General features: G+C 48.6%; 5 protein-coding genes across 19 annotated transcripts in view; 2 read left to right on the top strand and 3 right to left on the bottom strand.

Annotated features, from left to right (window-relative positions):
• RAP1GAP (RAP1 GTPase activating protein) overlaps positions 1–24,341 on the top strand; it is a 112,800-nt gene extending 88,459 nt beyond the window's left edge. Inside the window, exons 9-25 of the mRNA XM_066606267.1 lie at positions 535–613; positions 743–796; positions 4,886–4,969; positions 6,008–6,108; positions 6,188–6,317; positions 6,707–6,862; positions 7,339–7,410; positions 7,521–7,607; positions 8,833–8,967; positions 9,437–9,568; positions 13,595–13,704; positions 13,796–13,909; positions 13,979–14,099; positions 15,736–15,847; positions 21,981–22,093; positions 22,178–22,228; positions 23,172–24,341. Coding sequence (XP_066462364.1) covers positions 535–613; positions 743–796; positions 4,886–4,969; positions 6,008–6,108; positions 6,188–6,317; positions 6,707–6,862; positions 7,339–7,410; positions 7,521–7,607; positions 8,833–8,967; positions 9,437–9,568; positions 13,595–13,704; positions 13,796–13,909; positions 13,979–14,099; positions 15,736–15,847; positions 21,981–22,093; positions 22,178–22,186 — 1,609 coding nt within the window. The 3' untranslated portion in view covers positions 22,187–22,228; positions 23,172–24,341. The remainder of the gene's footprint in view (positions 1–534; positions 614–742; positions 797–4,885; positions 4,970–6,007; positions 6,109–6,187; positions 6,318–6,706; positions 6,863–7,338; positions 7,411–7,520; positions 7,608–8,832; positions 8,968–9,436; positions 9,569–13,594; positions 13,705–13,795; positions 13,910–13,978; positions 14,100–15,735; positions 15,848–21,980; positions 22,094–22,177; positions 22,229–23,171) is intronic.
• A 3,368-nt stretch (positions 24,342–27,709) lies between these two features.
• On the bottom strand, positions 27,710–36,401 carry LOC136571984 (chymotrypsin-like elastase family member 3B). The gene is made up of 8 exons (XM_066572607.1): positions 36,325–36,401; positions 35,578–35,663; positions 35,411–35,508; positions 34,947–35,081; positions 31,326–31,462; positions 31,107–31,249; positions 30,410–30,562; positions 27,710–27,849 (listed from the first exon to the last, which is right to left on the bottom strand). The coding sequence occupies exons 1-8, from the start codon at positions 36,359–36,361 to the stop codon at positions 27,832–27,834; spliced, it is 807 nt and encodes a 268-aa protein (XP_066428704.1). The 5' UTR covers positions 36,362–36,401; the 3' UTR covers positions 27,710–27,831.
• Positions 36,402–45,461: 9,060 nt separating this feature from the next.
• On the bottom strand, positions 45,462–73,474 carry USP48 (ubiquitin specific peptidase 48). 3 transcript variants are annotated; one of them, XM_066606266.1, is made up of 27 exons: positions 73,285–73,474; positions 71,352–71,472; positions 70,256–70,412; positions 68,432–68,559; positions 66,422–66,546; positions 65,542–65,650; positions 65,325–65,458; positions 65,158–65,240; positions 63,659–63,838; positions 63,095–63,223; positions 61,714–61,867; positions 60,884–60,978; positions 59,703–59,817; positions 59,220–59,353; positions 59,063–59,134; positions 57,429–57,553; positions 57,215–57,337; positions 57,047–57,108; positions 56,761–56,871; positions 55,732–55,862; positions 54,626–54,732; positions 54,446–54,550; positions 52,334–52,489; positions 52,136–52,261; positions 52,006–52,054; positions 50,028–50,054; positions 45,462–48,800 (listed from the first exon to the last, which is right to left on the bottom strand). In XM_066606266.1, exons 1-27 carry the CDS (start codon positions 73,416–73,418, stop codon positions 48,778–48,780), a joined length of 3,015 nt encoding a protein of 1,004 aa, XP_066462363.1. In that variant the 5' UTR covers positions 73,419–73,474; the 3' UTR covers positions 45,462–48,777. The 3 variants fall into 3 exon arrangements, with proteins under 3 accessions (XP_066462363.1, XP_066462361.1, XP_066462362.1); XM_066606264.1 differs by having other exon boundaries at positions 60,884–61,084; positions 61,718–61,867; XM_066606265.1 differs by having other exon boundaries at positions 60,884–61,084; positions 61,718–61,867; positions 63,095–63,220.
• An 11,110-nt stretch (positions 73,475–84,584) lies between these two features.
• Positions 84,585–123,042, top strand: LDLRAD2 (low density lipoprotein receptor class A domain containing 2). 2 transcript variants are annotated; one of them, XM_066606262.1, is made up of 8 exons: positions 84,585–84,689; positions 104,601–104,868; positions 109,743–109,852; positions 111,664–111,784; positions 116,993–117,472; positions 118,474–118,656; positions 121,439–121,594; positions 122,526–123,042. In XM_066606262.1, exons 2-8 carry the CDS (start codon positions 104,793–104,795, stop codon positions 122,774–122,776), a joined length of 1,377 nt encoding a protein of 458 aa, XP_066462359.1. In that variant the 5' UTR covers positions 84,585–84,689; positions 104,601–104,792; the 3' UTR covers positions 122,777–123,042. The 2 variants fall into 2 exon arrangements, with proteins under 2 accessions (XP_066462359.1, XP_066462360.1); XM_066606263.1 differs by lacking the exons at positions 109,743–109,852; positions 111,664–111,784 and having other exon boundaries at positions 84,592–84,689.
• A 32-nt stretch (positions 123,043–123,074) lies between these two features.
• On the bottom strand, positions 123,075–285,216 carry HSPG2 (heparan sulfate proteoglycan 2). 12 transcript variants are annotated; one of them, XM_066606250.1, is made up of 99 exons: positions 284,914–285,183; positions 229,794–229,929; positions 224,317–224,403; positions 223,106–223,180; positions 212,450–212,559; positions 211,812–211,870; positions 206,930–207,090; positions 206,270–206,308; positions 204,777–204,902; positions 202,464–202,736; positions 199,786–199,905; positions 199,472–199,603; positions 198,945–199,089; positions 198,707–198,858; positions 197,824–197,970; positions 197,498–197,655; positions 197,244–197,423; positions 194,913–195,109; positions 192,256–192,403; positions 191,916–192,043; positions 190,762–190,848; positions 190,313–190,374; positions 189,652–189,719; positions 187,807–187,947; positions 187,542–187,724; positions 187,181–187,360; positions 184,758–184,876; positions 184,566–184,677; positions 184,374–184,487; positions 184,170–184,291; positions 183,999–184,085; positions 183,862–183,911; positions 182,131–182,237; positions 181,910–182,050; positions 181,605–181,796; positions 181,090–181,128; positions 178,828–178,932; positions 177,675–177,926; positions 177,501–177,572; positions 177,243–177,326; positions 176,976–177,068; positions 176,684–176,764; positions 176,307–176,537; positions 176,079–176,192; positions 175,525–175,652; positions 175,163–175,249; positions 174,203–174,261; positions 172,413–172,580; positions 171,885–171,995; positions 169,835–169,935; positions 169,507–169,687; positions 167,210–167,269; positions 165,188–165,310; positions 164,952–165,104; positions 163,335–163,477; positions 163,056–163,133; positions 161,659–161,794; positions 161,298–161,449; positions 158,118–158,247; positions 157,260–157,411; positions 157,016–157,148; positions 155,835–155,986; positions 155,474–155,612; positions 155,249–155,397; positions 154,188–154,317; positions 153,951–154,105; positions 153,681–153,810; positions 152,150–152,304; positions 150,960–151,098; positions 150,737–150,880; positions 150,519–150,653; positions 150,227–150,408; positions 149,896–150,091; positions 149,634–149,813; positions 146,489–146,749; positions 145,730–145,892; positions 144,779–144,876; positions 143,915–144,181; positions 143,723–143,835; positions 143,397–143,544; positions 143,191–143,307; positions 141,183–141,200; positions 140,144–140,228; positions 139,727–139,871; positions 139,472–139,571; positions 139,285–139,394; positions 139,019–139,127; positions 138,828–138,926; positions 138,492–138,713; positions 137,265–137,509; positions 136,909–137,080; positions 136,308–136,430; positions 129,848–129,901; positions 129,282–129,357; positions 129,091–129,169; positions 128,566–128,639; positions 128,387–128,470; positions 127,922–128,025; positions 123,075–124,914 (listed from the first exon to the last, which is right to left on the bottom strand). In XM_066606250.1, the coding sequence occupies exons 1-99, from the start codon at positions 284,974–284,976 to the stop codon at positions 124,742–124,744; spliced, it is 12,792 nt and encodes a 4,263-aa protein (XP_066462347.1). In that variant the 5' UTR covers positions 284,977–285,183; the 3' UTR covers positions 123,075–124,741. The 12 variants fall into 12 exon arrangements, with proteins under 12 accessions (XP_066462347.1, XP_066462348.1, XP_066462352.1 ...); XM_066606251.1 differs by lacking the exon at positions 141,183–141,200; XM_066606255.1 differs by lacking the exon at positions 163,056–163,133.
• Positions 285,217–288,358: the final 3,142 nt, after the last annotated feature.

Genomic DNA, 288,358 nt, shown 5'->3' with positions numbered 1-288,358 from the left:
CTCCTACACAGCTGTTTCTGTTTCAGTTAATGACTGTGTTTCATCCTACGTATCACAATGATCATTATCAGCTGTTTGGTATAATTGGTTAATCATACAGCCGACTAGAATCCTCCAAACTCCCTGCCTGTACAAGGTGCACCGAGAGGGACTGATGGGATTTACATTTCTCTTTTTTTCAGTCACTTTCCATTAATTGAGAAAAATAAACTATTAAACTTCTATATCTGACAGCGTTCTCACTTTATGGCACTTTTCCCCCACCTGCCTAAGACTTCTGCACAGCCCGGTATCCCCGCTCGTTCTCTCCTGCTCTGCCTGTGTGTCAGTCTTCACCGTCATTCTGAAATGTTATTTATGCACCAGAATGAACACCGATGTAGATCCCTGTTAGATAGGAAAGTGCTGCTGTGTCTAACCGCATGGGAGGACGCAGCGACCGCAGGTGGTGTGATGGGCTCTCTGTCATCGGATATTCTGATTAGTCGCCGTTTGCCGCTCACCGTTTATCACGTTTTTTTGTTTTTTTTGCAGGACCAAGAACCAAACGTACCACGATGTGATCCCCATCTCCTGCCTCACCGAATTCCCAAACGTCGTGCAAATGGCCAAGGTATCTCATGTCTGGGTACAGTCCTTGATTCCAAACACCACTGTGCCAGCTTTCTGCGCAGTTTTTTTTTTATGGTCGTCAACCTGCCCCCAACACCAGTGATTTTGCTCATGTGTCCTTGTTTTCCAGCTCGTTTGTGAAGATGTGAATGTGGATCGATTTCACCCCGTCCTCTACCCAAAGGTGAGCGGTGGTAACCGGAGCCTCAGGTGTGTGCAGTAATGTCACATGCGATCCGCTGGGCGACACCAGACACCGGTCTCGCTGCGCAGCGCGGCTGTATTCATTACCGGACGGGTTCTGCTTCATCCGGCGCAAGATATGTGATCATTTTGTGAACCAACACAATATAGCTATATAATAGCGATGTCCTTGTATATAACGGAGACGGCCTCTTATAGCGGTAATGGCCTCGTATAGATCAGTGATGACCTTCTATAACGGAGACGGCCTCTTATAAGGCTAATGACCTTGTATATAACAGGGTAGCAGTGCTGTGTGTGTATGTGATGTATATGTGGCAGCGCTGTGTGTGTATGTGATGTATATGTAGCAGAGCGCTGTGTGTGTGTGTGATGTACATGTAGCAGAGCTGTGTGTGTATGTGATGTACATGTAGCAGAGCTGTGTGTGTATGTGATGTACATGGAGCAGTGCTGTGTTTGTTATGTGATGTACATGTAGCAGTGCTGTGTGTGTGTGTGTGATGTACATGTAGCAGTGCTGTGTGTGTATGTGTTTGTGATGTGCATGTAGCAGTGCTGTGTGTATGTGATGTGCATGTAGCAGTGCTGTGTATGTGATGTGCATGTAGCAGTGCTGTGTGTATGTGATGTGCATGTAGCAGTGCTGTGTGTGTATGTGATGTGCATGTAGCAGTGCTGTGTGTGTGTGTGATGTACATGTAGCAGTGCTGTGTGTGTGTGTGATGTACATGTAGCAGTGCTGTGTGTGTGTGTGATGTACATGTAGCAGTGCTGTGTGTGTGTGATGTACATGTAGCAGTGCTGTGTGTGTGATGTACATGTAGCAGTGCTGTGTGTATGTGTGATGTACATGAAGCAGAGCTGTGTGTGTATGTGATGTACATGTAGCACAGCTGTGTGTGTATGTGATGTACATGTAGCACAGCTGTGTCTGTATGTGATGTACATGTAGCAGTGCTGTGTGTGTATGTGATGTGCATGTAGCAGTGCTGTGTGTATGTGATGTACATGTAGCACAGCTGTGTCTGTATGTGATGTGCATGTAGCAGTGCTCTGTGTGTATGTGATGTGCATGTAGCAGTGCTGTGTATGTGATGTACATGTAGCAGTGCTGTGTGTATGTGTGATGTACATGTAGCAGTGCTGTGTGTGTATGATGTACATGTAGCAGTGCTGTGTGTGTATGATGTACATGTAGCAGTGCTGTGTGTGTGATGTACATGTAGCAGTGCTGTGTGTATGTGTGATGTACATGAAGCAGAGCTGTTTGTGTATGTGATGTACATGTAGCAGTGCTGTGTGTGTATGTGATGTGCATGTAGCAGTGCTGTGTGTGTATGTGATGTGCATGTAGCAGTGCTGTGTCTGTATGTGATGTACATGTAGCACAGCTGTGTCTGTATGTGATGTGCATGTAGCAGTGCTGTGTATGTGATGTACATGTAGCAGTGCTATGTGTATGTGTGATGTACATGTAGCAGTGCTGTGTGTGTATGATGTACATGTAGCAGAGCTGTTTGTGTATGTGATGTTCATGTAGCAGTGCTGTGTGTATGTGATGTACATGTAGCAGTGCTGTGTGTGTATGTGATTTACATGTAGCAGTGCTCTGTGTTTGTGATGTACATGTAGCAGTGCTGTGTGTGTATGTGATGTACACGTAGCAGTGCTGTGTGTGTGTGTGATGTACACGTAGCAGTGCTGTGTGTGTGTGTGATGTACATGTAGCAGTGCTGTGTGTGTGTGTGTGATGTACATGTAGCAGTGCTGTGTGTGTGTGTGTGATGTACATGTAGCAGTGCTGTGTGTGTGTGTGTGATGTACATGTAGCAGTGCTGTGTGTGTGATGTACATGTAGCAGTGCTGTGTGTGTGTGTGTGTGATGTACATGTAGCAGTGCTGTGTGTATGTGTGATGTACATGAAGCAGAGCTGTGTGTGTATGTGATGTACATGTAGCACAGCTGTGTGTGTATGTGATGTACATGTAGCACAGCTGTGTCTGTATGTGATGTACATGTAGCAGAGCTGTGTGTGTATGTGATGTGCATGTAGCAGTGCTGTGTGTGTATGTGGTGTACATGTAGCACAGCTGTGTCTGTATGTGATGTGCATGTAGCAGTGCTCTGTGTGTATGTGATGTGCATGTAGCAGTGCTGTGTATGTGATGTACATGTAGCAGTGCTGTGTGTATGTGTGATGTACATGTAGCAGTGCTGTGTGTGTATGATGTACATGTAGCAGAGCTGTTTGTGTATGTGATGTACATGTAGCAGTGCTGTGTGTGTATGTGATGTGCATGTAGCAGTGCTGTGTGTGTATGTGATGTGCATGTAGCAGTGCTGTGTGTGTATGTGATGTGCATGTAGCAGTGCTGTGTCTGTATGTGATGTACATGTAGCACAGCTGTGTCTGTATGTGATGTGCATGTAGCAGTGCTCTGTCTGTATGTGATGTGCATGTAGCAGTGCTGTGTATGTGATGTACATGTAACAGTGCTATGTGTATGTGTGATGTACATGTAGCAGTGCTGTGTGTGTATGATGTACATGTAGCAGAGCTGTTTGTGTATGTGATGTTCATGTAGCAGTGCTGTGTGTATGTGATGTACATGTAGCAGTGCTGTGTGTGTATGTGATTTACATGTAGCAGTGCTCTGTGTTTGTGATGTACATGTAGCAGTGCTGTGTGTGTGTGTGATGTACATGTAGCAGTGCTGTGTGTGTGTGTGATGTACATGTAGCAGTGCTGTGTGTGTGTGTGATGTACATGTAGCAGTGCTGTGTGTGTGTGTGATGTACATGTAGCAGAGCTGTGTGTGTATGTGATGTGCATGTAGCAGAGCTGTGTGTGTATGTGATGTACATGTAGCACAGCTGTGTCTGTATGTGATGTGCATGTAGCAGTGCTCTGTGTGTGTGATGTGCATGTAGCAGTGCTGTGTGTGTATGTGATGTGCATGTAGCAGTGCTGTGTGTGTATGTGATGTGCATGTAGCAGTGCTGTGTGTGTATGTGATGTACATGTAGCACAGCTGTGTCTGTATGTGATGTGCATGTAGCAGTGCTCTGTGTGTATGTGATGTGCATGTAGCAGTGCTGTGTATGTGATGTACATGTAGCAGTGCTGTGTGTATGTGTGATGTACATGTAGCAGTGCTGTGTGTGTATGATGTACATGTAGCAGAGCTGTTTGTGTATGTGATGTACATGTAGCAGTGCTGTGTGTATGTGATGTGCATGTAGCAGTGCTGTGTCTGTATGTGATGTACATGTAGCACAGCTGTGTCTGTATGTGATGTGCATGTAGCAGTGCTCTGTGTGTATGTGATGTGCATGTAGCAGTGTTGTGTATGTGATGTACATGTAGCAGTGCTATGTGTATGTGTGATGTACATGTAGCAGTGCTATGTGTATGTGTGATGTACATGTAGCAGTGCTGTGTGTGTATGATGTACATGTAGCAGAGCTGTTTGTGTATGTGATGTACATGTAGCAGTGCTGTGTGTGTATGTGATGTTCATGTAGCAGTGCTGCGTGTATGTGATGTACATGTAGCAGTGCTGTGTGTGTATGTGATTTACATGTAGCAGTGCTCTGTGTTTGTGATGTACATGTAGCAGTGCTGTGTGTGTGTGTGATGTACACGTAGCAGTGCTGTGTGTGTGTGTGTGATGTACACGTAGCAGTGCTGTGTGTGTGTGTGATGTACATGTAGCAGTGCTGTGTGTGTGTGTGTGTGATGTACATGTAGCAGTGCTGTGTGTGTGTGTGTGATGTACATGTAGCAGTGCTGTATGTGTGTGTGTGATGTACATGTAGCAGTGCTGTGTGTGTGTGTGATGTACATGTAGCAGTGCTGTGTGTGTGTGATGTACATGTAGCAGAGCTGTGTGTGTATGTGATGTGCATGTAGCAGAGCTGTGCGGCGCATTTCGCCACCAGAAACACTGGTACTGTATAATTTCCTAATGATTAGTTTGCAGTGATGACGGGGTATAATGGTGACACTTCATATATAACGGTGACGACCTCTGCTATAACTTTGACGACCTTCCATCTTTCCAGGCTTCTCGTCTCATCGTCACCTTTGATGAACACGTCATCAGCAATAACTTCAAATTTGGGGTCATCTACCAGAGAACTGGGCAGGTCAGTAAGCTGCTATTATAGTTAATAGACATGGCACCAACATCTGCTGTAGTGCGGTACATGGCAGAATATTGGGGTGACACGTTGTCAACAAGATGCATACGGTGGGTGCCCTGATCATGAGAATCTGTAAATCACCCCCAGAACGTGCATTAGAGGGAGAAGATGGAACTTGTCCCGTGGTTCTGGTGTTTGGGTCTCTGTCCCCGTGGTGCTGGGGTCCCTGGTATGAGAAGTTGGGATCTGTATCTCAGGGCTGATGGGGTCTCTGTCTCTAGGTGTTGAGGTCTCCGGTGCAGGGGTTGGGATATTGGGGTCTCTGTTTTTAGGTGTTGGGGTCTCAGGGTGCAGGGGTTGGGATATTGGGGTCTCTGTTTTTAGGTGTTGGGGTCTCAGGGTGCAGGGGTTGGGATGTTGGGGTCTCTGTTTTTAGGTGTTGGGGTCTCAGGGTGCAGGGGTTGGGATGTTGGGGTCTCTGTTTTTAGGTGTTGGGGTCTCAGGGTGCAGGGGTTGGGATGTTGGGGTCTCTGTTTTTAGGTGTTGGGGTCTCAGGGTGCAGGGGTTGGGATGTTGGGGTCTCTGTTTTTAGGTGTTGGGGTCTCAGGGTGCAGGGGTTGGGGTCTCTGTCTCTAGGTGTTGAGGTCTCAGGGTGCAGGGGTTGGGATGTTGGGGTCTCTGTTTTTAGGTTTTGGGGTCTCAGGGTGCAGGGGTTGGGGTGTTGGGGTCTGTGTATCAGTAGTATTGCGGTGTTTGCAGTGTTAATGTTGGGGTGTTAACGTTGGGGTCTCTGTCTCAGGTGTGAGGGTCTTAGTGTTGGGTCTCTGTCTCGATAGTATTGGGGTCAGGGTCTCAGAGGTTATGTGGTCTTGGGGATGTTGTGGTCTCAGGTGCTAGTGTTGGGCTCCCTCTCCCGGGGGGGTTTATGTCTCAGAGGTGTTGGGGTCTCTGTCACTGGGGTGAAGTAATCTCACCTGATCGTGTTGGGGTCTTTATCAGGGGGTTGGTGTCTCTATTAATGGTCCGTTCCCTCATTCTCAGACCACAGAAGAAGAGCTGTTCAGCACCATACAGGAGAGCGCCGCCTTCATGGAGTTCTTGGAACTGCTGGGTGAGCGGGTTTTCCTGCAGGATTTTAAGGGGTGAGTCTAGTGATCTGGGGGGATATTGGTCTCTTGTTCCATGGAGCAACACTATTAACCATCGCATCTGATGCTACAGATTTCGGGGAGGCTTGGACGTTACGCATGGACAGACGGGGACAGAGTCCGTTTACTGCAACTTTCGAGGCAAAGAAATCATGTTCCACATCTCCACCAAGCTGCCGTACACGGAGGGCGACGCACAGCAGGTAGTGACCCCGCGCCCACCAGTTTAGTTACTGACCCCCAGAAGGGCGATGGTGACATCAGGATGGAGATCTGCGGCCTCCATTATGCATCTCGCAGCAGTCGCTGTAGAACGCGTTTGCAGTACTGCCAGTGTCTGATGTAAGACGTCTTGTAGGAGCTGTTATGACCGTCAGGTTTCCTGGGAACAGATAAAGACGTTAGTTCTACAGCCCTTTCCGGGGTTTGTGATTTTTGGGGTCTCCAAGCTTTTATGGTGTTTCTTGTTATTTTTTTAATGCTCCACCTAATACCCAGTATAGAGACCCCTACCTAATATGACCAGCTGCCCCTGGCAGAGTCTGTGCCGCCTCTCATCCTGATCTCTCATCCTCTTCTTTACTTTCTTCAGTTGCAGCGTAAACGCCATATTGGTAATGACATCGTAGCCATAGTGTTCCAGGACGAGAACACGCCGTTCGTCCCTGACATGATCGCCTCCAACTTTCTGCACGCATACATTGTGGTTCAAGTGGAGAACGCCTGCACCGACAACACTGTATACAAGGTACGCAATGTAAATGGTCTTCGTATACAAGGTGATCAGCCTGGAGCAAAACAGATCCCCTTGAGGTGCAAGGGAGCGGCCGATCCCCGGGTGCTTGGGGAGCGGCCGATCCCCGGGTGCTTGGGGAGCGGCCGATCCCCGGGTGCGTGGTAGAGGATGATCCCCAGATGCAAGGGAGTGGCGGATCCCCTAGTGCGAGGTAGCGGCTGATCTCTGGCTATCACTCCCTCGTCTTCGGTGCGCCTTGTGTTTCAGGATTAGCTCCTCGCAGCAAGTCTGGTGTTGACAGTGATCAGCGGTGACAGGAGACGGTCTCTGGTCCTCACCCATGTCAGACCTGATTAACGCTGATGGACGATGAGTCTTCCCAATAGCTGCAGCGTCTACATCTCCTTGTCTCCTGCTGCCGCTTGTTATATCAGGTCATGTGACTGCGGCTGTAATAACCGTATAGCGTGTGCACCTTCTTCCCTCAGGTCTCGGTCACTGCCCGGGACGACGTGCCTTTCTTCGGTCCACCACTTCCGGACCCTGCAGTTTTCCGTAAGGTAGGAGGATAGACATGTTCTCTAGAGATCTGCATTCTCTGTTGTTCTCTATGGTCGGACTACAAGTCCCAGCAGTCCCAGAGATGATTCTGCTATCTATCTTTTCTCAGGGGTCTGAGTTTCAGGAATTCCTTCTGACTAAACTGATCAACGCTGAATACGCCTGTTATAAAGCTGAAAAATTCGCCAAACTGGAGGTGAGTGTTTTTTCCGCACCCCATGAAGTGTCGCAGGTCTTGATTTCCCTGCCGTGTTTTAATGGGGTTTTCCTCGACTCCAATATTAATGGCTAGGTCATTCATATCTGGTTTTTTGGAATCACCGTGATCGGTTGATTGGAGACCCCCCCGCCACTTGACCTCCTATGAGGCGCAGCACCGTACGTTTCATAGCAGCAGATATATTAGCTCAGCCCTATTAATTTCAATGGAACGGACCTGCTCGTAGGTCATGTGACAAATGAAAGTGACAGCACTAGTGGGAGAAGAAGTCACGGCGCTCACTCAAACGCCATAGTCTCTTTAACCAGCCGATCGTCAGGGGTCCCGAGTGCCGGACCACCACTAATCTGATATTGACTAAGGCCAGTCTCACACGACCCAGTTTAAATTACGGATGATCTGCGGGATTCCGCACGCGTTCAGACAACAGAACATTCGCTGGCCGAAATAAAATCACAGCAGGTTCTATTTTAGTGCGGATTCCGCACGGACGGCTCCCATTGAAGTTGGTGGAAGCCGTCCGACCCGTGGACCATCTGATCGGATCGGCATTGCAGATATGTAACGGACACCCGTATTGTCACCTAGCGACGGCGCGGGAAAAAGAAACATTAAAAAAAAAAAAAACTGTACCGCACATGTCCTCCGGCGGCTCGCTGCGGACGTCCGCAATGCAGGACCTACCAGGTACGTGTGGTCGCTGGCTGGGGACAGGGCTTGATTCTGCTGCGGGCTCCCGCATGCGGAATCAACCCGTCCGTGTGGGACCGGCCTAAAGGATCTTTTACTCGGACCGTAGTCGTTCGGATTCCCGCGACCCAGTGAGTATCTAAACGATTATCATTCATTATTAATGCACGCCGCGACTGAACAACAAACGCAAATTTGTTTGCTTTTTCATTTGACAGATCGGCCGTGTGAATAGGTTATTTAGAAACGACGGCCCACTTACTGCGAACGACGGCCCACTTACTGCAAACGACGGCCCACTTACTGCGAACGACGGCCCACTTACTGCGAACGACGGCCCACTTACTCCGAACGACGGCCCACTTACTGCGAACGACGGCCCACTTACTGCGAACGACGGCCCACTTACGTATCAGAACGATCCCCGCCCCACTCCACCTCCATTCACCTGTGATGCTCTTAGGACAGGTCATCAATATTAGAGTCCCCTTATTAACTCTTACCCCCCTAGGAGCGGACACGCGCTGCGTTACTGGAGACGCTGTACGAGGAACTTCACATCAACAGCCAGTCCATGATGGGCCTCGGCGGGGAGGATGACAAGATTGAGAATGGCGGTGGCGGCGGGTTCTTCGAGTCTTTTAAGGTGAGAGATACATAACATAAGAGAGCGACTGTTCTATCAGCGCAGTAATCGTGTCTGATCTCATGTAGCGTGCGCGGTCAGGTGGACCGTGGACAATCAGTAAGGGTCCTGGGTCTCTCGCTCTTGTAGTAAGAGAATCTGTAGTTTCCGTAGCTCATGTATGCAGCATCCTCTAGAGCAGCCGAGGACCGGCCCTGCGCCGCTACTTACTACCGTTCCAACTTTTAGCATTTTACTAATTTTGCAACCCAGTATCTATTATTTCCCATGACAGCAGTGCCCCCTGGTGGCCCTATAGCAGTACAACATCTGTTCTCACCACAGAGGCATTCTGCAAGATTGTTACTGATTTTATATATCCGTGTGGGACATCTGGGGGACTCCAGTACAGCTGCCATGACACCAGACCGGTCGCCCCTGAACAGGCCAGGGATGAAGCAATGTAATGTTTTTGGTTCTCTTCTTGCAGAGAGTAATCAGGAGTCGCAGTCAGTCCATGGACGCCATGGGCCTCAGCAATAAGAAGCAGCATACGGTGTCCACTAGCCACAGCGGCAGCTTTGGGCACAACAACCAGGATATGCCAAAGCCACCAGGAATAGTAAGTACCCCCCCCCCCCCAATCTATATATATATATAATATAGAGGGATTAGAAAATAGCAAATGAAGAAGAGATCACATGATATCTGGTAGTGGGCAGTGCATGGAGCTCGGTGCGGCTCCTCCTGGCATCGGGGACGGAGGCTGACCCCTCTAGCATAGATCACAGGCGGGTCTTTGTCACGGACTGCAGAGCCTGGAAGAAGTCAGTTGGCCACTCTTGAGAAATGGGGCGATGTTGTTTAAGATTCACTTTGCAGCTCTATGAGTTTGGGGTGTAATTTTATCCAGAGATGGTGCTAGATGGACGGGTCAGTCCTGTGAGGACCGGCATACATTGGGGGGCTTTAGATGTAACTGTGGCCCTCCCTGTAATCTTGCATGTTTAGATCAGCCCGGTACATGCTTATGTCAGTAGGGAACCAAACTGCTGCCAGACTGCCCCGTGCACCCCTTCAAACTGCCCTGTGCACCCCTTTCCCCTCCAGACTGCCCCATGCACCCCTTGCCCTCCAGAATGCCCCATGCACCCCTTGCCCTCCAGAATGCCCCGTGCACCCCTTGCCCTCCAGAATGCCCCGTGCACCCCTTCCCTTCCAGAATGCCCCGTGCACCCCTTCCCCTTCAGACTGCCTCGTGCACCCCTTTACCTTCAGACTGCCTCGTGCACCCCTTTACCTTCAGACTGCCTCGTGCACCCCTTCCCCTCCAGACTGCCCCGTGCACCCCTTCCCCTCCAGACTGCCCCGTGTACCCCGTCCCCCTCCAGACTGCCCCGTGTACCCCGTCCCCCTCCAGACTGCCCCGTGCACCCCTTCCCCCTCCAGACTGCCCCGTGCACCCCTTCCCCCTCAAAGACTGCCCCGTGCACCCCTTCCCCCTCCAGACTGCCCCGTGCACCCCTTCCCCCTCCAGACTGCCCCGTGCACCCCTTCCCCCTCCAGACTGCCCCGTGCACCCCTTCCCCCTCCAGACTGCCCCGTGCACCCCTTCCCCCTCCAGACTGCCCCGTGCACCCTTTTCCCCTCCAGACTGCCCCGTGCACCCTTTTCCCCTCCAGACTGCCCCGTGCACCCTTTTCCCCTCCAGACTGCCCCGTGCACCCTTTTCCCCTCCAGACTGCCCCGTGCACCCTTTTCCCCTCCAGACTGCCCCGTGCACCCTTTTCCCCTCCAGACTGCCCCGTGCACCCTTTTCCCCTCCAGACTGCCCCGTGCACCCTTTTCCCCTCCAGACTGCCCCGTGCACCCTTTTCCCCTCCAGACTGCCCCGTGCACCCTTTTCCCCTCCAGACTGCCCCGTGCACCCCTTTCCCCTCCAGACTGCCCCGTGCACCCCTTTCCCCTCCAGACTGCCCAGTGTACCCCCTTCCCCTCCAGACTGCCCAGTGTACCCCCTTCCCCTCCAGACTCCCCTGTGCACCCCCTTCCCCTCCAGACTGCCCAGTGTACCCCCTTCCCCTCCAGACTGCCCAGTGTACCCCCTTCCCCTCCAGACTGCCCAGTGTACCCCCTTCCCCTCCAGACTGCCCAGTGTACCCCCTTCCCCTCCAGACTGCCCAGTGTACCCCCTTCCCCTCCAGACTGCCCAGTGTACCCCCTTCCCCTCCAGACTGCCCAGTGTACCCCCTTCCCCTCCAGACTGCCCAGTGTACCCCCTTCCCCTCCAGACTCCCCCGTGCACCCCTTCCCCTGCAGACTGCCCAGTGTACCCCATTCCCCTCCAGACTCCCCTGTGCACCCCTTCCCCTCCAGACTGCCCAGTGTACCCCTTTCCCCTCCAGACTCCCCCATTTACCTCCTTCCCCTCCAGACTCCCCCGTTTACCTCCTTCCCCTCCAGACTCCCCCGTTTACCTCCTTCCCCTCCAGACTCCCCCGTTTACCTCCTTCCCCTCCAGACTCCCCCGTTTACCTCCTTCCCCTCCAGACTCCCCCGTTTACCTCCTTCCCCTCCAGACTCCCCCGTTTACCTCCTTCCCCTCCAGACTCCCCCGTTTACCTCCTTCCCCTCCAGACTCCCCCGTTTACCTCCTTCCCCTCCAGACTCCCCCGTTTACCTCCTTCCCCTCCAGACTCCCCAGTTTACCTCCTTCCCCTCCAGACTCCCCCGTTTACCTCCTTCCCCTCCAGACTCCCCCGTTTACCTCCTTCCCCTCCAGACTCCCCCGTTTACCTCCTTCCCCTCCAGACTCCCCCGTTTACCTCCTTCCCCTCCAGACTGCCCAGTGTACCCCCTTTTCCTCCAGACTGCCCAGTGTACCCCCTTTTCCTCCAGACTGCCCAGTGTACCCCCTTTTCCTCCAGACTGCCCAGTGTACCCCATTCCCCTCCAGACTGCCCAGTGTACCCCTTTCCCCTCCAGACTCCCCCGTTTACCCCCTTCCCCTCCAGACTCCCCCGTTTACCTCCTTCCCCTCCAGACTGCCCAGTGTACGCCTGTCCCCTCCAGACTGCCCCGCGCAGCCCTTACTCTCCAGACTGCCCCGTGCAGCCCTTCTTCTTTAGACTCCCCCATGCAGCCCTTACTCTCCAGACTGCCTTGTGCACGTCTTCTTCCGACTGCCCCATGCACACACCCATCTCTAGACTTCTGTGCGCTCCCCACTAGACCCTTTTTTGCACTCTCTCCAGCCTTCTTTGCCTCCACCCTCTCCAAACTCCTCTGTCTTCCTACCTCCCGACTCTTCTGCATCCCTCCACTCCTCCAGATTCCTCTGTCCCCTCCTCCTCTGCTGCCCGTCCTGACATCTCTGCTCCTGCACTCCAGATTTTTCTCCCCCCCCCCCAACCTGTAACTACTACTCCCACATTTCTCTGACCCTCTTTTCAGACTCCTCTGCTGCCTCCTCCAGATTTCTATGGGGGGATCACTGTCTTTTGACCCCTGACGGCTACTAACGTCCCCAAAGTTGTCGGTTTGGCAGTGGCAGTGCTGGGCATCAGTTATAGGCCTGCGAGTGGCAGCATTGCATTGCACTCATGGTCAGGAGTCCAGCGGGGAGTCCGGGTTCTGTAGAGTCCCCCGGCGGAAGCTGATAGGCTGATGGTCGGCTGAGGCCGGCGGGTGGAGGTGCTGTGTGATTAACCATTTCTGATACAAGCTGTCCATTCTCTGCATGACTTGTTCTTTTTTCTCTCTTTTTCTCTTCGTCTCGTTACTTCTTCTTCCCTCTTGTCTTCCTGACTCGCCACCATTAACCAACCATTCCGTGTCACATCTCTCACGCCTTCTCTTCTTCTTCGCTCCTTTGTTCTTTTTCCGCCCCCGATGTGACGTCTCTTCCTAACCGTTTCCATGTTTTTTGTGCGCGCTCCCTCCCGCTTGCTAGTCACTGCTTGTGCCAGGTAGAGCGCCCGGTCGGCATGGACGCCGCGGAAGTGCCATAGGCATAGGAACCATAGAAGAGGTGCATCATTTCTCCTACTATGGGGTCAGATTTGCACTAACATAATTACCTCCCATTCCTGGATCCGTATTCACGGAGTACGGGGGTCACGTGAAGTGCCAACACGGTGTGTGGTGTGGATGATGTTGGCCATGTGTGACCAGTGCGGGTAAGCTGACCGCAGACCGTGGGCACTGACAAATGTCACCGACTTGTGACCACGGAGAAGCAAGGTCTGTTCCTTGGTTGGATAAACGACACATGAGGCCAACTTGTATAACGACTTTGTTTCAATTCCTCCTCATCTGCTTGCTGTCAGTGAATAGAAACCTTACATTAGGGGCTGAAAACCCCGTCCTGTCCTTGTCCTGCCCACAGCTCAGGGTTAGTGTCAATGTATCAGCGCAGGTATGAGCTCTGGAGTCCAGGACAAAAGAGAGAGATTGGTGCTGCTGTGTTCAGCTTGCAGATGATTAACTGCACTGATACATTGTAACAAACCCTCCTCTGTGTGAGGAATAAATCATGGCTGCAACAAATTGGAAAAGTGTGTTGTGATGTTTTGGAGGATCTCACCGTGTAGTTATGGAGGGAGATGCTGGAGAAACCATCTACTAACGACCAGCAAATCTTTTGCAGTCCCTGATTGTCCCAGGAAAGAGTCCAACCAGGAAGAAATCCGGTCCGTTCAGCTCCCGCAGGAGTAGCGCCATCGGCATCGAGAACATCCAGGAGGTGCAAGAGAAGAGGTGTGACGTCCGGGTGGGCTGCCGTGGGAGGCACGTTGTTGTTGGAGGGGCATTTACTTTAGGTCGTCATTCTCTATTCTGTCTGTTACAGAGAAAGTCCAACCGGCCCCCTGAAGACCCCGGACAGCGGCACCTCCTCTCAGGAGCCCAAATCTGAGAACTCATCCAACCACAGCTCCCCAGAAATGCCCACTACAAAGAACAGGTAACTGTCCTGCGGCGAAGACGAGACCCTCATAGAGCGAGCGCCTCAATACTCGTCTGTGCTTTACAGGATGGATTCAGGTTCCAAACCAGAAACCCAAAGAGACTTCTCTCGGTCATCGTCTAGCGCCAGCAGCTTCGCCAGTGTGGTGGAGGAGAACGAACTGTTAGATGAGGAGGACACCGGAATGGTAATGGCTACTTAGACCCAGAGTATTCTGTGTAATAGCCCTACACCTGAGCTCCGCCCCCAACATAGACCTGAGCTCCACCCCCAACATAGACCTGAGCTCCGCCCCCAACATATACCTGCACACTCACTACAGTCACATACGATGATGTTACGGAGGAGGATCTTCATAAACAGCGCCATTGTGGGGTTGGTGTGTGGATAAGATCACTGACACTATCACGCAGGCGAGGGGAGGCTTAGATTGTGTAGTGATTGGTACCCAACTTTCCGGAATCCTGCACGTCAACCAGACAAGCGACCATCACCTCCGGCCACACTTCTACAGCAATCCGCCTAACCCTGTGCTCAATATCGCTGCCACCACCAATATTCACGGGAGTTGGACCCAAATGCTAATTACCCACATTTATATCTTTAGAGATATGGTTTCATGTTAACACAGACGAGGTTCACTAATTAATGAAAGCTTAATTCTAAAAAGGTAGCAGTGCTGATTAACAGGAAAATACAAAAATTGATATTACAAGATAATAGGCGAGAGGCGTACAGAAGATATTCGCAAAGGATTCAAGTAGAGTGTTATCACGGAATTACAGGGCAGTCCGCACGCATCGTGCACGCCAATGGGCCGACCCTGAATACGAGTCCATGTGCGAATTTTAAACCCTCGTCGAGGTAACTCCAATTCAGCTCCTTCCAGCCCCCATGGGGGTTTGGCTTACACTGGAGCGCATGGGCACTGAAATCCATATTTCCTTCATACCTTGGTGTGGGTGGGACCCACAATGAAAATATGACGGCTGAGTTAACTCTCATGATTTGACATACGGTTTGAGCCCACACACGAATGTGTTTGGATACGTATTTTCATAGATATACGATTCTGGGCTCTCTGAGCGTCTCACAATGATGGGAGTACCTGTATCTGGTTGCAGTGATGTGACAGTTTGTAAAATATCCTTGTTGATGGGCTGCGACGTACAGATCAGTCATGATTTCCAAATTACATTTTCCTCTTTGTTTGAGAGAAGTTCCTTTATTAAAATTGGCTCCAAAATGATAGCAGGTCTGGCGGTGGCCAGCTCCAAAGTGGGGAGGAGAAGTCCCTGGGGGGGGAGGCTGTTCTTGTCCTTATCTCGTATTGTAAATATTTCCTGCTCTGGCTGTGGTACATTACAGGCCCCCTGTGGGGTTGTGATTTTTTTTTTTGAAGTCTGCTTCCAAGCCCCTTCAGCACTCAGCTTTCCTAGATGCTGAAAAGCATTTAACCCTTCCACTTAGACTAAGGTAGCCACGCCATACCTCACAGACACGGTATCACCAACCTCTCGGCGCTGTCTCTGGGCGCTTTTAGACGGAACGATTATTGTTCAAAAAGAGGGAGCGAACGGTCTAAATGCGAGCCGACGACGAGCGATAATCGGTTACTCTTTGTTTGGGGTTCATTTCATACCGGCATAAAACCCGTCGTCGGCTCGTTCGCTTATCGTTCGGGTTAATCAGCGCTCTTTCAGCTCCTCTCAGTCACTACAGCGAATGTGAAAGACGGAACGATTCCCGTTTGAACGAGCCAACGATGTATCTGCCTGTCTAAACGGGCTCAGAATGATTACTTTTTTTTTCTGCTTCTTCAGGAAAGTGCCTCCTCCTCAGGAACGCCTCACAAGCGAGACTCCTTTATATACAGCACGTGGCTGGAGGACAGCGCCAGCAGCGTCAGCACCGCCAGCGGAGGAAGTGCATCAGGTGCAGTGATTCATGGGATAGCCCTTATATATGTGTACAACGGATAATACAGAAGCAGATCATCAAGTCTGTCAGCCTGGAGAAGCCGTGTAATAATGCAGAGCATAATGCAAGTCTGTGCAGCATGAAGAGACAGTCTCCTGTACAGTAGATAGTCGGACATCATCTGTTGGACATTTAATTGCTTCTACATGCTGCACCATTCTGTTATCTGCTGTAACGGAGACTGCCTTTCTATACTGCACAGATTTGTATTTCCTTCTGTACAGTAGGCTGCCTCAGCATGCTGCACAGCTTGTATTCTCTGCAGAGATGGCACCGGCCTCCTGCTTTGTATATTGTCCCGTTTCCTGCTGCCATATGCTGATTATGCAAATCAGGAGGCGGAGACACAGATTTCAATGTCTGGTTTGGAGGAGTTAAAATCGCATTCTTCCTAGTCCTGTGGCAGCACCTCGGGGGACTCATCCGGCCACTTGCTACACCCAGTAGAAGCCCACCGAGCCTCAGAGCCAAATAATCCTTTACTTGTGACCAATAGTATCTCCCATTCCCACAAGTGTTGTTATTGGCCATTACGGGGGGCTTTCCTGTCCCTGACATTGGGGTCGCACGTCCAGGAGGGTCTCTGGCCTATGAATCTGACATCCAGGTGGGTCTCCCCTGCATCTACCCTTGTAGTCTAGAGGGGTATCCTTGGTTTCTGTATTGTGGATTGGTTGTTGCCCCCGTCCTGACATCCTCAGTGAGGGGCAAGAAGACCCTTTCTTACTGCTGCGCCATTTTGATTCTGCGTCACTGATCCCAATACCAGGCAATGACGGTCAGGAACGCTGCTGGTAATGCGTCTGACAACCTTTCTATGGATATACGCCCAGTGGTAAGGGGTCTTGTGAGCGGTGGTCCGGGGGATCGTTGGGGTCTACCAGCCAGAACAGCAGCTCACGAAGGTATGGTGGCGTCCATCTAAGTAAATTTGCCCCGCTGACTTTGGCGCCCGAGACATGTATGTGGCGGATTCAGAAAATTAGGAGTCAACAGTCAATCCATCATCCGGTGGCCGAATGCTCCGATAAGTCCTTTGTCGCAGGTGAAGACTGTTCTAGAGATGCTGGGGACCGCGGGGCAGATTCTCTGCTCACAACAGACCTACGTAAACTCGGCAGTCCTGTGCAAGGCGTCTATGGGGGCAGTTGCAGTCAGTAAAGCACTACATGTCTGGCTTGGTCAGTTAGGCAGCGATATGCAGAATGGGGCTCTTGGAGAAGACCTTCTTGATCAGGTGGCTCCTTTATATAAACTGCCACTTTCTGCTCAACTGACAAGAAGCTCCAAGACGTCTTCCATCGGCAAGCGAGAGAAGATTCGTAGACAGAGTCTTGGCTTCGCGCTCCACGGAGCGGCCTGTTAGACGACTTCTGACGCCGCGCTGCTTCTTCCGGTTGTGGCAAAGTCAAAGATGGATTTTACAACCGCAGACAAACGCTTCTGGAAGTTGTAAATGCAGTTTGTTCCCTGGAGGGCCGTCAGCCTCCTCCGAGGAAATTGCCAGCAAACGATAAGTTTAACCAACACGCCTTGTAGGAGAAATCTTCAACTAAGGAGCATCAGAGGAAGGACAAGACCATGGCAGCTGTCCGTTCATCTTTCCAGTCCCTAACGAGGCCGGGTTATCGGTGCCAGACTAGCCGGGTCAGGATTTCAGTGCCAACTACGGGGGGTGGGGGCTAAGGGGGTTCTTGAATCAATCTGGAGAGTATATCAAAAACGTCGGGATCGAGGAAAAACACCAAGCAGAAGGGGATCCTGCGGACCTAAACCTCTTATCACTGAAAGTTGTCACCGTAGCAATGAAATCCTTTTTCAACTTTAATGAAACTTGTCACCGAAAGGACCAAAAATAATAAAACTTAGCTTTTATTGATTTTTAAATAATAAAAAGGCGTCCTTATATTTTCTCATATGTGCTAGAAGTCACACAATAATTAAAAACAGTAGGGCTTAGATATATAGATGAACACTGCTCTGTCCCAACAATCTAGGTGCATTAGCCGGGAATCGAACCCGGGCCTCCCGCGTGGCAGGCAAGAATTCTACCACTTCTACCACTTTTGTATTCCCTGATGTCTTTTTCTATCCAGGGTTACTCAGATTTCTATTTGTCAATGACTTGCACCACCAGATGTTTATTAAAGTGTGGTGAAGCACTCACTGTCAATGACCTTGAACACTTTTAGTTCTCTGTCACAGGGTAGGCCTGATGTCCTCTGATTAGTCACGGTACAGTGATGTCTGTTAATTTACAGTCAGTAATATTGTACCTGACACACATTTACTAGTACTGTCGTCCCATTTATAACAGTTGCTCATTAATATTGCTTGGGTCGTATTTGTTCTTATTATTTCTAGAACAATATCGCGGTGATTGATTTATATAGAAATCACCCCGATATGTCACCATTAGGTGTTAAGTCCGGAGTATGTTTTTGTATAATGCAGACCCAAGCTTATATTGGCTTGATACTCTATGGTATTCCCTTATGCCTATGACTGATCGCATGAGCCATTCATTTCTTATGGCTCATGTGATTATATACCAAGGTTAATTGCAACCAGACGACAGCTTCAGTGATTATCAAGGATAGAGATAAGTTGTTCCAAATAATAATGTGTTTTCAATATGTTCTCTCTCCTACTTATACATAGGCTCTATTCCGGAGAGATGATGCTCCCACTTGTATAAGTGATTATTACAGGTAGAACGTATATAAGATGAATAAAGACAGTGGCTGCATTAAATGGAACAGCTGCAGTATTCATCTATGAGCTACTCATCCTTCAGGATTTAAATAGCTGCAATAAAATGCACATAGATAGTTTGGTGGTAGCCCAGAATGAATTCTAGGCTATCACCTATATCCAATGCCCTTTTGGATAAATCTCTGTCTCTGTATATGCAGTCTGTTGTGATGCACCAACAGCTGCTGACTAGAGTAATAATGATAGACTCTGTCTGTTATAGTTGTAGTTGTATATGTCTACGTGGGTTGCATTATGATGAACATACAACCCCCACATAGATTAGTTCTTATGGAGAGAATCGGCCCATGGAACCTATCCCTCCCTCTCCATCTACGCGTTTCCACAACCTTGGAGATGGTTGCTTCCTCAGGATGGAGCTAACCTAACATGACCAGCCTCTCAAGCTGTCAGGATGTAAAATGAGCAGAGATGGTAAGTGTTGCTATCCCAAGGGTTCTTATACCCAAGGCTCCGCCTACTTCAGGGCGGGGCTTGTATTGTAGGAGTGAATCAGGCTGCAGTCCAATATGTCTCACATTTCCCTTGCGCTCATTTATATGCGCTTATTCGAGTATTACACTTGGCTCCTCCTCGCAACGTAATCACGTAATCCAGGAACATGTCATGGACCGCAGCGTAGGCTGCTCTGTTTGACTGTCCGATCACGTGATGTCATGACGTGCGGGGGGCGTGTTAGACCGGAGGTCCGATCATATACATTTTCCTTATACTCATCTGTAAGTGCTTCTTCGGGTGTTGCCTCCCCGCAGCGTGATCAGCGATCAAAGGACATGTCATAGAACGCAGCATGAGCTGCTCCGTTCTGACTGTCCGATCGCATGATGCCATAGCGTGCGGGGGGCGTGTCAGACCGAAGGCACGATCATGTGATGCCGTGACGTGCGGGGGGTGTGTCCGCTGGCCTGGCACTCCGATCACGTGACATCATGACGTTCGGAATGTCTATTGGCCTGATCATCCGGTCCCCTGCTCCTGTAAGTTACAGATGGGCGTGTCAGACCGAAGGCACGATCATGTGATGCCGTGACGCGCGGGGGGTGTGTTCCGCTGGCCTAGCACTCCGATCACGTGACATAATGATGCTCGGAGCGTTTATTGGCCTGATCATCCAGTCCCCTGCTCCTGTAAGTTACAGATGGTATTAAATATTCAACCAGCTGTCTCACAGGAGACTCTTAGGGATCGCAGCGAACATTTTAATCGTTCATTCGCCTAAACCTGTGACACATAGTTGGACATATTCCTCAGACTGGTAGTCACCCAGTCATACAATGCGCGGAAGATTGGTATCTTTACCGCACCTAGCGATTATCTCACCGAAATTGTGTGTCACTTCGGTTGTACACCTCAAGTGATATATCCGTTATAAGTAATTAGCATATTTTAGACTGCAGCATAATTATTCATGAACACTACAAAACGTTAGTAATCCACCGCCTGATTATATATGTGGCAAAAACATTTTCTCTGTTTTTGATATTATGAATCTCGCATTCTGTGACCAGACAGCTGATTCTCTCTCAAGATCAGAGTGTTTGCTTCATCCATAGGGGGTAATAATGGGAATCAATGTCTCATATATGCAAGGACGCATGCTTTATAGACGATGAGGTTTATTCTATTGTCAATATCATCAGTTTTTACGTGAGACCATCAGATCAACTTCATATCGATTCTTTTGGGGACATTAATCTCCTTTGACCTCATAGACGAGTCAAAAACAAATGTTACTCATCATTTAGGGATTACGGAGGAATTCCACTATATTGTCTCGCCAATCTTCAAACATCCCCTCTTCACTGTGGCCTAGTTTTAGTTCTGTATTATACTATTTTCAGACGAATGATGCAAAGGAGAGACATTCATTTAAACCCTTAGGATGGATGGTTTCAAGTCTATATATCCATCCGCACTCTTTTTGTAAAAGCTTCCGGTCCAGATTTCCTCTCCGTCCATTTGGCTTAATCATTTCAATTCCTCGGAAGGTAAGTACATCCGGATTGTTTCCGTGCTTGTCCCTAATATGGTTTGCCACACTAGTTTGTTCCCCCCGATTTATGTTCCCTATATGCGCTAATACCCTCCTGCGCAGTTGTTGAGTTGTTTTCCCTACATAATCGAGGGGGCAGGGACACGATGCTACGTAGACCACACCACTGGTTTTACAGTTGATGTAATCACGTATTTGATATACTTTTCTGGTCGCAGAGCTTACAAAAGATGATCCCCTTTGCATATATTTGCATGCCTTATAAACTGCCACTTTCTGCTCAACTGACAAGAAGCTCCAAGACGTCTTCCATCGGCAAGCGAGAGAAGATTCGTAGACAGAGTCTTGGCTTCGCGCTCCACGGAGCGGCCTGTTAGACGACTTCTGACGCCGCGCTGCTTCTTCCGGTTGTGGCAAAGTCAAAGATGGATTTTACAACCGCAGACAAACGCTTCTGGAAGTTGTAAATGCAGTTTGTTCCCTGGAGGGCCGTCAGCCTCCTCCGAGGAAATTGCCAGCAAACGATAAGTTTAACCAACACGCCTTGTAGGAGAAATCTTCAACTAAGGAGCATCAGAGGAAGGACAAGACCATGGCAGCTGTCCGTTCATCTTTCCAGTCCCTAACGAGGCCGGGTTATCGGTGCCAGACTAGCCGGGTCAGGATTTCAGTGCCAACTACGGGGGGTGGGGGCTAAGGGGGTTCTTGAATCAATCTGGAGAGTATATCAAAAACGTCGGGATCGAGGAAAAACACCAAGCAGAAGGGGATCCTGCGGACCTAAACCTCTTATCACTGAAAGGGGTCGGAGGAGGATGTCAGGAATCGTTCTGACCAACAGGTGCTGCACAGTCAACGGAATACAACGCTGGAGCTCCAACTAACCTGTCCGAACAACTCGCCGTTCCTTACTGCGGATGGGATATAACAGCGGACGACCAGTTCCAGCGCCATTGTGTCTAAGAGAAACGGAAAGGTGAGTCAGGCGGGCAAAAGAGCCCAAAAATTCTATCACCGAGCAGCAAAAAAAACATCACTTGGACGCACGAATCTCAGCGGTGTGAAAAGGGCATAATAGAAAAAGTCCGACACTAGATGGAGGTCTAAGAAAGCGGCCATCATTGTCCTCCATTCTATCTCAGCGGGTTGCGGTAGCAGTGACACTTTTCCGTTGAGCTAGGTGGCTCCCCCTAGTGGCAGTGGCTGATCCGCGATCTCCGTACCCCGAGGTGCTGCTTACAGACTGAAGGAAAGGATACGACAGGTAAGTACAGATTTTAGTTCCTTTGCCCCCGTCTCTCATGTAATTGTGACCCTCAGTTCCAGGTTTCCCGCGCTCCCCACACCCAGACGTTCGGAAATCGAGCGGAGACCCCGCCTACCCGGAGATTAAAATCCAGCTGGAAGAAACCGACCCAAATGCAAGCAATCAGGTGAGAGCTAATTGGACATGGCGCCGGCGCGGCTGATGACGGTCCCCGCACCCTGACCGCATCTTCTCCTTCTTGTCTCTTCAGCGCTGCTAGCCCCCACCGGAGTCGTCGGAGGATCTGTCTCAGTCTTGGAAGGTGAGCGCCCACCGCCATGGATCCCGCAGCTTCTCCCAGTCTACACTGGCACCAGGCGCTGGGTGACAACCCCAATGGCTGCCTCTACTTCGGGGTTGTCGCTCCACGTTCCAAAGACCCCGTAAGGATAAAGAACGCAATGAATTGGAGATCTCATAGAGCCATATTTTATCCACAGTAGAACATATCAGAGGGGGAGGGGAGACATTGGTCCATGTCATAAAAAATAAATTGATGGCGGCAATTGGAGGGGCGGGATGGTGGGTGGAGCTAAGTTTCACCCTGTCCCGCCCCCTTCCTTTGCAAACAGTGGAGAGGGGGCGGGCGCTCAGTGCACTGCTCGTATCCCGTCCAGTCTTCTCCCCTTGCAGAGAGGGGCAGCGTATATCGGCCGGGCGTGAAAATCCAACCTATATACGCCCGTCTGAATAAGCCCGTACGGTGAGGAACTTTTTTCTGAAATTGTTCCAAAGTTTTTAGATAGTTTTAGATAGACTTAGTAGTAAATTGACCCTCCAGCTGTTTTTCATTAGTACCACTTACTTTTCCACCCTTTTTTTTACCCCCACCCCAACTTTTGTGAGATGCGTTGCTGCCATCATTAGGTAGTTTTTTTCTATCCCCCCTCCCCCCCCTCTGATACGTTCTCTGTTCTACCGTGAACAAAATATGGTTATATCTCCAAATCGCTGCATTCTTGTTTCTTTACACTTCCTTACATTTTACAGCGTCCCAACTTTTTTGAAATTGGGGTTGTATTTCGCTGTGCATGCGGTCGTGTCAGTGTTCACTGTTCTGGTATTCTATTCACAAGCCAGGAAGATAACTGTTGGGCAAGGTGTGGAGTGCTGCAGAGCATGGTATTATGGGAGGATGCAGATTATTGTTGGTATAGACCTTAAACGAGATAATTAACTATTTGCTCTCCTGTCCCCTCCTCCAGTCAGGGCCGAGAAAGCAGAAACTGAGCAATCTGCGCCAAACTCCAGTCTTTGATTCAGTCAAGTGCAACCGTTTCACCCGGGGACTCAGGATCTGACCAGTCGCTTCTGAGATGAGCGACGCAGTCATCCGAGCTCCCGAGGACGTCTCCTTCCAATGGACTCGCTTCCTTTAAGAACTGCGACAGCGGATCCTGCGGCCGCTCCCTCCACCTCCAGCACTTAATAATAAGGGAGGCTGCGACCGCCAGAATGGTATGTGCACCCACCAGGAGACAGACGACATGCGGTGGTCCACGGACGGACAACCGCTACCTACAAGGCGCTTGCGGCCTGGACATGGCGAACGCTGCGCAGTCTCCATCATGTAAATATTCTGCAAATGGCGTAACGTTCAATTCAAACTCAGGATGTCAATCAATGCACAAGTTCTCGGACTGGACATTTTCCCTGGAACTGAAAGGGTTACTGTACCGCGAGCCCCGCCCCCCTCTATGCATTGTCTACGGCATGTTGCGTGTGGTCCTGCGTGTTTTCCCGCGTGTCCTCAGTAACTTCACTTGTGGTCATCTTAGAACATGTCTATCGCTTAAGTCTGCACAGGGCGATATCATCACCCCTCCCCCGCTTGTATGAAGTCGTAGTGAACATCCCGCCCCACCGCGTACGTGATGTTTATGAGTTGGCGGGAAGTGATACGGTACAACACATCGCCATACGGTACCCACAACATCCCACCAACGTAACGGCGGGCACCCAGCCCGGATCATCGGTAATTACATCATCCTGTATTATTGTGCGGTGTCATGGCGGCACCGCGATCTGTGTATCGGCATGGAGCGAGCAGGGCCGGGGGAACGGGCGCCCGCTCTGCGGTCAGCATGCTTGGTGTCTGTTCTTTGGACTTGTAGGTGAAGCTTCTGGCTCCCACTTGTGGCTTCTTGTTGTAATGACGTCACCGCCGTTCTCTGTTCCTCGTCTTTCGCATTTCCTCTCCTTCGGGGCGGAAAGCTGACAAACACTATTTTTCCATTCGGAGTAAATAACGTCTCGCTGTGTAACTGTTTATGTGTAAAATAGAGAAATGATTATTTATCTGCTGTCACTTTATTTGTAAGAAAAACTTTACGGGATGAAATAAAGCGAGAACAAAACCCGAGCGGAAAACAATCGCCGCGTGTCGCTGTGTGATTACCGGCCGTCCATCCAGGGCCACAATGGGCCGATCAGCAATCCAGAGGTCACAAAACTCCAAACTGGTACCAATGAAAACTACAACTCTTCCCCCAAAAAACGAGCGCCGCTGCCAAAATAACAATGTTTTTGGAATGCGGCGATGCAAATTCAGTTGTTTAGCGCTAAAAAAATGTGTTTTTAAGGAAAAATGAGTGAAAAAAAAATATATAAACCGTCTCTATAAACTTGGGATCGCAGATAGGAAATCATCCTGCAGTTTGGACTGAATGGTAAATGTTGTTACAAAAAAAACAATGGTGAAATATCTGGTGGTTTTTCTATCTCTTCCCTCAAAAAATGTAATCTGCACCCCGGAGTGCGGCCTTTAACCCTTTCCAATCCACTGTCTGACGTCTGAAGACATTATGATTTAAGGCTGTACAGCTCCGATGTTGGAAGACGTCCGTCGGGGTCCTCTTACTATATATTGCCAGCCTCTCTGCTGTTGGAGACTATCCAATTGGTCACCTCATGCAGTACTGGCTTTAGCCAGCAGGTGGCACCAATGTAAAATGGCAAAAAATAAGAGTAAGCTCCCTAGGAAAACAAGGATATAAATTGGATTGGAGAGGGTTAAATGATATAACTCGTCCTACGAAGAGCCAACCCTCATACGGCTCTCAACGGCTCTTGCAGTGCGACAATACTTGGTCCTTAAGGCCGCCTGCAGACGGGCGGAATTAACAAACGCAATCCTATGCAGACGGCGAAATATCGCGCGGCAAACAAACCGCAGCATGCTCTATTTCTGTGCGGGGCCCAAAATAGGCCGGTCACTGAGGAGTTGATAACTTTCTGCAACAATGTATCTTAAGCCGCTGAAGGGCCACAGAAGGTTCCCTCTACACATTAACCCCCCCCATGATTTTTCATGCAAACGAGCGAATGTTATCTGCAGTGTGGGAATCACGAACTTCATGTCCGCTCGTGCCTAAAGGGGAGGTGAGATGAATCAATTCTTGTCCATCTGTCGGGAGTTTATCAGAATGGGGCTGAGCTGCACTACCAGCCATGGACAGGAGGGGCGCTGTATGTAAAGCCCCTGGGGCCGCTGTCAGCTGGTTGTTGGGTAATTCGGCGGAACCTGACGCTGCAAGAAAAACCTCATTTCTGAGAACGAATCACTGGAGGTAAAGATTAGCGTAATACGTACTGCGCCACGTCCTCACAGATCAGAGCTACATCATGTTATACTCCAGTCACAGCCAAAGCTGCACTCACAGTTCTGTTACATCCAGCGTTATACGCACTGTCTTCACTGTTAGAGCTACATTGGGCCATACTCCAGAGCAGCGCTCACACTTCTACTGTTATATCCTGCATTACATATACTGGTGCCAAATCATTACTTATTCAGCGCTACATCATGTCATCCTCCAATCACAGCCAGAGCAGCACTCACGCCTTTACTGTTCATCTAGCATTATACACACTGGTACCAAGTCATTTTCATCATGTCATACTCCAGTCACTTCCAGAGCTGCACTTACAGCTCTGGAAGTGCAGCTGCTCTGGAAGTGACTGGGCTATGTTACATTCTTCTGTTACATCCAGTGTTCTACTACTGTGTTAAAGGGGTTGTCCCGCGGCAGCAAGTGGGGGTTATACACTTCTGTATGGCCATATTAATGCACTTTGTAATGTACATCGTGCATTAAATATTGGCCATACAGAAGTTATACACTTACCCCTCCGGTGCTGGCGTCCCCATCTCCATGGCGCTGACTAAAGCTGCCTTCTCCTTCCATTAGACGCGCTTGCGCTGTCTGGTCTTCTGTTCTGTTGAATGGGGCCGCTCCGGCGTGCTCGCGCCGCACATGTCTTCTGCGCATGCGCAGACCAGCTCTCCGGCGCGAGCACGCCGGAGCGGCCCCATTCAACAGAGCAGAAGACCGGACAGCACAAGCGCGTCTAATGAAAGGAGAAGGCAGCTTCAGTCGGCGCCATGGAGACGGGGACGCCAGCACCGGAGGGGTAAGTGTATAACTTCTGTCTGGCCAATATTTAATGCACGATGTATATTACAAAGTGCATTAATATGGCCATACAGAAGTGTATACCCCACTTGCTGCCGCGGGACAACCCCTTTAAGTCATTACTTATCAGTGCTAAATTGTGTCATACTGCAGTTGTATTGTATCGGCCCAAAGTCTATATATCTGGTCCCTCCATAATTGTCATACATGTCTTGTCTGCTGTTTTGTGTATTGCACTGCTGCAGCATGTGAGAGGTTAATGTCTGACAGTGGCTGGGATATGTCTGGAAATGTATCAATATCTGCCTCGTCAAATGATGTCTGTACCCTATAAATATGAGTGAGTGAGACTTAGGTGTGGTCTTCAGCTGAATCCATCTGCTTCAACAATTGTGAGAGAGAGGAGTGAGTGCCGGCCACATGGGGGTACCTTCAACCCTCATGTGGTGACGGGATGGAAGCAGAAGAGAGCTTCCCTGAGGTCCCCAGTCCCAGGAAGCGCTTGTGAGAGGTGAGAGGAAAAAGAAAGGAGTCCGCCGTGAGTGTTCACGCTACAGAGTGCAAGTGAGTATCAGTGGAGTGTTCCCTTCCCTCGTCCTCTTCTGGAGTGTTCCCTTTCCAGGAGTGGAGCGCTGCAGATAACTTAGCCTGAAGGTCCGCTATCCTCCTACGTTCTCCTCGCTGACCTGTCATCTCTGCACTGGTGGGTGAAGTTTTGTGTTACAAGAAGTAAAGTTCCAGTCTCTGCCCGCTCTGAGGTATTCAAGCATAACAGCGTGTGGACTCTATTATTTCTACCGCTGGAGAATCAATGGTGTGAAGGAACGCTGGCGTCACGAGTGACAACTTCTACGGTCCAGTACACATCCCTATACCGGTAACCGCTGTCCCAACGTTGCCTGGAAGAGGCCTAGCAGTGTCGTGGCTGAGGTTCTATGCGTCCCTCCGGGGAGGAGTCTGGTAGAGCCAGCGTGACAAGTGCCAACTGTACCCCACCAGCTGCTCAACGTGGGCCTCGTGTCTCGGTTGCTGCGGGACGTTACACAGTCACATCCAGAGCTGCATTCATAGTTCTGTTACATCCAGCATTATATGTACTGGCCACAAGGCATAATTAATTACTCCAGTCACTTCCAGAGCTGCGCTCGCACTTCTTCTGTTACATCCAATGTTATATGTACTGATGACAAGTACATACAGGCCGCGCACACACAACTGTATGTCTAACCCTGTGTGAGTCACGCAGGGTGCGACCGCGTATGGCAGCGATATTGTACTGCGCATGACACAAATATCCAAGAAATAGATCGCTGAGAGACGGAGACAAATTCTTGTTCATCACAACGTTTATTAGAAGACTTAGAAGGGATCATGAAAGGAAATGGTTAAATCTACAGACTGTGCGGGAAGTGATGCTGATCTCAGTCCTCGCGGCGCCACCTTGTGGTCATCAGTTGTTACTGATAATCTGCAATGAGAATGAATCAGCCGTGAATGTAGATTGGTGCGGTAAATCCTGGCAGGACATGCTGGGAGTTGTAGTGTCACAGGGCGACACCCGGGTGGCGCGGGGAGCAGCGCTGCATACGGCGATATACATCTACACTGTATACGGAACGCCGTCATACTCTAGCACTTTTATAGAATTTGTTGTGTTGTGGCCTTGTGACAAAGTGACAACAGAAAGGGAGACGTTTTTGCACGTTGGTTTTTTTTTTTAATTGTTTTTTTTTATGAAAAACTACCATTTTGCATTGACCTAAGTATTCACACCCTCTGGTAGGACACTTGATCTTTCGCTCTGCGGGCCTCCGTTTCTCTTGATCATCTCCGAGATGTTTCTAGACCTTGATTGGGGTCATTTGTGGTAAATTCACTTGATTGGACATAAAAGACCCTCCTGTCTATATAATATCTCACCGCTCACAATGCATATCAGAGCCAAAACCACACCAAGAGGAGAAAAGAACTGCCTGTAGAACTCAGACAGGATTGTGTGGAGGCGCAGATCTGGGGAAGCTGCAAAAACATTTCTGCTGCCCTGAAAGTTCCCAAGAGCCCAGCGGCCTCCATGATTCTTAGGCCGACTTCACACGACTCGATTTTTACTGCGGAATCCGCGCTCGGCGCCCGCACAGAGGGTCCGCAGCACATCACACGCTTAGAAAGATATGTAAAATCACTTTTTCCTTCATACTTGCAAAAACGAATTGCATATTCTGCCAGCGGAGGAAAAATCACAGCTCTATTTTGCTGCAGACGACTTCCATTAAGGTCAATGGAAGCCGTCCGTCCTGCAGCCCATCCGCAATTGGCATTGCAGATAGGATGCGGATATCGTGTCGCTGCCTAGCAATGGCGCGGGAGTAACAAATATATATTTTTTAAATCTGTACTGAGCATGACTGATAGGAAAGGTCCGGAGTCATCCATAGCAGAGAAAAAGCAGGTACGCGGGGTCGCCTGCCGGGGGCACAGCCGGATTCAGCTGCGGGAACCCAAATGCGGAATCCAGCTCTGCCGTGTGCAGCGGGCCTTACATGGGAGAGCAACCAGGACTGTTCCTAGAGGCCCCGACCCCCAAACTAAAGTCATTAGCGGAGAAGGGTCTTGGTAACAGAGGAGCCCAAGAACACAAGGGTCGCTCTGGCTGAGCTCCAAAGATCCTGTGCAGATGGGAGAACCTTCCAGAAGGCCGGCCATCATTGCAGCCTCCACCAATCTGGGCTTTATGGTGGAGCGGCCAGAAAGAAGCCTCCTCAGTAAGAGACATGGAAGCCGCCAGGAGTTCCCAAAAAGCATCTAAAGGACCTCAGACTGCGAGAAACAAGATTATCTGGTCTTAACACACCAAGATGGAACTTTCTGGCCTCAATTCTAAGTGTTCTGTGTGGAGGAAACCAGGCGCCACTCATCACCTGCCCAATCCCTACAGTGAAGCCTGGTGATAGAGTATTAGGGTGGGGCAGAGGAGACCAGTCAGGGTGGATGGAAACCAGGCGCCGCTCATCACCTGCTCAATCCCTACAGTGAAGCCTGGTGGTGGAGCATCATGCTGGGGAGGCGAGAACGGTCAGGGTGGATGGAAACCAGGCGCCACTCATCACCTGCCCAATCCTTACAGTGAAGCCTGGTGGTGAAGCATCATGCTGAGGGAGGGGAGACCGGTCAGGTTGGATGGAAACCAGGCGCTGCTCATCACCCGCCCAATCCCTACAGTAAACCTGGTGGTGGAGCATCAGGCTGAGGGAGGTGAGACAGGTCAGGGTGGATCGAAACCAGGCGGTGCTCATCACCTGCCTAATCCCTACAGTGAAGCCTGGTGCTGGAGCATCATGCTGAGGGAGGGGAGACCGGTCAAGTTGGATGGAAACCAGGCGCCGCTCATCACCGGCTCAATCCCTACAGTTAACCTGGTGGTGGAGCATCAGGCTGAGGGAGGTGAGACAGGTCAGGGTGGATGGAAAGCTGAGCGGAGCAAAGGACGGAGATAATGAAAACCTGATCCAGAGTGCAAGGACCTCAGAGTGGGCAGAAGGGTCACCTTCCAACAAAACAATGACCCTAAGACCCCAGCCAAGACAACACAGGAGGGGCTTAGGGACAATTCTGTGAATGTCCTTGAGTGACCAGCCACAGCCATGAACTCAATGGGACATCTCTGGAGAGACCTGACAATGGCTGTCCACAGCCGGCCCCCATCCAACCTGACAGAGGGCAGAAAACACCCAAATCCAGGGGTGCAAACCTTGTTGCATCACAGCCAAGAAGACTGGAGTCTGGAATCACTGCCAGAGGGGCTTCAACTAAGTGCCGAGTACGGGGTGTGAATACCTATATCACTGCGGAATGGGGGTTTTTATTTTTTTTTTTAATTACAAAGCTTTCACCCGTTCTGTTGCCATTTTGTCATTATGGGGTCCTGAGTGCAGAATGATGGGGGGAACAACATAACAACAGGTAGAAACAGTGCGGGGGTCTGAGGACTTTCGGGACGCAGTGTATTTGCTACTATGTCTCATACTTACTTTGTCAATCCAGTCATTGAACGCAGAAACGCGGGTGAAGACGGTCGGTTTCTTCAGCGCGTTGCATCCAAGGGAAGACACAAAGCTGGCGATGCCGTGGACCTCCCACCGGCCATCGGCAGCCTGGCAATTCAAGGGTCCCCCAGAGTCACCCTGAAATACAATCGTGAGGGCGGTCAGGAGACGCACAAACAGATCTGTAATTGTAACATTACGCCAAAAACGAGATATTCTACATCAGTCACATCCAGAGCTGCGTGCAGAGTCCTGCTGACGTACTGTCACCTCTCAGACCTCCAGCGTTATATCAAACACTACATCTCCCAGAATGCAATGCAGATGACAAGTCATGGGAATTCCATCAGTATTCTGACAGCCAGCCAGGAGATCTGTGTGTGCAGCTCTAGATGTAATTGAAGTAGACGACACATTGGACATATTTATAAAGTCTTGTCCGCAAGATTTCTGGGGTACAAATGTTGGAAATGATCATGCACTCCATCAATTGTGACTTTCGGCCTTTTACAACTTCTTCTAAAAGTGGGCAGAGTTAGGGGGACGGGGGCGTGGCCTCGCAGACCATCTAATTTACTATAATCCAAGTAAATATGCCCCATTATCTTCATGTTCTAGTGTAGTAGGTTAAGATCATGTGACCTGTCCTCGCCAGCGTATGGACGGCGAGCTCTGTACTCACGTTGCAGCCGGCCTTGATGTCGCCACCAGCACACACCATGGTGGTCTTCACTGTGCTGCCCCACCAGTCGCGCTTGGTGCACGTCTCATGATCCACCACTGGGAGGAGCGCCTGCTGGAGGACGTTCGGGAGGGCCCCACCGGCTGCGGACACATCATCGTCATCAGTCGGTGCCCCCCATATGTTCAGCTATCACCCCCCTGTTCCCCCAACACCTACTGTTCAGACGGCCCCAACCACTGATGTAACACGGGTAGTTGTTGGGCAGAACATCTCCAGAGGCTGGCAAACACCCCAACTGGACCGCGTCGTTCAAGAAGGCGATTTGTGATAACTTGATGAGAGCGATGTCATTCCTGGAGAGAGACGAGAGGAACCGTCACATCAAGTATCTAAGCCCATCAAGTATCTAAGCCCATCATGTGTGATACCGCCTGCGGAGCTGCTGTGTCCTGAGTGTCACCTGAGCGAAGCGTGAGTGGGGGGGCTGTGGAGTGGGGGGCTGTGAAGCGGGAGGGGCTGTGGAGTGGGGGGCTGTGGAGCAGGAGGGGCTGTGGAGTGGGGGGCTGTGGAGCCGGAGGCTGTGAAGCAGGAGGGGCTGTGGAGTGGGGGGCTGTGGAGCCGGAGGCTGTGAAGCAGGGCAGCGCGGATCTCTGGAAGGCCCCCTGTCCACGGGCGTTGCGGTATCCTGTGGCGGATATCCGCCGCAGGAGCTGCCGCCCGGGAGCAGGAGCCGCAGACGAATCTCCGCCGGTCAGCCTATCTGCCAGAGAATCGCGGCAATTCGCAGCATGCTGTGAATTGCCGGCTGCGAGCGGAGAATCGCAGTGATTCTCTGCTCATGGACACGCTGCCAGCGCTTTCTATAGGAACACTATGGAAAGCTTCAGAGGGCGTGATTCGCCGGCGGTAAAGCACGTCCGTGGACAGGGGCCGAAGGGTTTTTACTTTCCCTGGATCAGACAAAAGCTTTTGATAAAGTAAATCATGAGTATCTTTGGTCGGTCCTTTTGAGATACGGTCTGCTGATGGGTTCTGTAAGTTGGTAAAAACTTTGTATTCGGGGGCTGAACTTTTCCAACTTGCGAACGTTTGGGTTGATCGTCCTTTTGGGGTTGGGCCTGGTATCCACCAGGGATACCCTCTGAGCCTCTTCCTTTATGTATTCGCTGTTGATCCCTTCCCATAAGGGTAGACGGGGGACCCTTGGCAGGGGTGAGGATGGACTTTGGGGGTGCCTGGCTCGGCCTTGAAGACAGTGACATATGCTGATGATGTTACTACGAGAGGAGGCGAGGTGGTTGATGTTGGACATTGACCGCTACTTGGAGGTCTCTGGGCCAAAGATCAATTGGGAAAAGTGCGTGGGTCTCTGGCTGGGAGAGGGAGTTCCTGATTTTCATCTACTGGACACTCTCCCAGAACCCCAGGATGTTGCTAAGATTTTTGGCATTGATTTTGATAAAGGGAATTATCCTGAGAAAAACTGGGAAGACAGATTGAGCAATGCTGCTCAAGGGGTGGATCAATGGAAAGGGGGGTCTTTGACCCGGAGAAAAAGGGCTTGCTTGATGGACACCTACCTGCTCCCCTGTTATACCTGGAAGTGCATTTTCTTTTTAGGTGGAAATTTGAGTAAAAGGCTTCGAGGACCCGACGGGGGCCGGAGGGCCGGAGGGATTGTCTATATGATTTTGCTCTATATATGTAGTCTGTGGTATTCTGGAGGTCATGTATGATGTCTTATTGTGTACTGTGGGCATTATGTGCTTCTGTGGGTGATTGGAGTTGGTTGGTGCGCTCCGAGGAATTTATTTTATTCCTTGTATGTTTTACAAATATGTTTGGTCAGTGAACCAAGGTATGGGGATGGGGTATATATGTATAGGGTACAGGGTGTGGGGTATAGAGTGAGGGGTATATGTGTATAGGGTACAGGGTGTGGGGTATAGGGTGAGGGGTATATGTGTATATAATGTGGGTATAAGGTACCTAGTATGGGGTATAGGGTGAGGGGTATATGTGTATATGGTGTGGGTATAAGGTACAGGATGTGGGTATAAGGCATGGGTACAGGGTGAGGGGTATATGTGTATATGGTGTGGGTATAAGGCATGGGGTACAGGGTGAGGGGTATGCATATATGTATGAACATGTCATGTTACTAATGTGTATTTGGTTTCTCTCCGGGTTGGCAGGATTATTGGAGACCATTTTCTTTATATTTTCCATTTGATATGTGTTTGGTATATATGGGACCCGTACGGGCGGTCTGCGGCCGGCCGTATCTTCTCTTGGTTCTGTAATATCTACATTTTTTTGCTTGTGGTTTTTTATTTTGATAATTTGTGTTGGTATTTTATGTTCTTTGTTCCCTTGTTATGCATTTTAATTTTATAATAAAAGATCTGCTGTATCCAATCCCATCATACTGCCTGCTGTGCCATGTATCTAAGGCTCCAGTGTGTGATACTGCCTGCTGAGCCATGTATCTAAGGCTCCAGTGTGTGATACTGCCTGCTGTGCCATGTATCTAAGGCTCCAGTGTGTGATACTGCCTGCTGAGCCATGTATCTAAGGCTCCAGTGTGTGATACTGCCTGCTGAGCCATGTATCTAAGGCTCCAGTGTGTGATACTGCCTGCTGAGCCATGTATCTAAGGCTCCAGTGTGTGATACTGCCTGCTGAGCCATGTATCTAAGGCTTCAGTGTGTGATACTGCCTGCTGAGCCATGTAGCTAAGGCTCCAGTGTGTGATACTGCCTGCTGTGCCATGTATCTAAGGCTCCAGTGTGTAATACTGCCTGCTGAGCCATGTAGCTAAGGCTCCAGTGTGTGATACTGCCTGCTGTGCCATGTATCTAAGGCTCCAGTGTGTAATACTGCCTGCTGAGCCATGTAGCTAAGGCTCCAGTATGTGATACTGTCTGCTGTGCCGTGTATCTAAGGCTCCAGTGTGTGATACTGCCTGCTGTGCCGTGTATCTAAGGCTCCATTGTGTGATACTGTCTGCTGTGCCGTGTATCTAAGGCTCCAGTGTGTGATACTGCCTGCTGAGCCATGTATCTAAGGCTTCAGTGTGTGATACTGCCTGCTGAGCCATGTATCTAAGGCTCCAGTGTGTGATACTGTCTGCTGTGCCGTGTATCTAAGGCTCCATTGTGTGATACTGTCTGCTGTGCCGTGTATCTAAGGCTCCAGTGTGTGATACTGTCTGCTGTGCCACGTATCTAAGGCTCCAGTGTGTGATACTGTCTGCTGTGCCACGTATCTAAGGCTCCAGTGTGTGATAATGTCTGCTGTGCCACGTATCTAAGGCTCCAGTGTGTGATACTGTCTGCTGTGCCGTGTATCTAAGGCTCCAGTGTGTGATACTGTCTGCTGTGCCGTGTATCTAAGGCTCCAGTGTGTGATACTGTCTGCTGTGCCGTGTATCTAAGGCTCCAGTGTGTGATACTGCCTGCTGAGCCATGTATCTAAGGCTCCAGTGTGTGATACTGCCTGCTGAGCCATGTATCTAAGGCTCCAGTGTGTGATACTGTCTGCTGAGCCATGTATCTAAGGCTCCAGTGTGTGATACTGTCTGCTGTGCCATGTATCTAAGGCTCCAGTGTGTGATACTGCCTGCTGAGCCGTGTATCTAAGGCTCCAGTGTGTGATACTGCCTGCTGAGCTACTTTATCTAAGCCTATTATTTCCTACAACAGTTCAGCATTCAGTATCTAAGCCCATCATGTGGGATGCTGTCAGCAGAGCAGCTGTATCTAATCCTCTTCTGTGGGATACTACCTGTTGCTGATCCATGTATCTAAGCCTACCCTGTGTGATACCATCACTCACCCATTAGATACAGAGCTACTTTTCCAGCCTTCATGGACAAATATGTCTGCCGAGTTGATGGCGATGACCTGCTCGTCCCCCTCCAGCACGCCGCGGTCGTGTTCTCCCACCACCACCTGGTACGTGCGACCGGATCTGGAAATTGAAGAATGAACACCTCTCTTTTAGGGAAACTGCGCCGATACATTGTAACAAATGAGAGATCTGTGCTGCTGATGTGCGCCGCTCCCAGAGGATTGTCTAGACTGGATGCATTGTAACAAGTGATCAGCACAGAGGTGAGATCTATGGTGCAGCTCACAGAGGACGGCAGTACTGATACACTGAAACAAACCCTCTGCTGTGAGCAGGACTGACTCAGAATGGGGTTTCAGCTTCTGAATGCTCCCATTCAATGACAGCAAGTAGAACATATCTTTCAGAGGGTCTGGGGCAGTAGGGCAGGCGCTGCGGCGGGTACTTACGAGATACAATGCGCCGCAGTCATGACCCAGTTGGGGGCGATGAGGCTTCCACCGCATGTGTGATAGAAAGAACTCCCGCTCTTGTACTGCAGGGAGATCTGGGGATACGGAACAATGTGTTAGTAAAGGGGAGACCAGGGGGGTCCTGAGGAGAAGGGGGCACTTACCTGCCAGGGCCAGCTGTGGGGTATGGCATCTTCTCCATTCACCACGCGGCTGTTGGGTGCGTAGGTGGGCACCCCGCAGCCATAGGCTGGAGAGGGGGAGACACAGTGTTAATGCACAGAAGGAGCAGATTCGGGCCGTCATATACACAGAATTAGCGCGCTGAAACAAATGCGATCGATAAAACACGCCAACCGGCGCACTGATGGTCGGCTTTACCGTGACGACCCGTATCGTCCACATGGAGCTGTGATTGGTCGGCGGCACATGTTCCTGTTCACACGGGAAGGGATAGAGGAGCGGATCAGCCAACCACTGTGCGTTCGCTTCGTCGCCTGATCTTTTGCGCATTAGGGAGGTTCACATCGTAGGTTTGACGCGGCGGGAATATTCAGCATCAATAAATAAATTTCCCAAATCTTCGGTTTTTAGACGCGGTTTCTACATTTGACGCATATTTTGACACGTGTTTTAAAGCCCTGTTAATTTCCATGGTAAAAACCGATGCGGAAAACGGAAATAGAAGTAAAATGTCCCGTTTTGGGTATTTTAAATATACGTCGTTCAGGACGCGGTTTCCCAACGCAAATCAATTGGACGCATTTTGTAAGGATGATTTGGTGCAGAATACGCCGTGTGAGCGTAACCTTATGTAGGCTGTCGGGGGAGCAAAAGTAAGGGCAAAGTTCATTCCCGATAATTGGCAGAGTAAGGGCACCTTATGAGCGCACAGTGCGGCACGGACCTACCTGCGGCTGCCAGCAGTAAAGTGATCAGCAATTTCATGGTAATGTCAGGAAGATCGCTGCGCCGGACGCCTCTTATACCGCACATTATCAGGAGATGCTGGGAACTACAGACAACAGGGAACAGGTGCTGTCAGGTCTGGTGCCCAAGGCTGCGGGTGCAGTGCCAACAGGAGATGCCATTAGGCCTCATTCACACGACCGTAACTGTTTATAAGTCATCGCAGTTTCCTCGAATCCCTCCTGTACAGGCGGCCGTGACATTTAGGGCGCTCGGAAAGTTGGGTGATGGATACAAAGACAGTTGTGGCGCTTATTATCTTGCACCCAGTGATCTCCCGCTTGTGGTCAGGGCTCCGGGAAAGCTGGGTGATGGCAGAAAGGTTGGATGTCACCCAGCGCAGTTGTGACCCTCACATCCGTGATTGGGGTCCTCATATCCACAGATGCCTCTTGTGAGACATTCAATGTGCAGTGACTGCTGGGAACCCCTGATACCTGCAACAGGTGAAGGCAGCCAAGGTCATGTGACTACAAGCTGCTTCTCTTTCCGGCGCCAAGTGCCTGAGAAATATTTCATGTGTGAATTCTGCAAAAAAAAACAAACCGGAGAGCATCAGAGTGAACACAAGAGCTGACAATCCAGAGGGGAGACGCAGGAGTGTGACTGGTGGGGGGATACAATTACCAGCAGACCGACAAAGACCCGAAATCCTCCAGTCGCACCCAGAGCTGCTGTTTCCTCTGGGTCTGAAAAATTGCTGTATGTCTTATTTTGGTGTGATTCTATGCAAAGAAACACACATTATTTCCTACTCGCAGGTCATGTGATCTGCATGCCAGTGCGATGTGATTTTTACAAGTTCAATTATTGGAAGCACTTGCGTTTTTTTTTTCACGTGCATGAAAAACACGCGTGACAATCGCAGGTACATAGGTGTGATGCAACGTGTTTATTTACACAAAACCGCATCTCATCTGATCGATCGGTTTTCGGTATAGGGATGTCTGTATTGAGTTGTTTAAAAGTTTTATGTTTATGTCCAAAAAGGTTGATTTCTGTATACGAGTAGCTTAATATCAGGTTTAGGCCGCCTGCAGACGAGCGGAAATCCCGCCGCGGGATTTCCGCCGCTGAAAGTCTGCATAGGAGTGCATTACAATACGCACTCCTATGCAGACGGCCGCGGTTTGGCCGCGCGAAATCTCGCGCGGCAAACAAACCGCGGCATGTTCTAATTTTCTGCGGGGCACGCACTCACCTGGCCGCCGGCTCCGGTCTGCGCATGCGCCGGCTGCGCGGCAGCCGGCACATCAAAGAGCCGGGGCCGCCAGGCGCGGGTGAGTACGCGCTCGTCCCTGCAGGCTCTGGGGTCGGATCGCGCGGCGAGATTTCTCGCTGCCGGATCCGACCCGCTCGTCTGCAGGCGGCCTTATGGTGGGGTGGAATGCACTGAATCTCTCATGGAATTGTAATAGTTCTTGTTCAGAGTTGGTCCAGATGATTATGATGTCATCAATGTAGCGGAAGTAGGCCAATGGTTTGTTAAGGCTGGAGGCCAGAAAGTCACTCTCCAGTTTTGCCATGAAAAGGTTGGCATATTGCGGTGCCACTTTACTGCCCATGGTGGTTCCAGTGAGTTGCAGGAATATCTCTTTGCCAAAGGAGAAATAATTGTGTGCGAGGATGAATCTTGTGAGTTGTAACACCGATTCAAAGGCGACCCCATTGGCCTCAAGTCAGTCCATCTTTGTGTGGGATGTTGCAGTATAAGGACTCCAAATCCATGGTGACCAGGATTGCACCATCTGGGAGGAGACCTATGGTTGACAGTTTGTTCAGTAGGTCCGTGGTGTCTTGCAAGTAGCTGGTTGTATTCCTCACCAGTGGTTTGAGGACCCATCCTGAGATTTCTTCAGTGAGGGTCCCACACCTGAGATAATTGGTCTCCCTGGGTTGCCAGCTTTGTGTAGTTTTGAAAGCATATAGAATACTCCAACTCTGGGGTTCTCCAGTTTTAAGTCCAGAAGTTTTGTGAGTCCACAGACAGACTTTTGATGACCCTTCTCAATTCCCTCATCTATTTTTGACCAGGAACACTCTGCCAGGCTCGGGGGGTCGGGTTCCTGGTCAGTGTTTGGGTACGGCCCTGTACAGCCCTGCTCTTGACTCGGGGGTCCTGGACAGTGTTTGGATACAGCCCTGCTCTAGACTCGGGGGGTCCTAGACAGTGTTTGGGTACAGCCCTGTTCTAGACTCGGGGGTCCTGGACAGTGTTTGGGCACAGCCCTGCTCTAAACTTGGGGGGTCCTGGACAGTGTTTGGGAACAGCCCTGCTCTAGACTTGGGGGGTCCTGGACAGTGTTTGGGAACAGCCCTGCTCTAGACTCGGGGGGGGGGGTCCTAGACAGTGTTTGGGTACAGCCCTGCTCTAGACTCGGGGGGGTCCTGGACAGTGTTTGGGTACAGCCCTGCTCTAGACTCGGGGGGGTCCTGGCCAGTGTTTGGGTACAGCCCTGCTCTAGACTCAGGGGGTCCTGGACAGTGTTTGGGTACAGCCCTGCTCTAGATTCGGGGGTCCTGGACAGTGTTTGGGTACAGCCCTGCCTTGAGTCTAAATCTTTATTAGGAAGCACTGCAGTGTTGTATTTTCTGTTTCAAGTTCCCTGTGCGTTCCTTAAAGCTTGTATCTCCATATGGGCCCTTTTTATTGGTGCTGCAGAAGATATGGATAAGGTGGTTCCGCGGTCTCTCAGAAGTCCTGTGGCATAGGCGTTGTGCATTAACAGTATTATAGGTGTGCAGAATGGGATTCATGAAGTGCTTTGGGGATTAAATGTTCCTTCTTGCATCTGGTCAAAAACAAACATATCACTGTCCAGTCGTGCAAATTTCTTCAGATGTTTTAGTCCCACTTGTGTGCGTTACATTCTGGTATCCTCTGTTAGGTAAAAAGAAAGAGGTTCGGTCCGGTGTCGCCAGTAAAATGTGATTGTTCTCAGTCAGAGAAACCAAGTAATCTTGTAGATATGAGACCTTTTAATGGCCAACAAAAATATATGATGTTAATGCGAGCTTTCCAACCTCTCAGGGCTCTTTCTCAGGCATAATAGGATAGATTCGAAGAAGCACACACACACACACATATATATGACAAGGCACAGACATGGTGTGATTAATTTTCACTTGAAGCATTACCAGAACAGGATGAGCAGAGGAGTAAATACTTAATTAGTCCACTGATAAGGAATGTGAGAGTTTTATGGTCTCTAAATTGGTGTTAGGGGGTCACCAGGCCCATGTATTATCTCTGCTATAGATTTCTTATATGGTCCACTCTGCCATAAAACCTTTTAAAATGTTTAGGCCTGTGTTGAGAATGTCAAAGATGGTTATAAACTTGTTCTCCCAAATTCTTCTATGACCTTGAGATTTGAAGTTGCCCCTTAATACAGTAACCTTTATATGGAAATACAAATTTATAACTGTCTTTCACATGTATGTATATATAATGCTTCTTCAGATCTATCCTATTATGCCTGATGAAGGACCCTGAGAGGCCTGAACGCGCTACAAGATTACTTGGTTTCTCTTGCTGAGAACAATCACATATTGCTTCACTGGCTAATACAGTAACAAACTTTTTTCTTTTTATCTACCGTTAAGCACAAGAATGATCAGCAGTCACACTGCCCACTGGTGTTTTAGGGTCATGTACAGGAATGATCAGCAGTCATACTGCCCCCTGGTGTGTTTCAGGGTCGTGTACAGGAATGATCAGCAGTCACACTGCCCACTGGTGTTTTAGGGTCATGTACAGGAATGATCAGCAGTCATACTGCCCCCTGGTGTGTTTTAGGGTCGTGTACAGGAATGATCAGCAGTCACACTGCCCCCTGGTGTTTTAGGGTCATGTACAGGAATGATCAGCAGTCATACTGCCCCCTGGTGTGTTTTAGGGTCGTGTACAGGAATGATCAGCAGTCACACTGCCCACTGGTGTTTTAGGGTCATGTACAGAAATGATCAGCAGTCACACTGCCCCCTGGTGTGTTTTAGTGTCGTGTACAGGAATGATCAGCAGTCACACTGCCCTCTGGTGTGTTTTAGGGTCGTGTACAGGAATGATCAGCAGTCACACTGCCCCCTGGTGTGTTTTAGGGTTGTGTACAGGAATAATCAGCAGTCATACTGCCCCCTGGTGTGTTTTAGGGTTGTGTACAAGAATGACCAGCAGTCACACTGCCCCCTGGTGTTTTAGGATCATGTACAGGAATAATCAGCAGTCATACTGCCCCCTGGTGTGTTTTAGGGTCCTGTACAGGAATGATCAGCAGTCACACTGCCCACTGGTGTTTTAGGGTCATGTACAGGAATGATCAGCAGTCATACTGCCCCCTGGTGTGTTTTAGGGTCGTGTACAGGAATGATCAGCAGTCACACTGCCCTCTGGTGTGTTTTAGGGTCGTGTACAGGAATGATCAGCAGTCACACTGCCCCCTGGTGTGTTTTAGGGTTGTGTACAGGAATGATCAGCAGTCACACTGCCCCCTGGTGTGTTTCAGGGTCGTGTACAGGAATGATCAGCAGTCACACTGCCCCCTGGTGTGTTTTAGGGTTGTGTACAGGAATGATCAGCAGTCACACTGCCCCCTGGTGTGTTTTAGGGTCGTGTACAGGAATGATCAGCAGTCACACTGCCCCCTGGTGTGTTTTAGGGTCGTGTACAGGAATGATCAGCAGTCACACTGCCCCCTGGTGTGTTTTAGGGTCCTGTACAGGAATGATCAGCTGTCAGACTGCCCCCTGGTGTTTTAGGGTCGTGTACAGGAATAATCAGCAGTCATACTGCCCCCTGGTGTGTTTTAGGGTCGTGTACAAGAATGATCAGCAGTTACACTGCCCCCTGGTGTGTTTTAGGGTCGTGTACAGGAATGATCAGCAGTCACACTGCCCCCTGGTGTGTTTTAGGGTCGTGTACAGGAATGATCAGCAGTCACACTGCCCCCTGGTGTGTTTTAGGGTCCTGTACAGGAATGATCAGCAGTCATACTGCCCCCTGGTGTGTTTTAGGGTCGTGTACAGGAATGATCAGCAGTCACACTGCCCCTGGTGTGTTTTAGGGTCGTGTACTGGAATGATCAGCAGTCATACTGCCCCCTGGTGTGTTTTAGGGTCATGTACAGGAATGATCAGCATTCACACTGCCCCCTGGTGTGTTTTAGGGTCGTGTACAGGAATGATCAGCAGTCAGACTGCCCTCTTTTGTATTATAGGAAGAGGTGATGTAATTATTGTCGGTGCTTCACACATTGCCACTATAGGATATCCTGAAAACATGACCTGGAATGATCAGCAGTCGTACTGTCCCCTGGAATATTGTAGGTCATGTTCAGGAATGATCAGCAGTAATAGTGCCCCCTGGTGACTTAGAGGGTCAGGTACAGGAATGATCAGCAATCATACGTCCTTTGTTGTATTATAGGATTATGTGCAGGAATGACCAGCAGTCATACTGCCCCCTGGTGGGTTATAGATCATGTACAAAGTGTGATTGTTCTCCTTACCTTACAGGGATATGTAATAATAATAATAAACTTTATTTGTATAGCGCCAACATATTCCGCAGCGCTTACATAGACAGGGGGGATACAGAAAGACAAAATACAAACATTACAGAACCACGGTTACATAGTAATCAGTTGATGGAAACAATAGGGGTGCGGGTCCTGCTCCAACGAGCTTACATACTACAAGTAATGGGGGGATAAAGAAGGTAAAGGGGCTGGAGATGTGCACGGTATGGCGAGGTGGAGATGTGCACGGTATGGCGGGGTGGAGAGTGAGGGGTGATACACATAGACAATGGTCAGACATCTAGCCGTGTGACGGCAGAATCGGTATGACTGCAGGAGCGGTTTATGATGGCTAGCAGGGATTGCAGTCAGTAGGTCAGGGAGCATGTTATCAGGCGGAGTACAGAGGGGTTTGTTTAGGGAATTCGGTATGCCTCCCTGAAGAGGTACGTTTAGAGCACGCCTGAAGTTCTGCGAGTCCTGGATTGCCCGGGTATCCTTTTGGTAGTGCGTTCCAGAGGACTGGTGCTGCTCTGGAGGAGTCTTGGAGGCGGGAATGTGAAGTTCGAATTAAAGGGGCGCTCAGTCTGTGTTCCTTTTTGTGTGTCAGAGGGCAATGCACTCCTGATTATACAGTTTCTCAAATTAGGAGGTTGCCTGTAACACAGAGGGGGGCGGTCCGGGAATATGGTATTCAGACGGTCATCCTTGTGTAGGTATGATGGAGTTTCCTTGCAGTCTTCCTTAGTACCTCTAGCTGTGAATTGTAGGTCACTACTAGAGGCACATGTTCGTTTCCTTCCCTCTGTGTATCAGAGTAGTTGATTTCTGGGTATCCTGGTGGCTCTGGTGATTTTGTCATCAAATGAGGTGGGATGGTAGCCCTGATTTATAAATGTCCTCTTAAGATGGTACAAATGTCCCTCTCTGCCTGTTGGGTTGGAGCAGATCCGCTTGTATCTGATGGCCTGGCTGTACACTATGGACTTTTTGATGTGCCTAGGATGGAAACTGTCCCATCTGAGGTATGTGGGCCGATCAATCGTTTTTCAGTATAGGGATGTCTGTATTGAGTTGTTTGAAAATTTTAGGTTGGTGTCCAAAAGGTTGATTTCTGTATACGAGTAGCTTAATATCAGGTTTATGGTGGGGTGGAATGCACTGAATCTCTCATGGAATTGTAATAGTTCTTGTCCGGTGTTGGTCCAGATGATTATGATGTCATCAATGTAGCTGAAGTAGGCCAATAGTTTGTTGGGGCAGGAGGCCAGAAAGTCACTCTCCACTTTTGCCATGAAAAGGCTGCCATATTGCGGTGCTATTTTACTGCCCATGGCAGTCCCGGTAAGTTGCATAAGTAGAAAATATGAAAGGTGTGAAGGAGGTCGAGGCATGTCCTCTTAGAATCATAAAAAATGTTTTGTTTTTTTCTTTACTTTATTTAAAACTTCATAAAAATTCTGAACTTGACTTGTAATAATGTTGCCATCCACTAGGTGGTGCTGCATCTCCTTCCATGTGCAGGTTGAAGGAGAGAGAAAACATAAAACTGTCCTGAGCTCAGTGGACTGATTTACGATTTATGTCTCGGCTCAGTTTGCCTGTTGTTTTAGGTTTTGAGTGCAAAACAGTCTCAAATTTCTGTGTGTGAACATTTATTTAGCTCAAGGGGAGTGTGTCCTCCTCCCCTCTTCATCTGTATGTTATAATTACGTGCCATCCAAACTAGTTTCATTCGTTAGCCTGACGAAGGGGGTGAGATATCTCCGAAAGCTTGCATTGACATCATGTATTTTTGGTAGCCATTAAAAGGTATCATATCTACAAGATTACTTGGTTTCTCTCACTGAGAACAATCCCACTTTACTGGCGACACGGACCAAAGCTTTTTTTCATTCTAGATTATGTACAGGAATGATCAGCAATCATACTGCCTTCTGGTGTAATATTGGGTCGATTACTAGTTGTACGCACTTCTGGTGTGCTATAGGGTTATATACTGAAGGTCTGCAAAGCAGACACGATCGCCATAAGGCAGGCACAATCGCCGTAGGGCAGGCGCAATGGCCTTAAGCCCTGAAGATATGCAGTCAGCCAGACAATAATGTGGAGGAGCAGCTTGTTCCTGGCAGGCTAATATGCAGTCACCCACTCAACCCAGCCCAGACTGGGGAGGAGTGACTGCATATACTAATAGCCTGCACATGTGAACGATACCAAAGATGTCAGCCATAGATGGGTGGTGACCCACCATACAGGATATCAACCCTGGCTGATATGACAGCGGGTTGCCCTGTATCTCTAAAGTGGGCCACACTGGCTGACATCTTGGGAAAATGTAATAAATGTAATAAAAATCAATCAAAAAGTGGTCCAAAATGGTACCAACAGAAATCACAGGTCATCCCTAAAAAACAAGCCCTTTCACAACTTTATTGATGGAAAAAAAAAAAAAAGAAACAAACACAATAGTGCGGCGGGCCGGAGACGGCGGCAGAAAATCCATTGTCTTAAGATTTTATTTTTTTTAAACAATAAAGCAAAAAAAAACAAAACAAAAGAGAAACAAACCCATATAAATGTGCAGACTCGTCATCGGACGGACTCACAGAATACACTTATGTCATGTTTGAGGCAGTTTGTACGCCATAAAGTCCAGAATTCTACGATGGTCATAATCACACATAAAGAGCGTGGAGGGGGCCGTGTTTTCATTTGCGGAACATCTGTGGAATTCAATCCTTGTATGTAAAAGGGCTGAATCCCCCCCGCAGCCCAGACAGACAAGATGCAGAACCCAAATGTTGTGGAATTGCCGCCATGATTCTAATAGCAGAATTCCTGCAGCGGATACGACCCCCATGAAGGCAGCCTTAGGGCTTATTCCCACGAGCATATATCAGACGGCGTTTTCACAGCCGGCCGATATACGCTTCCATCTACGTAATCCCCCCCTTACCTGCCACTCACCGGTTCTCTGCCTCTCTCCTCCACTCCTGCATTTGTAATGGGAGGGGGCGGAGCTAAGCTCTGCTGTCCCGCCCACTCCCATTGCTGGCTATGGACATGGGGAGGGGGGGAGAGAAGCAGAGAGACGGTGAGTGGGAGGAACAGAGTATATCGGCCAGGCGTGAAAACCCAGCCGATATATACGCACGTCTGAATAAGCCTTTATAGTCCAACACGGGAGTTACCAGAAATATTCAGGGTGCGGTCATTTTCTCTAAAGGAATGGTGCTATAAAAAAAATGTGAAACCCAAGTCCTTGAGTAGAATCTACCAAATGAATATTTAACTATTTCCTCCAAGCGCATTACACCCTCACAAGCCAGTGAGACCTCAGCTTCAGATCTGGCAGTAACCAGGCTTTGTGTACCCTTATTTACAGGAGTTGTGCCAAGTTCCCATCTCACTGTTCAATTCCTCAAATTACCAAAGACCGCTCATACAGACTTAAACTGGCTTTATACAGCCGAGAAAATCATGCAAGAGGTGTGCTGCGTGACGCACGAATATGAACCCCATTCTTTTGAATGGGGTCATAGACAAAAGCGATTCCCCCCCCCCCCCCCACTGCAATGTGGGAAACAAACCGCAGCATGTCCTATCTTTGTGCGTACTTTCGCTTAGTTCTATTGTTTTCAATGGGGCCGCTGGTAGCATCACAGAACGTGCTAGGTGCACACCATGCAATGCGAGGTCTCCTCATTGAAAGCAATGGGAGGAGCTCCGTCATCCTAGGCTGCGGAGGATCGCTACTTGTGATGCAAGGCATTTATAGGAGAAAACCGCCTCGCATCTGCAGGGAAAATGCATGTTGGCAAGCGTGCTTGCCCATGTGAAGTTAGCCTAAGGATACTTTTACACGGGCCAATAGTCACCCATGTAGCCACTCAAAAGAGCAATTATGGGCGGCTGTCATTACGTGTAAACATAGGAGCCGACGGGGCAAGTGAGCGAGAAAAGCTCATCTAAAACCCCAGAGACTGTCCACCCGTTTAAACATGTAGTCGTTCATCGATGAACGACTGCCTGATTGCTGTGACTGGAGGTGGGGGTCCGGAAGAGACCTCCAGCCGCTCCGCCTCCGTTCAGAGAGAAGTCATTGTTCCTATGTGAAAGCATAGAAGCGATCATCGCTGGGACGGCCGGCTGAGCACCTCGCAGTCATCCCATGTACCTTCATACTCAGCAAAATCGCAGTGGGCATCCTACAACCGCATACACCCAGCAATAATCTATAGTGGCAGATCTGCACGCGAAGAGAGCGGATTGGGCCACATTGAAGTTGCAGATCAGCAATTAACTTGTATTAGAAGGTCTGAAAGCTGCAGCATAAACAGACTTACTGCAGATCTAGAATCAATGCTGCGGATTCATTGTGGAAGATTTCTGCATCTCGTGAAGATGATTTCTGGAAAAATTTGCACAAGAACTCTACTGTAAAGTTGTAGAATTTCCCCAGGAATTTGGTGGAATCTCCAGCCTGCGTGAAGGCGGCCTAGAAGTACCCCAAGTGTGCAGCCAGCAAGCTCCTCACCTCCCCCATCCAGACTTGGCACCAGGATTACTGTTGGTTAAAGGGTGGCATTATCTCACAGTCCGCACCGCACGCCATGGTAATCCCGCACAGCGCCTACAGGTTATGTAATGCCGCATCAAAATCCACAATGTGAGTTATGGGTTTTGTTGCAGAATTTGCAGCGGTGGATTAAGGTGTGTTTAGCCGTTCTCGACCCTCAGCCACCCTAAAGGCTCCCTCCCTCCTTGTTTTTCGGTTTTGCTTCTTTCAGTTGTGTGATATCCATGCCAGTATCAGCTTTGATCGTATCAGCCATCGTGTCCATCAGCGCCGGGTCTTATTTTGCCACGGATCTCTCCAAGCATTACAGATTTTTCTAGCGACTGCCAGCATTACATGGCCAAAATCTGTGAGCCCGAGTCCGGTCATCTTGTTCTCTAGTGATATATCAGGTCTTATACGATTCAGGGCTTCTGTTTGTTCTTCACCGTCCAGGGCATACCCAGCAGCTCAAACGCATCAATCCTCTTATTAGCGTCCCTTGCAGTCCGGCTCTCGCATCCATACATGGTTATGGGGATACCGCTGGTTTGCACTATCCTGCGTTTATTTGCTATACCAATATAAGGCGTGTGATGTGAGCTAATTGCAGCTGACATGAGAACACCCTAAGGGGATTGTGGAGACGGTTCTACAGCAGGGACCATGGGACAAGGGCAGATGTAGTGATAACTGCATTTCTCATGAGCAATGTGTGCTCCGCACTTCCTCCATGCCTCATCTGTACAATAGCAATGTCGAAGTAATTGCAGAAAGGACCATCTAAATGGCAGCTGCAGATCCTGCGCTGTGAGAATGGCACATGTGCCGTTACTGCAGCGACAGGCGAGGTGAGACACCATGATGAGCGAGGACCATCACTGCACGCTTGACTGCTTATTGAGAAGGGCAGGACGTAGCCGCTGCCAACAGTAAGAGCACAATTACAGAGGATGGCTTTTTTTTTTTTTTTTGAGGAGGAGGAGGTCCTTCACTTTTGATAATACATCGTATTTGCAAATTGCGGTGCTTTGGCAGGTTTGAGATAATGAATGCAAACTTAGCACAACCCCAGAGACCCCGCACTCCCAATCTCTTCCTTTATTTACTCCCTTTTGCCAATTAGCTCTAGAAGTCATTAAAGCAGAGGTTCACTTACTTTTTCTCCCTGCACTCTGAAGATTACTCAACATGCTCAAAAAGAGACAACGAACAGCATGAGTCTTGTTATTCGTTACATTGTGTTTGTCTGTAATTGTGACTTTGATACAATTAGATCACATTAGTAATCGATGCAGAAATTCATGGAATTCCAAAGTGTTCACTTACTTTTTCTTACAGCTGCATAACATATGAGCCGTGCACAATTGTATACCAGAAAATGCTTAGCTTATACCGGTTGCACCGCGCTGACCTGCATGCAGGTAGTACCATCCTAGCAGTGAAGATCTAGCTACCATGGGCTCATCTTCCTGACACGGCCACATTTCTCCCTAGGCAGAATCTTAATACACTGAGGTCTTCCTGACATAAAGGGTCCTCAGGAGGAAATATTCTGTTTTTTACGCCTCTACTGTCCATAAACTAGATGATAAAAGATTGCAGTTTTTAAACCAACCACTAGATGTCAGCACAGTGGAATACATTCCAGACCGGGATAGAAACCACTTAACAGCGTGCTGCAAAATTAGTTATCAGCACATAGTAAATCAGCAGGCAGTGCTTACTGAAGGGATGACGGCTCTGATGTAGTACTGCAGCTGATCTCACATCAGTGAAAGAAATGTAAAGAGACAGACACGCCGGAAGCGGACAACATACTCCACAGTGAAGTGGCGTACTACATCTTGCTGGGACCCTGCTCCTTCCACCATATAGCTTATGACTTCCAATAGAGATCAGCACATTCCCCGCTTACATTCTGTGTGCTCCTGCGGATGGTCAGTCTCTTCCCATATTATGACACAGAAGCTGCTACCGTTACCAGAACAGTCGGCTTTTTTTTAATGTGTGACAAGCAGGCCAGAAAGGAAACCCACGATCATAGATGATTCCACAAGACAGAAGCCGCTGCAGGGAGACGTCGCGTGGAGTGGAGGACTCCCAGTGTAAACAAGTTATATTATAATATAGATATACGGCCTCATCTGTATTTACATATCAAAAGTAGTTTGTCCTTTTATCGCTGCAGTCCTTCAGTGCAATCTGCTATGTTCATGTAAGGCAATGCTCGGAGGTGGAGGCGCCAGACGCCTCCTGGAAGAGTCATAATCCGCTTCTACTGCGCACGTAAGACGCCTTTCGGAGGAGGATGAATGCTAATGTCCCAGCAATCCGGTTCCTGTGAAGAAAGGAGAAAACTCAGTGACCTGCGACCTTTGGTAAGAGATGGACAATCAGATCAACACTGAACTCCCTAATGCAAACTTAAGAAAAATTTCTAAAGTTTTTCAGCACTTCATATGACATTCAGGGCTCATGTCCGCAGGTGGGGGGTGGTGGGGGAGATCGGATTCCGCATGCAGGAGCCCACAGACCACGTGTACTTGTCCAGGTCTTCTTTTTTGCTTTACTGTGGATGTGTTTGGAAGCGCCAGCCGGCGCACATGCTTTCCCGCGGAATCCGCAGCCCGTCTGCGTATCGGACGGCTTCCATTGACTTAAATGGAAGCCGTCCGTGCAGGAACCGCTCTGAAATGGAGCATGCTACGATTTGATTTCCGCATCCAAAGATCTGCAAATCAAATGCGCATGCTTCAAGTCAGGTGCAGATGCCCATGATTCCCTATGGGCAGCTTGAACTGCGGGCACGCGCTCGGATTTCACAATTTAAATCCACCCGTGGACATTGGGCCCTAATCGTATTATTGAAGAATACAACACATCCCGCAAAAAACATGCCCCTACATTGACGGAAAAATAAAAAAAAGGTATGATTTTTTTTAAATTGAGGAGAAAAGGAAAAAAAAAAAAGAAATAAAATGGCCATGTCCTCAAGGGGTTAACTATTACCATTAAAGAGATTTTCCAAGTTAGGGAATAAATATTTGATAATTGGGGTTCCGACAGCTGGAACCCCCAGTGATCTTGAGAATGGAGTACCTGAATGTCTCATGTGGATGGAGCGCCAGCATGCAGTCCAAAAAACCACAACCTTGAGAGACAGCGATTCTTATGCTGGGTTCACACGGCACGGCAGTTCCGCCCGCGGCTCCTAATCCCGGGATTAGCCAGCAAAGTGGACAAGATTTTGCTAAAATCTCGTCCACATGGCCATGCAGCACGAACACCGGCATGCGGCGCAGTATTCAATTCCGCAGCTTGTCAATTCTTCTCTCTTTTCTGCAGCGGCCTCTCTCCTCTCTATGGGGAGAGAAAGCCGCAGCAGAATGCCGACAGTGAAACCGCTCCAAACCTCGCAGAGGAATTCTCGTGGTTTTTCGGTGCGGCCATTCAGTCCCGTGAGAACCCAGCCTTACGCTCTCTCTTATTAAAATTGAGTCTCTGAACACGTAACGGAGTCTTGAACCCCGATATCATGATTGGTTTCTGTCGCCATCACTCTTACCTTTAAATCCTTCCTCTGGCATACAAACTGTAAGAGAGATGAGCAGAAGTTACTATACATGAGATGACAAGACACCAGGACTACAAGAATGGCGCAGACTGAGCCCGCCCCTAAGTACAGTCACATGACATCATTTGTCTCCTCCATTTCCTTAAAACCCACCTTACAATCTGCCCTACTCAAAGAAAAACTAAAAAAACCTTGAGAACCGTTAATCATGGCAGTATAATCTGGAGATGCCGAGGCGCCCGCATCATCATCCAGCAGGTGGCAGAGGTCAGAGGTATATGACTGGGGAGGCATATACATGGAGGGTCACACAAACCTCCATGGTAGCCAACCATACCGACTGCTTTTCGGTACGGGGATGAAATCCTCAGATCCATTGTGAGACGTTACTCTGGTGTAGTCGGCCCCGGGTCTCCTGAAGGACAGTACCCAGCCTCCTATGTTCCTGGAGGAGGAGGACATTGATGCCATCGACCGGCCCTCACGTTCCCCAAACCAAAATCCAATTAAGACTACTAATGCACTATACCTGCTCTACAATTGGCCGGAGCTGCTCATTTGATCGGCCAATCAGAAAGTACTACACAGTGCAGTTAGAAAGTGGCTGTAGACGTTTTGAACAGACGAAAAAGGGTCTCAGTAACTGCAGATCGTAGGGGCGACAAAAGACAACTGCTGGTAACATAACCGCTCGTCCTCCAGTTCCAGGACAGAATCTTGGCCAGAAATGGGAGGGGCGCGGTAAAATTAAAAAAAAAAAAAAGTTTCCAGAACTTAAAATTATAGTTAAAAAAGGCTTCAATTTATAAAGCAGCTCATACCGGCCTATCCGGCCACACGGAACCTGTAAGCAGCATCAGGAGGTTAAGTGCCACACATTGTGCATGTGTCCACAACGAACATGTGGCAACTGCCTGCCGTGTCTTCCAGGTTCTGCGCAGCGGGGCAGCAGTCAGGATTAGCGGAGTATTCAGTTTTATTCTCTTTACCACTTTTACCTTAAGATTTATGTCCCAGAAAACCCCTGTAAGTGTCCCAGGACAAAGTCCGCTATACTCTCCCCCTTCCGTACCTCTGAGGGTTAGTTACACACTGTGCAGATCCCACAACTACAGCTCTTTACTGAGATTATGTTTTTAAACCCCTTAAAAGGACCAGACGCTTTTAATACGTTTATCAGGTATAAAAAAGGTTAAAAATAAATAAAATTTATATTTCTTTTTAAATTGTACGTTTACGCTAAAATAAAGTATGGCGGCGGGTTCCTCATTTAGTTTGACATTTTGATATATAATTTGAATAGCTTTGGATTACACGGCGCATACGGCGACTGCTTTGGGTCATTTTCTTTATGTATATACTTTATTCAGTAATTTAATTTTTTTTTAACATTTATGACCCCATGACGTCATCCAAGACCTCTGGAGAACAGTCACTTTTTTTTTTTTAAATTTAACAATTTTCCACTGTAGCTGGGGCATTCATAGGAGCCCCAGTTACAGGGAAGCATCCCCCTGTAGTGACAATAGTCACTAACAGAGCTAATCAGGGTCTGCTAGGACCCTGCAGCTCTACTGTAACATGGGGGGGACCTGGCGATCACATGATCGCCGGATCACGTAGTGGAAGAAGCACCTTAACTGAAGTACATAGCAGCGGCTAAAACCCACTTCTCTCTTCTCCTCCGGGTTCTCAGCTGTGACTAACAGCCAAGGACTGACTTGCTCCTGCTTGATTGTAGGAGCAGAGGCTTTAATCCTGCTATCGGCTGGGATTAAAGCCCAGGACAAAGGGCAGTAAATTTACCGTGCTTGGTCCTTAAGGGGTTAAACACGGGAGGGAAGATTCCTGCGATCACTAGAATACAGACAGAGAACCTATCCTCCCCGAGAGCCTGAGAACTATCCATCTGCACCGCAGTCACTACAACACGTCATGTACCCACTGGTTGTCACTTGCAGCTACTCACCTTGCATCACATCATCCATGGCTGCATAATCTGCGATGGGCTCATCCGCCTGTGGTGGAAAACAGACCTGGTGTTACATCTTGCCCCACATGGCCCCCGTGACTATGGCAGGCAGGCAGGGCCTAATTACCTTTAGTAAAATGACAGAATCCGGAACGATTCCCAGAGATCCCAATGTGGCGCAGTCGTCATTCAACACCTTCCCATCAAGAGACAAGTTCTGATCGAATGGAGCAACAGAGAAGGCGTGCATGATCTGGAAGCAGAGACGAGTGTCAGCGACTACAGCAGATGCCGGGCACGGCGCCCTGTGGGCAACACTCCTCACCTGGATCTTCAGGTCCTTTAATGTCTGGTTGGCAGAGACCAGTAAGGCCTTCTCCCCCCGCACTTTCCTGTGCCGAGTACTTCTCCGGATACCTTGCTTCTGATAGGACACCTGCCCTTGGATGGAAACCTTCTGCCTCTTTGCGGCTCCATTAGCCTAGATGTAGAAAAGATAAAAGAACCTATAAAGCACAAGTCGCCCCCTTCATGGTCCTCTCTGGGTCCATGTTGGACATCACAGACCCTGGATTACATCAACAGAACCTGTATCGCACTTGGCGGCTGTTCATAGGAGAGGTCCCTCTCCAGTTACTTTTACTCCTTAACATTGAGATTGCAAACCACGGAAAAGTGGTAGAATTATGGAAATCAAAGGATCGATAGATGATAATGATATGCAAATGGCGACAAAGTGGAAACAAAATATTTAAAACATCTTGATTTATTCAGTATGCAGTATGAGCGCCAAGTGCAGAAGTACCCGCACACCTTGGCTGCCATCAGTGAGGGTATTAATGGTTGTCTGAGGAACGTTCTGCCACATTGAATTAACCTGGGAACGCAAACCATCAAGATGCGCTGCTGGCGGATGCCTGTGCAATTGCCGACCAACAACGTCCCAAATGTACTCGATGGGAGACAAGTCCGGAGCCGCTGCAGGCCGCGGTAGTATGTTTAGGCCATGCAGGCTGGCATTGTCATGTTGGAAAATGGCTCCTGGGACACTTCAGAGAAATGCCGCTACAGCTGGTTCCTCTGTGCCATTTTGGTTTATTATTATTGGGTGCCATTTAATTAATTAGTGATCTTCATATCCTGTTGGCGTTTGCACTTCAGCTTCTGGATAGTTATAATTGGGGGAAGTATTGTTCAGATTCATTCATTTATGGCACATGATGGTTTGGACATATTTTTGGAGGGCTCGTTACCAAACATTAGCATTGATTGCACAGGTCTCTATCTGCGCCATATTGTTTGGGCAGTTTTGGTTCTTGGTTTTTAACGTCTGCTTTATCGTGCGTTTTCTTATTTTGGATGCGCTTTTTGCATATTGTGTTGCTGTTTTTCTTAAGTCTTTTATGACACAGTGGCAGCAGCCCACTTGGTGTAGGGGGCGCCCATTCTGTTTTGTTCCCTCGTGAAGGTCTCTTTATGGCGTTGCCCATGTGGCTTTAGACCAATCTTAAACTATCATTGCGTCTGAGACAAAGGTGGGACTCATCGCTGAAGAGGAAAGACCTCCACTCCGTCTTGCTCTGTACCATAATAGCCTGTGAGAGCGGTGGCGTGAAGTCACTGGAGCGCCTGTCAATGCAGGTCTGTCTCGTAGCCCAATATTATGCGCCTTCTGATGGTTTGTGTAGACCATGTTCAGCGGCCGAGGCTTGGGATGTGACGTCCATATTTACTTGCAGTAAGGAATAGATCACTACGTGCGACATTCTTCTAACCAGAAGATCCGTCCGTGCACCACAATCACTTGGACATGCCGCATTGAGCAGTGATTAGCGATCTGCCGGAGTGATAAACCAAGGTCTCCGAGTTCAAGGATTCTGTCCCTCTCAATTCGCAACAAGTGGCAATAAACGACACGTCGACAAAAAGGAGAAATCGCATAATCATTCCGCAAGACTTCATCGATTTTTGACATTTCATGTGGCTGAAGAAAAAAAACAAAAACAAAACTTTCCTTTGCTCCGGCTTTCATACTGTTGAAGCCCCTCCCACATGCCACAGATTGGCGCTAGGTGTTTGAAAATGTGATCATTTGCATTTCTTAGCGACACCTTTAACTTCCTTGATTTGCATAACCTTACGACTTTTCCTTCTTTGTGTTGCAATTTCAACATTGGAGTGTATAATAGTAAATGGCGCAGAAGTCTAAACTACCAATCACAGGTCAGAACGCTGCCGTATGAACCCAACCGCATGGCTGCGGCCGCCCCATTGTGTATTGACATCTGTGAGGAAGCTCACAGATCACAACTTCCCCAGACTGCTATCCTGTACCCCGCCAGTAGCTGCAGCCAAGTCGGCTCCCGGATACCACTATATGACGGGGCAATTTTATTTCTCCCGAACCACAGAAGAGACATATGAGGGGCCATGTTACCTGACTGAAGTCTGGATCGTTCTCTCCTTCGGGCAGAGGCTCATCCTTCTCATCTTCTGGGTCTGAGCTGCTGACGTTTAGCTCGGGCGCAGCTTCCTTCATGACCTGTAAATGGCGCGTATTGTCAGGTACTGCTCCGCACATTACTCACAATAGTCACTTGCCATGTCAAGAGCTTACCTTCTTATTGTCAACCACTTTGTGGACATAGATGGTGGCCTGTGCATATTCTCTCAAGTCCCTCTCTTGCTGACATAACAAGCCCTCCCGACACTCCGGACACAGCTCTGGGACAGAACAAAGAGGATCAGGGGATATGAAGGCGACGGGTGGACGATGCATGCGAACTACAGAAATTACACCGTCACTCTAAATACCACGCTGGACACTCCTGGTCCAAGACTAAATTAAAGGGGTTGTCCCACGAAAGCAAGTGGGTCTATACACTTCTGTATGGCCATATTAATGCACTTTGTAATATACATCGTGCATTAAATATGAGCCATACAGAAGTTATACACTTCCCCCCTCCGGTGTTGGCAGAAGCCCTGTCCGGCGCGAGCACGTCGGAGCGGCCCCATTCAACAGAACAGAAGAGGGCAGACTGCGCAAGCGCGTCTAATCGAGGGGGAAGAAGGCTTCGGTCTGCGCCATGGTGACGGGGACGCCAACACCGGAGGGGGTAAGTGAATAACTTCTATATGGCCAATATTTAATGCACGATGTATATTACAAAGTGCATTAATATGGCCATACAGAAGTGCTTAACACCGCTTGCTTTCGTGGGACAACCCCTTTAACTATAGTGTGGATGAACTATATCCTCAGGAAAGGTTAATAGTTGACAAATGGGGGTCCGCTGATGGAAGTGACAGTGGATGCTTCAGTCCGTACCAGGCACAGCGCCATACATTGCATAGGAACGATGACTGGTATAACAACTTAATCCTATGCACCGGAATGGGACCGAGCTGCTCTCGAGCTGTTTAGTCCTGGAATACCCCTTTCTTAGTGGTCATAGGTATGGAGACTTCCCAGCCTTCAATCAGGTGAACATTCCGATATACAATCACCAACATACACCATCCATGTAAAAGGGGTTTACTCTACTGGAAGCCCCCCGGAGAAGGGGAGCAGCAGGTTACTCCTTGCTGCAGACATATCAATTACATTCACCCAGCAATCTCCTCACCGGCCTCTGACTGACGCAACCGCTGGCCCCTGTAAGACAATTATCAGCCTCTAACCTGCGATACAAACCCCTATAAAAAGCATGGAGAACATACCGGGTTCAGATACGTAGAGCGTGGCTACACCGCTATCGGCCGTCACCGTCGTCCTCGTGATTTTGATGGTGCGATCGACAATGAAGTGTTTCTCAATGACGTCCCACTCAGACGCCCAAAGCAGAGCTATACTGTGCACAGAAATGTCATAACCTTAATCCCAGCTGATCTAGAACAACCCATGTCCCCCTCGGACCCCATTATACAAAGACACTGTGTACATACACCGCTTACTGTATTATACTCCAGAGCTGCACTCACTATTCTGCTGGTGGAGTCACTGTGTACATACATTACTTATCCTGTACTGATCCTGAGTTACATCCTGTATTATACTCCAGAGCTGTACTCACTATTCTGCTGGTGGAGTCACCGTGTACATACATTACTTATCCTGTACTGATCCTGAGTTACATCCTGTATTATACTCCAGAGCTGCACTCACTATACTGCTGGTGGAGTCACTGTGTACATACATTACTTATCATGTACTGATCCTGAGTTACATCATGTATTATACTCCAGAGCTGCACTCACTATTCTGCTGGTGGAGTCACTGTGTATATACATTACTTATCCTGTACTGCTCCTAAGTTACATCCTGTATTATACTCCAGAGCTGCACTCACTATTCTGCTGGTGGAGTCACTGTGTATATACATTACTTATCCTGTACTGATCCCGAGTTACATCCTGTATTATCTGTATTCCTTATTCTGCAGCTTCAAAGCTGAAATCTCCCAGCATCCTCTGCTGTTTGGTGTCTGCAGCTCTTGCACTGATGATTTGCATACTATATAGTGCTGTCTGTACATTAGACTCTATATAGTCATTTGATGCAAGACCCCCCTCCCCCCATAGCATTATAGTAAAGTGTGAAGGGGGCGTCTGGCCACAAGTTTGCTGGCTGTCTCTAATAACAAAAGCAGAATGGTAACGAGTTCTGGATTATATAACAATTAAAACCTGGCACGGAAACCCGAAGCACAGAAGGTAGACCTCCCCTCCCACTATGTAAGGAATACTCACAGCTTAGAGTCTTCCTTGGTCATTGTGGAGAAGGAAAACATGAGGCCCCCATGTGGGCAGAGCAGAAGGCTGTTCCCCAGTGACTGGACTGGGCCGCACTTGGTAGGCCGCCTGTAAGAAAGAAGGATTTTCACAGTAAGGCCGGTTTCAGACGAGGGCATCATAAGCCATTTGTGCACCCATAATACGGACTGGTGCGCTGGCCCAACAACGGGTCTAGTGACCCAACAGGGATCACCTGCGCCGTCACCTATTCCGCTAGAGACAAGGACAACAGTAATGTTACCTTATAAACTTTCTCCATTCCTCCACAAAGAATTGCGACACGATATACAACTCCGACGTCTCCTGCCAACCACACAATGGAAACAGACATGAGATGGCGGGAAGACAAGAGGCAGCGGAAATTACAAGCCCAGTCCATGCAGCAGGGCGGTGACAGCACAGCAAGTACCTGCGGCCAGCTGCCCCCGGACGGCCGGTTCTTGTCCTGGAAGAGGTTGGAAAGAGCAAGCTTCTGATCGTTGGCCATTTTCTTATGCAGAGCGTCATTTCTTTCTCCTTCTCTTTCCAGTATCTAGAGAACACGTTTAATGCTGAATGAACAGATCACAGCAGGAGCCACAATAACTGGGTACGTGATGGGCAGTGGGCATGCGTCCTGGTACCTGGCACTGACAGCATGGCTCCTGGTTGTGTCTGAACTCCGGCGTCGTAGGGAAATACTCCTTCAGCTTGAACCACGCGACGTCAGATATCAGTCTCCTCTCGCTCTCAGATGTGCACAGGCAGCCTGATGGGAAATGGGGGTTACTGGGGACGGAGCGATAACTGCACCTCCAGATACCAAGTCATCAGGGCTCAGAATCAGGCTGCAGTCACAAGGGGAGAGGTTTGACCTCCACAGGTCTTTATTAGAGATGAGCGAGCACCCAAATGCTCGGGTCCGCGTTATTCGAGTCGAGCTTTTCGTAAAATTTGAGAGCTCTACTCGAGTAACGAACCCTATTGACTACAATGGGAGACTCAAGCATTTTTGTATGTGGGATGCCGGGTGCCGTTTTTTTTTTCTTTCTCCTAAGTTCTCTCTCTCTAGCCAGCCAGCCAAAAAATTTGCCAATGACGCGCGCTGCATTGCGGCGGGGAGGAGCCAAAAACAGGGGCGGGGTCGAACATGGTGTTATGCTCGTTCGAGTAACGAGCACCATCGAGTATGCTAATACTCGAACGAGCATCAAGCTCGGCAGAGTATGTTCGCTCAACTCCAGTCTTTAACCTTGCAGATATCCATACGCACTCTGATTAATTAGTTGTAATTCAGTGTAATACACTTATCTCCTCCCCTTAAGGCACCCTACCTACATATAAGTAACGGTATGGTTAAAGCTAAACCCATGCTCCCACTGTAGAAGCCTAGAGATGATTGACAGCTGGGCTCCTGCCGTAATGGACAGAATCCAAGGTCCCATCTGGGACTTTTATGGTGTATAAATAGGATATGCCATAAAGGTCCCTCAGGTTCAGGCCACCTCCACCATGGTCATATGTGGTTGTCTGGACAACGGAAAAAGTCGAACAGGGTTTGCTACGCTGTTTCTGTAACTTCCATAGAAGTCGTGCGAGTTACAGAAACGTTCATAAATCAGGAATTAGGTAAACTGCAGAGCTCGCTGTGCTACACTGTTTGCGCAAGTCCCATTGACTTCCAATAGTGCTGCTGAGCCATGCTCGCCTGTCTGTCTTCTCAACCACCTCATTACTAGCAGCGTTCCCATTCCTCCCAAGATGGAAACATCCCTTCAAATGGGTATTCCGGGGAGTAAATGTTTTACTTCAAGTTTTGAGCCATACATTGGATAGCCCAACCACTGGGATTATGACTGACCCTGAAAATAGTGGACCCTATAGGGCTGCTTCTCCATATAGCTGTAACATCGGAGTGCATGCAGCTCCATTCATTTCAATGGGGCTGACGGAAATCACTGAGCGCGTTGTACTAGGTTGTCAGCCCCAATTGAAATGAATGGAGCTGTGGCCATGCATGTGCAGCCAGTTCACTACAACATTACAGCAATACAAAGGAGAAACCCTACACTGAGAAATGGGAGGACATAGGTACCCCATTCTCAGTATCATGGGAGTCCCAGCAGCTGGACCGCCACCGATCTAACAGTTAACACCCACCCAGCGAAAACTTGAAAAAAAAACACAAACTTTTATTCTCCGTAATATCTCTTTAAGGCAGATCCTTAAGGGGTTAAGAAGAGCTGTCCTTCATCCTGAAGTATCAGGGGGTTCTCACCATGCTGGCAAACAATATCTTCATTAAACCCGGTGTCTGCGTCGTCTTCTCTCTTTGTCTCCAGCAATTCTTCTGTAGGAAGGAGAGAGATACTGGGAGATCCTCATGTGTCGGCGTACACTAATCAATTCAAATGGATGCAGAGATTTGTTCTTACCTTTCTTTTCTACGCTGCCGTTGATCTTTAGGTCACCCTGATCAAACTCATCCTCTTGATGCTGACCGAGCTGCTCTGTAGCCAACTGTCGCCATCGTCGCAAGGAGGCCTTCCCGATCCAGAAGCCCTCACCACTGGGGAATGAAGCAGTGAGAACAGGGTCACGTAGTAAGGCTCCCTATACACCAACAACGGTCGGATGAGCGATTGTCTGTTGGACAGCCATCACCCATACAGAGCGCCGAGTCGGATGAATGTTTGTGTGTTTAGGGAGTTAAACTGCAGCCAGACAACCCTGGTGGCGGCTTATCTCCTGGGGAACGAAGGATCGGGTACTGAAATTCAACGCCTCCTTCCTCCCATCCCCCAACTTCTTTCAGGGAAATTTCTACCACCCCATAACACAAATATTTGCCCGGCCGCAGGTTGAAAAGAGGTGTATGGGGGTCTTCAGCCAGTCTCCTGAGCATAACCCACACTCACCTGTTTACTGTAACTTTCACCAGGTTTGCTATAGTCTTGTAGTCTTCATTTAGCTGGTTCTTAAGTCGTAAGACACGGCAGCGCTCTACCACACAGTCCTTGCACAGAGACTCAGCTGTGAGGAAAGAAGAATCTAGCATGACCTCGGGATTCTTGTTTCTCTTTGTACCCCTATGATGACTGCTATAGCAGTCAACTAGATCTTTTTTCACTTTGCTGTGAAGCTCAGTGGCCCGATAACACCGAGTGGTCACAGAGAGCTAGGCTTACCATGGGGGATACAGGCAAGGAAGCCCTTCTTACATTTCTAAGCCATGCTGTATGGGGTTTTGTTATGAGGCCTAATACCACTTTTCGGACAGCTCTGCCCTATAGATTTTTTGGGATGGCAGCTGCAGCAGAGGCGCTACTTGTCATATGTGTATAATCCCACACGTAGGTGTTCACTGATCCTATGGGGAGAGCTCTGGCCTCTCAACAAAAAGCACTACAAAGAAAGCATATTAAAAGGGATGTCTCAAGACAGCAGAAACCTGGAATGAAGCCCCAGAGCGTCCTTAAGTGTGCGGTAGTGGAGGACGTGCATGCGAATCAGCGATCTCTGCCAGTCCCACTGAAGTTAAATGGAGCAGAGGTGCACATACCCATTCTCCACCGTCATACACTTCAGGACACTCAGCCTGCACATTCCAAGTATTGACTGTCGTGAGACAACCCCTTTAACAAGTGACCTGTTGAAAAACCTGGAGACACATAATCAGAGTAACCATGTGCCTAGCTGTTAAAGGGGTTTTCCAGCTCCACAGGATAGGTCAACAGATGTTTGGCAGGAAGTTCATCGTCTGGGACCCCGCCGATCAGCTGCTTGCCTGACCTGACTGCTGTCATGATGTACACAGCAGAAAGCTACACAGGTCCTGCAGTGGTACTGAAGGTATAGCTTACTGAAGTGAATGGGAGTTATGCCTACATTACCATGCAGGGCCATTGCACAATGTATGGAGCCATCTGCTTCCTGTTCCGTACACAACAATGGCCTGGAAGGGGTCACCAGTAGACCACCAATTAATTTTTTGAGCTGGAAACTCCCTTTAATCCCATACCCCTTTACAGATACAGCGTCTTGCAGTTTCGCACAAGCAAAGCGACCAACATATCTATAACCATCTACAACTGCTCACCTTTTAGACGCGGCCCGCCGTCATATCTCTGGAAGAAGACCCCAGCCGAGTACTCGGAGATTCTTTTCATGAGACAGATTTTGTCAGGATGTAACCTGCCATGAGTACACAGGTATTTAGAATTGTCGATGGGTTTGGCTGGGGTGGATTCATCCAGCCATTTCTGGAGCCATTCAAGAGGAATAAACTCGTACGCATCATCTACCGAGAAGCAGAACACAAGAGTGTAAAATGTAACAATGCCGCCAACAATAGAAACCGTCATCAAGACATTGTCAACAAAAATGTACAGAAACAGTCATCAAGCAAGTTTGCAAATGTATAGAAACCACCATTAAGTCTACAAGTGTATGGAATCAGTCATCTACAAGATGTGCGGGCTAACGAAAGAACACGACTGCGCTAAAAAGATCACATGGTATACAAAATGATCGACCCTGAGGTAAGCACAAAACGGGAAAAGAACCAACATACCAATAGGACAACATGTACGAATTTGCCCTGGCCAGAGGGTAAAGGTCGCCCATGTGATGTCACATTACCGCAGTGTTCGTGGGTTCTTGCACTCTACGCAGCAAGAATTCATGGCCAATGTGACAACATGAACGCCCCTTACTGTGGCCGCATTAAGCCTATATAGTGCGGTCTGGGGGCAAAACTTGTACCCTCCTATCCGTAGGGATGGGAAGTGAAAAGTAATTATGTTCTCACAGACTCCTTTACCCATCAGTAATAAAGGAGCCTCCCGCACATTATCTACATCACAGCCTGACATCATATATAATAACAGCTTATATCACGCTATGTATGGAAGTAATAAAATATCTTACAGACCAGCTCCTGCAGGTAACCTCTGGTACAGCTCCTTCACCTCTTCATGCTTGGCTTTCCCTTTATCCACACTCTCCTTTCGCATCTCCGCCATTTCCACGCACCACTCCTCAAATTTGCAGTTATCCAGCTCCACCAATTTCTGGAGGAAAACTACAGTAAGGGAAAGAGCCGATGAGCAGAGCGGAGAACAAGGGTGATAGTGAGGAGCTGCGGCGCTCCACCCGACATCAGCGAGGGTCGGACTAACACTAAGGGCCTTCTTGCCCGTTTTAAACAAGTGTCATTGGACAGTAACATGCTGATCGCTGTGGGGTCTGGCCGTTCACATGCAGCAGAGGATGGGGAGACGAACAAGCGATCCTAGGATCATCTGCTATATTCATATTACATTCACACCTTCCTGCTTACACGAGAATCAATGCCGTCCACAAGTGAGCGTTTCTATGCATGCACAAAATATAACAATCAGCTGACAAATGAGGGTTTGTTCGTTCATCGACTGATTGTGGGTATTTTTATGCAGCCGGATAATAATGGGTCAAAAAGGATTTTCTGGCAAATGTTCGTATGCCCAAAGAGTCCTTTAACACTGACCGAGTGACTGCCTTAAACGAGCCCTAATAGACAGTTCTGCAAGTCGGTCGGGCCCGGGTCAGCTGCATTTACATGTAGCGATTAGGACTACTATACGTGCCTGAATGATGGAGTGTACAATCATTTGGAGATATGCTGGCATCACATCGTTGTTTACACAGGGACGTGCTGGCCACAAGATGATTTTTGGTTCTGCATAAAGAACGCAATCACCCAACTAGTGTGTATTTGTTGGGTGATCGCCGACATCTTCATACGAGCAGCCAATCAGGTGAAAGAACATTCGTTCACAATCCTCTGTCTGCATAAAAGGCTCTTAAAAGGTGCCTTTTCACAAGGTGTAACTTTACACCACAATTTGTATGCAGATTTGCTGTGGATTATAGCGTTACGAAACCCCAAATCTTAATTTTTTTTGTTTATGGCTAGATTTAAGGCCCTTTCACGCAGGCCAAGGATCAGGCACGGATATTGGGCCATCTGTAGTATCTCTAATGCCAGCATAAAAGTGATCTCGTTAGCATCATATCTCCCCATATATAAGCAGGGAGCTGTGCTGCTAACTATGGGGACAAATGCTTATAGTAATGACCGTTCGTCTAGACCAGCAGCAATCCTCTGCCGGTACGAACAGCAGTAATGAACTCCAATCGACATGCTATTTGTTGACTGGTGCTCATTATAAAGGGCCGTGTCTCACTTTGTGTTAAAGGGCCCTTACATTGATCCACTACTATCACAGGGACTGAGGCGACAGGTCAGGTTAGATCCAACAGAACTCACCTGGAATCTCACTGTCCACATTCTCCATCTTTTCTATCTTCAACCTATACACCAACATGTAGGCATTTCGAGAGCAGTGGATGCCCTTCGCACACTTGGGTTTACGTGCTGCGGCTTTAGATGGCTCTGCTAACAAAGGGAACAGATAAAAATGACAGACCTCAATTATTACACGCATGTAATGATACATAATGCAATAAGCAGAGAAGAAACACGTCTATATCCCTGCCTGGGGAGAGTCGGGGACCGCTTAATGCCCATCACTTGTATTCCAGGTAGGAGACAGCAAAACCAATATACTGTACATAGCCAAATGAGAATACAGCTGATCAAGTATTTTAGCAGAAGAATGTGATGACCTCGTGGAAGGCCAGAAGTGGAATTAGTTCCCAGCAGCACAGAACATTTCAGAACTTCTTGTAACGAACACGATGGTATAGCAACACGTAGAAACACCTCTATGACAATCTGCTCCCGGACACAGCCGTACACAAAGCAATGCAAGAAACTCATCCAGTCTGCCAGAGGTGGTGGTAAAAGTCACTCACAACGCAAAGGCTTTACCTAGTTCTTCCTCGATTCCTAGCTGCAGCTTCTTTCCTTCCATTTTCTCTATCTCTTCATCATTAAATTTGTACCACTCGGAGGTCTGCGGGTCCTTCACGTGGGCGATGTAATGGCCAGAGTAAGCGCTCACCCCTCTGTGGATGAGGACAGCACTCAGCTCATACGCATATTTAATGTCTGGAGAAAAAGGACAATAAAATCAGGACCAATCAGTGCAGTCCTGTAACTACCTGGATAGACCAAGGGACCACAACATAGAATTATATAGTTACATCCGCTATTGGGTTTCAGTTTAAACAGTGTTGATAGTGCACTTTATTCTGATGGTTAGTGCAGTTAAGGAAATACCCAAATTCTTAATAGTTTTAGTACTTTATAACATTTTTTTTTAAATATTGCTTTCATGTCGTAATATTCTGAGACCCATAATGTTTTACGTTTTTCACCAATTAGGCTCATTTTGTGTTGTATGAGCTGTAGTCTTAGTACCATTTGGAGTACATATAACTCAATAACTTTTTTTTTTTTATTATTTAGCCTTTTGGGGATGTAACAAAAAAAAAAAAAAAGAAAAAAGAAAAAACAAACACAGAATGCGATACTTGCTGTTTAACAGTGTTCACTGTAAGGGATAAATGGCGTGATAGGTTTACAGCTCAGACTTCTATGAACACAGTAATATGTTTTTCGCATTGTTTATATTATTTTTAATTGAATAAAGGGGTAAAGGAGTTTTTTTGAACTTTTTTTTTTTTTAAACTTTTTTTGTTCTTTTACATTTCTATTTAGAACGTGTAACCATTTGTACTATATATTGTAATACTTTGGTATTGCTGTATATGATACGTTTTCTGTTGCCTATTAAATTCTCCCATAAGCCAGGCTTACTAGGCAATCATGTAAGGCTGCCATGCTAAAGCATCAGCAGCTCATGTTCGCATCGCGTTTGACCACAGGATCTAAATAATGGCTGCATTTGGGGCTAAATCTGATCACAGCTGCTGCCAGCTGTTGAAAACCCAGTTACTGAGCCCGCTCCATACACTCTTCACAACCACAACGCCCATTTATGTTATACAGTCGAAAACAGGTTCAAAACGTGACACTTTACTACTATAATATTCTGCTAGATATCAGGAATCCGAAAGGCATCTAATGACCAACAAGGGTTAAGGTTATTTTTAGTGATGAGTGGGCATAATCGCTAAGGGCAATTGCTCGATCGAGCATTGCCCTTAGCGAGTATCTGCCTGCTCGAGAGAAAAGGTTTGGCTGCCGGCGGCGGGCAGGGAGCGGCGGGGAGATCTCGCTCTCCCTCTCCCCCCTGCTCACTGCCATAAATCACCTGTCACCCGCGCCAGCAGCCGAACCTTTTCTCTCGAGCGGCAGGTACTCGCTAAGGGCAATGCTCGATCAAGCAATTGCCCTTAGCGAGTATGCTCGCTCATCACTAGTTATTTTCCTTCCTCCGGCTCCATAACACGACATTAACAAACCTGTTTGCTCCAGAAATGGATCCATTTCCAGGGTTTCACCAAAGCCGATGTATGTGTTCAGCTTCTTCTTGTGCCCAGTTTGCCTGCAGAAAGTAAAGCGATCGTCACCAGAACTGAACAAAGCACGAGACACATACAGAATGGCGCTGCCGCAACCGTCACAGCACCTGTCGAAGACGAAACGCATGAGCTGCAGGTTGAGCGTGGGTGGCAGCTTTAACAGGCGGATCTTCCGTGTGGCGTTCTGCTTACTCTGACACGTCTCGCAGAAGTATCGATTGTCTCCTTCCAACTTCTCCTCCTGTCAGAAGAGTAACATGGCGATGAAGAAAGGGAGAGCGGAGCAAACGCGCATAGAAGTAACTGCACAAGAGGTAGTACTACCTTTAAGAACTCTGTGACGCAGTCCGTCAGCTGCTTGTGGCCTTGGATATTCAGCTCCAGCTCATAAAACTTAGAGACCAACTTAGACTCCCGGCCGCAGCGGCTGCAACTACAACACAAGGAAGAGAGAAGACATAAGAGGTGGTGTATCGGAGAGGAGGGACCAACAGCCACCAGGAACACATGGCATGTACTATAGGCAATGCCCAATATGGAAACACAGATGTGATATTTCTCTTTGTCGGGTTAAGGCACCTTTACATGGAATGACTATCCCAGCGACTATTTACACAAGAGCAATAGTCGTTCTGTGAATGGTGGAGGAGCGGGCCAGAGATTGTTCTGTCCGCCTCCAATCAATGCAAACAGACATTCTCTAAGAAAGACTGAGTGACTCCTGTTTATACGGGCCGACAGCCGCTTAGTTTTTAGTTATGCTAAAAAGAAAGCAACTTTAACATGTGAGGTACTTGTCGCTTGGTGCCCTGTCAGTGATCGCTTGCACACAGGACAATCATCGCACGAATTGGCCGTTTCCAGCAATAATTGCCCCCTGTGAAGGTATCTTAAGACAACCTCAGCTGCTGTCTCCAAGATCAGATGTAATAGAATACATGAGCAGATAACCAGTATCCCAAGTGGGGGGCTCATTTACACAACCAGCTTCAAACTCCTCACTACAGCACTGAGATGGGGTCAATGAGCTGGAAGTTGTGAGGCCACCACTTATAGAAATACTTGCTGCTCCCTCGGAAGAGATCCTGTAAATATGGATAAAACATCCAATACAATCTGCGACTCTCAGGTTTCTTGCAGCGGCAGCTTTATGTCAGTCTACCCCCACAATGTTATGGTCACAGCTGGAAGCGGTGGTACTCACATGGTGACGTAGGCGTACTGGCCACAGAACTGGTTCTGGATGATGTCTCGCACGTAAGGCTCCTTCTGTCTGGATAGCTTATCTTCCAATAGAGTCATAAAAAGCTTGGAGAATTCCTGGGCGTCCTACAAATGGAGAGATAAGACGTCTTATGGACAGAAGCCACATCCAAGATGCTACACTAAAGGCTGCTGACTCAAACAGGTGGATTTTAGGGTCCGGGTCCAGAATAAAGATGGCCGATTGCCTGTTGGCTCACCGCACGCTCATCTTAATACACATATACTTTTTATACTAGGAACAGAGTTGTGTATTTAGGTCATAGTTCATGTGCTGGACTGCGGTCATGTGACAAGTGTTAAAGGGTTTTTGGGGACTTCTTTTGAAGACTTAGTTTCACGACAGCTCATCATCAATAGTGTTCTAACTCCTATTATCCCTACCAAACGGCTGTTTTAATGAACTATGGTGCATCATTGTATCCAGGAACAGTGCCATACATTGTATAATGGCGGTGCTGATATTGCAGATCAGTGCCCTTCACTTCAATAGTACTGAGCTGCAGAAAGGCCTTGTGACTAGAGATGAGCGAGCGTACTCGGAAAAGCACTACTCGCTCGAGTAATTTGCTTTATCCGAGTATCGCTGTGCTCGTCCCTGAAGATTCGGGTGCCGGCACGGAGCGGGGAGCTGCAGGGGAGAGCGGGGAGGAACGGAGGGGAGATCTTTCTCTCCCTCTCTCCCCTGCTCCCCGCTGCGACTCACCTGTCAGCCGCAGCGGCACCCGAATCTTCAGGGACGAGCACAGCGATACTCGGATAAAGCAAATTACTCGAGCGAGTAGTGCTTTTCCGAGTACGCTCGCTAATCTCTACTTGTGACCAACGAACGTGATGTCACAGCCTGAGGAAGAGGCTGAGTACTAAGGCTCCTTCAAAAGGCTAAGTGCTCACAGCCTGCAGAGAGGAGTCCACTGGTGCCGACTTCCATGGGCGACAGGGTAGAAACAAGGAGCAGGGCAACTCTAAAAGCTACATCCCCAGACTCCTCAGGATCTGCCCTATGGGCACCATAACTTTATGGTGCTCATAGGTGGCGACAGGTTTCCTTCAACCGGAGAACTACTGCTAAGGCTTATCTATAAGGAGATGAATGCACAGAGCGTGTGGGCAGTAAGGGTATATATTCCACGGGTTGGGAACACTGCAGATTTTTTGCAGCAGAAAGGTTGTACCACAACCACACCAATTCAAATGGGAACAGTGAAAACCCAGCACTGGGCACCTTGTAGACGTAAAATCCTCTTCATTAGACACTTATTAAAATAAGCATAGAGTACATAGAACAAGCCATTATCAGGATACACCCCAACATATTACTGACATGAGTCCTTAATCATGGCTGACTGATGTCCGAAACATGTCGCTGCATATCCTGGGGGTGGCTTATTCTATGTATGCAGATTTTAATACCAATGTCTAATAAGGAGGATTTTAGTCTACAAGGTTCCTGGTTCTGGATTTTCACTGTTCCCACTTGCCTTGGATTCATCCAGTCTTACTCTGAGACTTCTCCCCGCACGGGACCTGTTACAGGAGAGCTGACCTTTTGTTGTTTGTATGGTAAAATCCACACTAATTGGTGACGATTTTGATGTGGATTCCCCCCCTCATTTGTAGAGGTAGAATCCACATTGAAAATATACAGCATCAATTGAGGTTCAGATTTAAAATCTGCAACACGCTACGTCCATTCTGCTGCGGATTTTGTTTAAGAGCACGCAGATTTTTGTTTTTGTTGTTTTTTCTCCTCGTCCACAAAGCTTGTATTGTAATTAGTGCAAGCTTTTCTATGCAGAAAATCAGCCGTATTCCCAGCCGCAGGAACATACCATGATGGTGCAGGCATCTTTAGGGCTATGAGAAATACAAGCGTAATAACGTATTCATACTCGTCTTGCGAGACTCGATGCCCGACGAGCAGCAATTATACAACAATCCCAGATCTCACCTGCTGCTGCCCGGTGTCCAGCCCCAGCGCCCGGATGAACCCCGACGGGTCAATGTATCGTCTGTTGCTGTTTTGCAGCAAAGCAAAGAGGTACTGCAGGTGCTCACAGATGGTCTGCGGTTCATACTCTAGGAAGTAAGCACATGACACCATAAACATCACCGAGCTGAAGGGAAGATTCTGTGATCACTGCAAAACAAGATTTTTGTACTTACTGTAAAATCCCTAGAGTCACAATTATTGGGGGACACAGATTAAGACCGTGGGTAGAGCTACTGCCACCAGATTTGTCCCCCTGAGAGTAAATGGCCCACTGGAGAGGTCAGGCGTGAAACGGGCCGAATGGAACCGCCTATAAAAGGATGAGCTCACCAGCCTCAGCCCTCTCATGCAGTGATGAATGGACACAGGACTCTGAGATTGCAGGAAGCGCAGCTGCCCTTAAGATGTAATTTCTGTGGTGGGTGTAGGACCCGGGCACGTGCCGTGATGAAGGAAAGACCCAGACAGTCGAGATGCTGTGATGGTGGGAAGGAAGACATGGGATGGTTGTTGACCCACCCGAACTAGGACAGTCTCCAGACTCTGGACGCTAGAGTGATATGGAGACTCCTCAGATTGTCTGACTGAGCCGGGGCCGTCACCAAGAGGTTGTCGAGATAGATTGACAATATTCACTTGGGAGTGGAGGAGAGCCATCACTGATGCCAAAACCTTTGTGAACACTTAGGGCCATGGTCAACCTGAATGGAAGGCCCATGAATTGGTAGTGTTCTGAATGGGTGGCAAAGCATATGATAGACAGATGGGGATACGCTTCTATGTTGTCAATGAATGACAGCAATTTGCTTAGTTCCATGGACGCAAAGGAAGGGGACTAGATGTTTCATCCATGGATGCAGGAATAAGCAGGAGGAAGAGGTTGTTGGCCATGGGTGGTGGTGATGATGGTAGTTGCAGTAAGAGAGGAAGGATAAAAAGAAGAGTGTGTGGTGGAGGTCAGATACTCACCCACGGCGAGGGAAACAAAACAAAAAAATCGCTCCAGGAACTCCAACAGTGTGCGCCCCTGTACTTGCCCACCTTCAGAGAGGATGGAAGTGCTCCAGTTCAGGAGGGTAAGGGTCAAACCAACAGATGACTGTGCCTACTTGTCTTCTAAGTAAGGCTGGCAACAGAATGGTAACGCCAGTCTGTTTGCCCTCCATGGTGGGGTAACAGGGTGAGTCTAGTACCAGCCTTGTATTCCCAGATTCAAGAAGGCGAGCGGTGAATGAAGAGGTCTGCCTCCTACAGACACTAAGCTTGGTGCCTGCAAGAGGGGTATAAGTGGTAGAAATAGCTAACTTTTTTAGCTTGGTGTCTGCCTCCTAGTGGCAGCAGCTATAACCTCGGTCTTCAGCCGTGTCCCCCGATACAACGATCGAAAAACAACATTTTGTGATAGGGAATAACAGAACTCTCTTGTGACTCATACAATGCTCTGTAGGCTTAACCAAAACACATGAGATGAGCGGCGCCAGTCAGCCGCCTCCCATCAGGGCGCACGGGGAGAAGTTATTTATTGCTCCGATGCTTCCAGAATAGAAAATGAAGCAGCTGTGAAGCGATCTGACCGTATCCCCTACCAAGTGTGCAATAAGAGATGGGAGGCGAGCGGTGGGCCGACACACGGGTCTGGTTTATAGTCTGCAAAGTTGGGGCAATGAATGTGGTCTTCTACTGACTTGAAAAATCTGAGAATTGGAGAAACGATTCGCTGCCCTTTGTCCTGACCCCTGACCCCCAACCTCATATAAGACCCCAGTAAGTGTTCCCGCAGACCTTTATCTTCCTGGATGCACTCTTCTGCCTTCACCACACTCAAGGCGTTCTCGTACAGGTAGAGGGCTCGCCGCAGCTCCATGTTCAGGAACCAGACCTGAACGAACGTGTTCACGTAACAAGTGGCTCCCAGATTGGTCAACCCGACAAACGTGTTCTAGGAAGAAAGTACAGATAAAAGGTAAAGGAGGAGAGGAGACAGCGGCGCGGGGAAACGGTACACAGGGGAGAGGGCGGCGCGGGGAAACGGTACACAGGGGAGAGGGCGGCGCGGGGAAACGGCACACAGGGGAGAGGGCGGCGCGGGGAAACGGCACACAGGGGAGAGGGCGGCGCGGGGAAACGGTGGCACGCGTAACCGGCACGCGTAAACAATACACAGGGGAGGGGAAGATGGCGGCCCGGGGAAACAGCACATGGGAGATAGGGGGAGAGGTCGGCACGCGGAACCGGTACACGGGGGAGGGGGAAAAGGTGGCGCGTGGAAACGGCACACGGGAGAGGGTGGTGCGGGGAAAGGCACACGCAGGAGACAGCAGCGCGCTAAAACGGCACAGAGGGGAGAGGGCGGCGCGCAGCAACCATAATGCGCATTGTGGCGAAGGTAGGGAAACTCCCAACGAGCAGCCATAGCACAAGCGCTGGAGAAGGGCGGACAGGGGGACGCTGACATGTGGCAATCAGAACACAGACACAGAAGAAGGAAAAGGCACCAGGCCAGAAGGGTTATTGCTTTTACGCATGTTGGCAGGAGACAATGGTAAAAAAAAAAAAGGAGAAAGTGAAATCAATCGTTCCCCCCCCCCCTTTTTTTTTGGAACACGTGGAAAAGAAAACACAAGAAAAATAAAACCGCGCAGACACAAAATACGAATATAACGATGTAGTAAAACGCTGTATTTCATGGGCTGAAATAAGCACATGCCCGTGTGAATGGACCCCAACACATACCAACGTCATACCATAAACATGGGAGGAGAACGAGGCACAGGAAGACAAGAACGGCTCAGAGTATTAACACACACGGGAGGGGAAGAGGACGGGCGCGCGGTAATACTGCGGCAACGGCGCACAAGAGGAGGAGCAGCGTACAAACCTTCTTCCGCCTTTCACAGTTGGGATCGTCAATGTTGTGGAAGCTGTTCTCATCGATCTCCCCCAGCCAGACGTGTTCCCCGACGCCCACCAAGCAGTTCGGGTTCCCTTTACAGTTCCTCCTGGAAAACAGAAACCGCACTGATCAGGCACAAGATTGGAGCTGGATGCTTAGAGGGGGCTTCCAGGCTGCGCCCGCTGTCAGTGCTGGGGCATGCCGGTGTCGGAGCAGAAGCTGCTACTCCAACTGCAGTGTAGCGGCTGTCACTCGGAATTTCGCCTGCAATTACAAGCACCGGCCACTACACAGGAGTCGGAGCAATGGCTTCTGCTTCTACCCTGGCGTGTCCCGGCACCGACAGCAGGCGCAGCCTGGAAACCCCCTTTAAAGAGCTTGTATCAAAATTGCAAGTTATTCCCTTTCCACAGGTTAGGGGGTAGCTCGCTGATCGGTGGGGGTCCCCATCATTGCGGAGGTCACTTATCGTTCGAGATTATCATCAGGGGTCTCGGCGGTGAGACCCCCACAATCAGCAAATTACCCCTATTCTATGGGTCTCCAGTGGATACGATAACAGGTAATTGGGGGGGGTACAACCCCTTTAACACAGCGGGATACCGCAGGGGGCGGACCAGACTGCCCCTCCCCCACATGCTGGGAAACAGCGTATCACACAGATGACCCGTGGGCCAGACCCACACCGCCAGATTGAATCTGGAATGTCACCCGCGGTATTACACAGATAGACTGGCGTGTGCGATCAGATCCGGGGCGGCAGGCAAATCGCAGCAGGTTCGATTATTCTGCGGAATCCGCACGGACGCAGTCAATATAAGCCGTCCGACACGCAGCGCGCCCGCAACTGACATTCCAGATGGGCTGCGGTACCCGCGTCACCGCCTGGCGACGGCGTAAAAAAAAGAATCTCTACGGCACATGGCAGACAGCGAGCTGCCGCGGCGCAGAAGTCACGGGCCCGCGGGGGGCGCCGGCCGCGGCGCAGAAGTCACGGGCCCGCGGGGGGGCGCGGCGCAGAAGTCACGGGTCCGCGGCGCAGAAGTCACGGGTCCGCGGGGGTCGCGGCGCAGAAGTCACGGGTCCGCGGCGCAGAAGTCACGGGTCCGCGGGGGTCGCGGCGCAGAAGTCACGGGTCCGCGGCGCAGAAGTCACGGGTCCGCGGGGGTCGCGGCGCAGAAGTCACGGGTCCGCGGCGCAGAAGTCACGGGTCCGCGGGGGTCGCGGCGCAGAAGTCACGGGTCCGCGGCGCAGAAGTCACGGGTCCGCGGCGCAGAAGTCACGGGTCCGCGGCGCAGAAGTCACGGGTCCGCGGCGCAGAAGTCACGGGTCCGCGGCGCAGAAGTCACGGGTCCGCGGCGCAGAAGTCACGGGTCCGCGGCGCAGAAGTCACGGGTCCGCGGCGCAGAAGTCACGGGTCCGCGGCGCAGAAGTCACGGGTCCGCGGGGGTCGCGGCGCAGAAGTCACGGGTCCGCGGGGGTCGCGGCGCAGAAGTCACGGGTCCGCGGGGGTCGCGGCGCAGAAGTCACGGGTCCGCGGGGGTCGCGGCGCAGAAGTCACGGGTCCGCGGGGGTCGCGGCGCAGAAGTCACGGGTCCGCGGGGGTCGCGGCGCAGAAGTCACGGGTCCGCGGGGGTACAGAAGTCACGGGTCCGCGGGGGTACAGAAGTCACGGGTCCGCTGGCCGGGGTACAGAAGTCACAGGTCCACCAGCCACGGTCTCGGCGTATTTCGCTGCGGGCTCCTGGTGCCGGATCCGACCCAGTCGTGTGCAGCCGGCCTCAGACCGAACAAACGCTGCAATCACTGATCCGGGGTCATGGGGGAGCCGACGAGGTCGGTCAGGGGTCGTGTATGTTTAGGGGGAGGGGTGGAGAGCGAGGCTCGGGTGGCGCAGCGGTTGGCTCCCGCCGGTTACCTGCACAGTCCCCGCACGCAGGGCTCCAGCCGCACGCGGTAGGCGATCTCTATGTGCTCCTGGGTGACCTCCTCCGGGCAGACGCTCTCCGTCCAGCGCCAGGCCGCCTTCTCCAGCTGCAGCCGGGGAGCCATAGCGGCGGCTGCGGGAATCACTGGGCCGCAGTCCACACAACAGACGTAGCTGTCAGTGCGTGAGGTGAACGTGATGGCGTCAGCGCGGAGCGTCCAATCAGCGGCGAGCGCGGGATGTGCTGGCCCCGCCCTCCGAGGGAGAGCGCGAAACTGCGCAGAACGTCGTCCAGTTACGTGAGGACTGAGGGGGTCCTGTCAGTACTGCGCGCGGGCTGTAGGGGGCAGCGGTGCAGACGAGGGGCTGCGGAAACACCGCGGTAGGGCTGCTCCTTAGTGCGACTTCGTCGTTAGCCCCCGTCTAGTGGAGCGGATCCTGTCAGTACTGCCCGCGGGCTGTAGGGGGCAGAGCTGGAGACGAGGGGCTGTAGAGACCTTCTGTAGCGGCGCTCCTCGTTAGCGCCATCTAGTGGCGGTTGGACTCCTTTGGTCTTCAGACCTGCAGTAATTCATGCTGGTGCTATTCCATGAGGTGATAAAATCTCAGGACCACCGGCCCCCGCGGACAGGAAGCTTCTCATAGTTCTCGGGGGTTGGTTGTGTGCACGGGTTCCGTTTTCCTGCGCTGTTACTGAATATAGAACCCCTGACGGAACGCTGGCTTTATGACGGGACTGAATGGCGCGACGCGGACCGCATTGAGTATAATGGAGCGGCTTGGTCTCCGCTCAGCCGTCTGGCAGTTTACGGGACGACGATGTCCTTCATGCGGACCGCATTGAGTATAATGGAGCGGCTTGGTCTCCGCTCAGCCGTCTGGCAGTTTACGGGACGACGATGTCCTTCATGCGGACCGCATTGAGTATAATGGAGCGGCTTGGTCTCCGCTCAGCCGTCTGGCAGTTTACGGGACAACGATGTCCTTCATGCGGACCGCATTGAGTATAATGGAGCGGCTTGGTCTCCGCTCAGCCGTCTGGCAGTTTACGGGACGACGATGTCCTTCATGCGGACCGCATTGAGTATAATGGAGCGGCTTGGTCTCCGCTCAGCCGTCCGGCAGTTTACGGGACGACGATGTCCTTCATGCGGCCGTTACCTTACAGCAGTTTGTGCCGGGTCTGTGACTGAACCTCTGAGGCCCCTAACGCGGATGTAGACTGATGGCGCGGTCACACGGGCGGATTGTCACCGCGTATATCCCGTGTGTAACACGCAGTGAGTGGAGGCAGACCGGCCTGTAGACGCTGCGTATCGATGTGCAGCAGAAGTAAATCCCAGCATGCTGTATTTCTCCGGTTATCGTACATGCCCCTCGTATGGGCCGCGCCTGATAGGCTGTCTGTACGCAGTATATTTCATATGGGCAGCATTTCCATACACATCCCCGATCTGAAGGGGTTAAAAAACAGAAACCCCACTGAGCATGTCCGTGACGCCAGATTCCTGTGCGCAGGGGTGTTAGGACTTTTTAACTTTTTTCCAAAATTATTACTTTTTCTGATGTTGCATTTCATGAACTTTTGCCTATATGTTGTTTTTTTGGGGTCCTGTAAAAACCTCCCGCGCCCAATATTTCATTTTTGCCATATACGGCAAATAATAATAGGAGTTTATAAGTTGTAAAACATAATAAAGACAAGTAGCCTATCTGCTAGGAAAGGGTTAATGCCAGCCTGAATACAAGACCTTCTGTCAGCGAGGTTATTAGGTCAAAGTTTAAAGGGGTTGTCCCGCGAAACAAAGTGGGGTTATACACTTCTGTATGGCCATATTAATGCACTTTGTAATGTACATCGTGCATTAATTATGAGCCATACAGAAGTTATCAGAAGTTATTCACTTACCTGTTCCGTTGCTAGCGTCCTCGTCTCCATGGTGCCGTCTAATTTTCAGCGTCTAATCGCCCGATTAGACGCGCTTGCGCAGTCCGGTCTTCTCCCTTCTGAATGGGGCCGCTCGTGCCAGAGAGCTGCTCCTCGTAGCTCCGCCCCGTCACGTGTGCCGATTCCAGCCAATCAGGAGGCTGGAATCGGCAATGGACCGCACAGAAGACCTGCGGTCCACCGAGGGTGAAGATCCCGGCGGCCATCTTCACAAGGTAAGTAAGAAGTCACCGGAGCGCGGGGATTCGGGTAAGTACTATCCGTTTTTTTTTTTTAAACCCCTGCATCGGGTTTGTCTCGCGCCGAACGGGGGGGCTATTGAAAAAAAAACAAAACCCGTTTCGGCGCGGGACAACCCCTTTAATGCGTCCGGGAGGAGGGATCAGTGCTGGCGGGGGAGGGGGAGATATGCTCTAAATCGGTCCGTATATTGGTGGCATCGGCAATTCTCATGTCTAATGGGATGGATTTTATTTTCAGATTTCAGGCTAAATCATCTCGGGTGCAGAGGGGTTTTTTTTTTCTTCGTTTTTGAGGGTTATATGCTAAAAGTCATCGTTTGCCACCAAAGGCTTTCAAATTTGAAAAAAGTCCTAACCCTAATGGGCAGTGCCATAGTCAGCTTGTATGCGGTGTTTGCTGGCGGAGTGTAGGGGCTGTAATGTGTAAAACACTCGACTCGCAGTGTTTTACGTATATGCCGTGTTAACGAGTCCTGGTTCTTAGAAGAGCTGGCAGGAAGGTCACTCGGGGTCAGCGATTCATGCTGCTTGTGTCAAATTCTGACCTCCCATCAGCATGCGGCAGCAGATATCGATCCATCCCACCAGGTGATGCTTTTCCGCGGCTCGGTGATACAAGTTTTGCGCTCTTTTGCCCGCTGAAGTCTTGTTTTTCTTACGGTGGCGCTGGAACTGGTCGTCTGCTATTATAGCCCATCTGTGCGAAGGAACGGCGAGTCGGGCATTCGGACATGTTAGTTGGAATGCCAAGCGTTGTATTGGCAGCACCAGTTGGTCAGAACGATTCCTGATCTGCTCCGACTGGGTAATTTCCACTGCTGTTGTTGAAATCTATGGAGCGGCTGTAAGCACACATAAAATCTGTTCCATTCATGGGAGACCGGTGAACACCCCCCCCCCCCCTCCCTGTTTTCAGGGGATAACTTCAGATCCTGGAACAACCCCTTAATGACCGTTCATGCAGCTTTTAATGGCAGTCTTTAGGGGTCTTATTCTGATGCACGCACCTTTGTACGGCACGGCAACAGGAGGCTGGCATGGGTGTCCTGTGCCAGAGGGAAGCAGGTGCTTGGCTGTTGGATGACATCCTGGAACTTGTTCAAACCGTGGGGACTGGAGAAACCGCCGATCCCCGTTGTTTTGTCTAAGCCCAGGCCCACACAAACGGGTGAGATTCTGCTTGCAGATTTCTGCAGCTGAAGACCTGGCGAAGTATTTTTTCTTCTCCTAGCAAGTTGGTAGCATTGTTAATTGCGTATGGGCTGCGTGTCGCACGCATCCATAGACATCAATGGAGTCTGTCCACGCAGAATCCACGCTAAAATAGAGCATGATACAATTTTTCTTCTGCTCCCAGAATACACAATTCCTACATGCAGGTGTGAAGGAAACGTCGAAACTACGTGCCTTTTAATGCCTGCGTATTACCACGGATTGTCCATGCAGACAGGGATCATAGAATCCGCAATTTAAATATGGTCGCTTGAGACTGGCCTAAACCTTTACATGCTGTGGTCAGTGCGAGTGCGGCATGTAAAGGGCTGACAGAAGGAGAGGGACTGTCCGTCATCCATCAGACCCCCATGATGAGATCGCGGGCTCCTGATGGGTTGCTATGGCATCTGCAGGCATTGAATATGAGCTTTGTAGGCTTTACAATACTCTGCGATACTGAAGTATAGCAGTGTATTGTAAGAACGATAAAAGATAGTGATATACAAGTCTAGTGTGACAAAAATATAGAAATAAAAACGCCAAAACCCCACCTTCCTCCCTATACTATGTAGACAAAAAAGAAAAATCACAAAATTTGCCTAGCAGGCACCTGTTTGGGTCAATCCTGCTGCTCTCCGGTGCCCCTGCAGGCTTACCATGCACTTGTAAGCACCGACAGAGCATCTATTGCTGGTAGTCAGGATTGAAAACCCCGCCTCAAGCAAAAGATCGCTCTGATTGGTTCTTGAGCGCCAGCTCAGTCAATCAGAGCCAGTGCTCGATGAACCAATCACAGCCCCACATCACATTAGCAGCTACAGCGAGTACCATCTCTGTCTGCTTGGGGAACAGTCTGATTATCATTACGGTTCATATTAATAAGCTGCAGGCCATAAGTATGTAGTCAGGGAGCTGAACCATCGTCTGCTTGACCCTGAGGAGAAGGAATCTGGGAAGTTTCAGATAAAAAGCAATAACCAAGGTAATACTAGATGGCTTCTATATGTGGGGGGCTAGTTCCTATTAAATATGTTTACTGCAAATGTAATGAGAATGATATTGGAAAGGGTTAACTAAACATCTATCTATACTTGTACACTAAGGGGGTGGGTATATCATGGCTATCTCTATTTGAGGTTGTCTGTATATGAACATCTTATGTGAAAGATACATCTACTCTAGAGATGAGCGAGCGTACTCGTCCGAGCTTGATGCTCGTTCGCGTATTGGGGTACTCGAGATGCTCGTTACTCGAGTCGAGCAGCACGCGATGTTCGAGTCAATTCCATTTCCTTCCCTGAAAGTTTTGTGCCATTTTCTGGCCAATAGAAACGCAGGGAAGGCATTACAACTTCCTCCTGTGACGTTCCAGCCCTATTGCACCCACCTGCAGTAAGTGGCTGACGAGATCAAGTGACCCCCGAGTATTTAAAGTGGGGCCGCCAGCGGCTTGCCACAGTCACACACTGGGAGAGATCAGGGACAGTGCTGGTGCTGCTATAGGGAAAGTGTTAGTGTAGGATCCTGTGTACAAGAACCCCAACGGTCCTTCTTAGGACCACATCTGACCATGTGCATTACTGTTGTGGCTGCTGGTAGCAGTTTTTGCTAATTTTTTTTTTTGTATATCGGGTGTGCAGCCCCATTACAGCTATAGCATTCTCAGGCAGCAGTCTGTACTACATAGTATAGGGACAGCGTTGCTGAGATAGGGAGAGTGGTAGTGTAGGATCCTGTGTACAAGAACCCCAACGGTCCTTCTTAGGGCTGCCTGTGACCGTGTGCATTTTACAGGTTGTCTGATGGGAGTTGTAGTTCATCACTATTGCACTTAGGCCTGTTTGCGGCCTTCCTGACTATTTTTTTCTGCCTGGAGTTTGCCTTACTAGACTGCTCTCAGCGACAAAGTCTACGCACATAATTCCAAGATTATTTACACCGGTCTGTGTCTGCAGTGAATTAGAGACGCACAGCATACGGCCACAGCGACTGATAGAGGGAAAGTGATATACACACTATATAGCCTGTATTCTTTGACCAAAAAAACCAAAAGGCTCCTCAGTTGGACTACCTTTGACCGTTTAAATTTCACTGGGTGTCTGATGGGAGTTGTAGTCCATCACTATTGCACCTAGGCCTGTTTGCGGCCTTCCTGACTATTTTTTTCTGCCTGGAGTTTGCCTTACTATACCGCTCTCAGCTACAAAGTCTACGCATATAATTCCAAGATTATTTACACCGGGCTGTGTTTACAGTGAATTAGAGACGCACAGTGTATGGCCAACGCAGCCACTTATAGAGGGAATGTGATATACACACTATATAGCCTGTATTCTTTTAAAAAAAAAAAAAAAAAGCTCCTTGGTTGGGCTACCTTTGACCGTTTAAATTTTACTGGCTGTCTGGTGGGAGTTTTAGTCCATCACTATTACACAGTTTGGCCTGTTTGCCACCTTCCTGACTATTTTTTTTCTGCCTGGAGTTTGCCTTACTATAACGCTCTCAGCGACAAAGTCTAGGCACATAATTCCAAGATTATTTACACCGGCCTGTGTCTGCAGTGAATTTGACGCTCAGCGTACAGCCAACACAGGTACTTATAGAGGGAAAGTGATATACACAGTATATAGCATGTATTCTTTTTCAAGCAAACCCCAAAAAGCTCCTTCGTTGGGCTACCTCTGACCGTCTGCATTTTACTTGGTGCTTGGTGGGAGTTTTGGTGCATCACTATTGCATTGCTAGGCCTGTTTGCGGCCTTCCTTCCATTTTTTTTCTGCCTGGAGTTAGCGTTACGATTCCGCTCTCTGCGTGAAAGTGTACGCATATAATTGCATAATTATTTACAGTGGTCTGTGTCTGCTCTATTCGTAATCCACCATGCTGAGGGGTAGGGGTCGAGGATGTGGACGCGGGTGAGGATGCGGAGTTCCAAGAGAGGGTGTGGGCACAGGCCGAGTTCCTGGTCCAGGTGTATCCCAGCCAGCTGCTGCGGGATTAGGAGAGAGGCAAGTTTCTGGGGTCCCCAGCTTCATATCACAATTTATGGGTCCACGTGGTAGACCTTTATTTCAAACAGAGCAGTGTGAGCAGGTCCTGTTGTGGATGGCAGAAAATGCATCCAGCAATGTATCGGGCACCCAGTCTTCTACGCAGTCCACTGCTGAAACTCTGAATCCTCTGGCTGCTGCTCCTTCCTTACAGCCTATACGGCTGCTACAAAAATGGTACTGGGGTCTGCATATGCTTCTGCTACATAAATGTTACAGGAGTCTGCTGATACTGCTGCTACAGAAATGTTACATGGGTCTGCATATACTGCTGCTAGAGAAATGTTTCTGGGGTCTGCCTCTACTTCCACTACAGAAATGGTACTGGGGTCTGCCTATACTGCAACTACAAAAATGTTACAAGGGTCTGCCTATACTGCTGCTACATAAATGGTACTGGGGTCTGTTTATACCTTTGCTACAGGAATGTTACAGCGGTCTGTCTATACTATGGGTGCACTAAGTCTTCCCATCGCGGTGTTTTACCTATGTGGCACAAATAATACAGTGACTGACTAGGCCAGAATTGCTGGCTGAGGCCAAGTTGCTTGGCGGGGCGAAACTCTCCCATGGTTGGGCACTCCGATTTCTTCCTGTGTAATACCATCTTTGTGCACTTACAGTATAGGCTAGGCCAAGGAACTCAAAGACTGTGCCCCTTCCAGTGTTGAGCTATAGCTATGTTGCGACACATGGATTTCCCGTTGCTATGTAACTCAGGGCACCTTGGGTCACAAAGGTGGAGGGTTGGAACCGAGCCTGACCCTGGGCCCGCTAATGTGCTTCCCACACAGACTATAGCAGGTCCTGGTCATGGTATCTTGGGCTTGTAATGCCACCTCCTCCTCCTGCTTCGGGTCAGGGGATCAGCACTGGGCATCATGTATTTTCTCCCGTCTTACCACAGTTATCTGAGACACTGGTTTGGGCCAAAGAAGAGGAGCGTTACTGCATTGATGAGACCTTCACAGCTGTACTAGCATCAGAGTCTGCTCTATGCCCACGATTGCTGAGGGTGTGTGCAGAGGCCTATGTACTCGGCCCAGTGAAAGTCTGGCATGTTTGGGCACTATCATTTCTTCATGTTTATTACTGTCTTTGGGTTCCTTCGGCTCGCCTACGCTGTGGGTGCACAAAGACTTCTCATAGCGGTGTTTGACCTGTCTGGCACAAAGACACTGACTTGGGTAGGGGGCAGAGTGCAGATGGCTTTCCCCTTGCGGTGTGGATAGAGCTATCCGACACCTAGACAGAATGAATACTGTGTGGGCACATGGACTTCCCATTGCTATGTCAGTCACTGCACCTTGGGTCTCACAAGGTGTTTGCTTGGACCGAGCCTGGCCAAGGGCCCGCTCACATCCTTCCCACACAGGCTACAGCAGGCCCTGGTCATGGTTTCTTGGCCTTGTAAGGCCACCTCCTCCTCCTGCTTGGGGTCAGGGGATCAGCAATGCGTATCATGAATTTTCTCACGTGTTAACACAGTTTTCTGAGAAACCCGTTTGGGCCAAAGGAGAGGAGCGTAACTGCATTAATGAGACGTTCACTGCTGTACTAGCATCGGAGTCCGCTCTATGCCAGCGATTGCTAAGGGTGTGGGCAGAGGCCTATGGCCTCGGCTCACTTTAAGTCTGCCATGTTTGGGCAGTCTGATTCCTTCATATTTAATGCTGTCTTTGGGTTCCTTCGACTCGCCTATGCTGTGGGTACACACAGACTTCCCATAGCGGTGATTTCCCTGTCCTGCACAAAGTGACTGACTGACTTGGGTAGGGTGCATAGTGCAGATGCCTTTCCCCTTGCGGTGTGGATAGAGCTATCCGACACCTAGACAGAATGAATACTGTGTGGGCACATGGACTGCCCATTGCTATGTCAGTCGCAGCATCTTGGGTCTCACAAGGTATTTGCTGGGACCGAGCCTAGCCAAGGGCCCGCTCACATCCTTTCAACACAGGCTACAGCGGGTCCTGGTTCTGGTTTCTTGGCCTTGTAAGGCCACCTCCTCCTCCTGCTTGGGGTCAGGTGATCAGCAATGCGCATCATGCATTTTTTTCTCGTGTTACCACAGTTATCTGGGAAACTTGTTTGGGCCAAAGGAGAGAAGAGTAACTCCATTAATGTTACAAGGGTCTGCCTATACTTCAGCTGCAGAAATGTTACAGGGGTCTGCCTATACTTCAGCTGCAGAAATGTTACAGGGGTCTGCCTATACTTCAGCTGCAGAAATGTTACAGGGGTCTGCCTATACTTCAGCTGCAGAAATGTTACAGGGGTCTGCCTATACTTCAGCTGCAGAAATGTTACAGGGGTCTGCCTATACTTCAGCTGCAGAAATGTTACAGGGGTCTGCCTATACTTCAGCTGCAGAAATGTTACAAGGGTCTGCCTATACTTCAGCTGCAGAAATGTTACAGGGGTCTGCCTATACTTCAGCTGCAGAAATGTTACAGGGGTCTGCCTATACTTCAGCTGCAGAAATGTTACAGGGGTCTGCCTATACTTCAGCTGCAGAAATGTTACAGGGGTCTGCCTATACTTCAGCTGCAGAAATGTTACAGGGGTCTGCCTATACTTCAGCTGCAGAAATGTTACAGGGGTCTGCCTATACTTCAGCTGCAGAAATGTTACAGGGGTCTGCCTATACTTCAGCTGCAGAAATGTTACAGGGGGCTGCCTATACTGCTGCTACACAAATGTTACAGGGGGCTGCCTATACTGCTGCTACACAAATGTTACAGGGGGCTGCCTATACTGCTGCTACACAAATGTTACAGGGGGCTGCCTATACTGCTGCTACACAAATGTTACGGGGCTGCCTATACTGCTGCTACACAAATGTTACAGGGGTCTGCCTATACTGCTGCTACACAAATGTTACAGGGGTCTGCCTATACTGCTGCTACACAAATGTTACAGGGGGCTGCCTATACTGCTGCTACACAAATGTTACAGGGGGCTGCCTATACTGCTGCTACACAAATGTTACAGGGGTCTGCCTATACTGCTGCTACACAAATGTTACAGGGGGCTGCCTATACTGCTGCTACACAAATGTTACAGGGGGCTGCCTATACTGCTGCTACACAAATGTTACAGGGGTCTGCCTATACTGCTGCTACACAAATGTTACAGGGGTCTGCCTATACTGCTGCTACACAAATGTTACAGGGGTCTGCCTATACTGCTGCTACACAAATGTTACAGGGGTCTGCCTATACTGCTGCTACACAAATATTACAGGGGTCTGCCTATACTGCTGCTACACAAATGTTACAGGGGTCTGCCTATACTGCTGCTACACAAATGTTACAGGGGTCTGCCTATACTGCTGCTACACAAATGTTACAGGGGTCTGCCTATACTGCTGCTACACAAATGTTACAGGGGTCTGCCTATACTGCTGCTACACAAATGTTACAGGGGTCTGCCTATACTGCTGCTACACAAATGTTACTGGGGTCTGCCTATACTGTTGCTACACAAATGTTACTGGGGTCTGCCTATACTGTTGCTACACAAATGTTACTGGGGTCTGCCTATACTGTTGCTACACAAATGTTACTGGGGTCTGCCTATACTGTTGCTACACAAATGTTACTGGGGTCTTCCTAGACTTCTGCAACATAACTGTTACTGGGCTCAGCCTATACCTTTGCTACAGGAATATTACAGGGGTCTGTGCATACTATGGGTGCACTAAGTTTTCCCATCGTGGTGTTCTACCTATCTGGCCCCCCAAAAAACACTGACTGATTAGGGCATGGAGTGTGGGCCGAAGCCATCATGTATTTTCTCTCACGTTACCACAGCTATCTGGGGCACTGCAACGGGATTTCTTTATGTACCTTCTCTGGGTTCCTGGGACCCACCCATGCTGTGGGTGCACACAGACTTCCCATAGCGGAGTTGTACATGCCTGGCACTTAAAAAAAACAAACCCAGACTGACTAGGGCATGGAGTGTGGGCCGAAGCCAACATGCATTTTCTCTCACGTTACCACAGCTATCTGGGGCACTGCATTGGGACAAACGAGGAGCGATACAGCGCTAATGATACGTTCACAGCTAAGTTAGCATCGGCGTCCGCTCTATGCCCACGGTTGCAGAGGGTTTGTGCAAAGGCCCATGTCCTGGGCGCAGTGAAAGTCTGCCATGTTTGGGCACTCTGATTTCTTTATGTGTACTGTCTTTAAGTTCCTTGGGCCCACTCATGCTGTGGGTGCACACAGACTTCCCATAGAGGTGTTTTACCTGTCTGTCCTCAAAAGACTGACAGACTCGGGTAGGGTGCAGACTGCAGATGGTTTACCCCTTGCGTTGTTGATGAGGTATCCGACACCTAAACAGAATAAGTAGTGTGTGGACTCCTAGATTCCCCATTGCTATGTCACTCGCAGCACCTTGGTGTTTGCTGGGACCGAGCCTGGCCAAGGGCCTGCTCACATCCTTTCAGCACAGGCTACAGCGGGTCCTGGTCCTGGTTTCTTGGCCTTGTGAGGCCACCTCCTCCTCCTGCTTGGGGTCAAGGGGTCAGCATTGCGCATCATGTATTTTCTCTCGTGTTACCACAGTTATCTGAGAAACTCGTTTGGGCCACAGGAGAGGAGCATAACTGCATTAATGAGACCTTCACAGGTGTACTAGCATCAAAGTCCGCATCCTGCCTACGATTGCTGAAGCTGTTGGCCGAGGCCTGTGTCCCGGGGGAACTGCAACGGCCCCAGGTTGGGCCTGTGGAACTTTTTCCTGGCTAATCCAGTCTTTGGAGATTTACTGAAACCTTCACAGGTGTACTAGCATCGAAGTCCGCTTCCTGCTTACGATTGCTGAAGCTGTTGGCTGAGGCCTATGTCCCGGGGGAACTGCAACGGCGCCGGGTTGGGCCTGTGGAACTTTTTCCTGGCTAATCCAGTCTTTGGAGCAGTGAAAGAAAACGTAAGTGATTTAATGAGACCTTCACAGGTGTACTAGCATTGAAGTCCGCTTCATGCCTACGATTGCTGAAGCTGTGGCCCGAGGCCTATGTCGTCGGCGCAGTGTAAGTCTGCCATGTTTGGCTACTCTGATTTCTTTATTGTTCATGTCTTGGGTTGCGTTGGACCCACCTATGCTGTTGGTGCACACAGACTTCCCATTGCGGTGTTTGACCTGTCTGGCACAAAGACATTGACTGACTTGGGTAGGGGGCAGAGTGCAGATGGCTTTCCCCTTGCGGTGTCGATTGAGCTATCTGACACCTAGACAGAATGAATACTGTGTGGGCACATGGATTCCCCATAGCTATGTAACTCATGCCCACATTTGCAGCTCCTGACGGAGGTTGGCACTTTATTGGAATGAAGATCGAACGTCAATTTCTTATTGATTCTCAACAGCATTGTGGGCTATCGCCCCGCCCCTTTTAAAAAGGGTCGCTACTTGGCCCTGCCAACCCTCTGCAGTGTGTGCCTCTGGTTCCTCCTCATGGCAGACGCACTTATAAATAGACATGAGGGTGGTGTGGCTATGAAGTGAGCGTGTCGCATGAGGGCAGCTGAAGGCTGTGCAGGGACACTTGTGTGCGCTGCGGACGCAGGGTTGTGCGGGGGATTGGGCAGCATGTAACCCTGGAGAAGAGGAAGCAGTGTGTCCCGCAGGCAGTGATTGTGCTTGGTTGGAGGTAGTGTGGTGCTTAGCTAAGGTGTGCCTTGCTAATGAGGGTTTGTAGTTTCCATCACTTTCTTGGGTTTTCCAGATTTTCACAAATGAAAACCTTAGCGGAGCATGGGTGATATACAAAAATGCTCGAGTCGCCCATTGACTTCAATGGGGTTCGTTACTCGAAACGAACTCTCGAGCATTGCGAAAAGTTCGACTCGAGCAACGAGCACCCGAGCATTTTGGTGCTCGCTCATCTCTAATCTACTCCTTTACTATACATGTTTCACCAGGTGTTATGGGGTCTCTCGGAGGGTGCAGGGCCTGCATAATACACATATACCTGGACACAGAACTGAAAAACAAATCAAGAGGTCTCATGCCTCCTGGACTAATGCCCACGGATAGATTATTGCTGTGTAATTCACGTTTATACATCACGAATTCCGCAGCAATGTCCGTCCATAGACATGCTGTGGTAAACTATTCTCCCATTCCCACGAGCGGAAATCAACTGCGATTTTTCCACTCATAGGAAGATTGCAGCATGTTCTATTCTATGCAGAAAATTGTGCTGACAGCACAGTGGAAGTACCGCGAGAATCCGCGTCACCGCCGCATCATGTGCTGCACTGTGCATGCCTGCCGGCTCACTGGGTGAGACACTCGCGGTGGATCTGGAGAGGTGACTATACGGTGTCTGGGGGGCGCCGAGTCTTATTCCGCTGCAATATTTTGCAGGCAGAATCAGACCCGGCCGTGGGCATGAGCCCTTACATGTGGACAATGACCGTTGGAACTATTATTTTGTATTATTTTTCTTAATTTCTACAACCTATGAAGCTGCAATAAACTTACACCCATTGTCAAAACCAATCCCTCCTCTAAAAGGAGTTGTGGAAATCAAATGAAACTTTCTCTGTGTGATTGTAACATTGATACAAGTAAGTGATTACAATATCAGAGCAAACTGATCATTTATTGTGGAGAACCGACCCCTTGTAGGGAGGCTCTAGTATCCTGTTGTACCGCCTCTGGCTTGGATACAAGATGTGATACTGGCAGGCATGGAGGCATATAGGTTCTGTACGGTATTCTGCAACATATCGCTCCATATTTGCTGTAACTGAGCCTCTAGATCAAGCAAACCCGTAGGCTGTGGAAGTTGGCGTCCTAGATGGTCTCATATATGTTCTATTGGCGATAAATCTGGTGATCGGGCAGCCATGGAAGTGTGACAATGTTGTGGGGGCTCCTGTGACCCCCTTGTGTGTGTGGTTGAGAATTATCCTGCTGCCTCTTGTTAGCCACCATGAGAGGAACACATGTGGCTGCAGGATGTCCTGAACATATCGCTGAACTGTTATTGTCCCTCATACCACTACTGAGGGGACCGACTGTTGTATGCGATGGGCCCACCAGACCATTACACCAGCAGGGGGCAGTGTGCCGCTCCACAGCAAATGCAGGATGGAAGTGCTCACCCCAAGGTATCCAGACACGAACATGGCCGTCATAAGTACCCAAATTAAACCTGGATTAGTCGCTGAAGACAACCCGGTTCCCCTCTGTAGCGTCCAATTTCGTAGTTCATGACACCACTGCAAATGGAGATGACGGTGGGTGTCAGAGGTCGTAGATGTAATGGGGGCTATGAGACCAATTGTCCTTCAGCCAGGCGCCTGTGAATGGTTCTGGCAGATACAGGGGTGTAACGATGGTGACCCTGTCTCTTGATTGCGGACAACGAAACAATTGGAGCTACTGGTGTTTGCCGGATGATCAGTCCTCTCTACTGGTGGTCTGTTGGGGGGTTCTGAGCCCAGTCACCTTGTGTGCCCTCACACATCCACTGGTCCCAACACCTCCTAACAGTTTGGTCAGATGCTCCTCTCTACTGGTGGTCTGTCGGGGGTCCTGAGCCCGGTCACCTTGTGCGCCCTCACATATCCACTGGTCCCAACACCACCTAACAGTCTGGTCAGATGCTCCTCTCTACTGATGGTCTGTAGGGGGCGTCCTGAGCCCGGTCAGCAAGGAACCTCTGAAAGCCTTTTATAGGCCAGGGGGGAACCACTTTTAGGGCCTCCAGTGACAAGACCGTTCATCTAATCACACTACAATTCTCGTCATTTGTATATCTGCCTGAGATGGAACTGCATGCTGAATTTTGCAGCAAAACAACAACTTCTGGGGTCCTGGAGTGTTTTTGACAAAGAATGTATAAGAAAATAAATTTTGGTACAAAGAAACCATTATTTTACAGTTACATAATGAAGAAAGAGAAAATTCCCCGGAGTGTCTCTTTAACTCTCTCTATCGCCAGGACTTTGAGAGATGAGGTTTTGCTTCTGTGTATAATATAATAATGGTGTTACACGGATAAAAGGTTGGTGTTAAGCAAATTGAATGCGTCAGATTAGTGCTGGCACACTCCCACTTTCAGCGGACTGGTGGTACAACCCACATAATGTGTTTTACATTCATGTCATGTGATGTGCTGCAATTCATGTATTGCTGTATATTATAAGAAGCATTTTTACAAAATAAGAAAAAAGATCTTGAATCTTCAATCCCCTCACAACGCGGGAGCTTCCTATGACCACATTATTACTTCCCCTTTGTTAGGGTGTATTCGCACAGGCAATTTTCACATGCAAGTTCCAATTGTAATATGGGCAGAGTTTACATGTGGAAGAACACATGGGTTTTTTTTGGAGGGGGGGGGGTGAACATTCAATTTTTATTAAAAAATATTTTTCAGTATAGTTAAATAATAAACAAATAGGAAAACCTCATTGAATTGGTCATCACAAAATTTCTTACATAGAGGTTGAAATGTACAACTTTTGGATCAAGTCATCGATCAGTATGACAAGAGGAAAAAATAAGGGCAGTCAGAGCAGATGGGCATGGAGCAGAGATTGCTTTGGATCCCGACTTCTTAATCTTTCATGCATTTTCCCTTTCTGTTAAATGCGCAGAAGTGCATGAATTCAACCAGCTATTGTTATTCACAACCTTTATTATGTCTGTTATAGAAGGAATAGAGTTACCATTCCAAGATTGGGCTATAGATATTCTGGTAGCTACTAGAAGATGTAACAAGGGGTACGAACATGATGGGGTGGTTGGTCAGAGTCTTGGTTTAGTAGAGCCATAGCTGGGTTCGGTTATAACTGGATACCACAAAGAGTAGACATTATAGGTGAGCAACTATACTCGCTAAGGCACATTACGCGAGCGAGTAGTGCCTTAGCCGAGTATCTCCCCGCTCGTCTCTAAAGATTCGGGGAGAGACGGGGAAGAGCGGGTAGGAACGGAGGGGAGCTCTCTCTCTCTCCCCGCCGCAACTCACCTGTCACCCGCGACGGCCCCCGAATCTTTAGAGACGAGCGGGGAGATACTCGGCTAAGGCACTACTCGCTCATCTCTAGTAGACATTAATTAGAAAGTTCGAGTCCACAAACCTGAAATGCATGGACAATTCCACCACCGGTGCACTAGAGCTGCTGGTGAACCACATCTCCAACAGTTCTCAGAGTAGCGAGGGGAGAGTTTGTTGAGTTTCTGGGGAGTGAGGTTCCATTGGTACAGTACATCTGGATACTGATGAAATGGAGGAGATATTATTTTGCCATTGTTCATCTGTTATTGGGGTTTGCAGATCTGTTTCCCACTTCTTTTTTATAGGTGCTAGTGGGTCTTGTGTGTAAAGCCGGATTTAGATGGAACCAATGTCAGGCAAACGATGCCCGACACTCGTCCCCGCATACACTTGGTCCCGTGCTGCTGCATGGGAGCTAGTATCGCTGGCTCACACCGTGGCGGCAGGAGGAGATTTCTCTCCTCGCGCTTCCCCGCCCCTCTCCATTTACTTAACATAGTGGCCGTTCCGTACTGAACGACTGCTATTTACACCGGGTGATCATCTGATCGATGGATGATGAGCTGCAAACCCCCAGAGCATTATCGTGATACAATCTGGAGATATATGAAATTGCGGATGTCCTTGTATTGAAAACTAGAGCAAGTGGAGAACACTTAAGGTATATCCCCTAAGGCCGGGCTCACACGAGTTGGCTTCAACGTGCGGATGATCATGGAAACAAATTGCGTATGGTCACGTATGCGTGTGGTTTTCCGCGCATGGACAGCGTATCCTCTGTTGAAAACCAAACCCAAGCAGGGAATGGCATCAGAAGGTAGCCAACCCCTTAGACAAGAATAGGCACTTCCATCGCTCAGGCGATATTCCCTTGTGCTGTTCTGAGACCCTAAGGGCTAATGCCCACGGCTGGATTTCTGCTGCGTTTCACGCGGTGGAAATCTGCTGCATTCCCCCGGAGCTATTAGGTTCTATTGAACCTAATAGCTCAATGTTTACGCTGCAGAATGCCACCGCGTGAAAGGAAACGCAGCATGCTCTATTTACCGCGGAAATACGTGCGACCGGCTTTCATTGTAGTCAATGGAAGCCGGCCGTCATGCTATACTTCCACTGTAGCACAGCGGAAATATCGCGTGAATACATGGCCCGGCGTGTTGGCCCTCCATGCGGGACGCGTACAGTGGATCCGGAGTGGTAAGTATGGGGGTTTGGGGGGGCGCCGTGGTGGACTCCACTGTGATATTCCACTGGCGGAGTCCGTCACAGCCGTGGACATGAGCCCTAAGGCCGGCCGCACATGACCCATTGAAGAAAACATCTCTTGTGGAGGAGCCCAGAAGAACAAGCCGAGGTTGCAGACAGTCTGGATGGTTTGTTGCTCCCCTGACCCCGCCCTGCATTGTCTGCCAACAAATTCCTGCTTTCTTTATACCATTTGTTATCTGGTCTTCTAGCAACGTGCGTACGAATCAGCGTCCATATGCAATGTTAATTGTGTATGCTCTGTGGATCGGAAGCATCCGTAGAGATCAATGGAGTCCATATGTGGGGAATCTGCAGTAAAGTAGGAGACGTTCTATCAATATTATTCACTCACATTGCGGGCATCAGCTGTCTGAAACCCGCCGGCAACAGTCACAATCTATGTAGCGGGCATGGATCCGGAGCCTGCTCCGTACACAGACACCAGGTGTGTGCCGTACATGTATGACCCACACTGGGGAGGCATTAAATAAAGCGACTCAACTACAAAAATATGTCAACAGGAAAATAAAAGTTATAGCTTTTGAAAAGCGAGGATGAAAAACAAGGACAATTTGAGAAATTGCTGGTCTTTAAAGTATTAGCCTCGTATTAACCCTTTCATGGCCAGGAGGGTTTTGTGTCTTGATGACCAAAGCAAAATTTCACATCCTGAAATGCTGGATTTTCAATGGAACTTTTAGTCTTATTTACTATTTCATCTAGATATATTTATTAAAAAAAATTTTCTAATTCCTCCAAGTGGGAGGGAAGATCATTTTTCATTCTAGAGGTCTTACATGGTGACAGATGGGCAGAGACAGGTGAAAATGCACTGTTTCCTTGGCTGTGACGGTACAGGATTGGTCAGCCACAACTGCTGTGCGCTGCAGCAAGCATCAAACAGTGAATGTAAAGTACTGCGGGCTGCGCCATTAGCTCATTCATTTATGGGAAGCAGGAAGGGGTTAAAACAAATTACGTTCACTCCAATGTATGTGTATACCCTGTAAAAGCTTCTCTCCCTCCCCCAATCTCACTTTGAAAGGAGGAGAAGGAGGTTTATTTTACAGCAAGGACTCATAAACTTAGTTGCTACAACAAATGTTTCCTGTGCACTTCTTGATTGGTTGCCATGGTGATTACAGAATTGAGGACCGATGAGGTCCCCATGATGTCACTACGGTAAGACCAGAGGTTGTTCGTAAGATCAGGATCTGGGTGTTGGGGTTATTATGGGGTCATAATCGGGAGCAGAATAATGGACCCAACTATACGTTAGTTCTGCATAATGGCACACAAATCTGGGCGTATAGTTACGGCATGAAGAGGTTAATACAAGAAATCGCCTCATTAAAGGAGAATGTGAAGAACGATTTCTCATCATGCTAGGGATGTTATTGATAATACGCAGTGAGTGACAAGACTGGGCATCTAATACAGTGTAGATGTAGGTTTGTCATCATAAGGCTGCCCTCACACTGGGCTGATTTCCAGCGGAATAACCGCAGCGGACCTCCTGCTGCAGATCAGCTGCGGAATGCCTGCCTCCGAACCCGCACCATCTATATATATAAAGACGAAAGCCCTGACTCACTGACCGACTGACTCGCCACTAATTCTCCAACTTCCCGATGTCGTAGAAACATGAAATTTGGTAGGAGCATAGATTATGTCCAAAATAAGAAAAGTAAAGTAGTCCCAACTCGATTATTTAATTCTAGCGCAAAAGAATTAGCGTCGAAATTTTACGTACATAATCGAAATCTCTCACTTCCCAATGTCATAGAAATAGAGATGAGCAAGCACCAAAATGCTCGGGTGCTCGTTACTCGGGGCGAAATTATCGCGATGCTCGAGGGTTCGTTTCGAGTAACGAACCCCATTGAAGTCAATGGGCGACCCGAGCATTTTTGTATATCGCCGATGCTCACTAAGGTTTTCATTTGTGAAAATCTGGGCAATTCAAGAAAGTGATGGGAACGACACAGCAACGGATAGGGCAGGCGAGGGGCTACATGTTGGGCTGCATCTCAAGTTCCCAGGTCCCACTATTAAGCCACAATAGCGGCAAGAGTGGGCTCCCCCCCCCCCTCCCAACAACTTTTACTTCTGAAAAGCCCTCATTAGCAATGCATATCTTAGCTAAGCACCACACTACCTCCAACAAAGCACAATCACTGCCTGCATGACACTCCGCTGCCACTTCTCCTGGGTTACATGCTGCCCAACCCCCCCGCACGACCCAGTGTCCACAGCGCACACCAAAGTGTCCCTGCGCAGCCTTCAGCTGCACTCATGCCACACCACCCTCATGTCTATTTATAAGTGCGTCTGCCATGAGGAGGAACCGCAGGCACACACTGCAGAGGGTTGGCACGGCTAGGCAGCGACCCTCTTTAAAAGGGGCGGGGCGATAGCCCACAATGCAGTACAGAAGCAATGAGAAATATAATCCTGTGCCACCGCCATCAGGAGCTGCACACGTGGGCATAGCAATGGGGAACCTATGTGCCACACACTATTCATTCTGTCAAGGTGTCTGCATGCCCCAGTCAGACCGCGTTTTTTTATAAATAGTCACAGGCAGGTACAACTCCGCAATGGGAATTCCGTGTGCACCCACAGCATGGGTGGCTCCCTGGAACCCACCGGCTGTACATAAATGTATCCCATTGCAGTGCCCATCACAACTGAGGTAACGTCCGATTAAATGCAGGTGGGCTTCGGCCCACACTGCATGCCCCAGTCAGACTGGGGTTTTTTTAGAAGTGGACACATGCAGTTACAACTCCCTGTGGACCCACAGCATGGGTGGCTCCCTGGAACCCACCGGCAGTACATAAATATATCCCATTGCAGTGCCCAGCACAGCTGATGTAACGTCAGCTTTAATGCAGGTGGGCAAAAAATTAATTGGATTACACTGTAGGCGAGGGCCCCCAAAAATTGGTGTACCAACAGTACTAATGTACCTCAGAAAAATTGCCCATGCCCAACCAAGAGGGCAGGTGAAACCCATTAATCGCTTTGGTTAATGTGGCTTAATTTGTAACTAGGCCTGGAGGCAGCCCAGTTAAAATAAAAATTGGTTCAGGTGAAAGTTTCAACGCTTTAATGAGCATTGAAACGTATAAAAATTCTTTACAAAAATTATATGACTGGGCCTAAGAAAAATTGCCCGTTCGGCGTGATTATGTCAGGTTTCAGGAGCAGGAGGAGGAGGATGAATATTATACACAGATTGATGAAGCTAAAAGGTCCACGTTTTTGATGGTGATAGAGAACAATGCTTCCATCCGCGGGTGCAGCCTACGTATTGTTTAGGTATCGCTGCTGTCCGCTGGTGGAGAAGAGAAGTCTGGGGAAATCCAGGCTTTGTTCATCTTGATGAGTGTTAGCCTGTCGGTTGACAGGCGGGTACGCTTATCCGTGATGATTCCCCGAGCCGCACTAAACACCCTCTCTGACAAGACGCTAGCCGCAGGACAAGCAAGCACCTCCAGGGCATACAGCGCGAGTTCAGGCCACGTGTCCAGCTTTGACACCCAGTAGTTGTAGGGGGCAGAGGCGTCACGGAGGACGGTCGTGCGATCGGCTACGTACTCCTTCACCATCCTTTTACAGTGCTCCCACCGACTCAGCCTTGACTGGGGAGTGGTAACACAGTCTTGCTGGGGAGCCAGAAAGCTGTCAAAGGCCTTAGAGAGTGTTCCCCTGCCTGTGCTGTACATGCTGCCTGATCTCTGAGCCTCCCCTGCTACCTGGCCCTCGGAACTGCGCCTTCGGCCACTAGCGCTGTCGGATGGGAATTTTACCATCAGCTTGTCCGCCAGGGTCCTGTGGTATAGCATCACTCTCGAACCCCTTTCCTCTTCGGGTATGAGAGTGGAAAGGTTCTCTTTATACCGTGGGTCGAGCAGTGTGTACACCCAGTAATCCGTAGTGGCCAGAATGCGTGTAACGTGAGGGTCACGAGAAAGGCATCCTAACATGAAGTCAGCCATGTGTGCCAGGGTACCTGTACGCAACACATGGCTGTCCGCACTAGGAAGATCACTTTCAGGATCCTCCTCCTCCTCCTCCTCCTCCTCAGGCCATACACGCTGAAAGGATGACAGGCAAGCAGCATGGGTACCCTCAGCATTGGGCCAAGCTGTCTCTTCCCCCTCCTCCTCATGCTCCTCCTCCTCAACGCGCTGATATATAGACAGGAGGGTGCTCTGACTATCCAGCGACATACTGTCTTCCCCCGCCTCTGTTTCCGAGCGCAAAGCGTCTGCCTTTATGCTTTGCAGGGAACTTCTCAAGAAGCATAGCAGAGGAATGGTGACGCTAATGATTGCAGCATCGCCGCTCACCATCTGGGTAGACTCCTCAAAGTTTCCAAGGACCTGGCAGATGTCTGCCAACCAGGCCCACTCTTCTGTAAAGAATTGAGGAGGCTGACTCCCACTGCGCCGCCCATGTTGGAGTTGGTATTCCACTATAGCTCTACGCTGCTCATAGAGCCTGGCCAACATGTGGAGCGTAGAGTTCCACTGTGTGGGCACGTCGCACAGCAGTCGGTGCACTGGCAGATGAAACCGATGTTGAAGGGTGGCAGCGTCCGTGTGGGACTTGCGGAAATGTGCGTAGAGCCGGCGCACCTTTCCGAGCAGGTCTGACAAGCGTGGGTAGCTTTTCGGAAAGCGCTGAACCACCAAATTAAAGACGTGGGCCAGGCATGGCACGTGCGTGAGGCTGCAGAGCCGCCACCAGGTTACGGCCGTTGTCACACACGACCATGCCCGTTTGGAGGCTCAGCGGCGCAAGCCAGCGGTCGGTCTGCTCTGTCAAACCCTGCAGCAGTTCGTGGGCCGTGTGCCTCTTCTCTCCTAAGCTGAGTAGTTTCAGCACGGCCTGCTGACGCTTGCCCACCGCTGTGCTGCCGTGCCGCACGACACCGACTGCTGACGACGTGCTGCTGCTGACACATCTTGATTGCGAGACAGAGGTTGCGTAGGAGGAGGAGGAGGGTGGTTTAGTGGAAGAAGCATACACCGCCGCAGATACCACCACCGAGCTGGGGCCCGCAATTCTGGGGGTGGGTAGGACGTGAGCGGTCCCAGGCTCTGACTCTGTCCCAGCCTCCACTAAATTCACCCAATGTGCCGTCAGGGAGATATAGTGGCCCTGCCCGCCTGTGCTTGTCCACGTGTCCGTTGTTAAGTGGACCTTGGCAGTAACCGCGTTGGTGAGGGCGCGTACAATGTTGCGGGAGACGTGGTCGTGCAGGGCTGGGACGGCACATCGGGAAAAGTAGTGGCGACTGGGAACTGAGTAGCGCGGGGCCGCCGCCGCCATCATACCTTTTGAAAGCCTCCGTTTCCACAACCCTATACGGCAGCATCTCCAGGCTGATAAATTTGGCTATGTGCACGTTTAACGCTTGAGCGTGCGGGTGCGGGTGCGTTGCGGCGTACTTGCGCTTGCGCTCCAACACTTGCGCTAGCGACGGCTGGACGGTGCGCTGAGAGACATTGGTGGATGGGGCCGAGCACAGCGGAGGTGAGGGTGTGGGTGCAGGCCAGGAGACGGTAGTGCCGGTGTCCTGAGAGGGGGGTTGGATCTCAGTGGCAGGTTGGGACACAGGGGGAGAGGCAGCAGTGCAAACCGGAGGTGGTGAACGGCCTTCGTCCCACCTTGTGGGGTGCTTGGCCATCATATGTCTGCGCATGCTGGTGGTGGTGAGGCTGGTGGTGGTGGCTCCCCGGCTGATCTTGGCGCGACAAAGGTTGCACACCACTGTTCGTCGGTCGTCTGCACTCTCAGTGAAAAACTGCCAGACCTTTGAGTACCTCGGCCTCTGCAGGGTGGCATGGCGCGAGGGGGCGCTTTGGGAAACAGTTGGTGGATTATTCGGTTTGGCCCTGCCTCTACCCCTGGCCACCGCACTGCCTCTTCCAACCTGCCCTGCTGCTGCACTTGCCTCCTCCTCTGAAGACCTGTCCTCAGTAGGCGTAGCAAACCAGGTGGGGTCAGTCACCTCATCGTCCTGCTGCTCTTCCTCCGAATCCTCTGTGCGCTCCTCCCTCCGACTTACTCCAATTACTACTACCTGAGTGATAGACAACTGTGTCTCATCGTCATCGTCCTCCTCACCCACTGAAAGCTCTTGAGACAGTTGCCGGAAGTCCCCAGCCTCATCCCCCGGGCCACGGGAACTTTCCAAAGGTTGGGCATCGGTCACGACAAACTTCTCCGGTGGGAGAGGAACCATTGCTGGCCATTCTGGGCAGGGGCCCGGGAACAGTTCCTGGGAGTCTGCCTGCTCCTCAGAATGTGTCATTGTAATGGAGTGAGGAGGCTGGGAGGAAGGAGGAGCAGCAGCCAGAGGATTCAGAGTTGTAGCAGTGGACGGCGCAGAACTCTGGGTGGTCGATAGATTGCTGGATGCACTTTCTGCCATCCACGACAGGACCTGCTCACACTGCTCATTTTCTAATAAAGGTCTACCACGTGGACCCATTAATTGTGAGATGAATGTGGGGACGCCTGAAACGTGCCTCTCTCCTAATCCTGCAGCAGTCGGCTGCGATACACCTGGATCAGGAGCTCGGCCTGTGCCCACACCCTGACTTGGGCCTCCGCATCCTCGGCCGCGTCCACGTCCTCTAGGCCTACCCCTACCCCTCAGCATGGTGTATTAACAGTAGTGCAGAAACAACGCTGTAATTAAATGTGCCGCTTATTGGCCTGTGGTTGGAGGCTGACTTCGCTTACAGAACGCACAGCAGAGGCAGGAAAGAATTTTGCGCAAGCCTGCTGTAACACTTAGCTGGCTGCGTATGAATTAGGACAACTACCCCCAGCAGAGACCCAGTACACAGAGGACGGTCACAGGCAGCCCAAATAGATTTTTTTTCCCAAATGTTTTTGGAAAGGCCCACTGCCTATATACACTAAATATGTCTTCTGTCCCTGCCTCACTACTACTGGCCCTGGACAATGTAAAATTACTGCAGACTGTTTCACTGTGGACAGGAATACAGCGGTGATGTAAGAGGCAACACAGAGGCAGGAAAGAATTTTGCGCAAGCCTGCTGTAACACTTAGCTGGCTGCGTATGAATTAGGACAACTACCCCCAGCAGAGACCCAGTACACAGAGGACGGTCACAGGCAGCCCAAATAGATTTTTTTTCCCAAATGTTTTTGGAAAGGCCCACTGCCTATATACACTAAATATGTCTTCTGTCCCTGCCTCACTACTACTGTCCCTGGACAATGTAAAATTACTGCAGGACGCAATGCTCTGCACGGCCGATATACAAAAAAAAAAATGTGCAACACTGCAAAAAGCAGCCTCCACACTACTACTGCACACGGTTAGTTGTGGCCCTAAGAAGGACCGTTGGGGTTCTTGAAGCCTAAAATAACTCCTAACGCTCTCCCTATAGCAGCTCCGGCACCAGCAGCACTTTCCCTGAACTATGTCAGAATGCATCTGTGGCGAGCCGCGGGAGGGGCCGATTTTTATACTCGGGTGACACCTGATCTCCCCAGCCACTCACTGCAGGGGGGTGGTATAGGGCTTGAACGTCGCAGGGGGAAGTTGTAATGCCTTCCCTGTCTTTCTATTGGCCAGACAAGCGCGCTAACGTCTCAGAGATGAAAGTGAAAGTAACTCGAACATCGCGTGGTACTCGTTACGAGTAACGAGCATCTCGAACACGCTAATACTCGAACGAGTATCAAGCTCGGACGAGTACGTTCGCTCATCTCTACATAGAAACTTAAAATTTGGCACGAGCATTGAATATGTCATAAATAGGAAAAGCTAATGGGTCCCAACTCGATTATTCAATTCTAAGCGCAAAAGAATTAGCGTCTAAATTTTACGTACGTAATCTAATTCTCTCACTTGAAATTTGGCACGAGCATTGATTATTATGTCATACATAGGAAAAGTTAATGGGTCCCAACTCGATTATTCAATTCTAAGCGCAAAAGAATTAGCGTCCACATTTTACGTACGAAATCTAATTCTCTTACTTCCCAATGTCATAAAAACTTGAAATTTGGCACGAGCATTGATTATGTATCAAGACAACGACTGTTTAACTACGTATATAACTATCAGTGCCTCAGGCGGAAATGCGGACTTCACATATATGGTTATGCGGTGAATTTGAGCCAATGAGACCATCACCCATTCCTAGTGACGTGACCAAAGAGTATAAGACCCCATGTAATTCGTAATAAAGTGCGCAGTTATGTCCCCGTGTGAGGAACTATACCAGACCTCCGTGTGTGGTGTTTCTTCTTTACCGCAGCAGGGCATTGGAGTGGGCCTGATTGGTGCTGTACGCAGAATTTCCCTGACACCGGTATCTCTAAAGTAACGACGACTTCATAAGATTTTCCATGTGAACACCAGATAAACTCCAGTACCAAATTAACTCGGGCGAAGCCGGGTATATCAGCTAGTTTGTACATAGGAGGCAGTATTATAGTAGTAATATTCTTGTACATAGGAGGCAGTATTATAGCAGTTATATTCTTGTACATAGGGGGCAGTATTATAGTAGTTATATTCCTGTACATAGGAGACAGTATCATAGTAGTTATATTCTTGTACATATGGGGCAGTATTATAGTAGTTATATTCCTGTACATAGGAGGCAGTTTTATAGTAGTTATATTCTTGTACATAGGAGGCAGTATTATAGTAGTTATATTCTTGTACATAGAGGGCAGTATTATAGTAGTTATATTCTTGTACATAGGGAGCAGTATTATAGTAGTTATATTCTTGTACATAGGGGGCAGTATTATAGTAGTTATATTCTTGTACATAAGGGGGCAGTATTATAGTAGTTATATTGTTGTACATAGGAGGCAGTATTATAGTAGTTATATTATTGTACATAGGGGGCAGTATTATAGTAGTTATATTCTTGTACATAGGGGGGAGTATTATAGTAGGTATATCCTTGTACATAGGAGGGGGCAGTATTATAGTAGTTATATTCTTGTACATAGGGGGCAGTATTATAGTAGTTATATTCTTGTACATAGGAGGGAGTATTATAGTAGGTATATTCTTGTACATAGGAGGGGGCAGTATTATAGTAGTTATATTCTTGTACATAGGGGGCAGTATTATAGTAGTTATATTCTTGTACATAGGGGGCAGTATTATAGTAGTTATATTCTTGTACATAGGGAGCAGTATTATAGTAGTTATATTCTTATACATAGGAGGGCAGTATTATAGTAGTTATATTCTTGTACATAGGGGCAGTATTATAGTAGTTATATTCTTGTACATAAGGGGCAGTATTATAGTAGTTATATTCTTGTAGATAGGGGGCAGTATTATAGTAGTTATATTCTTGTACATAAGGGGCAGTATTATAGTAGCTATATTCTTGTACATAGGAGGCAGTATTATAGTAGTTATATTCTTGTGCATAGGGGGCAGTATTCTAGTAGTTGTATTCTTGTACATAGGAGGCAGTATTATAGTAGTTATATTCTTGTGCATAGGGGACAGTATTCTAGTAGTTGTATTCTTGTACATAGGAGGCAGTATTATAGTAGTTATATTCTTGTAGATAGGGGGCAGTATTATAGTAGTTATATTCTTGTACATAAGGGGCAGTATTATAGTAGTTATATTCTTGTACATAGGGGGCAGTAGCATAGTAGTTGTATTCTTGTGCATAGGGGGCAGTATTATAGTAGCTATATTCTAGTACATAGGGAGCAGTATTATGGTAGTTATATTCTTATACATAGGAGCAGTATTATAGTAGTTATATTCTTGTACATAGGGGGCAGTATTATAGTAGTTATATTCTTGTACATAGGGGGCAGTATTATAGTAGTTATATTCTTGTACATAGTAGGCAGTATTATAGTATTTATATTCTTGTACATAGGAGCAGTATTATAGTAGTTATATTCTTGTACATAGGGGGCAGTATTATAGTAGTTATATTTTTGCACATAGGAGCAGTATTATAGTAGTTATATTCTTGTGCATAGGGGGCAGTATTATAGTAGTTATATTCTTGTACATAGGAGGCAGTATTATAGTAGTTATATTCTTGTAGTTAGGGGGCAGTATTATAGTAGTTATATTCTTGTACATAGGAGGCAGTATTATAGTAGTTATATTCTTGTAGATAGGGGGCCGTATTATAGTAGTTATATTCCTGTACATAGGGGTCAGTATTATAGTAGTTATATTCTTGTACATAGTGGGCAGTATTATAGTAGTTATATTCTTGTACATAGGGGGCAGTATTATAGTAGTTATATTCTTGTACATAGTGGGCAGTATTATAGTAGTTATATTCTTGTACATAGGGGCAGTATTATAGTAGTTATATTCTTGTACATAGGAGCAGTATTATAGTAGTTATATTCTTGTAAATATGGGGCAGTATTATAGTAGTTATAGTCTTGTATATAGGGGGCAGTATTATAGTAGTTATATTCTTGTACATAGGGGGCAGTATTATAGTAGCTATATTCTTGTAGATAGGAGGCAGTATTATAGTAGTTATATTCTTGTAGATAGGGGGCCGTATTATAGTAGTTATATTCCTGTACATAGGGGGCAGTATTATAGTAGTTATATTCTTGTACATAGTGGGCAGTATTATAGTAGTTATATTCTTGTACATAGGGGGCAGTATTATAGTAGTTATATTCTTGTACATAGTGGGCAGTATTATAGTAGTTATATTCTTGTACATAGGGGCAGTATTATAGTAGTTATATTCTTGTACATAGGAGCAGTATTATAGTAGTTATATTCTTGTAAATATGGGGCAGTATTATAGTAGTTATATTCTTGTACATAGGGGGCAGTATTATAGTAGTTATATTCTTGCACATAGGGGGCAGTATTATAGTAGTTATATTCTTGTACATAGAGGGCAGTATTATAGTAGTTATATTCTTGTACATAGGGGGCAGTATTATAGTAGTTATATTCTTGTAAATATGGGGCAGTATTATAGTAGTTATATTCTTGTACATAGGGGGCAGTATTATAGTAGTTATATTCTTGCACATAGGGAGCAGTATTATAGTAGTTATATTGTTGTACATAGGAGGCAGTATTATAGTAGTTATATTCTTGTACATAGGGGGCAGTATTATAGTAGTTATATTCTTGTACATAAGGGGGCAGTATTATAGTAGTTATATTGTTGTACATAGGAGGCAGTATTATAGTAGTTATATTCTTATACATAGGAGGGCAGTATTATAGTAGTTATATTCTTGTACATAGGGGGGAGTATTATAGTAGGTATATCCTTGTACATAGGAGGGGGCAGTATTATAGTAGTTATATTCTTGTACATAGGGGGCAGTATTATAGTAGTTATATTCTTGTACATAGGAGGGAGTATTATAGTAGGTATATTCTTGTACATAGGAGGGGGCAGTATTATAGTAGTTATATTCTTGTACATAGGGGGCAGTATTATAGGAGTTATATTCTTGTACATAGGGAGCAGTATTATAGTAGTTATATTCTTATACATAGGAGGGCAGTATTATAGTAGTTATATTCTTGTACATAGGGGCAGTATTATAGTAGTTATATTCTTGTACATAAGGGGCAGTATTATAGTAGTTATATTCTTGTAGATAGGGGGCAGTATTATAGTAGTTATATTCTTGTACATAAGGGGCAGTATTATAGTAGCTATATTCTTGTACATAGGAGGCAGTATTATAGTAGTTATATTCTTGTGCATAGGGGGCAGTATTCTAGTAGTTGTATTCTTGTACATAGGAGGCAGTATTATAGTAGTTATATTCTTGTAGATAGGGGGCAGTATTATAGTAGTTATATTCTTGTACATAAGGGGCAGTATTATAGTAGTTATATTCTTGTACATAGGGGGCAGTAGCATAGTATTTGTCACCGAGACAGAAAAGTTCCCTAAGGAACCAAAGGTAGATCACCGAGGGAACCACTAAATAATATAATATAAAATATAACCTTTATTTAGAAAATTAAAATGTTTTATACAAAAGGGCGTGATAAATCTAAGATATATATCGTGCCTGTCACGACCAAATGGCACCGTACCATACGTTAGATAGCTAGGACCTATGTGATGTTGTGGTTATCATGCAAAGTTGTATAGACCAACATGCACTATATATCCCCTAGTCTGTTGGGTCTCATCCAATAATTAAAGATTGATCTAGTATATCTCTGATATCAATGATATGATCACGGGGTACTAGAATGCTGGATGATCAAATAACCCACAGATTGTCATATACACGCTACAACCGAGATGTTTTTACAGATATTTAAACTCCTGTCACTGTCAACCTATGACAGTAGATGCTATTAATATAGACACAAGAGCTACACCCCTGATGTTAGAGTGGTGATGACATTATGCATAATCATATGATGGTTATGACATGCAAGAGTTACAACATTAAATGGTATGTATTGAACCCATTGGATGGTACGAGGATATGTAAGAGGATATGTAACCACTGTCCCAAGTATCAATAAATATGGCGTATAACTGTTAACCAGATATACTGTCAACAGCAATACACCAAGCTGCTTGGACGTGCTCGTTCTTATTGCAATTCTATTGAATGAGCACTAAGTACTTATAACTATGACAGCCGAAAAATACAACCATATAGCTGTTCATAAGTTATAACGTACTGAAAGATCTGGTATGAAAGGCCGGACTTATAAATAGTCCATTGATCGCCTAACACCTGATCTTATTAAGATCCGTTTAGATAGCTCAAATAGAACCAGCATTAAGGGCACAACAGATTGCCCGATGCTAAGTCTATTAAATCACTTGGTAGCACAGTGATGAGCTAACAGTAGATGGTCTATACAAAGACTCACTACTGATTCTTAATCAAATGAGACCATCTCAATTAGCACCAACATGGAACCATCTAGTAGTTGTATTCTTGTACATAGGAGGCAGTATTATAGTAGTTATATTCTTGTAGATAGGGGGCAGTATTATAGTAGTTATATTCTTGTACATAAGGGGCAGTATTATAGTAGTTATATTCTTGTACATAGGGGGCAGTAGCATAGTAGTTGTATTCTTGTGCATAGGGGGCAGTATTATAGTAGCTATATTCTAGTACATAGGGAGCAGTATTATGGTAGTTATATTCTTATACATAGGAGCAGTATTATAGTAGTTATATTCTTGTACATAGGGGGCAGTATTATAGTAGTTATATTCTTGTACATAGGGGGCAGTATTATAGTAGTTATATTCTTGTACATAGTAGGCAGTATTATAGTATTTATATTCTTGTACATAGGAGCAGTATTATAGTAGTTATATTCTTGTACATAGGGGGCAGTATTATAGTAGTTATATTTTTGCACATAGGAGCAGTATTATAGTAGTTATATTCTTGTGCATAGGGGGCAGTATTATAGTAGTTATATTCTTGTACATAGGAGGCAGTATTATAGTAGTTATATTCTTGTAGTTAGGGGGCAGTATTATAGTAGTTATATTCTTGTGCATAGGAGGCAGTATTATAGTAGTTATATTCTTGTAGATAGGGGGCCGTATTATAGTAGTTATATTCCTGTACATAGGGGGCAGTATTATAGTAGTTATATTCTTGTACATAGTGGGCAGTATTATAGTAGTTATATTCTTGTACATAGGGGGCAGTATTATAGTAGTTATATTCTTGTACATAGTGGGCAGTATTATAGTAGTTATATTCTTGTACATAGGGGCAGTATTATAGTAGTTATATTCTTGTACATAGGAGCAGTATTATAGTAGTTATATTCTTGTAAATATGGGGCAGTATTATAGTAGTTATATTCTTGTATATAGGGGGCAGTATTATAGTAGTTATATTCTTGTACATAGGGGGGCAGTATTATAGTAGCTATATTCTTGTAGATAGGAGGCAGTATTATAGTAGTTATATTCTTGTAGATAGGGGGCCGTATTATAGTAGTTATATTCCTGTACATAGGGGGCAGTATTATAGTAGTTATATTCTTGTACATAGTGGGCAGTATTATAGTAGTTATATTCTTGTACATAGGGGGCAGTATTATAGTAGTTATATTCTTGTACATAGTGGGCAGTATTATAGTAGTTATATTCTTGTACATAGGGGCAGTATTATAGTAGTTATATTCTTGTACATAGGAGCAGTATTATAGTAGTTATATTCTTGTAAATATGGGGCAGTATTATAGTAGTTATATTCTTGTACATAGGGGGCAGTATTATAGTAGTTATATTCTTGCACATAGGGGGCAGTATTATAGTAGTTATATTCTTGTACATAGAGGGCAGTATTATAGTAGTTATATTCTTGTACATAGGAGGGAGTATTATAGTAGTTGTACATAGGGAGTCAGGATATGACTAATTAAATGCCTAGTAGACTTTGTAATAAAGTGACAATATATTATTGTTTGTAATCCCCATATGTAATAAATGATAGTACGCCAGCAGCTGAATATAGAGGGCCATTGCCCATCACAACTTTCTAACCCCCTTTTCTATCAAATTCCCATAGTTGTCATGGACACGAACAGACACAAATCCAAAGAACAAAGAGTCTCAGACTTCAGACAAAAGTGACTTTGAGGGGTCATTCTTGCAAAAGGAGGAAGAAAAACTTTACTGAGGAAACTGTCCAGGACTGTGGAGGAGCCGAGGACATTACAGCTGTTAGTCCCCGAGCTGCCGGTCCGGACGTTGTGGAAGGATGACGATGCTGAAGCCGCCTTCTCTGTGGTTGTTATTGATGATAATTACGCCACCAGCTTGCTGTCTCGAAACAGGTAAGGGGTCTGTCTTGTTGGTAGCTGTAGTACCATTGTATGTGGAAGCAGGACCACTAATGACTCTATGTTTTAGAGGCCCGGCTCGATGGGGGTTCTTTATATTGAGCTCATGCATTTCATAGGGTTTATTCGATAGTGAGAGATGTATAGATACTATCAGTAACAGGTATCTTGTAAGAATTAGAGCATTTGATTATTTACCAGCTGATCGCTGGGATTTAAACGCAACACATTCATCAGGAAGAAACTTTCATAAGGACAATCCTTACATTATGGCTTAAGGTCTCTACATTAAAATGAATGGGATTAAAAAAAAAAAAATAGTATAATGCAACTGTGTAATGTAAGATATTTAGGGCTCTCGATGTTCTATTAATTTTTGTAATTGCTGCGATTAACTGCATGTATTTTGGTCTGGAAATAATTTTTGCCATAGGATTTAGTTACACATTTTGCAGCATTTGGTTTCTGCAGCTACTACATATCACTGTATACCACAAACTGCAGACTGACTTTCCTTTCACATCCGTCAGTGTGATGGACTGCCAGCGGCCTGCTTTCCTTCTGCTGTTTCTTCTCCTGAACTTTTTATCAGCTAATGTATGATGGGAATCTTCAGGAGTGGAGAGATAAGGACTGAAAACTAGGCTGTCGGTTAGCGTACTGGCGGATCTGAATGGAGAGTCAGTCTGTAGCTTCTTGTATGCAGTAATATAGGATTGCTTCAAAAAGGAGTACATCAAACCAAGACTGCAGTCATTCAGCCAGGAGCAGCTTGAGAAATGCACAGAAAGAGCCACCGCTTTTGCAGGTAAATTTCTGTTCTTCTTTATTCCATTTTTAAAAAAGAGTACATGCAAAAGTCCAAATGAGTATAATCCTACGCGTTTCGAGCCACCACGACTCCTGTCTACATACATGTTTCAAGCCACCATGGTTCTTATTCACAGCCTAAGGCCGGGCTCACACAACCATAAGGGAAATTGCAGCATTTTACCAGCGTATAGAACTGCACATCCCTGCGTATTGTCTAGTTTTTAGGGCTCCTTTCCACTTGCGATTGCGTTTTTTGTTAACGCGATTGTCAATGGGACTTTCTATTGTAAAAAACGCAACTGCGTTTTTGGTGCATTGCGTTGCGTTTTTAACATTAGAAAGTCCCATTGACAATCGCGTTAACAAAAAACGCAATCGCAAGTGGAAAGGCACCCTTAATCTCGTATGCCTGCGTATATTTTACGCACACTGTTCCTGCGCTGGCTTCCCAGTTTTATAACTTCCTTCTCATGTCTCCTAGCTAGATGCGTAAACAACGCTGCACATTTTTTTACGCATTTAACATACATAATGGATATACCCAGGTCTGAGTGGAACAATGAAAATCTACGTACTTTCATTGCCTCCAGATCCTAGTAACTCTGCTTGCTCAGCGGCGCGGCCCCAGTAAACCAATAAATGGCATTCAACAAGTACTGGATGTCGCTGTGATTTGAACACAAGGATACAACGAGGTGAAAGCTACATAATATTTAGTAGATGTAAAGGAGGGACTTCTGTAATTCACACCTCCTGGAAACTATATGGCCAATAGTTCAAAATCCAAGAACCTGTTTCCTCCGCTCCCCCCGGCGGAGGTTTGTTATCCCTTTCAGTTGCTTTAAATCTGAAACTTTCCGCTGAGACATTGTGTTTTCCTGTGAAGTGTTTTCCATCACCGGAGACAAGTGAATGACCCTCCTGAACTCCCGTGAGGCGTCCTGCGACTCGGATCTTAAGCTGGTGTATAGCGCAACCTACGTACATAAGGCTGCACAATCTGCAAGAAATGGCTTACACAGCGTGATCAGAAACCGCCTGATGGTTAATGTTTGGGGGCGGCGCTGAATAGAAATACCTTTGTCCTCTATATGAATGCACACATTTACAGCGCTTGCTGCCGCACAGAATAGACTGGGCGCCGTTACGTGTATACAGCAGGTTGCACTACGCAGCAGTATACTCGTTCAGTGTAGTTTACTGGGGCGGCTCCTCCGTACAGACTGAGCTGCTGGGATCCATTGTTGCTTTAAATGGGATTCAGTCTTATATGTACCTATGCTGTGAACAAGAACCGTGGCGGTGCGAAACGCGTCGGCGTGCGCGCTGGAATGCGGTCTGTTTCCTGTATTATTTCTAAACACGGAATAAAGAATTATTGAATGTTATCAGCAGAGGAGCCGGATCTCCTGGTTTCACATGCAGTGATATATAGAAGCTGCCAAAACCAAACAGTGAATGTTTAATCAAAGCCAATTGACAACTCAAAATACATTAAAGGGCTAATATAGGACATTAACTGTTTCTGTTGATGATTAGTGGGGACTTGCCACTCGGGTCCCTGATGATCCGCTGATTCCTGGTGCTGCTGTCGCTATGGTCAGCTGAGGAAGCAGAAAGCGCTGCCCATAGTGCAGCAGCCCGGTTGGTATTGCAGTGCAGCTCCCGTTGATTTCAATGTAATACCAAACTCGGCCACTGCGCTACGGTCAGCACTTTCTGCCACTTTCACTGATCATAGTGACTGCACATCGGGAATCAACTGATCGGCGAGGATCGGAGTGGCAGGTCACCATCTGTCGGTCGTCAATAGAAGAAGTAAAGAAATACCCCTTTAAGGAAAAGGAAGGTCCCCAGAAGGTGCCCATTCAGATAGACAGCTTTGGCTGTGGTAATACGGTCGTATCTTCAGGCCTCCAACTCCACAAAGTACTATTTTACCGTCCACCGATTTGTGCCGCCGCCGCTGAGATCTTTGTGCAGTCGGGTATTAAATTTACTTATGTCCTAGCCTTATACAGCTGGTAGTTACTGATTACATTGTAGGGAACCTGTCATTCATGCTGCTCGAACCGCGGAACAGGTATGTACGTTGCCGGCATGTGTGTCCTAGGGCTCTCGCACACGAGCGTATTCTACAGTGCGCAGGAGGATGCAGCCTGTACCTAATGATATGCGTACTTGCGTGCCGACAATCCCCATACACTACCTTGGCATGTATGCGGGCATAATACACACCAAGACAGTGAACACTGCAATCTTTTCTGCATGTGCGTTTCGCGCGCTGTGTCTTAGAGGCACAATTGAAAGTCAATGTGAGATCGGTACTGCGGATTGCGCGGTAGCATACGCGAATTTGAGAGCCCCTATTCTGAAACGCTGTTCCATTTTAGCATTCACATACTTTAATGATCCGCTACGAACAAAGCTTGGCATCATTGGGGCGGCGCCATGCTAGCCTCTCCCCATATGGATGGCCGAAAGTGTGAAAACTATCACTGTAGTTGTTGCGGGCGAGGAGAGGCCAGGGTGGTGCCACCCCCCACGACTCCAAGCTCCGCTCTTTGTTAATCTTCTGAGCCAAAGGCCACTTCCACAGCAGAACTAGTGCAACCTACCCAGAGATGAAGTACCGTGTTTGCCCCAAAAGAGGCACTAGGTCTTATTTTTGGGGAATATCCTATTCTACTTACCCAGCAGGCTCGTCCAGGTCCCTCACGCTGCTCTGCGGAGGTCCGCGCTGCTCTCGCAGTTCTAGCCGCTTGCATAACATCACTTCCTGGTTGTGTAATTCATAAATCCCGCCTCCAGGAAGCGATGTCTGTAATTGGATGGGCCGCGGTCAGAGAACCAATCAATGCAGTGCTCAATGAACTGATCACAGCCATTGGTTCATCCAGCGTTGCATTGATTGGCTGAGCCATGGCACTCAACCAATTAACAGCCATCGCGCTGTGTAAAAAGGACAACGATCAGTCCGTGAACGAGCGATCACTCATTCGTTGGCTGCTCGCGAACACAGAAAAATGCAGCCAACCAATAAGAGCCCTTCCATCGCTCATCCCCATATAGTCATCTGCCCAGTGGCAGCGAACAATCGCTGATCAACATGCAGAAATGCACGGCAGCAGGTTAAGCTGCATCTTAGGCCTCACGGGCGGTATGCGTCGCTGTCCAATACATTGCGTACGGGCGGCGATTCATACACAACCCCGCTGTGAAACGTATGAAAGCGTCCTAATATAAACCAAGCGGTGATGTCGGTGTGGGCGGAGCCTACAGACCGCCGGTGCCGAACAAACCGTATTATTGTGTGAATCCCTAATGGTACAAGCACACAGCGCCCTCAGTTACCACATACGGTCACACGACTAGTCACCGGTCACTTTATGACTTACAGGATGGAGTCTGCGGCTACAGATGGCGGGGGGTCCGGTAAACAGCGCTGATTCTGAAGTCGCCTTCTTGTATTTGCTTTCAGTGATTTATACTTCCTGGCTCCACCGTGTAATTAGCTGCGCTGGACGCACGAACGCACTCGTCTGTATGATTATGGGCCTCGGGTCTGGAGGGACTGTAAGGGGATATTCACACGGGGGATGTCAGGGGATGTTCACAAGGGCGATGTAAGGGGATGTTCACACGGGGGATGTAAGGGGATATTCACACGGGGGATGTAAGGGGATGTTCACACAGGGCAGATGCTGTAGAAGCGTCCTACAGGAGCAGCAAAATGAATGGATTTCAACAAAGGTCATCCAGACGCTCCTGGAAAAAAATTCAGTGTGGAAATTGGCATTTAGTGCGATTTTGAATCCTCAGTCAATTTATGTCACATATATTCCCTACAGAGATAAAGGGATCGTCCGGGGCAATAACCATAAAAGTGTGCGGTCACCTATAGATCCCATGCTGTATACTGTCCTGTCCGTGCAGCAGCCTGTCCTGTGCCGACTTACTGCACCCATCAGCTCCTCCTGCGACCGCTTTTCTTCAGGTTCCACGGACCTATTATACATTTATAACGTTATTCTGTCATTTGTCTGTTGGGGAAGAACCACTTGTGAAGGAAGAGGGGAAATGGATGCTGCGACCATTGGCCCATCCCTGCAATCATCACCCTCCATGTCTGCGCTGCGACGGCACCTTATGTCATGATACGAGAGTAAGTAACAAAAAAAATCATGTGATTGGTAAATTCTGTTAATCCAGCATCTATGAGACCTGAAGTGCCGGACTATCAGAGATTTCAGATATTGAAACACCCTTGAAACCGTTGACTTAACGCTTATTCAGCCGAGCGCAGTCCTCACCCATGTGCTGTCTGTATGGGTAACCTGCGGCACACGGACACCTTGCAGTCAGCGGGATCATTCAGGCATCTTTTTTTTTTTAACATCGACCAATGGTGCATGTAAGAAAACAAAAAAAATGTCCTATCTTGGTCCGACTTCTCAGACCGCACATTCAAGTCAAAGGGTGCGCTACAAAATCACGGTGGACATCTGTGTGTGTTCAGTTTTTGAAGGATTTTTGCTAATTGGGTTTGCCATTTTTTTTATTGGACGAGAAAAACAGAAATAAAAACCGTCCCCGTGCCGATGCAATGTAGACGTACTGGCAGATTAAAACTGGCCCATTTTTCATGAACCATAATCGATGTGCATTAGACCTTAATTAGAGGACTTCCTTCCCTCTGCCTGATCTTCAGCCTCCTAAGGCCCCACGTTGTGCGCCATATTTTTGGACATTGGGCTGTTCGTGTATTCCACAATCTGTATGATTACAAATCGCCGCCTGTCCTCTTCTCATGCTTTGTTACGTGCAACATGTGGGGTCCGGGAATACTAGACCGCACACAGACGGGTTGTGCATGCGCTTCCCGATGTGAATACGGCCTGATGCTGTATGTTGGGTTGTCAGACCACCCAGACTACGGGATGCTGATGTAAGGGAATGCTGCTGTATCTTACAGCCACCTGTATTACTCATCACCTGTAAGACTCAAGTCTTCCGGAGGACCCTGCAAGATCTGGAGACAGCAGATTCCCCAGGAACCTAATCGAGGTCTCCTGTATAAGAATCTGTTCACATCGTGTTTCAGTCGGAGCGCTATGGTAGGAGGATTTCCCAACTTACACCTCCGACAAATGCCATTTAATAGGTATACAGTGCTGTATGTGCGCCTGCAGTGTCCCATAGTGGTAAAGAAAAGGTAGACGTAGACATTCCAGCCACGATAGGCGACAGGAGGGCACTATTGGCATCGTCAGATGAATGGGGGGGCTGTGGAAGCTTTACGAATGTACAATGTAATCGCTGTGGGAATGTCGCCGTAGGGCTCGTTCAAATGGCCGTACTTACACAGCGCTGAAACACCATTGATTTGCATTGGGATATGGGATCATGTGTGTGAAAAAAAAATGCAGCATGTCTTTTTTTATTTTAACACACCAAACTAGCCTATTGAAGTCAATGGGATTGTGTAAATACGCAGTGAATACGCATGATACGCGGTACATGCGTAATAAAACAGGAAGGAAGTAGAAATCTATTGGATTATTTTGCAGGTTTTTTTGAGCGCGCAAAAAAACGCAAGAAGGTCAAAATCCCCATTGAATATATAGGGATTCAGTGTTTGAAACTTCTGCATATTCATGGAATGAAACTAATTGAGCCCTTAGTTTTACTGCGGAGTGCGATATCGTGTGTTCTAGCGGTAGGTGGGGCGTCATTGCTGCGTACATAACACTTATTATAGGAGTAGGGCGGCTTCCCCTTTAACCGTGACCCCAGGTCTATGTGTTCAGGGTTGGTGGTCTTGCTGCACGCTGCGGGTGTGATGATGTTTTGCAGCCCGGTCGTCTCATCATTGTTGTATCTGTCCCAGTAGCTTCTTCGCTCTTCGCGCGTCCGGCTCATCATTTCCATTGTGAGATCTCGTTATTATCTGACTGCAGCCATTCTTCTCCCCAGAATACACGCCGCTTCTCACAGTGCGGGGAGAGATTCCTGGGCGGCTGCTGCCTGGATACCACCGGCCGTAAATCCTTACAAGTCCACCAGCGGCCACTACCACTCTGTGGTGAACGGCGAGGTAAAGATGGCTTCCTGCAGCCCGTGAAACTGATCTGGAACCCGCACCCATCTCTGGTCCCTACTGCCCACAGCCCGGCTGACTGTGGGGGGTGGCACTTAGTCCTTCTTCACACGGACATATTTGTGCGCACATTACGCAGGGAACAGAACCCATTGATTTCAATGAGTTCATTCACATTTTCAAATTTTGCAGTCATGCAAAAAATAAAAGTAGAACGTTCTATTTTTCTGCATATTTGCGCACCCAACTATCATAGACATCAATGAGGAGGGGGGTGTTGGGGTGCGCAAATGCATGCATAATACACAAAGGGATGCAGGAAATAATACGCAATTGCGCTGGGATAAGAACACATCTGGAACTAATTAGTCATTTCAATCGGTGCGTTTGTTCACCACGCGCAAATTAACCCGCCCTGTGGGCAGAAAAAGTGCAGTAGAATACTCCAATGTGCACAAAAAAGCATCGTTCATTCTACAAAATCACGTACAAATGTGCCCACGCTCGTGTGAAGGGGCCGCGGGAATCAGATTTGTGACGCTATTTCTACAACTCCCAAGTTACTCCAGAGCTGAAACAGTAAACATGACATGAAAATGTGCAAAGAAGACAAAGGCAGATGGAGTCCTAAATGTGTGAATATTCAGGTACACCCCCAGATTTTAAGGTTTGTGTAGCAATCTGCGAACCCCTGAATGTGGACGGGGATGGAGCTTTCCGGTGGGTTTCTTGGAGAAATACAATCTGGATTTGTAGCGTTTCAGGTGTGTGATGACTGGTTACCATCTTACTTCGGTAATTCACGCTGTCACATTCCGCGTCTCTTATGTGATTGTTCTCAGTTAGAGAAACCAGGTAATCTTGTAGATATGATACCTTTTAATGTTTGACGTTATAGCTAGCTTTCAAACCTACTCAGGATCCTTCCTCAGGCTTAATGGAGTAGATCTGAAGAGATACATATATACATGCATATGAAAAGACACAAACATGGTGTGATTAATTTGCACTTAAAAAAATACCAGAACAGGATCAGTAGAGAAGCAAATACTTAATTACTTCACTAATGAGGGATGTGAAAGTTTTATGGTCCCTATATTGGTGTTCGGGGGTCACCAGGCCAGCGTGTTACCTCTGCTCCAGATTTTTCATATTCTCCACTGATGCAAAAACTCTCCTCTGAGGTTCATCCCATTCTTGTGAGTATCAAATATAGTTATTAAAGGGGTTGTCCCGCGAAACAAAGTTGGGGTATACACTTCTGTATGGCCATATTAATGCACTTTGTAATGTACATTGTGCATTAATTATGAGCCATACAGAAGTTATTCACTTACCTGTTCCGTTGCTAGCATCCTCGTCTCCATGGTGCCGTCTAATTTTCAGCGTCTAATCGCCCGATTAGACGCGCTTGCGCAGTCCGGTCTTCTCCGTGTTGAATGGGGCTGCTCGTGCTGGAGAGCTGCTCCTCGTAGCTCCGCCCCGTCACGTGTGCCGATTCCAGCCAATCAGGAGGCTGGAATCGGCAATGGACCGCACAGAAGACCTGCGGTCCACTGAGGGTGAAGATCCCGGCGGCCATCTTCGCAAGGTAAGTAAGAAGTCACCGGAGCGCGGGGATTCGGGTAAGTACTATCCGTTTTTTTTTTTCAACACATGCATCGGGTTTGTCTCACGCCGAACGGGGGGGCTATTGAAAAAAAACAAAACCCATTTCGGCGCGGGACAACCCCTTTAAACTTGTGCTCTAAAATTCTTCTGTGACGTTGGGATTTGAAATTGCCTTTAAGTATACTAGCTTGCATATGTTCTGCGTTGTCTGTGACTAGAAAAGTGCTCGGCCGCAGGTAATTCTGTCTTTCCCCCTCTAACTGTGTGGTGATGAGATCTCATCCTTGCTCTAAGTTTTTGTCCTGTTTTCCCAACATAAAGCCTCCCAACAGGACATTTACTGCACAGGATGTCATGTATGTGATAGCAGGGGCCCCTGGGTGATGTCTGGGCCCTCCAGTAGGTTCAGGGATCAGGGCTCACCCGGTTCCTGGATGAACTCTGGGCTGCTAGCTGGTACCGCAGGGCTGAGGAGGGACTTCTCTCCTGACGGGTTTCGGCTCTGGTACCGGGATTCGAAGCCCTGCCATGGGCTCATACGTCATGAAGTACGTCCGGTCGCACTCCTCCATATAAGGGAAAGTGGCTTGTGGTGAAATGCAACGAATGAGCTGGCTGTGATTCTGATGAACGCTTTATTCCAAGAAGAATGCTAAACCGCTTCCAAGTTTTCTGAATTCCTTTAGTGTTCCTCTCGCCCTCCATCAGTGGGAAAGTCTCTTATTAAATTTGCAATAATCATCTAAGGAATCGGTGGCTCTTGAATACAAAACGGAGGCCGCGTGTTATCCACATACTCCAGGGAGTAGTTAGAATCCACAGAACAAGTTCCCAGAGTTGAGGTCGCCGTTGTCTATTAAGTGTCTACAACTCTTCACACTCCACTTGCGTGAGTCCCTAAAGCAAGTCCTCGGGATCACAGGAGATGTGTGCTCACAATTGTGGCAGCAGGGCGCAAGGGTCGTCGCGGACGTCTGAGGCTGAATCTCTGTCAACCTTGGTTTGGGGATACACCGGAACTTGCTAATCCTCTCCCTACAAGGTGTAGGCCAAACATCTATAGGCCATGCCAGTCGGCCAGTTATGGCACCCAACCGGCAGCCGCAACCTGGCGTTAGCTACACCGTGCCTAGAGCAAGTGCAGCCCTCTATGGTGCCCGAGCCCTCCAGACATAACATCCCATGTGACTCACTGCGGACAATTACAGCCCAGAGCATTACACTCTATAGGGAGACTTAAAACAGTTGTATGACACGACCACTAGAGGTCGCACTCGTACAGCAAATAGCAAAAATACAATTGTAAAGGGGAATACTGAAAGAACACAGCAGGCATTGTACATAAGACTGCGGAAATAGTGGGAGCCCGTGACTAACCAACCCATCTACATGGCATACCCCTTACATATGAGGTCGTGGGGTGCGTTGTAAGGTTAGTCACCTGGCCAGGAGAATGCTGTTTGTAGAGTCGCTGTGAAGAAAACAAATCTGGGGTAATGTGGGGTGATCGCTGCGGGTCTGAGTGCCAAAAGAGACCACACAACTATGTTGACATTTTTAAAAGTAGTGCAGCAAAAAAACATATAAGTTCGGTATCGCCATAACCGTACTGACACAGAGAATAAAGTTATTGCCACCATGTGTACACCATAACGCCCCCTTAAACCCTGCAGATGGTAGAATTACATTTGTTTTCTATTGTGCTCCACTTTGGAAATTTTAATCCCTTTTCAGTATATTATCTGGTACATTAAATAGCACCATCGAAAAATACAACTCATCCTGCAAAAAGCCCCCAGACCGCTGCGTTAACAGGAAAATATAATGGTTAGGGTTTTTTGAAAATGGGCAGGAAAATTTCACCCCAAAAAAGAGGCGGCGTCATTAAGGGGTTAAAAATCTAATTGCTTGGATCTGGGCTGGCATCGGCACCCTGCAAACCCAAGCAGATCTCAGGGGTCAGGTCATTCCAGTCCTCCTTTGAAATTAATTGTATCCATGTCTTTACGATGTGGATACAACTGACTATGACAGCGAAACTGCGGGAAGCCGAGCACTTTTTATTTCATCGCCCGGAGCTTTCCGTGACTTGCAGGGTCATCGCGCCGCCTGTGTCATTACGCATGATTCTGGATAGAAGGGGCCAAGGCAGAGAACGAGGACATGATGGGCGCTTGATGGAGGGGAGGGAGGTTATTATTGTACTTTATTGCTGCAGCACGTTGGGGCCTCATTAATTACTCAACGGTCAGAGCTAGCCCCATAGATTACCAAGGAGGCAGAGTGGGGCCTATAAATGACTAACAATGCTGAGTGGGGACTTTAAATTACTACGATGGCAGAATGGGGCCTGTAAATTACTAAATTACTGTACCTCACCTGAGGGTCCATGTAAACCTGGAGCCGGCCCTGGCTTGGATCCTTTCCATGTAGTTGTCTTGGGACCAATCTATTTACTCCAAATAGACTATAAGACTCCGTGCAGTAAAACATCCTTGTGAATCCCCACTACTGAGATAGTAGACCAGCTATAACAGAGGAAAGACCGCTTCACAGTGATTTTGCAACCTACAGTACCAAGAGTGCTGGTAGATAAAGTTATAAGGCTAATTGTTAGAGAGGTTGGCTGTGCGCCTAATATCAATGTATCTGTGTCACTGCTGTTTGTATTGAGAAATAACCAAATTGAGTTTTTCAGGATCATTGGAAAGTCAATAATTGTAAAAATTACCGATTCTCATTAATATTCTCTCAGGCAAAATTACTCTTCTGGTTAAAGAAATATACAATTAGAAGTTTTAGCATTGACCTCTCTCTGTGTCGCATTTCTCGACTCGCTAGTACATGAGAGAGATTATATATGTGTATAGTGTATAGTAACATAGAACGTTAGGCTAAAAGAAGACAATGTCCATCCAGTTCAGCCTGTTTCCAACCCCCCCATTGTTGATCCAGAAGAAGGCAAAAAAAATAATTAGGCAGAAGCCAATTATGGGGGGAAAAATTCCTTCTAGACTCCATAATGGCAATCAGACTAATCCCTGGATCAACGAGTTTGCACCTGACTCCAAGACCCAGATCAACAACCCGCTGGTTATATATCCTGTAATATCATAGTCTAGTCCCTCTTAAACTCCTCTATGGATTTTGTCATCACTACGTCCTCAGGCAGAGAGTTCCACAGTCTCACTGCTCTTACAGTAAAGAACCCCCTTCTATGTTCTTGATGAAACCTGCTTTCTTCTAGACGTAGCGGATGCCCTCTTGTTACCATCGCATGATGTCTGGTGAAAGAAGGACTTGGGTGTCTTCCCATCTCCAGGTCCATCAGTCCTCTCTGTTGTGTATGGCTTTAAAGGGGTATTCCGAGACTATGTGAACTTTTTGTGTTGATAGCTGACAGGTTATCAATAGATGATTGGCGAAGTCCTGCTGTTCGGATTCGCGACAAAAAGCTGATTCCTGGGGTGATATACAGAAAGCTATGACCACCCGGGTTGGTATTGCAAGTTATCAATACAAAAAGTATATACGGTCCCGGAATACCCCTTTAAATCTTGACTAACTCTGTTGTGTTTTGTTTGGTTTCTGCAGTCAGTATGGTGGACTTCTGTGGCCAGACCATCAGAGGAGACGGGATGATCATCAATTCCCACCGTGACTCCAGAAAGTATTACTTTGTGTCTATGGGCACCGACTGTCGTTTGACCTTGCAAGCCGCAGCCATGAAGGACAAGGTCCAGTTCCAGTTCCGCTTCTTCTTGGTCTACAGCCTCCTGCGTATGTCCAGTATTCACACATCTATACCGGGTGGGAATGGCAGCGCACATGCTTCATCCTCACACGACACCACAAGACCCCCAGGACCCCACAGTGACCCCTGCAATGCTGGCTCATATGTGCAGTTCTACGATGGGAAAGACCTTTATTCAGAACCGCTGGGCTTTCCGCTTTGTGGCAAAACCATCCCGAGACCCGTCCTGTCCACAGGAAACTATCTGACCCTGCGCCTGGTCACCCGCGGGCAGCAGCCCAGAGTCGACTTTGTTGGAGATTTCACCTCTTTTCGAATAGGTAAGTGCCGTCCTCTCCTGGTTGGGAGGTCAGAGCTGGGCGGCCGGCGATGGGTCCTTATTCTCACTATACAGGTGCATGCTGGTTCCATGCAGGTTCATTGATATAATGTCTGAATAGTTGGAATATTCAGTTTAATTTATTTTATCATGCGGCAATTTGAATCCCTCGAGCAGAGAATCGCTATGATTCTCCGCTCGTGGACGTTGGGGCTGCGCTTTCCATAGCACCCCTATGGAAAGCGTTCACTGCGTTACCTACGGCTGGATTATCGCCGCAGGTAATGCAATAAACTATCGTCCGTGGACAGCAGCCCTAAATCACACTACAGATCTTGGTGAAACAAAGACATACATGCTCGATATGCCCCTGCACTCATCTGTGAAGGCCAATGGCGGACCTGCCAATTCTGGTGTTCTCGAGTGGGTGCCAACTAAGCTGCCCGATGCTGGGCTGTGAGAACAGCGCCCACTACAGGACGTCGGCCCTCATGGAGTCTGTATGACAGTTTGGTCAGTAGCCGCTGGTTGGTATTTTGTAGGGCTCTGGCAGCTCCTCCTGTTCTGATGCCTCTCTGTCCGGCTCTCCTTGTATAACGACCGGGTCCTGCTATCTGCTCCAGGCTCTTGTTCTGGGGGCACAGCAAACCTTGATGGATGTGTCATCCTGGAGTAGCAGCACCTCCTAATTGGGCTGCAAGTGGCGCCTCATCTACCAGGAGTGACACCAGCAGAACTAGAGAAGAATCAGGAAGGAGGAGGAGAGGAATCGTCTCCCGTCCCTTTTTGAGGGGTCTTGCTGTCGCCCCTTTGGTGCTCCAGTTGTCACTTTCATTTGCACCAAAGCAGGAGAAATGGATTTACAATCGTGACAGATTGACATCCCTGAAGTGGAAGTGACTTTGGCTTATATTGGGATGTGCAAGTGTTGCCTTTGTTTTTTTGGAAGTGTACACGGCTGCCTTTAGACACCAAGCAGATCTTGATCTTTGCTATTTCCAGGCTTCACCTCATCAGAGTGCCGGTCGGAGCCGTACTTCTCCTGCCACAATGGAAAATGTATCCCATCCAGCCTGGTGTGTGATGAGCAGAACATTGATAACTGTGGAGACGGCAGCGATCAAGCCGCTGGGCCTCCAGCCAACTGCGTCGGTGTCTCTGGGGACAGAAAGCGCCCTGACCGAGGTAATCACCCGCACACGACTACAGACTGTGGAAGAGCAGTAAGATACCAGAATCTATATTGCATGACTTGAATGGAGCCCATTCACACCTGCATTACGGCTCTGTTAGGGCTTTCCGTTTTTCTGTTCTGTTTTCGGAATGGAAAAATGGAATTTAAACACAAACTTTTCCGTTTTTTCCTCCGTTGATTTTAGTAAATTTTCAAAAAAAATCAAAAAACAGAAAACAAATGGAAAAGTTTCGTTTTGCTTTCATTCAGTTTTGTTTCCTTTTTTGGATGTAAAAATAACAGTCTGCAGCGCTATTTTTCCTTCCAAAAAACAGGAAACTTTTCCATTTGATTTCCATTTTTTTTGAAAAGCCATTGAAATCATTGGGGGAAAAACAAAGCATTTATTTCCTTTTTAGTTCTGTTTCTCTCTTCCAAAAATGGAAGCGAGAGAATGAAATCCCTAATGGAGCCGTAAGGCAGGTGTGAATGTGCAACAGCAGAGCTGAGCGCGCCAAAGTGGGGGAGACCACAGGGATGTTAAGATGGTTCTCACGGGTGGCTCTGTAATCCCTCCCGACAGTGGCGATAATGGGGCTGGGCACAGTTGCACAAATAACGTATAAGGATACGTTTTGAATAAGTAGTTGTTTTGTCACGGGTGACGCCAGTACTCCAACCTGAACTCCCAAGTGTAGTAATGGCAAAAATAACTTGAGACGAGTCCAGTAGCTTGTATTAGTAAATTGGGAGCACGCAGTTTTACTAAAGCTTTTTAAAAAAAACAGTTGAACTCGCAGCGTTACACAGGTGTAGCAGAGCCGACAATGATGCATTTAATTGACACGATGAAAACAGTAGATTTACAATTTGATCCACACTTATCGTCAACGCTCTCTCTCTATTTCTCTAGAGGTTACTCGGTAGTAATCTCCCCGCAGGTTTGATTAGCTGATGGGCTTACTGGAAGTGTAACATGCAGGTGTTGGATGCAAGTTGTAATGGCCGCTGAACTAATCCTGGCTTTGAATTCACCTAGTAGTTTAACTCGCTGTTTTGTGGAACGCTGGCCTCCAACTCCAATCTTCTCACTGCTGGAAGAATAAGGGAGTGGAAAGGGACCTCGCTACCCTTGAAAGGCTTGTTGAATCACAGCACGCTGCACTGCTAATACACCTCCTTCTCCAACCACAACTTGCTGCAGACTCTCCTTTCCTCCGACTGCTCTGACTCCTCCTTCACTTCCTCTCTCTTCCTGCACTTTTCTCTGCTCTCCTTCCCCTCTGCATAGAGACCCATACTAAGGTTTCCCGCTCTGGACTCTCCCACCAATCAGTGGAGGCGTGACCTATAGCCAATAGGCAACCAGCTATTGCCAACACTAAGCTCTGAGCTTAGGAAGGAGGAAACCAGGTTTCTCCAATGTGCGGCACCTTCTATGCCTACAGGAAGCGCATAGACAGGTGTGACAGGACCCTTGAAGGTGTGACTATTCTGGAGGACTCTCCAGGCCGCTACAAATGGGTGATTGCATGTTGCTAGGATATGCCATCACTTTAGCAAATGATACACTGCCTTATTTTGGCTTCAGTTTTGCGTTTGTGATACGGAAGTGCGTCCCAGCCTGACCGCGAGTCTTCTGACCAGAACTCTAAGCAACAAAGAAATGCAGGATACTAGGAGTTCAGGTCAGGATACACGTGGAGGGCAATATATGGCAGTGTGTCACCAGCCTTACTGTTAGGTGGCATCTGCCCATCCTAAGAATGGACCGACTACAGTCTCTTCAGCGTATCCTACAGTGACGCTTCAGGCCACTTGGATGGAGCTGTGGTGTGACTCCCTGCACAGCCAGTGGCTAGAAGCATCTCTGCCAGAAAAACACCAAAAAGACCCCACCTGTTCAGGATCAATAGGGGTCCTACGAGATCGATGGTATCGCATATGCTATCAATAACATTCTATGCTGGGAATGCCCCTTTAAAGAGGTTTTCTGGGACTTTATTGATGATCGACCCTCCGGATCAGGTAATCAGTAGTTGATCTGCAGGAGTCCGCTGCTCCGAATCCCTGCCGATCGGCTGTTCACCGGCCGACAGTCATAGCAGACAGAGGCGGAAGCGGTTAGCTCTGTCCACATTGCAGTGCCCTAGGTTAGTATTGCATTGACTTCAATGGGAGCTGTGCCTGTAGTCCCTGCCCAGGCTGCTGCACTATGAACAGAGCTGCCTGCTTCCAGCTCGGTCCACAATGACAGCTGGCCCAGCGAACAGTTGATCAGAGAAGATCCCGAGCAGCGGATCTCTGCAGATCAACTTCTGATGACCTGACCCGAGGATAGGCAGATAGTAAAGTCTGAGAAAACCTCTTTAATATCACGCTACACCTGTATTACCTTCTGGATGTCTGAGCTGTGACTGTCTCTGACCTCCAAAAAACAGCAGCCATATCTGACAAGTGGTGCTCTATTATGGACACGGTTTTGCCAATTTTGCTTTGTCTTTTGGGAATCAGGAGTCGCAGACCTGCACTGGAGTCTTCTGGCACATTATTATATACCTCCGCTAACATTAACTACTACAGATGTAGCAAAGCTTCACTTCATTTTAACATATTGACATAACTAACTTTCTGGGCCACCGTTAATTTGCCCTTTCAATAGATTTTCAGTGGCTTAAGATAAACAGAAAGTTATCACAGTCAAGTTAAACTTTGCTACATCTGGACCATCAGGCACATCCTGAACACATTTTATTGGGCTTCTCCTTTCATTCTCTCTTATTTCTGTGTCAGACACCATTGGAACCAGGACTCCTGTCGAGGCCGTAAGCCCCAGCGCAGGGTCCGTACCTGATCTACAGCTGCCGGCGGTAAACCTCACCTGTGGGAATGAAGGGAACCAGAAGCGGCTTGTTCCAAGCATTGTCCAACCTTACGGGACGGACTCAGGTACCGCACATTTACTGTTCTTCTATTCTGGGGTTTGTGGTACTACAAAGTAGTAGGATGTAGTAGATCTCAGTTGGTTGTAAGTGATCCAGGGGATATCCCTTATTTGGGGTCTGTGGAGAATGTACTGCAGCCCTATTAACTCATACATGTACCTAACTCCTCTCTGGGCCTCCCAGCAATATCAGCCTCATGTTCCTCCAATGGGGTCAGGTTTTCAGAATTTCCTGTAGAGGGAGCTCTGCAATTTCTGACACTGTAAACCTAGCACTTCACCTGTATAACATTAGGATTTTCTCGCCCGAGTTTTATGCGTTGTGAAATGCAAAAAACTTGCACGGAAATACAACCCATTGTTTGCAATGCCTGCATTTACATAGGTGACTTTTCTCTTGCAGCGATGCTGCGGGATAGAACATGTTGCGGTTTTTCTGGGAGTTCGCAGAAATCTCGCCTGTTATTTGCAATGGGTGATTAAAAAAAAACGGGATGGGGAGAATCCAGGGCCTCCAAGCCGGGCTGCAGTTCCAGGAGGCCGGCATGAGGCGGCCGGTTTTCCCCTTATAGGGTGAGTAGGCTTAAAATAGGGGGTCAGCAAAAAAGCACCTCCACCAGAGACATGGGTAGGTTAAACCAGAGGCAAGTGCTGGGGTTGCCTTGAGTAAAGATTTTGGAGGTTTGGCAAAGTCCCAACCCAGTCGGGCGTTGCGGCCCCTCGATTACAGCACAACCGCATCAGTTACGCTGAAGCTGCACAGCAGTTTGAGTTCATGCAAGGCCTCGTCCGTGATGGTCCGGTGCTACAGACGTGCAGTTGTGCTGCATACCATGATGAGATGATGAGCGCTAACCACAACCGCCTGGCTGTTAGTGTGAACGGAGCGTCGTGTCTGATTGGGCCTTGTGTGATGAACCTACATCTGTCTTTCAGAGCGGAGCTCCTACGCCCCCTTACTCTACCTGTACGTCATCCTGGGCTTCATGGTCGGCGTGGCCCTCTTATTCTGGTGTTGCTGGTCGCCGGGCTGGTTCATCTGGAGAGTTAGCGCCTGCAGATTCATTCCCTGCTGCAACTCCTTCTGCGCATCCTGTCACCTCTGCACCCGGAGCTGTGTCGTAAAGGACACTATTCGACCCAGTAAAGTGACCCCTCAGGACGCAACGCCTACCGTGCCGGTGTGATACTAGTCCCTGTATATAGGGACACGGCTGGTAAGGGGTCTTTGTTTTCATGTGAACCCTTTATGGGGATCCCCGAGCCGAGTCTCCTGGAGGATGACATCATTCTGACCTTGTGGGTACAGTTCTACCTCAAGAATCACTAGCCAGTGCGGACAAGCTCCACTTCTGGACGCTCTCGCCGGCCGTGTCACCTGTTTATGTACATTCACATGTTTAACAATTTTTCTGCTAAAACAAATACAGAAACTTTACATTTGTTCCTTTTATTGGTCGGACTCAGTGACACGACGACTCGATCCATGTTCCAAAATCTGGTTTATTAGTTAGTTGTGAAACCCAAGGCACTGACGTAACGGGACGACATGACAGGTTCTGCCCCTGAGCTGTAGGACCTCTACATGCAGAGCCTATAGCCCTTCTGTTAGCACCAGTATGGCCGCACGGTTGGAGGTTGTACAGCCCTCAGATGTAGAGATTTGTTTCCTATCCCTTCCTAGCTTTCTGTTTGTTGGCTCGCTTGTCTGTTCTACTGTTTGTTCTGATGCTTCTACCTGGAGCTCATGTTGTCTTACTCAGTGGTGCTAAGAAGAAAACTCTTGCAGACCTCCTCCAATCACTTGTTGCCCTTAGTGGGGCAGTACGGGAGCGGTACGCTCAGTGGTGGGGGATACGAGTGCTGTATGGTTTATATAACCCACGCTGGGGATATGACCCTATAGGGCGACCTTATAAAAACCGGGGCTGACAGAATGACTCTATGCATCAGGTTATCCCTGACGTGTGATGCACATCGGTTGCTGCCGAATACTAATCTGCCCCCGTCAGCCGTAGAGCTTTTCTCAGTGCACATTATAATTTATGCAAACTCCAGAACAGTCCAGAGACTCCAGTAGTTTAAATTTGTTCTGGTCTTAAAGACCAGAAACTTGTCCACCCAGGATCCCCACGTAACATTGTACATAACACAAAGCTTTCACAGCTCATACAGGACTGGTGCCCGCCATGTCCTGCGGGGCAGAACGACTCACCGATGCTCCAGGAGCAAGGTGTTATACGCAGGAGGTGCGCGCACGCCAACATCAAAGATGTGACCCTGGCTCTAGGTATCTATATCCTTGTCTATATCCAGTACACACTAAAACAACCTCAGCTGTATAGAGAAAACCCCTGAAGAGGCCGGCAGTGGAGAGGAACAACGAGGATCTAACGCCAAAATCTGGACCTGAGCGTCCGGCACCTTTGTCATATACTAATGACATAAATAATATGTAACGAGCACTGAGGAGACCCTACAGGGACACATATAAGATGTTTGATCCTGCAGCCCCTCCATACGTCTTCCCTGACGACAATAAATATGCTAATTGATTGCTGGGACGTTCGTGGACTCCTCAGACGAGGCTATATGAGCATCTATGGGTGCTGAATGTGAAACTTCCAGGTGGCACTCGCTGGGGAGTAGCTGGGGCACCGTCCTGATAAGGGCGACACCACACATCGTCTGTAGGACAAGACCTATTGGATTATCGGAGTTTGTACGGGTCCACGATCTGAGAGCGGGTTCAGGAGACAAATACGATGACATGCAAATACACGAGAGCCGCAGCGCTGGCATCAGAGAGGTGACGTCACACATCGGGTTTAGTTAGTTGTTTTTTTGGTTAGGGATTCTTTTTAAAAAACATACATCTGGTTCAATACATACAAATTTCCTTCATCCAGCAGTAAAACACATGGAAATCTGAAGACATTAAAAAAATAATTAAAAAGAAGAGATTCTGTGTAGGTAATACAGAAATGCGCAATCCAAATACTTTCGTTAGCACCACCTCTTGGTTTTTGGTAGCAGCAGAAGCACCTTTTGTATATTTAGACTCCGTTTTGACACTGTCTTTTCTTTGTGTTTTTTTTCAATAGTCTCTCACTTTTGCCCCAGTTATGGCTGTTGGGAAGCCCCGTCCGGACCTAGGAGGGGCACTCTCTGGTGTTGTGCGCTGTCTCTGCGTGGTGCTTCAGGTCGATGGGCTGGTGAAGCTGGGGAGATGGTCGGGCATTTAGAAGTACCAAGTTTTTGATGCATCCAGTAATACCAGTGGAGAACTTTCCTCCTGTCATCAGCTTCACATCAGGAGCGCCACCTGGAGGGAGGTAGAGGTCAGGAAATGTGCCAACAAGAGGTACAAGTACATATAACTAAACTTCTCACAGATTGTTTACCTGAGCATAGAAATTAAGCCTGCAGGGGGCAATAACGAGCATATCGGAGAGGCCATGTGGCTGCTATGGGGCCAGGAATATTTGGTCCCGAACCCTTTACCACTGGATGGCTGGAACAAATGCAGGACTTCCGTCTCCAGAAGAACTAAAGGGGTTGGGGAATGCCTTAAGGGTCATGGAAAGGGAGTGAAGGGGAAAACAACCACCAAATCCTTCTGTCGAATGTGCCAAAATCCAGCACCTTAGGGCCATGTTCACACCGGGCAGATTTGACACTGATTTTCCATCTGGACACTTTGCATGGAAAGTCTGCAGCATTTACATTAGCAGTAAAGTGGAGGAGATTTTCAAAATCTTGTCCACATGTTGCGGAAAAAATCAGTGCGGAAATTAGGGTGCAGAGCGGATTATGGATCCACAGCATGTCAACTCTAGTACTTGATTTGCTGCGGCGGTGAATTCTGCTCCGAATGGTGCGACTTTTGACGTGGATTTTGCATTGCGGATTTGCTGCAGAATGTCCACTCTGGACTTTCCGCAGCAAATTCTGCCTCATGTGAGCAGAGACTAATTAGCGGCCCATTTTGATCTTTGCTATCGGGGTCCCCTCTTTTCTATGTACGCCACTGCTGCAGGGTGTTGCACTGTATTACAGGGCTGCTGCAGGGTGTTGCACTGTATTACAGGGCTGCCGCAGGGTGTTGCACTGTATTACAGGGCTGCCGCAGGGTGTTGCACTGTATTACAAGGCTGCTGCAGGATGTTGCACTGTATTACAGGGCTGCTGCAGGGTGTTGCACTGTATTACAGGGCTGCCGCAGGGTGTTGCACTGTATTACAGGGCTGCCGCAGGGTGTTGCACTGTATTACAGGGCTGCTGCAGGGTGTTGCACTGTATTACAGGGCTGCCGCAGGGTGTTGCACTGTATTACAGGGCTGCCGCAGGGTGTTGCACTGTATTACAGGGCTGCCGCAGGGTGTTGCACTGTATTACAGGGCTGCTGCAGGGTGTTGCACTGTATTACAGGGCTGCCGCAGGGTGTTGCACTGTATTACAGGGCTGCCGCAGGGTGTTGCACTGTATTACAGGGCTGCTGCAGGGTGTTGCACTGTATTACAGGGCTGCCGCAGGGTGTTGCACTGTATTACAGGGCTGCCGCAGGGTGTTGCACTGTATTACAGGGCTGCCGCAGGGTGTTGCACTGTATTACAGGGCTGCCGCAGGGTGTTGCACTGTATTACAGGGCTGCTGCCACTCATAAGTGCTGCTTTATCTCATGCACTTCTCACATCGTAGAGTTTAGTGGGCTCAATCAGTTGGTACCTCTTTGCAATCACTAGAAGAAGCCCCCCCCCCCCCACACCCTGTTTTCCTTCAGGGGGTCTTGCCACCTTTGCTTTCATCTTGGAAACTTCCTAACGCATGAAGACTCTTCCTCCATAGATGTTATTGTACTACCCATTTCAATCCCATAACCTCTTTGGCCCGCGGTAAAACCTAAAGGAACCAGGTGTTGGGATGGGCGGGGGTGGATGGTATTTCACTGAACGGCAGATTGTAAATAGGGGTACGTTGGGGCATATTGCTAGGATATGTTGCACTCTACTGATTTGCGGGGTCCAGACCTTGACTCTGCTGGAATGAAGCGCCGGAGCCTCTCTGGAGTTTCTTACTTTGTGCAGCATCAAGCCAAATCGAGCTCTGAGCACAAACGGTGTATCAACCCCATTTACTTGTAGTGGAGCCCTCCATAGGAATGTTCCCAAGGGACCCTCCATGATGGGGCTCGTCCACTCCCTAATCAATCAGGTACGATGTATTGTAGTGATAATTATAGAAAACCGTCCTGAGGCTTCTTTCACACGCAGCACTTTTCAGCAAATTGCCATTGACTATAAGGCTGCACAGTGCATTGTGCATGCGGTGCTTTATAATGCGGAGGCCGCTGATGGATGGATCAAGTTACGTCCATCAGTGACCGCGTTCTAGATGGAGCCCCCATGCTAGCAGTAAGTCCGGCTGTACTGAGCAGTGTTATAACAATGGGAGGTTCCAGGCTGGTAAAACACATTGAGTCCTCCTATCACCGTTATTCCTACACCTCTGCAGACAGAAACCAACCTGCTAAATTCTCCCCTTTAATTTCAATGGTGCAAAGTCCGCCATTACTAATTCAGCAATATCTACTATTTACTTAGACAGAAGCTCTTTTTTGTAGACATTTTTGAAAATGTGACCTCAGGAAATGCAGCCAAGTTGATTATCAGCTTTGATTTATCGCCTTCGTGTCGGACGGTGAAAATAACCCTTTCTTTTAGACTGAACCCGGTTTATCATCTGTTTCTGTAAAGCCAAGTGAAAACCGCAACTACATGCTAGTATCTAAGTAACTAAAACACCGCAGGACAACCAATCAGTTTGCTTCTTGACTAGCTTGATTGGTTACTATTGGGAACCCCGGCGCCCCTTCTGCACCGGTTCGGGTCCCTTTTACATGGATGAATGTCCCAGCGATAAGCAGTCGGCGAGTACAGCCGGACAGAGATCTCTGTCAGCCGCTCATAATAGTTTACACAGGCCGATTGTCATTTGATTTTTATGCCTCCAGAAACTAAACGGCAAACGAATTATCATTCACCATTCAGTCGCTGCAGGAATGTACACTCAACAATCATATTTCAGGGTCCCGTGATCCAGCGCAAATGTGAATGATGATCGGCCCCTGTCAAAGACCATTACTATTAGGGTCTATTCACACTTAATGCTTAAATCAGATTTTTGAAAATCGCAGTACATCTACATTAAAGAACGTGGGTGATTCCACATCGCCAGAAATGGTGAAAAATCATTTTTTCCCTAATAATAGAAGACTCGTTATTATGTGTTATAGTCGGCATTGTGCAGGGATCTGCGATCAGTTAACTTACCCAGATAGACCTTGCCCTTTGTGTCCACCATTATATTTTTGCCTGGTGAGCTTCCAGTGATCACTTCCTCCCCGTCAATGTGAATTGCGCCGGTCTTCCCCTCCCTGACGAAAAAAAGGCTTTTAATAATAGTGAATTAGTGCAACGTCACCTGATGCTGAACACTTGTAGCCTATGAGATGTTCCTAGTGATGAAGTCTATCCAAAGTTGTGGCACGGTCTCTAGTCGTGGCACGGTCTCTGCAGCTACAAAAACGAATTCACGTCGGACATTTTTTTAAAAGGCCTCATGTGAACCTGAAGTCACTCCGAACGCGACCCTCAGCGATTAGGGACACTCAGGTGGTCACCTTCACTACATTCTACACCAACATCCCATCCTGGTACCATCTGCATTCATCCAGACAAGAAACAGAAAGCACTAATAGTCATGGGACTGAGCAGATATCAAACATCGCCCCTCACCGGATGGCGGTGATCTTGTGCCACTCTCCGTCGTTGATGGGATCCTCGGTGACAATGTTGGCCTCGCCGCTGCCCAGCTGGTAACTATTCAAGGTGAGAATAGAGAGGATTGGAGAGATGACAAAACACTTGAGATGCAGACGTTCGGTCTACGATAATCTCCAAGGCATCGGCCTCACCTGAAGAGGAGGTGTCCGTCCCGCAGCCCCAGGCTGATGAAATCCTTCTCTCGGCCACCTTGGTCCTTCTCCTCCTGTCAAAGGAAAAATGGATAAAGTACTGATCTGCCGCCGCCGATCACCCGGTCACACAGGACCACGCTGTTACCGGCTCTAGGACTGAAGCTGCTAGGATTAATCGTCAATACATCTACCGACACAGAGGGGGATTATACAAAAACCTCTCTGAACGTGAAGCTTGCTTTGTGAGTGCCAACTCTTCTGTTAGTAAGTCTTTGACTTGTATCATTATAAATACCTGGTTAGTATCATGCAGATCATGGTCGAGAGAGAAACCTTCCTAATGGGATATGGAAATAAAAGCTTTAATGTTGGGAGCATGCAAGCACCATGAACGAGGCCTCTGCAAACCCAAATATCGTCCCGTGTGATCTGTATATGAGCGGTGTATGGCCGTGCACCAGTATACACCTATGAAATACTGTAACCAATGCTGTACGAACACGAACCAGCTAATAGACTCACCATCCCTTGCCACAAGATCACACCGTCGGTAGACGTGGTCCGCAGCTCCAGCTCAATGGTTTCTGGAGAGTCTGGTCGGCTGGAAGAAACACAGAACATGATTGATGTCGTCATCTGGCACATCAGGAGGGAATGCCGGCGGCTCAGAATCCAGAATATCTGACCAGAAATAACAGCGTTCACTTTCCTACCTCCTGGGAAATATTTGCTTCGGAAGAGCAACGTAAGAGTCGCCGAAGAAGGAGGATCCATAAACTCCTGGAGCGTCTGTAAAATAAGCAGAAAAATCTCATTGGCTGAAGTGGTGGATGGGAACCTTCCTGAACCAATCAGGGGCAGTCCACATGAGAAGAATTAGTCAATCATCGTTGGGAAGGGATTGGAACCCCCAAAATAAAGAACAGAAAGAGAGTGGAAAATTATAAAACGGACGTTCAGACCTGAAGCAGAAGGTGATTTGGGACACTGGACATGGAAATGCTGCAAACGCTCAGAATGTGGATTTTATCTGCCAGCCACGATGTAGAATCTGACAGATGTTACCATCTGCACTACAAGCCCCAGCAAGAGCATTGTCTGAAAAATGCTGGTCACTTCAGGCTGCAATTATGGCCTTCAAATAGTAGTCTGCTATTATACATGAAGACTAAAGCCGCTAAAGCGGATTCCGGTGGTAGCAAATATCCCAAATCACTTTAAATCAGGTGCTGAAAATGTAGGAATTAGAATAAAATAAAATAAATTGGGGATACAATACCGTTCCCCCCACTCCCTTCGTGCACGCCGTCATCCAGGTTTGTCGCTGCTGCTCCTGTACAAGTGCAAATAAGCTCATTAACACAGTAACATAGACAAAGCCAAGCTTCTAACTACAGAACAAGCTGTGGGCACTAATACAGGTAACTGTGTGTAGAGGAGATGAGGACACCGTGACTGATGAGTAACTGCGTAGGAGGAGTGAGGGCGCCGTGACCGGCGATGAACTGTGTGCAGAAGGGGATGAAGACACCATGACAGGCGAGTAACTGTGTGTAGAGGGGATGAGGACACAATGACGGGCGAGTAACTGTGTGTAGAGGGGATGAGGACACCATGACCGGCGAGTAACTGTGTGTAGAGGGGATGAGGACACCATGACAGGCGAGTAACTGTGTGTAGAGGGGATGAGGACACCGTGACTGATGAGTAACTGCATAGGAGGAGTGAGGGCGCCGTGACCGGTGATGAACTGTGTGCAGAAGGGGATGAAGACACCATGACGGGCGAGTAACTGTATGTAGAGGAGGTGAGGACACAGTGACGGGTGAGTCACTGTGTGTAGAGGGGATGAGGACACCATGACAGGCGAGTAACTGTGTGTAGAGGTAATGAAGACCCCATGACAGGCGAGTAACTGTGTGTAGAGGAAATAAGGACACCATGACGGGCGAGTAACTGTGTGTAGAGGGGATGAAGACACCATGACAGAGGAGTAACTGTGTGTAGAGGAGATGAGGACACCGTGACGGGCGAGCAACTGTGTGTAGAGGGGATGAGGACACTGTGACAGGCGAGTAGCTGTGTGCAGAGGAGATGAAGACACCATCACGGGCGAGTAACTGTGTAGAGGGGATGAAGACCCCATGACGGGCGAGGAACTGTGGGTACAGGGGATGAAGACCCCATGACGGGCGAGTAACTGTGTGCAGAGGAGATGAAGACACCATGATGGGCGAGTAACTGTGTGCAGAGGAGATGAGGACACCATGACGGGTGAATAACTGTGTGTAGAGGGGATGAGCACATTGTGACAGGCGAATAACTGTGTGTAGAGGGGATGAAAACACCATGACAGGCGAGTAACTGTGTGCAGAGGGGATGAGGACACCATGACGGGCAAGTAACTGTGTGTAGAGGGGATGAGGACACCATGACGGGCAAGTAAATGTGTGTAGAGGGGATGAGGACACAGTGACAGGTGAGTAACTGTGTGTAGAGGGGATGAAGACCCCATGACGGGCGAGTAACTGTGTGCAGAGGAGATGAGGGCACCGTGACGGGTGATTAACTGTGTGTAGAGGAGATGAGGACACAGTGACAGGTGAGTAACTGTGTGTAGAGGGGATGAAGACCCCATGACGGATGAGTAACTGTGTGTAGAGGGGATGATGGCACCGTGACGGGCAAGTAATTGTGTGCAGAGATGAGGACACCGTGACCAGCGAGTAACTGTGTAGGAAGGGTGAGGACACGGTGACAGGCGAGTAACTGTAGAGGCGATGAAGACAACATGACGGGCGAGCAACTGTGTGTAGAGGGGATGAGGACACCATGACAGGCGAGTAACTGTGTGTAGAGGAGATGAGGACACCGTGACGGGCGAGCAACTGTGTGTAGAGGGGATGAGGACACCGTGACAGGCGAGTAGCTGTGTGCAGAGGAGATGAAGACACCATGACAGGGGAGTAACTGTGTGTAGAGAGGATGAGGACACCGTGACGGGCGAGCAACTGTGTGTAGAGGGGATGAGGACACCATGACAGGCGAGTAACTGTGTGTAGAGGAGATGAGGACACCGTGACGGGCGAGCAACTGTGTGTAGAGGGGATGAGGACACCGTGACAGGCGAGTAGCTGTGTGCAGAGGAGATGAAGACACCATCACGGGCGAGTAACTGTGTGTAGAGGGGATGAGGACATAGTGATGGGTGAGTAACTGTGGGTAGAGGGGATGAAGACCCCATGACGGGCGAGGAACTGTGGGTAGAGGGGATGAAGACCCCATGAAGGGCGAGGAACTGTGTGTAGAGGGGATGAAGACACCATGACGGGTGAGTAACTGTGTGCAGAGGAGATGAAGACACCATGACAGGGGAGTAACTGTGTGTAGAGGAGGTGAGGACACAGTGACGGGTGAGTAACTGTGTGTAGAGGGGATGAGGACACCATGACAGGCGAGTAACTGTGTGTAGAGGGGATGAAGACCCCATGACAGGCGAGTAACTGTGTGTAGAGGAAATAAGGACACCATGACGGGCGAGTAACTGTGTGTAGAGGGGATGAAGACACCATGACAGGGGATTAACTGTGTGTAGAGGAGATGAGGACACCGTGACGGGCGAGTAGCTGTGTGCAGAGGAGATGAAGACACCATCACGGGCGAGTAACTGTGTATAGGGGATGAGGACACAGTGATGGGCGAGTAACTGTGTGTAGAGGGGATGAAGACCCCATGAAGGGCGAGGAACTGTGTGTAGAGGGGATGAAGACCCCATGAAGGGCGAGGAACTGTGTGTAGAGGGGATGAAGACCCCATGAAGGGCGAGGAACTGTGTGTAGAGGGGATGAAGACCCCATGACGGGCGAGGAACTGTGTGTAGAGGGGATGAAGACACCATGACGGGCGAGTAACTGTGTGCAGAGGAGATGAAGACACCATGATGGGCGAGTAACTGTGTGTAGAGGAAATGAGGACACCATGACGGGCGAGTAACTGTGCAGAGGAGATGAAGACACCATGACAGGGGAGTAACTGTGTGTAGAGGAGGTGAGGACACAGTGACGGGTGAGTAACTGTGTGTAGAGGGGATGAGGACACCATGACAGGCGAGTAACTGTGTGCAGAGGGGATGAGGACACCATGACGGGCAAGTAACTGTGTGTAGAGGGGATGAGGACACCATGACGGGCAAGTAAATGTGTGTAGAGGGGATGAGGACACAGTGACAGGTGAGTAACTGTGTGTAGAGGGGATGAAGACCCCATGACGGGCGAGTAACTGTGTGCAGAGGAGATGAGGGCACCGTGACGGGTGATTAACTGTGTGTAGAGGAGATGAGGACACAGTGACAGGTGAGTAACTGTGTGTAGAGGGGATGAAGACCCCATGACGGATGAGTAACTGTGTGTAGAGGGGATGATGGCACCGTGACGGGCAAGTAATTGTGTGCAGAGATGAGGACACCGTGACCAGCGAGTAACTGTGTAGGAAGGGTGAGGACACGGTGACAGGCGAGTAACTGTAGAGGCGATGAAGACAACATGACGGGCGAGCAACTGTGTGTAGAGGGGATGAGGACACCATGACAGGCGAGTAACTGTGTGTAGAGGAGATGAGGACACCGTGACGGGCGAGCAACTGTGTGTAGAGGGGATGAGGACACCGTGACAGGCGAGTAGCTGTGTGCAGAGGAGATGAAGACACCATGACAGGGGAGTAACTGTGTGTAGAGAGGATGAGGACACCGTGACGGGCGAGCAACTGTGTGTAGAGGGGATGAGGACACCATGACAGGCGAGTAACTGTGTGTAGAGGAGATGAGGACACCGTGACGGGCGAGCAACTGTGTGTAGAGGGGATGAGGACACCGTGACAGGCGAGTAGCTGTGTGCAGAGGAGATGAAGACACCATCACGGGCGAGTAACTGTGTGTAGAGGGGATGAGGACATAGTGATGGGTGAGTAACTGTGGGTAGAGGGGATGAAGACCCCATGACGGGCGAGGAACTGTGGGTAGAGGGGATGAAGACCCCATGAAGGGCGAGGAACTGTGTGTAGAGGGGATGAAGACACCATGACGGGTGAGTAACTGTGTGCAGAGGAGATGAAGACACCATGACAGGGGAGTAACTGTGTGTAGAGGAGGTGAGGACACAGTGACGGGTGAGTAACTGTGTGTAGAGGGGATGAGGACACCATGACAGGCGAGTAACTGTGTGTAGAGGGGATGAAGACCCCATGACAGGCGAGTAACTGTGTGTAGAGGAAATAAGGACACCATGACGGGCGAGTAACTGTGTGTAGAGGGGATGAAGACACCATGACAGGGGATTAACTGTGTGTAGAGGAGATGAGGACACCGTGACGGGCGAGTAGCTGTGTGCAGAGGAGATGAAGACACCATCACGGGCGAGTAACTGTGTATAGGGGATGAGGACACAGTGATGGGCGAGTAACTGTGTGTAGAGGGGATGAAGACCCCATGAAGGGCGAGGAACTGTGTGTAGAGGGGATGAAGACCCCATGAAGGGCGAGGAACTGTGTGTAGAGGGGATGAAGACCCCATGAAGGGCGAGGAACTGTGTGTAGAGGGGATGAAGACCCCATGACGGGCGAGGAACTGTGTGTAGAGGGGATGAAGACACCATGACGGGCGAGTAACTGTGTGCAGAGGAGATGAAGACACCATGATGGGCGAGTAACTGTGTGTAGAGGAAATGAGGACACCATGACGGGCGAGTAACTGTGCAGAGGAGATGAGGACACCATGACGGGTGAATAACTGTGTGTAGAGGGGATGAAGACACCATGACAGGCGAGTAACTGTGTGCAGAGGGGATGAGGACACCATGACGGGCGAGTAACTGTGTGTAGAGGGGATGAGGACACCATGACGGGCAAGTAAATGTGTGTAGAGGGGATGAGGACATAGTGATGGGTGAGTAACTGTGTGTAGAGGGGATGAAGACCCCATGACGGGCGAGTAACTGTGTGCAGAGGAGATGAGGGCACCGTGACGGGTGATTAACTGTGTGTAGAGGAGATGAGGACACAGTGACAGGTGAGTAACTGTGTGTAGAGGGGATGAAGACCCCATGACGGATGAGTAACTGTGTGTAGAGGGGATGAGGGCACCGTGACGGGCAAGTAATTGTGTGCAGAGATGAGGACACCGTGACCAGCGAGTAACTGTGTAGGAAGGGTGAGGACACGGTGACAGGCGAGTAACTGTAGAGGCGATGAAGACACCATGACGGGTGAGTAACTGTGTGTAGAGGGGATGAGGACCCCGTGACAGGCGAGTAACTGTGTGTAGAGGGGACGAGGACACAGTGATAGGCGAGTAACTGTGTGTAGAAGGGATGAAGACCCCATGACGGGCGAGTAACTGTGTGCAGAGGGGATGAAGACACCATGACGGGTGAGTAACTGTGTGTAGAGGGGACGAGGACACAGTGATAGGCGAGTAACTGTGTGTAGAGAGGATGAAGACCCCATGACGGGCGAGTAACTATGTGCAGAGGGGATGAAGACACCGTGACGGGTGAGCAACTGTGTGTAGAGGAGATGGACACCATGACGGGTGAGTAACTGTGTGTAGAGGGGATGAGGACACCGTGACGTATGAGTAACTGTGTGTAGAGAGGATGAAGACACCATGACAGGAGAGTAACTGTGTGCAGAGGAGATGAGGACACCATGATGAGCGAGTAGCTGTGAGTAGAAGGGGTGAGGATACCATGACCAGTGAGTAACTGTGTAGAGGGTGTGAGAACACCGTCACAGGTGAGGAACAGTGCATAGAGGGGATGAGGAGAACGTGACTGGTGACTAACTGTGTGTAGAAGGGGTGAGGACACTGAGATTGGCGAGGAACTGTACACAAAGGAAATTACACCATGATGGAGGAGTAACTGTGTGTAGAGGGGAGGAAGACACAGTGATGGGCAAAGAGCAACGGAATTAATAAGGAGACATTGACAAGCGAGGAACTGTGTGTAGAGGAGAAGATTACACCATGACATGCAAGAAACTGGGTGTAAGGAGGATGAGCAAACCATTAACAGTAAGGAAGGGGATGAGGACACTATAATAGGTAAGTGAGGAATCTGCATACAGAGGATGAGGACAGCATGATGGGCAAAAAAACATATGGAGAGGGGACGAGGACACCGTGACGGCAAGGAACTGTGTGTAGAGGAGATGAGGACAGCTTACTGGGTAAGGAACTGTGTGTAGAGGACATGAGGACACAATGGAACTGGGAGTAGGGGAGATAATGACCGATGAGGAACTCTGCGTATATGGGATATAGACAGGTTGATGAGCAAACAACTGCTTGTAGAGGAGATGGCGATACTGATGGCTGAAGAACGGTTTGTAGAGGACATGAGGACACCATGATGGGTGAGGAACTGCGTTTATGCGGAAGAGGACAACAGCACGGGAAAGGAACTGTATGCAGCAGGGATTAAGATGCCGTGAAGGGCGAGGAACTGTGTGCCAAGGGGATGAGGAGAGCTTGACAGGTGAGGAACTATGCAAAGAAGCAGAAGGTCTCCTCTGCCTCAGCTCCCCTGCGGGCATCACTCAGGAGTCTTATCATGTGATCAAACTTTATGATTTGCAGTCATCAATAAGAGTTGAAGTGAATGGGAGCATGGCTCGCTGGCACCAGAAGGTCTGACCACGGGACATTGTGACTACTCCTCTGTTATGTCATTTATAAGAGCTCTTACCTCGCTCGCAGTACGTTCCAGAGAAGCCTTCTGGGCAGTAACATTTGTTCTCTTTGCACGTGCCACCATTGAGGCAGGGATTGTGGATCTGGCAGCGATCCTCGTGTGTTTCACAGCGGTCACCTGGAAGATGAAGGTGCTGGGAGTAACCATAACATTTTGACAGGGTTTTTTTGCATTTTTAGCATGCGAACGTCATCCGAGTGTAATCTGTCTTTCATGCCAAAAAATGGCCCAATTGATGTAATTTGAAATGCCCGTTGGTGTCAATGGATGCAGGTTCACTCTTTACCCGTTACCCATTGACTTCAATGGGCGATTTTGGTACATGAAAATACACCAAAATAGAAGATGATACAATTTAACGTAAACCATCAGTCCATGAAAAAAAAAAAAGTTGAACATGTGACTGACTGCATTCACTTTAATGAGTCTGAGTTCTGTCAGTTGTAGACTCGGACGTTAAACTTACCCGTGTGAATAGAGCCTCATGGAGAAGACTCTGGCAGGCCTTACATCGTCACGTTGCAAGGTTTTAAATGGAAGCTACCTTTCAATAGGCGGCGCTAAAGATTATTTTCCACTATCTTCATCCTCTCACCTTTAAACCCATCGCGGCAGAGACATTGGTACTCGTATTCTCCAGTTGGCATGCAGCGGCCTCCATGCAGACAGGGCATGCGGTCACAAGGAGAGCTGTCATAGCACTGACTGATACTGTGGCTTTCTACAAAGCTGTAGGATATATCCACTTTCTTGCCATTGATGGAAACCTGTAAAAAAAAAAAAAAAAGAAAAAAAAAATCACATAAAAAACACATTTGAACCAAGACAGGCGGGGCGACCGGAGTCTCCACATGTCCCATTACACAACATCTCTCCCTGGTTGATTATTGCTTCAGCCGCTGATATAGTACTTTCCCTCTTACAGCGGACACTTGTGCACAATGAACTCACTTCTCCGATGCAGCCCTGATACGGCTGTGTGAAGTTGACAGCAGAGGGGAGGTCTACAGAATGGTCCACACCTCCGAGGTACATCAGGGTCTTCAAGTTAAGGCCGAGGCTTTTTCCAGGAGAGGACCTCTTAACAGGCGGCGCCCGGTCGACCTGCAGTGTTCCATCCTTGTGGATTCGCTCTGCACTCGCTTTGTGCCATTGGCCCAGGGTGATGGGATCAGCACTTCGTAGTATTGCTAATCCTACAGGAGGAGACTAAAGTCACTTCTAGTACTTCCTATGACTATTCCACCTGTACAAGTCAGAAATAAATGCCTATAGTGTGAAACTACAGGAAGTGTCTGGTTAACCCTTCACTAACCACACGTTGTGGTAATATTTTTACGTACAGCTGAACTCCTGAATACATACAGAACTTGTCTTCTTCTGCTCGGTGAACATAAATGTGCTTTAAGGGGACGTGAAGTCATGGTGAGCCTTGGCTAAGTGCGGCCCCTGCAGCCACACAGAGCGCCAGCTTATAGGGACAGCACCAGCGAACCTTAGTTATGTGCGACCCCCTACAGCCACACAGAGCGCCAGCTTATAGGGGCAGTAACAGGCAGATGTAGGCTTGGGGCCATCACCCCCTTAAGTCTGCCTGGCCAGTTGATCTTCTTCCTCTATGTGGCCGCATCTAGTGGAACTACATGAATAATTTCCCTGCTCGCTCGCTCTTCTCCCCTCTGATGTTCCAAGCTGCTGCTTTTCAGCCCATCAGCTCAACACAATCCCTTAGTTCTGGTGCTGCAGTTATAAGCTTGGTTCTGGTATTGTATCTATGTACTCAGGTTGGTTCATGCTGTATTTCTGTTATGAACGTGGAATCTTGTACTGTATTTATGTACCAAGCTTGGTTCTGCGATTGTATTTTATGTATTGAGGTTGGTTTGTGCTGTATTTATATACTGGGTTTGCTTCTGGTACTATATTTATGTTATGAACTTGGTTCTGGTACTGTATTTATGTGTTGAGCTTGGTTCTGGTACTGCATTTATGTACCCAAAAAAGGAATTCCACACAGGATACGATCTAATCTAAAGCTCGAAGTTCAGATAAGATAATGATGGCCACCTGATGCAACTTGGAGCTCAGTGACTTCAGGGTGGAAACAGCGAGGTGAAATTAGGTGTTGTACACTATCATCATTGACCGACTGCAACCTCCCCAGAGCGCTCACCTTACCTGATCCCAATTCATAGCGAAATTCAAGATATCCTCCAGCCATAGTGAGCGACACAAAGTCTTCCACTGGAGAGTCTTTCCCTCCGCTGAAGAATAGAAGCCCATTCGGAGACAGAGGCTTGAATTCAAGGTCCACCCGAAGCTCATTGTGGATGTTGGTAAGAGACGGGTAAGAGATGTAAGAGATTTCTCCATTGAAGGAGGGAGTGTTCACCATGACACCTGAAGGAGAGAGGGCGCTATAATGTATTACAGACTTACACTACAGACATCTGGTGAGAACAGTGGTCTACCGAGCGACGTGTGACGACATGTTACTGATTCACTACTCCATACCGTCCATGCATTTTTCTCCAGATTTGCCCAGGTGGCATCGACATGTATATCTGGTCCCATCCGCGTGGTTGATGCAGGTGGCATCGGGTCCACAGGCATCTGAGGAAGAGAATGTAACAGAGGTGATGAGTACAGATCCGAGCGCGGGCCACCCCTCTGAGGCTCCATTCTCCAGCGCCCTCCTTCAGTACCTGGGTGACAGTGCAGGGCCTGGGAATGTTCACAGTTGCTTCCGGCAAAACCGGGAGAACAATCACAGACGTAACTGCTGCTCTCTGAATCCCGGCATATTCCTCTATTCTAAAAGTACCAAAAATATCTCCAGGTTAGAATTAGCCACACGTTTCATAGACAAGAAGAACTGTGGACTGTCGGACGGACGCACGGTCGGACGGACGGACAGACAAGTGACCATCTATTTGAGCCGCTTCTAATGTATTGGGTCGTTCTGGTTTACCTTGCAGGGTCGGTCTCTACAGGTGGGGCAGTTAGAGATGCCATTTGCACTTAGATCCAAGTCCTTGAAGATGACTTCTTCACCCTGGATAACAAGCTGCCGGACGCAACCTGGGTGGGAAAGTGAGAGCAGTTACGTATGAGATGCCACTGCGAAGAAGGACAAAACCAGGCCAGTTCCTACTCACCCACAAACCCTCGGCTCAGGTCGGTTTTGGACACAGCCTCAAAGTTTGGATAACCTCCGAGATAGAGCTCTTCGTTGAGGTCCAGACCTTGGAATTTACCCTACATGTGGGAAGAACATGGGCAACATCTGAGCTTCGGTTATGTTTGTGTGTATGAGGTGGGAGGACGATGCGTATTAGATCCCCAGTCTGTGCAGTAAGATGTTTACACGGTCACATCGAGAAGAGGATTAAGAATCCACATGGAGAACCTACCTGGGAGGTGCCGTTCACAGGCGTCTGGTTATCTACGACCATCGATCCCTGGTTCAGATTCCTGTGGAGGGTCACAGTATGGAACTCACCCAGGCTAATGGGTATCGGATAACGAATTGTCGCCATTCCTGAACCTGCATCGAATCTGCAATCACATAGGAGAGACGTCACTGTGGGGTCTGAAGCTTCACGGATGTCACAGAAGGTAGAACAGTCAATGGACTTACGGACCAAATCCAGAAACCTAACAATGAGGTGGCTCAAAAAAAAACTAAGTTTCCTACAGCAGGGGATAAGATTGCCGCATTGGTTATTTGTAGAACATGAATATCCGGCCTTCGTAAGTAAGCTTATCAGATGCAAAGACCCCAACAATATGAAATAATCCCACCCAACTGAGGGAGGCTGAGACATCACCTGAATTCTGGGCGTCCTCCTACAAGGCCGAAGGACATAAAATCGGCTCCTTTGCTTTTCTTCTGTCCGCTGTAGACCAGCATTCCTGTAAAAGTGCAAACAGTTATCAACAAGACCTGCATGTCTGGCCGAGAGGTCAGGAGAAATATCCAGGGGGCCCAGAGAAAAGAGGCAGTAATGAGGGTCTAGGAACGATCGCGGACAAACGCCATACAGATTGTAAGTGCTGAAAGATCGCAATACTGGTTGTCTGTAAGAGGGGAGACGATGGAAGTGATATTGGATGTCTCTACAAAGGAGGTGGGATGATGGGAATGAAATCCGATATCTCTTCGATGGGGGGAAATTATGTCTCTACAACATGGGAGGAATGAGATCTGATGTCCCTACATAGGGAACTGACAAGAATGATACGGATGTTTCTGCACAAAGGTGAGGTGATGGAGATAATACGTCTCTACAAAAAGGGGGATAATCAGAATGATACCAATGATGTCACCAGAAAAGGGTCGGAACGATGTCAGATGACTCTATAAAGGGGGAGACTATGGGAATGATACCGGATGTCTCTACAAGGAGGGATGCAATGATGGGAATGATACTGGTTGTCTCTACCTAAAGGGTAGATAATAGGAATGATGCTGGATATGAAAATGAGTTACACTGGTAAGGAGGGAAGAATAGTCTGCACTGGTGTTATGGTGGGGCACAGGCTACATGACGGGTTATGGTCACACTGGTAGACACCGCACGCAACAAGGTATCATGGTAATCCATTCTTTAGTTCAGTAGAGGAGGCTGCATACAACTAGAAGGGGCTGCGGGTGGGAAACACCATTTTATTGGGGGCAGTCAATAGCACTAGATCATGCACTGAGGGCAGAGAAGCCTGGCAGGGGCACAGCACTCGGGGGGCCAGGCACCGGCTGAGGGTTATCCTACAGGAACTCATGCAGCTATACAATAACGCTCCGTCAGTAACACTTCAAATGTTCTGGAATCAGTTTCTGAAGGCGGCCATGCATCCTGGGTCACTTACCAGAGTACAGAATGAGGGCTGGAGAGAAGAGGAGGGAAAGTCAGAAGAGACAAGAGAGCAGCAATCATGGGGATCAGAGGGAGGGATCAAGCACCTAATACCGCCAACCAAGAATGGGATCTTTACAGTAAGAATTGACTGAGACAAGCGCACGTTCACTGAATGGCATGAGGCTGTTCATATCAGGTTTTTCATCTCTATTTAACTCATGCGTTGGAAACCGATCCTACCAAGACTGCAAGTTACCCCCGATCCACAGGAGATCCACAGGATAGGGGAGAAATTGCTGATCGATGGGAGTCTCACCGCTGAAACCTCCAATGATCTCCAGAACGGGACTCACATTCCCAGTTCTGTCCGTCACTACAGGGGTCCCTTCTTTTCCCCCTCAGTGACATCTGCATGAAGGCAGCACTGGGTGAGCATGTGCGGTCAGCGCTCCATTCGTCTCAATAGGGCTGACTGAAATACTGAATTGGGTACTGCTCGGCAATCTCCAGAAACCCATTGAAAGCGGATGGAGCCCTAGCGCAGTCGAGTGACCAATACTCCATTCAGTGTCGTCCTTCTTGCGGGGGGTGCAGTAACCCAGCAGTGAGGAGGACAGGACAACCCCGTTCTCGGGATCGGTCGGGGTCTCAGCTGTGAGAGCCCCGCCAATCAGCAAGTTAATCCCTATCCTGTGGAAAGGGGATAACTTGTAATTTCGGCTTTGATAGATGTATCTGTCGACTATAATGATATCAGTGTTTAATGGACCTTGCAGTGGCTTTTTATGGCGTAGCCTTTAAAATGATGCCATTACAGCCTACGAGTGACAGATGTCACTGTTAGGTGTATTGGACAGATACCCAACGGTGGCATCCATCAGTCATGGGCTATAGTGGCATCCATTGAACAGATATGTCATGAAAAGCTATTGAAAATGTCATGGTGTATATGTCTAATGGATGCTACACTCCACTATGCTATTCCATACCTTTTTTCCAGTATACTGATGTATATAGGCCAGGCGGAGGCCAAGACAACATTGTTTTGGCAAATGGAGCCCTATGGACATGTTGAGCACGCATGTCAGAAGCCAAATGCAAACATAACGTGATGTGAACAGATCACAAAAGGACTAAAGCGGCAGAACGAGAGATGGAAAGTGTGCAAATTATAGCAATGACGAGACGTAACACAAGGCAACACTGAACTACCGTAAACCACACCTTCCCACCTGTGACATCTTTACCAGCAAATGCTGCAAATCCGTGTCCAGGACACGTAGAGGAAAATGCAGTCATTCCGGATGGTGGCCATATCATCCCAGGACAAATGGCGCTAAAGCATCTTCCCACGTTACTCCACTATAATTTCTTTTGCTCTTGTAGGCCATGTTCACACGGTGTAATTTAAAGGCGTTGTACCACAAGTGGAAGTTCTCCCCTATTCACAGGATAGGAGATAATTTGGTGATTGGTTGAGACCCCCAGTGCTCTCGAGAGCAGAGGTCCGTGTCCCCTGTCCTTCTCAATGCAGGATTACTGCACTCCACACAGTGAGGAGGAAACAATGCAGCGCTGGTCGCACTGGCACTCCATTCACTTTCTGGGACTATGGAGATGGCCGAGCGGCACCCGCTTGAGTCTTTCCATCAGCCCTTATAAGAATGAATGCAGCATTGATTGCGTATGCTTAGCCAGTGCCCCATTCATAGTGACGTCGGTACGGCGGGACAGACAGAGCGGGACACGAGAGTCCTGTTCTCAAGATCGTCGAGGGGACTCAACGGTGAGACCCCCACCGATCAGCAAGTTATCCCCTATCCTGTGAATCTGCATTGATATTTTCGGCACGTGGATTAGTGCCCCTGAATGAGGCCAGTCCCCATGTTGATCCTTGGTAAAAATCAGCTGAAATACAGATCTCCATTGATATCCACAACAGAATTTTCCAACATGGATTTGGCCGAGTGAACATGGCCTTAGCATAGTCCTCCCATCACAATGTTCTGCTCTCTTACCATCAGCGTTGTCTGGTCGGAAGGTAATCTTTACTTCAAACTTCTTGTGGGCGTCTTTCAGGCTCGGCAGGGCGAGGTACGATTGCGGGTTGCCGCTGAAGTAGGGTACAACTCTCTCTGGAAGTAGATGAAGAAATGCAAACACCGTGAGAATGTAAGCCGTGGCCAAGCGGTCAGACCTCGGAACAAGCTGCAGCATGGAATACCTCGAACTTTTAGCATGGAGAAAGCAGTGACTCTGCCCTGGCGATTGGCCGCGGTGCACACGTACGTCCCGGCATCTTCTGGCTTCACCGAAGGGAACGTTAGAATATTGTTCTCAATTCGAGCATCAGTAGGGAGGTCTCCTTCCAGCTGGTAACAATGTAAAGGTATATAGTCAGTCTGTGGTCACTGCAAGTCACGTCTTGTAGCCTACATGTGTATCTATGGGAAGAGGCTGAGGGGCCAACCTGACGGTGATAACTAGAAGACACGGACTGTGAACATGAACTCTGCAAGGCGATTAGAAGCTCCATAAAGACACAATTACCTTTGTCCATGTGATTTCAGGCACCGGAAATCCAGATGCCAGACATGGAAATACAGCAATGGATCCGGTGGTGATCTCCTTCATCTCCGGCTGAGCAGCGATCTGCGGCACAGCTGTGGAGGCGATGATGATATGTTAGAAAACAATGACTGGGAAGAACAAAAGTGCATTAAAATACCAAATTCCACTTACACTGCACATGGAGGATGACATGAGACTGCACCTCTCCCACATCATTGGTGACAGTACAGCGGTACTGCCCCGCGTCCGTCTGCTTCACCTGCTCAATCCTCAGTGTGCCGCCACTTATAACCGCATCATTCGGCAACCGACTTCCCACTTTGCTCCAAGTGACTTTGGCACGAGGATCTCCAATGGCCAAACATTCAAACTCCACAGAGTTTCCTGCCAGGACGGTCTGCACTGAGGTGCGGATGTTAATCCTGACTTTCGGCAGCACTGAGAAGAATAAAGGAGCTTCTGTAATGGATGTGGGCACAGCAGAGTCTGCTCTAAAAGACCCAATTTAATCATCAGGTGCTTGCTGAAGGGGTGCACCAGATTTTTAAGTTACCCCCTATCCACACGATATGGGATAACTTGCTGATAGTTGTGAGACCCCCACCAAAGACTCCCACCAATCTAGAGGACACGTGTGTCCCGTTCTCCAGTCACTGCGGGGGGGGGGGGGGGTTCCTTTTCTGCAGTCAGCGCTCCACTCATTTCAATGGGGCTGATGGAAATACTGAAGTGGATGCCACTCGGCTATCTCGGCAGTCCCATTGAAAAGCGAATTGTGCGCTTGCGCGACCAGCACTTCCTTTAGTCTCCTCCTCATAGTGAGGGGTGCAGTAACCTCGTAGTGAGGAGGATGGGTGACACTGGACCCCATTTTTGAGATCGGCATGGATCTCAGTGATGAGACCTTCACCAATCAGCAAGTTATCCCCCATCCTATGGATATCCTGAGGATAGGCGATAGCTTGAAATTCTGGTGCAACCACATAATGTTGGGTTCTGCTGCAGATTTGGCTCTCTGTATTAGGAGATACTAACCTTGTACAACCAGTTTTCCACTGTCTTGGAACTGACCAAATCTGCTGACTGCTTTGCACGTATAGACACCTTCATTCCCGCGCTCCAAATTTGAAATCCTGTAGTAAACATATGAGATCGCAGGTTGTGCTTATTTCCAATACCACAAACAGTACTGGGAAAATTAACAGCATAAGAACGTTTTTGTGATATTTTCTTAATATTTAGTTAGAAGTTAATTATAAAAAAAGAAACCAATTAATTAGCTAAAGCCTTTATACAAGTGACATCAAACAGGATATGCTTATACTTTGTGTGCCCCCTGTTGGCTTTTCATAGCACTTTCACCCCGTCTGGCATTCCTCGGATTTATTTTATGATCATGTCCTTTATTTCGAGTTCGTGGAGAGACTTTCAACAGTCTTTCAAATAGTTTAACTTTGTTGGTTGCAGGGCCTGTAAAGGCTGCAGCAAACACTCTCTATTGGGGTCATGTCCAGTTATTCCCCATGGAAGCGAGTTCACATTGGGTAAACACACGCATCACACTTCTTGCCATGGGGCAAGGAATTCCATCCTGCATAAAAATGTAGTTCCTGTACGGAAATCACTCGCCTATCCGACAGCTTCCCGTCCAGCGCTGCAGCCTCAGCTGCATGGAGAGTGGAAAAAGCGGCGGGCGGTCACGTGCTTTGTGCATGTGACTGCTCAGCCACTCACAGGCTTCAATGGTGATTCTTCCATGCCCATAGTAACCAATCAGAGCTCAGCTTTCATTTCTGAAGCTACTCTGGTCAAATGAAAGCTGCTCTGTAATTGGTTGCTACCAGCAACAAGGACCGTTTTTATAATGGTGTTCACTCTATATACAATATGTAAGATTATGCTATTAATTTTGACCAGTTCTGTATGTTCATAACCAAAATGCTTTGAAAGCACTGGCCTTCTATAGGTCGCCTACATCAAGCTTACCGGAGTGTTGTCCCATCCACTTTGTGATTGGATGGAAGCTCTCCTCCCTCTTTAATCCACTGGATTCTTGCCCTGGGATCTCCGAGAACTGTGCATGTGAACTCTGACGTATCACTGACTGCCTTGGTGTCTATCTGAGGCGAAACCCGGACAGAAAACGGAGCTATAGAGAGAAGGAAAACAAAAAAAGAGTACAAATCGGAACTGAACTGAAACTCCATACAGATCCGACTGTGCGAGAGGAGACATCAGCAGGACATCCGAATCCTCCCATTCATGGGGAGTCTGAAGGGTTACATAAACACAGGGGTGTTTTACGACATGTAAGGCCGAGTTTGCACTGTGTTTAGGGCTATGTCCATTGTTTCCATCACAGGGGTTACCCAAAGGTAGTAACCATGATAGAACCATTGATAGTTATGAAGCAAATGGGGACTAAAGATGCAAACTCTGATCTCAGTTTGATATGGTTGTCATTCGTGTCATTCTATTCTGGAGGACAGATTAGTGTAGACGTTTCCAGATATTCAAATGTCGACCAAAGTTGGCATCTTTGGAGTCGGTTTGTCTCGTTACAGTCAGTGAGTCTGTCACGGTTATCTGGTAATCACAGACCCCTTGATGAAAACCCTGGCCGTAATCTAAAATTCAGTGTGAACCGAGCCTAATACAAGCACTTTTAATCATCATATGCGGCCCCATCATCAATGACAGAATACTCTAATATCCACAGACCGGCCCCACTGTGCAGCTACTCACCTAAAACACTGATCTGAGATAGGGCCACACTTTCTCCGACTTTGTTAGTGACCGCACAACGGTAGGTACCGGCGTCCGTGGCTGCTGCATGATTGATGTGTAAGACGCCATCACGCACGTCGGCTGACCTCGACAGAGAGCCATTAACTTTAGTCCACTGGTATCTGAGTGGCGGAGTGCCGTGGGCCAAGCACTGCAACCGGATGGGTTCTCCAACACTAACAGACAGTTCATCGGGGAGGGTGGTGGCGTACGGCGGATCTGGGGTGCAACAGAGAAACATCTGATGTATAGAGATGTCTTGGAACACAGAATCATCACAATGTCTACACCGACACCCAGCAGAGCGGTGCGGGAGGATATCTGACCCCCGTGTTCAGTACGACTATTGAGGCCATAGCAATGAGTGATATGAAATGGCACAACGCAGTTGCTACATCTGGTGGTCAGGAGTAGAAGTGGTCATGAGAGCTGGACGTCTGAGTCCATACTGTAGTTCCAGGCAGGTGGATCATGTCAACTCTGACCCTTTTGAGCACTTGGAGAAGAGAAGGTTTTATCATTTCAGCAATCTGTCATATAAAGGGGCACTCCAGCCAAAACACATTTAGCCATCTTTGTCCCCCTTACGTGATTGGCTGTCACACTCTGGAGGTCTCCTTTGTGTACTAAAGCCACTCCCCCACTATGCAGCTCCCTGTATGATGCTTATCACGCACCATATTGATGGTGAAAAGTTTGCTTTCACTTTCAATCCACCCCATGATTCAGCAGCACAGTGTAGTGGCCCAGAGTTTGGGGTCCCCTCCAGCACCTCAGAATGTATGTTTTGTGTTTGCACTGTCTGGTATGTGGAATGAATCAGGTTTATGTGTATTGGATGTTTGCAGGCATGAAAGGGTTAATGTCTGGGGATGTCTGGAAAATGTATCCAACTGTCTGACTGCTGATTGGTCTGTGTTCACGTAGTGTGCTGATTTGATTGAGAGCTATCAGTAGTTAGGAGTGCGAGGATGAGAAGAGTGGAAGGAGTTAGTGGAGTTCCAAGAGTCTATGGAGTTGAGAGGAGAGTGAGAAGACAGTTGGTGACCGAAGGGAGACATGGAGGAGGCCGAGAGGTGGTCTGCTGTTCCCACTTGGGCCTATCCTTCCTGAGAAACACCCCACCGTTACTAGCTACCAGGAGTGCATGAGCCCAGACCCAGGAAAAGACACCAAAGAACTGCGTGTCTGGAGAGATAGAGGAACAGCCGGAGAGCGAGAAAGACAGTGAGTAACTGAAAGGAGAGAGAGCGATACCGGGAGAGTGAATTCCTGCAGAAAACCAAGACTGTGGATATACAAATACCTGTGAAACCTGCCTGCTTCACTACTGTAAGAACTCTTCTTTTGTTATCAACGTGTAAGTAAACGGACAGAACCAAACATTCCAGGTTCTTTTTCAGAAAAGACACTGTGTGAGTGGACTACTTTATTATATCCAGGAGATCCACCGCAGAGGATGGAACGTTGGCGTCACGAGTGACAAAACAGGATTACAGGTAACCACGGTTACTAATTTGTGATCATCCCCTGTCAGTAACTAGGTCGGGTCCTGAGCTACCCTTAGGGAAGAGACGGTAGAGCTCCATGACTAGGTATTTCCCCACCTTGCTGTCTCCTCGGCTGAGGGCCTGCACCTAGGAAGTTGCAACAGCATTAGCAAGAGGCTATACCATTCCTGCCTGCTGGTGGAGGGGGACAGTTTAATTATCATTAGCTTCTATAGTCACCTAAATAAGCTACAGACCATAAGTATACAGTCAGTAGGATGAGCTGTGATCTCCTCTATTAAACCTGTGTGACCATCATCAGTAACTGTGACAGGAGTGTCTGTGTCCCCCTCTAGGCAGTTTCTGTTGTAGGATTCATGCAAAAGCATAACACAAACTGAGAAACTGACTAGAAACATCACACATAAACCCAAGAAGATCTGAGCTGGTCACAACTGAGATCACATGACCATCTGAGAAGAAAGTTTCAGATAGTAACACTAGCTCACTTATATACTGGGGAAGATAGCTGCATCATGATTAAAAAGAAATAAAAAAATTCACCAGAGTGGCCCCTGTTTTGTGCTCTCTGCTTCCCCGGGTTCCACTCACTTCTGAGTAGCTCTGTCACAAGGTTGCCAAAGTACATGACAGCCTTGACCAATCACTGGCCTAAACTGTACTAATGCTGAGGCCAGTGATTGGCTGCAGTGGCCGTGCGCACGGCTGGCCTTAGCTTTGACCCTTGTGGTCATACACAGCGCTAGCTGGCAGCTTATCCAGAAGGAGCACCGGCCAGATGAACTTCCTCCATGCGTGCAGTAGCATCTTGTTCACCTACGTGAATGATCCTTCTCCTGGCTCTCTCTCCTCCCCTCTGATGATCCGAGGCTCCACTGTCAGACCATGGATGTCCCCACAACACAATCATTTAGCATGGCTACTTTATTTATGTTATCAGCTTGCTTCTGGTATTGTATCTATGAACTGAGGTTGATTTGTGCTGTATTTATGTTATAAGTTCGGCTCTGGACTGTACTTATGTTATGAGCTAGGTTCTGGTGCTACATTTATGTACTGAAGTTGATTTGTGCTGTATTTATGTTATGAGCCTGATTATAGTGATGTATTTATAAACTCAGCCTGGCTCTGGTGCTGTATTCATCAACTGAGCTTGGTTCTGGTGCTGTATTTAATCAACTGAGCTGCTCTAGTGTGGGTATGCTGCTATCTTGCTGCTTTCTACGCAATATATTTCTTTCTTTCTGTAATATATATTGCTTTTTCCTTATGATGGAGGGGCGGAGAGGCGCTAAAAAAATTATTCTGCACAGAGTGCCATCTAACCGAAAGCTGGCACTGATCATGTACTTATATGGCATGTGACTGAACTACCCGGAAGTCAGCAGAAACCGGAGTGGACCCCCAGAGAGGACGAAACACGAGAGTATAGTCTCTTAACTTATGCGAAAAAGTTTACTCCCTGGACAACCCCTCTAAGGCTTCATGTCTGCTCTCAGGAATGATCAATGTGCTGCAGATACATCTTACCCTAAAATATTGCAGCACCATGTTTACGGGAATATACTGTGGAGACAACTGCAGATTCTTACTTTCCACATCCAGAGTGATGAAGACCTCGGAGTGTCCATCGGCGTTGGAGGCGTTGCAGATGTACTGTCCCGAGTCCTGCTGGGCTACTCTTGGGATGATTAGACTGTTGTTCACTATCTGGTGCTGCCATGGTAATGGAGCTCGAAGCTTGGACCACGTGATGGTTGGAGTTGGGTTTCCTACATAACAAGATGAAAGGGATTTAGTCTCAATGGGTAGAAATAGAGAAGAGGCTTTGGGAAAAAATATTTTGCTCATCACCTGTAGCAGAACATCTGAGTGTAGCCGTCTCCCCAGCCAGAACCACCTGCACAGTCTGCTCCACCGCGGCAACGGGCGCGCTCGGCTTCAGCACTCTGTCTTCAACAAGCACATCCACATGGACCTGGGTAGAACCGGCGGGGTTGTGGCCAACACAGGTGTAAGACCCGGAGTCATCTGGCTTGGCTGATGGAATCTATGACAGAAAGTCACAAGACATCTGAATGGACACGCCAATTAAAGTGTAAACTTATCTAATGAGGCAGCAAATCATGACTTGTGTAATGCGATGGATATCTTGACCATTCGCCGGTTCTATACAAGGACTAACCTGCAGCACAGCGTGACTGTCCAGAGGAACATGGTTCTGCTGTTGGATAATCTGTCTAGATCCAGTGCGACGCCAACTGACTACCGGCCGAGGGTCTCCCACTCCTGAACACTCCAGGTAAATGGTTTCTCCCATGTTTACCTTGACTGGTCCTTGAGGAATGACAGAAACCGTGGGGCGTCCTGGAATACAATAACGTATGTGCATAAATGTTATGTATTTCCATACCGGTAGAAGGAGATTCACAGATAGACTCGCACCTCCAACCTTAGACTCCACAGTCACCACTCACCTTCCACCACAAGAGTTACGGCGCTGTCCACTGCTCCATAGACATTGGAGGCCATGCAGCGGTACGACCCTTGGTTCCTGTAATTAGCCCCCACTATGGTAATGATGGAGCCATTGGAGCTGATGTGGACGTTATCTGCGGCGATAGAGACAAGGAAGAGATGAACATGATAACATGACCCGGAGAAGCTGCAGGACTTCGCCGTGAGACTGCCTTACCTTGCAGAGGCTGATTCTGACCCATTTTCCATGTTACTCGTACTGGCTGTGCTCCCTTGTGAACATGGCATTTAAAGGTGGCATTTTCCCCACGACGAATGGTGGCACTGGGTGGATTGATGGAGATGACTGGGGTCTCGAGACCTGTAGATCAGAGCGATGTATTGAAGTGGACCTTAAACAGAACTAGGACTGGTGGAGCTGCAGTAAGATGGTGACTTACGGTACACTTTCTGAGCTCCGGTGCCGACGTTGATGATGATGGAAGCCTTCTGTATGCCGGACGGAGCGTTGTAACGACACACGTACTCCCCAGAGTCAACACTAGATGCTTGGATGATGCGGAGACGGGAGCCTGAAATCTAAGGTGACAGTATTAGATGATGATTAGACTGGAAATGAGAGAAGCTCAAGTACATCGCCATAACAAGCGACTGCATTATAGGGTTACCCGCAGGTAACATCTACTACATTACGTGCACTTAGAGAGTTAAGGGCGGCTTTACGCAACACAACTAGATGGAGCAACGGTTCTGTGCAAACATGGCCACCAACCTGGTGACGAGCGAGAATTCCTTCACTAGTTACTTCATTCAAGCTCACCTAAAAATAGTCCCCGATTTTATTAATTATCGTCTGGTGTAAACAGGCAAACGTCTTTCAACGACTAGCCAACAACTTTGCAGGGGAGTGCGCATGCTTGGCGTTCGCTTCCCACCTAACGCTGATTGGCTCCCACCTTTTACATGTCACCCTCTCACCTAACACTCATTGGTGCCCTAAAACACAAATACAAGTCAGTGATTCTCAACCGGACAGTCCCTGCTGGTCTTCGAAGGAACACTCATTGCTGTGGTCTCTTGCTGGGTTTTCATCTTTGAAGACACTCGCTGCTGTGGTCTTTCGCCTTCAATGGAACAGCCGGTGCCGCGGCCACACATCGGCGAGGGATGACTCGACGACTCCTCGCATGTTTTTGTTTGCATTCAGCAAAGTCAGCAAGCAATGAATATATGTTGGGGAAGTGGTCAAAATTTCAAATACCTGCATGCCAAAGAACCTGACCCCCTCTAACGAGCCAAAAAATGATGGCCCATGTAAATGCTACCAACAATTTGTTAAGCGATTGCAAAATTAAACACAGCGTGAACAACAATCACAACAACAGTTGTTCATACGCTTTAGTGACTATTTTTAGTGACTTTTCAGATGATAGTCGTCCCGTGTAAAGCCGCTCTTATCACGGTGTTACCTGCAGTCCTATGTAACGCACAGATAACACGTTATTTGTGTTCAGTTGACAAGTGTGTGGCAGGAGCTCATCAGCTCTGCTACATCTCAGGGTTATCTTCTATCACGCCAGGTATCTCCTACGTTTGCTGGGCGCAGCATGAATCTGAGATGCTTTTCTACCTGGTGATTTGGAGAGAAGCTGGCGCCCGGCCGCATCCAGGTAACTGCAGCGTCTGGATTCCCAATGACCGCACAGTTTAGATCCACAGTCTGGCCCTCGGTTACCGGACCCGGAGTCTTCTCAATGAGGATCGGTGTGGGGTGGTTTGCAGGCACTGAGGGGCAGACAATAAACGGTAGAAAGTTCTTTACAGATGCATTATATACAAAGCATCGGCCTACGGCAGCGGACCTGCACCCTGGTGTTCCTGCTCAGGGGTACAACATAGCTGGCACTAGAAGGAGCGAGTCCCATTACGGGATGGTAGTTGTGGACCACTCCCGTAGCACCAGATTGCAGACAGCAGCAAGGCAGGACCCTGGGAGAATACTGGCTGGCCGGTCAATGCGCCTAGATGTCATCTCAGCCATTCTAGGAGTCTATTTGTATGCATGGCCTATGCCCAATGGCGTAGATATAAGTGTCGCAGCGGTCACAATTGCATGCAGGCTTCTAAGCCACACTAACGCTAATTGGCATCTTCACAAGATGACCTTTACAGAACATGGTGCTAGGCACATGGCAGTGTGTGCGTCCTACATCCTCCTCCTCTCCCCAGCCTTCTCCTCAGAAGTGCCAGAACTGAAGAGACGGAGGAGGATGTAGGATGAACACATCCGAGATCTGCAAAGAAGATGATGATCATATAAAGGCGACGGTGAGGACCACTATTACTTGGTTGGTGGGGGCACAGAGGTCCACTATTAGGTACAAAAGACCAATATGAATTGAGGGGGACACAGAAGACCACTATAACTTGAGGAGAGGTCACAGAGGGACCGCTGCACTTTGTGGGGTACTGAAGGACCACTATTACTTAGGGGAGTCTCTGTTATTCTGTGGGCCACTATTACCTTATCAGGGGCACAAAGAGGACTTATTATTTTGCTGCACAAAGTAGGTGTCGCTGTGTGAGGGAAGGTTTACAATGTGGCAGCACAAAGTGCGCTGCAAAGGAGGACACTATTATTGTGAGGCACAGAGGCGTTATTATGTGGTGGGAACAATGGGAATTATTACTGTGGGGGACTCTGAGCTGAGCCGCTGTATTTAGGCCTATCATACTATACTAATTCTCTTATAGATTTGCTGACCACAACGTATATATTTTTTAAAGCCGAGGCTGTGAAGTTGCAATGCGGGGAGGCCCAAGCCAAACTTTTGCACCAAGGCCAATGAGCTATTAGCTACGCCCCTGCAGCTCATGTGGAGGTTGCGGGCCTACTCCTAGCTCAGGGGCCAAAGGGGCCAGTCAGTCTGTATGTGGACATCAGAGATCTACTATTGCAGAGGAATCTCAGGAAACGGCGGCTTCCTTCCTCTCCTGTACAATGTCAGCCAAGGACACAGAGGGACTTGTGTTACAGTGTGCAAGTGAACTGTCACAAGAGATATGAACCGCGGTGAGTATAAGTCCGGCTGCCGATGACACTTGAATGGACAGGTGACAAAATCAGATCTCGCCTGATATAAAGCTCCTGTATCACTCACCTTGTGCCGTGCGTTGTACGATAACCATGATGACAGCTTCCTGGATACCTGAGCCGGTATTAACGCGGCAGATGTACTCGCCGGAATCAGCCGTGGTGGCCTGAACGATCCGCATCCGCGGTCCAGCAACCTGACAGACAATAAGCAGCGCGTTAGAAAGTGAAAAGTGTTTGATATCGAGAGCTGGCAGACCAGATGTAGATGAGCAGGACGGATATAGCGGATGCCATATTATACCACAGGGGAATACAGAACCAGCGCCCCCTGTACCTGGTGATTAGAACTTAGTGGCCGTCCGTGAGACCGATGCCAGGTCACCGAATGGCCAGCCAGTCCTTCAATCAAGCAGCTGAGTTCCAGATTCTGCCCTTCTTCTACCGTCTTTGACGTAGGTTCGAGGCTAATCGCACCGGAGATGCCGGAGTCTGGAAGAGAACATGCGGTAACGCTGACTCCGTCCTCCTTCAGGAAAGGATATAACAATGATATATGTCCCTATATACTTACTATGTCTGGAGCCTTCAATAGAGACGCTGATAGAGGCCGCCTTGATCCCGGAGGCGCCGCTCACCTGGCAGATGTATTCGCCAGAGTCCTGAGGGGAAGCGTTAAGAATACGCAGCCGAGAGCCTGAAACCTGTGTGCCACCGGAAGAATATCCCGTTATTTTTAATGGACCACGTATTCCATGGCGCAGACATCATTAAAGGGGTTGCCTGGTTTGGATAACCCCTTATTGTTCTAAGTCGTCCAGGTAGAGCTGCGCTACAGTAGAAGGGTTCTGTAGGACACCCCCATAGACTGCTATGAATGCACATCTGAATAGTAGTCTACACCACACATCCCCCTTGAGGGTAACTGGTCAGCTCCCTTATAGCTTCCTGGCTGTGGGCACTATGGTATAGAGACAGATCTGCTGATTCAGCAGTTTTGGGAAACTTGCATTTCAAAGTTTGCAGCACAGCAGAGCGCAGTGTGTTGTGGGTTATTAATATTCAAATATTCACTGCTCCCCCACCTGCCACTGATTCACTGTATTTGGCCAGTCCCACACGAGTGGATTTGAATTGCGGATTCTGCAATCGCAGTACTTTGCTAAAGAAAAGCTTTGCTAACTCACGGCACTGCTTCAGGTCAAGTTTATTACACCTTCTGCTGCTGCTGTCTGATACACGATAGCAGCAAACACCGCTCAACTCCTCTCCAAATCTCCGGTGTTTAGAGCACATACTCTAAGTGCTGAGATGAAGGAGGAGTTGGATTGCATTTGCTTCCATATTATGTCAGCCAGCAGCCGCAGAAGGAGTAATAAAACTTGCCCTGCAGCTGCTTTCAGCCAGGCGGTGGTGAGTTCACATATTTTGTGTTCAGTGAGGAGCCCAACAATGGTTGCCTTGGACTGTACTGTGGAGAGGAGACATTGTTCCCTCTTGGCTAAGGGGCCTGGTAACAGTTGCGACCCTTGCAACCCCTATAGCTATGCCACTATATCTGTCACTATACTGCAGTGTCCACAGCTTGGGCACCATTAGGAACCTGACCAGGAAATAGTATAAATCCGAGGGTACCTGGTGATTACTGGACAGCGACTGCCCCTGTCTGTACCACAACACTTCCTGATTCGTTTGCCCTTCCACCACACAGTTCAGCACAACAGTCTGTCCCTCTGACAGGGCACTGGATGGGGACTCAAGCCGGATGGTTGGTGTGATGCCACCTGAAAAAAGCAACGAGGCATCAGATGATAACGAAAAGCATAAAATACTCTACAGGAGTACATTCATCCAACTCACTGTGAAGTGGGCCGAGGGCGCGACTGATAGTAACAGTGATGGTTGCCTGGCGAGTGACTGCTCCAGAGGTGACGCGGCAGATGTACTCGCCAGAGTCTGCCACAGAAGCCTGCTGGATCCGCAGTCGAGATCCTGACACCTAAACGGAAACGAATGTAATCATCTCATCACAAGGAAGATCCACATTCTGCCATTTCTGTTGCATCTGCAGAATGACTGAAGCTTAGTCCTACACTTCCTCAATGCCATTTATTGGTGACTGACTCTACTGACTGATCTAGTACATTCATCTAACCGGGTCGTGAAGGAAGTGGAGGCATGAATGTGCAACAATAGACTGAATAGAGGCGAAGCTGCTGACCTGGTGATTGGGGGAGAGCGGTTGACCCTTCCTGTGCCAGGTGACCGCGGTATTTGGAGATCCAGAGATGATACAGTTCAACTCAAGAGTTTGACCTTCAGCCACAGAGTTTGAGGAAGGTTCAATCCTCAGAGCCGGGACAAATCCTGATGCTGCACGAAAGAAGGGAAGACGCAGATTAAATTATAGTTACAGTATTTACATGTATACACTGAATAGCCACCTTATTAGAGCCCCAGCCCTTTTACAATTGGTGCTTCCCTGTATGGAAATTATCCCCATTACCCTGGAGTGTGGCATAAAATCATGTGACAAGTGTTCCGTGGATCATTTTCAGTGAAAATGTGAAACTTCCAATGAGGCCCGGTCATCGGTGCTAGACATTTTCTTGTTTAATGATGTGGACACTATACCAAGAATGACAGTGAGGGAATCAATGAGTGGAACAGGTTGGCACGGGAGGTGGTGAGTTCTCCCTCAATGCGAGTGATCAAACAAAGGCTGGACAAACATCTGTCTGGGATGATTTAGTGATCCTGCATTGAGCAGGGGGTTGGACCCGGTGACCCTGGAGGTCCCTTCTAACTCTACTATTCTAGGGTTCTATTCTATGATTCTAATGGTGTGATGAGATCCAACAAAAGGAGATCCTGGTGCTCCAATTAACGTGCCCAAATGCACAACTTGGCATTCCTTAGCACATATAAGGTATAACAGCAGATAACTAGTTTCAGCTCCGTTGTGCCTAAGAGAAACAGAAAACCGAGACTCCAGCAAGTAAAACAGCACAAGAATTGTATCACTGAGCAGGGGGAAACCATCGCCTAGTCAGATGGATCCACATTTCTGTTGCACCATGCTGATGGGAGGGAGAGAATTTGGCAGCATGAATTGATGACCCCTTCCTGTCAGGCAGGTGGAGGTGCTTTGATGGTGTGGGGATGATTTTCCTGGCACACCTGGGGTCCTCTGAAGCTTGTGGATGGACACCACAATGAATTGCTGCGGTTCTGAAGGTCAGAGGAGATCCAGTGTGCTACTAGATGGGGGTCTCTAATAAAGTGACCAAACAGGGTATTATTATAACACCAAATACACCAATAACATATGAAGAATGGAAAAGCCTCCACTGAAACAGAGAATCTACGAGACATTCACGACAGCCATTGTTTGGTACTCACGGTCGCTAGAAATGCGAGTTACAGTGATGAAGGTTGAGGCTTGCTGCGTGACTGTGCCGGTGGTTACACGACAGATGTACTCCCCAGAGTCCGCGGCGGAGGCTTGGAGGATCCGTAGACGTGAACCAGACACCTGGAATGAGATATTTGGATATAAATGAAGAGGAGGGACTCTGTTCAGGACAGCGACTGGTACAACAAAGGTTGAATTCAATATGGAGTTACTAATCTGCTCTCTGGTTACCTGATGGTTTGGTGAGAGAGGAGTTCCTGGTCTGTACCAGGTGACCTCTGCCCCGGGATAACCAGACACTTGGCAGTCCAGCTCCAGATTCTGCCCCTCAACCAACGTCCCTGAAGACGACTCAATCCTAAGCACAGGAACGTTTTCCGAAGCTGGGAGAGAAGATACATTGCCGACAATTGTCCTTACAGCCAGACAAGAGTGGAAGAGAACCAGAACCAAGAGCAAAAGGTGCAGCGGAAAAACAGGGTGCAGATGGCAAGAATAAAGAGGGCAGAGAAGTGACCCAAGGAGGAAAGACGTAAAGAGCGGAAGATTAGTGATTATAGAGGACCTAGGCTGCAAAGAAGTAATGAGTGATGCCATCTCAATGGAAGATAAGAATGAGTCTTAATTGGCTGCGAATTACTTCTGTTGCCTTTCTATGCCCTCCAACAAGACCCTGAAAGTGTTATCCATAGCCAGCATCTAAGGACCTTTGGGTCCAGCAGCCCCAGGAGAAGCCAAAGCATTCAGGATGACTCTGTTCAGAGACTTAAGTCACCACCTTTAAGTAAGAACAAGCCTCAAGATCAACAATCTCAAAAGATCTAGGAAAAGTGGACAACACCAAGGACCAAGCAAAAAGAGCGCAACGACCCTTGGGAGCCCGAATGACCGGTCTGCCAATTGTTTTTTTTTTCCTTTTTGGGCGCGGTGGGTTAAAAAAAAAATAAAACAGAGAACAGAATACATCGTATAGAGAGGCGCCTGGATTAGAGGACAGAAGAAGATGCAGCGTCCAGATGGAGAATGAAGCATAGTGGACAGTGAGATCACATGGCCAGATACTGATGGCAAGTCCTGGGTATAACTTACGGATGGGGACGCGGTTGATTGTGATAATGATTGATGCTTGTTGGGTTCCAGCACCATTAGTGACCCGGCAGATATATTCTCCAGAGTCGTCTGACGAGGCTTGTAGTATGCGAAGGCGGGAGCCATAGACCTACAGAGGAACAGGGAGCCTCATCATAAACCTATCAGGAGACATCAGGTCTGCTGGGGTCACTGGGACGAGGGCTTGATTACACGGCCATGTTTCTGGTCAGCAGGAAAAAAAGCTACAACCCAATGCGTTCTCTGCTTCCCCATGTTGGAATCCAGTCCAGCGTCTCAAGATGCAGCTGTGTAACCAAGTCCTAAATCCATTAGTTGAGAGGATAACAGCAGACCAAAATCTGTGTGTAATAATGGCAGTCCTACATGGACCTCAATATACACACATACAATGGCGTCTGTCCAGTCACATGATATGGGGGTCATTATTCATTCCCACTTATGCAGTTTTACAATGGATTCCCTAACCAAAAAGAAGATACCGGAGGACATAGTGACGAGAGCTGGACCAGAAATAATATGGACTGTTCTGTTCAAACCTCCCACATTTTATCCTTTCGCAGAACAGAATGTATGAACGGTAGAAAAATAAAAGTGAAACTACAGGAAATGTAAGAATGACTTCGATGTTTTTGGGTGCTTACTAATAAACCTCCCTATGTGCCCCATTGGTAGCAGAAACAATATCCAGTCTGTAGTCCATTCCTTGCCACGTCCTCTCCAACATGTCCACGCCCACAGTACAGATTCTGGGAGATCATTGACTGTAGTTGTGAATCCACGGTCCTTCACGTAACTCTAGATGAAGAAATCCAGTAGCGTAAGAACAGGTGAATGGAGCGGCCACCAAATTGGTTCACAACGTCCAAGCCAGCGATCTGGAAAGACGTTATTGAAGGAACGCCGAACAGTCATACTCCAATGTGGAGAAGGCCCATTTTACTAGAAGATCTTAGGTTGGAGATCAGCTGCTTGGAGATACAGGAACTGTTCCAACATGTCAACGTACACGGAGCCAGTGACCGTACGCTCACCGGTAAGAAAACAGGCCAATAGTCCGGTCCTTCATTACACCAAACATTCAGCTTTGGGCTATCTTGTCTGTAGACATGGGGATTTTCGGTTCCGCACATTTTGCCAATTGACAGATGAAATGGCTTTGTCTAAGAACAAGATGCTCGTAAGAAAGTGACTTGAAGCATTTTGGTAGCAAATTCTTGTCTACGTGGCTTGTCGTCCAGCTTTAGTTGGACAATTTGCACGTTATAAATATACGCAGGGGCTTATTCAGCACACAATGTCACTATGTAGATAGGGGCCTGGGGCAGACGGGGGAGAATCCTGGAGTTCTGGATGGATAGGAGAGGTCTGGGGAGGTTCCGACAGTGATAAGTATAGCTCCTTCAGTGTAATCAGGGACTCAAAGTCAACATATGTAGGCAGCAGCGCCAACCACGGGTTGGTTTGTCGCCTAGAGGCAAATTGGGCCCATGATAGGGTGGAAATCTGCAGGCATAAGTAATATGCTCACAGGACGCCATGTTGTTGCTGCTCGTCAACTGTTTAATACAAATGAGCAGTAACAAAACACAAGAACCTGAATCCGGTCTGCAGAATAACAATATAAAGTTCATCCTGATTATCGGGTGTCGCACCGGCCTGTTGGGTGGAAAGTGTCCCTTTTCATTGTGTCCTGCCTCATTGGTAATAAGTACTCACAGGGGTCCTGGTGTCCACTTCTGGGCCAATTGAAGAATGGCGGTCACCGCCGAAAATGTCCTTTCATATATAACAGTGCAGGAGGGCAGAGCAGCAAACGCAGTCTCTGCCCAGGATTACAAACTTTGCCATCCATAAACTCCAAATGTCTAAAGGGATTCAGGAGCCAGGATGCCCGTAGGGCTGCAGCCTTTCTACTTCAGCTGCTCCAGGGAGTATCCCTAGCCCCAGAGCATGTAGCATAGCTGCCTCACACTAAGGCCCAATGCACACGGCCGGATTTGCTTTGCAGAACCTGGAGCGGGCGTCCGCCTCTGGATTCTGCAGCAAGTACCTATCATAAGCATGCAGTGTAAAAGCAGGTTGTCATGCCCACAAGCGGAAATCAATTGCAATCTTCCGCTCGTGGTGGGGGAATCACAGCATGCTCTATTTTGAGTCGGATTCCGTGCGGACGGCTTCCATTGAAGTCAATAGAAGCCGTCCAACCTACGGCCCTTCCACAATCATCATTGCGGAAAGGCCGCAGGATCCGTGTTGTCGCTTTGCAATGGCGGGGCATTATCTGTACTGCGCCGGCCGGCACATCCGCAGCACACATGATAAGAATCCGGACAGGTACTTGGGGGTCACCGGCCGGGCACAGGGTTGGATGCCACTGCGGGAATTCGGCCTTACTGACTGCCTATTTCTGAGACTCCTCCCCCACTTAAAGGAAAACATAACATTATGTATTAAACAAACTTCAACAAAACCGAAACATCACCCCTTCTACAGTTACTATACATGAAGAACGGTCATTGGCGATATGCTGAATTGTCTTGATGCCTGGCGAATTGATTTCCACGGACGTCTTTGAAACTTAGCTTGACTTTCTCCACTTTCCCCCAGAGTGTCTTAGAATACTTCCAGTCACTTCTGGAAACTTCTGAAACCACACCCCATTGTTTCTCCATCAGGTGCGTCTCCTCTCTGCACTTGTCAGTAATTTAATTGCATTAAAATTATTGATTTTGTTCTGGTTTGTGCACCCTGATGGGGAATCGCCATTTTGCTTTATGCAACCGCGGTGAGAACTCCAACATAGGACTATATTCACGAGACAAAAGCATCATTTATCAAAACTATCAAGCAGTAAAACCGTCTCTGTTGCCCCAACAGCCAATCACAGCTCAGCTTTTCTTAATTTCTATTCGATAGATGAAAATTGCGTTGTGAATGGTTGCTAGGGGCGACAAGGACATCTTACTATTACACAAATATGAGACCCCAAATTCTTTGAGCTTTACCCTCATCCAGTGCTGATTACATCCATCATTTTATCATAGTGGTTGATTGGAATGTGATCGGAACACCCTGAACATGACTTCATCACCATCATCATCATATCAACAGCCTGGTGTCGGCATTACATATGTGTGACCTGGGTGTCAGAGTTACCTGGTGATTGGGTGACAGCGGGCGGCCCGGCCTGTGCCATGTGACTGCGGCCTGCGGATAAGAAGCGACTACACAGTTGAGTTCTACGGTTTGTCCTTCTAACATGTTGTCAGATGACGGTTCGATCCTCAGGAGCGGAGCAGCAGGAGAAGCTGAAGGAGGGAAGAGGGAAGTAAAAGCTGGTAACACGGATGTAGCAGAGGACATCACTGGATTACACCTGACACAAAGGTAAACCAGGGGTTGTGCACTGGAGAGCCGGGCAGTAACAAGCCATCACCCAGCAGGAATATTCTCTGGCCTTGATCCACTCGTGTTCTTGGCGAGGACGCAGAATATTCCTCATCTTAGGGGGACTCACCTCTCACCACAACCACTTCTATTGGGCGCTGAGAGGAGCCCGCAGAGTTCGTGCCAACACACAGATACACCCCGGCGTCTGCTGCCGTTATTGCTGGGATCAGGAGGGTGGAGATGTCGGTCCTCTCTGTTTGAACCTGCAAAATACACGGAAGCCCCTCGTTATAGTCCTGAGATCCCCCGATTGTACGCAAGTCATGACAGGCTTGGAGAAAAGAGACTGAATGGCGCGGCGCCAGGGAGGTTATGGGGCAATTGTTTGGACACTCCGCAACATGTGGGTTCTGGAGCTTATCGCCTGCTTAAAGCTCCCCCCGCTCTCCCCAGGACTATGAAAAGGCGCAGGGACTAACTTGATCTAAGCTCTTTATAACCGCGTGTGTCGGCTCCCGCAGGACACCTTCGGCTGCGCAGTGCGCCACCTGCATCCTTTGCTGACCTCTCTTATCGCTTTGCCTCTGGTCATTGGCCCTATAGATATTGGGGCCCATGTATAAATGTCCAGCATGCATTCTGCACATTATTTGCACCACTAATATCCGCGTGTGTGGCGTATGGGCCACCAGTCAGCATAGTCGTATATCAAAAGCAATAGTCGGATCACCAGAGTCTACATTTATAGGACAGCCGGGATTGTGCCATCTACTTGTCTCAGGCTGAATAGGGCAAGAAGTGCAGGCTCCTCAGTGCTGGGGGCAGTTAGGAGGGGTCAGTGGTGTTAGAGTAGTGGTAGGAAGTGGCAGGTAGTCGTAGGTTTAGTAATAGGTAGGACAAGCAGAGCACAGAAGGGTGTAGTATTTACTGTATGTTCTAAGGTTGGCTCACACATACGTACGATGCTTGGTTCTGGCACTGTATTTATATACTGACTTTGGTTCTATTGCTGTATTTATGCACTGAGCTTGGTTCTGGTGTTGCATTTATAGTAGAGGCTTGGTTCTGATGCTGTATCTATGTACTGAAATTTGTTCTGGTGGTATATCTAAGTACTGAGCTTGATTCTGGTGCTGTAATTATGTTATGAGCTTGGTTCTGGAGCAGTATTTATTCACTGAGCTGTCCTGGTGTGGCTGTGCTACTATCTTGCTGCTTTGGCAGACTGCCTCGACTGCAATCAGTACAATATATCTTGTTTTTCTTTTCTTATGACGGTCAAAGAGAATTCTGTCCAGGGTGCCATCTAATGTCAGGGCAGCACTGGCGGTGCCAGCCAATACTTGAGGGGTATTTTACATCATGGCTGTTCTAGCTGCTGGTTGCTACAGTACATGTCCGCCTGTATATAATGATGTAGTGCCTGATCGCTCATGGCTGTAACGTTTTGTACAGGAGGTCTTCACTGTGTGGATGAGCGGAGGCATTTGCCGTGTCATTTCTAGGGCGGGTTCTAGCAGATACCTGCAGTTCCTGAATCCGCCTCTTGATAGCTTCAAGGCTGCTGCTTCGAAAATGAAGGAAACCAAGAGAAGTGAGAGCCTAACAGACAGACGGCCGAGAGAGAAAGAGACAGGAGGAAGAGAGAGTGAGAGGGAATAAACCACAGTGATGAGCATGCGAGAAGCCGGTCCGAGACCCACTGATAGCGTACAGGTTGCAGAACCGGATCGGAGGAGGGTTGGCGGGTTATAAGCAGATTGTGCAGCAGGTGGGAAGCATCACAGGAGCTCGCCCTCTCACCTGAGCAGGTAGGATGCCGTCTTGTTTTCTCCATGAGATGGTTGGCGTGGGGCTGCCTAGAGCCCGGCAGTACAGCCGGGCAGTGTCCCCTTCTCGCACCTCCGTCCGCTCGGGGCTCACCTGGACATCCGGCAAATTTCCGCCTGTAAGCAAACGAGACGTTATTGGAATTCCTGTCAAGTGTTAAGTGACAGCGACCCTTCTGCCAGAAGGCCGGAAATACCAAACGGCAAACTGCCCAGAAACATCAAGGAAACGCATAAATCACACAAGAGATCTTCATGAATGAAAGACGCGTGAGACCAGGGTGAACCTGCTCTGTGCAGAGAATGGGCGCCACTGGCACAGCTGCCAACTCTGGAGGACTCTGGTGAATGCCAATCAAGCTGCCTGGTGCTGGGCTGTGAGCACAGCGCCCACTACAGGACGTCAGCCCTCATGGAGTCTGTATGACAGTTGGGTCAGTAGTGTTCTGTAGGGGTCCGGCAGCTCCTCCTGCTCCTCTGGTCCTGATGCCCGGTTGATGCCCTTCTGTCCGGCTCTCCTTGTATAATCTTCTTGCTCCAGCATGTATGGATGTGCCATCCTGGAGGACTAGGGCCACCTGATTGGCCAGCAGATGGCGCCTCATCTACCAGGAGTGACAAGGATGCCAGCAGAACTAGAGAAGAATCAACCAGGAAGGAGAGAGGCATTGTCTCCCGTCCCTTTTTTGGGGGTCTTGCTGTCGTCTCTCCGGCGCTCCTGATGTCACTTCAATTTGCTCAAAACAGGTGAAACTGATCCCAATCGCTTCTGCTTCCCAAGGCTGCCTTCTACACGGGCGTCAGAATTGTGCAAGATTTGTGTGTTGTGAGACCCTATTCTTTTGGGGTCATTCACATGAGCGATGTCTGCCTGCAGGACACAAATCACTGCATGTTCTTGAAAGCAATGGGAGAACTCTGCGATCCCATTAGCCGTGGCTGGGGGAATCCCATCAGCCGCAACTAGGAAATCCCTTCATCGCCGGCTGAGGAATCCCTTTGTTCCCGCAGGGAAGAGCAGATTCCCCGTAGTGATGTGATATAAAAACGCCTTACATTCACAGGGTTTTCACGTGGTGGAAAGTGTGATATCAGGCCATGAATCACTGCCCAATATCACCCTCACCTGTGTGAAACTAGCCTTAGGGTGCTGCTACACGGAGCAAAATGCAGGTGGAGAAACGCTGATTGTGGACGGCATCTGGACTTCTAATAGAGATTGAAGTGATTGGTCCGGGTGCCGGCTGCAATCAGCGTAGCTCCTTCTGCGTTTTGTAGCGGAGAAACACTTCTGTAATAGAAACCTTACTGCAGAGATACCCCTGAGGTGTGACTTGGGGTGATGCTGAGACGCTTAAGTGTTCCCAACATGTTTCTGAGCAGGTTATATACCTGGTATATATCGGCTCACTGGGAGGGCTCTGCAGAACACCTAACCTAATGCCACTATCCCAGCACCCCTCAGTGCTTCTGGCCCCCACTTCCTTTGCTTGCTAGAGCTGCAGAAGCCATGGAGTCCTTCACCGGTCCATAAACCTCTTGGGTGGGAAGGAAAAGTTCAGGCTCGGCCGGGATTGTTTCTTGTACTCACTGTGAACCCGCAAATCAGCTCTGGCGATGTGCTGGCCAAAACTGTTGTGGACCCGACAAGTATACTGCCCCTCGTCTGAGAGCTGGGCGGATGCGAAGCGCAGGACACCTCCGTGGACGCTGGCCCGGGAGGAGAGGTCTCCATTCTGGCCACCTGTAGGGGATACAAGACACGCCGTGACGTCACCATCCCCTGCAGCGACTCCTCGCTTTCATCCCCTCCCTTCGGACACTCACCTGTCCACTCCACAACAGGCAGCGGGTTCCCGGTGGCGGTGCAGCGGAATTCTGCCGGCTGACCCTGCTGGACACTGAGCTGCCGAGGTTCAATGACAGCCACAGGGGGGGTTCCAGCTCCAGCTACAATATGGTGGACAACATGTTACACTCTCAGACCAGTAACCTTGTACTACAGCCGCAGCTGCCAGAGATCGGCTGTCTATACAGGGCCGGCAATCATCACCCTAGATGAGGTGGCATGAAAGAAGGCAAAGCCGCAGCATTCAGGCGCAAGCGGCGGACGGGGCCGACTTTGCTAACACGGGTACTTGTCAACTTTTGCTCTATTGCTCAGGGGTAAGCAGCGAAGGGTGGGGGTAACTACAAACATTACTTATCTGCTATGACTAAGTTACAGCATTTTTACGTCTCCAGTCGTATCCAGAGCTGCATTCACAATTCTGCTGCTAATGTAGCTAAGATCTTATAACAATATCAATATAAGCATTGGATTCTGGCAGGTGTGGCGCCTAAACATTGCACTGTACTAATACAGCTGCAGGTCTATAACAGGAACCTGCAGAAGTATGAATGCAGCTCTGGATGTGACTGGATAACTCAAGAGCAAAAAAGACTCAGACTTTTCTGTAGATGAATATTTGGATCTAAACTGGAAAGCGTCTGTAAGGCGAAGGAGGCAGCGCCTTGTAAGACGTGTTATATACATGTAGGCTCCATTCACAGTAGCATTTTTAGGTGGTGCCTCTTCAATGACTGTGGCTCAGTGGTTAGCACTGTTGCCTGGCAATGCTGCGGTTCTAGGTTTAAACCTGATCAAAATCAACATCTGTATTGACTTTGAAAAACTCCATATAGATATTGCTCTTGGTCAGATTTGAACTTTGAACTGCAGCACTGCAAGGCAACGGTGCTAACAACTGAGCCACCGTGCTTGTTCTTCCTTCTCTGGAGGAGGGGAGAAAGCAGAATAAAAAGAAGAAACACAAAGAGAACATGTAAACTCCATGCAGATGTTGTCCTTGATCAGATTTGACTCTAGGACCCCAGTGCTGCAAGGCAACAATTCTAGCCACTGAGCTACCATGCTTGTTCTTCCTTCTTCTTTAAAGGAGGAGGAGAACAAGAAACACAAGGAGAACATACAAACTCCATACAGATGTTGCTCTTGATCAAATTTGAACATAGAACCTCAGCACTGCAAGACATGAGCGCTAATCACTGAGCTACTGAGCCAGCGGGGTTCTTTTTCTTGTTCCTCCTCCTGCTTCTCCTCTTCCAGAGGAGGAAAAAGAGACAGAAGAAGGAAAAGAAAATCCTCTACTCCTTCACTTTCTTATTCTTCTCTGGAAGGAAGCATAGTGGCTCAGTGGTTAGCACTGCTGCCTTGCTGTGCTAGAGTTCTAGCTTCAAAGGGCAACATCAGTATGGAGTTTTTCAAATTCCATGCAGATGTTGTCCTTGGTAACATTTGAACCCTGTACCCCAGCACTGCAAGTCAACAGTGCTAACCACTGAGCCACATTTGTTGTAAAGGTGCCCCCAGTGTCCTTAGGTGAGCACAAAACCTATTGACTACAATGTAAGAAAAAACTGATTCATTTTTGTAACTGGAACCAAAAGCGAAGCCGTCTGCACTTCTGTTCCAGTGTGAAAAGCGGAATGGAGATGGAAAATACAGAAGCGGATTGAAACGAAAGATCTGCGGTTCTAAAAGGTTTGTGTCGCTCCAAAACTGAAATGGAAGTGGAAATGAAAACGCCGGCATGTAAAGCCTCTGAGTCTGCTGCAGTCCAGCTCTCGCTGCGTATCGGTGGAGGATAAGCCAAGGCAACGTAGGGTAAGGAAGAAGCACAGGGATTAGAGGCGCACGCCGGCAGTACCGAGGTGTACAATGAAGGTCTGTTATATGGAGGGAGGGATGCACAGGGGGAGGGGAGATGGGATGCTGGAACAGGCAGTCTCACTTGGCATGCTGCAGCTGTAATGCTCAACTGGCAAGACCACTCCATGCCAACTTACGTGGTCTGTGTCCTTCAATGGTTTCGAAGGGTCCATAGAACATCTGAGTGTGGGAGGCCTCTGTGAACGAGGTAGAGTGAGTTTTACTGGGAGGAAGAGATGGAGTGGCCACCATATATCTCATCGGAGAAGGACATGACCGAGTAGAGGAAGAGTCTGCAGAGACGGGCGGCCACCATATATCTCATCGGAGAAGGACACGACCGAGGGGAGGAAGAGTCTGCAGAGACGGGCGGCCACCATATATCTCATCAGAGAAGGACACGACCGAGGGGAGGAAGAGTCTGCAGAGACGGGCAGCCACCATATAGCTCATCGGAGAAGGACACGACCGAGGGGAGGAAGAGATGGAGTGGCCACCATATATCTCATCGGAGAAGGACACGACCGAGTGGAGGAAGAGTCTGCAGAGACGGGCAGCCACCATATAGCTCATCGGAGAAGGACACGACCGAGGGGAGGAAGAGTCTGCAGAGACGGGCAGCCACCATATAGCTCATCGGAGAAGGACACGACCGAGGGGAGGAAGAGTCTGCAGAGACGGGCAGCCACCATATAGCTCATCGGAGAAGGACACGACCGAGGGGAGGAAGAGTCTGCAGAGACGGAGCGGCCACCATATAGCTCATCAGAGAAGGATACAATTGAGGGGGGGGGGGTGCCTTAACTCCACCATTGGAGTAGACTACAGTACATCATATACAATGATGAGAGTGCAGGAAATGGAGTAACAGGACAAGTTCCTCCCAACCCACCGACCGCCGTGCTCATATCAGGATGCTTCACCAGTGAGAAATATAATCAGTGCAACAATTACTACGCATCTGTGAGCTGCAGCTTCATCAGTGAAGCCAGGAGCGAGAACGTATGCAGGACCTCCTCCACAGAGCGACCTCATTGTTAGTAAGCAAGGAGGTGGAGAATTGGCCAAAGGGTCATTTTAAAGGGCACGGAATGGGAAACAAACACCAGGCCCTCCTGTCCTGGCAAATCCAGACACCGCAATGGGGGGCCCATTAAAATTAAAATTTTGCTTTGGGGCTCCACCTCTTCTGTATACATCATTGAGTATACCCCCAGCACACAGTATCCTACCGTGCAGTATAGAGTATCCAACCATACAGCACAGAGTGTCCCACCATCTAGTAAAGTATATACTATACCACCCAACAGTGCAGAGTATCGCACCACCCCAAAACACAGAATATCCAAGCATGCATTGCAGAGTTTACCACACCACGATGCAGGACACCCCTGCAAAACAATAACTTAGTTCAACTACTATATTAATGAGCAGAGCTTTGTTCTAGTGCTGTATTTATGTTATGAGCTTGGTTGTAGTACTGTATCCATCTTTTGAGCTTGCTTCCAGTACTGTATTCATTTCATGAGCTTGGTTCTGGTGCTGTATTTATGTTTTGAGCTTGGTTCTGGTACATTATTTATACCCTGAGCTCTTCTGGGGTGGGCATGTTGCTATCTACCTACTTTTTGTAGACGCAGACTACAGGCAGACTGCACAACAGCTCAATATATATCACTTTCTCTTTACGAAGAGGGGTGTGGGGGGCGAAAAAAAAAATCTGCACAGGGTGCCACCTAATCTAAGGTGCTGTGAGCAGCCACCAGACTCAGACGAGCATATCTGTGAGCAGATGGTTGGGGGCCTCATAGAATGGCATTACATGCCAAATGTAGCCCCTGGGTGGCAAGTAGAGAACAGAGTTGTGGGGGAGGGGAAGAGTTCAGAGACGGATGGTCAGTGTGAACTACTGCTTATTATCATTGGTCGGAATTCTCGGTGGTTGAAGTGAATGCCAGAGATCTGTTCTTAGCGCCGCCCGGCAGCAAAACTCTTAGTAGCCAATTCACATTTTTGGAAAAACAAATAATAGTTTATTTAAAAAATAATTAAAATACATAAAACGTGATTATGGAGCGGGGGAGGGGCAGAAAGAGCAGAACAGACAAGAGGTAAAGCAACAAAGGGGCGGGGTGACTGTGGGGGGGGGGGGGGGCGCAAAGTGGTAATTAAGTTTGCCTTGTCTTATCATGTGACACAGGCATCCAATCATGTTAGTCCTTAGGAGACAGAGTGAGAGAAAGATTACTCCAGCATGCACAAGGTGGAGCCAGAAGACTGGGAAGGAGATGCCAGGTTAGTCTGTGCCAAGGACAACTGATGAGGCTGGCACAGGGTGTACGGGCCTCTCATCGGGTATGCAAGCAAAGGTGGTGGAGAGTCTTAGCACCATGCAATGGATGGAGGGGTGTTTGATGATGACTCTTTCACCAACCTTGAACGTAGAGTGTTGCGTTGCCCTCGTCCATGTCAAACATATTGGATCCGGTGCAGATGTAAATGCCGGCGTCTTCTGGATGCACGTTACGGATGGTCAGGATACCATTGAAGTCCATCGCTCTCTCGGGCAGCTTGCCGTTGTTCTGACGAGTCCACACCAAGGTGTAAGCCGGGGACTGAGCAAAGAAAACAAGCAGAACTGACTATATAGAAGGAGGTGTTATAGGACCCTGCAGGGTAGAGCTGTGGGGTCACATCACCATGCACCGCTATACAGGGGGGTCGTAGGGGGTCCTTGTTCCCACTCCTCCGACTATACTCACCGTGCTCTTTGCTGTACAGATGAAGGTGACGTCTGTGCCCTGCCGGACCGTCTGGACCCTCTGCTCCTCCACGGTCACTGTAATGGGTCTAATGGGAGCGGCTGAAGATGAAACAAGATCATTGGTGACTAAATGGGGTGGAGTATAGATACGTTAAGGGGCTGCAGATATATACAGAGTGGAGTACATATATATATATCTATGGGGTGGAGATATATACAGAGTGGAGTACATATATATATATATGGGGTGCAGAAATATACAAAGGGTGGAATACAAATATATATAGAAGGTGGAGTACGAATACATGGAGGAGGTGGGGGTGGGGCCAAGAAATATACAGAGGGTGGTGTAATGATAATTTCAGGAAGGAATTTTTTGCCTTAAATGGGGAAAATTGGCTTCTACCTCATGATTTTTTTTTTTGGCTTCGTCTGGATTAACATTGGGGGGTAATAGGCTGAAACGGATGGACATATGTCTTTTTTCGGCCTTACATACTATGTATGTTACTTTGTTAGGTTGGTTTCACACAGGCAAGGGCAATATCAGGCCGTGATTCCCAGCCCGATATTGCACTTTCCACCTTGTAAAAGCCCCATGAATGCGAGGCGTTTTCACGTGAAAACAGCCTTGTATCACTACGGGGAATCTCTTCATCCCTGTGAGGATGAAGGGATGCCCCCGCCGGCCATGAAGGGATGCCCCCGCCGGCCATGAAGGGATTCCCCCGCCGGCACTAAAGGTGCCCGAGTGAAACCAGCCTAAGGCCGCCTGCACACGGGCGGAAATCCCGCCGCGGGATTTCCTGCGGGATTTCCGCCACTGAAAGTTTGCATAGGAGTGCATTACAATACGCACTCCTATGCAGACGCGAAATCTCGCGCGGCAAACAAACCGCGGCATGTCCTATTTTTGTGCGGGGCACGCACTCACCGGCCGCCGGCTCCGGTCTGCGCAGGCGCCGGCTGCGCCGCAGGCGGCACATGAAAGAGCCGGGGCCGCCAGGCGCGGGTGAGTACGCGCTCGTCTCTGCAGGCTCTCGGGTCGGGTCCCGCGGCGAGAATTCTCGCTGCCGGATCCGACCCGCTCGTGTGCAGGCGGCCTTACTATGATATGTACAGAGGGTGGAGTACACATATATCTAGGGTGAAAATATATACAGAGGGTGAAGTGCAGATAGACCTGGGGGGTGTAGGTATATACAGAGAGTGGAGTATAAATACATGGGGGGGTGCAGATATACAAATGGTGGAATACAGATACAAGGGGGGGGAGGTAGATATATAGAGAGGGGTGGAGTACAGATACATTTGGGGGGGGGGGGGTGTAGATATACAACAGAGGATGGAGTGCAGATACAGTGTATGAATGCGTGCAACCCCAAAGAGGACGCATGAACGGTGTACAAACCTCAGCACTGTTGGATATAAAGAGTCCCAGCATTTGGCAGCATGAATCAAATAATGCAAAAGTTATATACAGAGCGATAAGCAAGATATAACCTCAGATATACAATAACCTCCCACAGCCCGCTATAGGTTTTATCTATCAGCTCTGCGCTAAAACATGTCTGGATGATTCTCCCGTGTGCGGCGTGTACGACTCAAGGAGGGAGATACACCGGCACTAACGTGCCATATCAGATCGCTGGGCGATGGGGGTGATAATTGTAGATTGGACAGACTACCTGAGATCATGAGTGAAGGTGCTTTAACGATTGTCGTTCAAAGAAAAAAGATTGCTGGATGCTACAAATCTGAAGGATAATAGTTCAGTGTAAGCGCGGACAGCGCCGTTTGTTGTTTGTTCCTCGTACATTTTATGCCGGGATAAACATCATCATTGCGTGTAAACATCGATCGTTCAGTCATTCACATGTGAACGACTGAACGATCGGCAAGTGAACGGTTCATCATTCGTGTAAACGGTAAGTCGCTCCGTGTAAAAGTGCCCTAAACTGAGATATAAATGTGATTTGCTCCGGCCATCGAGCCCCCCCCACTGCCACAACAGGTGAGGATGATACAGGTGAGCAGAGCTTTCTTACCGTGGACGAGGATCTCCGCCCGGCTGGTGTTCACGTAGTTGTAGTTGCGGCAAGTACAGATGTAGACGCCAGAATCTGAGGGCTGTAGGCTGGGGAAGTGCAGGACCTCACCTGAGAGCAGAGACGACAGGTGATAATAGATTTCTAGTACCACGGAGCTAACAATTACTGTGCGGCCGCGTATTGTCAGCACACAGAGACTCTGCCTGAGCGGATATCAGGATATATCACACAAGGAAACTCCGGAGGTGATATCATACCATACAGTAATACACAAAGAGAGAGGACATATCGCATGAAAAGACGCTGCCCAATCCACTATGTGGATAAATCACACAATGAGACTTGAGCTGATATATGGACATATCACATGAAGAGACTCTGCTTGAGCCAATATTAGGACATATCACATGGGCACACTCTGCCTGACATTAGGACATATATGAAGAGACTCTGCCCATGCTGATATCAGGGCATATCACACATTTGGTCACATATCAGATGTCTCCATTCCTGGCTTTATCTTACCTTTTTCCCTCAGTTGGGAGATTGCAGTAATCGTTCGGCCATCTTCTCGTGACCAGTGGTAGTAGTAAGGAGGGTCGCCACTTCCTTGGCACCTAAGACTGAACTCACTACCTGCAGAGACTGTTTTCTTCTCAGGGTAAATCCGGACAATGAAGTGTGATAGTCTGTCTGTAATAGAAGTAGAATGGTTATTACCCCTGGCAGTGTATGATGGGAACACATATTACCCCTGGCAGTGTATGATGGGAACACATATTACCCCAGGCACTGTATGATGGGAACACATATTACCCCTGGCAGTGTATGATGGGAACACATATTACCCCTGGCACTGTATGATGGGAACACATATTACCCCTGGCACTGTATGATGGGAACACATATTACCCCTGGCACTGTATGATGGCAACACATATTACCCCTGGCAGTGTATGATGAGAACACATATTACCCCTGGCACTGTATGATGGGAACACATATTACCCCTGGCACTGTATGATGGCAACACATATTACCCCTGGCAGTGTATGGTGAGAACACATATTACCCCTGGCAGTGTATGATGGGAACACATATTACCCCTGGCAGTGTATGATGGGAACACATATTACCCTTGGCACTGTATGATGGGAACACATATTACCCTTGACAGTGTATGATGGGAATACATATTACCCCTGGCACTGTATGATGGGAACACATATTACCCTTGACAGTGTATGATGGGAACACATATTACCCCTGGCACTGTATGATGAGAACACATATTACCCCTGGCACTGTATGATGGCAACACATATTACCCCTGACAGTGTATGATGGGAACACATATTACCCCTTACAGTGTATGATGGCAACACATATTACCCCTGGCACTGTATGATGGCAACACATATTACCCCTGACAGTGTATGATGGGAACACATATTACCCCTGGCACTGTATGATGGGAACACATATTACCCCTGGCACTGTATGATGGGAACACATATTACCCCTGACAGTGTATGATGGGAACACATATTACCCCAGGCACTGTATGATGGCAACACATATTACCCCTGGCGGTGTATGATGAGAACACATATTACCCCTGGCACTGTATGATGGGAACACATATTACCCCTGACAGTGTATGATGGGAACACATATTACCCCTGACAGTGTATGATGGGAACACATATTACCCCAGGCACTGTATGATGGCAACACATATTACCCCTGGCGGTGTATGATGAGAACACATATTACCCCTGGCACTGTATGATGGGAACACATATTACCCCTGGCACTGTATGATGGGAACACATATTACCCCTGGCACTGTATGATGAGAACACATATTACCCCTTACAGTGTATGATGGGAACACATATTACCCCTGGCACTGTATGATGGGAACACATATTACCCCTGGCACTGTATGATGGGAACACATATTACCCCTGGCACTGTATGATGAGAACACATATTACCCCTTACAGTGTATGATGAGAACACATATTACCCCTGGCAGTGTATGATGGCAACACATATTACCCCTTACAGTGTATGATGGGAACACATATTACCCCTTACAGTGTATGATGGGAACACATATTACCCCTTACAGTGTATGATGGGAACACATATTACCCCTGGCACTGTATGATGGCAACACATATTACCCCTGGCAGTGTATGATGGGAACACATATTACCCCTGGCACTGTATGATGGGAACACTTATTACCCCTGGCACTGTATGATGGGAACACAGCACTGACATTGGGGGAGGAAAGTAGTTCTTACCTTCTGGGATACACTTCTGTCCACGGATGTTGGGGTTACCATTGTATCCTGGAGCACACCTGTCACAGGACAAGAGCATAAGGTGAGCGTTCACTGTTGGCACGTCCAGGTATACAGAAAGAGCAATCAGAGCTACAGATATAACTGCCATATGTGGTGGTCATGGAACACCAACACTTAAGCCAAATGCCTCATTTAGACACGATTATCGCTCAAAAGACATGTTTTGAGCGATCATCGTTGTGTACATTTACCTGGCAAGATGATCGCTCAAAATTCGCTCAAACGGCAGTTTCAGTAACAGTTTTGAGCGTTCACTGTGCATAAGTGTGTAAATGAAGCTCACCCTGTATGCAGAAGACAAGCGGGGCTGATATCTTCTGCATACAGCTGTTGTCTTCTTAGAACGCTTAGTTGGTATACAGCTGAGCGCTTTGAGCGGGGTATATAGAACACTGGCAACCCCGCAGTGATTTTCGGGGAAGCGCTTTAAATATAAACCCTTCCCTGAAAATCATCCATAGCATGTGTAAAAAAATAAAAATATATATATATATACTCACCTCTCCGCCGCTGCCAGGGCTCAGCCGTGTGTAGCTGCGTCTTCTCCCTGCACTGCTCTGAAGTTCTTTCATCAAAGGGCTGTATCTGATTGGCTGAGCACTCGGCCAATCACATGCAGCTCTCAGCCATTCAATAAATGATAGCTGAGCGCTGCCTGTGATTGATCACAGCACTCAGCCAATCACAGCTCAGCATTTGCCAGTTAAATGAGTGGAAAAGGATTAGAGAATCAATCCCACCCCAGGCCTCTGCACATATGGAGGACAGAGATGCAAGGATCAGTTCAGTTTACAAGGGTCTTAGGGCCGTGGCTAAACTGCAGCTGATTAATGGGACCGATATACAGGGAAGGGGCATGGACCATGCATGGGCACATACCAGCTTCCCTCTACTGACCTCTCGCAGTACTGTCCGGTGTACCCTATGGGGCAGGCTGTGCATCTGTAGCCTCCAGCACCATCCGGCTCGCAGGTCTTAGAAAACCTGGAATGAAAAATGAAATAGATGGATATCAATGAGAATGTAAGACAATCCACATTATACTACAATACCAAAGTTATATAGTTTTTTCCCCCTGTACTTCCTTTTTTTTAACCAAAGATATTAATTTTACTTTCTGCCGCCATCTTCTGACAGCCATAGTTGTGTACGGCTCGTCTTATAATAATGAGATTATAATACTACAGCTGGAGGATACACCTATATATTGACCCTGTTACTTTTAAACACTGCTTGTGGTAAGATATTGGTGTACTTACTGGTTCTCTGGGTCACTCAGTGGGCACGCACAAGGTTGGCAATCCTCTGGGGTACCCGCTGTGGCGTCGCCATAAAAGCCCGGAGCACACTTCTCACAGAACTCGCCGGCCGTGTTGTGCAAACAGTTCTAGGATATGAAAAAAGAATGTCGCTATAAAGACACCCCCACGGAATATATGAGCAACATGGACCAGTGAATCAAAGTGGACCATGTGCCTGCTCTCCTACCCCTGTAGATATGTCATATCAGGGAAATGGATCCAATAGTGGAGGGTCATCTATTTGTGACCCCCGTCTATTAGCCAATATAGAAGTCCCCAGTAAAGAGCTAATCTCAGTATGGAGGGCTTGATACAGCCATATGATAGTACATTTTCCCTGAGGTGGTAATATGTGGCATGGTCATATCAGCAGCTATATTCCGCAAGGGGGTCACAAGCAGAAGATTACAACCACCCATGTATGACCACGACCCTCAGCCGCTGTAATATCTCCAGGCCCCTCTACCACATTATCCTGGGGCCACAGAATTACAATTCTGAACCTAACTTACCAAGCAGACGCCCGTCTCTGGGTGACAAGTGTCCGAGTGTCCATTACAATCACAGGGTTCGCAGTGTCCAAGGTACAGGCCTCCTCCAGTACGGGTGTAGCCGGGGGCACAGTCCTGTCATGGAGGGCAAGACAGATCAGCATAGAAAGAGCGAACGCGGCCCCCTACTCTTGTCATATAGTCTTCCACCCCCAAGGGAGATCAGATTTGGGGGGCTTTATTCCTCACCTGGCAGGACAACCCCTTGTAGCCGGGTGGACAGCGGCACTCTTCTACCTCCAGAGCCTGGGGAAGGCTGGTGTATGAGGGTCCGGCAGTCTCCATGCTCACACCGGTAATGCCAGCAGATATCATGTCATTGGAGTAAGAGGCGCGAATAAGAATCTCATCCAGATCTGCCAGCACCATCATCAGATGCTCCCGGGTGGCCTGCTGCCCGTCCGGACGCTTCCATTGACTCTTCAAGGAAAGATTACATTATATTAAACCAAGGGTCATGATGTTCTGGCTCATATAGTGAGTCCGGAAAATCTTCAGAAAAAACATAAAAGGTCTGAAGATCTTCCAAATGCAGAGTATAAAGAGATTTCCAAGCGCGGTCTCACCTCTCTGAACGCAATCTCAAACGTTTTGCTCTCACGGGAACGTAATTCAGTCTGATAGGCAACCAAGGTGATGTCATTCCCCTGCAAGTGAACACAGAGCCGATTATGACCAGTTGGGAACAATCTTCTGGGCCGGCTGCTGCCATAACAGATGATTGGAGCCTCTTCATTAGATCAGTATCATTGGCCTCCACGATGACGCCATGACCCGGAGACAGGCAGAGCAGCGTCTGTCATCCTCCATCATGGCTGCAGCCCTTGCTATCACACGTTCCTAAAGCTCAGGCTTTACCGTGATCTGCACATCGGCATCAGGCAGCGGCGATCCCCGGACTCCAGATATGTAGGTCAGCGTGTAGCGAAGCGTTCCACCATAAGACGTCACCTGCAATAGTAACATTACAGCAAATCAGAATTTCTGCCATTTTCGGTCATGGACGAGGCTTAGAAAAATGCCAAAGGCATCGCCGAGGGTAGTCGTAAGGAGAACAATGAAGGACAAGGCCGAGGACGGTGCCTGATCTAATGGGGAGGTATAAGGGGCAATCAGCGTCTTTACCTTATCCCCAAGGAAAACCTTAGGTAAGGACCAGTAGAAAACCCCTTCAGGGAACAGAGAGAAGCCCTTGTACACCAGAGAGTACTAGGAAGAGAACAGAGCATGATATAGACACAAGACCGCCATGTCCAAACCAACCATAGACACAAGACTGCCATGTCCAAACCGACCATAGACACAAGACCACCATGTCTTGGAACGGTTCCCAGGACCCGCGCCCCATGCAAAAAGCACAGCACACAACGGGGCCCCTTGTACCTTTTCAGCTCCTCTTAATCCTGGCGTCTGAGAGAACAGGACGTTAGTGGATTCCTGACGAGATGACCGCGCCTTGAGGTATGGAAGTGGAGGGTTATGATTCAGAAGGATACGGCGCACTAATACATAATCCCACACAGGAGAAGCATCTGCACGGGACGAGAGGCGTCTTACCTCCTGATTACCTCTATGGGGCCGTTGGCCTGGGGCGCCAGATAGAGGAAACGTGTGAGTTCTTGGCCGAGATTGTGCATTATCTCGGGCACGATGGCGGCGCACAGAAGACGATGGTGGACCTGTAGGTGTGACTATAGCTGATGGCGAGGGATGTGAGCTGCTCTTGGATACATTTGCTTTGCCTTGTGAGGAAAAGCTGGAGATAAGCGCCCAGACCTCACGGTCCACTTCTTCCTGCCTTTTATCCAGCTGGAGATGAATAGCAAAGTGCAGAAGACCAAGGAAAGAGAAGGAAAGAAAAGGAGAATGATAGGAGGACACCAGAGAAAAAGCATACAGTGATAAGCGGCAACACATACAGAGCACCACCGGTAGACTATATTAGCGGTATGGGCATAGAAGAAGGAAAGGCTCAGAGTGCAAGGGTCAATGTACAGAAACACTTAGGCCGCCTGCAGACGAGCGGGTCGGATCCGGCGGCGAGAATTCTCACCGCGGGACCCAAACCCGAGCGCCTGCAGAGACGAGCGCGTACTCACCCGGGCCCGGCGCCCTCGGCTCTTTCAGGTGCCGGCTGCCGCGCAGCCGGCTCATGCGCAGACCGGAGCCGGCGGCCGGGTGAGTGCGAGCCCCGCACAAAAATAGGACATGCCGCGGTTTGTTTGCCGCGCGAGATTTCGCGCGGCCAAACCGCGGCCGTCTGCATAGGAGTGCGTATTGTAATGCACTTCTATGCAGACTTTCAGTGGCGGAAATCCCGAGGGAAATACTGCCGCGGGATTTCCGCCCGTGCGCAGGCGGCCTTATGCTGCATTAACTGCTATGTATGTGCAGCAGTGGATGTGCATGGCCACTCTAATATCACACAAGTACCACGTATGAACATAGCAGGCAGCAGAGGGGCAGGAGGACACCATGAATGAATGGAAGGTAGAGGGATCAGCTGCGGTCAGAGAGGCCGGCATGCATACAGCAGATGGATATGGAATAGGAAAGCATACACCAAAGAACTGCCTCAAACCTCCACTGTGTGAACAGTGCAGAGAGCAGGACAGAAGGCAGGGTTCACTTAGTAAATTCTACCAGGTTACAGAATGATCATGCTGACATATGTGTTGCAAGGAGAGGCAATCCCATGTAACTCAGCTACCTGAGCTTGACGCCGGAATCGATGCTGAGAGTTATGGTCTTCTCCAAAGGTCCCAGAAGCAATTCTTCTGCGCATTTCCTCTTCTGTCAGCGATGACTCGTTCAGCTGGATGTACAGTATGTTATCTATATCAATCCTAAATCCATATGCTGTGGACCATTATGGGATTAGAACCAGTAACACACCCAGCATGCTCACCGGAGGGTCAGTAAAGGGTTGGGTATACTGGAGCGGGATCAGGGAATAAGCTCTGCTGGAGCACAATCAGTAAAAGATCAGCTCTGCCGGGGTGGGATCATTAGAGGAATCATCACTGCTGGGTCAAGGTCATTAAAGGGACCAGCTCTGCTGGGGTGGGGTCACTAGAGGGATGAGGACTGCTGGAGTGGGGTCATTAGAGGGACCAGCTCTGCAGGGGTGGGGTTATTAGAGGGACCCGCTCTCCTGGGGTGGGGTCATTAGAGAGACCCACTCTCCTGGGGTGGGGTCATTAGAGGGACCCGCTCTGCTGGGGTGGGGTCATTAGAGGGACCCGCTCTGCTGGGGTGGGGTCATTAGAGGGACCCGCTCTGCTGGGGTGGTGTCATTAGAGGGACCCGCTCTGCTGGGGTGGTGTCATTAGAGGGACCCGCTCTGCTGGGGTGGGGTCATTAGAGGGATCAGCTCTGCTGGGATGGGGTCATTAGAGGGATCAGCTCTGCTGGGATGGGGTCATTAGAGGGATCAGCTCTGTTGGGGTGGGATCATTAGAGGAACCAGCTCTGCTGGGATGGGGTCATTAGAGGAACCAGCTCTGCTGGAGTGGGTTCATTAGAGGGATCAGCCCTGCTGGGTTGGGTCATTACAGGGATCAGCTATGATGGGGTGGGATCATTAGGGGGATCCGCTCTGCTGGGGTGTGGTCATTAGAGGAATCAGCTCTGATGGAGTGGGGTCATTAGATGGATTAGCTCTACTAGGGCTGGATCATTAGAGGATTTGCTCTACCTCACTGGGATCTTTAGAGAATCAGCATGGGTGTACATTTAGTCTATGTGGCCTATACAGATGCACAATGGTCCAGAGGGAGAAAGGGCCTATTCTTGCCCCAGAAGATTATAAAACCAGTATGCTTCCACTTGTATACACTCGTCATTGGTCTCTGATAGATTACACTGCTTCATCCTAGTCAATTGCAGAGACTGTATGATTGAATCAGCCCCTCTATGGTTAGATGACAGCAGATTATGCAGTGTCCATGAGGGCCTTAGTAGTCTACAGCAACATCCTGGGGTATTCAGTCTTAAGTGCCCTAGACCACCAAGAATGTAACTATAAACCTTTCCCACTACATTAAACCACCAAGGATGTTCTAATTAACCCCTTTAGTAATCCCAACAGGGATGTCCTCATTAACTTACACACTGCCCTAGACTACCAGAGATGTTCTGATCAACCTCTTCACTACTCTAGACCATCAGGGGTGTTCTTATCAACTCCACCACCGCCCTAGGCCCCCAGAGATTCTCTTACCAGCCCCTTCACTGCCCTAGACCACCAGAGATATCCTCATTGACCTACTTACTACCCTAGATTATCACTAGTTAATAAAGTTGAGCAATTTCACATGTTAAAAGGTTAATTGCTTTATGGATGTCATAGAAGGGGCTCTCCCAATCTGGGCCTTCCTTTACCTACTTGAGTGGAGCAAGCCGCTGCTATAAACAGCTCTGAAAATGCAAGTTCTAGATTTGAAGGTGAAAGGGGGTCCAGACTTTATTCTTGCACAGTTGTTTGTGTCCGCCCCTGAGGATCAAGTTATACTGGGGGGGGGGGGGGCTATCAATAAAGGATCGGCTAAACTGAGAAGGGATCATAAGAAGAGAAGGTATATTGGGGTGGGGTCAGTAAGGGATCATGTATGTTGGGTTGGGATCAGTAAAGAATCAGGTATATCGGGTAGGCTTAAGTAAAGGATCAGGTGTACTTGAGGTATAAACCAAACGGAAAGAGGATAAAGCATGCTGGACTGAGAGATTAGGACTACAAAGGGGCCATGCTCCGTTTTTAGCACAGATTACAGAAAATCACAGCAGAGCACAAAAAAAGTCTTAAAGTCCAATCCAGCTGTTATTATCATTGATGGTCCCAATGCAGGTCACACCCAATACATGGAGAGACTGTGCGGCTGTACAGTATATATATTATATCCGCACAATGTGCTCTATTGCGTTATAACCACGAGCGTCACATGACCATGCAGCATAATGCACTGTTCAATACCTTGTGGGCCCGGCGCATGCGAGCAAAGAGCATCTCCCGCTGAGAGTAAGAGAGAAACAGGGACAAGATAAGTCTCCGACCGAATGATCGCGGATGAGGCGTCATACAGGATACTTATATGAGGCAAGATGTGGCCCTGCCAGGTCCGGAGAGTAATAACATGTGACCCCTGTAACCGTTATTCCCTTGTCAGGTCTGGCACCACTGGGCTCACAATGATGGCCTTCAAGCTGCACATAGTGGTGCGAAGAGACACCCACCGTCTAATCCTGTTTTCTAAACCCGATAATCCCTGTAAGGTCGGAATTGCGCTGTATTTGTGCAGCACAACCGGATGTACAGTCAAAATAGAAATATTTGGAGCCAGCGGTTTCCCGGCCGCAGCGTCTTCTCCTGCAGGCGGCCATTGCTGTGTTTTTTACCTGCTCCGTTCACTTCCCAGCACTGTGGCGTTAGGTGTAAGGTCTAGAGGAACGGCCCAGGAGTCCTCCACTGCCAGACCCTCAGGGCATTACCTTATCCCCCTGGTAGTTCTCCGGAAGCTGCCAGTAAAAGGACTCCTGTCCTAGCTGGTCAAACTGGCGATAGGACATCTGCGGCCCATGAATGGACATCTCCACAACGAATCCAGTGGTGATACGGACGCTGCGCTGACGGTTCACCAAAGCAAAGTTCTGAAAGTTTCCAGGCAGGAATGGGCTGGTGATCTAGAACCATGAGAAGAGATAGATTTGCGGTCAGTTGGGGTTCTCCAATACAGTGCACGATGAAGTGCTATATAATGATCCCTAGAGCACCGGTGAACCTCTGACCGCCTCACCAGTTCACGATGATAGCTGGAGCTGGAACACTGCTGAGTGACTCCCATGCAGAAGCAAGGCAAGCAGCCATCCGGATTGTCTGCATTGAGGTAGAAGTGATTTGGGCGGCAGGTGCTGCATGAAAGACCCTCCACATGAGCCTGGAGAAAACAGGAGAACATCAGTTGTAGTACCTACCAGAAGACCAGCCAGAAAAACTGGAACAAACAGCGGCACCTACCTTACATGGGCACTGGCGCCGGGAGTCACAGGTGTTACTAATGCTGCCCCGCAGATCGCAATGACAACCTGTACCGGGACCCGGATCCGGACCTGGACCCGAGCTCGCTGAAAGGATAACAATGGGTATAATATATATTTATATATACACACAGGGTTATTGCAAATGATCTTCTCAATTTGAAACACTCAGGTACATAAATTTGATATCAATGGAAACAGGAAGTCACAAGTTTTGTTGTACAACATCAAAAATCTTTTCCCCTTTAGAGGTGTTTAAAGTGGCCCCCTTTGTCACTGGACATACATGGAGTCTGTAGTCAAGTTCCTGCCATACACGTCATAGAGGATCCCGACTAACTGATGCAATGACTTCTAGGATGCCGCAGATCATGGTGGGTTATAAGGGTGGCATGTAGAGTCTAATCACAAGACGTAAGGTCTAGGGAACGTGGAGACCAAAGAAGAAGTTCACTCTCATCATGACCTGCATGGCCAATCCATCTGTTTGGTAGTCACCGCTCACTTCTGACTCCATTGTGAAAATGGCGGGGTGCATTCTCTTGTTGGAAGATGAAACCTGGGATTTCCTGTCCCAGCCGTGGCAGAAGCCATATCTATAGTGTCTGGGTACGAAATCACCGGGATTGTTTCCTCATGGAAGAAGGGGTTGCACGCTTTCCTACAGGTTATAGCGCAAAACACATCACCGCGGGGGAGTCGCCAAATTATGAGGGTTTCACATCGGGATGATAATTTGTAAAAAATCCTGCATATTATATAATTAACCCCACTACAACGATGAAGGTTATTCATATAATCACAGAGTAACAACATACTCTAAATGGCCCCTTTATCAGCCCCCATCTAGTGGTGTGTTGGATTCCTTTGGCCTTCAGAACCGCAGCCTTTCATCGTGGCGTAGATTTCACTTGGTGATGGGATCGTTCTGCAGGAATATTGGCCCCTGCGGATGGGAAGCTTATTGTAGTCGCTGCAGATTAGCTGGCGGTGCTGACATGTTCTGACCAGCTGACAGGAAGGGGTCATCGAATCATGCTGCTTGCACCAAATTCTGACCTCCCAATGGCATGACGCAACAAATCTGGACCCATCTCATCAAGAGATGATCCTCTGCTGCTTAGTGATCCAATTTTTGTGCTCTTTTGCCCGGTGAAGTCTCGCCTTTCTTTTTTTCTGACACACAATGGCGTCTGCTATTATAATTTTGCATTTCGGCACATTAGTTGGAACACCACTGTTGTATTCGACTGACTGTTCAGAATGATTCCTGACACCCTCCTCTGACTCCTTAAGGTGACAAGTTGTTTCTGTCCACAGGATCCCCTTTCCTGGATGTTTTTCCTCGATCACGCCATTCTCAGTATACTCGCCGAACCATAAATCAAGAAAAAAAACCCATGCGGTCGGCAGTGAGCCCCCGGCTAGTCCAGCACCGATGACCGGGCCTTGTTGGCAATCGCTCAGATCGCTGGATTTTCCCATCTAATGTGGATTCACACTGAAACTGATCTACGGAAAACTTGTCACGTGATTTTATGCCGCACTCCGGGGTCACGGCAAAAATTTCCATACAGGGAAGTGCCAATCGGGAGATGACCAGGGGCTCTAATAAAGGGGCCGTTCAGTGTATGATATATATATTAGACCGTAGCAACAAGTCACATAAGCCATATTTTCCTAGATTCTCATGCAGAGCAGCAGAACATACTTGTGCAGGGCTGTCCTCGTGTGGGGTCTCCTCTGTATCCAGGGGCACATCTGAAACAACATCGCATTTCATTGGCATCGTATAGAGGCATAAAACAAGTCAGGAACACACGAGCGCCAAATGGCATGACAACTTACCTCTCGCACTGACGCCCAACATAACCAACGGGGCAGGAGTCACATGTGGGCAGACTATCCGTGTCCAGGAAGCAGGTGCCAAAGTATCTGAAAGATAAGCCAAGGACATTAAAGGGGCCAGACTAACACAAAGCACATCCACTACCGGCCAAAGTGCAACTAGTGACCTACTGGCTGGATGTGCCTCGGCATGGGCAAGGCTGGCAGTCTCCAGGACTTCCACGTCTTGGATCTCCGTAGAAGCCCGGCTTACAGCGCTCACATTTGGCTCCTTCCGTGTTGTGTTGGCAGTTCTGAAAGAGAAGTGATTGATGTACGTGAGCTGCACCGTAAACTGTGGAGACGTCCAGCGCAGGCGTCTTAATAGGCGCTCACCAGGCATTCTCCGGTCTCTCCATCACACTCTGTGGAGTGCCCGCTGCACTGACAGCGCTCACAGGTGCCCAAGTAAAGACCACTGGTGGAGCGGGTATAACCAATGTCACAGTCCTGGGGGCAAACAGCACAGATGAATCAGCACAATGCAGCCACCATTACTGGTAGCAGATAATATACGATGCGACAAACCTGGCAGGATGGTCCGGTGTAGCCGATTGGGCACGCACACTGCTCCACCTCTATGGCTTGCTGCAGTCCTGTGGAGTGGGGCACCGCAATGTCCATGTGGATATTGGAGATTCTGAAAGGGATAGCAACAGCAATATCAGTGCGGCATGTAACTACACCGAGCGTCGGAGACCTAGTGTCACTCATCATTACCTGCTTTCAATCATCCTCTCGGCATGGGATGCCCGGATCATCAGCACATCGATATCTGCAAGCGCCATCAGCAGGTGTTCCCGGGTGGCATCCTGACCGTCTGTCCGCCGCCATGAGCTCTGCCAAAGAGAAGTGTCATAGAGAAGCTTTACCAAGAGATGCCACTAGTTATTAAAGGGGTTGTGCCAATGTGGATAGCCCCTCCCAGAACGTGGGGCATAGGGCAAACAGTCAGATGATTTTGCCATGGCCACCCAAGCATTTCTTCTCCAGCATCCGGGAATGGCCATTTTATAATACCAGGACGGCACAATGTTCAGCAGTACGGGAGCCCCTCTTACTGGGTCCTAGAGGGGTCCTGCTCGGTGGCATTCAAATGCCCTAATAGGGAGTATGAACAAGGCATGTTATTTGGAACAACCCTTCTGCCCCCATGACTTACAAGTAATGCCGTATATGTGCAGTATGTAGATGGCGTGGGCCCAATAGCTGAGCCCATGACACCCGCAGCGGGAGCTAGCTATAGCTATTAGCTGGGGTCCTGCTGCAACACCGGGGATTGCAGAGAACAGCGATCGCCACCTTTAACCCTTAACATGCTGCAATTAATGTTGGCATGTAAGTGGTAATACAGTAGGACTGCTGATGGGTTGCATGACAACTGGATGCCAGATAATGAACTCCATGTCTCCCCTGGCTTTTCATAAGCGAGAAAAGAGATAATACACTGCAGTACAGAAGTAGAGCAGTGTAATATCTGAGCAATTATAGGATTGTAGGTTCAAGTCTTCAACAAGGACATAGAAAAAGGTGAAAATAGTAAAAAAAACCACATAATTAAATTTCAAAAATCTTTTTTTAGGCACTTTTTGCAAAAAAAAAAAAGAAATAAAATACACGTTTGTTATTGCCATATCCATAACGACCTGTACAATAAGCTGAGCTCACTTCTTATCCCGTATCACAAACGCTATAAAAAAAATTCGAAAAAAAGGAAGCCGAAATGTTTTTGTTTTGTTTCCCAAAAAACACAATAATTGATCAAAAAGTCATATGTACCCCAAAATGGCTCCATTAAAAACTACAACTCTCCATACAAAAAAAACCCAAACCCTCACAACGCTCTGTCCATTCATTAAATTCATTGAATGGCCAAGTGCTGCCTGTGATTGGCTGAACACTGTAACCAATCACAGGCAGCGCTCAGCAGTCATTCAATGAATGGCTGAACACTCAGCCAATCAGACACCGCCCTTTCAGCCGGCAGGATTTAAAATCCCCACCTGCTGATAGAACTTCATTACAGTGACGGGATCTAAGCGGCATCTCTAGTTTTTACTACAGCTAGGGATGATTTTTCATGGAAGGGCTTATATTTAAAGCCCTTCCCCAAAAATCACTGCGCGGGATGCTGGCTTATACTCGAGGCACCTAAGTTTTCCCAGCTTCTTGTGGTAAATTTAGGTGCCTCGGCTTATATTCAGCTCGGCTTATACTTGATATATACAGTAATTTTAGTCTCTTCGTAATTGTACCTATTTGCAGAAAAAAAAACTAAACACTGTCATTTGCACCAGATAGTGAGCTCTGTAAAAAAAATAACACTAAACAATGGCAGAGTTTGTGTGTTCTTTCACCCCAATCCCTCAAAAAAATCAATAAAAGTTATACAATGCATTATATGTACCCCAAAACTGTAACAATAAAAACTACAGCTCGCCCTGCAACGAACAGGTCCACATACGAATATGTCAACGGAAAAATAAATAAACGTATGGATTTTGAAAAAAAGAGATGAAAAGCTGAAAAAAATTGCTGTTCTCTTAGTACCAAACTAGACCGCGTACTTAAATAATGGAGATGGAATAACACCTCCACAGCGCCACCTATTGGAAGGCAGCATTCCTTCAAGCCAAGGCTGAACTCTTTATACAAGCCTTGTTACAATGACCGGGAATTAAAAGTAAAGCCAGACTCCATGTACAGACAGCTGTTTCAGGGTCTTTGCCCTTCATCAGTGTCCAGTAGGAGTCTGGCTTGGCTAGTGAGAGGCCTGGGATGGGGATCGGAAACGCTATATTTTCTCCTTCGGGAGAGCACCTAGACGGTGAGTGAGGAGACTCAAACTAACTTTGGCTTGAAGGAATGCTGCCTTCCAGTAGGTGGCACTGTGGATGTATTATTCCATTTCCATTATTTGCATATTACCCAGAGGCGCATGAGCGGTTTTTGAGTTTCCTCACTCACCATCTAGGTGCTCTCCCTAAGGAGAAAAGATAGCCTTAAAGAGTGAAGCGCAGGAGAGCTTTGGTGACTTTCCGGTCGTACGGACGGATGTGATAGTATTACATTGTATCTAAAGGTAATGAAGCGTTCAGTGCGATCGGGAGAATCCTTCTTCCACATCACAGTACATATCTCACCTCTCGGAAGGGAACAGTGATCGTAATCGGGAATCCGGGAGGGGTCTGAATGTTTGCATAATGCTCCAGGAATATTCCATTGCCCTGTAAGATGACGTACGGCTGCGAGTCCACAGGTCGGGCCTCCAAAACGGCTTCATATGTGATGGTATAGCGCAATTCTCCTCCATAAGACGTCACCTGAAACATACAAGTTCCCAAAGTTACAACTAAAGTTTAACTTATTCCGGGTGTAAACTAGAAACATGGAAACACAACCTCCTGTGGCAGCTCGGACTCTGCAGCCAGAGTCCGGTCATACCGCAGGAGATCAGCGCACAACTTGGATCTCTCGCTTAGAGGATAGCGGGCTCACACGTACCTTGTCTCCCTTAAAGCGCTCTGGCAGTACCCAGTAATAGACATCTTGGGGGATGCTGTTGAAAGCACTAAACGTAAGCTCTGATGGACCGGTCACACTTATGCCTTCGCTGAATGTTCGAGTACTGGTCGCAGTGGAGATGGAAAACGGTGCGCGCTCATGGCTGTCATAGGTGGAGCGGACCTACAAGGATCAGGAAGTCAGGTGACTAGAAGAGGGCGACCGGTCCCCGGGACCGCTCCACACACATAGGGGTCTCACTGACCTGGTCCCTGTTCCAGTAGGAGCTAGAACACTCCCGGGTGACCCCCATGCAGAAACACTTCAAGCAGCCGTCCGGGTTTTTATCACTGAGGTAGAACGTTCCACTTTTACATTCGTTGCACAGCTTCCCTGAGACGTGAGGCTGGAAGAGAGCAAAGCGTTACGTACCGCGAGTAGGAGGCACAAATGGATACAGACGTGATAATACATGGCACAGAAAGGCGAGAACACTCAAACATCACAGTATAAGGCCGACGGACGGATTATTGCTGCGCAATTCGCGGTCAGACACCCGCCGCCAATTCTGCAGCAATGTCCGTCCATAGACATGCTGTGTTAAACGTTCCTACCCTGCCCACGAGCGGAAACCAACTCGCCAACTGAAACCCAGATCTGGACAGGTGAGTATAGGGTCTCTGGGGGCGCCGGGTCTGATTCCGCTGCGATATTTCGCATCGGAATCCGACCCAGCCATGGGCATGGGGCCTAATCTCAAGTCACGTAAGGGCAATATTAGATGAGTGCAGGCTGCGTTCACACATAGTGTTTTTTTTGCAGCTTTAAAAAAACGACACAAAAAAAAACACATCCGTTTTTTACCAATTCATGCTGTTTTTGGAAAACCACCTGCGTTTTTTAATGTGGTTTTTAAATGTGAAAGAAGCACAATTAAAAACCACAACAGTAATGCCACGTGCGGACGCAGCCGTACGCTTCAGGCATACCAGCCTGTCCGGTTAGGAAGCGGAAACGATTGGGAATCCATTTCACCTGCTTTGGTGCAAATAAGAGTGACGAGAGGAACGCCGGAAAGGCGACAGCAAGACCCCCCAAAAAGGGACGGGAGACAACTCCTCTCTCCTTCACTTTCCTTACAAAAACTAAGGGCTCATTCGCGCGGATGTATTTTCGGTCCGTATTAGGTGTGTATTTATTACGCGTGTAATACAGACGGCATATACCCCACTGATTTGCATTGGGGTATTCAGATTAGCGCATTTTACACGTGGGAAATAATGTCCTATTTTGGTCCGTATCATAAACTAAAATTGCCCATTAAAGTTTATGGGATTGAGTAAAAACAGTTGCGTGGGCATTCGCTGCGTTTTTCCGCATGTTTGCAGGGGTCGGAGGGGAAACAAATTTGTAACTTAAATTGTGAGTGTGAAAAAAACGCAGTGAATACGTATGCAGCACGCACAGAAAAAACCCTGCATATGCACGAGATACACGTATATACACAGTTACTGCATATTTCATGGACCAAAATTACATACGGGCGTGTGATTGAGCCGAATTCCTCTCTAGTTCTGCGTTCTGCTGCTGTCCTTGTCACTACGGGTATATGAGGTGCTACCTGCCCCCAGTAAGGTGGTACAGGTGGTCCTGCTCCTCCAGGATGGCATATCTATACGTGCCGCAGCAAGAAGGTCTGCCGTGTCCCCCAGCACAAGAGCCTGGGCCCAGCCATTATATGAGGAGAGCCAGACAGAAGGGCATCAACCTGGCATCAAGACCGGAGGAGCAGGAGGCAACCTACCTACAAATGCCCTCCAGAAGGCTACTGACCAAACTCTCAGATTCCAAGAGGGGTGACGTCCTGTAGTGGGCGCTGTGCTCGCAGCCCAGCACCGGGCAGCATTATTGGCATTCACCAGAGACCACTAGGATTGGCAGGTCCGCCACTGGCGCCCCATGAAAGAGTCTAGAGATGCCACGGTGAACGCCATGCTGCCTGCAACATCATCCATGACCGGCTTGTAAGTAAAGAGCTCCCTTCATTTTTTGGAGCAGCACATAAGAGACCTCTGACAGCTCGGCCCACACGTGGCGCTCTCCCCCTTACCTTACACACACAGGCATTAGGAGTGGACACGGCGCTGCCTCTCTCGTCACATATCCCCGTCTGACCAGCTGGAACACACAAGAAAGCCCAATGAGTGAAAGGGGAATATAAAGAAATACTCAAACTGTAAGTACACAAATCCCGTCCTGACCGGGGCGCACGTGCCGCAGAACACGCGATTACAACATATACGACCTACTAGCTTCTTACCCACGACTTCATCCGCGTGGGATTTGTATTTATTTATCTATTTGTATATTCGTATATTGAAATGTAAAAAGTTGAACTAGTGAAAGGAATGTAACTGCGATCTGCTGTCGGCGCGGTGCGGCACACGACGTTTTTGGTATTGTCATCTGAGGTAAAATAAAAGCTGCGCTGTGATTGGTTGCAATGAGAAACACAGATCTGCTTTAAAATCGCAATCCACGTAAATGTGTCTCCGGTTCAAGTTTTAATCCAGGGCAACGCCGGGGTATTCCTGCTAGTTTAATAATCACATATGTGCAGCAACGACGTCTGCCCTCACGTGTCTGCCCATTTGTGTGGGCATAGCTTACGATGTGCACCCTCTACCCTTCTACCTTACCACACGGCGCTCCTACTGAGGAGTGAATCACAGCGCAATGCAAGTGCAGAGAGAATGAGGACCATTACTGACCACTGGTCTTCACACACCGTCCTCCAGGCTTCATGGGGTCTCCTTCATATCCCACGGCACATCTGGGAGGAGATACATGCTTCCATCAGCGACACATATGGTGCAAACAACCAATCCCTCGTTACGTCTCACCCCCCCATGCTACATGTCGCTAATGGCGCACATTATAGATAAACTTTGGACCGTATGATCAATCACTGCAGACGGCCATATTCTGTAACTCAACTTCACTGACAGCAAAGCTGACCATAGACCGAAGCTGGCCGTCCGCAGTGATCTTTCTATTAACTGTTTAAAGGGAGATAAGCGGCCAACTGCAGCTTGTCTGATCACGGTGCGTCCAGATGAGAGACATCAGAAGACCCGAAGGATCTGTCAGCCACATCTCATGTCTATTCTCTGCTTCAGCCCTTTACATGTATATGCCACGCACACTATGATAATGTTACCTCTCACAGCGCCGCCCGGTATATCCCTCCACACAGTTATCACAGGTGGGCTGTCCATCGGTGTCCAAAAAGCAGGTGTCTGAATACCTAAAGAGACAATTTGTGTTAATCTACCGCAATACTCCAAGCACTGACAGCACAACTGAAGGCCTCCATACACAGAAGACTACAGTCACCCAAACCCATTGATTGCGGCAGGAGCGGGCGACTCTTGTATGTGAATGGGGGTCTCTTAACTTTTCCTTAACCCTTTCTAATCCAATTGGTATCCTGGTTTTCCTAGGGGGCTTACTCTTTTTCTGCAGTTATACAACGGCGCTATCTGCTGGCTAAAGCCAGTACTGCATGAGGTGACACGCTAGATAGGCTTCGACAGCAGAGAGGCTGGCAATATACAGTAAGAGAACCCCGACGGATGTCTTCGAACATCGGAGCTGTACAGCCTTAAATCATTATGTCTTTAGATGTCAGACAGTGGATTGGAAAGGGTTAATAGTTGAAGTCGGGGCAAAGAAAGATCAGGCATGTTGAATTTCAACTCTGTGTCTCTCTTGGAGATGAGCCGCCACTAGAGCCATCTTTTTCCTGTGTAAGGCCTCATGTCCACTGGAGGATGGGATTCCATATGTGGGAGTCCGCAGTGGAATCCAACCCTGCCCACGGCCGAGGATACTGCGTTACCTGTCCGGGTCGTCCATTCCCTGGCCTGCAAATGCGTGAGGAAGCATAGGCAGGTGCGCCAGCGCGCATGCGCAGTACTTTTATGCTTCTGAACTCCTGCTTTTCAGCGGAATCCGCGGACCATCTGCAATTTAATTGCGGACGGGCCGCAGATCGTGTGGCTTCCATTGACATAATGAAAGCTGTCCATGTGGGATCTGCACTGAAATGGAGCATGCTGCGATTTATTTTCTCCAAATGCGCATGCTTAATTTCATTTGCGGACACCAATGTTTCCTTATGGCGACTTGATTTGTGGATCTTCCACAAATCAAATCCGCCCGTGGACATTGAGCCTAAAACACATGAAAGCTCAAACATGTGCTTAAGGGAGTTGGAAGAAATGGCTGCGGGCCGAACAAACGCTTGCCTGACAGCTACTGACTATTGAAGGTGTACGGCCACCTTAATACAACATGTAACGAGCAACTGACCTGCGACGGGGGTCCATGAGTGGGCACGGACACGCTCGACAAGCATCTGCAGTACCTCTGGTGGGGTCTCCGAAGAAGCCCTGCTTACACTTATTGCACTGCGGACCCTCAGTGTTGTGCTGGCAATTCTGAAGACAAGAAGCAAAGTGAATCAGAGTATTACAGGGGATAAGTACTATGAAGAAGGGCTTCTGTGTGGTGAACACGGCGTTAGAAGACGCCATATTAACGAATGACAAGACACAACGGGAGCAAAACAGGAAACGCACAAAGTCTACAAGATGAGACCCTCCGGCTCTACTGATGAAATCACATGGGTGAAGGCGGCATTATCCCTTACCATGCAGTAGCCGGTCTCCGAGTCACATGAACTGGCATGGCCATTACAGTTACACCCAGCGCAAGTACCCAGGAAGGGTCCACCAGGGACGCGTTCAAACTGCGGGGAGCAAACCTCACAGGAGAGGCCGGAATAGCCAGTCGGGCATCTGAAAGGCACAAATGACATCTACATCAGGTACCTCGCCAGGTGAGACGATGCGGCGTGGACACGTCGTTGCCTCCTATATCACCACTTTTAGACTGATACTAATACTTTTAATCACATCAAAGTTTATTATCCTTCATATATATATGGAATCTGTCTTAGCCCTTTAAACCAGGGGTCCCCCAACTCCGGTCCTCAGGGACCGCCAACAGGTCATGTTTTCAGGATATCCTATAGTAAGAACCCCTGTGGCAATGTCTGAGAAGCCAACAATAATTACATCACCTGTGCAACACTGAGGAAATCCTGAAAACATGACCTGTTGGCGGTCCCTGAGGACTGGAGTTGGGGAACACTGCTATAAACTAAGCTTATGGGCTGGAAGTAGGTGACCCATGGAGTTGAGGGATGTAAGAGCTATACTTACCTCCTCCATCGTTTCCTGGTGTGATCACTTCCTAAGTAGTCCGCCCATTATAAATTAGAATGGGCAGACATTGGGCGGCGGATTTCAGGGCTCACATCGGTGGAGGTAACATTTACAGTCCTGGACTTCATGGGTCACTTACTTTCAGCCCATTAGTTTAGTTGAAGTAGGTGACAGTCTCTCTTTAAAGGGGTACCCTAGGCCTTATTTTGCTATTAATGATTGACAGGATCAGCTGATTCCCGTGTTTGCCGTCAATGCAAGAAGCAGAAAGCGTTGACCATGGTGCAGCAGCCCGAGTTGGTACTCCAGTTGCAGTTCCCATTGAATTCAATGCGATACCAACCGGGCCAGTGTGTTATGATCAGCGCTTTTTGTTCCGGCACTGACTACAGTGACAGCAGCCCAGGAAATCAGCTGATCATCGGGGATCCACCAGTAATCAATAGCAAAAAAAACCTTTTTAAATCCCAGAATACCCCTTTACCTTTTTTTTTTGCAACTGCACACTGTCTCCAAATGTCAAGGCAAGCTTCTGAAAGGAACCTGGTTTCAAGACCATGCTGCTCCTCACAAGGTGGACATACGCACCAAAAAAAAGGAAGAGCTTCACTTTGAGGTTCTGAAAAGCCCGGAGCTCCTCTGATCTGGCCATTTTTTGGTTTCCTTTTGAAAGCTTGTATCAACATTTGGAGACCCTCTTCACTGCAGATCTGCAGAAAGAATTAAAGCCAGCCCCCGAGGTCCCGGGGACAACATTTTTCAAGAGACTGAAGGTGGGGAATCATATTACCTGATGCCCTCCATAACCTCACGGATTCGCATGGAGCTTCTCTGGTGGGTTCCATGATGGCTGCGCTGCTCCTCTTACTACCCAGTTCACTCTGTGCATCAGTAGTCAGACACTGTATACTACTTTCTGATTGTGAGCAGCATGTAATGTCTTAGACTAGCGATGCGTTGGCTGTCCTCCGTGTGCATCGCTAGTCTAAAAATCACCGCAGCCATCTTGAAAGACCATATGGGGCCCCAGTAACAGGCAGATCTGCAGCGGCACAGCCATAGAGGAGGACACTAGGTCCCCAAACATATTTTATCCCAGGACCACAGGGTCGCTTTAAATAACTTGCCTGAAACTATGAGATTTAGATCAGACACAAAAAGCAGACACTGGTCGCAGTCACATGCAAATTACATTGATGTCTATGGTGGTGACTAGAGATGAGCGAGCGTACTCGGTTCGGGTGTTTTTGCACTCGAGCACCACTTTTTCCGAGTAACTGTGTACTCGGACGAAAAGATTCGGGGGGCGGCGTGGTGGAGCGGAGGGTAGCAGTGGGGAACAGGGGGAGCTCTCTCCCCCCCCCCCCCCCACTCCCCTCTGCAACCCCCCGCTCACCCCCGGTGCCCCCCAAATCTTTTCGTTCGAGTAGTCAGTTACTCGGAAAAAGCGGTGCTCGAGTGCAAAAACACCCGAACCGAGTACGCTCGCTCATCTCTAGTGGTGACCAATATCCAACTGAGTTGGATGTTCTGTTACTGTCATATTGTAGTCGTGTTAGGTCGCAATATGACACCATTGGCAATCATTAGAGCTGATGTTATAGTGTAATGCCCCATTTAGTGCCTGACAGCGCCTCCCAGTGATGCTCGCTCCTATGCTGTTACACAGGAGCGAGTATCGCTGGCATCGCTGAAAGTGCTGCTGGCATGGAGGCAGGGCGGGCCAGGGAGCATTCTTCCCCCACCTACCTCCATTCACTGTAAGCAGACAGTCCTTCAGAAATGAATGACTGCAGTTTCCACTGAACGGCTAGTAGTTACGTTTTCTGTATGCAGAAACTGAACGACTGAACAACTTTGGTTCAGTCATTCAGCCGCTGCATGCATTTACATGGGACGACTATTGTTCAGATTCCCACGGGAGCTTGGGAATTTGAACAATTTTAAATGATAATCATCCCCTGTAATTGGCCCTTAACATTGTGATCTTCATGTTGCCATGTAGCCCTAGAGTTATCAGCACCTCCTCACATACTTCAGTGATGAGCTGTGAATGGTTTCAGGTCCCCTGAAATCTCACCTGCACTCCTCAACGCCAAGGGCCACCCCCAGCTGAGTGTACTCCACAGACGTCGTGTCCATGACGATGTCCGACAGCCCTACACTGGCCATCTTGTTGTCATAAATGGTCTGAATCATTAAGGCTTCCAAATTCTGAAGAGTCATTAAGAGGTCCTCGCGGGTGACTGTTGCTCCAGACTCGTGCTGCCAGTGTTCCTGCAGAGAGAAGACAGGCAATGTGTTACATGTCCTGCTAAACCGTTCAGCTTCCCTGAGTACTTTGCAGGCAGATGCATTCAGCTGTACGGACTGCAAATACTCGATGATATTACAGATGGTTCAGCAATGCACTGATATATTCTAGTTTCAGGCTTCGTTCACATTATAATGCTCAGTACTGGGCTATCAAAGCATATTGGACAGGCTGTAATGCGCATTCATTCCCTACAGTCCTAGACTCATTTCTATTAAAACTCAAGTAGGAGGTTTAGCTGCTTCCTCTCTCACTTCTATCACCAGTGACATTTCACTTCCCACCTCTTGATGTTGCAGCTTCATAAAATATAACGGTGAAGGCACTACTCTACCTGACAAGCCCCTAATACACTACGGGTCACTTGTGGGACCGCGCAAGCAGGGAGATTAAGAGAACACGCTGTAGTAAGCAGTAAAAGTCTTTACTGGGCAGCAGAATTAGAGGTACGGTCACTTGGACTTTGCACACAGTTTCTGAACGTTGCAACACAGTTTCAATACTTGGCGGCGATAGCTGTACACTTGGCAACACTGTCCTGGCTTGTAAGCCCTTGCAGGATCAAGTTACAGTCTCTGGAGGCCTTGTGTGGCTCCATGGACACACTTGACAGCTAACCATAGGGTCAGGGGCGTAACTATAGGGGGTGCAGGGGATGCGGTTGCACCCGGGCCCAGGAGCCTTAGGGGGCCAATAAGGCCTCTCTTCTCCATATAGGGAGTCCAGTACTATGAATAAAGCATTATAGTTGGGGGCCCCGTTCCAGGTTTTGCATTGGGGCCCAGGAGCTTCAAGTTATGCCTCTGCATAGGGTCTCACAGTCTCTATGGTGGACTCTCTTCTCACTTTCTCTCACAGCAATACAGCAGGTCACGGCTGGAGCTCCCACGACTCGACGGTCCAACTGACCGGACATTCTCAACTCCAACCAGGAGGCTCCAGAGCTCACAGCTCCGACATTCATGCTGCACCCAACCTCAGCAGTCTTCAGGACTTGTCTTGCAAGCGCAAGCTCGCACAGACCTCTTGTACTTGCTTGCTCTCTTCACTACCATGGCAAGGATGCAACTCTCTTTGTGTACCACACCCTGCCGTTTATACCAAACCCAGGGACCGCCCTATGGGGCGAGACTTTCCCTGCCATTCGTCCATCAAATGCCCATGTCCGCTAAGCACAGTGACTGGCTATGTGAAGTTTCAGAATGGCTAACGTGGCTTGGATTGAAACTGCTCACACAGTGTCCACGAGGGCCACAACAGTGACTGTAACATCAACCAGACCAAACATTTGCATGGCCCACCTTAGTAGTTATGCAATAAACATCAGCAATTACAGCATATACCCAACTACATAGAATTAAAGGGCATCTGTCACCATGTTTTTGCAGCCCTTACTGACAGCAGTACATGGTAGTGGCAGATACAATAATTACAGTGATATGTCTAGTGTATTTATCTCTGCAGTATTTTGCAGAAAATTGCACCTTATTAGTAGCAGCCGAACAGACTACTAGTCCTCAATATTCATGAGCTGCAGGCTAGCCACACCCACCCTGTCCTCCAATCATTGATTGGCAGCTGTCTCTCTATGTACAATAATCATTTGGTGGCTAGAGGGTGGTTAGGTGGGGCTAGCCTGCCCCTTATGAATATTCAGGACTACTTCCTGTAGTCCTCTACCTATGTGCTGCTACTGATAAAATGTAAATTTCTCCCAAAGTACTGCACAGATACATAAAGCAGACATATCACTACAATTACATTGACTGTCACTATGTTATGCGACTCTCAGAGATGACTACGAAAAGGTGCCTACAGGTTCTCTATAACGTTTTTCATCTCGCTTATACCCATAGACATCAGATCCTGTCTAACATGCTACAAGCAGTATGAAGGGGATGTCAGGGCGGGGGTCCTCTCAATATGATTGACGCCAGGGAAGAACTGGAGTAGCCGGACAAGAGAAGAAGCTTATATGACTGGCAATAGTCACTAGGCAGCTACTTCCTGTACCAGAAACTGAAGGCGGGAGTCTTGAAGACTGGACTCAAGGACTCACAAGTGCAGTCTGGTCTTTCTATTTGGCTAGAAGCTCACCTCTGTGAATTGGACCACTCGCTGGTTCACACTGGTTGGCTGGGTTGAGGACTGGACTCGATAGATAAGTTTTTGCCCATTTCCTATAAGAACCACATCCGGCTTTCTCACAGGCTCTGACTGACCTCTTGTCAGGCCGTAACGAACCTTATAACGGATCGAACCTCCATACGAGTCCACCTGGAATGAGATGCAAGATCATAAGATACCAGCCGGAACTCAATGACGGCATCCATGAAGCTCTGTGTATCTACCTTGTTCCCCAAGAACTGTGAAGGCAGCGTCCAGAAAGAGTCATGACTCAGAAATCTCCGAGACAGGTCGACCAGCTGGAATTCTTCCACATTTGTGTCAATTTGGAGCTGATTGGAGGATAATGGAGGAAATCCCTGGGGAGAGGTGACGTTCACTCCTACAATGATGATAAATAAGCAATGAGTGACGCCGAGAGGCAGCAAATCCTACATGAAAGCTCCATCAGGCAAACGGACTATGAGCAGCCAATGCTTCTCTAGAAGACCCCAACCATAACGGTGCTCAGAATATGAGAGGCTTTCGGATGGAAACCATTGGGACTCACCTTTAAAGTCATCTTCAATATCAAATCGGAGTCTTATCTGGTTTCGGTAACGACCTGTTTGATAGCAAACCTTAGCAACACCAAAGCAAAAGCAAGGAATGCACTTGGAGGTGGCTTCCACGTGGAAGTTGTCTTCAGGGCAGGGACCTAGAAAACAAGAAATCCAATACTAAGGTTGTGTAGAACCTTAGTAAGTTAGGGTCAATGGGTGATGTCTCCCAACCATCTTGGTTTTGGCTGGACAGTTCTAGAGTTTTGTATACTCGCCTCCTTTGCTTCCTGCTCCAACCCACACCAATATTATGGTTTCTACACACATTTCTGAGTAGCGAAATCACATGATCGCTGCAGCCAATCACTAAGGCCAGTGATTGGTCACAGCAATCATGTGATCTCGCTAACCCAGAAGTGAGCTGGGAACAGTAGTGGTGTGGATTGGAGCGAGCAGCAAGAGAGATGAGTACAATATTCATTTTACTGCATAAAAGGGGCATGTGAGGGGCACTTGTAGGGGCACTGTTACTGAGTGGGGGCATACTGGAGTATTGTTATTATGAAACGGGCAGGCAGAAGCACCATTACTGTGATAGGGGAACTAACGGGCACTATTACTCTGAGGGGAACACTAAGAAGCACTATTATTATAAGAGGAGCACTGAGGGGCACTATTATTGTGAAAGGGCCACTAAGGGGCACTATTACTGTGAGGAGACACAAAATGCGGGACTTGATAAATAAAGGTTGAGGTGGTATAACGGAACAATGTGCTGTGCAAGAATTATGTCAATCTGTTTGCAGTTCAGAAGTGGGGTTGGTATTTCCGCTCTCGTTACCCTAGTCCCAACTTCTAGCTTCAGCTTCTTGTACCATTCTCAGACATTACCTCGAGACGGCTTCAAGGACAGGACACCATCAGGGATTCCAAACACCATGCCCTTGGCATTGATGGCTTCACATGTGTAAGCACCTTGATCCGCTTCCTTTACATCTCGAATGATGAGCGTGCCGTGTCCGTTCTCGCTGCTCATCGACACTCTGGGGGTAAGGCAGAGGAAACCACCCACAAATTATCCTCGCACTCGCCATGTATCGATAACTCTCATATAAGGGTAGGCTCGTACCTGCCGCTGGTGGGGATGTGGCCCCAGTTTAGTCTCCAGGTTATGATGGGTGTTGGGATGCCAATGGCCACACAAGTAAAGCGTACGGTATCTCCTCGGGAAGCCATGATGCTCTCCTCGGGGGGTGTAATCACCTGGGGTGGGCCTGAGGGCAAGCAGAGCACTGGTAAACTCATGTAGGTTTAAGGAAGACCCAAAAATCACAATTGCTGCATATTTCAGCCGTTCCTGCAAGTTTTTGTCCACGTAAATACGCTCCGTGTTTACGCCTACAAGAATACACAGAAGGTCCTATTGACTTGCAGTGCGAATACTCAGTGAATACGGACCAAAACGGGACATACTGCATTTTTTTTTTGTGCGATTGAACATTGCGTGAAAAGATATGCACAAGTGAATGAAGACATGTAAATCAGTGGGTTCTATTCACTGCGTAATATGCTGCACAAATCTGCTTGCGAGGAACGAGCCCTTAGCGTTATTCTGCGACTTCCGTCAGGTGAACCAGGAGTGAGACTGTAACTTACTGCAGCCGATCTCATCTGAGCGGTCGGGGCAGTCGGCTTCCTCGTCACACTGATAACTGGCCGGGATACAGGTCCGAGACTGAACACAGATGAACTGATCGGGGGCGCACATGTCACTCGGCCCTTTGGTGGCTGCACAAGATACGAAGGGTTAATATTATACATTATAATTAGTACAATCCCAATATCCACCACAGTCACACAAGACAACAGTATATAGTGAGAGCAGGGAGCGGGCCGCACTTACATAGCCGGTCACCCTCTCTACGCTGAGCTGGGATTGTGAACCGCACAGCTCCATAGGATGTACTTACGGCAGTTTGTTTCGTCAGAACCGTCTCCGCAGTCATTGTCGCCATCACACCGCCAGAGCTTCAAGGTGCAACGGCCGTTCTTACATTTGAATTCATTGGGCTCACAGGGAGACGGGGTTCCTGGGTAGAAGACGGAGAAGAAAGGTTAGGATCTGTGTAGTATTATGCACCAGGGATGGTCTCCAGTACAGTCAGATAACAGTACGGTGTAGTATTGCAGTGTAGTATTATTCACCAGGGATGGTCTTGAGTACAGTCAGATAACAGTACGGTGTAGTATTGCAGTGTAGTATTATTCACCAGGGATGGTCTCCAGTACAGTCAGATAACAGTACGGTGTAGTATTATGGTGTAGTGTTATTCACCAGGGATGGGCTCCAGTACAGTCAGATAATAGAACGGTGTAGTATTGCAGTGTAGTATTATTCACCAGGGATGGTCTCCAGTACAGTCAGATAACAGTACGGTGTAGTATTATGGTGTAGTATTATTCACCAGGGATGGTCTCCAGTACAGTCAGATAACAGTACGGTGTAGTATTGCAGTGTAGTATTATTCACCAGGGATGGTCTTGAGTACAGTCAGATAACAGTACGGTGTAGTATTATGGTGTAGTGTTATTCACCAGGGATGGTCTCCAGTACAGTCAGATAACAGTACGGCGTAGTATTATGGTGTAGTATTATTGACCAGGGATGGGCTCCAGTACAGTCAGATAATAGAACGGTGTAGTATTGCAGTGTAGTATTATTCACCAGGGATGGTCTCCAGTACAGTCAGATAACAGTACGGTGTAGTATTATGGTGTAGTGTTATTCACCAGGGATGGTCTCCAGTACAGTCAGATAACAGTACGGTGTAGTATTATTTACCAGGGATGGTCTCCAGTACAGTCAGATAACAGTATGGTGTAGTATTATGGTGTAGTGTTATTCACCAGGGATGGTCTCCAGTACAGTCAGATAACAGTACGGTGTAGTATTATGGTGTAGTATTATTGACCAGGGATGGGCTCCAGTACAGTCAGATAATAGAACGGTGTAGTATTGCAGTGTAGTATTATTCACCAGGGATGGTCTCCAGTACAGTCAGATAACAGTACGGTGTAGTATTATGGTGTAGTATTATTCACCAGGGATGGGCTCCAGTACAGTCAGATAATAGAGCGGTGTAGTATTGCAGTGTAGTATTATTCACCAGGGATGGTCTCCAGTACAGTCAGATAACAGTACGGTGTAGTATTATGGTGTAGTATTATTCACCAGGGATGGGCTCCAGTACAGTCAGATAATAGAACGGTGTAGTATTATGGTGTAGTATTATTGACCAGGGATGGTCTCCAGTACAGTCAGATAACAGTACGGTGTAGTATTATGGTGTAGTATTATTCACCAGGGATGGTCTCCAGTACAATCAGATAATTTTACCACGATTAGCACGCCATTCCGAGTGCCGCACTAGCCACAGCACAACGCCGCAATTGATTTTAATGGGCCTTGCAGACCAGCGCCCGAACGCGGCATTTCTAATGCTGGGAATTTTGAGCGCTGCCTGCCCTATTTTTCTGCATTTTTGCAATTTTTAACGCGCCCATCACCCATCACAATGATGGAATGTGTTAAAAGGTGCTGTCAAACGCTGTACCATGCGTTCAAAAATGTGACTCGAAATTGCGGTAAAATGCCGCGGTTTTGAAGCAGCATTTAATCGAACGCATGTGTGAGAGTGGCCCAACACTGATAAATGTAAGGTTCTGCACATGGGCAGAGGAAATCCATGTCACCATGACACACTAAATGGGAAACCACTGGGGAACACTGACAGGGAGAAGGACTTAGGGGGTTTTAGTCGGGTTCTACCTCATTGGTTTTTTTTGCCTTTTTCTGGATCAAATTTGCAGGAAAATAGGCTGAACTGGATGGACATGTGTATTTTTTCAGCCTTACATACTATGTTACTATGTTATGCTACCAGTCCTATATTATTCCCCAGGGATGGTTGTGTGCAGTCAGATAACACTGCAGTGTAGTATTACAGTGTACTATTTCTTCCCCGGATTGGTCCCCCCATTCAGTCAGATAACAGTGTGTAGTATTGCGGTGTAGTATTATTCCCCAGGGATGGTCGTGTGCAGTCAGGTAACACTGCAGTGTAGTATTACAGTGTACTATTTCTCCCCTGGATTGGTCCCTTATTCAGTCAGATAACAGTGTGCAGTATTGCGGTGTAGTATTATTCCCCAGGGATGGTCGTGTGCAGTCAGGTAACACTGCAGTGTAGTATTACAGTGTACTATTTCTCCCCCGGATTGGTCCCTTATTCAGTCAGATAACAGTGTGCAGTATTGCGGTGTAGTATTATTCCCCAGGGATGGTCGTGTGCATCAGGTAACACTGCAGTGTAGTATTACAGTGTACTATTTCTCCCCTGGATTGGTCTCTTATTCAGTCAGATAACAGTGTGCAGTATTGCGGTGTAGTATTATTGCCCAGGGATGGTCGTGTGAATCAGGTAACACTGCAGTGTAGTATTACAGTGTACTATTTCTCCCCCGGATTGGTCCCCCCATTCAGTCAGATAACAGTGTGTAGTATTGCGGTGTAGTATTATTGCCCGGGGATGCTCTCTTGTAAAATCAATGAAAAGACACCTGAGAGAAGTAAACTTGACAATCTCACCGCAGTTGATCTCATCGCTGCCGTCCTTACAGTCCCGTTCTCCATCACACAGATACTCTCTAGGAATACACTGTCCATTCGGGCATCGAGCTTCTTCTCTCCGACAAAGGCGGGGACCATCTATTGGTAGCTTGGCTGTAATGGGCTTGAATGGCGTGGTGGCAACAGGTGGGGGTCTTGTATAAATGATGGGAGGAGGGGGGCTGCTTGGTCGCCTTGTAATAATAGGTCTTGTGGTGACGGGAGGACTGGTGATATCAGGTTCCGGGGTTTCTGGATAAGAAAATGTGTATTAGACGTTGGATATAAGGCAGTGGGGGTGCTATCCGCTCAGAGCAGAGGTAAAGCATTACAGTGCGTAGACAGCGGAGGGGAAGGGGAGGGAGATATTAAAATAAAACAGGACAAGCTGATATGAGAACATGCACAACTGCAAATTTCCTCACTGCAGAAGTAGGATATTACTGGGACGTGTCTGACCTCCGGGCCCCGCTGTTGATCACTAAAATGAAGGAGCCGCGTGATTAGTAAAGCACAACCGCCCCGGCCAAGTTATTCTCTGCACATGGAGCTCCTGCAGGGAACCTTTCATCTAGTGATGTGTGATGGAGCCGCTGGGAACTCACATCAGTCACAGCCGCTACTACAAATGTGCCTTCTTATAAGTCAGTATTACTGGTGTGCAGAGCCACGCAGGCCACGTTTACGGCAGCGGCAGTATTAGGATAGGGCTACTGTTGCAGGGCACTGCAATATCACATCTAATGATCGTCAATGGGGTCGTGTTGCAACCTGCGACCCAATGCGGCTGCCACATGACAGTCGCAGAGAATCCTGATCAGTTGGATTTTGGTTACAGATCGTAAGTCGCATGTGACCTCTCCACCATAGACATCAATGTACTGTAAGTCACATGTGACCTCTCCACTATAGACATCAATGTACTGTAAGTCCCATGAGACCTGTCCACCATAGACATCAATGTACTGTAAGTCCCATGTGACCTCTCCACCATAGACATCAATGTACTGTAAGTCGCATGTGACCTCTCCACCATAGACATCAATGTACTGTAAGTCCCATGAGACCTGTCCACCATAGACATCAATGTACTGTAAGTCCCATGTGACCTCTCCACCATAGACATCAATGTACTGTAAGTCGCATGTGACCTCTCCACCATAGACATCAATGTACTGTAAGTCCTGTGTGACCTCTCCACCATAGACATCAATGTACTGTAAGTCCTGTGTGACCTCTCCACTATAGACATCAATGTACTGTAAGTCCTGTGTGACCTCTCCACCATAGACATCAATGTACTGTAAGTCCTGTGTGACCTCTCCACTATAGACATCAATGTACTGTAAGTCCTGTGTGACCTCTCCACCATAGACATCAATGTACTGTAAGTCCTGTGTGACCTCTCCACCATAGACATCAATGTACTGTAAGTCCCATGTGACCTCTCCACCATAGACATCAATGTACTGTAAGTCGTATGTGACCTCTCCACCATAGACATCAATGTACTGTAAGTCGTATGTGACCTCTCCACCATAGACATCAATGTACTGTAAGTCCCATGTGACCTCTCCACCATAGACATCAATGTACTGTAAGTCCCATGTGACCTCTCCACCATAGACATCAATGTACTGTAAGTCGTATGTGACCTCTCCACCATAGACATCAATGTACTGTAAGTCCCATGTGACCTCTCCACCATAGACATCAATGTACTGTATGTCCCATGTGACCTCTCCACCATAGACATCAATGTACTGTAAGTCCCATGTGACCTCTCCACCATAGACATCAATGTACTGTAAGTCCCATGTGACCTCTCCACCATAGACATCAATGTACTGTAAGTCCCATGTGACAATGACTTGGCTGTCATCTCACAGTTAAATTGCACCTCGGAAACAGTCAGGCGACAGCAAGTCATACACATTTTTTTGGGTTGTGTGACTATTTTGAGACTTTATGTTACGCCACATGTCGCCGCCCTCGCCTAAATGTCAGTTCTTTGTATGCAAAAGAAGGTGAAGTTCTCCTTGATGATCGGTTTAGCGTTCAGTCTTCTACCGCACATGTTCTCATCAGAGGCCTTCGGGCAATCTGGACGGCCATCACAATAATACAGTCTAGGAATAGGGGGGCTACACAATGGTAGACATGGCCCTGGCCCAACTTTTTTGATATCTTACACAGCATTCCATTTTTTTGGAATTGGGGTTATATCACTGCCCCAACATGGCACAGGGCAAACTGTGGCACCAGATGAGAGTGGGGTTGGACTTTACTCACCACATCCCTGCTCATCAGACATGTCCCGACAGTCGTGGCGCCGATCGCAGCGATATTCCAAGGGGACGCACTCGCCGTTATTACAGGTGAACTCATTGGTGTAGCAGGCACGTGGTGAAGGGGTGACTACGGAGAGAAGACATGCGGATATAACTCACAAAGGACCTCAAGAAAGGCTTTCAGAGCCGGAATGTTAGCATGCCATGTCATATTATTCAGGTGCCGCACAGCACATGCTCAGATCTATCATGTATCTCCATCTCTATATTCCTAGACAATCCATTTAGGTCACGTAGACCAAGATAGGATGTTACAGGATATAAACAAGTATGTTCCAATTCACTGACACAAAGCACAGAGCTTGAAAATAGTGAGAAATTGGAATATAATGCAGAATAGAAAGTAGCAAAACTTTTCATCATGCAGGATTAAAACTAGCTATACCGGAGAACGGAGGGGCCGCTTACAGCACGCGGTTAAGGCCCTCATGCTTTTAGCTTATACAATACATTAAAGCAAAAAGTCTTTCAGAATCTTAGGAAAGAAGATGCAGTGAAGAAGAGGCAGCGAAGGAAGAATAGGCAGAGAAGGAGGAAGAGGCAGCGAAGGAGGAATAGGCAGAGAAGGAGGAAGAGGCAGAGAAGGAAGAAGAGGGAGAGAAGGAGGAAGCGGCAGCGAAGGAGGAAAAGGCAGAAAAGGTAGAAGGGAAGCAGGTAGAGGAAGGGAAGGAGGAAGATGCAAGGAAGAGGGGAGAGGCAGCGAGGGAGGAAGAGGTAGCAAAGCAGGAAGGGACAGCGAAGGTAGAAGAGGCAGCGAAGGTAGAAGAGGCAGCGAAGGTAGAAGAGGCAGGAAAGGTGGAAGGGAAGGAGGGAGATACAGGGTAGAGGGGAGAGGCAGCGAGGGTAGAAAAGGCAAGGGGTAGCAAAGGAGGAAGGGACAGCGAAGCAGGTAGAGGCAGCGAAGGTAGAAGAGGCAGCGAAGGTACAAGAGGTAGCGAAGGTAGAAGAGGCAGGAAAGGTAGAAAAGGCAGGAAAGGTAGAAGAGGCAGGAAAGGTAGAAGAAGCAGGAAAGGTAGAAGAAGCAGGAAAGGTAGAAGAAGCAGGAAAGGTAGAAGAGGCAGGAAAGGTAGAAGAGGCAGGAAAGGTAGAAGAGGCAGGAAATATGGAAGAGGCAGGAAGGTGGAAGAGGCAGGAAGGTGGAAGAGGCAGAGAAAGTGGAAGAGACAGTGAGGGTAGAAAAGGCAGGAAAGGTGGAAGGGAAGGAGGGAGAGAAAGGGAAGGAGGAAGATGCAGGGAAGGGGGAGTGAAGGAGGAAGAGGAAGCGAAGGTGGAAGAGGCAGCAAACATAGAAAAGGCAGGAAAGGTGGAAGGGAAGGAAGGAGAGGAAGGGAAGCAGGTAGAGGCAGGGAAGGAGGAAGATGTAGGGAAAGACAGGGAATGAGGAAGATCCAGGGAGGTTTCTGGTCAGATCACAGCACCACGCAAGAACCTTACCCGGTATTTCCACCCCAGCCGCAGAGGGAGGGGTTTGTGCTACAAAGAGAGAAGAGTTCAGGATTCATAGACGGAAAGAAAGGGAGACGGACATATAGTGTAGTGTACAGCAGCAGTGAGGGAGACAGACTTATAGTATAGTACTGTGGGAGACGGACGTTTAGCATAGTATAGTAGAGTTATGAGTAGTATAGTATAATATGTTTAGGAGCAGACAGACATATAGCATACTATAGGGGAGGGAGACATATATGGTATAGTATAGCATTGGGGGATACAGTATAGTATAGTATAAAATAGTATTGCAGTGGGGAGACAGACATATAGTATATAGTATAGAATGAGACAAACATATAGTACAGCATTGGGAGAGACATACATATACGAGTATAGTATAGAGCTAGACCGATATATAGTACAGTACAGCATACTATAGTATAGCAGCTAGCAGGGGTGGGATGGAGGAGTCAGAAATGGCCTTATAAAATTGTACATGTGAATGTGGCTGCAGCCCCAGATCAGTCAGTCCTATACAAGATATACCAACATTAAAAGACACCCCTGAAGGGTCCGCACACAGGTATTGGTGTATACAGTATGCCTGATATGACCTGGATATACGCTGTAAATATACGTACTCCACACATGTAAAACACTTACCAGCTCCGAGATGCCGGAACTGGAAACCCTCAGTGGAAGTGACATAATTGGCGATAGAGCCGCTGGCAATGACAGAGTACAACACCTGGCGGATCTGAGCATCGTTGGCGTTACCCTCCGATCCCACATCCAATTCCACAAACACAGAGCCGTCAATGATCCTGTGGAGAAGAAGGGCCACAATGACAGGGATTATATGTCATGTGAGGAGCATACATGATATCACCCAGGAGATGTGAGGAGCGTACGTGATATAACCCTGGAGATGTGAGGAGCGTACATGATATAACGCGGGAGATGTGAAGAGGGTACATGATATAACCCGGGAGATGTGAGGAGTGTACGTGATATAACCCGGGAGATGTGAGGAGTGCACGTGATATAACCCGGGAGATGTGAGGAGTGTACATGATATAACCCGGGAGATGTGAGGAGTGTACATGATATAACCCGGGAGATGTGAGGAGTGTACATGATATAACCGGGGAGATGTGAGGAGCGTACGTGATATAACCCGGGAGATGTGAGGAGCGTACATGATATAACCCGGGAGATGTGAAGAGGGTACATGATATAACCCGGGAGATGTGAGGAGTGTACATCATATAACCCGGGAGATGTGAGGAGTGTAGATGATATAACCCGGGAGATGTGAGGAGTGTAGATGATATAACCCAGGAGATGTGAGGAGTGTACATGATATAACCCGGGAGATGTGAGGAGTGTACATGATATAACCCGGGAGATGTGAGGAGTGCACGTTATATAATGCGGGAGATGTGAGGAGGGTACATGATATAACCCGGGAGATGTGAGGAGCGTACATGATATAACCCGGGAGATGTGAGCACTGTACATGATATAACCCGGGAGATGTGAGGAGTGCACGTGATATAACCGGGGAGATGTGAGGAGTGTACATGATATAACCCGGGAGATGTGAGGAGTGCACGTGATATAATGCGGGAGATGTGAGGAGCGTACATGATATAACCCGGGAGATGTGAGGAGGGTACATGATATAACCCGGGAGATGTGAGGAGGGTACATGATATAACCCGGGAGATGTGAGGAGCGTACATGATATAACCCGGAAGATGTGAGCAGTGTACATGATATAACTCGGGAGATGTGAGGAGGGTACATGATATAACCCGGGAGATGTGAGGAGCGTACATGATATAACCCGGGAGATGTGAGGAGCGTACATGATATAACCCGGGAGATGTGAGCAGTGTACATGATATAACTCGGGAGATGTGAGGAGTGTACATGATATAACCCGGGAGATGTGAGGAGGGTACATGATATAACTCGGGAGATGTGAGGAGTGTACATGATATAATCCAGGAGATGTGAGGAGTGCACATGATATAACCCGGGAGATGTGATGAGGGTACATGATATAATACGGGAGATGTGAGCAGTGTACATGATATAATCTGGGAGATGTGAGGAGTGTACATGATATCATCTGGGAGATGTGAGGAGGGTACATGATATAACCCGGGAGATGTGAGGAGTGTACATGATATAATCGTTGGGGATGAGAGGAGGGTACATGATGTAACCCGGGAGATGTGAGGAGTGCACGTGATATAACGCGGGAGATGTGAGGAGCGTACATGATATAACCCGGGAGATGTGAGGAGGGTACATGATATAACCCGGGAGATGTGAGGAGGGTACATGATATAACCCGGGAGATGTGAGGAGCGTACATGATATAACCCGGAAGATGTGAGCAGTGTACATGATATAACTCGGGAGATGTGAGGAGGGTACATGATATAACCTGGGAGATGTGAGGAGCGTATATGATATAACCCGGGAGATGTGAGGAGCGTACATGATATAACCCGGGAGATGTGAGCAGTGTACATGATATAACTCGGGAGATGTGAGGAGGGTACATGATATAACCCGGGAGATGTGAGGAGCGTACATGATATAACCCGGGAGATGTGAGCAGTGTACATGATATAACTCGGGAGATGTGAGGAGTGTACATGATATAACCCGGAAGATGTGAGGAGGGTACAGGATATAATCCGGGAGATGTGAGGAGTGTACATGATATAATCCAGGAGATGTGAGTAGTGTACATGATATAACCCCGGAGATGTACGGAGGGTACACGATATAATCCAGGAGATGTGAGGAGTGCACATGATATAACCCGGGAGATGTGATGAGGGTACATGATATAATACGGGAGATGTGAGCAGTGTACATGATATAATCTGGAGATGTGAGGAGTGTACATGATATCATCTGGGAGATGTGAGGAGTGTACATGATATAACCCGGGAGATGTGAGGAGTGTACATGATATAATCGTTGGGGATGAGAGGAGGGTACATGATATAACCCGGGAGATGTGAGGAGTGTACATGATATAATCGTTGGGGATGAGAGGAGGGTACATGATATAACCTGGGAGATGTGAGGAGTGCACATGATATAACCCGGGAGATGTGAGAAGGGTACAGGATCTAATCCGGGAGATGTGAGGAGGGTACATGATATAATCCGGGAGATGTGAGGAGGGTACATGATATAATCGTTGGGGATGAGAGGAGGGTACATGATATAACCCGGGAGATGTAAGGAGTGCACATGATATAACCCGGGAGATGTGAGGAGTGCACGTGATATAACGCGGGAGATGTGAGGAGGGTACAGGATATAATCCGGGAGATGTGAGGAGGGTACATGATATAATCCGCGAGATGTGAGAAGGGTACATGATATACTCCGTGAGATGTGAGGAGGGTACATGATATACTCCGTGAGATGTGAGGAGGGTACATGATATAATCCGGGAGATGTGAGGAGTGTACATGATATAACCTGGGATATGTGAGGAGTGTACATGATATAATCCAGGAGATGTGAGGAGTGTACATGATATAATCGTTGGGGATGTGAGGAGAGTACATGACATAACCCGGGAGATATGAGGAGTGTAGATGATATAACCCGGGAGATGTGAGGAGTGCACATTATATAACCCGGGAGATGTGAGGAGTGCACGTGATATATCGCGGGAGATGTGAGGAGGGTACAGGATATAATCCTGGAGATGTGAGGAGTGTACATGATATAACCGGGGAGATGTGAGCAGGTTGCATGATATAATCCAGGAGATGTGAGGAGGGTACATGACAAAATCCGGGAGATGTGAGGAGTGTACATGACATAACCCGGGATATGTGAGGAGTGTACATGATATAACCCGGGAGATGTGAGCAGGGTGCATGATATAATCTGGGAGATGTGAGGAGTGCACGTGATATAACGTGGGAGTTCTGAGCAGGGTGCATAATATAAACCGGGAGATGTGAGGAGGGTAGATGATATAATCTGGGCGATGTGAGGGGTACATGATATAATCCGGGAGATGTGAGGAGTGTACATAATATAACCCGGGAGATGTGAGGAGTGCACATGATATAACCCAGGAGATGTAAGGAGGGTACAGGATATAATCCGGGAGATGGGAGGAGGGTACATGATATAACCCGGGAGATGTGAGCAGGGTGCATGATATAATCCGGGAGATGTGAGTAGGGTACGTGATATAATCCGGGAGATGTGAGGAGTGCACGTGATATAACGCGGGAGATGTGAGGAGGCTACAGGATATAACCCGGGAGATGTGAGCAGGGTGCATGATATAACCCGGGAGATGTGAGGAGTGTACATGATATAAACCGGGAGTAGTGAGGGGTGCACGTGATATATCCCGGAAAATGTGAGGAGGGTACAGGATCTAATTCGGGAGATGGGAGGAGGGTACATGATAGAACCCTGGAGATGTGAGCAGGGTACATGATATAACCCGGGAGATGTGAGGAGTGAACATGATATAACCCGGGAGATGTGAGGAGTGTACATGATATAACTCGGGAGCAAAGTATGTATGAGAGCAGCACTCCAGGGGTTAAATAAAAGAATAAATCTTTATTGTGCCCACACGACGTTTCAACCCTCCATCCAAGGGTCTTTATCAAGAACTTGATAAAGACCCTTGGATGGAGGGTTGAAACGTCGTGTGGGCACAATAAAGATTTATTCTTTTATTTAACCCCTGGAGTGCTGCTCTCATACATACTTTGCTGCTGAAATTGTGATCCAGGATCCAGGATCTTTGATGAGCGTGCACCAGCTGGTGAGGACTGTCTTCCCTGCATATTTGAAGGTGAAGTGTGTGCTGTGATCAGTATTACATATTGAATTACTGATATAACTCGGGAGATGTGAGGAGGGTATATGATATAACCCGGGAGATGTGAGCAGGGTGCATGATATAATCTGGGAGATGTGAGGAGGGTATGTGATATAATCCGGGAGATGTGAGGAGTGCACGTGATATAACGCGGAAGATGTGAGGAGTGCACATGATGTAACCCGGGAGATGTGAGGAGTGCACGTGGTATAACCCGGGACATGTTACAGGGTACAGGATATAATCCGGGAGATGGGAGGAGGGTACATGATATAATCTGGGAGATGTGAGGAGTGTACATGATATATTCTGGGAGATATGAGGAGTTTACAGGATATATTCTGGGAGATATGAGGAGTGTACATGATATAGCTCGGGAGATGTGAGGAGGGTACATAATATAACCCGGGAGATGTGAGCAAGGTACATGATATAACCTGGGAGATGTGAGGAGGGTACATGATATAATCCAGGAGATATAACCCGGGAGATGTGAGGAGGGTACATGATATAATCCAGGAGATGTGGTATGTAAAGTAGGCGCCTGGTGAGGTATAGCATATAGATTATATAATGTGATATAGATGTTATTGGATGTGCACTGTATATACGTGTCTACATGGATACATAGCAGGTTTATTCTTCACTCACTTGACATATACAACGTTAACCATTTGCTCTCCAGGGATTTTGTAATATTCAGACTCGAGCTAGAAAAGAAGAGAGAGATGATCAGTGATTATTATAGAGTGACTCCTTCTTTTCAAGGGGCTGTCAGTAACTGGAGGTGCTGTCAGTGACCCGAGGTGCTGTCAGTGATCTGAGGTGCTGTCAGTGAGCTGAGGTGCTGTCAGTGATCTGAGGTGCTGTCAGTGATCTGAGGTGCTGTCAGTGACCCGAGGTGCTGTCAGTGATCTGAGGTGCTGTCAGTGATCTGAGGTGCTGTCAGTAACTCGAGGTGCTGTCAGTGACCCGAGGTGCTGTCAGTGATCTGAGGTGCTGTCAGTGACCCGAGGTGCTGTCAGTGATCTGAGGTGCTGTCAGTGACCCGAGGTGCTGTCAGTGATCTGAGGTGCTGTCAGTGACCCGAGGTGCTGTCAGTGATCTGAGGTGCTGTCAGTGACCCGAGCTATTGCCAGTGACCTAAGGTGCTGTCACTGACCCCAGATGCTGTCAGCAACCCGAGGTGTAGTTAGTGACCTTGAGTGACATCTGGCCACATGGAAGCGTACCAACATCAATAGATGGACCATTACAAACATATGATGCCGACTGAAGGACAACCTCACCGTGTCCACAATGGCTTCTGACAAATCCCGGAACTGATCGGAGGAGACATTGTCCAGGTCCGGGGTGTACTCTATAGATGTAGTGAAGTTCACCAGCGCTCTGTAATAAACTGCAAGAAACAGCATAATGAGTGAGTGCGCCCTCAGCCAACTGACAAGGGGCGGCATAACACGTCCGAAAGAGGCGACACCGCCCCTTATATACGCTGTATACATGCAACCCCAACCACGGGTAACTCTAATATAATGGAAACCATGAGTATCAGAACAAGGCCACCAGAGGGGCGCTGCAGACAAGGCCACAAGACGGGCGCTGCAGACACAGCCACAAGACGGGCGCTGCAGACACGACCACCAGGCGGGCGCTGCAGACACGGCCACCAGAGGGGCGCTGCAGACACAGCCATCAGACGGGCGCTGCAGACACAGCCATCAGACGGGCGCTGCAGACACAGCCATCAGACGGGCGCTGCAGACACAGCCATCAGACGGGCGCTGCAGACACGGCCATCAGACGGGCGCTGCAGACACAGCCACCAGAGGGGCGCTGCAGACACAGCCATCAGACGGGCGCTGCAGACACGGCCACCAGAGGGGCGCTGCAGACACGGCCACAAGACGGGCGCTGCAGACACAGCCATCAGACGGGCGCTGCAGACACGGCCACCAGAGGGGCGCTGCAGACACGGCCACAAGACGGGCGCTGCAGACACAGCCATCAGACGGGCGCTGCAGACACAGCCATCAGACGGGCGCTGCAGACACGGCCACCTGACGGGCGCTGCAGACACGGCCAACAGAGGGGCGCTGCATACACAGCCATCAGACGGGCGGTGCAGACACAGCCATCAGACGGGCGCTGCAGACACAGCCATCAGACGGGCGCTGCAGACACGGCCACCAGAGGGGCGCTGCAGACACAGCCACCAGACGGGCGCTGCAGACACAGCCATCAGACGGGCGCTGCATACACGGCCACCAGAGGGGCGCTGCAGACACAGCCACCAGACGGGCGCTGCAGACACGGCCACCAGACGGGCGCTGCAGACACGACCACCAGACGGGCGCTGCAGACACGGCCACCAGAGGGGCGCTGCAGACATGACCACCAGACGGGCGCTGCAGACACAGCCATCAGACGGGCGCTGCATACACGGCCACCAGAGGGGCGCTGCAGACACAGCCACCAGACGGGCGCTGCAGACACTGCCACCAGACGGGCGCTGCAGACACGACCACCAGACGGGCGCTGCAGACACGGCCACCAGAGGGGCGCTGCAGACATGACCACCAGACGGGCGCTGCAGACACGACCACCAGATGGGCGCTGCAGAAACGGCAACCAGACAGGCTCTGCAGACATGGCCACCAGAGGGGCGCTGCAGACACGGCCACCAGAGGGACGCTGCAGACACGGCCACCAGAGGGACGCTGCAGACACGGCAACCAGAGGGACGCTTCAGACATAAAAATCAGAGCAATATTGAGAAAGACCGCAAGTCGGTGGAAACGCATTAGTTGCCATGGCATATCGCTACACAAAGAGTGTAATCTTTTGTCTCGAGCTTTTATGTGAAAACGTCAAATAAAGAAATACGATTTTTTTGCACGTTGAACTGGCTCTATTTACTTTATTGAAAATAATAAAAATCAGAGGTTTGCTGCAGATAAGACTACCAAAAGGGGGCTGAAGACCCGGCCACCAGAGCGGCGCTGCCGTTGCAGCAACCAGAGGGATGCTGCCTTCATGATCGGGCAAGAGTTGTAAAAAGCAGAAATATACAGTAAAATTAAGATTTCAGAAATAATATCCAATTTATGTGACAGATCATAGGGCCACAGAGCTCCATGTGCTGTATTATAGAGCCACAAAGCCCTTAGAGGTCTATGTGATGTATTATAGGGCCACAGAGCTCCATGTGATGTATTATAGGGCCACAGAGCTCCATGTGATGTATTATAGGGCCACAGAGCTCCATGTGATGTATTAAAGGGCCACAGAGCACCATGTGATGTATTATAGGGCCACAGAGCTCTATGTGATGTATTATAGGGCCACAGAGCTCTATGTGCTGTATTATAGAGCCACAAAGCCCTTAGAGCTCCATGTGATGTATTAAAGGGCCACAGAGCTCCATGTGATGTATTATAGGGCCACAGAGCTCCATGTGATGTATTATAGGGCCACAGAGGCCTCAGAGCTCCATGTGATGTATTATAGGGCCACAGAGCTCCATGTGATGTATTATAGGGCCACAGAGCTCTATGTGCTGTATTATAGAGCCACAAAGCCCTTAGAGCTCCATGTGATGTATTAAAGGGCCACAGAGCTCTATGTGATGTATTATAGGGCCACTGAGCTCCATGTGATGTATTATAGAGCCACAAAGCCCTTAGAGGTCCATGTGATGTATTAAAGGGCCACAGAGCTCCATGTGATGTATTATAGAGCTACAAAGGCCTCAGAGCTCCATGTGATGAATTATAGGGCCACAAAGGCCTCAGAGCTCCATGTGATGTTTTATAGAGCCGCAGAGCTCCATGTGATGTATTATAGGGCCACAGAGCTCTATGTGATGTATTATAGAGCCACAAAGCCCTTAGAGGTCTATGTGATGTATTAAAGGGCCACAGAGCTCCATGTGATGTATTATAGAGCCACAGAGCTCCATGTGATGTATTATAGGGCCACAGAGCTCAGTGTGATTTATTATAGGGCCACAGAGGCCTCAGAGCTCCATGTGATGTATTATAGGTCCACAGAGCTCCATGTGATGTATTATAGGGCCACACAATCCACAGAGCTCCATGTGATGTATTATAGAGCCACAGAGCTCCATGTGATGTATTAAAGGGACACAGAGCACCATGTGATGTATTATAGAGCCACAAAAGCCTCAGAGCTCCATGTGATGAATTATAGGGACACAGAGGCCACAGAGCTCCATGTGATGTATTATAGGGCCACAGAGCTCCATGTGATGTATTATAGGGCCACAGAAGCCTCAGAGCTCCATGTGATGCATTAAAGGGCCACAAAGGCCTCAGAGCTCCATGTGATGAATTATAGGGCCACAGAGGCCTCAGAGCTCCATGTGATCTATTATAGGGCCACAGAGCTTAATGTGATGTATTATAGGGCCACAGAGCTCCATGTGATGTATTATAGGGCCACAGAGGCCTCAGAGCTCCATATGATGCATTATAGGGCCACAGAGCTCCATGTGATGTATTATAGGGCCACACAATCCACAGAGCTCCATGTGATGTATTATAGGGCCACACAGTCCACAGAGCTCCATGTGATGTTTTATAGGGCCACACAGCCCACAGAGGTCCTTGCGGCAGATCATAGGGCCACACAGGGCTCTCTAATGCTGGATAAGGACATTATGACAGTCACATATTATTAACCGCCTATGGATAAAGAAAGTGGTGCAGGACTGTGCCATCCACATGCGGAGAAGAGGACAGGGTACAGGGGTGTCATGTATGAGGTTCAGCGGGTGCTGAGAGCTGTGTGGCGGTATTAGTCCTGTCGTGGGCTCTGTGTTTTACCTCATTGCACAAGACTGGTGACGTAGACTGAAGTTCATTATCTGTAGACATACCGTAGTCATGAGCCATGATGGCAGCTGCTCGCACACGGGCTGACGTGCACATCAGGACCCCAGAGAACCCTCCACCTCCCTTCCCACACACAACATCTGTATTCCCATCCCTAGCTGGAGATACGGCCACCACTCCATACAATACCCCACACTTCCCACCGACATCAGACTGGGACAAGATGGAATGTGACAGCCGCCCACAGGAAAACACTGATAGGGCCTCGAATGGCTGAGAACCGCAGAACGGCCGGCGAGCGGCTGCAAGGGAGATGATGGATGAGCACAGCTGTCAGAAAACATCCATCCACTGGGGAAGAATGATGGATGTGTACCAAGTCCAACCATCCACAGCTGGAGGCAGCTGGAGACCCCATGTGTCCTGACAACCTACAGCCCCCACAGGAGCTGGAGACCCCATGTGTCCTGACAACCTACAGTCCCCATAGGAGCTGGAGACCCCATGTGTCCTGACAACCTACAGACCCCATAGGAGCTGGAGACCCCATGTGTCCTGACAACCTACAGCCTCCACAGGAGCTGGAGACCCCATGTGTCCTGACAACCTACAGCCCCCCTAGGATCTGGAGATCCCATGTGTCCTGACAACCTACAGCCCCCACAGGAGCTGGAGACCCCATGTGTCCTGACAACCTACAGCCCCCGCAGGAGCTGGAGACCCCATGTGTCCTGACACCCTACAGCCCCCACAGGAGCTGGAGACCCCATGTGTCCTGACAACCTACAGCCCCCATAGGAGCTGGAGACCCCATGTGTCCTGACAACCTACAGCCTCCACAGGAGCTGGAGACCCCATGTGTCCTGACAACCTACAGACCCCACAGGAGCTGGAGACCCCATGTGTCCTGACAACCTACAGCCCCCATAGGAGCTGGAGATCCCATGTGTCCTGACAACCTACAGCCCCTACAGGAGTTGGAGACCCCATGTGTCCTGACAACCTACAGCCCCCACAGGAGCTGGAGACCCCATGTGTCCTGACAACCTACAGCCCCCATAGGAGCTGGAGATCCCATGTGTCCTGACAACCTACAGCCCCCCTAGGAGCTGGAGATCCCATGTGTCCTGACAACCTACAGCCCCCACAGGAGCTGGAGACCCCATGTGTCCTGACAACCTACAGCCCCCACAGGAGCTGGAGACCTCATGTGTCCTGACAACCTACAGCCCCCACAGGAGCTGGAGACCCCATGTGTCCTGACACCCTACAGCCCCCACAGGAGCTGGAGACCCCATGTGTCCTGACAACCTACAGCCCCCATAAGAGCAGGAGACCCCATGTGTCCTGACAACCTACAGCCTCCACAGGAGCTGGAGACCCCATGTGTCCTGACAACCTACAGACCCCATAGGAGCTGAAGACCCCATGTGTCCTGACAACCTACAGCCCCCATAGGAGCTGGAGATCCCATGTGTCCTGACAACCTACATCCCCCACAGGAGGTGGAGACCCTGTATGTCCTGACAACCTACAGCCCCCACAGGAGCTGGAGATCCCATGTGTCCTGACAACCTACAGCCCCCCTAGGAGCTGGAGATCCCGTGTATCCTGACAACCTACAGCCTCCCTAGGAGCTGGAGACCCCATGTGTCCTGACAACCTACTGCCCCCATAGAAGCTGGAGATTCCATGTGTCCTGACAACCTACAGCCCCCATAGGAGCTGGAGACCTCATGTGTCCTGACAACCTACAGCCCCCCTAGGAGCTGGAGATCCCGTGTATCCTGACAACCTACAGCCCCCACAGGAGCTGGAGACCCCATGTGTCCTGACAACCTACAGCCCCCGTAGAAGTTTCAAGTTATGCCTCTGGTTGCATCCTTATCCTAGAAGTTGTAGGATGGGATAAAACTTTTTCTGTATGATTGAAACGTTGTTTTAGGTACGTTTGGAGAACCGACCCCTTATAGGGAGGCTCTAGTACCCTGTTGTACCGCCTCTAGCTTGGATACAAGATGTGATACATAGAGCATGGAGGCTCTAGTACCCTGTTGTACCATTTCTAGCTGGGATACAAGATGTGATACGGTGGGCATGGAGGCTTTAGTACCCTGTTGTACCGCCTCTAGCTTGGATACAAGATGTGATACATAGAGCATGGAGGCTCTACTACCCTGTTGTACCACCTCTAGCTTGGATACAAGATGTAATACAGGGGGCATGGAGGCTCTAGTACCCTGTTGTACCACCTCTAGTTTTAATACAAGATGTGATACGGGGTGCATGGAGGCTCTAGTACCCTGTTGTACCGCCTCTAGCTTGGATACAAGATGTGATACATAGAGCATGGAGGCTCTACTACCCTGTTGTACCGCCTCTAGCTTGGATACAAGATGTGATACAGACGGACATGGAGGCTCTAGTACCCTGTTATCTCCAAGCTAGAGGCGGTACAAGGTGTGATATAGGCAGGCATGGAGGCTCTAGTATCCTGTTGGGCCGCCTCCAGCTTACAAACAAGATGTGATACAGTCAGGCATGGAGGCATACAGGTTCTGTATGTCATCCTGCTGCATATCGCTCCACATTTGCTGTAACTGAGCCTCTAGATCGTGTAAACTCGTAGGCTGTGAAGTTGGCGTCCCAGGTGGTCCCATACATGTTCTATTGGTGATAAATCTGGCGACTGGGCCGCCACGGAAGTGTGACAGTGTTGTGGGGGCTCCTGTGACCCCCTTGTGTGCGGCCGAGCATTATCCTGCTGGAAGCCGCCATGACAGGAACACACGTGGCTGCAGGATGTCCTGAACATATCGCTGAGCTGTCATTGTCCCTCGTACCACCACTAGGGGGGACCGACTGTCGTATGCGATGGCCCCCAGACCATCACACCAGCAGGGGGCAGTGTGCCGCTCCACAGCAAAGGCAGGATGTTCTGAATATATCAATGACCTGTCATTGTCCTTTTTACCCACTGGCGTACCGCTATGAGTCGCAGGGGTTGCCACATACTGTTACCACCTCGGCACGGGGGTCGGCCAATTCCACGCCGCAGACTCCCCCGATGCGCGGTCTTCCATTCCACTGATTCGTCACAACTGCAGTCCAGCAGAACACTGCCTGCTGCGTGATTGGTCCGATTGGCAGTGGCTGATAGCGGAAGAGGGTGCGAGACCCATGTGGTGTAACGAGGTGCGTACTGCGTCTAAACATATATGTATACCTAGCATAAGCTATATAAAATAAATATAATTATATACATGAGATATCCAGGTGTACATTATATACATCTTCCTGTATATAGTGATATAGACCATGCAGGTGTAACCTGGGTATCTCATGTATATAATTATATATGTACAGCCGGTATAACTTATACATGTTCCTGTATATAGTGATATGGAACATGCTGGTATAACCTGGGTATCTCATGTATATAATTATATATGTACAGCCGGTATAACTTATACATGTTCCTGTATATAGTGATATGGAACATGCTGGTATAACCTGGGTATCTCATGTATATAATTATATGCACAGCTGGGATAAGTTATACATCTCATCTATATAGTGATATGGAGCATGCAGGTGTAACCTTGGTATCTCATGTATATAATTATATATGCACAGCTGGGATAAGTTATACATTTCATCTATATAGTGATATAGACCATGCAGGTATAACCTGGGTATCTCATGTATATAATTATATGCACAGCTGGGATAAGTAATACATCTCATCTATATAGTAATATGGAGCATGCAGGTGTAACCTGGGTATCTCATGTATATAATTATATATGCACAGCTGGGATAAGTTATACATCTCATCTATATAGTGATATAGACCATGCAGGTATAACCTGGGTATCTCATGTATATAATTATGTATGCACAGCTGGGATAAGTTATACATCTCATCTATATAGTGATATAGACCATGCAGGTATAACCTGGGTATCTCATGTATATAATTATATATGTACAGCTGGTATAAGTTATACACCTCCCTGTATATGGTGATATGGAGCATGCTGGTATAACTTGGGTATTGCCTGTATATAATTATATACGTCCAGCTGGTATAAGTTATACACCTCCCTGTATATGGTGATATGGAACATGCTGGTATAACTTGGGTATTTCATGTATATAATGATAAGTTATACATCTCATCTATATAGTGATATGGGGCATGCAGGTGTAACCTGGGTATCTCATGTATATAATTATATATGCACAGCTGGGATAAGTTATACACCTCCCTGTATATGGTGATATGGAGCATGCTGGTATAACTTGGGTATTGCCTGTATATAATTATATACGTCCAGCTGGTATAAGTTATACACCTCCCTGTATGTGGTGATATGGAACATGCTGGTATAACTTGGGTATCTCATGTATATAATTATACATGTACAGCTGGGATAAGTTATAGATCTCCCTGTATTTAGTGATATGGACCATGCTGGTATAACCTGGGTATCTCCCATATATCTATTGCACACATTACACACAATTTAAAAACGCACCAAAAACCTGCATTTGTTTTTCTAAAGATGTATTGTTTAAATCTGCATGCGGTTTTTAATATTCTATGCAGTTATTTATGTGTTTGTGGTTCAAAAATGCAACAAAAAAACATGAATAGCCCAAGGGGCTACAAACAAATTTTCATGTAATCCAGGAAATGAGTCATGTTTGGAAAGTTTGTGCCAAGGGGTTAGATCATGTATGTAAATGTTTCTTGCAGCTGTACGCAGCACGGTCTGGGTATGGGTACGGGTACGGGTTAGGGGGAAAGGCCTGAGTTGAACTTTTGCATCTGGGCTCCTGAGCCTTTAGGTATGCCCCTGCTCGTAGCACAACTAGGGATGACCGACTGTCATATGCAATGGTGCCCCAGACCATCACACCAGCAGGGGGTAGTGTGTTGCTCCACAGCAAAGGCAGGATTGAGGCGCTCACCCCAAGGTCTCCAGACACGAACACGGCCATCGTCAGCGCCAAAACTAAACCTGGAATCATCACTGAAGACAACCCGGTTCCACTCTGTAGCGTCTAGTTTCATTGTTCACGACATCACTGCTAACGGAGGCGAGGGTGGGTGTCAAAGGCCGTGCATGTAATGGGGGCGTGAGACCAAATGTCCTTTAACCAAGTGCATGGAAATTGTTCAGACAGACATAGGGGTGTAATGATGGCGCCCCCTGTCTCTGAATGGCTGACAATGAAACAGTTGGACCTGCTGGTATTTGTCGGACGATCAGATGCTCCGCTCTTCTAGTGGTCTGTAGGGGGCGTCCTGAGCCCGGTCACCTTGTGTGCCCTCACACATCCACTGGTTCCAACACCTCCTAACGGTCTGGTCAGACGCTCCTCTCTACTGTAGGTGGTCTGTAGGGGGCGTCCTGAGCCCGGTCACCTTGTGTGCCCTCACAGATCCACTGGTCCCAACAGTCCTAACAGTCTGGTCAGGCGCTCCTCTCTACTGATGGTCTGTCGGGGGCGTCCTGAGCCCGGTCACCTTTTGTGTCCTCACACATGCACTGGTCCCAACACCTCCTAACAGTCTGGTCAGACGCTCCTCTCTACTGGTGGTCTGTAGGGGGCATCCTGAGCCCGGTCACCTTGTGTGCCCTCACCCATCCACTGGTCCCAAGACCTCTTAACAGTCTGGTCAGACGCTCCTCTCTGCTGGTGGCCTGTAGGGGGCGTCCTGAGCCCGGTCACCTTGTGTGCCCCCATCCACTGTCCCAACACCCCCTAATAGTCTGGTCAGACGCTCCTCTCTACTGGTGGTCTGTAGGGGGCATCCTGAGCCCGGTCACCTTGTGTGCCCTCACACATCCACTGGTCCCAACACCTCCTAACAGTCTGGTCAGACACTCCTCTCTACTGGTAGTCTGTAGGGGGCATCCTGAGCCCGGTCACCTTGTGTGCCCCATCCACTGGTCCTAATACCCCCTAACAGTCTGGTCAGAATGGCCTGCGGGGGACAATTCATCGATACAACCATCCAGCTTCTCCCATCCCAATAATGCGCCCCTCTCAGACTCTGCATCGTAGAGGCGTCTAGTGGTCAACAAAATCCACACAAGCAGAAGAAGAGGTCACTAAACACAAGGAGCCTCCGAGATCCTTTTATAGGCCATGGGGGGAACCACTTTTAGGTCCTCGGGTAACAAGACCATTCATCTAATCACCACAACTCTCATCATTTACAGATCTACCTGAGATGCAACTGCATGCCAGGTTTGAGGGTCTCATTTTATTTATACAAGGTCAGACAGGAGGGCCGGTTGTGGTAACCACTTGTTCTTGGGGTCCTGGGACTGCGTTATATCTATGGATTATCATGTGGCAGATATAGGAAGGTTTTGGTTATAATGTAACACTAGAATGTCCATATTTCATGTAAGACGGACCATATCAGGCTTGTTATCTAGTGATCGGGTCTCTTCAATCCTCCCGTCTTGGTATAAAACACTGAAGGGATTGGCTGGTCTAACGAGTCGGAACAGCAGATCGGGGGTGCACAAACTTTTGAGTGCTACTGGTTTTAAGTGTGTTTGGACTGGACGCCCCTCATGTAATCCAGCTAGGTTGAGGCATTTATTACCTGTTTGCCCAGGCTACTAATCACTCAGATCCTGATCGCCACACGCATGCAGACGGGTGTAACGTGGCCCCAGCGTGATGACAAGCCAAGGCTGAGGAAACACACAGGGCCTCATCCACCAAGCCCGTCCAAAAGAGAAACTGTCTTCATTGCCCACATGACCAATCAGATCTCTGCTTTCATTTCTAAAGCAGCTCTGGCAAAATGAAAGCAGTGCTGTGATTGGTTGCTATAAGGCCAGTTTTTCCCTTTGGTCAGTTTTCATAAATGAGACCCAATATAGTGCTGTGTGCAAAAAGTGTGTAACATGCATCTTAGTCCAGATACCAGTGCAACACCTACATTATATGAGCGTCCCCCATTAGCCGCCCCCCTTGGGGGTCTCACAGCACACAATTAGCGGTGTCAGCGCGTGCAGAGGGAATGGGGCTGGGTCACACACCTCCAGCACAACTTACTCAGGAACGGTTCTTGGTCCAGTTCAGAGACACTCATACCTGCCAGCTGCGGCGCTAACGGGGTGACCGCAGACCCTGAGGTGTGGCAGAGAGGCGGATGAGGGGGTTACAAGGGATGGAAGCGGCAGGAAAGAAAAAAGCAAGAGAACAGGTCATATAAACAGTCCCCGGACACATTCGGCAAAAGGAAAGAAACCAGACAGGCAAGACGCCCTGCAGAGTACGGTAAACGGCGTATACGCTTTTTAACACAAGAATCTATGAGTGACGGCGCCCCCCGTCCCAGGCATCAGCTATATGTACGCATCATGAGGTTATCATGGTGTATGCGTTACACGGATGCCATTATAGTCTACGGGTAGCAGCAACCACTACAGCCCCCCATTAATACATGTGTTGGGAATGTTTCGCAGTCTATATGTTAAACCGAGGCCAAAAACAAAAATGTGAACATAGCCTTACAAACCTCCGAAAGGGTTTTCCCACCGATGACTTCTATCCTTTACCTGAGGGGTAGGTAATAATGCCAGATCTATGGGGGTCCGACCCCTGGAACCCCTAGTGACCCCAACATCAGTGCGCTTCAAGTCTGCCATGTGACTGGAGAGATAACGCACACGTCCGACCGCCGCTACATTCACTTCTATGGGATGCAGGGAGATGGACGCGTTTCCATCTGGTGTCCATTATCCCTCATCATTCCAGAGACATCATCCTGTCATTGCGCCAACACATGGGGGGAGCTGCGACTATTCCGAGGCGCTGCAGTTCTTCACCGTGGGTGGCTGTCACAGTTACATGGGGTCACATAGGGCATCACGTTTACTTTCTTGGGGCTCCTTGCTTCTTGGCCCCAGTTGCAGCCAGTAGCATGTGAGGCCGGGAACATTCCCTGCGCTGCTGGACGGCGGCCCGGGTCCGGGACATGTGTCCATCTATTAATATCATGGCCAGGTGATAATAAAATGTGCCTGTCCTTCCTGTTTATTTAGCACTTCATACTAGGACAGCAGCCAGCCTGGTATAGCCTGTGCCAACCCGGGCACCAAGCGTGTAACACAACACCCGTGCACTGGAACAGTGAATGGTAGGGGTGTGGGGTGCTGATTGTAGCCGGCAGAGCTGAGGGTCTGCAGCTGACTACGTACTAGAGGGGTCCGGGCTCGGCGCACGCGTCAGACTCATCGCTGATGTCCATCCCTCATCCTTACCTGTATAGAACGAGCTGATCGTTGAGGTCGATGCAGTTGTGATTCCTTCCGTTACTCCACTGCCAACTTCACTGCTGCCGTGGTCGTCTGTAAGGAGATAGAGAACTGTTAGTCGGCTGTCCAGAATTGTAAGGTTTCCTAATATGTGCGATGGTGCAGGTCACCCCCGGGGAGGTCACAATTAGTGAGCACTGTCTACACTCATCCTGATATTGCCATCGTGGTGCTACCATAACTCTGCGGCCGCCGTCTTGGGGTCAGATGTGTCTTCAATATTTCCTTCGCTTCCTGTAATCAATGTCTTGCTCGCTCCCGTCACCCGCACCTCAAAAATGTCTTTGGAGTCTGCCCTACCTCCTACAGTCACTGCATCAATGCCTCCACTCTGTGCCAGTCATTGCATCTATGCCTCCATCCTCCTACAGTCACTGCATCAATGCTTCCACCCTGTGCCAGTCACTGTACAGATGCCTCCACCTTGTGCCAGTCACTACACTGGTTGCTCATCCACTGTAGAACACAATTCATACTCCTCATCTCATCCATAGAGCTCTCCTCAGTGCTGCACCGCTCTATATCTCCTCCCTGCATCGATGCCTCCACTATACTCGTGCTCTCCTTTCTGCTAATGATCTAAGTCTAACATCATCCATAATCCAAATCCCTAACTCCCATCTCCAAGACTTCTCCTGAGCTGCACCAATTTTCTGGACTGCTCTACCCTGGGCAATCAGGTTACTCACCAATAGTTTAAAGCGAGCCCTAAATAAACATCTAACCCTTCTCCATTCACCCCTTCTACATTCTCCCTCAGAACCTGATCACTATATCCCCCACACCCCAATAAACTCTAATACACCGCATACCTGTACATATACAGATAGTGGCTGATGAATGGCTCATACACCTTTATGTATACTACCCTATGTATATAAAAGATGGCTGGACCACCTTATAGAACAATCCCTGCTACCTCTTGTGCCCCCCTATTTCCTCATAGATTGTAAGCTCTTGTGAGCAGGACCTTCACCCCTATTGTTTCTTAGTATAATACTGTATGTAATCTCTGATCATTGCTGGCCTTCGGGGTGTGAGGCTGCACAGGGCGCCTCATTCCTCTATTATAATGAGAGCACCATGTTAGCACTCGTACACCGGTAGCTGCAGAGAGCCGGCCGTCATGGATAGGGATTGATGGGGCTGGAATCACCTTCTCTGACCGCAGCTCCCCTGTGCCCTCTTCAGCCTGTACATCATTCAGCTACAATGTAACCAGGAGGGTGCAGGACCTTCCATGACATCACAGTCACCTGTTGAAGCTCCTGCACCCAAGTACCACTAGCAGAGAGGGTTCTCACTTCTGGGAAGGTGGCAGGCCGGTGGGGGCACAACGGGCACAGCAGGAGGTGATGCTGATACCTAGATTGTCTGCAGCCTGATTCTAGCTCTTTTGCTGTATTATATATGTGGGGAATAGAACTAAGAATCACAGTTTGGCATTAATTGTCCCATCACTGTACAGCAGCACTTGCCATGGAAAAATCATGTCATTTCTAAAACCTTTTTTGGTATAATATCCATAAAAAAAGATTAACTGTACGTGATTGTTGCCACAGCGGCCATTGCAGAACGTAGACTGAGGTTGGCGACCACATTTCCGAAGTTGTGCAGGAATTTAACTTTCCTTGATCCACAGTGTTACATGTGTACCAGGAATACATCATAGACGACATTACCACCCACAGTGGCCGACAACGGGGGATTAATGATTGCTTCCGGCGGCGCCTGGCTAGAATTGACCATTGTCCCCCCACGTACACCCCGCAGGTCAGAGCAGTGTTCTTAGGCTTCCATGGGATATGAGAGCAGAAGACCACCAGAGCGCCTCTGCTATCATCCCAACACCGGGCACAGCGCCTCACCTGGGCTCGTCAGGGTGCTAACTGGACCCTAGAGGACTATTTCACCAATACACATGCATAAAAAGACACTATTTTTATTTCTCCAAAACATGAAAGATAGCCTCAAATGGCATATATCAAAAAAGTGGTGACAGATAACCCACAAGTCTCCTGCTGGTCAGAAGTGGTACTACAGCCCTGAAGGAGTCTGGTCAGTGACCACACAATGCTGAAAACATGATGGTTCACCATGGGGGAGTAATCTAAGAAGAGGCCGAGGATGCAGCAAATACAAAGGTGGCTTCCTGCGGAGGATCAGAAGACAATCCGCTTGTACATCGACTCCCTCCCCCATGTCTTTTGACCCCTTATTCATCTTTACTCTGCAGAAAGCAGATATTTAGTGGCACTGAGAATATCTTACAGCCGATAACTTGAAGGGTTAATGCTTAACAAGTGTTTCCCATAAAAGACGTCAGGTGAGGTTTCTCCACCAGCTTCCCTGAGATGTCTGACATTCCTTAATCTCTCCACATTCCTAGGGTGAAAGTACAGAAGTGGCTGCAACTCACACAACAGGTACAAGAGCCAACGACAGCCTGCGTTCAGCTGCTCCGCCGCCGCAGATAACAACTGGCACAAACCTCCAGGAAAATCTCCTGTAAATGCTGACAGCTGGCACAGTGCCCGCACAGTGCAACCTGAGGACACAGAAATCTCCTGCTGCAAGCTTAGGAGTCACCTACCAGATCCCATCTATCGCCGCACTCTACCAGATCTCATCTATCGCCGCACTCTACCAGATCCCATCTATCGCCACACTCTACCAGATCCCATCTATCGCCACACTCTACCAGATCCCATCTATCGCCACACTCTACCAGATCCCATCTATCGCCGCACTCTACCAGATCCCTTCTATCATCTTACTGTATCAGATCCCACCTATCGCCGCACTCTACCAGATCCCATCTATCACTTCACTGTACCAGATCCCTTCTATCATCTTACTGTATCAGATCCCATCTATCGCCGCACTCTATCAGATCCCATCTATCGCCGCACTCTAGCAGATCCCATCTATCACCTCACTGTACCAGATCCCTTCTATCACCTCACTGTACCAGATCCCATCTATCATCACACTCTAGCAGATCCCATCTATCGCCGCACTCTAGCAGATCCCATCTATCGCCGCACTCTAGCAGATCCCATCTATCACCTCACTGTACCAGATCCCTTCTATCACCTCACTGTACCAGATCCCATCTATCACCACACTCTAGCAGATCCCATCTATCGCCGCACTCTAGCAGATCCCATCTATCGCCACACTCTAGCAGATCCCATCTATCGCCGCACTTTAACTGGGTCCTATGCATCACCTCACTTTACCAGATCCAATGTCTACACTCTGCACAACCTACCAGATCACATGCATCACCTCACTCTCCCAGATCCGATGTGTCTCTACTTTGCCCAACCTACCATCACCACCCTGTACACTCTACCAGGTCTAATAAAATATTCTTCTGTACAATCTGCCAGATCCCATTTATCACCTCACTGCAAACTCTACCAGATCCACTGTATTACTCCAAATTAGATCCCATGTATTATTCCCTTTTGTCCAAGCTTCTAGATCACATGCATTTTTTTCCTTGCATATAACTCCAGATCCCATACATTTTTCCTGTAGTACATGCCTCCAGATTCCATGCATTATTCCTCCTGTACATGCCTCCAGATCCCATGTACTATTCTGCATGTACATGCCTCCAGATCCTATGTAGTATTCCCCCTGTACATTCCTCCAGATCCCATGTAGTATTCCGCATGTACATGCCTCCAGATCCCATGTACTATTCACCCTGTACATGCCTCCAGATCCCATGTATTTTCCCTCTGTGCATACCTCCAGATCCCATGTAGTATTCCCCCTGTACATGCCTCCAGATCCCATGTAGTATTTACCCTGTAAATCCCTCCATATGCCATGTAGTATTCCTCCTGTACATGCCTCCAGATCCCATGTACTATTCCCCCTGTACATACCTCCAGATCCCATGTATTTTCCCTCTGTGCATACGTCCAGATAGCATGTAGTATTCCCCCTGTAAATCCCTCCAGATCCCATGTAGTATTCCCCTTGTAAATCCCTCCATATGCCATGTAGTATTCCCCCTGTACATCCCTCGAGATCCCTTGTACTATTCCCCCTGTACATGCCTCCAGGTCCCATGTACTATTTCCCCTGTACATGCCTCCAGATCCCTTGTACTATTCCTCCTGTACATGCCTCCAGATCCCATGTACTATTCCCCCTGTACATGCCTCCAGATCCCATGTACTATTCCCCCTGTACATGCCTCCAGATCCCATGTACTTTTCCCCCTGTACATGCCTCCAGATCCCATGTACTTTTCCCCCTGTACATGCCTCCAGATCCCATGTACTATTCCCCCTGTACATGCCTCCAGATCCCATGTACTATTCCCCCTGTACATGCCTCCAGATCCCATGTACTATTCCCCCTGTACATGCCTCCAGATCCCATGTACTATTCCCCCTGTACATGCCTCCAGATCCCATGTTCTATTCCCCCTGTACATGCCTCCAGATCCCATGTACTATTCCCCCTGTACATGCCTCCAGATCCCATGTACTATTCCCCCTGTACATGCCTCCAGATCCCATGTACTATTCCCCCTGTACATGCCTCCAGATCCCATGTAGTATTCCCCCTGTACATGCCTCCAGATGCCATGTAGTATTCCCCCTGTACATGCCTTCAGATCCCATGTAGTATTCCCCCTGTACATGCCTCCAGATCCCATGTACTATTCCCCCTGTACATGCCTCCAGATCCCATGTACTATTCCTGGTGTATATATATTCTTTTTGTAGCATGAAACTTCATCCCACTCCTGTAAGCTGCTGATCAGTCATGGTAACCCTGGGAAAACTTTCCATACATAATCCACAGAAGGACTATGCAGGATTAGTCACAGACTTCTTTCCTGCATTTCTACAGTTGTTATTTCCATAGTCCCTTGGGCCGGCGGAGTGTCCCTGGTATATTGGGATATGGAATAATGTCACAGTACAAATAAAGGAAATGTCCAGGATGTCCTGTGATGTCACCACAGCCGTATCCACCGACCTGCACCAACCGGTCATCAAAAATGAATTAATGAAAACTCTTCAATGTTATACTTATTAGACCTATGGCACATGGAGCTACAGGGGGCAGTCAAGAGATGGCATGGATGTAGACGGGGACAAACAGGCGAGTGCATGGCTGCAGACTGGGGCAGTTGGGTGATGGTATAGCTGTAGATCCGAGCAGCTGGGTCATGGCATCACTGTAGAAAATGCCAGTTAGGTGATGGCATGGTTGTACACTGGGGCAGTTGGGTGACGGCATAGCCGTAGATCGGAGCAGCTGGGTCATGGCATCACTGTAGAAAATGCCAGTTAGGTGATGGCATGGTTGTACACTGGGGCAGTTGGGTGATGGCATAGCTATACAGTCGGGCAACTAACCGCAGCATACATGGATTCATATCTCCTTACCTCCAGATGCTTCATCTGCCATAAAGTCTTCATCATCACCCAGGTCGCCATATCCCCAGCGCTGTGGTCCTGGTCGTGTCTCGACCTCACTCTCGGGAAAATACACCTCATCCAAAACTCTGGAACAGTGAGTGACCTGTAAGACAGCAAGCAAAAGATAAGCGACAATCATCACACAACGCTACAGTACCAACATAATGACTGCAGTCTACAGGGCACTGGTCATAGGTCGATGAGGGCAGTCTACGGGACCCTGGTCATATATGGATGAGCATAGTCTAAGGGGCACTGGTCATAGATAGACCACTGCAGTGTACAGGGGGCTTGTCATAGGTGGATGAGCTTAGTCTAGGGGACAATGAGACACTGGTCATGGGACAATGAGTGCTATCTACACAACATTGGTCATAGATGGAGGAGTGCAGTCTATGGGGCATTGCTCAGAGGTGGATGAGTTCAGTCTACAGGACACTGGTTATATATCGACAAGGGCAGTCTATGGGGCACCAATCATAGGTCAATGAGCACAGTTTACAAGACATTGGTAGCAGGACGATGAGTGCAATTTACGAGGCATTGGTCATAGATAGATGAGCGCAGTCTATGGGGGCACTTGTTATATGTGGATGAGATTAGTCTTTGTGGCATTGTCATATGTGGTTGAGTGCAGTCTATGCGACACTGGCCATAGGACGACGAATGCTTTCTACGTGACAGTGGTGACATATGGATGAGTGCTGTCTACAAGATACTGGTTATATGTGGATGAGGGCAGTCTACAGGGCACTGGTCATAGGTCAATAAGCAACATTGTCCATAGGTCGATGAGTGCAGTCTATGGTCATGGGACGATGAGTGCTATCTACACAACATTGGTCATAGATGGAGGACTGCAGTCTATGGGGCTCTGCTGGTCAATGAGCGTAGTCCACAGTACACTATTCATACATTGATGAGTGCAGTCTATGGCGCACAGTAGAAGGTACAACAAGCATTTTTGCATATCAGATGGGTTAAGGAGTTGACATATGACCGTCGGCTACAAACTGACCCTTAATTTTTCTCCAGACCTCAGTGCACTGAGAACACTGGATCTAAGAGAAGGCCGCATATGTAGCCCTCTCAGAAATGCTGTATTATTTCATTAAAATCCGCCTACAGCCCATTCTCTAAAATATGCTCCTCGCAGAAGCATGACATGGGTGGGCAGATGGGCTGCATGAGGTCATTTTAACCCTTTTTCCATTTACCAAATGTGAAAGTCAGCCTATAGTTATGGACATTAAAAAGTTACCAAACAAGACGATGTAAAGCTTGCCACCATTGAGTAAGCTGCCCAATGCTCTTGTTTCTAGGCTCGTCATTTTACCCAAAAGCAAGGTCCCATGCGACTGGTGGACCCCACCTCCCTGTCCTGACTATCCCCCTCCTCGGCTCATCAGACCGCATAAAGAGTGGAATGTGTTGTAACAGCACTTTCCTGTGCAAATACGCCGGGGCTTATGATCACAGGGCGATCAAGCCAGGAACAAAGGGATTTAACTCCAACATAAAAGGTGTTTAATCAGCTTGGGCTGAGCTGAATGAAAGATGGAGCCCTGGAAGAGCCACAGGGAAACGAGGGTTGGCGTTCCGTGCAGTTCCTAAATGCCACTATACAAGATACTGGAGCATGCGGCCGGCGCTACACCTGCGACACACAGGCTTTATGTAACAAGGACCGTGAGAAATAGAAAAACAGCTGATTGTCACTGGATGATCACTTTGATCTTGGAACCTGGGACTGCAAGACAACGTCTGTTCTTCTAGACATTGCGTCTAGAGACTTTAAATCCGACCAAGAATGGCCCAGTACCCATACCGTGGGAATATTTGCCTCTGTTCTAAACACACAATGTATAACTCCCATCATCTATGGCCCCAGGATCCCACAATCTAATCACCTTATCTCAGACACAATGTATAACTCCCATCATCCATACCACTAGGAGCTTACAATCTAATATCCTTACAGCAAGCAAAACTCACACTCCTGCAAAGGCAATTAGCCTTGATGACTTGGTTTTATCGTTATGCAAGTTGTGTTTAAGTACAAAAGCATTGAGAAGAACCCTCCTGATAGGCAATGTTAGGCAGACCCCTGCCGATGGGTAACGGTAGGAAGACCCCTGCCGATGGGTAACGGTAGGGGGACCCCTGCTGATGGGTAACGGTAGGGAGACCCCTGCCGATGGGTAACGGTAGAGAGACCTCTGCCGATGGGTAACGGTAGGGAGACCCCTCCCGATGGATAACGGTAGGGAGACCCCTCCCGATGGGGAGCAAAGTGGAGACGACTTGACATGAAGTGATGTGAAATCCCCTCCTGATGGGGAGTAATGCGGAGGCCTCTCCTTATGGGTAACGGTAGGGACACCCCTCTTGATGAGGAGTGATGGGGAGACCCCTACTGGTGGAAAACAATGGGGAGACCTCACCTGATGGGGTGCAATGGGGAGACTCCTCCTGACAAGCAGCAATGGGGAGATCAGTTCTTATGGGCAGACTACTTCTGATGGGGAGCAATGGAAGACCACTTCTGATGAGAAATCGGGAGACCCTCATGATGGGGAACAATGGGGCGACCGCTCCTGATTGGGAGCAATGGGGATTCCACTACTTATAGGGAGTGATGGGGGATCACTTCTGAAGAGAGATGTAGAGCTCCATCCTGATGGGGGGGGAGGGGGCTTCTTATGGGGAGACCACTTCTGATGGAGAATAACAGCAGTCAATTTCTGATGGGGAGCGATAGGTAACCATTTCTATTTGGACATGGAGAGACCTGTCCTAATTTGGAACTATGTCAGACCACTTCTGATGGATAGCAAATGGAGGTCACTTCTTATGAGGAGCAATGGGAAGCCACTTCTGATGAGGGGTGGGCAGACTTCTCCTAATAGGGAGTGATGGGAGATCTCTTCTGATGAACAGAGATGGGAGACCTCTTCTAATGGTGAGCATTGAAAGATCATTTCTGATGGGAAGGCCTGTTCTGAAGGATGGCGAGACCCTTCCTGATGAGGAACGATAGACAGTTCACTTCCGGTTGAGAGTAACTGAAAGTCCAAGTTTTCCTAGCAATCAGAAGACCAAATCTGATTGGAAGCAATTGGAGACCATTTCTGGTGAGAGACGGAGAGACCTCCCTAATGGGGAGTGATTGGGGGCCACTTGTGTTGGAGAGTTTTCTTTCTGATGAGAAGGGATGTGAAGACGTCTTCTGATGGTAAGCCACTTCTGATGGAGAGGCTTCTTGCGATGGCAGACCTCTTCTCAGGGCACATTGAGGTGGCATTGTTGCTCTTCTCCCAAGTCTCTGGGCATCTATAGTACAAATATAAGCTCTACTGCGACAAACACACGGTGGACATTTATGCGGTGAACCGTCACACCGGTCTCCAGTCTTCTGCCGTCTTACAGCAGTGAACAGGTTAAACGTGTTCCAGAGGAGTTGGCCGGAGCAGCGCCAGTTCTCGTCCGTCCAGCTGGCATCCCCTGGGTTTTGGATGTTATTTGGTTTGTAGTAAGAAGGATCTGATCTGCATGTAGAAAACAATCAGCAGGTTGGCACGGAGCCAGGGCGGCCATTCTCCTCTCTGTATACAGCAAGTAACCGCGCCGTTTACAAACAGGACATTGTGTCCTTGGAATCCCCTCCGCGAGATGAGAAGTGCAGGTGTCATCCCACCCGCCGCACCGTAAGTCAGACCTGCACCGATACACACTACAAACCGCAGTCTGCGCAGTGTTCTCTGTTATCAGTCATTTCACACCGGGAAGAAGTTGACCATAGGACAAAAGGAATACAACGTATCGCTTCTGAGGCCTCGTTCTTAGAAAGCGGAGGCCTTAGCCGGTCTGCCAGGCGTAATCACCTTCAGATAAACCAGGATTAGCCATCTTGTTCAAAAGCGAACGGCCGGCCTGAAACTGGCAGAGACCAGAAATAGGATTTACTGGGAACCAAGATCAGATGCCTCCGTGTGACCGCCGACACCTTCACAGCCCAATTATATGAAAGAACCGATAATCATTTAAAGGGCCAGTGACATAATTAACTCCGTAGTATCCTGCACGCCTCTCCTGTGACTAGGAGCCATTCATCAGAGTCCGCCATTGACTATACGTCTGCATGGTTCAGTTTTGCTCGGCACACAAAGGCGAGTGCTGGGGTCGGCAGCCAAGACTGCTGAGAACGGGGATTTCTATTCATGAGATACTGAGCATCAATGCAAGCCGTGCAGAGGAGCGAAGTCCAAATGAGCGCACCCCTCCCCCACGTAGGGGGACTCGTCGCTCCACGGATGGAGCACGCCGGGGTTGGTGGGTTGCATAAGAACAGGACCCGCGCGATCGGCTGGTCAGGCAAATGTAGCGTTACACGCCAACCACTCCGGTGTACGTCCACCGGTGTAAGGATGTATTTACACGGGCTAGTGCCATATCAGTCCGGGAAACTGGGGTCAGTATCGCACTTGTAAACCTGCAATGCGTTTTCTGATAAAAGTGCATCGCATTGTTGTACTTGCGTTCTCCACGCACGTGAAAATCACTCTCTGCCTCGCTTAGGAAACAATGGGCGATTCTGAACAGATTCCCTCAAAAACAGGACCTGCTGCAATCTTTCGATCTCGCACAATCGTTGTGAGCAAAAAAATCGGTATATGGCCAGGAACGGTGGACCATGTACAGTGATTCTTAGCCGGGGACTGTGCACCCCCATTCTCAGTGTCGAAGGAAGCCCGAGCAGTGGATAAGTCATTGAAGTCTTCCATCAGAATGCCCCCATTCATTTCCTAGGTTGCCATTTCTACGGAGCCTTTCCTCCTAAAATGATCCGGATATAAAACAGTCCCGTGGCCAATCATATGAGTGCAACCCACGAATGTTTGCCCCATCAACCGCCCATGCAATAAATTAGCGCTACTGAGCACACATTGGTATTGTTTGGGCACTACTAGAAGGTGTGGGTGGGATGGAAGGGCTTTGTGCCATTGCAGGGGGCACCTGTGCTCAATTTGTCTGCATCGAATGCCACCATGGATGGATTGATTCCAAACTGGCCAGGAACCTGTATGAGCGTCATTATGGCAGCAGCTCCATGTGTGATAAGTAATATCTGCTCTATGACTCCAGAACATGAAGACATCAGGAGTGGAGCCAGTACATCCTCCAGAGAGCAGATAAAGTGCAGACCCCCTGTCAGAGGCTTTTATGCAATGTGACCCCCACACTGCGCTATTAACCCATGGCGGCACAGAGTCAACCTGCTTCATAGATGGACTCATGAGCTGGAGGATCTATAGCCAACAGCAGAACATCACGATCATCTACTAGTTATTAAACGGGGATGGGACACGTGATCCGACTTATTGCACAATTACACTAATGCCAGAAAAGACCCCAGCACAGCTGCGGCCTCCTCCTTTATGTCCATGGGAATGTATCTGGGGTCCAGGAAACAGCTGTCAGCTGCAGCAATATAACAAACACAGATCCCTGCCCAGTACAAGGAGACCAGAGACGCCCCCACAATGAGATGTTATCTAGAACGGAGCGCTCCTCATATCACTAACCCACAGACTTAGTCTACCCATACACCTAGAGACCCAAGTATAGCGAGAGAGCAATGTAAGAACAGCTGTCAATCTTCAGAAAACCCCATAAGAAATCTCCCCCCCTCATCCAGACACACCTCACCCAGAGATATAGATTCTCAAAGACATGTCAAGAAGGTTCTACACTTCACCCAGAGATACAAATCCTCCATGACATCTTGAGAAGTCCCCACACCTAACCCAGAGATATAGAACCTCCATGATACTTAAAGAGGACCCTACACTTCACCCACAGACGTACAGTATATCCTCTGTGATACCTAGAGAGGACCCCATACACCTCACCCAGACATGTACAGTAGATCCTTCTTGACACCTAGAGAAGCTGTCCCACCTCACACAGAGATGTAGATCCACCAGGACACCTCAAGAAAGCCCCAGAAATGAACATCCTCCATGACTCAAGGAAGCTCCACATTTCATCCAGAGACACAGATCCTCCATGACACCTAGAAAAGTTCTCACACCGCACCCAGATCCTCCATGACACCTCAAGAAGTCCTCACAACTCAACCAGAGCTGCAGATCCTTCATGACAGCTAGACAAGATCCCATACTTCACCGAGAGATGAAGAGGACACCATGACACCTAGAGAAGTCACACCTCAAACAGAGATGTAGATCCACCACAACAGCTCACGAAAGCCCCACACCTCACCCAGAGATATAGGCCATCCATGACACATCAATGAAGCCCACATTTCACCCAGAGACATAGATCTTTCTGACAGTGAGGGTGATCAATGAGTCGAAAAGGTTACCACAGGAGTTGGTGAGTTTTCCTTCAATGGAAATGTTCAAACAAAGGCTGGACAAATATCTGTCTGGGATGATTTAGTGATCCTGCACTGAGCAGGGGGTCGGACCCGATGACCCTGGAGGTCCCTTCCAACTCTACCAGTCTAAGAGTCTATCCTCTGTGACACCTAGAGAAGTCCTTACACCTCACCCTAGTGCCTAAATCCTCCATGATAACTTCAGAAACCCCACACCCAACCCTGAGACCTAGATCATCCGTTGCAACCTGGTAACCTACAGAAGTCCTCACAACTGACCCAGAGATATAGGTCCTTCATGACAACTAGATGTCCCCATACCTTATCCAAAGACATAGATTCTACATGACACCTCAAAAAAGCCCCACACCTCATCTAGACACATAGACTTTCCATGACACGTCAAGGAAGCCCTACCACGGCATCTAAAGAAGTCTCCACATCTAGTCTCTACATTGACTAAACTACTTTTAAGTTATACAATGGCAAGAAGGATCAATTGAAATCCATCGCATTTCCATTTGGCTTTGTTACGGTTCAATCTTGATACGTATTGGAGAGTCAATAACAGTTTACTTTGAGCCCCATACATTATAAGCCGGCCGCTGATTCTGACTCTTATTAATATGACGGTGATTTACGATCAGGCCGTGACGTGCGCTGAATGTTCTCCACCCGCAGCACAGAATCCACATCAGCTAGCAAGAGTTAATGACTTTGGGAAACTTTGGAAGACTGAACAAGACAACTCTGTAGTGATCAGCACAAGGCTTCGTGTTACACGGTTATCACCGCCCCATAAACGCAATTTACTGAGCACAACTCCTCCTCGCCTCTGGCTGCAAACCCTGCCAAGCAGCGAGGAGTTAACGGGCTGCCGCACCCTACAGCATAGAATCAGATACTGCGCTCAGTTAAAATAAATGTAACCGAACTGAGGGCATCCAAAAATACAGACGCTGCAAATAGCCCCGCAGGACGCCTAATATGGAGTAATGGCCGCCACTGCACGTTGACATCACACTTTGTTTAGGTTCAGATTCGTCAATCAGCCACGAGACAGGATGACAGAAGCGGCGGACGCTGGGGGCCAATCTAGTCTTGGAACAAGGCCGACACCGGCCAACATGGCTGCGTAGAGATCACATTCAACCAGGATAAAAATCATCGCTGGTTCTACCGGATGCATCAGTAATCAGCTACTGCTGTCTGATTGGCCAGGGCGGCTCATGTGAGTAGCGTTGGTCAATGAAAGCAAGGTGTAATAGACTAATGATGCAGAGTGTGCGTTGGGTAGTCTAAGAAGCAGCGCGGCCAACTTGGGTCACCAGACCCGGGTCCCGCAGAACTGGTGGATTGGCAGCTGTATGGCAATAAAGGAAGGCAACACGTAATATATCCTGAGAATAGGTAATAAATATCCTACTCCTGGAGCACCCCTTTAAGGGCCTTTTACATGACCCAATGATCAGGCATGAACACTCACCCAACTGTCAAGTTATGTCAAAGGGCCAACAATCAGTCAACGGATGAGCAGGTGCTTGTTTGTCAGCTGATCGTGGTTTTGAAGCAAGCATAAAGCTGCTCACCCGCTGGCGGCACGTGTGAAGAGGGAGATAAGCAGCCAATCAATGATAGCAGCGAACAAACGGATGAACGATCATTAGTCTCTATATAGGCAATTATCCGCCAGGTGTGAGCAATAGTAAATATACGCTGATCGACATATATTATCAATTCTTAGCGTAAAGGACGTTTACCTATAATGCAGGTAAGAAAGTCAACCGTCCAGAAGGAACCGATCAAAAAATGACTAAAAAAAGAAACATTATAATGGGGTAGAGACGGAAACCAAACGGACCCCATTAAAGTCAATGGTGCCCTTTGGCGCCATTCTGTTCCATGGTAAGATGGATCTGTTCGGTCGGTGAATTCTGTTTTCCTGCTGCCATAATGGAACCCACAAAGATGTCGGGCGGTGAACCTCAGCTCAGTATTGCACCCAGCACCGCCTTGCATGACTTTAGGGAAGTAGCGATCCTCCGCCGCGGCTGACAGCAACATCGCAGAGTTGCTTTCAATGGGAAACCTCACCTCACATCCCAGTCACATGCACCTAGCACGTGGTGCGATGCTGCCGCCGGCCCCATTGAAAGAAATGGGCGATGCGAGGGCATGCCCAAAAATAGGATAGGCCGCGATTTCATTCCCGCATTGCATTGCGATGCAGGAAAATATCCCTTATGCGTACGACCCCGTTCAAAAGCATGGGGTTCATATTTGTCTCGCAACGCACAAATCTCGGGCGAAATTCTCATCGGCGTGAAGCGGCCTAACAGATACGTTTCTGCTCTTCTCTCCCTATGACGGAATAAAGGACCAGAAACCGCGAACGCAGGTGTGAACGGAGCCCGACATGACCGCATGGTGAAGATGGAAGACAATTTTGCGTCCGAGTCATTTGGTCCGGATTCACTTCACGGCAATTTTTTGGGATTGACTTCATGGCGCAGACGCAATCATCTGCAGGGATGGAGGACGGAGGGTTCTGTCGGTTTTATCTATCAGCGCGTGTCTTTGGCATTACATCACTGGACATGAATAGGAGGGGGGGGATGTCATTTTTTCCAAACTTTTCCCCCAGATAGACTGTGTTCCCTCTTCTCACAATGATGACATTGATCGGACTGATATTTCCAACCGGGGTCATGCAGAGGCAGGGAGCGCTGCGGCCCAGTCCGGCACATTCTGCAGAGCGTTTCTCCTAGGTTACGTTTAGTTGCACTGCGATGGCGGATCTGCTTGTCCGTTGAACTTTGTAGTCTTCGCCCCCCGACTCCTGATTGATCGGCCGTACCGTATGGCCGCAGGCTTGAGCGTCTGTCCATTCATAAACTCTGCGTTACATCTGTAAAGGTGAGGTTTGTCTTTCCATGGGAAGTTTAACTGAATCATCCCACAAATATGCAGAACGTGTGTGGGACCGCGCAGCAGATGGTGCAAGCCGCGGCCATGAGGAAATCATGCCGAAAGAATGCCTGGCCTTATTAACTCCTGGATTATCAAGAACGCAGGTAATGCGTACGCTGCAGGGCGTCTAACCCCGTAACCCTCCTGTAAGGGGGTCCTAGCTACACGGAGACCAACAATCGTTGTCCCCAGGGGCGTACCTATAGAGGATGCAGGGGATGCGGTTGCACCCGGGCCCAGGAGCCTTAGGGGGCCCATAAGGCCTCTCTTCTCCATATAGGGAGCTCAGTACTATGAGTAAAGCATTATAGTTGGGGGCCCCGTTCCAGGTTTTGCATTGGGGCCCAGGAGCCTTAGGGGGCCCATAAGGCCTCTCTTCTCCATATAGGGAGCCCAGTACTATGAATAAAGCATTATAGTCGGGGGCCCTGTTACAGGTTTTGCATTGGGGCCCAGGAGCTTCATGTTACGTCTCTGGTTGTCTCTGGGGAGGTGTGCAGCCGACAAGCGAGCAGCTATATGGTTGGTAAAAAGCCACGATCCACCAACAAATAAGCGCTTGCCCATCTGTAGATTGATCGTTGGCACTTCTACGTGGCGTGATAGTCGGGCGAATGTTCATACCCGATAACTGGGTCACAAAAAAGGTCCCTAAAAAGGACTTCCCAGGAGTAGGATATTGCTGACCTATCCTTAGGATATATTACCTTGTGTCCTCCTTTACTGCCATGCTGTGCCGATCCGCCCCGTTCTGGCGATGGAAGATGACCGCGCTGCTTCTTAGTAGACTACCCCATGTACATGGTTTCTGGTTTTAGACAGATCCGTTTAACTGATCCATCAAAAAATGAGAATCTCAGTTCCCGTTTCTTTCGGTTTGGCATTTATTTCTGAATCTATTTAATTGTAGACTGATCCATTAAAAACCGGAAGCCTGAACGCAGATGGGAAGAAGGCTAAAGGGTCCGTTGCGTATTTTGGTGCAGATCCGCACCAAAAACAGTGTCAAAATCCGATGTAGATTTTGATGCAGATTTGCTGTGGATCTACGACAGATTTCACCGTTCCAGAGGGGCGACGTCGGCTGCGAAGCTGCAGAAGATTGTGCGAGAAAAAAACAGACCAATGGTGCGGATATTGGGGAGGACTTTACACTCCGGAACTTCTGCACCATTTCCACTATATGTGAACACACCTTTAGATTCAAATCTTTCGGGGCCTTCGGCACAGATCTGCCCCTAAATCAGTAGAAAATAGCACAGCTTACTGCATCCGGTAAAAATCCGTAGGGCATGACAGAAACCGGACCGACCCCCTTATAGTCAATGGGGTCCAACTGGAGTCATTTGGTCCCATCACAGGGCGGATCTGTTCTCTGCAGGGTTTCTGTTTTCTGCTTTCGTCACAGAGAATGGGACAAACATCCCACGGAACCGTGACAAACTCCACGCCAAAATGCGCCATATAAATATACTCTACAGAGAGGAGATGTATGCGATGACATCATCACCACAAACTCAATGTGGCCCCCGATGGTGTTTACTCTAGAGGAGCCCCATAAGAGATGAAGGACTATGAGTCGCCTCACGAGACGGAGCTCGCAGAGCGATCATTCCCGAGACCGCATCCACACAACCATGACATAACACCCAGACGGAGGATGAATGGCTCCACCGCAAGAAATCAACCATTATATGTCGGCACAGTCTGTCGACACACCAACGCTGTTCCCAGTGCCACGTTGTGTTTGTAAAGCCTGTAATTTAGTGTCATGTTCAGACCTGAGCAGTACAGCCACAATACACTGCAGCCGTTAATACGGGAAATCCATGTCACCACTAGTCCGTGCCCACAGTACGTATGAGGAGATAACGATACAGGAGTGGAGGAGGTCTACACCATCTAACCGTCAGATCTCCACTACCGGCCGATCTCACCAATGTCAACTGGATCCACAAGTAATCCAATGTACTGGGACATGTGGGAATTGCTTTGCCAGCTGAGGGATGGTGATCATTGAGCACGCCATGCTGAAAGATGGCGATCATGGTGCACACTACCTCATTAAAAATTGTGAAAATGGTGCACACCATCCCAACAGATGCTTATAATCGTGCACTCTGTCCCACGATATTGCGATAATAGTGTGCACTGCCCCACTGCATGGTGATCATGGTGCACACTGCTGCATAGGATAGCGATAATCGTGCACACTGCCCCATGCAATGGCGATAATAGTGCACAGTGAGGCACAGGATGGTGATAATGGTGCACACCACCCTAAGCAATTGTGATAATAGTGCCTTGGGATGTCGATAAGTGTGCGCACTGCCCCACAGGATGGCAATAATATTGCACAGTGCCCCACAGGATGACGATTTTGGTGCACACCACCTCATGCAATGATGATAATAGTGCACACCACCACACTCGATGGCAATAATAGTGCACAGTACTCCATGGGATGGCGATAATGGTGCACAGTGCCTCGCAAGAAAGCGATAATAGTGCACTGTTCCGCACAGGATGGTGATAATGGTCCAACCACGGCATGTGATGAAGAAAACGGTGAACACATCACACCCACACCATGAGATGCTAATAATGGTGCAACCATAGGAAAGTGATAATGGTGCACACTACATCATGGGATGGCAATACTGGTAAACCACAGGATGGCGATAAGGATGCACAACACCTTGCCCGACGGTAATAATGGTATTCACTGTTAATAATACCGTTCCATGTTGTGGCTGGCTGAAGTCACTGCTATCATTACACATTGGACAAAACAAAGAACCTTGTCTGTAGGAACAGGAAGGATGCAGGACGAGGTGCCCACCCGAATCCATTTCCCACCTTCTCATGATGGAAACCAAGAGTCTCTCTAAGGTCAACCTCACAGCCTAGCGAGAGATCCTGGAGCACAGTATGGGACGAGCCCGGGGAATTCTCAAGGAAACTTCACAATGACTTCTATTTTTACCCCCCGACTGAGGTGTCGCTACTCCAGGAGTTTAGCCAGAACTCATCCCCATTCAACTAATTCTTTCTTTTCCGTCATGTCTGCTCTTATACTCATGTGACATGCTGTGTGTTTATGGGCACAGCTCTACAGCTACTTTAGGCCTATGCTAGACATTAGCTGCCCATTGATGCCATTGGTCAGTGCTGGTATAGCTGGCACCCCAAGAATATTGCAAATTTTAAGAAACTCACTCTAAATTGTATAGTCTTGGCCAAAAGTTTTGAGGTTGACAAATTTAAGTTTTCAGTTTTCTGCTTCAGTGTTTTTATATCTTTTAGTCAATGTTTCTATGGTTACTGAGGTACTATTACAAGCATTTCATGTTTTGACACTTTTTTTGACAAATATATCAACTTTAGGCGAAGATTCAATATTTACAGTGTTGACCTTTATTTTTCAAGACTTCGGCACTTCGTCTTGGCTGGATATCAGCCAAATCCTGACTGACGGCAGCCCAAATCTTCCCAATCAGTGCTTGGAGTTTATCATAATTTTTGTGTTTTTGCTTATCCACCCGATCGGAGGAGTTTCCTGGCCATGGACTCAAAATATACAGGTTTTGTCCACTGAACCACTTGGTTATCACTTTTGCCTTGTGACATGGTCCATCATGCTGGAAAAAGCATTGTACGTCACCACATTGCCCCAGGAGATGTTGCTCCTGGAGGGTTGGGAGACGTTGCTCCTGGAGGGTTGGGAGACGTTGCTCCTGGAGGCTTGGGAGACGTTGCTCCTGGAGGGTTGGGAGACGTTGCTCCTGGAGGCTTGGGAGACGTTGCTCCTGGAGGCTTGGGAGACGTTGCTCCTGGAGGCTTGGGAGACGTTGCTCCTGGAGGCTTGGGAGGCGTTGCTCCTGGAGGCTTGGGAGGCGTTGCTCCTGGAGGCTTGGGAGACGTTGCTCCTGGAGGCTTGGGAGGCGTTGCTCCTGGAGGCTTGGGAGACGTTGCTCCTGGAGGGTTGGGAGACGTTGCTCCTGGAGGCTTGGGAGGCGTTGCTCCTGGAGGCTTGGGAGGCGTTGCTCCTGGAGGCTTGGGAGGCGTTGCTCCTGGAGGGTTGGGAGACGTTGTTCTTGGAGGGTTGGGAGACGTTGCTCCTGGAGGGTTGGGAGACGTTGCTCCTGGAGGGTTGGGAGACGTTGCTCCTGGAGGGTTGGGAGACGTTGCTCCTGGAGACTTGGGAGGCGTTGCTCCTGGAGGCTTGGGAGGCGTTGCTCCTGGAGGCTTGGGAGGCGTTGCTCCTGGAGGCTTGGGAGGCGTTGCTCTTGGAGGGTTGGGAGACGTTGTTCTTGGAGGGTTGGGAGACATTGCTCTTGGAGGGTTGGGAGACGTTGCTCTTGGAGGGTTGGAAGAAGCTGCTCCTGGAGGGTTTGGAGAAGTTGCTCTTGGATGGCTGGGAGAAGTTGCTCTTGGCGGGAGGTTTAGATCCCATTCTTTATTCATGTCTGTGTTCTTAGACTGCGCGTGAGCCCGCTCCCTTGGATGAAAAGCAACCCCACACATGAATGGTCTCAGGATACATTACTGCTGGCATGACACTAGACTCATGGTAGCGTTCACCTCCTCTTCTACGGACAATCATTCTTCCAGATGTCCCAAACAGTCTGAAGGAGCTTCATCAAAGAAAATACTGTATAGGCATTAGACTGCAGAAGACTGGGGTAAAGTTAATTTTCTCTGATGAAACCCCCTGATGTGTCTTTGCCTAAACTTGATGTGTTAACAAAAGTTTAAAAGGTTATGAAGTGCTTATACTTGTACTTCAGTAACCATAGAAACCTCTCACTAAAAGACTTAAAAACACTGAAGCAGCAAACTTTGTGAAAACCAAGATTTGTATCAGTCTCAAAACTTTTGGCCACGACTAAAGATGATCATAATCACAGAGAAAAACCGTTCTGACTGTAAGCCTCAAAAACATTTGCTGGAACTTTCAGACTAACACAGTAGTAGACGTTAATCTGTAGGGGCAGCTCTCAGTGTAGGTGGAGGTCTCGGAGAACTCGCCCTACCACACAAGGGCAACATACAGAACCAGCATTGTTCCTCCGTCCCCGCATCGTATAAAGAAACGTTTAATCAGCCTTGTGCATTAAAGCTTTTCTTACACTAGAAAGAAGTATCTCCTGCGGCGATTGCAAGACGTCTAGAAGTGATCTCAGCACTTTACAGCTGTCTTGGAAAGCGTGCCCTGCAGCCAGCAAAACACAGGAGGAAACCTGGAGCCGCCTAAACCTGAACTACAAGGCTGGCAGCCATACAGCAGAGTACAACAATACAGGGAGGGGATGAGGAGGAGCGCTGCTCCGCACAAGAGGCCGCTCTATTCTGGGTGCTATTTGGGCAAGAGTTGTAGATATGGGACTGACAGATACTGATGTGCATTTATGTCCAGTCACGTCATTCTTGGGTTGTTGAGAACAAGTGGCGTCATTTCTTGAAAATAAGCATGTATTAGGACACGTTCGCATCTGTATTGGAGCCTCCGGCATAAAGTCCTGGACGAAATAGTGCAACATGCTGTGCCATTTTGCCCGGGAGAATGCTGTAGGGAATAACAGAATCTGGTCAAACCCCAAAGTAGTCAACGGGGTCCATCCAGCAGTGTTTGGTTCCGTCTTAGAACAGACGTGTACCTTTAAGAGGACCTGGGCATGGCCGGCTGTGGCGTGCAATCCAAGACGGGTTTCCGGGTTGGGAGCATTCAGGTCTGAGGAGTGAAGCAATGTGCATGCAGGTTGCACTCGAAGAAGAGGAAAGACCAACAGAGTCCTACGGGCAACGACATTGACCGACTGCATCCGAAGCCTTCAACCCAGTACGCCTAGTGTTCACTTCCAGCCTCTATCTGCTAAGTATCGGCCTACGGCTAAAAGACCTCCTCTAGACTCCGAGTAAGCCCGGACCCCAGAAAGTATTGCGGGTAACGCTTTAGAGACTTTCTAGTTCCCGAATACAAGACACAGCATTTAGCAATGTTTACCGGTCCTATGAAAGACTTTGTTATGGCCATCAGCCCTCATATGGCTGAACTTCTGTCTTGTTCTACAGCTTACCACATTAGGGCCACTTTCACACGGACAAGAAAATTGTGCGAGAGTTATGCGTTGCAAGACACAAGTCTCGCACGAATATGAACCCCAAAGCGGGAAACTTTGATTTGTTTTTCTGTCCCTATATCGGAGCAAAAGAATGGAAACCCCGAATGCATGAGAGAACAAAGCCAATTCCATGGCCAAGTCATAACTGCCCGGTGAGCGGTCACTGATGTAACGATTTCACCTCTTAGTCACAACGTCACATTGTGGCAAATCGCCGCGTGCAGCTGGAAACAGCACAATAGCAGAACACTGAAGCCAATAAGGGTCTCGAAGTAACTTTCCGCATTTAGTATCATAGAATGGTAGAGTTGGAAGGGACCTCCAGGGTCATCGGTCCCGACCCCCTGCTCAGTGCAGGATCACTAAATCATCCCAGACAGATGTCGGTCCACCCTCTGAAGAGTTCCATTGAAGGAGAACTCCCCACCTCCAGTGGCAACCTGTTCCACTCATTGATCCTCCTCACTGTCTAATATCTCATCTGTGTCTCTGCCCTTTCAGTGTCATCCCATTGCTTCTAGTCTTTCCTTGGGCATATGAGAATAGGGCCGATCCCTCCCATGTGTCCATTCATGAGGATTCATAATGCGGCTCCTGTAATGATCTACCCTCCTGCAGGATCAGGTCCTCTCATGCTGCATCAAGGTACTGGGCAGATGCAGGAACCTTTACAAATAAGGGCCGAGGAGGCGGTGAATCCTGCCATATAACCGACCGCTCTTTCATCTTGCAGAAATTGCCCTTTTTGGGAAATAAGTCCTGAGATGTCTCGAACTGTCCTGCTCCTCCTGAACACTTCAACGTCTCCTCGCCATTCTTACATGACCGCTCTATGAGTAAGTGTGAAATCCTCTCGTCAGCAATGCCTGCGTCTGTCTAGAGAGAAAAACCACAGGGCAGACAATCCATGGCAGGTATTACAAGGGAATTTCACATACACAATGAGGCCATGCAAACCTCGAGCCGGGCTGGAACAGAAGCCGCTCTGTGGTCCTCTCACCCTTAAGAGCGAAAATAGCCGAGCTTTCCTGGTGTGAAGAAACATGATGAAGAAAGGAGAAAAAGTGGGGCATGCGGGTCGGGAGAGGCCATAATGACAGATCTGCAACCTGACCTCTCTTATTAGGACAGGTATGGATGATCAGCACTGCATATAATGAGCAGCTAATAGGGTCGTAATTAATAAGGGGGGGAAGGGAGACTGTAAGGGGGTAGACCAGGTAAACAGTCACTATACTTGGCGGGGCATGCGAGTTTGGCAGATGAATGGTAGGGTATAGATGACATCACATTGAGGCGCCTCTTGGTGGTACAAATGGTGAGGTGAGCCGCTGTTGTGGAGTGCAGTAGCAAGTTCAAGAGGTGTATGTGAGAGGGGCTTGGCGTAGCCGATGAGCGGGAGCTGTGGAAACACTCGGAGTCTCCTGGCCGTGGAAGCAGTGGGCTCCAACTGGTGACCTGCTGTATTGCTGAGTGGCTCTAAGACTCAGAGACAAAAACTATTTGAGTACACACCTTCGTGTGCTGACCATTGTCAGCCTTAGGTTATATGGCACCCTGTATAAATTGTTTTGTATCCCCCCCCCCCCAGTCATAAGAAAAAATATATAGTACTGATAAGCAGTCATTGAATAAATACGGTACCAGAACCAAGCTCATAAAAATGCAGCACCAGAACCAAGCTCCTAACATAAATACAGCACAAACCAACCTCAGTAAATAGATTCAATACCAAATCCAAGTGCATAACATAAAATACTGCCTCAGAATCAAAGTCAGTAGATAAATACAGCACCAGAACCAAGCTCAGTGCATAAATACCGCACCAGAAACAAGCTGAAAACATAAATACAGCCCCAGAGCCATACTCTTAACATTAATATAAGTCCAGAACTTAAGTGGAGTAGATTGCTTGCAGCCTACATGCATCTGATGCATCCTCCCAAAGCTGGTGGCTGATACCCTGTGTAACTGCACATGTCACGCGTAGCTAAGGTCAGTATTAGAGCAGCAGGTCTCCACCGGAAATATGGGTTGGCCAGGCCGACCTACAGGTTCCACCCAGGTCATGGCCAAAGCTGACAAAAAGCTCCCAAGTGGAGACATACCACACTAAAGGGCCATTTATACTGGACGAATGTTGGGCAAACGATGCCCGACACTCATCCCTGTGTGTACTCGCTCCCATGCTGCTGCTGCACAGGATCGAGTATTGCTGGATCACTCAGCAGGGGGCCGGGGTGGCAGGAGGAGACTTCTCTCTCCCCTTATCCCTGCGCCCTTCTTCATTCACTTAACACAGCGGCCGTTCAGTACTGAGCGGTTGTTGCTAAAGTGAATATACAGGGGCAGGGGAGAGCGAGGAGTGAAATCTCCTCCAGCTGCCCCTCCTTCCTGCTGCCCACTCTGTGCAGGAGCTGGCGATACTATAGTATGTCTCCACCAGAGCGTGAAACTGGGTGTGACCTGGGCGTTACCTGTAGGTCAGCCCGGCCAACCCATACTTTTGGTGGAGACATACTGCACTAATACTGCTAAGGTCGGCCATGTGCAGACATAGTCAGCATAGTGGTATTATCCTTGTCAAAAGCCGAGCAAATACCAGTAAAACAGAGCCCAAGTTCCACTTGATGTGTAGCAAAGACCGGCCATGATTGTGACCCTGGAGCCACAGCAGGCTTGACACATAGAGAAACTGTAACTTGATCCCATGCGGGCCATAAGGCCATGTTTTTGTTGCCAAGTTCTAAAAACTGTGTTGCCACTTTGCAAGTAACTGTTTACCGCAATTTGTGTTCCCTCCCTTAACCAGCCTGTCTGAGGAGCTCTACAAGACACTATAGACCTTTAGTAGAACCCCAACAGGAGGGACGCCACAGATGCCGCATGGATCTCAGGTTTGAGGCTTAGCTCATGAAAACACGCTGCAAATTAAATCCCAAAAATATCCCAACAACTTGAGAACGAGAGGCCAAGAATAGCAGAGAAGAATACCAAACCGAGCGTAGCACAGCCGGAGACGCCATGCATAGCATGCTCCTTGTAAATATGAACATAAATAGGGGAGTACAGTGCCATAATAGTGCCACCTCTGTGAACTCTACACCCGTTGACTGGTTCTCTCTCCTTCCCACATTGCCCCTTTAGAGACTGAACCCAAATAGGGCACTCATGTAAGTCTAAACAAAGTCCTGTTAGGAAGGGCCTGGACATGACCTGGTAGCATGCCACCCCAACATGGAGCTCTGGTTCTACCACCCCAACATGGAGCTCTGGTTCTAGCCATTATAACTCAAGGTAGTAATGGATGCGGGTGGGTGGCAAGCTGAACGTGCAGGATTAGATAATGGGAAGAGTCTAGCAGAGATGGAGTAAAGATGTCAGTCACCAGTGATAATATTAAAACCCCCTGCCTAATATTATGGAGTTCCTCCTCTCTGACCCATTGAAGCCCGGACTCCACAAGACCTCTGAAGTGCTCTTTGACATCTGCACCAAGATGTTATCAGCAGATCCTGTAAGTTGCTCGGTGCGGCCTGCGTAGATCGGCCTTGTTTCTCTCAATTAGATTGAAATCTGGGTATTTGGAGAAGTCATCACCGTCATCTCTCTGTCCTGTTCCTGGGAACCCCCACTACCAAGAAGGGAGGACTTGTCTATACAATGTCAAGTTGGTGTTACATGTCACACCCACACGGCGCCAGGTCATAAGTATCCAACAGAATATTGCCCACCACACTGGCTCTGCCCATCCCGATGCCATCTCTTCCGCAGGTAAGTGATATGCCCGGCATTCATGTAATGTAAAATGTGATTCATCAGACCAGCCGCCTTCTTCTGTTGCTCCAGTTCTGAGGCTTATGCACTTATTTTCCCTAGAAACATGTGGAGTGCTATACATGCAACACCATAACCACACGGAAGCTGCACCTATGTCAAGAAATGCCAGGAGTAAAGTTTTACACCGGGTTGTAAGCGAGTCCTTCATTCTGCTGGATTATTACAGACACACCAGAATCTGCTCCTCCGGATCAAACTACAGAGTCTAGATCATAGGCTAATGGTAAGAACGCCCAACACCCGAGGCCTTCAGGAGCCATGAAGATAGCAAGAAGCCACAAATCACAAACTGTGTAACTCTACGATGAGCAGAGTGGTGGCCTTATCCTCCATGCCAACATACATCTCTGCACAGAGCGGGTCTCAATCAGACACAACAGGTGACACCAACCAGCCAATAACTATTAGATGCCACCTGAGAGTCTGATACCAGCCAGTGACTGTAAAATTCCACCTGACACCAGTCTATGACTATAGGATGCTACCTGACAGTCTCACACCAACCAAAGAATATAGGATGCTACCTGAGAGTCTGACCCCAGCCAGTGACTGTAAGATGCCACCTGACACCAGCCAATAACTATAGGGTGCTACCCGAGAGCCTGACCCCAGCCGGTGACTGTAAGATGCCACCCAGGGGCGTAACTATAGAGGATGCAGGGGATGCGGTTGCACCCGGGCCCAGGAGCCTTAGGGGACCCATAAGGCCTCTCTTCTCCATATTGGGAGCCCAGTACTATGAATAAAGCATTATAGTTGGGGGCCCTGTTACTGATTTTGCATTGGGGCCCAGAAGCTTCAAGTTATGTCTCTTTGCAGCATGGTGTAGGTATGGGTACGGGTACAGATAGAGGGGGGGGCCCAGCTCACCTTTTGTATCAGGGCCCCTGAGCCTTTACTTACGCTCCTGATGCCACCTGACACCAGCCAATAACTATAGGATGCTACCCGAGAGCCTGACCCCAGCCAGGGACTACATGATGCCATTTGACACCAGCCAGTGACTACATAATGCCTCCTGAGACCTGACACTGGTGACTATATATTATCACCTTAGACCCAAACACTATAGGATACTGACTACAGAATACCAGCCAATGACTATAAGAGGTCACCTGAGAGTCTGACACAAGCCAGTGACTGCATGATACCACCTGAAACCAGCCAGTGGTTACAAAGTGCGCCGAAGACCCGACACCTGCCAGTGACTATAAGACGGCTCCAGTGACCTAATGCCAGCCAGCAACTATATAATGCCACCAGAGTGCCTGACACCAAACACTGACCCGATACCAGCCAGTTAGTATATAAAACCCCCCGAGGGCCTGTCACCAGCCAGTGACTATAGGATACCACGAGTGACTATAGGATACCAGCCAGTTACTATATAACCCCCCCCCCCCCCGAGGGCCTGTCACCAGCCAGTGACTATAGGATACCAGCCAGTTACTATATAAACCCCACGAGGGCCTGTCAGCAGCCAGTGACTATAGGATACCACCAGTGACCCGATACCAGCCAGTTACTATATAACCCCCCCCCCCCCCCCCCCCCGAGGGCCTGTCACCAGCCAGTGACTATAGGATACCAGCCAGTTACTATATAAACCCCACGAGGGCCTGTCAGCAGCCAGTGACTATAGGATACCACCAGTGACCCGATACCAGCCAGTTACTATATAAAACCCCCCGAGGGCCTGTCACCAGCCAGTGACTATAGGATACCAGCCAGTTACTATATAACCCCCCCCCCCCCCCCCCGAGGGCCTGTCAGCAGCCAGCGACTATAAGAAGCCCCCTGAGAGCCCGATGCCAGTCACTACAGTAATGAGACGGTGACACACAATATATAGCATATATATACAATGTCCACTGGCTCTTTCCTTGTGTTCATCCAGACCCTGGCGTCGGCCCCTCCCTATTCGGACAGCTCATACCCGTACAAACAATCACCCTTCCTCCCTTGTCGGGTGGAGCAGATTAACCCTCAGCAACCCTGATGAATGTCCATTGTTAGGTTCAAAGTGCTTCTATTTAGAAGCAGAAGTTTCCTTTGCAGGGGCCGCGGCTTACTCCTCGCACCTCTGGGGCCCCAGCAGTGGTAGATGATTAAACTCCTGTAAAGTTATGGACGTGGCGTGGGTAAATAGGTGGGGCGGCGCGGTGTGTGACCAGCTAATTCATCTATTCTTCTGGTAGTCCCAGGTGGAGGCTCTGGGCACAGCAAGACAATAACAGCGGAAATATTGGGGTGGGGGCGAGGGGGTCACAGTGTCGTCTGTACTGAATACCCTGTTTTCTTGCAGAACATAACATTGTCTGCGACTTACTTTACAAATGTCCGTGTGCCCGCTCATACATGTCACATGCGCACATCGTGTCTTTTGGCGAACATACCCAGCATGCAGAGCGAATACCCCTTGGAGAACGACAGTAAATATGTGGCGCGCACGGAGCCCCGCATCCTCCGAGAGTCGCCCCTTGGATATTGTACGCTACGCGTCTTCCTCCCAGATTTCCGATAGGCCCAAACAAATGGCAAACAAGAGCAGATTTGCGTGACTTAAGTCCATGGAAGATGTTTTGTCCTCAACTGCACGTTTTCATTTCCTCTTGGCAGGTGGATGCCCAGCGGTTAGATGCCAGGGTGCGGCATTCTCCACTCTCGGGTCAGCCCAGGACTACAACCCCCTCCGCAGCATCTGTAAGAAGCGTGGAGACTTAAGACGCTGGCAAGGAGAGGAAGGGTCCAGCAGAGCGAGACTTATGACAGATTCAGATTACCGGAAACACGGGGTAGTTGTAGAACGTCCTCTGGAATAGAGGATACAGGACGGTCGCAGCTGACCGTCACATGCTGCACGCAAAACCGTCTAAAAAGAAAATGTGACCTTATTGCCCGCAGCAACCAGTTATAGCGCAACTTTCATTTTACCAGAAAAGTTCTGGAAATGAAAGCTGCGCTCTGATTGGTCGCTATCTGTTGTGGTAAAATGAAAGCTGAGCGCTACTTCTAGAGGAAAGCAGGTTTCTACAGCAACATAGAAGGGGGTTTTTACTGTAAGAGCAGTGAGACTATGGAACTCTCTCCTGGGGATTTGGTGATGGCAAAATCGATAAGAGGATATTTGAGTGGCCTGGACGCCTTTCTTGAGCAATAGAATATTTAATGTTCCAATAAAAGGGTCGGTGATCCGGGGATGATTTCGATTGCCAGATTGGAGTCGGGAAGGAATTTTTTTTCCCTTAAATGGCGAAAATTAGCTTGTACTTCATTGGAGTTTTTTTGCCTTCCTCTGGATCAACATTGGGGGGTAATAGGTTGAACTGGATGGACATGTATCTCTTTCGGCCTCACTATGTTACTCTGATTGGTCGCCATGACATAAGGGAGGGACCCTCTGACCTCCGCTGTGTAGTACATGGCTGTACGCAGAGGACGCATGACGCCTGTACAGGCAGATTTACACTTTGACATCAGCCTCACGTTCTGCACGAGGCTGGACTTGGCGGGCTGTAAAATAACAAACAAGATACTTGCCTGTCTCGCTCCGGCGCCGCTCTGCTCCAGTTCACGAGATCACAAACTAGATGGTCCGACGCTGAGGCCTCTACACTTATGGGGGCAGAAAAGGGGGCATGACTACTGATGAGGGCATAAGTTGTCATAATTACCAATGGGCACATAAAAATAGCATTATTTCTGTTATAAGGGGGGTATTACTGTCCGGGGTCAGTGGAGGTGGCATTGCTGCTGATGGGGACATAAGGATACATTATTATGGTGGGGGCAGAAAAGGGGGCATTATTACCAATAGGCATACAAATCTGTATTATTCCTATCGTTGTTATAAGGCGGTATTATTAGTGCCTGGGAACAGAAAAGGGGCCATTATTACTGATGGAGGTGTAAGGCAGCCTTTTTATCGTGTGGGGGCAGAAAAGGCGGAATTATTGATGGGGCAGAAAAGGGGACATTACTACTCATGGGGGCATAGGAAGTCATTATTAAAGGTGGGGGCAGAAAAGGGGGCATCGCTGCTGATGGGGGGGGGGGGCTTAAGGCAGCCTTATTATTGCGTGGGGTCAGAAAATGTGGCATTACTGATTGGAGCAGAAAAGAGGGCATTACTACTGATGGGGGAAAATAGGGTCATTGTAACTGATAGGTGCATAAGGGAGCATTATTTCTTATGGTGGTATAACGGGGGTATTATTGCTGTCTGGGAGCACAAAAGCTGGCATTATTACTAAGGCAGCCTTTATAAGGCAGTCTTTCTATTTGGAAGCCGGCTAAAAAAAACGGCATTACTGATGGGGCAGAAAAGGGGTCATTATTACTGATGGGGGCATAAAGCAGCCTTTTAATTGTGTGGGGGCAGAAAAGGTGGCATTATTGCTGGGGGTATTACTGATGGAGGTAGAACAGGTGGTTTATTACAGATGGGGACACAAAAGGCGGTAATTTCCTAATGCGGGTTGAAGACTGTTATCTGATTGGTTGCGGTTAGCACCCAACTGCGGCATCTGCTTTTCTCTGCGTTGGTCTTAGACTAAGTCACCGATGTGACATCTTTTACACGCAGATGGATCTCTTACTGGATTTTTAAGATGACGCCTGCAAGAAAGGAGATGGACGACCACTGGGACCTATAAAACAGGAGCCACACGGACAAATGAACAAGACGCTGCAGGCAAAGAGCCAGGGGCCGATGTGAGCCAAGTGCTGATCAGGCAGAATCTCCACCAGATACCAAACACTTTGGACTGGCAGCGGGCCGAGTGACCACAGTCACAACAAACCCAAATCTCTCTTTTCATAGTGGTAAAATGAGTGACGGCGAGGATGGCGAAGTATGATCAGCGGTATAACGTGTCACCCCCCCCCCCCCAGTCTCGCCTCCAGCAAAGAATGACTCATGTGTGATCACTTCATCCCCTCATTATCTCAGTCGCTCCTCCATTAGATCTACGAAGTTTCCTTCATCTTAAAGCAGCAAAGACCAAGATCAAGCAGAGCGTCCCCGGCGGGGCCACGGACGGAGATTCAGGGAGCCCCGTGTCGGTAGGCGGTCAGTCGTGTGGTGACCCACAGATCAGATGGCTCATCAAGGACACCTTGCAGAGATAGCTGACTAACTTAACCCATTAAATGCACTGTTGCCGCAAACTTTAACATGGAGTTTTCAATGGCTTTCCTTGTGCCAAGGTGAAGTTCACACCTGTGCAGTTAACATCCTGGACTACATGGCACCATATGCTGCTATATCGTCCAGCAAATGCCCGTCCAAAGGCCGGAAGCGGAACGACCCCCATATTACAGCCATCCGTTCCGGATCCGAGGATTGTAGGATTTTTGGTGTTCGGCTACAAGGGTGGAGCAGAACAATAGAAGTAGAGTAGAGGAAACCGGTCACCAGTGACCCTTACAGACTGGCGGGAACATGTTATCAGTTGGCAGGATGGCCATATATATATATATACATACACATGATGCCCCAGCGGCTCATCATACGTTTGGAAATTAACTCTTAAAACATCCTAAACTATGCAAATTAGGATCAAACGGTCTGGTGGGCGAAGCCGAATCTTTCAAGGCGCCCCTAGTCTTCAGTGTAATTCAGCCCCCTGCCATTAAATGATACGGATGACTTTGCTTATGTCAACCACCAGCTGGTGCAGACGTCGGCAGGGGAGCTTGATGAGTCCGGCTCCTCTGTGCGGCCCCCACTCTGACTTTCACTATATTGGCCTGTGAATGATGTAGGTGACAGAGGGGGGGGGGGGGGGGGGATTGAACAATCCAGGTACGCCCACTGGACTGTTCAAACCTAATTTGCATATGGGATGGGATGTATAATGTATAAAGAGTTAATTTCCAACAAGTTTAGAAAGCTATCCTATGGAGTGATAACATGATCCCATGGGTTTATAAGGGTCACAACTGCAGACAAGTTCCCTTTAAAGTTTGCTGAAACTGTGTATTTAAAGGGAGCCTGTCTCCTGCCTAAAGCATGTAGTCACAGCGGCAGGTTGGCGAAGAAGAGGGTCTAGAGCGGCAGATAAAGGGTCCAGGTTGCTGCTATTTAGCTGAACCTTCTACATTTCAGTATTTTCAGAATTTCCATTTTGTGCCCATAGACTTGTATAGGAGAGTGTACGCACGGACTCTGAAAAAAGATTTTCGACCGGCACGTGTGGACTTTACAGGCGGGCATCACAGGAAGCAGGTGAGGTTGAAAGATATATCACCCGACTCCCTGTCACCTGCCCTAACAGCAATGTGAGCTACTTTATGGTGCTTTAAGCAGGTGCGAGTTCCCTTTAATGCATTAAGCAGGGGTGGGGCTGGGTGGGTGCAGGCGGGGCATGCATCCTAGGTGCAACGAGGAAGGGAGACAGGGGCGCCAGCCTGTCGCCACTTAAAGGGGCTGATTGCTGCAACAGTCTCTACACACAGAGCGCTGACTACAGAGGTGCAGCGTAGAGCAGATGCCAAATAGACTGCTCTGAGGAACTGAAGAGAGAGCAGAAGTAGTGACTACCTTGAAGGCTGAAGGCCCATTGAGTGATGACCATGTGACCAGTCATATGCTTAGGAGGGCTGCTGGAGGAGCTGAAGGACCTTGATGACATCATGTCATGTGATCAGTCACATGTGTGGGAGGAGTCAGGTTTTGTTGTCAGGGGAGTTTCTTGCAATTTTTTATTCCATACAAGAAAATGTGGTCATGAGCAGGTAAGAGAGATCAACACCATGTGGGGGCGCTATTATTGTGGAGGGGGCACAAAGGAGGATTACAGCTGTATAGAAGGAGATGGAACAGGTATCGGTGTATCTTGACGCCACCGGAAGCTAGTGGTTTGACAGGAGGAACGCCCGTCTCACACCCCTAGCTGCCGATAGGGTCAAGGCTGGAAGGTCCTACCAGCGTAAATGAGTAGGTGTAAAGGTAAAGAAGGAAAGTAACCCTCACCATTAGCCTTCCGGGGCCGCAAAAAAAAAAAAAAAAGAATCCTGGCGCTACAGCCCTCACTCTGACTGCCACGGTTGAATGTGGATGCTTGTTTCCGTCCGCTGCCTGAGTGCTCAGAGGTGGGTCACAGCCGGCGGCTCAGTGCTACGTGACCGCCGCATCTGGAGCCCCGCATCACTGTGACCACCGCAGCATGCGTCCCCCGGTAGCATGTTGAGCGTCGCTCCCGGCTGGTGGTTATGTGCTGTTACATCGCTTGCAGTCGCTGGGGGTGTGCTCGGTGAGCGCCGTTCCCCCGCTGCCATACCATATGAAGGCTCCGTCTCCGACGCTCCCTTTGCGCTCTCAACTGTTAAAGGTCCGCCGATTCTGTGCTGGCTGACCACCGCTGCCGAGGCAGCCTGCCACTTCATCAGTCTTTAGAGTTCCTCCTAAGCCACAAGAGGGGAACACTGTTGCAGCTGCGGCCACTACTGTATGCCAGCCAAACAAATGTTTTGTGGGCTTCCAGGACCTGCAGGGAGATCGGCTCTGCAGCCAATCAGCATCAGGGGGCGTCACCCACTGTCAATCTTGACGCCACCAGGACTTCCTGGTGGCGTCAAGATACACTAATACCGAGGGAACATAAGACTTGGGGATGGGATCCTTGATCTCTTAAAGGGGGTTTCCAGGTATAAAATGAAACTTCTGAAAATGCTGAAATCTAGGAGGTACAACTAAGTAGTGGCAACCTGGACCTTCTATCCGAAATTCTGGACCCTCTTCTTCGTTCCCTGCAGCCGCTGTGTTTACATGCATCACTTCCCCAGCAGACTGTTCCTTACAACTCCCAGCATGCATCGAGCTTGTTTACTGACCAATGCTGTAGCTCCGCCCCCAGCTCACAGGTCCTACAACTTACCAGCACCAACCTCCCTCTCACTCTGAGATAGTTTTTTGGGTGGAGGGACCGGGTTATTACAAAATAACTTACTGTGATGATGTACATTAGGTATTAAAATGTTAGTCTGTTCCTGGAATACCCCTTTAAGGCCCCAGCAGCACCCCTGACTGCTCGTTTTGTGCTGGGTCACTCAAAGAGGTATTCCCATCTCAGGAATCCTTTTTCACTATGTTCATAATCATGAAACTAAGCGCTCGCCCGTAAGAGGTTTAGTTCCAAAATGCTCTGTTCCCCAGATGTTGCAGCTATTGATTCCTCGGTTCTCTGGTTGTTTACTGCTTGTTGCCAGGGAAACCGACCATCTCGTCTATGGAAGAAGTATCAGAGGAGGCCGGCGCTCGCGCACTTCTTTCATCTACATCTGCTTGCCGGGATCTCAGGAGCGCACGAGCTCTCGGCCGTCCACCGGCTGATGTTGTGCTCTATTTCTTTTCCATAGAGGCGGCGGTCTGTTTCTCTGGCAACGAGCAGTAAACAACCAGAGGGCCGAGGAATCAACATCTGCAACATCTGGAGAACGGAGCATTCTGGAAATACATCTCTGATGGCTGAGTGCGTTGTTTTCTGATTTTGAACATCCTGAAGTAGGATTTTCGTTATGGGAATAGTCCTTTCAGGCCGTGTTCATACGGCGCTTTCAGCTAAGGATTACATTAAATCTGCAGCAAAACCCACATCTGAAGTCTCTGATTAGCTTTAATGGAAATCGGCACTTTCGTGTACATGGCGTGGATTCTTCCACACACGGACTTGAAATCACTTCACTTTTCTCAGCACACGGATATGTCAGGGTCCATGAGCCTTCCTCCCCCCCTTCACAGAGTGGCGCGGTCACAATACAGCCGAGATACGTTTTGGCGCACTTTTGTATTTTTAAATGGCTGAACGATTTTATTGCCGGACAGCGGCTTCACCCGCAGAACCGAGGGGCCAAAAACAATCAATTTACACATTGTGCCAACTTGCTTTTCAGCACATTTTTCAAGTGTATTGCGGCTGCCCAGGAGCAGCACTGTGGGGTCTTCGCCTCGGAGGGCCGCATCGCCCTTGTGCGTCTGCCTTCTGGGAGATGAAGCAGAAGGATAAGTTATAATGGGGTGAGAATATTTCATGAGAAAACCACGAGCTGCAGAACTTAGAACGCAACGTGCGGAGCTCCGCCATGATGGAGAACGGCTCTGTAATCCCCCCGGAGACCACCCTCCTCCCACTGATGGATTTTACTTCAGTTGTCAGTGAAGTGTGAAAGGATTTTTTCTGTAAGTGTTAAAGACCCCAAAGTCTCACACCGGGGTCTGGAATCTGCAGTCCTTACAGGAAGGTAATTAAAGGGGTTTTCCACCCTCTTTTTCATTGATGACCTATCTTCTGAATAGGTTATTAGGAGTTGATTGACGGGATCCGCCACTCGGGCCCCCCCTCCATCAGCCGATTGTCTACCCCGCTGCACTGCCAGATGTTGTCATCGGTGTACAGGGGAGTAAGCGCGCTGCTGCGGCTGGATGTAACATCCTGACCATCAGGAAGTGCCGTAGCAGCGTGGTGCGTCCATTGTTTTAATGGGAATGAAGCTGGCGCATGCACTTTCCATGCTGACAGCTAATCAAAGTGTCCAGCCTGCTGCACTGAAAGCGGACCGCTGATGGACTAGGGTCCCCAGTGGTGTCGGGGGGTCCTCAGCCCGGTTGCTTTGCGTGCCCTCACACATCCACTGGTCCCAAAACCCCCTAACAGTCTGGTCAGACGATCCTCTCTACTGGTGGTCTGTAGGGGGCATCCTGAGCCCGGTCACCTTGTGTGCCCTCATCCACTGGTCCCAACACCCCCTAACAGTCTGGTCAGATGCTCCTCTCTACTGGTGGTCTGTAGGGGGGTCCTGAGCCTGGTCACCTTGTGTGCCCTCACACATCCACTGGTCCCAACACTTCCTAACAGTCTGGTCAGATGCTCCTCTCTACTGGTGGTCGGTCGGGGGTCCTGAGCCCGGTCACCTTGTGTGCCCTCACACATCCACTGGTCCCAACATCCCCTAACAGTCTGGTCAGACGCTCCTCTCTACTGGGGGTCTGTAGGGGGCGTCCTGAGCCCGGTCACCTTGTTTTTCCTCACACATCCACTGGTCCCACCACCTCCTAACATTTTGGTCAGAACGGCTGGTGGGGGACAATTCTTCGATACGACCCTCCAGCTTCTCACATCCCAATAATGCGCCCCTCTCAGACTCTGGTAACGGGGTGCAATCTCTTCTCTGCGTTGTAGAGGCGTCTAGTGGTCATAAAGCTCTACAAGCCAGAGAAGAGGTCACTGCAGACAAGAGACCTCCGAGAGCCTTTTATAGGCCAATGGGGGAACCACTTATAGGGCCTCCGGTGACAAGACCGTCCATCTAATAATTTGTATATCTGCATGCCGAGTTCTGCAGCAAAATGATAACTCCTTCTAGGTGCTTGATTTCTTTTACAAAGAGTATATATATACAGCTGGGGGGTTTCTGCGGTGACATCTCGGACTGTGACTGAGCATCTGGTTTCCTCTTGATAGTGCAGTATCCGGTGGGAGCAGGTTCAGGTTTCCATCCCCTCTGCGTGCCGCCTGGTAACCTTCTCCATCACATCCCCTCTCATGTACACAGCTGAGGGGCCCAGCAAACATCCCCTAATCAGCTGTGTACACTGGCCGAGGCCCAAACAGATCGGCCAAATGGTTAAAGGAGAAAAACAAATAGAGGCGGTCGTCCGAAGAGTCTTAGAAGATAAACTAAAGACTTTATCCAAAAATATAGCAGCACATCCACACCAGAACGGCTCCATGAATAAATCTTGACCCAGAACCAAGCTCAGTATATATATACAGTACCAGAACCAAGCTCAGTACATACATACACTACCAAAACCAAAAACTTAGTATATAAATATATATACAGTACCAGAACCAAGTTGATAATCATAAATATAGCACTAGAATCAAGCTCTGTACATAAGTGTACACCAGAACAAAATGCAGTACATAAATACAGCACCAGAACCAAGCTCATAACAAAATAGATTGGCCAAATAGTTAAATCTGGTTAGAAGACAAACTAAAGACAATAATCTGAACCTGAGGATTTATCACAAGACTTTAGTGTTGTTCTTCTGAGACACCCACAGAGCCGCGCTCTCCAGGTCTTTCCTGCAGTCAGTCCCCCTCATGTGAACAACGCAATAGATAATACCCCATCCTCTCCCACTGCCCCACTTTTGGGCTCACCATCTACAAGTTATTACTTGGCTCCTACTATACAGGAGGGCTGCACAGAAATAAGCAGATCTTGGGTGGTCTTACTCCGTCCTATCAGCTGGTTGAGGGGGAGAGACACAGATTACGCCCATTTATCCTACAACACCGCAGCAAAAAGTAATGTATGAGAACAAATGCCTCCTTGTATGATCCCTGTAATGGGCTGTCATATCATATACAATGCTGCATCACTGAGCCCGGGCAGAGGGGGCGCTGCAGCCGCAGATTACGTCATTACACCAGAGAACGTCCTAACAACCAGCGCTGCAAGGTACTCCTCCGGGGCTTCCATGGTACCACCGGTGATGCCCCGCAAGATGCCCCCCCACAAGTCACAGACCGAGCAGAGCCAGCTGGACTCATCCTCTAAATAGCTGTTACTGTAAATAACGGGTAGCAATCATCTCGCGGCTCCTCTTACAAATGCTTTTAGCATATTACACTTCCCAGTAACCTGAGCCAGGTGGAAATATTGTGTTTCTCGTTATGAGAGTCCAAAGAACATCTCCCAGAAAGTCACGCTGGAAAAAGGGATCTCGTGGTGCATGACAACGTCCATGACGGCCCCGGGAATGGAGGACGGACCCCTTCATGGGAGCACTTACCCTGGCACTAGAAACCTACTACGAGGACGTGGCCCGAGGAGACCACACAGACCGAACGCTAAGCTAACAAGACTGATGGTTGGGCAGTCCTCACTTCTGTATTAGGGGCTCCCGGCGCAGATCAGTCCTAAAATCCAGGTCAAACTAGTGCAGTATGCTGTACTCTTCTATCCAGGAAAATGCCATAAGCTGGATGGACCCCATTATAGTCAGTGGGGTCCATCCGATGCCATTAGGTGCCATCATAGGATGTATAGTTTTCTGCAGGGTTTTCCTGCCCCACCACGGTGTAAGGGTCTGCATGGGCAAATTGACTTCCTAGTAGTGTAGCATGGGCGTCTGTGTATGTTGAATGGAAGCGTGGCTGGTGTTCCTAATGGGAACACCTTGTATAGTGGGTTCCCACAAAGGGAGGCTGTGATGATGACAAGATGTGTGACTCCAACATGGCTGCGCAGGGTGTTGGCAAACGATGTGGAGAAGCTGAAGTATTGACGCTTCCACAAGTATGTTGCTGGACAGGAGGAGAACATTGCTGAGGAGAACGTTGTTGGAGGGCCCGAATTTGTGCAGATTCAGTGCCAGCCTTGGGTTTGATGCTACCCTCTGCGGAATCCCCACCCCAACCCACCTCCCGTCATAAGAAAAAAAACCTATATATATTATGCCAATAGGCGGTCTGCCTACATTCTGATTGTGTAGAAAACAGCAAGCTAGTAGCATTCCCACACCAGAACAGCTCAGTGAATAAATACCATATCTGAACCAAAGAAAATACATAAATACAGTACCATAGCCAAGCTCATAACATGAATACAGTACCATAACCAAGCTCAGTACATAAGTACTATATCAGAGCTAAGCTCATAACAAATACAGCACAAACCAACCTCTGTACATAGATACAATACCAGAACCAAGCTCATAATATAAATACAATAGCAGGGGCGACAATTGAGTTGACACTGATGCCTTGGAACATTAGAGCTGAGGAGACAGAGCCAGGAAGATGATGCAACACAGAAGGAAGATCTGCCCAGTTTCCCCCCTACAAGCTGGTGGTTGGTACCCTGTATGACCGCAAAGGTTGCACATAGCTAGGGCCAGCCATGTACAGACATTGCCAGTGGTATTATTCCTGTCGAGTGCCAAGCTGTTGCCATTGAGGCAGAGCCTGAGTTCTGCTAGATGAGTATTGCCTATGGATGAGATTAAAAGACTGTGAGAGCCAATCAGACTGAGTGCCAGTGCTATACGCAGTTTCCGCCAGTAATATATGAACTGTTAAGCTATCATTATGTGGCCCTCTTTTCTGCACCGTCATCTCGTCTCAACCCAACAGACAAAACGCGACCGGTATAGCTTCATGAAGCAGGAGTCACCCGCAGAGACTGTGATTGTTACGATCACGTAACACGGGTTTCTGGCAAACTGACCCTGTTCTACACGGGAGGATGGCAAGGCCCTACCTAAGCGGGGACATTGCCCCAATAAGGGCAGCCTAGCGATCTTCGGATCTGGGCCCTAGCTGATTCTAGGAGCCACGCACCAGAACAGGACGCATTCACATGCCACATGACAGGGACATGAACCAGCAAGGCACAGATCACACAGCAAACTTCAACAGACAAGGATTCATGACCGCTCACCTTGAACACGATACAGAGACTGACCAGGAGCTGGGTTTATATGTGAGCACAGACCCAGGAGATTGGCTAGCAGGAAGTACCACACCCAGCCAGCTCAATCAATTAACCCTGTGAGGTCTGTGCTGCTAGGAAGCTTAGAACTACAGATCCCAGCAGCACACATAACAGTGAGAAGTCAACACATGGCAGTCCAGTTCTACCTGGCCCAACTTGTGAGCCTAAAGTTGGCTTACGATGGAAACCCAAATGCAGAGGTATATAGAAGCTACAAGCCAAATTTCAGACTATGGACAGCTTTGACAACATCCTAATAGACATTACGTTTTTTGTGATCCTAGGACTGCATGTTTGCCATCAGGGACGAAAGGGACTGGATGAGCAGCACCAATGATGCCCGACACCCCAACTTCTACCAGTGATGATAGGTCAACCAACTGACTGGGCACATTGATGGTGGGACCCTCAGCAGAGTGATTGTTCTGGCCTTGTTACGTTCTCAGTCTTTGAAAAGACAATTCTTGGCCACTGCATAGTCACTGGACAACGTCTTGGCAATAAATCATGGATTACTCATGGTGACGTTTACTTTGTCTTCAAAGCTCAAGGATAATAAATGATCTCCAGCTTTTTTATTAATACTAAACAAGAACGACCTCACTAATAATTTACCTGGCACTCGGCAAACACTCTTTGCAGGAGGAGGCTTTGGAAAGAAGGCGCTCCATACAAGCCCATTCATGACATGGAAAGTGTGTGAATGTTGGCCCCAGGGTCACCCGGCATTCACAGGGGGTACGGTACAGGATAAGGCATGCAGCATTCCTCATTCCCCCTCCCCAGTGATAAGGTCTCATCAAGGAATCTGTGAAGGTGATGTGACCTGAACGAAAGAGGAAAGAAACCGGCACAGAAGCCAGGAAATGCAAGATGGAACGTGCAGCGGGTCTTCTAATCCCCACTGTCATCGTAATTTACTATACCATTACTTCATACATTGTTCCAGGACCCAGCAGTGGCTGCAGTATATTGCACCCTCATTCCAGGAGTCTGGAAATACATTATTTTGACAAAAGTATTGGGACACACATAGAAAGTGATGAAATTCGATTTTATTCAGATTTTTCAGTATGGTGTTGGGCTGCCTTTGACCTCCATGACTGCAGTAACTCTCCTTGAACCAAGTTGCCATAGATGTGGGGAGGGATTTGCCTCCATTCCTAGACGAGGGTTTCAGGGGAATGATGGGTGTGTTGGGCGCACGGATATGATGTTCTAGTTCCTCTCAAAGATGCTCAATGGGATTGAGAGCCGAACTTTAGGCCAATGAAGTTTGCAGATGTTCTGCTCCTCAAACCAAGCCTCAACACTGCGTGGCGTATGACATGGTGTTTGGTCATGTTGGTAGACTCGGAGCTGTACCAAAGTATTGCCCAGGGCAGGTGATGTCACATTGTTCGGAATGTCTCTGTACCCATTGGCCTTGAGGGTTGACTTCACTATAACCAATGGTCCTATTCCTTCCCGTCAGAAACACCCCCCAACATAACAGACCCTCCTCCAAACTTCACTGTTGGGATGATGCAGACTTGTAGAAACTGCTCTTCAGGCAACTGCCACACCCAAGTGTGGCTATCCGATTAGAAGATGGTGTCCTGTGATTCATCTGTCCACAACACTTGCTTCCACTCATTTAGAGTCCGTCGCTCCGAGCCCCATCGCGGGCGCCGCTGTGCAGTCACTGCTGTGATGTCGTGTACAGCTGATCGTCCATGGTAACCCTTCACATGACATCCCCTACAGGTGTTCTGGTGCTATGGATGTCCTAATGACTAGTGAGACCTCCTGAGCGAGGGCAGAGGATGTGTGTGATGTCTTCACAGCTCAGACAAAGCATCGTTGTCCACGTTCTGTCATTTTACGAGGTCTCCCTGAATGTGGGAGCACCGAACACACAGGAGGGTCTCCAGCATCCAATAACATGGCCAACAGTGGACTCTGGAAGGTCCAAAAGCTGCGATGTCCCGTACTGCTTGGTCAATGACATCCCCCCTCCAGACCCCATTGTTAGCTTTACACCTGGTGACATCCCACCGCCAGACCCTGTTGTCAGCTTTACACCTGGTGACATCCCAGCGCCAGACCCTGTTGTCAGCTCTACACCTGGTGACATCCCCCCACCAGACCCTGTTGTCAGCTCTACACCTGGTGACATCCCATCTCCAGACCTCATTGTTAGCTCTATACCTGGTGACATCCCACCACAAGACCCCATTGTCAGCTCTACATATGGTGACATCCCACCGCCAGACCCCATTGTCAGCTCTACACCTGGTGACATCCCACCACCAGACCCGGTTGTCAGCTCTACATATGGTGACATCCCACCACCAGACCCTGTTGTCAGCTTTACACCTGGTGACATCCCACCTCCAGACCTCATTGTCAACTCTACACCTCGTGACATCCCCCCGCCAGACCCCGTTGTCAGCTCTACATCTGGTAACATCCCACCACCAGACCCCGTTGTCAGCTCTACACCTGGTGACATCTCCCCACCAGACCCCGTTGTCAGCTCTACACCTGGTGACATCCCACCACCAGACCCCGTTGTCAGCTCTACATCTCGTGACATCCCCACACCAGACCCCGTTGTTAGCTCTACATCTGGTAACATCCCACCACCAGACCCAGTTGTCAGCTCTACATCTGGTAACATCCCACCACCAGACCCAGTTGTCAGCTCTACACCTGGTAACATCCCACCACCAGACCCAGTTGTCAGCTCTACACCTCATGACATCCCCACACCAGACCCCGTTGTCAGCTTTACACCTGGTGACATGCATCATCAAGCTTCTGTAATTAGTTAACGTTCCTCAAGGGACATCAGATCGTTACGATAAAATACTTGGACTGTATCTTATGATTAGTAACAAGACGTAAACCGGTTGTGATTTATGAAACTGGTTAGTTTATTAACATAATTGCTACTGTTTGTCTATTCCGGTTATTCCGTTGATAGTCCTGGCTCTATCTTTGGCCACCCGAGGAGTATTAGGCTGGGACCCAAGATGAGGGGCGTTGTGACAGTACTGGCCTAAACCCCCCCAGAGAGGAGCGGATGACCGCCATCGTCTCTAGCATTAGAAAAAACATCCCGGTGTGATCTGCTCTAGCGGGTTCCCCCTGTAGCATCAGACTTTGTGAGGAGTCTGGATAGTAACAGCCTCTGACAGTGAAAGTGATGCAAAACTGCAGGAAACCCCCTGAAAATGCCCTCAGGACCCCTCTTGGCTGCACTCGCAGGGGAATACATGAAGAAATGCCACCCACATGACAGGATACAGGAATTCCCCTATACAATGTGTTATCGTTCATACACAACACTGTAACTATGGTCACCCAGAAAACCCATAACTAATGTGACTGTTCCCACAAGAGCTATAGCCAATGACCCATATAATCCACAGACCAACACTGCCGGAGCGTTATAAGAGGAGCAGGGACTGATATCAGTCATATATGGATCAGTAGAGACTATAATGGTGTGAGAGAATAAGGCTATAGACAAACATACCTGCCACCAGACAAGCAGCTATTCCTTCGATCCCCCATAGACATGCATGCTCAGGCGAACACCTACTGGAGGCGGCTTATTTCCTTTGAGAACAAAAGGATCAGGCATGTTAAATTCAGCATGCCCAATCCTTTTCTTTCTCTTACTTCTGCCAAAGGAACGTTCGACAAACATCTAATATATATGTGACGGTGTGCCTGTTTTGCCAAAATACTTGAGTTCAGATGACTTTAGTCTAATGTGTTAAAGAGCTTTTCCTGGAACTTTTTCACTCTTCTCCAATTGTTCAAACCTCACAGACATGAACTTTACAGGTCAGATGTATTACTTTACTAGCCAGTCACATGATGCGCCGCTACTGGATTTTTACATCTTCCACTGATGGCACGACCGTAGCAGTGCCGGCCCAAAGTTAGATGACACTCTGTGTGGAATTACCCCATAAAAACAGCACCAGAACCAAGCTCAGTACATAGATACAATACCAGATCCAAGCTCACAACATAAATACAGCATCAGAACCAACCTCATGAGATAAATACAACAGCACAAGCAAGCTCATAACATAAATACAACACAAACCAACCTTGGTGCATAGATGCCATACCAGAACCAAACTCATTATATAAATACAGTACCAGAACCAAGCTTATAATATAAATACAGCACCAGAACGAAGCTCATAACATAAGTACAGTACGAACCAACCTCAGATAAAATATCAGAACCAAACTTATTATATAAGTGCAACTCCAGAGTCAAGTTTATTACCTAAATATAGTAGCAGAACTAAGTGATTGTGTTGTGGGGGCATCCATGGGCTGACAACAATGCCTTGGAACATCAGAGGGGCAGCGGCAGGAGGATGATGATTATCCTATCTCATGCCATTGATAAACACTGCAGTCAACCCCTAAAATGGCAGATAGCAGGGGGCAATAGATTAATTCCTTCTTCAGAGCACATAGAAGACTGTAGATTTAACCTTTCCACAACCTGGCATCAGCTGTCAGTACCTCTATGGACATAACGGGTAGGATTAAGTGCAGGCAAGTTGACTTGGCACAAGGTATGCTTGTTTAGCTGCCAACTGTTAAAGCCGCACACAATGAGGCATCAGGCTGTTACCCACATCCGTATGTGCATCCAGCTGCTTGGGTCCAAAAATGATCAGCTTGCTTAACAAGCTGGGGTAGATATCCCAGCGATGGACGTGGCACCCGGTGGTCTGCTACATCTACAGTATGATCGTTGTAACAAAGACGTCCTTCTACATCTTCATGGAAACACCCATCCTTTCTTCTCACTTCCCCTGACAAGAAAGAATCAGGAGGTCCATTCCACTGACCTTCATACCAACCAGCATTCGAGGGTGGTCATCATCGTCAGTGCACTACATTCTGCCCAACCTGCATAATATCTATCCTGGAGTCGAGCCTCCATCATATAAGTGTGTTCTTAGGTTCTCCAAGATTCTTAAACGCTAATGATCAGAAGTGTCTAGACTCCCAAGTGTGTGACTGAGAGTAGAAGTCGCCAAAATCAACTCAACCACTTATTAAAAAAATATTAGAGACGTTTCCGAATTCTTCTGAGGTTTCCTTAAATAAGCCAAGTGTTGGAAAGTTCTCCAGTTCAATCATAGTCAACCAGTTATCAAGGTGGCATCGGTGCCATGTGCCGCAGCATGTCAATGATGTCCTCTGCTAGAGGTGATGCTTCGTTATATCAAGAAAAACCTTCTGGTTGAAATCGGAGGTGCATGGAGGTATAATAGCGCCTCACGGACTCCCATGGGTTGGATATTACAGTTCTGTACAACTTCAAGCCTTTTTGGAGCTCCACATTGTGGGATGTGCCCCAAAGTGATAGTTGATTATGAATGGTAGAACAAATTGACATGTAGGGTACCCGGCCTTGTACATGGATGACAGCTGCACAGGATGGTGAGTGCAGCCATCACTTTATTGATATCTACTCTAAATGCACACTTTATTAAAGACCCCATCTAGTATCATGTTGGACCTCCTTTGGACTTCACATCTGCAGCAATTCTTCGTGGTGTAGATTCCACTAGTTGATGAAATGATTCTGCAGGAATCCCGGCCCCTGCGGACAGAAAGCTTCTTGTAGCTGCTGCAGATTAGTTGGCGATGCTGACATGTTCTGACCAGCTGACAGGAAGGGATCAGAGATTCCTGCTGCTTGCACCAAATTCTGACCTCCCATCAGCATGGAGCAACATGACCATTCTGACCACGTGATGTTTTTCCGCAGGTCAGTGATAACATTTTTGTCCTCTTTTACCCACTGAAGTCTCGCCTTTCTGTATCTCTTAGACACAATGGATCTGGAACTGGTTGTCTGCTGTTATAGCCCATCCGTGCTAAGGAACACTAGGTTCATAGAATGGTGGAGTTGGAAGGGACCTCCGGGGTCATTGGGTCCAACCCTCTGCTCATGCAGGATTCTCTAAATCACCCCAGTCAGATATTTGTCCAGCCTTTGTTTGAACATTTCCATTGAAGGAAAACTCACCACCTCCAGTGGTAACCTGTTCCACTCATTAATCACCCTCACTGTCTAATATCTAGTCTGTGTCTCCTTACTTTCAGATTCGTCTCATTGCTTCTTGTCTTTCCTTGTACAGATGACAATAGAGCTGATCCCTCTGCACTGTGACGGCCCTTCAGATATTTGTAGACGGCTATTAAGTCTCCTCTCAGCCTTCTTTTTTGCTAGCTAAACCTTCCCAGATCCTTTAACCGTTCTTCATAGGACATGATTTGCTGACCGCTCACCAGGTTGTGTGTTCAGACACATTAGTTTGAGAACCAGAGTTGTATTTGGCTACTCCTGACTTTGCAGTGCCTGTTGATCAGAATAATTTCGAATATCCCCCTCTGACCCCTTTTAGTGACCCTTTTTGTTTCCATTCAAAGGATTCCCTTTTTGCTACATGCTTTTCCTCGATCACGCCATTCTTAGTATACTCTCCACACAATTGCACAAGAAAACCCCACACGGTTGACAGTAAAATCCTGGCCCTGGCTGATCTATGACCAGGCCTCGTTGGAAGTCGCTTAGATCCCTGGATTTTCCCATCTAATGTGTATTCACATTAGCGAGTGGCAATTAGCAGAATGGTATTTAACAAGGAAAAATACAAACTCCTACAACTGGACAAGAAAAATGAAGAAAGCACATAGAGAATGGGAGGAATTGGGCTAAGCAGTAGCACACGCGAAAAAGACTTGGGTATACTAATAGATCATAGACTGAACATGAGTCAACAATGTGATGCAGCAGCCAAAAAGGCAAACACAATTCTGGGATGTATTAAGAGAAGCATAGAGTCTAGATCACGTGAGGTCATTATCCCCCTCTACTCTTCGTTAGTTAGACCTCATCTGGAATACTGTGTCCAGTTCATATCCTATGAGGAACGTATAAAGCATCTGGGAATGTTTAGCATGCAGAAGAGAAGGCTGAGAGGAGACTTAATAGCTGTCTACAAATATCTGAAGGGCTGTCACAGTGCAGAGGGATCAGCCCTATTCTCATCTGCACAAGGAAAGACTAGAAGCAATGGGATGAAACTGAAAGGGAGGAGACACAGATTAGATATTAGACAGTGAGGGGGATCAATGAGTGGAACAGGTTACCACGGGAGGTGGCGAGTTCTCATTCAATGGAAGTGTTCAAACAAAGGCTGAACAAATATCTGTCTGGGATGATTTAGTGATCCTGCACTGAGCAGAGGGGGTCGGACCCGATGACCCCGGAGGTTCCTTCAAACTGTACAGTTCTATGATTCACACTGAAAGTGATTCACAGAAAACTTGTCGTAGGATCTTACGCTGCGCTCTGCGGTCACGGTGATCATTTCCAGGGTGATAATAAAGTGTATAATGTCTACACTACGAGCTTCTGAGCGGCTTCTACATTAGCCAGCACTTCCATGGCATGGAGGTCGGTGTCAGCAGCTCCCGGATTAGTCATGTGTCACAGACTCCTGGCCAGAGGTTGCACATCTCCCTCCCTTGAGTCATCCTCTGTAACCGGGTGAATTTAACTAATTCCATCACAAATAAACTGAGATATTTGCCAAAATACAAAGCCAAGTGCCGACTTTTCCTGCATCTCAAGCCAGCGTTTAAACAAAGTTACTTCCTGACGTCTGTTTCTTTGGTTTCTTAATCAAGTCTGTTTTTTTCTGAAACTTTTACATCTGCAAGAACAAAGTCTTTGCCCCTTAGGCCCGCTATCTCAAGGAAGCAACCAAAAAGATAAGGTGAGAGGCATAAAGTCCATTACTGCAAAAGCTCAGGGGGACACAGGCCTTACTCCAGGGGTTACAAAAGCAGGTCAGATGCAGAAAGCTTTGCATGAAGGCCAGTAGTCTCCACAAGCTACCTGAATACCTCCGTGAGCTTCTTATAAGACTTGTTCTTCGCTGGTATATGTGGTCAATTAACTCACGTATGCTTGTTCAGCTCTTAACTTCCTGATGACTTAAAGGGGTGATCAGAGTTAGGGAAACCCCTGTCACCGGGGCCCCCATGAGTAATCAGTGGTTGCTCACCTCTTCCTCCACCACCGACTCCGGTCTCCACTGTCTTGGTTTACAGACTGCTGCATTCTCCTGTAAATCTGCTGCAGCAGCCAATTACAGCGCTCAGCCATGATCGCTGAGCGCCGTTATTGACTGCTGCAGCAGCTTGTTTGTGGACAGCCTCAGGCTGACTGTAGCCAGTAAAGTGAGACTGGAGCTGCCGGTTGGGTGAGGGAGCGGGAAGAGGTAAGTAACCGGGGGACCTGTGACAGGTGTTTCCTTAAAGAGGTTCTCCAGTTTTAAACTAACAATGGCCTATACTTAAGATAAGTCATCAATAGTAGATCAATGCTCTTCTGGGCCAGTGCACTCATTTCTGCAAGAAGCAGACAGCTCTGTTCCCACTGCAGTGGCCAGGCTTGGTATTGCAGGCAAAGTTCTCATTCACTTCAGTGCCTGCAATACCAAGCCTGGCCACTGCAGCAGGAACAGAGCTGTCTGCTTCTTGCAGAAATGAGTGCATCGGCCCAGACAACAGCTTATTGCAGATCTACTATTGATGACCTATCCTGAGGATAGACCATCAAAAGTTTACAACTAGACAACCCCTTTAAGGTCCTTTTACATGGGCCTATTATAGGGTATAAACACTCCTCCGAATCTATAAACAGGGAGATGTACAGCCTATGGGGACAATTGTACTAATGATTCCTGATCGTCGCTACTTCTAGGGGAGACTATCTCTGACGTATCATGGATTGAGGGCTCCTTGATGACTGGACGATGGGGATTAAACTGTTAATATTGGCGCAACGTTCCACCGCTACAATAACTCCCTGGATTCTAGTGCTTCGCCCTTGATTAATGAGGTGTGGCAATGACCGGCATATTGAGTCTGTCCTTGGTTCCAGGACACATTTCGGAGACATTAATCTGTCCCGCTACTCCTTTGTGCGGTGATGGAGTTCAGCAGGACGTCGCTTCAAGCGCCAATAATAGAGCTCCGACCACAAAACAAAGCAAGGAAACCGACTAATCTGGAGGAAAAGTCTTCTGTGTTGTGCATCTGGAATCCACAGCAAAACGGGAAGGAAAAAGCAGTCAAGGCTGCAAGACCCCCGTCTTCCTGACCTCAGCGCCCAACAATCTGCTGCGTGTAAGGCTTGTCCATATACAGAGGCAATCACCCGTTACCCCGGGGGTTTCTGCATCGGCCCCCTGACCATTCACTCTTTGTAATGCTGCTCCTCACCTCGTCGGCGCTTGATGCCTGCTGACATCCGGCCATACACATCATGCATTACTGGAAGGCCACGGTCACACCTAGCGGACATGCTGCTGGTGCCGCAGACGTGGCTGCAGAAGATACCTACATTACAGTATCAGCGGTGAGGATGAGATATCAAGAAATCCACAGCATAAATTCAGCTACAGAGCGGATTTCACATCTGTAGCGCGCCAATTTACACTACGGATTTTTAGCACGGACTTCGCCTCTTTGGATGAGGACGTGAAAGTGGAAATCAGCACGACAATGTGCATGTAACAAGATTCTGATGTGGATCTGCTGCAAAATCCGCAATGGATTTTCTGTGAAACCCCCCATGGCTTATTCCCAAGAATACTCTGTCTATGGGCGCACTCACAGGGGCGTATGTGTCCCGCGTATTACGCGCAGATTTTTCCGTGCTACATTTGTATCAGCTGCATATGTTAAATCCCTATAGGCTATATTGGTGGATAATACACACCAAAACAGGACATGCGCGAGAAGAAAACGCAGGAGTGACTGGCCCAATAGAAGTCAATGGGCTTTTAGCACTGCGTATTGCAGGCAACATACGCCCGTGTGAGTGAGCCCATACTCCGAGGACAGCCAACTGGCCCCAGATTAAGTTGAGATTTTGGCTAACCCCTATAATTTATTAGCGAGCTGCGCAGGCCTGCATCGCGGCGGGGTTCTTGGCCACATGACTGACGCAACCAAGAAGCAACCCGGCTGACCACCCTGTGGCACCATACTGTTATACTTCCTCTCCTTTTATGATCCACACCGAATCAGAAAAGAGTGGGGTCTCCACACTGACCCCCAGATTACACACTCCATGAACCTGCCCAGACTACAATGAGACGGTCTGCAGAACATGTGACACTGCCGCAGTGTGGGAAGGCTGTAGAGCAATGATCTGCAGAGTAAACTTCACACAGGGGAGGAATGTGTCACTACTACAGGGTGGGGGGTCACGCCGGGGTGCCCAATGTTTGCCGAGATCAGCCCCCTCCTTTCATGTGCAGTTACTGAATTGACTAGTCAAATAGACATTTCACGCTCCCCGGCTGTCTGCTCACAGCTTCCGCTGACCCCCATGTAACCAGCACCTGCAGCCCCTCGGAGCGGTGAAGCCCCCTCATCACCATCTAGACAACAGCTGAGCTCCTCACCGGTAGTCAATATGAAGTAAAATGAGACCAGTATTAAACCCGCGGCGTTCAGCGGTTCCATTGATGTGAAGAGATCCGTAGAAATGCCCGACCGCGTTCTGCATTAGAGGACCATGCGGATTCCACGGCTCAATGTGTTTTTCGCAATGTGACCCATTACCATGTTTTGTCCCCATTGATAAACGAGAAGGAATCAAAACCGCCATTGTGGGAAATTTCCTAGAACCACATGTAGTAATAGGCGCCATTAAGGCGGAAGCTGCGCTCGGGAAGACAGCGGCCGTTATGGCTTTCACCAGATTACTTCAGACTTCCTGACAGTTTGGATGCAGCTTTTGCAAACTCAGTACAAGCGGCGAGTGCTGCGCCGCCGAGTCCGGGCCGCCGCTGGTGTGTGAGGAAGGACGGGGAGGTAAAAAAACGGACGTCACGCAAATCTGTAAACTGCCACCCCGAGATCGTCTGTCACCAAGATGTTTTACTAAGGTTTTACGACTGCAAGAGCAGACAGCGGCCTCAGTATTAATACTACATAGAGCACTGGGCTGGCCTCAGTATTAATACTACACAGAGCACTGGGCTGGCCTCAGTATTAATACTACATAGAGCAGACAGCAGCCTCAGTATTAATACTACATAGAGCACTGGGCCGGCCTCAGTATTAATACTATATAGAGCAATGGGCTAGCCTCAGTATTAATACTATATAGAGCACTGGGCTGGCCTCAGTATTAATACTATATAGAGCACTGGGCCGGCCTCAGTATTAATACTATATAGAGCACTGGGCCAGCCTCAGTATTAATACTACATAGAGCACTGGGCTGGCCTCAGTATTAATACTACATAGAGCAATGGGCTGGCCTCAGTATTAATACTACATAGAGCACTGGGCTGGCCTCAGTATTAATACTACACAGAGCACTGGGCTGGCCTCAGTATTAATACTATATAGAGCAATGGGCTGGCATCAGTATTAATACTACATAGAGCAATAGGCCGGCCTCAGTATTAATACTATATAGAGCAATGGGCTGGCATCAGTATTAATACTACATAGAGCAATAGGCCGGCCTCAGTATTACTACTATATAGAGCACTGGGCCGGCCTCAGTATTAATACTATATAGAGCAATGGGCTGGCATCAGTATTAATACTACATAGAGCAATAGGCCGGCCTCAGTATTAATACTATATAGAGCAATAGGCTGGCATCAGTATTAATACTACATAGAGCAATAGGCCGGCCTCAGTATTACTACTATATAGAGCACTGGGCCGGCCTTAGTATTAATACTATATAGAGCAATGGGCTGGCATCAGTATTAATACTACATAGAGCAATAGGCCGGCCTCAGTATTAATACTATATAGAGCAATAGGCTGGCATCAGTATTAATACTACATAGAGCAATAGGCCAGCCTCAGTAGTAATACTATATAGAGCTATGGGCTGGCATCAGTATTAATACTACATAGAGCAATAGGCCGGCCTCAGTATTACTACTATATAGAGCACTGGGCCGGCCTCAGTATTAATACTATATAGAGCAATGGGCTGGCATCAGTATTAATACTACATAGAGCAATAGGCCGGCCTCAGTATTAATACTATATAGAGCAATAGGCTGGCATCAGTATTAATACTACATAGAGCAATAGGCCGGCCTCAGTAGTAATACTATATAGAGCAATGGCTGGCATCAGTATTAATACTACACAGAGCATTGGGCTGGCATCAGTAATAATACTATATAGAGCACTGGGCCGGCCTCAGTATTAATACTATATAGAGCAATGGGCTGGCATCAGTATTAATACTACATAGAGCACCGGGCCGACCTCAGTATTAGTACTACATAGAGCACTGGGTTGGCCTCAGTATTAATACTCTATAGAGCATTGGGTTGGCCTCAGTATTAATACTACATAGAGCACTGGGCCAGCCTCAGTATTAATACTACATAGAGCACTGGGCTGGCCTTAGTATTAATACTACACAGAGCATTGGGCTGGCATCAGTATTAATACTACATAGAGCACTGGGCCGACCTCAGTATTAGTACTACATAGAGCATTGGATTGGCCTCAGTATTAATACTACATAGAGCATTGGGTTGGCCTCAGTATTAATACTACATAGAGCACTGAGCCAGCCTCAGTATTAATACTACGTAGAGCACTGGGCCGACCTCAGTATTAATACTACATAGAGCATTAGGTTGGCCTCAGTATTAATACTACAAAGGGCACTGGGCTGGCCTAAGTATTAATACTACATAGAGCACTGGGCCAGCCTCAGAAATAATACTACCTAGAGCACTGGGTTGGCCTTAGTATTAATACTACATAGAGCACTGGGCCGGCTTCAGTATTAGTACTACATAGAGCACTGGGCTAGTCTCAGTTCTAATACTACATGGAGTACTAGGCTGGTCTCAGTATGAGGGTGCATTCACATGAACTAGTTTCTCGCAGCAGTTTTTTGCGTATTGGGGGAGGCACAAAACTCACACTAAAATAGACCCCATTGTTCTCAATCAGTCTGTTTACATGCATGATGTTCCCCTCCCAGCGATGCCATAAGACAGAAGTGTAATTTTTGGCGAGTCCACAGAAATCTCGGCCATTGTTTCCAAGGAGGGGTGGGATGGGGGAAATCGCATGGATTGGCATGTATGTGCAAGTTTCATTGCGATTTTAAATTTTTCCCACTGAAAATACATGCGATTTTTGCAAGTCTGAAAAACATCTGTGAAAGTTACACGTTCAGTGATGCCATTTTCTCACAACTTGAGATGCACACAGCGAACATTGCAGTTTTACATGTAAATGCACCCTTAATACTACAGAATTCATTGCACGTGGCCGGCCTCAGTATTAATGCTACACAGAGCATAAAGCTGGCCCAAGTGTTAATACTACACAGACCATGAAGCTGGCCTCAGTATTAATACTACACATACCATGAAGCTGGCCTAAGTATTAGTACTACACAGACCATGAAGCTGGCCTCAGTATTAATACTACACAGACTATGAAGCTGGCATAAGTATTAATACTACACAGACCATCAAGCTGGCCTCAGTATTAATATTACACAGAGCATAAAGCTGGCCTCAGTATTAATACTACACAGACCATCAAGCTGGCCTCAGTATTAATACTACACAGACCATCAAGCTGGCCTCAGTATTAATATTACGCAGAGCATAATGCTGGCCTAAGTATTAATACTACACAGAGCATGAAGCTCGCCTCAGTATTAATACTACACAGAGCATGAAGCCGGCCTCAGTATTAATACTACACAGACCATAAAGCTGGCCTCAGTATTAATACTACACAGAGCATGAAGCTGGCCTCAGTATTAATACTACACAGAGCATGAAGCTGGGCTCAGTATTAATACTACATAGACCATGAAGCCGGCCTCAGTATTAATACTACACAGAGCATGAAGCTGGCCTCAGTACTAATACTACGCAGAGCATATAGCCGGCCTCAGTATTAATACTACACAGACCATAAAGCTGGCCTCAGTATTAATACTACACAGACCATGAAGCTGGCCTCAGTATTAATGCTACACAGAGCATAAATCTGGCCTAAGTATTAATACTACACAGACCATGAAGTTGGCCTCAGTATTAATACTACACAGAGCATGAAGCTGGCCTCAGTATTAATACTACACAGAGCATGAAGCTGGCCTCAGTATTAATACTACACAGACCATGAAGCTGGCCTCAGTATTAATGCTACACAGAGCATAAATCTGGCCTAAGTATTAATACTACACAGACCATGAAGTTGGCCTCAGTATTAATACTACACAGAGCATAAAGCTGGCCTCAGTATTAATACTACACAGAGCATAAAGCTGGCCTCAGTATTAATACTACACAGAGCATGAAGCTGGCCTCAGTATTAATACTACACAGAGCATGAAGCTGGCCTCAGTATTAATACTACACAGACCATGAAGCTGGCCTCAGTATTAATGCTACACAGAGCATAAATCTGGCCTAAGTATTAATACTACACAGACCATGAAGTTGGCCTCAGTATTAATACTACACAGAGCATAAAGCTGGCCTCAGTATTAATACTACACAGAGCATAAAGCTGGCCTCAGTATTAATACTACACAGAGCATGAAGCTGGCCTCAGTATTAATACTACACAGCATGAAGCTGGCCTCAGTATTAGGGCGCCCACCCACTGGCGTTTGCGATTTTCGTGCGTGAAAAATGCAGCGTTTTCGCAGCGTTTTCCCCGCGTTTTCCTCGCGTTTTTCGCTGCGTTTTCGCAGCTTTTCCATTAATTTCCATTGACTTTCATGGGTGCATTAGGAGAAAAATAAGGACACATATGCAACTGACAGTTCCTATGTTAAAAAACGCAAACGCAACGCAAAAAAAAACGCCAGTGGACAGGAGTACATTCAATTCTAATTGCTCTTGAGAAAAAACGCAAAACGCAAAGAAAAAAAAAAAAAAAATCGCCAGTGGGTGGGCACCCGCGCCCGCCCACCCACTGGCGTTTGCGATTTTCGTGCGTGAAAAACGCAGCGTTTTCGTCGCATTTTTCGCGGCGTTTTCGCGGCATTTTCGCGGCTTTTTGCATTAATTTACATTGACTTTCATGGGTGCATTAAGAGAAAAATAAGGACACATATGCAACTGACAGTTCCTATGTTAAAAATTGCAACGGACTGAAACAAAAAACGCCAGTGGACAGGAGTACATTCAATTCTAATTGCTCTTGAGAAAAAACGCGAAACGCAAAGGAGAAAAAATCGCCAGTGGGTGGGCGCCCTTAATATGGGGTGATTCACTACCTGAGTAACTGTAATTTCTGTCAGGTTCTCTATGAAAACTGAGGAGGACGAGGATTATGGAGCCTATTTATGAGAACCGTCTAGAAGAAACCCAGCCTGCTGCCTCTAGCAACCAATCACAGCGCAGCTTTCATTTTACCTCAGCAGTATAATATATAACAACCAATCACAGCGCAGCTTTCATTTTACCTCAGCAGTATAATATATAACAACCAATCACAGCGCAGCTTTCATGTTACCTCAGCGGTATAATATATAGCAACCAATCACAGCGCAGCTTTCATGTTACCTCAGCCCTAGGAGTGAAGCTGCGCAGTAATTGGTTGCTAGGGGCAACAGGCGGGTTTTCTTCTAGACAATCGCAGAGCAGCTTTTGTTTTACGAAACATTGATACGAGTCCAACATGAATACCACACGGGGGTGCAGTGTAACAGATTATTAACGGCAGCACAGGTTCGCAGCACACCACAGCTTTCCTTGCAGCAAATCTCTTCTAATTACTTCACAGAGCCGAGGAAATGGTCAAGAAGCACACTAACTGACCACAGACATGAGTGGTCAGCTGACCAGCCGGCCAGCAGGGGTCCCACACTGCTCCCCCCAGTACAGCCACCTCTGCTGCATACACCTATAGAGGGTACATCCCGCAGCTGTGGGGGGCGCTGACACAATAACAGAGGCAATATGGCCGCCTCCTCTATATATACACCAGCAGGATGGAATGCACAGGCGGCTATTTATACTCCGAGACAGGAATATTTCCTGGAGACGGTCAGAATGTAATTTAGGGTTGTGGAAAGTGCCGCTCATCCTCCAATAAGGACTTGTTCAATTTTTGCGTGCGTAATACGCAGTGAATAGAACCCATTGATTTCGATGGGTTCATTCAGATGAGCAGAGTTTTTCACTTCATACTTGGTCCCTTGTGCACACAAAAAACCTGCAAGAGCGGACAAAATCCATGGGAGTACGCAATTCTCAAACGCATGAATACGTACCATATTTACGCTTGCGCCAAGATGAACGAGCCCTAAGAGCTATGAGCTGATGGTGCAGATATAGTACCAACGACTGACCGCTGACGTGGAAGTTACATGTTAGTCCGTATCTGCTGTGTCACCGGTCAGGCATTAATGGTTGGACGGTGACATGCCAGGTCAACATGCACATAAGGGCCCGTGTATTAGTGCGGGCCCATTCACTTCAATGCATCAAAATAGGACAGAGATATCCTAAAGGGCAGTGCTGGAGGAGACATGTCTACTAGGCAAGGTCAAGGGATACGTCCTTCTGGACTCAGGCGGCCACAGATCTACCTCTAGGTCCAGACTGGAGATATCCCTATAGGACACGGGCGACCCTACAAGACTGGACCAGAGGAAATGCTTTGAATAACCAAGACCTAAAGAAATTGCCCATAAGACTAATTCAAAAGAGTTCTCTACAGGACGGAGACAGATACAGGCCTGCTAGATACAGGCCGGAGACATTTCTAAAGTGAAGAGGCGAAGGAGACATATCTATTAAGCAAGTTCAACGTTTATGTCCCCCTAGACTCAGTCTGGAGATGTTTCTATAAGAGCGGGCCACAGACCTACCTCTAATCTAAGCTGGAGATATCCCTATAGGACATGGACAGCCCTACAAGACTGGACCAGAGGAAATGCTTTGAATAACCAAGATCTAATGACACTGCCCATAAGACTCATTCAAAAGAGTTCTCTACAGGACGGAGACAGATACAGGCCTGCTAGATACAGGCCGGAGACATTCCTAAAATGAAGAGGCAAAGGAGACATATCTATTAAGCAACTTCAACGTTTATGTCCCCCTAGACTCAGTCTGGAGACGTTTCTATAAGTGCAAACCACAGACCTACCTCTAATCTAGGCTGGAGATATCTCTATAGGACACGGACAGCCCTACAAGACTGGACCAGAGGAAATGCTTTGACTAACCAGGACCTTGAGAAATTTCCTATAAAACTCAATCAAAAAAAGTTCTCTACAGGATGGGGATACATAAAGGCCAGAGACATTCCTAAAGTGAAGGGGCGAAGGAGACATGTCTACTAAGCAAGTTCAAAGGATATGTCGCCCTAGACCCAGTCTGGAGACCTTTCTATATGACTGAGCACAAACCTACCTCTAGATCTAGGCCAGAGGTATCTCTAAAGGACATGGACAACCCTTCAAGACTAGACCAGAGGAAACGCTTAGAATAACCAAGTTAACAAAAGATGTCCAACTAGACCCAATCGAGAGAGATCTCTACAGGACAGGGCCGTGATGTAGATCCAGGCCAGAGATGTTCCTACAGGACAGCCTTGCAGGACGCGGCCGGTGGAGGCTTTTTTAGTAAGAAGATTAGTCATCATCAAGGGTGGTTTCACATCTGCACTCAAGCTTCTGATTTCTTGTTTCGTTCAGGTAGCAGGAAAGGGGAATCCTCAAACAGCTCCGTCTCTGGACAGAGCCAAACTGTGCCAGCAGACCCCATTGACCATAATGGAGTCTGTTCGGTTTCCGCACAGCTACCCAGCTTTTTCTCTTCGTATTTTGAGACAGATCTGCGGCGGAACTTCTGACCGGAGTTAAAAATGCAGATGTGAAACTAGCCTAATACATAAGCTAACCTCACTGGATGACACAAGCTGACATTGCTGAGCAAAGGCTTCTGCATTATGTCCCTCCTCCTGAAACGTAAGGTGGCAGCACTCTCTATCCTGAGGGTCAACACTAACCACGTGTACTACATATCTCAGCATGCCCTGCAATAATCCCCAGAGTTCTAATAGATGAAGCGAACTTGCAAGACACCATACTGTTCAATATTCTGAGCAAATGAAAGTGAAGCAGTAATCGGAGACCGACGCATTTCACACCTATTAATTGTAATAGCAGTCTATTATTGAGGGGGTGTCTGGGGTCCTGGGAAGGTAAGAGATCCTTAACTCCATACACCCTCCTGGGATACCCCACAGAGCCGAAGACAAGCAGGCACCAGAGCCCTGAATAACCTGCAGCATAAGACACCGCTCCCCGTGGCGCACCACTATTTATACTATACAGGAATCCAGCACACAAACGGTCCCGTCCATCACATGTCCTGCAAAAATCTACACATCCTGCCTGATAGTAATGAGGTACACAATGTAGTCTACACGCCCCTCCATACTGTAAATTATACTCTTTCATGTGATATCTGTTCCCATATCATGCAGATCAGTAACTGCAAATTCTAGAACTATATGTCAGCGGAGCATGGCTCAGGCGACGGGAGGGCACCATAGCGGAGAAGTATAGCTCAGGTGACAGGAGGCACCCGAGCAGAGAAGCATGGCTTGGGCGACGGGAGGGCACCCCAGCAGAGAAGCATGGCTCGGGCGATGGGAGGCACCCTAGCAGAGAAGCATGGCTTGGGCGATGGGAGGCACCACAGCAGAGAAGCATGGCTCAGGTGATGGGAGGCACCACAGCAGAGAAGCATGGCTCAGGTGATGGGAGGCACCACAGCAGAGAAGCATGGCTCAGGTGTTGGGAAGCACCACAGAAGAGAAGCATAGCTCAGGTGATGGGAGGCACCACAGCAGAGAAGCATGGCTCAGGTGATGGGAGGCACCCCAGCAGAGAAGCATGGCTTGGGCGATGGAAGGCACCCCAGCAGAGAAACATAGCTTGGGCGACGGGAGGCACCCCAGCGGAGAAGCATGGCTCAGGCGATGGGAGGCACCACAGCAGAGAAGCATGGCTCGGGCGACGGGAGGCACCCCAGCGGAGAAGCATAGCTCGGATGACGGGAGGCACCCCAGCGGAGAAGCATAGCTTAGGCGACGGGAGGCACCCCAGCAGAGAAGCATGGCTTGGGCGATGGGAGGCACCCCAATGGAGAAGCATGGCTTGGGCGACGGGAGGGCACCCCAGCAAAAAAGCATGGCTCAGACAACGGGAGGCACCCCAGCAGAGAAGCATGGGTCGGGCAACGGGAGGCGCCCCAGCAGAGAAGCATGGCTCAGGCGACAGGAGGCCCCCTGGTAGAGAAGCATGGCTTGGATGATGGCAGAGTACCCCAGCAGAGGAGTGTGATTCAGGTGACCGGAGAGCACCTTGGTGAAGCTGTGTGGCTTGGCTGGTGGAAGGGCACCTCGGCGGAGAATCTTGCCTTGGGCAATGATAGTGGACCCTAGTGGAGCAGTGTGGCTTGAGTAATGGGAGGGGACCCCAACGGAGCCGCGATTGTCCAGAAGATACACCAATACAGCGGCATATGTCTGAATGGGACACTGACGGAGTATCATATGTCTGGATGGTGCTCCAGTGGAGCAGCATGCGTCTGAATAGGACCTCAGCGGAAGAGCACATGACCAAATGGTACCCTGTGAGAGTAGCGTACATCCAGACGGGACCCCACTGGAGCAGTGTATAGCCAGATAGGACCTCCGCGGAAGAGCATGCATTTGCGTGGGACCCCAACAGAGCAGCATCCCTCTGAATAGGACCCCGGCGGAGCAGCGGCCGCCTGAATAAGACCCCGGCAGAGCAGTGGATGCCCAAAATGGGACCCCAGCCGAGCAGCGTCTGCCTGAACGGGACCCCGGCGGAGCAGTGTGTATCAGGTGATCAGTCCGGGGGCACAGGGTGAAGTGATGGTATACCGAGAAGCAATTAAATAATTTGGTGTCAGGATATCAGGAGTAAACCGAAGGGGTCTCGGAGAGAGGGCTCAGGTTATTGGGGAGTGGTGTCAGGATATCAAAATCCTGGAGAGCAAGGTCAGGATCTTGAGGAGCTGTACTGCATGTCGGGGCGCAGCGTCAGGATCTTGAGGAGCTGTTCTGTATGTTGGGGCGTGGCGTCAGGATCTTGAGGAGCTGTTCTGTATGTTGGGGCGTGGCGTCAGGATCTTGAGGGGCTATACTGTACGTCGGGGCGCAGTGTCAGGATCTTGAGGGGCTGTGCTGTATGTCTGGGCGCAGCGTCAGGATCTTGAGGAGCTATACTGTATGTTGGGGCGCAGCGTCAGGATCTTGAGGGGCTGTGCTGTATGTCGGGGCGCAGCTTCAGGATCTTGAGGAGCTATACTGTATGTTGGAGCGCAGCGTCAGGATCTTGAGGAGCTGTGCTGTATGTTGGGGCGCAGCGTCAGGATCTTGAGGAGCTATACTGTATGTTGGGGCGCAGCGTCAGGATCTTGAGGAGCTGTGCTGTATGTTGTGGCGCAGTCAGGATCTTGAGGAGCTATACTGTATGTTGGGGCGCAGCGTCAGGATCTTGGGGGTCTGTGCTGTATGTCGGGGCGTGGCGTCAGGATCTTGAGGAGCTATACTGTATGTTGGGGTGCAGCGTCAGGATCCTGAGGGGCTGTACTGTATGTTGGGGCGCAGCGTCAGATTCTTAAGGAGCTGAACTGTATGTCGGGGCGCAGTCAGGATCTCGAGGAGCTGTACTGTATGTTGGGGCACAGTCAGGACATTGGGTCTCCACAGTTCTGGCCTACGAGTACCGCACACTGCTGAGGTCCCGCTGGCGCTGCTCTCTCACCCCTGACACCCGCTAACTACTGATGGTGAACAATGTGAGTCGGCTCCTTGTAACCCTTTAACTGCCGGAGAAGTGACATGTGCTCCTCACAGGGACCATTAGGACTTTAAGGGTTATTCAGTGTAAGTATTCCAATGGCCACCAGCTCTATAGGGGCTGTGAAGAAGAGACCCTTATACACCCCCCACTGAGGGCTCTCCAACAGACGCAGCTCAGGGGCTTTCTGCAGTGACAGAAGGAGGCAGCAGCATGCCTGTCACTTGTAGTGCGGTCAGTGGAAAGCCTGGATGTCACAGGTCGGAAAAGGGCGATAAAAAACTGCGATACGTATTTCTGCAAGAAGCGACCTGCAGGAACTCTGGGAAGGGAGCGTTAAGGGAGTCAATGAGAGTCAAAAACTAGTGCATAGAAGTAGCGACCTCTATAACCCGGGCAGAATACTGCCACTACCTATATAACCCGGGCAGAATACTGACACCACTATCTATATAACCCAGGCACGATACTGCCACCACTATCTATATAACCCGGGCACAACACTGCCACCACTATCTATATAACCCGGGCACTATAATGCCACCACTATCTATATAACCCAGGCACTATAATGCCACCACTATCTATATAACCCAGGCACAATACTGCCACCACTATCTATATAACCTGGGCAGAATACTGCCACCACCTATCTATATAACCCGGGCACGATACTGCCCCCACTATATATATAAGTCGGGCAGAATACTGCCACCACTATCTATATAACCTGGGCACGATATTGCCACCGCTATCTATATAATCCGGGCACTATACTGCCACCACTATCTATATAACCCGGGCACGATACTGCCACCACTATTTATATAACCCAGGCACGATATTGCCACCACTATCCTCTGTGACCTGGCACTATTCTGCCACTATCCTCTGTAACCTGGCACTATTCTGCCACCACTATCTATGTAGCCTGGCACTATTCTGCCACTATCCTCTGTGACCTGGCACTATTCTGCCACTATCCTCTGTGACCTGGCACTATTCAGCCACTATCCATGTAACCTGGCACTATTCTGCCACTATCCATGTAACCTGGCACTATTCTGCCACTATCGCCACCACATGCAGTATAATATGACATCATGCTGTCGGTGACCTCACAGTCCACAACATGCAGGGCTGCAGAGAGCGTCCCGCGAGTGTGGCGCTGCACGCAGTAATGTGGTCCGTCCATGAGACGTGGAGCAGCAGGAGGACTAATGATGGAGCTCCCCACTAGCAGCCTGCAGTCCCATCAGTGCTGCGTCCCTTCCCGCCGTCCCCAGGAGCTGCACTCACCTGTATGAGCAGAAGGATCAGCAGCGCCCGCCGCCCCGGGCTCCCCACATCCCAGCATCCCATCCTGGGCTCCTACTAGATCCACAGCCCGAGAGAAGCCCTCACATCCAGGGGACAGCAGAGCGAGCAGAGCGGTGTCACTTCCTCCCTGCGCCCCGCACACTGACTGACTAATCCCGGCCCGGAATGTCAGGAGAGGCGGAGAAGAGACAGGGAGCAACCTACTAACTATTCCTCTAACCGGCTCCTGACGGACTAATCCCAGCATGGAATGTCAGGAGGAGGCGGAGGAGGGGACAGAAAGCGGAATACTAACTAGTCCTCTGACCGCCTCCTGACCGACTAATCCCAATCTGAAATGTCAGGATAGAGAAAGAAGGAGGACAGGGAACAGCCTACTAACTAGTCCTCTGACTGCCTCCTGACTAACCCCAATCCGAAATGTCAGGATAGAGATAGAAGGAGGACAGGGAACAGCCTACTAACTAGTCTTCTGACCGCCTCCTGACCGACTAATCCCAATCCGAAATGTCAGGATAGAGATAGAAGGAGGACAGGGAACAGCCTACTAACTAGTCTCCGACCACCTCCTGACTAATCCCAATCCGAAATGTCAGGATAGAAACAAAAGGAGGACAGGGAACAGCCAACTAACTAGTCCTTTGACCGCCTCCTGACTAATCTCAATCCAAAATGTCAGGATAGAGACAGCAGGAGGGCAGGGACCAACCTACTAACTAGTCCTCTGACTGCCTTCTGACCGACTAATCCCAATGCGAAATGTCAGGATAGCGAAGGAAGGGGGCAGCCCACTGACTAGTCCTCTGACAGCCTCCTGACTAACCCCAATCGGAAATGTTATGTGTATTGCACTGCTGCAGCATGTGAGAGGTTAATGTCTGACAGTGGCTGGGATATGTCTGGAAATGTATTAATATCTGTCTCGTCACATGATGTCTGCACCCTATAAATATGAGTGAGTGAGATGTGTCTGGGTCTTCAGTCATCTTCAACGGTAGTGAGAGGAGTGAGAGCGCCAGCCACATGAGGGTACCTTCAACCCTCATGTGGTGAAGTGAAGGAAGAGGAGGAAGGCCGCCTGCACACGAGTGTTCCGGATTACGCCAGCGGATTTTCACGCGTGCGGAGACCTGCATATGGCCGCCTGCACACGGGCGGAAATCCCGCCGCGGGATTTCCCGCGGGATTTCCGCCACTGAAAGTTTGCATAGGAGTGCATTACAATACGCACTCCTATGCAGACGGCCGCGGCATGAAAGAGTCGGGGCTGCCAGCCGGCGCATGAGAGTACGCGCTCGTCCCTGCAGGCTCTCGGGTCGGGTCCCGCGGCGAGAATTCTCGCTGCCGGATCCGACCCGCTCGTGTGCAGGCGGCCTATGGCACCTAAATGTGCTTGCGGATAGGTGCGGATGTGTGAAAAATCATGTGCGGATATATGCGGATGTGCTGCGGAAAAAAACTCGTGGAAAAACCTGCAGCCGCTGAATATAGAAACCCAACCCCTAGAGAACTGTCCAATTCCTTGGAAAACAGCATAAAAACCAACACCCAGTCTCCATTTTGTCCCTCTTGCTTGTGAGAGCAAGGCTGGTGGCTGGTGGCTGCTGGCTGCAGGCTGGTGGCTGCTGGATGAGGTGACTGAGGGCAGTGGTGCGGCTGAAATTTGCCTGTGGAGCCTCCTGCCATGCCTACTTCCTATAATGTCATAGCAACCAGTGCCTTCATCCGCAGCTGCACCGCGGATGTATTGCATGAAAAAATGCATCCATTCAGTTGTATTGGAGTCTCCACGCACAGAATCCGACCCAAATTAGGACATGCCGCGTTTTTTTTCTAGCGCGTGAAAACCCGCAATGCAAATCCATCCACCTGGGGACAACTGCGGATCCCCATAGAAGTATATCAGCTGCGGTCAGGGGCGGACAATGTGCTTAAAATACCGCGGCCGAAATTCCGCCCGTGTGCAGGCACCCGAAAGGTATCCTGAGGCCTTCCATGCCAGGAGCCCCCTCTGAGGAGAGAGAGAAGTGAGGAGTCCGCTGTGCAGAGCTGTCTACCAGAGTACAGAGTGAGTGTCAGTGGAGTGTTCCCTCCTCCGGAGTGTTCCCTGTCCAGAAGCGGAGCGCTGCAGATAACTGAGACTGCAGGCCTGATATCATCCTGAGTTATCCTCCCTGACCTAACACTAGCAACTTGTCCTTCCTACTAAGCTGTATTCTGCTGCATCTTCTACGGTAAAGTTTCCAGTCGCTGCCCGTTCCCAGTGATTGAGGTATTCAGGTCTATCAGTGTGTGGACTCTCTTTATTCATCCGCCGGATACTCAACGGTGAGAAGGAACGGTGGCGTCACGTGTGACAACTTCACGTCAACAACACTTCACGTCCACAACACTTATACAGGTAACCGCTGTCCATGTGTTGCCTGGAAGAGGCCTAGTGGTCCGTGCGTCCCCCTGGGGAGGAGTCTGGTAGAGCCACTGTGACAAGTGACACCTCTACCCCCCCCCCCCCCAGCTCCTCAGCATGAGCCACGTGTGTTGGTCACCACGGGACGCTGCATATACACAATAACACACATGAATCTAACTGATTATTTGCCGCCACCTTTGCCCATGTATTTTAAATATTATTCCATGTTGTCTTTGTCTTTTTGAATAATAAAGTAATTAGATTATATTTTAGGGAATATTACACTAATATACACTATTAGTGTTCAGAGCCACGGATGAAGCAGGGCCGGACACCCCATCGGTGAAGGTTCCTTGTTCAGCAGATCTTAGTGCTGAAGCACTAGCACTTTTTTCCTTGCCATGAAGACAACGTTTCTAATTCCCAGTGTTTTACAGAGCGAAGCATCTGTTTCTGGAAGCTGCACATAGAAGATTACAGGCTCTGCGCCTCTTTGCATGTGCAGTAATTAGAGGGTTGCGCCCGTCCTTGGCTCTCAGACCTAGGAGACCAAAACTGAGCTGAAGAAACAGATGGAGCGTAGTTTGTGCACTCTCAGCACGTGAATACCGTAGCTCCCATAGGTGATCTTACCTAGCTTTCCCCCCGAATCCAGAACGACAGCTTTGCCTGGTGTCACATCCTTCATGAGGGGTCCGTTGGAGCTCTAATGGTGGCCATATTGGTTTCAAGGAGAGAACAACAGAAAGGACACCATTGTAGGCATTTACTATAGGCCGTCAGGACCAGCAGAAGATATGGAGGAACTCTTTCTACATCAGATGGCCAAGCTCTCAAAAAAGCATGACAGTGGTCATGGGAAATTTTACCCATCGAGACATTTGTTGGGATTCTCTCTTAGGTAAAAGTAATGGATCCAACAGTTTCTTATCCGCTCTTGCTGACAACTTTATCTTCCAAAAGGTCGAAGAGAGAACAAGGCAATCTGCTATCTTGGACCTAATCCTTACCAAC

Source organism: Eleutherodactylus coqui, chromosome 6, assembly GCF_035609145.1.
Source record: "Eleutherodactylus coqui strain aEleCoq1 chromosome 6, aEleCoq1.hap1, whole genome shotgun sequence".
NCBI lineage: Eukaryota > Metazoa > Chordata > Amphibia > Anura > Eleutherodactylidae > Eleutherodactylus > Eleutherodactylus coqui.
This window is presented reverse-complemented; position numbering and strand designations above follow the sequence as displayed.

Bases quoted from the DNA above. Each gene is read 5' to 3' on its own strand.
- LOC136571984 (XM_066572607.1), bottom strand. From the start codon at position 36,361: ATGAAATTGCTGATCACTTTACTGCTGGCAGCCGCAG. The intron at 31,463-34,946 runs GTGAGTGATGGT...GTCTCTCTCCAG, and splicing joins AGTAGCTCTGTATCTAATGG to GAATGACATCGCTCTCATCA. The intron at 30,563-31,106 runs GTGAGTACAGAG...ATTGTATTTCAG, and splicing joins ACATCAAGGCCGGCTGCAAC to GGTGACTCTGGGGGACCCTT.
- USP48 (XM_066606264.1), bottom strand. From the start codon at position 73,418: ATGGCTCCCCGGCTGCAGCTGGAGAAGGCGGCCTGGCGCTGGACGGAG. The intron at 63,839-65,157 runs GTTTGTTAATGT...CTTTTTCTCCAG, and splicing joins TCCATTTCTGGAGCAAACAG to ACATTAAATATGCGTATGAG. The intron at 57,338-57,428 runs GTACCAGGACGC...CGTGTTCTCTAG, and splicing joins AGCCATGCTGTCAGTGCCAG to ATACTGGAAAGAGAAGGAGA.
- LDLRAD2 (XM_066606262.1), top strand. From the start codon at position 104,793: ATGACGATGCTGAAGCCGCCTTCTCTGTGGTTGTTATTGATGATAATT. The intron at 117,473-118,473 runs GTAAGTGCCGTC...TGCTATTTCCAG, and splicing joins TTTCACCTCTTTTCGAATAG to GCTTCACCTCATCAGAGTGC. The intron at 121,595-122,525 runs GTACCGCACATT...TCTGTCTTTCAG, and splicing joins ACCTTACGGGACGGACTCAG to AGCGGAGCTCCTACGCCCCC.
- HSPG2 (XM_066606250.1), bottom strand. From the start codon at position 284,976: ATGGGATGCTGGGATGTGGGGAGCCCGGGGCGGCGGGCGCTGCTGATC. The intron at 212,560-223,105 runs GTAAGTTGTGCT...TGTTTCTTGCAG, and splicing joins GGACCAAGAACCGTTCCTGA to TTTATTACAGAGCGCTGGTG. The intron at 176,193-176,306 runs GTGAGGAATAAA...CCTCCATGACAG, and splicing joins ACAAGGGGTTGTCCTGCCAG to GACTGTGCCCCCGGCTACAC.